The sequence below is a fragment of the Delphinapterus leucas genome, chromosome 12, assembly GCF_059928025.1.
Source record: "Delphinapterus leucas isolate spDelLeu-1000000601 "Yukka" chromosome 12, BTC_Dleu_Yukka2, whole genome shotgun sequence".
In the NCBI taxonomy this organism is placed as follows: domain Eukaryota; kingdom Metazoa; phylum Chordata; class Mammalia; order Artiodactyla; family Monodontidae; genus Delphinapterus; species Delphinapterus leucas.
The window spans coordinates 18,188,604-18,394,240 of NC_143140.1; the positions used below are offsets into that span (position 1 = coordinate 18,188,604).

Here is a 205,637-nt window from a genome sequence, read left to right on the forward strand (position 1 = left end):
CCTCCAAGTCCATCCATGTTGTTGTAAATGGTAAAATTCCATTCTTTTTTATGGCTGAGTAGTATTCCATTTTATATATACCACCTCTTCTTTATCCATTCATGTGTTGATGGATGCTTAGGTTGTGTCTACAGCTTGGTACATAATTGTAAATAACGCTGCTATGCACATCAGCGGTGCATGTATCTTTTCAAATTAGTGTTTTCATTTTGGGGAGATATATACCCAGTAGTCATATCGTATATCTATTTTTAATTTTTTGAGAAACCTCCATGCTGTTTTCCACAGTGGATGCACGAGTTTACGTTTCCACTAACAGTGCAGGAAGCTTCCCTTTTCTCCACATCCTTGCCAACATTTGTTATTTGTGGTCTTTTTGATGATAGCCATTCTGACAGGTGTGAGGTGATAGCTCGTGGTTTTGATTTGCATTTCTCTGATGATTCACAATGTTGAACATCTTTTCATGTGCCAGTTGGCCATCTGTATGTCTTCTTTGGAAAAATGTCTTTTCAGGTCATTAAGAAGTCTTTTGTAATAAGCTGTAGCTCTTTATTTTACTTTTTTTTTTTTAAAGCTAACACCAGGAAAACATTTTAATTAAACTACAGAAACAATGGTTATAGTACAGAATATTCATGAGCAGGAAGATACACCATATTATAAGTACCTAAAAAGTTACAAGCCATCTGTTTGCTTCCTTAACATTTTCCATATTTTAAGTTCATATGTGAAGATGATCAGATTTACCATTTTGGCGGGGGAGAGGAAGAAAAATAAAAGGTGTATTTATCATCGCTAGATGTGCTCGCTGTATGCTCCGTTATTTATGTTCAAGGCCCAGGTGACTGGAAGTGCAGCTGTCAGGCATTTTAATAAACTGGACGGCCATTTGTTTCTGCTCGACAAGGCATCTTTACACACGAGCAATCAGGAGAAAACAGGAAACAGCCGAGCACTCTGCACTGCAACACGCCACCTTAACGGCTAACCAGCATTATTCAACTGCTACACAACCGCCAATTTTCAATAGCCAGTTATTTATTTTACTTTGGATAATTCAAAAAACCTCAACAAAGTATGGCATTATTATAAAATAAGATTCTGTGCAGACACTTTAACACTACCAAGTATTTAATGACCCAAGGAAATACTCATGATACAAAAAGTGACTAAATCATAATACCAAAGTAGCATAGGTATGTAGTATAAAGCCCAACTAAAAAGTAAATAGTGGTAACCTCCAGTGACCAGCTGGAGAATGTTTATTCTCTACTTTGCAATCTTGTATTTTCCAAAATTTCTGCAATAAGTATATATTTGTAAAAAAATTTTTTTAAATTATATATAGCCCACATTCAATTGGCATCTTTGAAATCCAGAGCAGAGAGTAAGTCACATCATTTGAAAAAAGTACCCAACGTTTATTTTCTTTAAGGCTTTGTCTATAGTTACTCCTTTTGGAAGGTGAGCTAAGGGAAGGGGAACTAAAAGAGTGTTTGGGCCTCATAATTTATAATTAAATGTATTTTCAAAATGACTTCAAGTCTCAGGAGGTGAGTCAATCTACTTTTTATCTGGCAGATAACTCACTTGCTTATGTGATGTCATCATCTCTCAAGTTCTTAGCACAGCACTGGTAACATAAGTATGTCTGTATGTTGTTTTGATCTATGTAAATTTCAACCTCAGGCGCAAGTGGAAAACGTTCACCTATCAAAGTTAATGGAGAAGCATTTTGCTAAGTTCCGTTGACTGGTAAATGTATATAAACAACATCAGGCATAATGCAAAAATATAAAGCATAAGGCAAGTTTTCTCTCCCCATGTCTGCCTCCATCATTATACCCACTACATGTGATGGTTCCTTAAGTGGTTTGCCGTTCCAGCATTCTGTGAGAATGGTCAATTATTTTGCTTTCAGGTTTTTATTGTTATTCTAATGATCTGAGTGATCATGATATACGTTTTCTGATATACTGTTTCCTTTTTCTGTTTTTTCTTTTTATTTATTTATTTGCAGTACGCGGGCCTCTAACTGTCATGGCCTCTCCTGTTGCGGAGCACAGGCTCCAGACGCACAGGCTCAGCGGCCATGGCTCACGGGCCCAGCCGCTCAGCAGCATGTGGGATCTTCCCGGACCGGGGCAGGAACCCGTGTCCCCTGCATCGGCAGGCGGACTCTCAACCACTGCGCCACCAGGGAAGCCCTGTTTCCTTTTTCTTTAGTACTGTTTGTTCATAGGAAAGATGATTCAACTCCTTGTCTCTTTTTTTCTTATAAAACGTCCATGTTGACTGAAATATAGACCTGTGTGTCCGGGCCCCTTGTGATTTTAGTACCCTCTAACATTTTAGCAACTGGAATCAAACAATTGAAATTCTGATTAGGCCTTGTTGGCTCACACATGTTGACCGCCTGCTCCCTGCCCAGCACCTCTCGTTCTCACGATATAATTTTTAGATGCTGAAGTACTGTTTCTTGGTCAGGCAGGAGGGGATAACTCCAGGGTCACAAGGAGAATTTATGAGTTTGTGTTGCAGAAGAAATGAATGACCTTAAGGAAGATATGACCAGCTGCTGCCGCCCAGAAGTCTGGCTGCACCAGGTGTTTTCTGAGACTGAAGAAAGATTTCCCCATCAGTTCCCTGAAGCCTCCTCTCTCTTGCCCCCTAACTGCATAAAACTCCCCACTTTAGCTTCTTTGTTAAGATGGAGCTGAGAGGTCTTGCTCTCTAGTCTTCTCACTTCGGCTAAATGGAATAAACCTTCCTCTATCCACACACACCAGTGTCTCAGTGGTTGGTTTTGGCTGCACATCGGACACCCAAGTCTGAATTTGGGAGGTTTGGCAACCCTTGTAGAACTGAAAACTTCCTTAGGTTTTTAATCTGAAACTTACCTTTTCAGATGAGGTCCAAGTAGATGAAATGACTTTCCTAGGTTCCTTGATATCCTTCCAGTTCCTTTCCATCTCCTGTGCTCTGCCATCATAGTAGCTGCTTTACCCACCTAGCTTTTTTTCACCTCCACATCATTATCTGTGTATGTGTGTTGTAGATGTGTAGTATTGCCAGAATTAATTTGTAAAAGAGCTCTAATTAATTGGCTTGAAGAAAATTAAGTGCTTATATACTCATAAATATTTTTAAAAAAACTAACCCAAATGAACTTCAAGATCACAATATCTAAGGTTAATGATTAATGCATGAAAACAAGTTTGTCAGTTTAATTAATACAGACATGTCTTTAGAGTCATCAACATTAAGTATAATACTTTTATTGTACCTAGCTAGGTTTACCAGAAGTCAAATAAGATCTTATTATTCCTGTTACAATATTTGTCAACAAGAAAAATAACTTGAATGATGAACCTTTTAAGTAAATTGAATGTAAATGAGATGACAGATTGATAGCAGATTGTAAAGTTTCTTTACCTTTTAAGTTATGTGTTATAACTTTATTAGCTTTTGAAATCTTTTATTGTTACTTTGGTTAAGCGAATAAGTATTGATCCACAATGACCTATGATCTTATTTGACTGTTTTGAAACCTTTTTGATATTTTTGAAACTTCCCAAAGATCAAATTCTAATTGAAATTTGTTTGACCTCTAGCTACCTTTGATGCTTTCTAAAGGGCCCCTGGAACACCTCAAGAGAATTGTTTTCTCTCCTTACCAAAGAATAATATTAAACTAATTGGACTTATTTGGTATGTTAAATTACATGACAAACATTGTCCAATGAGTGCTAATAAAACTTCTTAGGTTATATTGTATGGGTAAATGTCATTATTGAGAATGTCCTAGAGATTATATGAAATTTCTAAAAGTTGACTATGTCCTAGTAAAATGTTATCAGTAATAATTCTAGTTATTATCTAAATGTTGTTTGCCTCAACAATAACCAGCTTTCTTTGTCAACAGCATTGTAATCAGATCTTTGACCTTGCCTTTTTAAGTCTTTTGTCATTTATAGATAGTTATTGATGTACTCTAACGCTTTTGCAAAAGAAATGCTTTGTCTTCAAGAAGATTCATATAAAGGACTCTTTGACAAATACAGGCTTCTGATAACTTTTAGATCATACTGCTGAACTGGGTAAGAAATTAAACAATTCTAATGGAAAAGCTGATGGCTTCATAAAACTCTTAACAGAATATTAAGATCAGGGCTTAGTTACAGAAGACTGAGGGAGCTGATGAATATGGTTATAATTTTTTTTGTTTTTTTATCTGAAATATTACTGGTGTTTAATCTGTGTTTTCCAGATATAAGGAAACCCTTCCCCTCAAGCTATGATTATAACATAGCAATTTGGTAAATTATACCTTTATAAGTAGAATTGTAACATTTATCTTTTCTCTCTACCTGTTCTCTCCAGAAATTGGAGACTCTTAGGTTCCCAGCAGCCTTATCAGGTGGATAAGAAAGGCCACCTCCTGGCAGGTGCAGGAATCTCGAGATATTTTGGGGACCTTGAGAAGAGAGGAATACACTGGAGTTTATAGATGTTGCAGGCAGAATCTGATGGCAAGCCCTTGACATGGCTTTCCCGGCCTTGATGCCTTTTAAAAGTTTAATTTGAGATTCCTTATAAAAATTTCCAGCACAGCCAACTTAAAAGAGCCTATATGATCGATTACACTTGTGTAAATAATTAAGCCAAATTTATTGAAACCAGACTTATTTTGCAAATAAAGTAGTCTTAATTTGGCTACATTTGATAGAAATAACGATCATTTTAGAGAGAAAAAAAATTATGTTTCAGTGGACATTAAATTCTAGGTCTTTGAGGGCTTTTTATATTTACTACCAATGATGCGCTTTTTCAGATGGCTCCTTGTTTCTACGTTGCATTACTGTGAAGTTTGTTTCTGAAGCTTATCACAGTAATCTATCTTTGGATGAAGATCAGATGCCCCATGACCTACAACCAGAAGATTACGCATACTGGAAAAGACATCAGATAAAGGACTCTTTACAGCCAAGTTGGAGGAGGCCATATTAGGCCTTGTTTCCTGAATAAACTGCAATCCTATTTCTGACACCCAACTTTGACTAACTTAGACCAGCACTACCAGACCAGGACAAGATGAAGATGACATCTGAAGTAGACAGCTGACCCAAGATACTGGACCAGGACTGTATTTTGCTTATGAACCAAATGTATTTATTCCTTGGGCTCACTCATTTGCAAGTTTCAAAAAATTAATCTAGTTGCTGGGTTTGTGGCCAATTACCTACTTCCGGTACTCCTAGATTACCGTGGTAGTTTTCTCCTCTCCAAAGCTCTAATTGGATGGTCCTTAGAAATTTTATTTTAAAAGAAAGAAACCATGCAAGCTACCATTACTGCCAATATTACCAAGTGGGATCTTCTTACCTGGCCAATTTAATGACACCTCCTCTGAACCTGGCCATAAATACTCCTTTTCATTAGATATTAAATATTGGGTGGCTCCTAATGGGACCAATGGATTTGTGGAACAAGTTTATGGCCGTGGCTCTCCCCAGGTTGGTTGGGAAGATGCACAGTTGGTTTCTTTTGGGCTCGAGATCACCTGTGTGTAGCCTTGGACACAGCCCCTGTCAATCTGCTTTTAATGTGAGCATGCTGGGTTGCAATCAGTTTTCCAATGGTGTGACCATTTGGCCAGTGTATTCATTTCTTTACTTGGAATAGAAGATATCATTAATCACATAGTAGTTTTAACAAAATTTACTGAGCAAACTTTAAATGATAGTCATCAAGCCAATAGCGTACTCAGTTCTGAAGTCTCCATAATGAGGAAAGTGGTCTTACAAAATCACATGGTCCTTGATATTCTAACTGCTTCCCAAGGGGGAACTTGTGATATAATGCATACAGAATTTTGGGGTTTTGTTTGTTTGTTTGTTTGTTTAACATCTTTATTGGAGTATAATTGCTTTACAATGGCGTGTTAGTTTCTGCTTTATAACAAAGTGAATCAGTTATACATACACATATGTTCCCATATCTCTTCCCTCTTGCGTTTTTATACCTGATCTGTCTTCTGATGTAACTCATCTTATGATACATATGAAGAATCAAATTTCTGCTCTGAATGATCCTCTTCCCATTTTAGGGGAAGATTAGGAAAATGGTCTGATTTAGAAGGATCTTGGCTTAAACATGTACGTAATGACATCATTACTTCTACTGGCAATTTTGATTACAGTTTGTGTAACTTATAAATTGGCAGCTTCTTGCCCCTTTTGTGCTGTATATTACCTACTTCTAACAAGATAACTTCTAACAAGATATCTAGACAACTTGAAACTACTGATCACATCCACGGTTCTCAATAAATTAATGAACATGCAAAACGCACATATGAGGTAAAATTGGCATAAGTCCTATTGGACAACTTGGAATTTATTATTAGTTCTTGCCAGACACCTTACTAGTACAACCCCCTAAAAGGAAAGAAAGAACCAGGCTATTAAGACCCAACATCAAGGGACATGATAGACCCAGAGCATGTAAGCAACCACCCTGGCATCAAGGGACCAAATGTTTGATCACGTAATGCCTTCCATCAAAAGATTAATGATCAAAAAGGGGAAATTGGGCTTCCCTGGTGGCGCAGTGGTTGAGAGTCCGCCTGCCGATGCAGGGGACACGGGTTCGTGCCCCGGTCCGGGAAGATCCCACATGCCGCGGAGCGGCTGGGCCCGTGAGCCATGGCCGCTGAGCCTGCGCGTCCGGAGCCTCTGCTCCGCAACGGGAGAGGCCACAGCAGTGAGAGGCCCGCGTACCGCAAAAAAAAAAAAAAGGGGGGGGGAGATTGATGAAATAAAATTCATATTTTATGGCAAGACAAGAAAAATTTGAACATAAAATTTTTCTCTGCCTGTCTGGGCCTCCTCCCTCCCCTTCAGTGTGTGTTGTGCATCTGCATTAATCAGACTTCCTTAGGAAACAAGCTTCCCTCTTAATCTTGTGAAAGGCCAGAATGATCCACTACTCCCTTTGTACGAGCAGATCTGGATTGTATAAACTGTACATCATTTGACATATAACCCTTTGTCTCAAAAACTTATATGACTGTACTTTGACCTCTAACAGATGGAACAGTCCTCAGAGTTTTCTAAAAGATTGCCTCCCAGGTTATAATCCTCAGATTGGCTCAAATAAAATTTATCATTTTTTTCTTAGATTGACTATTGATTAATTTTTCATCTACTGTATGATAAACTTGATTTCTTGTATTTATTGCATCAGAGATTGATCCAAATTGATTTTAAAGTTGACCTTCTCCTGATTTTTATGTAGTGTATTTATTAAACTTTTTCAGTTAGGCATTTAAGAAAATCCTTTTGTTCTCACACTGAGATTCTCTGATTAACCTGAGGTCATTGGTGTTGTGATGAAGATTTTGCAAGTTCACAAATAACCACAGTCAGTAATCAGAAATACAAGTCAAGCAAGATATTTTAATGGTTAATCTCATTAGAGGAAAGACAATGACACCAAAATTCCCTAGTAGACAGTCTAAGAACTTTGTTTTGGGAAGGAAATAAGGTTTCATTTCTCATAATTCCACACTTTCTTTAAATGAAAGAACAAAACTCCAATGAGACCTCAGACTTCATAACTTCCACTGTATAGAACCTCAGTCAGTTACATACCATGGCACATAGTTTTCCATCGTTTATCTATTACAGGTGCCATCAATTATAGATAAGGTCTTCCTTTCAAATACAATGTTGCAATTTCTTGTTTGACAGCCAACTGACACATGTGTAACAGTGAAATTATTTTTTAAAGGGGAGGGGCCATGGAGGAAAGAGACTTTCCTTACTCCATGAGAAAGACAATTTGCCAACAAGCAACTGAAACATAATGAGGTCAGTGCCATATAAAATGTGTGCACAGGGACTTACAGAGCGTCTGGGGAGGTACCACACCTTATCCTCTTTATGATGTCAAAAACTAAATTGTGAGGAAATTGGTCCTAAGGTCTAAGTGATATTGTGGTTCCCTACCCAGGAGAGAAGAGAATCAAAATTAAAGGGACGTAGAGAAAGTTGAACCTTATACTACACTTATTATTAATAATTTGCAAAACCATATACCCTGGCTGATCATGTTCTTTTTCTCAAGCAAGATCTTAGCAGATTGCCATTGCCCTAGAAACAGAGATCTCTGGCTCCTTCCACTTCTGGGAGATGCCCAGTTTGTTAGCTTATGTAGTCCATTTGTCCCACTGCCTACGTGCACCAGTGCTCTATGTGGGAACCGGTGCTTAGCCTCTTTGTGAATCAAAAATGACTGACCACAGCTCTCTTGTCATGATAGCACAGACCATCTGGTGTTCTGATAAGATGAGGGCCCTTTGTCCTTGCAGAGAGCATATCTTCCCTTAGAATCAGTGATTATTGAGAGTTTTCTCTTGTTAAATCAGATACTCTGCATCTGAAACCTTCAGTGGGTACAGAGGCTTCTGCAGGGGTAGAATCACCAGGCAGGTCAATTTGCTGAGGAAGATCTGGCACAGAACACCCTGCTAAAGGAGCAACCCTTTGGGATTAGGGGTCAATAATTAAGTGCCTATAAAACACCCTGCCATTTTGACTATGCATATACCTTGTTCTCAAGGAGGAGAAAGAAATGGGAGTAAGAGTCAGAGAGACCAACACTGAGTATGTGTTTATGGTCATGGAAAACTTCTGTGAAGATTAGGAGACAGAGCAGTTGGAAGAAGGGATTATATTGCCTTTTGCAAACGTTTATCCAGTATATTCTATTCACTGTGAGGAATATGCAAGTCCTGCCTCTGAGAAGCTTACAGTCAAACTAGGGAGACAGCGTTTTACACCAATGCCGGTCAATATAAGGCAGAATGGGACAAATGGACTCCTGAAGAGAAAGAAGAAAATTATTTTATCCTTAGAGATATTTATCTCTGAAAGAGATGCTGGAAATAGTGCCAGGGAAGACTAAAGGAGGACTGATTATCTTTAAAAAAAATAATGATCTGGGAACTGCAGGGAACTGGGTTCCTGCCGTCACCTGTGGATCGGGTTGCTGTGCCTGGGACCATGCAGTCACTAGGGTTGCCCCAGCTGAAGACAGACCTCAGTGTTTGACATTCTTCATAGGTTCCTTGGGATTCATTGAATACAAATTCCAAAGGCAGACTTTAATGACATTCAGAGAAAGAAAAGAGTTTGGTGCAGTGTGCCCTATTGCCAGCAAACATGGGGCCCAGAGAAGTCACTCCGGTTTCTCTACCTGGGGGAAAAGGCTGGCCTCACTAAAAGTGACTCTAGCCCAGGACTCAAAGGCAGTAATCCATTTGAACATATATGATGGAAAGCCTGAGACCCCTTCTCCCAGGAAGTCATGAAATAACAGTGCTCTTAAACCATGTGCCCCAAAGGGCTCCCCTCCTCCAAGAAGAGAAGCCAAAGAGCTGCGATTATGGGCAAGACCCCTAACATCTGCAGCTTTCCTGTGGAAGGCATCTTTGGGTAGACATCAGCCTTGCCTGCTTTTTGGATATGTGTATCTTTAAACAATAGGAGAAACCCATTCCTTTGTCCCCAGTAAGGCAAAGATACATTCGGATTGGCTATGGCAATGGACCACCATTTCTGGCACAAGCCTGACAAATAAAAGAGATCAGAGCACAACCCCACAGTCACCCCCCAGAACACTCTGCTGAAACCATTACCCAACTGCCCATGTAGAGGCTGGCTGAGGACTGCTGGAAAACCTCAGGAGCGTTCACTGTACCGAGTAATCTCCCTTTAGATTGACAGCGGAATGCAGTGGGAAATATCTGTATGTTGATGGACAAAGCATTTGGGGAGGCTAAAGGGGCGAGGGAAGCCCTGCAACCAGCTGTGTCTCTTGGTGTCTTGCAGTTTTCATCTCACCAAGGAATCAAACTATGATGTAACTCCAAGGAAAAGCGTCTCTCATTTTGGCAGATCTGCCGTACCGCTTCTGCGTATTCACAGTCAAAAACACCGTATTTTAAAGAAAATACAAAATGCAGAAGGGAAGACTATTTTAAAGCAAACAATTTTAAGTAAAAAGAAAGTTGAATACTCATTTTAAATGATTTTAATTTGATGAATATTATGTTCCAACTCAAAAAAGAATATTGCACAATGCTTTCATATCACAATTGTTATCGTTCTCACTCTGGTGAGATTTTGATAAACACAGTCGGCTTTGGAAATAATACAGAAAATGTCTTAATTGGTTAAATAATTTCAATAGCCTGTGAAGAACTGAAAGTAGGATATTACATTCATAGAAAAAACAAGTACATATCCATAAATTCACTCGGCTGTAGTGAAAAATAATAAACTTCTCATGGATTCAACAAAGCTTAAAGGAAACAAAATTGAGAATGCTGTGAAAATAGAATGTAGCTCCAAAATTTTTCAATGCAATCTTTTGCTTTTGAAAATCCATTAAACCTTGCAAGACTTCTAAGAATACCTGATCACATTGTAAGTCTCTTACATTGGAAGAGCTAACATCTGATATTTTTAAAGCAAAATCTAAAGAAATACAGATCTGAATTGTTAAAATAACAAAATCTGTGAATGGTGAGGTAAAATTACCCAAATAACATAAACAAACAAAAAGAAAACAACACCAGAAAATAAATGAATCATGTCATGGCACCTATAAATATTTCTGTGTAAATTTATGAATCTATGGCATTTTCCCTAAGTAACAAACACAGTTTTCATCATTTAGTTATGGAGTAAATGCTGAAAATTTAAGAAAATAAAATTTTAGTGGTCACTAAGCAAAATTAATTCCATGAAACTCTCCCAATTTTTATGAATTTGTTACAACAATTTTTGTCATTTTTCCTTTTTGCCTTCTCATTAGTATTTTTAGCAGAGGCGTAAATGTGGGAGTCCGGAGGGGCGTATAGGCCTCAGATGCCAGATATGCTTTTTTTTAAACTTCCATCTTGCATTTTTGTTGTTTTTAGAATTGTTGCTCATCAAATTCATGAACACACCCTACTTTTGCTATGTTTTTTATTTATTTCCAGGAAAATTCAACCACAGTATAAATAGAAAAGGCACAAACATATTAAAGGCATTGTCTGATACACCATTTACTCCTCGTCACTGGTTTTTAGAAGCTGTGAATTATTTCAATAGTGTTGGTGTCTCTGTTAATGTTTAAGCTAGATATTCCACACCATGATTTTTTTTCAAATGGTTGTCCTAAGATGCAGTTCATTCTGCACATTTTGTGGCCATTCCAGGCATCTAATATCTGGAATATTTCCTCTACCACTAACTTCATCACACCCTAATATTTTATGACATACTTGAAAAAAAATCTTTGTAGAATATACCCTCAAAAAACATTCTCTTCTCAAAAAGAAAAGGGCAACATAATGGATTAGTTCAATTATATGCCTTAACCTGGAAACACTGATTATGACTATATTTCAGAAAACCTAATTATTCCATTCAAAACTGATTCTCATTCATACTGATGATTGGAGATTTCCTTATAATAAAAGATATAGAAATCATGTGAGTCTGGGATGGTGCCAGGGTTGCACATGGGGGGCAATTTTTTCAATTGGATGTTGATATTGGAATATGACTATTTATGATCTTGTTTGTTTATTCATTAGATAAGGATACGACTATTTGCTGTTTTCTATTTTCTGTTAATTTTTAATATTCTATTATTTTATTTCAAGACAATTTTTTTATTAATTTAGGTTAATTTTACTCATCTGTCACTCAGATTCCATTAGAGTTTAAAGAAAGGACTTAACCATAGCAGAGGCAGAAAAGAGCTCTGTATCCATCTGAATGACTTGGATCACACCGTCACCCTCACTCTGCTTTGCAAGTACCAAATTTCATTATAAATGCAGGAGAAATAAAAACTTTCGATCCAAATGTATATAAATTATTTGTAATATTTTAAATTAAAGTCAAGGAGTATTTAAAGTTTTATCCTCTAGCCTGTTCACTCTTAGTGCAATAAAATTCCCACATGTTCAGAAAGTTATTTGTGTCAGACGCTAGTTTGTGATATATCGGAATATTTTTGCCATCAGAAGTATAAGCATTGGCAAACAGGGAACTTAACTGTGAGTCAAAAAATACAACAATACTAAATAAAACCCTTTTCTCATAGAAATCGTCTTTACAGTTCAGAAACGTTTTCAGAAATCAAAAGCCATAACAATTTTTTAAATCTTCACACATACACACTCTAGTTTTCTTAATCAGTAACGAAAGGCTTGCAGGTCTGTGATGCATTCACAATCATTCATGCTAGGACAAACCTACTGTAGCATTTCTTTTACTTACAAAAATCAAAACTAATTTTATATAAAATATAGTTATTTAATTTATAATAGCTACTGAATATGATTTGCTAATTCCACAAGGTATACCCTAAAACCTAATGTTTCTGTTCCAGAGATGAAGTGTGGATTTCCCTCTTGGCCTTAGGAACCTGGATAAAGCTGTGGACTGGAGAAATGGGCCAATAGTATTACTTGTGTACTTCCTAGTTATCCTTGTGACACTCAGAAGCATTCTTTCTTAAATCTCAGTAAAGTGACATGATACATGATTTCTGCACCTAGAAAATGTGTCAACTCTTCAGTTATCTTTCAGTTATCTTTTTAAAGACCTTACTGAAAACATGTCGATATTAACAAAGTCTTTTTTTAAAAAAACCTGTACTATTAGGGTTTCAAGTAGATTTCTGATGCATATTTTCACATAAACCTAAATTCAACAGCAGGTCTGACACTGAGATTTGAGTAATGTATGTTTGCTTTGAATCTTTAAAGAACGTATTCTCTAACCTATATGTGGTTATAGATTATCCTGTCCAAATCCTAGCTATCAAGAAAAAAAAAAGTTATCTATCTTGGGATTTCTCCTACCATATTTTAAAAAGATGCTGATAGCATCTAGGTCAGTTTTTATTTTCAGGCTTTCATTTGGGTAGATTGTGAGAAATAGCCTGATATCACAGTCCTTATTATAAGTCCTGTACATATAAGTAAACAATGCAAACAGAAATATAATTGAACTGTCAGTAGAAGGTGTTCCTGTAAGTCTTACTGGTTAAACTCATACAGCTCCTTCTATTAACTTCTTCCATATGAAAACCAATTCATCCAAGGTTTTGGGCACAGAGCACTAGAAAGATCAACTTTAAAAACTGGCTTAAGTATTTAAGCTCTTAAGTCAGTGTTATTTGTTAGTGTTGTACCATGGTCAGAAGCACAGCATTGTACAAACAATAATAACACCTCTTCCAGAATCTCCTGCTTTGGATTCACCTCTTGAATTTACCCCAGGAAATATGTAGAGTGTTGTACTTTCTTTCTTTTTTTTCAGAAATAACAAATTGATGAAAGAAAATAAGTATAGGTTACCATTTTGAATGCACCACTACCAATACTTTGAAGAACTGACAGTGTATTCTACAGATACATGTGCCATAGACTATGAAAAAAGGAAACACTTTAGTAAAAAATCACATTACAAAGTGTATGATAAAAATAAATTACACAGCATGTGCCCATGGACCTGAAAGCTTTGCAAAAGGAAGAGAAATTTATTTTGACATAAAGATTGAGTTGCCCTCATGCTACGTATTTTTATATTGTCAGCAACACCATGTTCAGTTTTTACATTTGTATCCTCAAAAAAAATCACTGGAAGTAGAAAATTATTTCCAGTCATGATCAGTAGCATAGAGGACCTTAGTGATGGTGGAGAGCTGGAGAAACACCATCCATTCAACAGGGACTCAGAAGAAGTACACACACCCAGCGTGTGCTCGGTTCACCATTTCATCTGGAGTTCATACGTAACTGGTGGATGATGATGCTTTCTACAAAGAGAAGAAAGACACGGCATTTTCAATCAAACTGAGACTCAAATCAGTAGTTTATGTGAGGGTCAATACCATATCATTTCACTAAAAGACCATAGGTGTTAAACAAGAAAACAAACAAAAATAGGTTCATGAGCCCAATAGCTTCTCCCGCAAATCTTTCCTATTCTTGGGTAAGTTCTTTATATTGACATAGGAGCTTTACCCCTAAATTCTTGAAGATTTTTAGAAACCGTGTCTAATATTCTAACAATATTCGATTGATTTTCCCCAAGCAAAGCACTGAACACAAAGACAGTCATTACTATATACAAGCCCCATAGTGGAAACCAGACTGTTGCCTCGAATTTCTGTTCTGAAAGATAGTCACATACTTTTACTTGTTTATGGGTGTAGATTTGAGTTTTAATAAGGAAATATTCATTATTCCCGAGAAGTCACTAAATACAGATGACTCATTTTTGTCTCTGACTGCTGCTTTTTGCATAATTCTGCATATGCTCTTAAATCTGAATTCATTTTTATAAAAGTAAGTAAAAATAGATTCAGAAATAGCAATTAGAACAGTACCAGCCACAATGAGTAATATTTATATTTATTTGATTGATTTCACTTTTAACCTTTATGCCTTTGTGAACATTTATCATCTTTTTTTTCATTATGTCATTGAGGCCCTACTACATGCCCATCACTGTGCTGGGCATGGAACTACGTTGGTGAACAAAATGAATTAGGGCCCTGCCTTTGCTGAGATAAAGAGCAGAGGAAAGAAATAACTAAGCCTCAAATGGTTTCTCTGTCTGAAAAATGTATTACCTCCCGGTCAACTAATGTCAATGTTTATGAATAGCGTGAGGAAATTTCCACCTATTATGTTCATGTTAGTCTCAAATTCTTACTATTTACATTTTTTAACATGGATAATTAATATCTAAGTAAACATTAATTAAAGCTCATTATGTCATAGACCTAGAGGTTTACTTCACACTGACCACTAGGTGGAGATATTTCCATTCCTTCCCTTGACCTTTCCGAATTGAATTTGGGATAAAACAGGTAAAGTAAATACATAAATGTTTTATATACTTAATAATAACTAGCTATGAAGGTTTTTAAAAGCTTTTAAGACATAGGTATGATTTTTTACTGTACCAGAAACCCATAAAAATCATTGTCTCGTTTTATCTTTGGAAAATTGTTCTAGCCTCAAATTTTTTCAGGGCCTAAAATTGTATCAAAACCTTCAAGTAAAAACTAAAAACACTAAATAAAATATTATGCAGGTAAAAATCAGGGCCTCACATTAAAATGTTATTTCCCACTCAACACTTTTTCTTTTTAAAAATTTCTATAGTAGGTTTCAAAGAGGGAAAAGACGTAGGTCTCAAACCTCCTTAATAGAATTAAAGTATCTTCCCCATTTTCCTCCCTTAAGAGATCATAGGAAACATACATTTAAAAGAGTGAAGTCTAGAATTGTTCTTATTGTAGACGTAATTCAGAATGCCTGTGCCTTTGTTTCCTCATTACAAAATGAGGGTATCAGAAATCATCTCTCAAATCCCTGGCAGGGCTAATATTTTTTTACTACAGTACCTTCTTCTCTCCCCTTGAGTGTGCAAACCTCTAAATTCCTAGAGTTGCCTTCTCCTAATCCTAGCATTTTATAGTTTCCGTAATAATAATGGCTTTTCAAGATACATGCACCCCAATGTTCACTGCAGCACTATTTACAATAGCCAGGACATGGAAGCAACCTAAGTGTCCATCGACAGATGAATGGATAAAGAAGATGTGGTACATATATACAATGGACTATTTATTACTCAGCCATAAAAAGGAAAATGAAGTTGTGCCATTTGCGGCAACATGGATGGACCTAGAGACTGTCATACTGAGTGAAGTAAGTCAGACAGAGAAAGACAAGTATCATATGATATCACCTATATGTGGAATCTAAAACACTGGTTACAAACAAATTTATTTACAAAACAGAAATAAAGTCACAGATGTAGAAAATAATTTTATGGTTACCAGGGGGGAAGGGGGGAGGGAGGGATAAACTGGGAGATTGGGATTGACATATACACACAACCATATATAAAATAGATAACTAATAAGAACCTACTGTATAGCACAGGGAACTCTACTCAATACTCTGTAATGACCTATATGGGAAAAGAATCTAAAAAAGAGTGGGTATATGTATATGTATAACTGATTCTCTTTGCTGTACAGTAGAAAGTAACACAACACTGTAAGTCAACTATACTCCAATTTAGAAAAATAATAATAATAGCTTTACAGAATTAGTATTTGGTGAAAATACATATGGCAAGAGTACATACATAGAAACAATGTCTTGGTTGGACCATTACATCTTATTATTATTTTTAAGGTAGCAAACTGGTAATCCATGCATGATATATATATTAATGCTATTAATCAGATTATGTTACTAAAAAGACTATCTCAAAAATATTTGACAATGCCAAATAAGAGAGTTTATTTATTTTATTCAACTTCAATAATAAAAGATGGGGTTTAATATTTATGTACATAAAATTTACTTAAAGTAAAACAAGCCCAAGTTATTTTATTTTATAACATAGAGACATATTTCATCTTGTTTCTAAAGACAGTGAGGTAAGATCTATATGATAGTGGCTCTAGCATTTGAAACTTATTAAGCATATTTGTTAAATCTATGTTTGCTTATTATCTATGTTTTCCCCAAATCTGTAAACTGACTCAGATAAGAATCACCCAGCCAATACACAAACTTACGAGAAATAAAAAAGGTTGTTTTAAGGTATTAAATCTTGAGGTGACATTACACAGCAAAACGATCTGATGCATAAGGAGTTCATGGTTGCCAACAAAAATAATAATAAAATAAAAATGCTTTGGGGATTAATGCCATTATTTGTGCGTTTTGTTTTTTTAAAGACAGAATTCCCAAGTCCCTTCCTTTTGTTTTTTTTATGATTTAGTACAATAAAATAATGTTATAGATTTTATTGAAGTTACAAAGTCAGTGAGCAAATCTTTTTTCCATCTACTACTCTGTCTTCATTTCATCTCAGAATGAGACCCAAATAAGTCATTAGGGACCTCTAAGGTGACCTAAGTACAATCAGATGTCATTCTGTAATCTAAATTTTACTCTTTCTACAGATACCACTTTTCTGACATTAGTAATCTGTAGAATATATGAGGAAGATTGAGACCAAAGCCACACTTATTACCACCTCTATCAGAAAACTCAAAATAGCAGAGCATTTAAATTTGGGGCCCTCTGTTGTGTAGATATTTAATAACAATCTCCATTTTTCTAACTGGAAGAAGAAAAAAACCCTCTAAGTCTTAATCAGCATATGTACATGGGGACACTGGATTTTTACATATATTTTTTATATTAACATTTGACCAAGGCACTTTTTCCTCTATGTGTTTCTCTCAAGTGTTATCTTGAAGTTTTTTTTCTTGAGAAGCTTCATGTAACACATTAAATACATTGTTTTCATAATATTATTGTGAAATGAATTCATTCTTTTATTACACTAGCTATTAGATAACTTCCATGGAAAGGAAGTTTAACGGATTATCGATTCCTAATTACACTTGATTTCTGACCTTACAAAGATGACTTATTCATCCTACTTGGGTGGTATCCCCAAAACTACTGGCCAGCCAGATGACTTGAGATCCAAAGTTGTATACGTAAGACAGGATTTGGGGAGAAATCTGGGGGAGAATGTCTCTTGAGTGCTACAGTGGGGCAACCTGGTAACAAACTGGAATTCTGATTCCTCCCAGGAGAACCCCTTGGCTGTGGAGTAAGAAAGATGTATTCCCTGAAAAGTCAGTGCCTTCCCCCAGAGCAGTGCCTATGTTTATGCCCTGCCAAGCCTCAAGGGGACTCTTGAGCTCTGAATTTCAAAAATCAACTCTAGTAAATGAGACCACATCACTTTGATAGCCTCCAAATTCATATACCAAAGACAAAGCACAGCAGAAGTTCAATTTATAGCAGGACTTTGCATCTGCTTTATTCACAGGAAACTGTACACCAGCGTTACAGAAAACATTTCCTGTTGGATTCGGCATCAGTTTGGCCGGCATATGGCCTGTTCCCTGTTCCATGGCTCCTACCCCCAGGAGCTCTGCCTGGAGAGCAAGGCACTGGCTTAGGGCTCTGCCTTTCTTCCTCCACCAGCTACCAAACCCCAGCTTTGACCTTGCTGCCTGCTGGGGGGTTTATCCTCCTGCAAAAATGTCCGCATTCTCTACACCTTTCAGAAGTAGGAGTGCCTAGATATTGTTTACTTTTAAGGTTCATTTTAAGAAACTGCTTCAGTATTCAGTCCTGTTCCTATCACATTCAGACGTTAATCAGAGTTCTGATAAAACATCTGTTTTAAATAGGAAATCCAATAAACTTCCCCTGTTGATTTGGACTTGTATTCTTCTTCTGGATTCAGCTCGGCTAATTAAAAATACTCCCGCTAATCAGTTCTGTCATTTGCTTCAGGAAACTTTGGAATCAGATGATACAAACTCTCTTGAGGTTTCTCAACCACCTAAGAGTTTATTTGCTTCCTTGCAGAACATTTTCCACTCCATCATCAGGACAAATCTTCCCCTCGCCCGCCCCCCCCAGGTTGCAGGAGTTACCAATCATCGCAGTTATGATTGGTAGATTTTTTTTCAGGCAAGCTAACTGTTACCTCTCACACAGATTACGGTTCCCCAGATACAAGCAAATTGGAACTAGTTATCCCATAGATAACATTAATTATAAATAAAAACTAAATGGTGGGAAAATAGCTGAGTACCTGAGCCAAACATGCTCAGGCTCTACTTTTTAGACACAGGTGTTAGTTAGATGCTAGATGCTGAGATCAGCTTAGGTTGATCTAAGTCTACGGTGGGTCACAGGATAGCATGGAATATTACACTATGTGTGAAAATTGAGAAGGGCACTGTGTTTTTTAGATAAGGATAATGTTCATCAAATTGCTGTTTTGAGAACTTTGACACACAGGGTTTCTATGTAGAGAGCTCAATATCTCAAATCCTTTGGCAATATTATTTTGGCCCATTGAGCGGGTATTTTTAGTCTATGTATGAATATACGCTTTGCTCACTTGAAGTGGTTTACTCGTATGAAATCCTGAATAAGGTACTGGGAGAAACTGAAGCCCTGGTTTCATCATTAATAAGATAATGAGACACTCTAAGCGTTGGGGGTTTTCTTGTTTTGTTTTTGTTTTCATCTTTAATAAAAGGGATAATTATCTTCTTGACCACTAAAGTCTAGTTCATTTCTAAACAGTCCTTGGCTTTGCAATTCTGTCCATCACACGTACATAATATTAGCACAAGTAGAGAGGCCAAAACTACTTTTACCAGATAAGCAATTAATTATTAGCTCTTAGGAAAAGCATTATGGCAGACTCTTTGAAGTCGCTCACTGAACAAGAGTGAAGCGTCTCACCTTATCACTCTAAGGAGGAATGCCAGAATCATAAAGGATCATAGCTGAATGCTAAGCCATAAGCCAAGGTAAGGTGGTTTGCCAAAGGTTACACAGCCTTCCTCTGATCTCCTGGTCAGTCCTATGTCAGGAATCTAGTCCGTAGTTCAGCAATCCACCTTCTCTCCATGTTCGCCTTAATATCTATCCTCAATCTAAATCCTGCTTATGGATGGTGGTGTTTGATCCCTTAAAACAGAAGCCTCTCTGATCTATTTTAGAGGGTCCTTCATGAAACTGAAGAGCATGATAAATCACCTGGAACTTTTTCTTTCCTGAAGTGCTTTCATGCTCCTCTGGGGGAGTAAGAGAGGATGAGCCATTCGTAAATAATTCAAGTACGCTTGTGCTTCACAGGAAGCTCCCAGACCCCCTTAGCTCTCCACACGTGTGATAGCTTCAGAGGCAAGAACTCCCCAGTCCGGGTCTCCTGGCTGTTTTGCATCCATTACCTGCCACGGAGCCTTTGGAGGGACATAGCAGTAACTTACACCGTCTAGAATGGCAGCACCCGGATTTCCCCTAACTCTGCTCCCTCTTTCCCTCTGTGCTCTCACGCATGATGTGTCAGCACCCTCCTTATCATTCTCACAGGTTTGTATTGCAAACTAAGGAGGAAGCAGGAACACCTCTTTCTTCTCCAACTCCCAGCCGTCCTCTGACTGTTAGTTTTCTTTCTCTACAGTATAAGTACCAAGTTTTTTACAGCATTTGCTGTAAAAATGTAAAAAATGACAGGCTTTAAACCCTGGCTTAGATTCTGAAATAATGGCTTGTCTTGTTCATGGAGGCAAAGTTCTTAAAAGAGATTTTGAACGGAGGACAGAACCACCAGAAGGAAGTGTCAGAGGAAGGGCAACCCAGGGAGAAGAAACAAGTTGAGATAGTCAAGGGAAGGTGATCTGGCCACTGTGCGGGGCATTCTGTGGGCCTGGGGGTGGGAGTCCAGGCGAGGGGAAGGGAGGGTGGGGAGGCAGGGAGCCAGATCACAGAGCCTTGAGTGCCGCACCGGGGAGCTGGCTTTGCACGCTGTGGATAACGATTGGGAGGGCTTCAAATGGAGGAGTGAGATGATCAACTTGCACTTTGAAAAACAAAATGAAAAATGAATCAGGAAATGTTGAGGCTGGAGATTATGGGATCGGTTGGGAGAGTATTAGAGTCATCCAGATGAGAAGTAGTTAGAACCTCCACTCAGGCAGTGATGGGGAAAATGGAGATGTGGGTGCAGCTGCCTCAGGTGTCAGGGGTTTGACAGGGGTACGAGAGACTTGCTGAATGAGTCTCCTTGGTGGGCGAGGGGGAAGGAGGGGCCTGAAGTGGCTTCTGGCTTTCTTGAGTGACTGGGTAGCTCGGGACGTTCCTCCTGAGGTGGAGAATTATAGGAGAAGGAAAAAACTTGGAAGAGGGATGGAGGGGTTGTTGAGAATGGCTTTGAGACGAACTAAGTTGGAGATGTACAGTGCCACGTTGAGTGCATGGTTGGAGATAGAGGTTTGGTCGTCATCAGCATATGGGAGATAACTGAAGCCATGGGAGTGAATAAAGTAACCAGAATGAGCATGTAGTGTAGGCAAATGGCTTTTGAAAAGATAAGGAGAACAGCAACCCTTAAGATGCATGCACAAGCAACATGGATGGACCTAGAGATGCTCATACTAAGTGAAGTAAGTCAGACAGAGAGAGACAAACACCATATGATATCGCTTATATGTGGAATCTAAAATATGATGCAAATGAACTTATCGATGAAACAGAATCATGTACATAGAGAACAGACTGGTGGTTGCCAAGGGGAAGGGGGGTGGGGGAGGGATGGATTGGGAGTGTGGGATGAGCAGATGCAAATGATTATATATGGGATGGATAAACAACAAGGTCCTACTGTACAGCACAGGGAACTCTATTCAATATCCTGTGATAAACCATAATGGAAAAGAGTATTAAAAAAAGACTGTATATATATGTGTAACTGAATCACTTTGCTGTACAGCAGTAATTAACACAACATTGTAAATCAACTGTACTTCAATTAAAAAAAAATGTATGCATACAATAAGGAGCCAGCAAGGGAGACTGAGGCAGGGCAGTCAGAGAAGTTCAAGGAATCCAAAGGAGATTAGATGTCTCAGTCACAGAGGGAGAGGTGCATAGCCTCACTCTACTTTCACCCTTACAGAGATCCGGGGTTTATTCTCTGAAAAAACTGACCTAACAAGTTCTGGACCTAGGCACAAGAACGGGCTGAACGCAAGGGAGTGCCTAAACTGTGAGATTCTCCACTTCATCTCCCTGATCTGTTCCCGGAATGCAGGTAGCCTGCCTCAAGAAGGTTACTGGAGGATTTTTCTCTGTAGAAACTACTGGAAGATGCGCTTCGATAGGTAGATAGATAGATAGGTGATAGATAGATAGATGACAGATAGATAGGTAGACAGACAGACACACAGGTAAGCAAAAGAAGTAGAAGATAAGAAATCCAGGAAACAGAGGATTCAATGTAGGCAATAGGACCACAGCTGAGCAGCAGACGTAAAGGACAAGCGTTCCAGACTAAGTAGGGAAGCAGAGGGTTGAACTAGTAAGGCCTCCAGGGAAAAGTAGGAAACTGATGTGCTTAAGTGTTTGGAAAAATTACTCATAGGTGTTTGGTAGATCTATTGGGGCATCTGGAAAAAATACAGATAGATACATAGAAAAGCACGCAGACGAAAAATTAAAGCAATTATTCTTTTGAAGGGGGAACATGGTAAGAGGAAGGAAACATGATCATAGTACACGAGTCGGCTCAGCAGGGAACAATATTTAAATTCACGTCGTAAACATATGAACATGAAACATGCTGGCGGCTGGCTGCTGATTTATCAAAAAATGTGTGATGCAGTCATATTGTGAGGATGGGGAAAAGGGAAGGGAGGAGACATGTAAGAGGACTAAATTCTCAAACATCAAAACAATAATGGGAAGAAAGAGATATCCAAAATGTATCAATTTAGAGTGAGAAATAATTTTCTCTAAGGAGTAGAGCTGAGTTTGGAAAGGGGGGTGTGAGGTGATGAACAGCTGTTTTCATGTCTTTTAGCACTGGCTTGTATTTTTACTGTATATGAGTTACTTTCACAAAAATAAAGAATAATTAAAGAATCAATGGGAACAGTGGGAGTGGAGGCAGAAAAGGCCGAGCGTTGTGTCAGTGGCTCCACCGGGCAGGCAGGGAAGGGCTCAGGGCGGTAGCTATAGAGGGCTGCGTGGCTGAAGGAAAAACTGTGCTGAAACGGAAGAGGCCAGAGCATACTTACATCCTGTGTGGAGGTAACAGGTGAAAAGGAGAAGCTGAAAGAGCAGAGGGTGAGGAGATAACCAAGGATGAGACTGGAGGAGGAAGTATGGGGGAAACACTGACCATCGGCTGGGTTAGGGAGGTTTGGGAATAATGCATCCCTGTTTACTGGGAAGCCCTCTCTGTGCTCATCCTGTTACCTCTTCCTCTCTCTCTCTGCCCTCCTGCTGCCCACATAAACGTGCCCTTCTCATCTAATATCCCTGGGGTTTTCCCAATCAGGAAAGTTTTGCTCTCTCCCCAGTATTCCAAATCTATGAAAGGCATGAGAAATTCAAATCTTTGTGCATCTCCCATTCTTGGACAGGTTTTTGTTTCCCTGAAATTATACTCTTCCCACACTGCACATCAAAGCTATGTCTTCACTTGTTTCTTAAAGACATTCAACTAAGAGATCCAGTAACACCCTACCCTTAAGGAGTACACTAAAATCTCCAGACAGCCCAACTGTTCCCCGTTAACCTGTCCTCAATGAAAATATAATAAAGATGCCAGTAGAAACTGAATGACTCTGTTTAAGCAGGTGACCTAGACAGGAAAGTCATTTTCAAGAAATGATAAATACCTTCTGGGCCGTGTCCCATCTTGGAATGTTTCTGGTACCATGCATGCTACATGGCCACCCTCGTAGAATGTGGAAACAGCCAACACACAAAAATTATTCTCAGGAGGGTAAGACCAGGGCTGCCTCTGTAGCTGTGTGGATGGGGCCCTGCCTGTCCCCAGAGGGAGCCGTCACACTGAAATCTGTGGAAATGGCACCCCTCCCTCCCCAGGACGGGACCTGACAGCAGCTGTTCATAGCTGCCCTAGTGAGACCCCTGCTATTTCACTACACAGTACTGTTTCAGGACAGGGAAAAGACTCTAACTTTTTCATCCCATTCACTCTTATAAAAGCACATGAAACTGCATCTTAAAAACATGTTATACTCACACATAGAAGCCGGAGTAGGAGTGCATTGAATCCTCCATCTCCAGTCCTTGGTGGCTTTCATTTCTAATATGCAGTTTAAAACCAAGCTAGCCAATAAATGTGGCGTTGGTTCTAAAATTACAAAGGAAAACTGCCACGGCAGTCGCACTTTATCATTTCTGAAAAGCGAATATATGTCGTGCCGCCAAGTTTTCTTAGCGGTTGTCCTCTGCAGGTGGCTGTATTCCAAGATCCAGATGTATAAACATCCTGTCCACTCACGGCTAAGCTCTTACAGCCTCTCCCTGCAGATGGAATGAGCTTCCGGGCAGAACCGACATAAGCATGGTGTGAGCAGGTAAAAAAGAAAACAGCCGCAGTGACACTCGATTAGGACAAGGGTCACTGAAGAATGGCAGGTAGTATAAAACAGAACACAGTGTTTGTTCTCCTGACGCCTTCGTTTGCTCAAATACAGCATGTACAGTAACACTGAATAGCCTAAATGCCAGGGAGGCATTTGAAAAACAGTGGAGCGTCCTTGTTTCTGAAAGGGATAATGTCCACTTTACAAAAGGGGGGAAATTCCCTTTCAAAAAGACACGAGTCAGTATTCGAAATGGCAAGATCTGTTGTTTAAACTTGTTCAAAATCGTATTTCATAAAGCCTTTTTTTCTCAGACTCCCTCTCCTTCCGCCTTGAAATTCCATTATTAGGGCATGTCTCCCGTAGTTGCTCAATATTTTAAAATACATTTGCTGAGAACTGAGCTGTAGGCAACAGTGATCTGATTAAGTAAGTGTGAATATTGTGAGGGGTCTATCTCCTTCATCCACAATTTGAGCCCAAGTTCTACAAGGGACAGGAAGAACAGTGTGGAAAGAACTCAGAGGACAGTCTCTATACCATGAAGCACGGTGACTCCCGGGCTAAAAACCAAACATGTGTCTTTAAAAAAAAATCTACCTTTTACCAAATATCAGGACTATTCAATGATTCTGGAACCTTCACAATTTAGAGGTAGAAAATAGCAACCTGTAACTTAATACTCATTGTGTTATTGTGAAGTTCACCCAATTGCCTCAAAGATTTCGACAAAGGTGCTGCCTACCTGAGACCTCAGATGCTAAGCTGGGGGTTATCAGCCTTGAGCTCATTTGTGGTTATTTGACTACCAAGCACCATGTCCACGTCAACATGGTTAATCTTCTCACAGACACTGGCATTCTGCATTCACACACTCTTCATGCTTATGAAATCATGCTTAAAATTAACAATGATACAAACACAGGTAATAATAATACACTTCACCACACCACACACACACACACACACACACACACACACACACAATCATGAACTGGTTCTATACTTGCAAAGTCAAGTCCACACGTGACTGTGAAAATGTTTCAATTCAATTAAGCTATGCATGATGTCATTTTATTTCTTGGCAACAATGTATCAAAATTTACTGTTGCTATTTTCTATCCATTACAACCTCTCTTGAGCTGTAAAGGCCATTTGGCAGCTCTATTCAAACTGCTTCACAATTTAAATCAGTTGCACACTTGAATAGAGCATGAGTCTGACATTAACGGTTCTAAAATTCCAAAATCTTTACAATACACACTCACACAAATAAGTAAAACTCTGTTTTTAGTATTCCATATTTCGTTTCCATTTTATTTCACATTCAAATTGTTTCCTGAAATCGTCTCAGAGGCTTTTGTTTCTGCAAAACCTTAGAGGTCCAGGCCCTGTGATAACTAGGAGATGGGTTTTGTTTGGGGGGTTTTATTTGTTTGTTTCCAGCACATGAAGCAAATATGGAATCTGATAGAGGCAAATGACAATTGTTAACCTATTTCCTGTTTCATAAAAGAGTTTTTGAAAAATCAATTATGGTGGAACAAAGCCTATTATATTTGATTTACAATTAGGAGCCAGCTTTGGCGAGGCTGTGATCCAGCCCCCATACCTTACTGACTTAACTAATGGGTCCACTTTCTAGAAGCAAAACTGGGTCTAGAAGTCGGGCCCTGCCTCGGGCCCAGCACCCTCTGCAAAGCACACAGCACACGGTAGTTTTGCTGGTTAGTTCTGTTCCCCAGCATCAAAACAAATCCACAAAATAGGAAAGACACATGGCTATTAGTTGATTATTTTATGAACAAGATATTGAAAACTTAAATTAGTACATGTAGAGAGTTGGCACGAACAGAGGGCAGCAGTAGCATCTGCACGACATACCCCCTCCGCCACTGCCCTCAGCCCTTCCCCCCTCCAGGAGAGGTAGCGCTGCCGGCTGCAGATTTCTTCAGCTCTATTTTCATAGACTGAGTCTCAGCTCGAGGCTCGAATTTGGTCAGATTTCCTGCTCCTGGGGCTGCCACTACTGCCTTTCCTGCTTTCATACCTTTTGACATAGGAATGCGGGTGGGTGTAGGCCGCTGGGATGACCCGTCTTGTCCCGACTGTAAGAGAGAAAATACAGAAACGCAAGGGCAGTGTTGGTGAGTTTCCCCTGGAAATGCCATCAGTCTGCGCATAAGCAGGGCTCTTGCCACAGAACTACCCACAGACGACCCCTCTCCAGATCAGATTATCGTTAGCAAGTTGGAGTTGGTGTCTAGTCCACTTCAGTCCCCCCCCTTCCCCTCTCCCGGAACATCTGTGCACCCTTCGTTCTCTTCTCAAGCCCCTGACCTACCTCCTCTACCCTTACTGGAGACAGCCTTCACTCCTACTTCACAGAGAAGCTGCAGGACACCCTGCGTATACTCAGGCATCTTTACTCCTACTGTCCCCCAAATCGCCTCACTTGCTTTACATGAAGCAGCTCTCCTTTCCCCTCCTAAGGAGGCCAGATCTTCTCTTTTTTGTATTGTCACTGCTGACCACACCCTCTTTTTTTTTTTTTTTTTTTTTTTGCCATGCCGTATGGCATGCAGCATCTTAGTTCCTCGGCCAGGGAAGAACCCGTGCCCCCTGCAGTGAAAGCTCAGAGTCCTAACCACTAGACTGCCACAGAATTCCCCCACAGCGCCCTTCTTGAAGTGCTCCTAAAACTCTCCTGCTGTGAGTTCTTACTTGGGTCTCACCCATCCCCGTCCTGTCTCTGACGACTCCTTTTCACTCTGGCGCTGGCTCCCGGTTCCAGCTTGCCTGCCTTCTAAATGTGGGTGTCACCGTGCTCCATCCTTGGCCCTCTTTTCATTTTTCACATTCACCCTGAGAATCGCCTCAGTTGTCACCCATATGTTGCTGAGTCCCAGGACCTCGAGTCTTCAGTGCTCTCCTTAAATGCAGATCCAGATTTCCAACCGCGTGCTAGACATTTTCAGTGTCCCTCAGGCATCTCAATTATAACAGGCCCCAAACATTACTTAACTTCTCCCCCAAACAGTAGTCCCCCTGAGTTTCTCATTTTATCCACCTCTACAGCCAAGCCAGAAACCTCAGAGCTGCCCTCTGTATTCAGTTTGTCACGAAATCTTCAATTCCGTCTTCAATATATGTCTGTCCTCATTTTCGTTACCACAGTTCAAGCATACGCCATCTCCAGCCTACAGAATTGCAACAGTATCCCCGTCCTCGGCCTCTATTTCCTCCAATTTATCCTTTAAATGGTTTTACAGACATACCTAACACATAAATAATGTAGTTTTAAAAATCATTACCTTGTTTCTGGGTCCCTTTGTCTACTCTCTGAGATTAAATGTCAGTTTCATAAAAAGACCCACACATCTTCAGTATCTGACCCCAGTGTGTCTCTCCTTTTCTGCTCCTCCATTTTGTCTCCAGTCCCAGCCGCTGCAGCGCAAAGGGACTGCTCACCTTCCCCAACAAGCCAGTTCCTCACATCGCCATCGCCATCGCTGCGCCTGTGCACACGCTGCCCCCTCTCTGCATCTGTGAAGACCTCTTCCCCCAGTGAAGCCTTCTCTGCTTGTTCCTTTGTACATACCCCTCTCACAGAACCACTAAGGAGGTTTCAATCCTGCCTCTCCCACTCAGCCAAGAACTTCGACAGGTCCTCTTTACAGTCGGCACCTAACCCCACGCCTAAAGTGCTGCTAATGGTCAATAAATGTTGAATAAATGCACAAATGAACTAACCACACTATTCGATTTCTGAGAGGGGTATTCCCAAACTTTTTGTTGCCCTTGATCTTATGGGATCTGATATACCTGAAGTACGTGAATCATCATTTAGGCCTTAGAAATCTTAGACAGTTGTTTTGAAATCCTATTTGTGTAGGGGCTTTAGTCAGTAATCCAAAATGTTGCTGCAGAAGGGAAGCCTAGCTTGACCTGACCCTTAAGATGGGAATAAGATGTTCCAGCAGAAGATCTGCTCTAAATTACAACAATTACACCTCCACTAGCTTTTATAAAAATCCAAGCTACGCTGTGTTGCTTAAATAAAAGCAGCATTGAACCATTTGAGAAGGGTGAGCAGTGCTGAATGCTATTCAGCTCCCATGGAGCCAATAACAAAAAGCTTTACTGGCAAAGCAGTTAGTAAGTAATTCACACTTTGGAGGCTGTCTTGGGTCTATGCTTGTGCACAGAGAATTAAAGTAAATTATAGTGAAGATATGGGAAAATGAGCCACAGTTTCTATACTTAAATAATAAGCTTCCTCTCCTTCTTAAGAGTTTCTAATATATGCTGCAGAATTTATTCAGAGATTGGAAATCATAATTTCTAGTCTATTAGTTTAAACTAATATCTAAGTAGTGCATGCTCTTCTATAATTTCATCTACCAGTTGTCTTCAATAAATGAAGAAAATCACTGGATGTATTTTGAAAAATAGAATTTATTTTTAAGTTCTGGCTTTTATACTTTGGACATGCTTTTTTATAACCCTTCATTTAGCCTCCCAGCTGGTATTAACTAAATATTTATCGAGCACCTGCTCTCTGCACGATACTATTAATACAATGTACTGTTTAGAAATATAAACTCACTTCTTTTTTACTTTAAAAAAAGTTTTGGATATAATAATCTTTTAATCTTACTTTTCGAATAAAGTATGACTATGACCATATGTAAATGTATTTTAAATATTTTAGGTTCTAGAAATATAACCCAGGAATCGTTTATTTATTTATTTATTTTTATTTTTTGGCTGCATTGGGTCTTAGTTGCTGCAGGCGGGCTTTCTCTAGTTGCGGCGAGTGGGGGCTACTATTCCTTGCAGTGCGAGGGCTTCTCACTGTGGTGGCTTCTGTTGTTGCGAAGCACGGGCTCTAGACACGCGGGCTTCAGTAGTTGTGGTGCTCAGGGCTCAGTAGCTGTGGCGCACGGGCTTCGTTGCTCCGCGGCATGAGGGATCTTCCCGGACCAGGGCTCGAACCCGCGTCCCCTGCATTGGCGGGTGGATTCTTAACCACTGCGCCACCAGGGAAGCCCAACCCAGTAACGGTTTTAATTATTTTCTGCATATTGACCATTTCTCCCCAGTCTCCATTTTTCAAAATACTGTAAACATAAAAACCAAATTTTAAACCTCATTATTCCCATATGCTGACACTGTAAGAGGCCATCTTTGCAAGGATTTTTGGAGTCTCCATAATTGATGTGAAAGAAAAATTATCCCTCATAATTGGCTCAAATTCATAAAGTACTAGGCCACTTTTTACTCCTATTTCTTCATGTAGACAGTCCCCTAGGAAACAGCTCGTAGTGGGTTCGGGTGGAGCCGAGGCACGTGCTTTTGCTGTATTTTGGGCACTGCGTTGTTCTCACTCCCCCCGCACACCCCGCGCCCCCCGCCTTGGCGTGAACTTTGGAGCCCCCTCTACTCACCACTGACTGGGTTCCTCTGGCCGATGAGGTCGTGACCGGTGTAATGGTGATGGTGCTGGTCACTTTGCTCGCGCCAGGGCGAGGCGAGACGTGGCTCCTGGGCGAGCGAAGGACTGTGCCGGTGGACACCTCCTTCTCCGCGGCCACGCTGACAGGTCGGACAGTAATCACCGGGCTTGCTCCCTCAGCCGCAGTCCCAGGGGCACGCTTAAACTGAGAACCTAAGTGAATGTGAATTTTATTGTCTTCCGTGGTTATGATATTGGCATTGGAGTTGTACTTCCGGACTGGGGCTGGCACAGTCTGCTTCTCCGGGGTGACCTTGAGGACAGTCCTTCCCACGGGCATTTCCTGGGATTCGGAAGGGACGGTGATGTCCGCCGGGGCCGCCGATGTGGACACGGTCATGATCTGAATGGGGGACGTGGGCCTATCCGCAAACGGCCCTCTTCCGCTTTCTGGTGTCTTCTCTCTGGAGAAGGTAGTAATTGTGACTGGGGACATGGCTCGCTCCGCGCTGAGAGTAGCATCTCCGCTTTTCTGTTTCTGAGACATGACATTTGGTGACGGGATAATGGTTATCCTCGGTTTCTGATTCCCTAGGGTGGGAATGACGGTGGTACTGGAAAAAAACTCTTCCGCCGTGGGGCTCGTAATCTCCAAAGTGGCAGTGCTGTTCTCATGGTCCGGCGTCACTCGAATGTGCAGGGGCTGGCCCTGCTTGGGCGAAAGAACCAGCTCTCCTGGGTGCCCTGGGCTGGAACCGGCTCGAGGCCCCTTCTCTTGAGTCACCGGGGGCCCATTCTCCCTTTTTCTCATCCATGGAATCCAAGACTTCCTCATGGTGAGCTCGTTGGCCGCGGGCGGATACCTGTCTAGGACAGAGGAACGTTCCACAGGTTTCTTCAGCCCCACCTGTCGAAGGTTACTCATGATATGGTTTTCTTCTTGAAAGGATTTGCGTATAAACACTGCTGGCGTGTCCTCCTCCACCGCTTCGCTGCCGACAGCATCTGTCTGGACGCCGGTGGACGTCACGGGGACATCCACCATCCTCCTCCCGTTCACGCTGGGTCGGAGAGCGCGGCTGTACCGCTTGGACAGCTCCAACTCTTTGGTCAGATTGAGGACCTCCTGCCCCATGTTCTTGTTCTTGTTTTCTTCTTCCATAAATCTTTGCTGAAGGACAGAGTAATCCACTTGGAGCTGAGAAAGCTGATCTTCTTTGTTCATCAATTCATGAATCTTCTCTTTAAGGGCTTGGACTTCTGCTTTTAAGTCTCGACTTTTAGCTTCTTCCAGCCGAAACCTGTGTCTCAGCTCAGCTTCCTGGCTCACCGCCTCACCTTTCTCTATTGCTTTATTCTTGGCGATTTGGTGTTTTATCTCCTCCAGCTGCTGGGAGAGGAAGTTGGCCTTATCCTGCTCGCTTCTAAACTTCTGCTCCAGCTGGCCGTACTCATCTTCCGTCTTCATCAGATCCCCTTCCACCACCTCCAGTTGCTGGAGACGTTTCTTCAGTCTCTCGATTTCAAGTGTTAGCTCCTTAATTTTGTTACCTTCTGGGCAGGTGAGCTCAGGTCCTTTTCGAGACCTTCCTCTTGTTATTTCTCTCTCCACCTCTTCTATCCCATCAAGTCTCTTCTTTAATAAGTCAACACTGCAGCTTAATTCAGAGGATTTTTCTTCTTCACTTTTCAGTTTGCCTATTAACTCATCTCTCTCTTTTGTCAAATTGTACACCTTTTCCTCCATTTCGGATTTCAGTTTTAAAAGCTTCTTACTTTCTTCGATGAGCTTTTCCGTCACATCCATAACCTTGCCTTGTTCCACCTTAAAATTTTTATTGAGTCCATCCACTTTTCTCTCTTCTTGCTTTATTTTTTCCATCATGTTTTTCCTTTCATCAACCAGCATCACGGTAAAGGACTTCAACTTTGTCAGATCGTCTTTCAGGCTTAATTCAGCCTTTTCCAATCGACTTTCAGAACATTCCAGTTCTTTAACCCGACTCTTGACTACCTCCAACTCATTGAGCAGGTCCTTGGTTAAGTTCTTTTCTTTCTCCAGATTTAAATGCAGCTGGGTACACTCCGATTTACTCTTGCTGAATGCTTCTTCCAACTTCTCCAGTTCAGACATTCTCACCTGTAACTTCTCGACTTCAAGTCTGAGCTCTCGGCTATGGTGCTCCTCCTCCTGCAGCTTCTTCCTCAGCCCCCTGCACTGGGATTCGGTTTTCGTGATCTCCTCATCTTTACCCTCCATCTCAAGTACGCGCTTCCGAAGCTTTTCCACCTCTGCCATGAGACTGGAGTTGCCACATTCCCCTTTGGCAATTTTATCTCTTAGCTCCTGAAGTTCTACTTCTGCCTTTTGAAGATTTTTGTTGGTCTCTTCCAGCTCCTCGATTCGTTGAGTCAAGCCAACCAGCCTAAGTCTGAGCTGCCTGTTGTGAGACTCCTGATTGGCCAACTTAGCGCTCATCTCTTCATGCTCCTGGGAAAACCTCGAAGCCTTGTGTTCAAAATCCACTTCCAACTTGAGCAATTTCTGCCTGTCTTCTTTGGATTTAGAAGTGATGGCTTTGAGCTTTTCTTCCTCTTCCCTCAGTTTCTGAGTCAGGTCCTGTACTTTCTGGCTTTGCAGGCCAAGTTGCTCGATATGCATCTGCCTTTCATCCACCAGCATGAGTGCGAAGGACTTGAGTTTCACAAGCTCATCTCTCAGTTTGTTGAGCCGCTTAGCATTTTCCTTTTCTTTGCGGGCTTGGTAAGCCTTTTCTTGTTCAAGGAGTTTTTTCAACCTAGAAAACAAAATATATTAAAACATTCTATTTTATTGCATTAAACTTTATATATTATATCATACATAAATATTTCATATACATATTAAAAGATTAGTCTGCAAATAAGTTTCTCTTAGGTATTACATAAAAACAAAATAAAATGCTGTTACAATAAATCCCTTATCAATTACTGCAGGATGAAGGTTTAACAAATAGCCATTAATGAAGCTAATCAGAAGGCAGGACGCTGGCTACCGGTACTGAAGGGTAGCAACTAGAAGGGGGCATGAAGAGGGCTTTTCAGGTACTAGTTTCTGTTTCATAATTTGTGTGTGCAGGGCATTAGCGATGAATTGTGACAACTTTGCAAAAGATAACGTGGACTTTGTGACTGCTTACTAACTGGTAAGAAGGGAGAGAGAGAGAGAAAAAAAATGACTTCAATGCTTTGGGTCTGAATAATTGCAAACAGTAATACTTTTAACAGAAACAGGAAAAACAGGTGAGAAAGGGTATTGACAGAAATTGAGAACTGAAGCAACAGCAAGTTGAAAAGTATACCAGACCATAGTTAACAATACTGTACTGTATACTTAAAATTTTTAAAAGAGGGTAGATCTCATGTTGACTGTTCTTACCATGATTGAGACAAACAAACAAATAAATAAACGTGCCAACAATTAGAAATGTAGTGCTTTGAAAATAAGTCCTATAAATTTTACAGCTCATGTACACCTTAACCCATAGCCTTAATGCCTCCCCACTGTCTCTGCTCCAGTCCAAGTACTCAGCATTTGCTGATAATTCTGCAACAGCCTCCAAACTGGTCCCCTCACAACCTCAGCTGTGCCACTTCCTAGCTGTATGGTCTTGGAGAAGTTATATAACCTCTGTGTATCTCACTTTTCTCACTTATAAATTGAGCATCAAAATAGTAGCTAATTCATAAGGTTTGTCTGAGGTGCATATCAGTTAATATATGGAAAGCACGTATAACAGTGCCTGGCCCATAGTAAGTGTAGCTAAAACTACACTTTATATTATAAATGTATAATTATATTATTATTATGTTTATCATTATTATTATTACTACTTACTCTCACCCAAATTCTAATATAATCATGTCACTCCTGGTAAATGGAATATTTATAAATGGCATATTTCCCGCCACGTCAATAAACAAAGGGTGTCACAGTCATCAACAACTGCAGCCCTCCAACGTGAGCCAGTGGGCCCTGAGGAAACTCAGGGCTGAAAAGAATACCTGCCATCTAGCAGCCATCAGACTGCAGCCACTCCCTGAAGTGAGCCCTGAGGAAACTCAGGATGTGCAAATACAGGATACTGGCCCTAGGTAGCTGAGGTGCCTATCAAAGGAATGATTTCAGTGAGCCCAGACTCTTGCATCTTCCCATACACAGAAAAGCGCTACATTCCTTAACTTGAGATACCTGGTTTTCTTTAATTAACAATAATCTTTTGACGTTCCGACTACCTGCCCTTTTGTTGCAAAACTCCTATATGTCCTGGCTCACCCCTCGCCTCCTTGGAGCAGTTTCTCAGTTACCTGAAACACTGTCTCGGGGCTGTAGCCCTCATTTTGCAGCCAGTAAAGCTTAATTTGCAACTCTCACGTTGTGCATTTTTTTAAGTCAACACTCCCATGGCTTCCTATTGCTTTAAGAATAGAGGCATGAAATCCATAACAAGGCCCAGACTGATGTGATTCCTGACCACCTGGGCAGGTTGATCTCAAGCTGATCTCACCTGATATCTAAGCTCCACACATTCCTCAAATATGCTGGACCCTCTGCTTAGAAGTACCTCCCTGCTCTTCCTTTCTCCCTGACACATACACACACACACACGTGAACATATCTGGTTGACTTTTTATCCTTTGAGTCTCACTCAAATGTCACTCCCTTCAGGAAGCCTTCCCTGACCAAACTGACTAAGTCAGAGCCTCTTAGAAACTCTCATAATACCCTGCACTCTTCTTTTATAACACTTATCAACTTATAAGTTTTTCATGTCTGCCTACCTCTGTTCATGAAAGTTCTGTGAGAGTGGGCGCCAGGTCCTTGTTCACCCCCTAGCACAATGCCTGGCACATAGGAGGTGCTCAAGAAATATTGACTGAATGGATAAATGGAAGAAAGAACAAATAAATAAGCTTGAGCTAGAAATACAGCTCAAGCCACCTACATAGGGCTGTGTGAACTAAAGTCCTTACAATGCTGAGCTGAGGATAAATTTTTGTCGAATGTATGTCATGGTTGTTACTAGGCCAGTAATTGGATATTACTAGTGGCTATTAGACAATGAATGTGTCTGATCTCATTAGCAATGCCCTCTCTTAAAGAATATGGTCATCCTAGTCATCAGCTCTGGGAAAAGAGGAGTTTCTCTTAAGTGGGAAACCTCACATGAGAGAGGGAGCCTTCTCTGTGTGGACTGGAAAGATATCCTAATGGTCTGTCTATCCTTAGTTCTGGTGGGTGAACAACATTTTCATCTACCTTTCCAGTCAATTTGGCATTCCACTTTCAGGTGTGTTTTTTCTTCTTCCCCCATATCTATAAATCCTCTTTTTTTTACATTAAACAAGCATTCAGAAGCATTATCACATCATCGTGCAACTATTCACAAAGCGTAATGACTATCGCACAAACAATTTTCTAATAGTTACAATTTCCCTTTGTGCTTTAAACACTTAATTTACTGTACATTATGGGGCATTTCCATGTAATTATGCTATTGAAGGAGCAAAATAAGAGGATTTCAGTGTCCTGTTATGGTGTACACATTTATCAAAACTCATCAAAATGTATAATTAAAATTGGTGAATTTTGTAATACATAAATTATATCTCAATTCTAAAATAGATTAAGAAAAATTATATTAAAAGCCCTGCAAAGTGTTCTAAGATGTCATATAAAGGGAGAAAACTTGTAAACAAATATAAAAGAGTGGCTTAAAATATGATTGAAAACATAAGGTAGCTTATTAATCTTAAGGCAGAAAGAGGTGAAAGCAGAAGTTGTAAAAATAAAGAGAAGACAGCTAACTTTTTCAGGTGGAATTCTGGCTGACGAGAAAACTTGTTCCAGGAAAATAATGTTTCAGGTATGAGAAAACCTTGAGTCCTAATATTATTTCAAGAGGCTCGTAAAAGCCCACTCCAAACTCGAGTATTTACTAATACTTAATTTTTTAAAAAATAAAGGATAGGAAGAAAGGTCTTTTGTAATAAAACGTTTTATTTACCAACTATCTGTTACATCCTAGGCTGTGTGTTTATTATTTCATTTCATTTTCATAACAACGCTGTGTGTTTATTATTTCATTTCATTTTCATAACAGCGCTGTGTGTTTATTATTTCATTTCATTTTCATAACAACGCTGTGTGTTTTATTATTTCATTTCATTTTCATAACAATGCTGTGTGTTTTATTATTTCATTTCATTTTCATAACAACGCTGTGTGTTTTATTATTTCATTTCATTTTCATAACAACGCTGTGTGTTTATTTCATTTCATTTTCATAACAACGCTGTGTGTTTATTATTTCATTTCATTTTCATAACAACACTTTGAGCACTTATTTTTATAAATAAAAGTGTTTTATAAAAGTGTTTTATAAAACACTTTGAACACTTATTTTTATAAATAAGGAAGTCATTTGCCCTAATCATGGGAACAGGACTAAGAAGGGGCAGGTTGGGATTTTGGACCAGATCTGTTTGACCACAGTGTGCTTTTAACAATGCTATTGCTTGAACAGCTGAAATTCACAAGACTTTGTGTTTGTTTAGGTTAACTTCATCTTAGTTGATTCACCTATCCTTCTGGAATTGTCAAGATCCTCCTTGGACTGTTTTGTCACCCGATATATCAGTTTATATGTAGCATTGTGTCAATGGCAACACAACCCCAGTGATTAATAGAAAGACAGGTCAATGTACAGAGCCCTTCAAATACAGTCAAGCTCTCCCTGCTGCTGACTTCAACCCATTCAGCAGCAGGGACGTTGTCATCAGTCACCCATGAGCCCGTGGGGCTGTTAGTCATTATCTCTCTGAGTTCCCAGCCCTCCCTTGCACCTGTTCCAACCACATCCTCCTCACGTCAGTCAACTACAACCAAATTCTTCCAGATGCTTGGGCTCCAGATCTAGAGTCATCCTTGAGTTCTGTCCTCTCTCACAAGCCCACATTCAGTTCTTCAATAAATCTTGTCAACTCTACCTTCAAAATAAATCTCGAATCCAATTACTTCTCATTCCGCTATTGCTCTTACCCTGGCCCACGCCACCGTCATCCCTTATCTGTATTATTGCAATAGCGACCTAACCTGACTCTCAACTTCCACTTTTGCTCACCCTCATCTGTCCTCTGCCCAAGAGCCAGCGTGATTTAAAAAGGATGAATCAGCTCGGTGCTTTGTGACGGCCTGGAGGGGTGGGATAGGGAGGGTGGGAGGGAGGGAGACGCAAGAGGAAAGAGATATGGGGACATATGTATATGTATAACTGATTCACTTTGTTATAGAGCAGAAACTAACACACCATTGTAAAGCAATTATACTCTAATAAAGATGTAAAAAAAATAAAAAATAAAAAGGGTGAATCAGATCCCGTCATTCCTCAGCTCCAAGCCCAAATCATCACAATGGCCTAAAAGGCCCCACATCATTACTCTTTTCCTCCTATTTCTGTGACTTTATCTCTTAAAACTCTTTCCTTTATCCTTGAGATATTCTACTAGATCACTGCTTCATTTCCTTCAAGTCTTTGTACAATCATCCCCTCTCAGGGAGGCCTGCTTTGCCAACCTTATTTGTCTTGTGCATTTCATGGTAGAACTTCCTATTTTCTTCTTCTGCTGTCTTTTTCTCCAGAGCACTTATTACCATCTAATACACTATACATTTTACTTATTCTTTTTTTTTTTAATTGACTGTCGTTCTTCTCTAAACTGTAAACACCTTGAAAGGAGGGTTTTTGTGTATTTTATTCACTGCTGCAGCCCCAGCACCTAGAATGTGGCCGATGGTGAGCTCTTTCCACGTTTGTTGAAGATGATCGCAAAAGGCCTTCTCAAAAGTTTTGCTGCAATTCGAATGTGCTCGGCCAAATCCTTAACTTCTTTGTGCCTCTGTTGTGAAGACTAAAGCAAACAGCCTCTGTAAAGTGCTTAGACAGTGGTCAGCCCACAGAATGTTCTCAGTAAATGCCATCCGCCAGTGCTGTTGGTCACACCTCTTCTTGTTTACTCATTTGACAATCATTTACTGAACACTTACTTTGTGCAGGGGCACTCTGCTAGGCATATAAAGTTAAAAAAAGACACAGTTCTTGCCCCTAAGGCATTTACTCTCTAAAGATGAGAACAATTAAACCAATACAGAGAACAAAGACACGCAGAGGAAGCATCTACCTCTGTGGGAAACCAGAGGAAGGGCAGCTAAGTCATATCAGGGGAGTGTAGTCAGGGAGGCTTCTAGGAGGAGGTGACTCTTAACCTGCGTATTAAAAGCTAAGTAGGAGCTAAGTAAGTAGAGAAGGCAGGGAAAGGACCCTCTAGACCAGGGGTTAGCAGTATTGTCTGTGGGCCAAATCTAGATCAAGGCCAGTATCTGGACAGTCCTAGAGCTAAAAATTGTTCTTACATTTCTAAAGGCTTGTAAAACATAACGAAGAAGAAGAGGCAGACACTGTAAGTGGCCTGCAAAGCCTAAAATAGGAGTGTAGTGGAAACAGCACGTAAAAGCACAGAACTGGGAAATAGACCCCAAAGGTAACTCAACTAAAGTGAAGGGTACCTGTGGGAACAGTGGAAGGAAAGGAGGTTGGAAAGGAAGGCCAAGCAAACAAAGCCCCCAGCGGGCTAAGAGGATGACTCTGAACTTGGGATTCAGAATATGAGGAAGTTCGACAGGTGTGGAGAAGCTGGAGATCAGTTAGGAGCTCCTGAGAAAGCAGGAGTTGAGAAACGGAGTCTGAACTAAGGTTATGTCATTGAATAAAAAGAGAAGGGGGTTCACGTGGTGATATTCAGGAGACAGAAGTCATAGGGTTTGGTAACAGACTGAGTGAGGATGGAGAGGGAGAAATTTGGACAGACTCCACTGCTTCTGGACAGGGTTATTTGTCGGCTGTCAGTGCTTATAACATATAGGCTAATAGAAGAGAAACAGCCTTGGAGGGGATGATCATGATGCTCCAGAAAAGGTACATCGGGGCTTCCCTGCTGGTGCAACTGTTAAGAATCTGCCTGCCAATGCAGGGGACACGGGTTCAAGCCCTGGTCCAGGAAGATCCCACGTGCCGCAGAGCAACTAAGCCTGTGCACCGCAACTACTGAGCCTGCGCTCTAGAGCCCACGTGCCACAACTACTGAGCCCGTGTGACACAACTACTGAAGCCTGCGTGCCTAGAGCCCATGCTCCGCAACAAGAGAAGCCACCGCAGTAAGAAGCCCGCACACCGCAGGGGAGAGTAGCCCCCGCTCGCCGCAACTAGAGAAAGCCCACGTGCAGCAACGAAGACTCAACGCGGCCAAAAACAGAATAAAATTTTAAAAAGGCACGTTGACTTTGAGGTTGTTGGAACCTACAAGTGAAGTGCTTATTGGTACCCAGGAGTTCAGGAGATGGATCTGGGCCAAAGTTACAGACTGGGAGTGTCCAGTGACGGGTGCAATCTAAAGCCATGAGAGAGGATGAGATGAGTAAGAGGTGTGAGACATCAGAGAGAAAGAGAACCAAGGATAGAAAAAAGACACTGAGATGAGAAAACATCAAGGAACTTAATGAGAGAGGCTGAGCGGGGAGAGCCAGAGAGTCAGGAGGGAATCCACGCAATAGTGGATTTGCAGACCCCAAGAGGGCAGGAATGGGGCATGTCCATAACTGCAATGCTCTGGAGGGACCAAGTGAGAGACAGGAAAATGTTCCTTGTTTTCATTTAAACTCAAATTTAAAGAAAACTTCTTCCATTTTATACGTCAACACGGATATTGACAGTACTTCACTCGAGCAGTTTTAGTGGGGTTAGGGATCAAACTACAAAATAAAGCTTAGCTGAAGAAAATTCAAAGCGAAAAAAAAAAAAAATGGAGACAAGTACCTGAGACTAATGATTTGAGATCTTGATTGTGAAAGGAAGGAGAAACAGGGATGTGGACACAGGACACAGGTAGGGCAGGGTCAACATTTTTAACCTCATATGTATATGAGAGATATTAGCATGTTCCCACTTAACTTTAAAGCTCTTTGTTTTTCTTTATAGAAATAATCCAGTTAATAAATAATGATAGAATAATAAATAAAGAAGTAATTGTACAATACCACCATTTTGCAATCCCCAGTAAAATAATGGGTGTGGGCAATGCTCATTAATGTCTCCCAAAAGAGAGACAGCCAGATACTGTATACATATATATAGACCTCCACCCAAGAAATTTTCTTACCAAAAAAATTGAACCTGAATCAGATCGAGCTTCTATAACCATTAGTTTACAGAAAAGACAGGGGCAAGAAACATACTAAATGACACTGTGATGATGCAATCAGAAAAGTCCAAAATGTAGGGGACTATACAGGATAAAAAACTTAGTTTCTTCAATAAATAAATTCTAAGAAAAAAGAATGGGGGAGGGGAAACTATAGATTAAAAGAAATTTAGAAGACATACCAACCAATTATAATCTGTTTGGAGTCTCATTCAAATTATTAAAAATAAGACAATTGGAAAAATTATGTTAAGGAATTATTATTAAATTTTAGGTGTGATAAAGGATTTTGACAATATCTTTAAAAGAATCCTTACATTTTAGAAATACATATTGAAATATTTATGAATGAAATGATATGTCTGGAATTTACATTACAGTAAGCCAGCAGAGTTAGGATAGATGAAACCAGATTGGTCAAGAGTTGACTAATTGTTGAAGTTAAGTGCTGGGTACATAGGAGATCATTACACTATTCTTTTTATTTTGTAGATGTTTGAAATTTTCCATAATAAGATTTAACCCTCTTTTGTAATGTTTAGCTTTTCTCCACCCAAGTCTCAGCTAGTTTGGAGTCTGGTCATATTTTCATTTTCCTTACTCTATGATGTGACTCTCATATTTCTATGATTGTGGGTGAATCTTTCATTCCTTTCCATGTTTATAATTAAGCTTGTTAGAGACTTCTACTTTTTCTTCCTCACTGGGATCTGTTCATTCTTACTCAAACTTATGCTAGAAAAAGCAGCTCATTCTGATCTGTTCCACAGATATTTGTTAATTTAGCTTTCCTTTTAGAGTCTAAAGATAAATTGTTTTGGAGGGGAAAGGGGAAGTGAAAGATTTTTTTAAAACCCTCTCCTGGATATCCATCTTTGAGATAAACACCTTCCCTGGAACAGTTGTCAATCCGTGCTCCTGAAGACTCAGGGCCTCACTGGACTATATTCATTCTCACTTTTTTTCCTTGAACCATTTCTCCAAATTTCTCAGCATTAGCCCCAGAGCAGCAATCCTCTCTTTGCTTCCCTTGTCACTTGTCACCATTTTAATCCATCAGACCCCATTTGAAACCCTGATGTCATCCTAGGTTTGTTTCTCAGCCAGACCACGCTAATTTCCCTTCTCACTGTTTCCTTCCCCTCCACTGTTTTTGTACTTCTTCAGCTCTCCCTGTGTGTATGCCTCTCTGTTAAGAGAAAAGGCAGGTTAAAACTAGCAAGGGCATGAGAGTGATTAAAGATGAATGAACCTCAAAAGAGTTAAGCTTTCCTGCAGTTTGAAACCTTGAATCACAATGCATTCTTTCCCAACTAGAGCATATAGTAGAGAACTAAGCAGCTTGGTAACATGATAAGACATGGTTTTACCAGATGACCCAGGAAGAAGTGTTACTCTTTCATAAATCACCTCAGTTCCTCAAGATGGTGACTATTATAATAATTATGCAGAATTAATCTAATGTTCCCAATATACTGTGCAGGGCGGGGATTAGGGTGAAGTGGAGGAGACTGGGTTGTGCAGCTGCAGAGTCAGGTCCTGTTCTCATTTGAAATTTTGATATATTTGTTCATCATGGATTTTTTTGCATTAATTTTAATTTTTAAAAATAGTGCATTAAAATATTACGTATCTTGATTACTGAGTTGTTTTGGCATCCCCTTAAGTTTTGCGCCCAAGGCTGAGAGTCTCATTTGCCTCACCCTAGTCCCAGCCCTGGGCACTGAGTGCTAGATAACCATATTTTACATATACAGAAATGGTGGGTCCTTTATCACAGGGCACAGACTTTTTTGAGCTTTGTTTCTGTTTTGTGTTTCTTAGTAGTGGGGATGAGTTTACAAAGCCCTTGTGCACTTTTTTCTTTTCCCCTATTGTGAAGACCAGCAGTATCGTAGGGTACCTATCTGACCTCAAACTTGTATCACTATCCCACTGTGGTGGGATGGGGCCTAGCTCACCTATTCTCATGAAAAAGAACTTGGTGATAAAAATTAAAAGAAAAGAAAAGAAGTAAACTTTTTGCTAGCGCCTTTTATGAACTGCTTTTATGTCGCAAGAGAAGACCCTGAACTTATACACATGATTTCATGTTATAAAACTATACCCTATAAATGTATAAATAATCCAGTAATCTCACTACATTCAAGAGTATAATCCAAGTAATTCAAATAGCATTCACGCACCCTCTCAAGCAGATCATTACAAATGAAGGTTCACTCTCCAGATTTTGAGGGGATTATGTATAATTCTGCTGTAGAATAGGTACCTTGAGGTCTAGTTGTGAAAAATTATAAAACAAGGATATGCATTATGACTCCTCTCTGGGTTAGCCCAACAACAGACAATAAGCTAAGCTGATTATGAAATTTAACTGATAATAATCTATCTTTAAAAGGCACATCTGGTAGCAACTGAAAGCCGTGAAAATCTCGTGGCTGATACTAAATTATTCTTCTTGGAGACTGTGAGATTTCCTACTACCAGGTGAGCACAGGCTCATTGCTTGCCATGATTTGGTAACAACCAGACTCCACGGTGAAATACAAATTTAGTCTTCGTGAAAATCTAGTAACATGCTAATTTAAGTTTACAAATGCTAAATTCAGAAATAAATCACTTACTCTACTACTAGTAAATTGCTCTCAGTCATCGGAGAAATTAAAGTCTGGGGAATTGTTTGTTTTTCACCTAAAACCATTGAAACAACTATTTTTTCCCTGATAGTTTGCTGCCCAACAGGAGACCCTTATCTGAGAATCACTATTTGAGAACAAGCTCTCTAATCAAACGCTCTAGTATGAAGCTTCCCGACTCATACAGAATATAGCCATGATTCATTAATTCACTCACTAATTCAACAAGGATGGGTTGAATACTCTACCATTGTCAAATAATGTACCACGTGCTTGGAATTAAAAAAAAATTGCAATCCTTTGTAAAAAGTGCCATTTATGCTTTAAATATAGGCTACTCCATCCAAGGGTGGAGATGTGATTGGAGGAAGTAATTGCTCAAAGCTTTTGTAACTGTTTTTCCCTATAGTGTTCCCCCGCTGTCAGGGGGTAGCCCATATGGCCCCTCTGGGAGGCCTAGATAAGGGTTGCCCTCCTCCTTAGGGAACGAGGCCCGTGCAGGGGTGCCTGGCTTGATATGCTGAAGGAAGACTGGATTTCAGCCCCAGTTCTTCCTGGTCAGGGGCTACTACCTGCACAACCACACCCCATGGTCCCAGGGGCTCTTTTTTCTCATCCTTTGGGTTTCAGTTCACATGTCTTCTCCCCAGAGAGGCATTCTCTGATTAGCCTATTGAAAACAGCTTCCCCAGCCGCACGCCATCATGGTACCGTATTTATTTCTTTTACTGCACTTTCACTGTCTGAAATGATCTGGTTCATTCATTCGTGTACTTAGGTATTGTCTGTCTTTCCACCTCGGCACAGAAGAAAAATGCCATAAGAGCAGAGTCCAGCCCTGAACACCAGCCCCGCCCCCCGCCAGCACAGTGCCTAACACACAGTAGGCGCTCAATCAGTATTTGTTCGATGAATGAATAAGCAAAGTCATCCAGATGAAGAATGGGGAAAATGCGGTGCCACGTAAAGGGAAAAGGGTGTGCAGACGGAAGAACACAGGACGTCACACAGAGCAGCAGTCAACCTCAGGGCACACGGTAGGAGATGGGACAATGTCAAGAGGTAAGGCTCCAGTTGAAGGTGGAGGTCAGATCGTCAAGCAATCGTTTGGGTGTCATCCCAAGGAGTCAGGCACCTCCGGAGGATTATACCGAGTTCTCGAAGGACTTTAAGAATGGCGATAATATACAATTTCAATATTAGGACAGTCTGATGACAGCATGGTATATGGACTACAGAAAGGGGAGGCTGGAAGACCCGTTATGTTGAAATTTTCCCAAACCAAAAAAAAAAAAAAAAAAAAAAGACAAAACTAAGATCACGTTGCAACATGAGAAAAGGAGATTATAGGAATAGTTAGGGTGTAGAATTGTCTGGTTTGGGCGAAGGTTAAGGTAGAAAGAATTAGATGGGATTATTCCTGCATTTTGATATGGGTGAGTGTGTGAATGGTAGTCTCTCCTTGACCACACTGGCTTCAGTAGCACCGCAATCTAGCCAGCTGATCTAACTGGTACCACGGGGAATCTTAGTATGTTATGATGGACCCATTGCCCTGTTTTTTCTCAAGGCTCTACTGACTTGAGCTGAGGGCAAAACTCTCTTTTTGAGAAACTCAACTGAATCAGCATGGGCAAGACAAGTTTTTTACGACTTTTTGAAGTGTTCTCTTTTAGATCTCACTTTTCTTCAGCTTTGAAAAAAAATATATAGTTTTCTCTTATAAACTTGTAAGGGATGCAAATTAGGGCTCCAGACCTCTTGGTTAGAAAGTGTTTTTGAATAGGGACCTTGATTCACTCTATGAGATCAATGTTATATACAGCTGTAGAAAAAAAAAATTGTTATTGAAGTTACTAAAGTACCAAGCCATTAATGTGTATACTGTATTACTTAATAACATAAAATTCTATACTTCTTATTATTATCCTTTGTACTAGGCATTGTAGTAACAAACTCCTTCTAGCCTCAGGTTTGCTTTAGTCAATAGGAGGCACTGACAGGAGATCAGAGAATGTGGTATTAATTCCCTCTTGAGACTTGGATAGTTGGCTTCATTCTTCTACTAACAGCCACAGTCCCTGTTCGTAGGCCCTCTCCTATAGATACAGTTACGCCTGAGGGTTCTGGTAACTACTCCCTCCATCCAAGTTAATGGGTAGTAAGAGGTACACACTCTCACATTCCAACCCGCCTCCCGTCCCCCCAGGGAACTGCAGGGTCCCTTATTAGCTTCTCTCTACTCTACCTGCACATTTATAAAGCTATCAGATTACCCTGTTTGAAGCCTCTGGGTTTTGTTTTGTTTTGTTTTGTTCCTGTGACCTTGAATGATATAATGCATCTTGACCAGATCTTACAATACGTAAATTTCAGGGCTAGGGGTCACTTCCCTTCTCTACCCCCAACACAAAACTGGATGAGTCATGATTTCTCCTAAGACAGACTTAGAACTTGGGATAACAGGACAAATCCTCAGCAACATGGATGGACCTAGACATTTTCATACTGAGTGAAAGACAAATATATCGCTTATATGTGGAATCTAAAAAACAGGGGGTACAAACGAACTTTTTTACAAAACAGGAGTAGAGTCACAGATGTAGAAAACAATCTTATGGTTACCAGGGGATAAGGGGGGGGAGTATAAATTGGGACATTGGGACTGACATATACACACTACTCGATATAAAATAGATAACTAATAAGAACCTGCTGTAGAGCACAGGGAACTCTACTCAATACTCTGTAATGGCCTATATGGGGAAAGAATCTTAAAAAAAAAGGAGTGAATATATGTTTATATATAACTGATTCACTGTGCTGTACACCTGAAACTAACACAACACTGTAAATCAACTACACTCCAATAAATATTTAAAAATAAAAAAATAAAAAGTAAATAGGACAAATCCAAGAAGAGAGGAGCCACAGAGAGCAGTGGTCAATAGTGGGTCAATGAAGAGTTGAGGAAAAAGAAGAATGACTGGTGATAGCACGCGTACACATTGCTAAGGATGGAGAACAGGAACAAGAATGAAAAGGAAGCTGAAGCAAGAAGCGGGAGGCAGAGTGGTGCCCCTCGTCACTGGGGCCAGATACGGACCAGACCCCAAGGGGTCTCATCTGTTCCTGCCCTTAGGCTGGGCAGCAGGGAAGGGACTTGCCTTGGATCCCAGCGCAACGATCTTGAAGCCTAGCTCTTTACCCTTTACAATTTTGCACTGCAGATTCTTTAGAGCTAGAAAATTTCTGGTTGATAAAGGAGAAAGACCACAAATACTGAAAACTGAATGGGAACATTCAGGAAAATAAAAAAGGATAATTTCTGATAGAGGACCAAATATGAAATCATGGGTAGTAATTTGTGTATGTAATCAATGTAACTCTATGTAACTCTGCGTAACTCTGTGTAACTCAATCATGCCAATAATTTTCATTGACAGAAAATAAATGTATTTTGGGGGGCACTTGTCATTTCAAAGCTGACCCTCTGTTCAGTGTAGTAGTTCTGAGCACATGCTCTAGAGCCAGACCATCTGGTTTGAGTCCAGTTCTGCCCCCTCCTAACTATCAAAGTGGGATAATAGTATCTGTACACAGGGTTGTTGTCAGAATCACAGAATTATTATATGTAAAAGGATAAGTACTCAATAAATGTTAGATACTATTAGCAATAAGGCTAAATTGAAATTTACTGCCAATCTGTATCTTTCCCCTCCAACAGAACGAATTCTTCACAGTGGCGGGGGGAGGGTGTTGGTGCATCTACTGGTGCAGTGGGAAAGATCACTTCATTCTTGAAACTTGAAACTGTTGTTTGCAGGCATGGATGAGTAGTTTCTACCCACAATAATATACCGTTTATTGTGTTTTCATATTTCCTGAGTTGTTCAAAATACTATTCAAACACCCTCAGATTGATCAGATGAATATCTGTAAAACAGTAGAAAGAAGATATCATCCTTTCCCTTTGATGTTGTTTACGAAGAATCAGCCAGGTGCATAAATTTACTGAATGATTTTCAGGAGGAACAGAAAAAGCCATGAAGCAGAGAAGTTTGTCACCTAACTCTGTGGCCTTGGGCTCTTTATTCCAGCTGGCCCCCTCACCTTCCCTCACTCAATCCCAAAGACTTCTCCCATCCGCAAAGAAGGTGTCACCAAGGTGTATCACACCTAATGATGCAATGCTCCATCTAGGTAACACTGTGCATTATCACAGGAAACGCTCGCCCTCAGACAATAAGCTAAACGAAGTAATTTCCCAGGGAAGCCAGAGAGTAGGGAGGGTCTTCTGAGGCAGGTGGGTTTTGAGGGTCCCTGCGACCACAGTGTGACGGGTCCTCCCACAGGCCTGGGTAGAGGCCTCTCCTGTGTTCACTCAGAACACAGGAGGGAGGAATGGCAGCATGAATCAGATTTCCTGAGATGATTCAAACAAGCTGAAGACAATCCATAAAGGTACAAATATACCCCATTTTACTCTGTACATGTATTTATAGAGTGCTGGGCAAAAGTCACATTCTAAGCTTATAAATTATGGGAACTCATAATATAAAAACATATCCTGTTGTAAAGCCTTTTATTAAGATACTATTAATCTATCTCTTGGGCACATCTATTTTCATAAATAAGATTTGTTTAAAATAATACAGACATGAAATAAGTAGTGAATTAACTTAAGTATATAAATCACTGATAGCAGTGCATTCGCTTGCATTTATTTACTCAGAAAAACAACCCCCTCCCTTTTTAAAATGGCAGTAGAATTTATTGCCGTTGTATCTAAAGGTCTTTTTTTTAAAAAGCTTTTAAATATAAGCATATGTGAAATTTTACTAAATACTTTAAAAATTATGTTGATGTTTATCTAATAATTACTTTATCCAGTTTTTAAATAACTTTAAAGCTAATTTTAAAAATAAAAAGTCAAAATAATAAGTAAAACTCCAAAACCCCAGGCTTAATTTTGTGTTGATCCTGACTATTGTTGACCAAGAGAAAAAAGAAATGTGCACACGCCCTTCTGTTGTGGAAAGGATATTTGGTTTTACAAGCAAACAGAAGTTCATCCAGTCACATGGAATTAAGAATACAGGCAGATCAATGTAGTGAACCCAAGATTTTCATCACAGTTGAACTCAAGATTTTTGTCACTTTAAACACAGAGACAAAATATTAACAATCAATGTTACACAAAATTAAATCTACACAAATGAAAACCATACCATCTGCCCTTATGTTCAAATTTCTGTACAACAGGTCATATGAATCTGAAATCACGCTATAAAAATTAGATTTGGGCCAAGTGAAGTTCTTTTGTGAAAGACTTACACTACCCTCCAGCCCTACTGAGCACTAAATACTAGTTATTTATTTTATATACTCCGCTAAATTCAGACACTGTTTTTGGCAGTTTGAAAAACTACTAAAGTTGAACTTTTTACACAATTGTTTAACACAGTCCAAATTTTAATGCCATTTACACTTTAAAATAAAACCTCCTGTCTGCTTTGTTATTCTTGTTATCACTGCCACACTGACTGTTTCAGAACAAAAACGGCTTTCTTTAGATCACTGTACAATCTAATTCATTGCCAACTTTTACAAGCCTTCTCTGCATATGCAAAGAGAGATCTGCAGAAAATCCACATAACAATAACAAAAACTTTGAAAATAATATTTTCACCTCGAATTAGTTTTTTGCTCACCAAGAAATCATAAGTTAGAAGAGACATTTACAGCACATGGAAAGGTTGTTAAAAGCCTTCAGAACATATTAGTAGGACTGATGGCAGCAAGATAAGAGATTTTTCCGTTCTTATACAAACTCCCCAAGTTTCTGTAGGATGAGATTACTGTTCCCCTCCATAGAAAAACAGGAGCACGCTTCATACCGCAAGTTGCATCTTGGCCAGTTCCAATCAAGAAGCCTGAGGTATTAAGGAAAGTCACAGTACGCTGGTCATTTTCAAGGGTTGTCACCGTCCACACTCAGTAAAACCTGTAGCCGAAAGTTGAAAGGTTGTCGAGTCCTTACAGCCCTGGTCAGATTAGTCAAGTCTCTACAAATGTCCAAACTCAGCTTCCAAGATGCTCTTTGCAACCACACTAAGAAATGAGTTTACTGCCAAGTAAGCCTATGAACAAATGAAGTGCGCATGGACCAAAGTAACTAGCTTTGCTTAAATCAAAACAGATCTTGACTTCCTTACCTTAATACTAGGAAGCATGGTAGCTTTTGTTTTTGTTTTTGTTTTTTATAAGGGGGTACTGAAGTTTGTTCAACAGCAGCGGGCCCTGCTCAGCCCCCTACTCCACAGGGAATTAACCGTCACATTCCAGCCCTGTCATCAGAACAATGAAAGGTGAATGTTGTGCAAAACAGCTCGGGACCACTAACTGGTGATGTCATTCCTCCCTTCCACGGTTCATTATTGTGCAGATTTACTTCGGTCGGTGAAAAGGGGTGGAGCTGCCCAGGACGGGAAGAGAAGGCAGCTCTTAAGAATGGGAATTACGCCCTACACTGAGGAAAATGCGCTTGGGGAGGGGGTTGAAGTTGGGGAGAAGGAAAAAGTTAAAGAAAAGATATGCATAAAATGTCAGATGGGCCTCACTCCTGATTTCTGATTTTTCAAACTAGTTAAATTCCATACAGATCTATTCAACGCATGCTGGAATTGAACTAAATAGGGATCCCACTAGAGCCTTCTCTACGATTCAGCCAACAGGAGGAGATTCACGTTTCAAGCAAAGTGCCAGTTAATTTACATGTTATCTAAATGAAAACACTACAGCTTGGGCCAAAGAATGCCAAGTACCCATTAGTTTAAGGATCATTGTGTCTTAAAAAAAATTTTTTTTTACCTGAATTTGTTTCTTTCCTAAAAGGGTTTTTCTCTCTTCTCTTTCTTTTATTCCCTCTTCTTTCTTTCTTTCTTTTTTCCTTGTTTCCTTTCTTTTCTTTCCTGAGTCTGTGGGTGAGTGATAATTCAGCCAAAAAACCGTTAGGTAACTTAAAAGTTCCAGTATAAGTTTTTCTAACCCATATGTATAGAATTTGTATATCATTTGTGTTAAATTCTGTTTTAATTATAGAATAAAAGCATATTACCAGGTAAATTAGTCAAATTAACTTTGAAGTTAACAGAACGAAATGTTTGCAGAGCATTTTTTTAAAAAATAATTTTATTTTTGGCTGTGTTGGGTCTTCGTTGCTGCGTGTGGGCTTTCTCTAGTCGCAGCGAGTGGGGGCTACTCTTCGTTGCAGGCTTCTCATTGTGGTGGCTTCTCTTGTTGCGGAGCACGGACTCTAGGCACGCGGGCTTCAGTAGTTGTGGCACACGGGCTTCAGTAGTTGTGGCTCGCGGGCTCTAGAGAGCAGGCTCAGTAGTTGTGGCGCACGGGCTCAGTTGCTCCGCGGCATGTGGGATCTTCCCTGACCAGGGCTCGAACCCGTGTCCCCTGCATTGGCAGGCAGATTCTTAACCACTGTGCCACCAGGGAAGTCCCTGCAGAGCATTTTTAAGTCCTCAGATAACTTTTATATTATATTTAAGCTATTATGTTATGGCATACAAAAATATGAAAGAAAAATAAGTTAAAGATAATTGCTTTCTTACCTCCCTAATGTTCAATCATGCCTTTTGCTTTAAGAACATGTCTATCTTCTTAACAGCATGAAATAAGTATAATGATTAGTGCATGTTGCAGCGTCGCAGCTCTGAATAAATGTGTTTTGATTATCGAGTTATTTTGGTAAAAGGTACATAAAGCAACATTCATGGTTAAGGTGAAATTACAGATATTGAACCAATTAGTTGTTGGTTATGTTTATTTTATTTTAATTTTTTGGAGGGTTTTTCCCAACTGTTTTAATATAGATGGGAAAAACTGAAATTCAAGAAGGAAAGAAGAAACTGTGGCCGTCACCTGTTGTACACAAGTTCGAGTGAGTGTTGCAGAAAGGGCCTTCTTGGCAATTGATAGACCCAAGATTGAATCTTGGCTTGACATTTACCTACTAAGAATATGTTTTATAACTCCTCTGGCTTCCATTTATCCAGCTGTATAATAGAGATATGGATTCTAACTTACAGGGTTATTACGAGAATTAGATAAGACAATGTGAGTCAAGGCCACAGAACCTGGCAATAGATAATTAATAATATGCTTATGCACAGTTTATTCATTTTGAGAAGAGTAGGCACTTGGCAAAAATACAAATTTGTGGTCTAAATTTGACACAGACAGTACAAATCCACGCTGCAAAAGGAAATGAAGGAGTCAAGATTGATTATATAGTCAAGTGGCATCTTGCATTCAGTCTGCTTCTAGTTATTCAAGCTTGAGTTATAATCCCAGGGAGTCATTGATTATGTTCAAAACCGTATCAGATCAATATTTAGAGACAAATGATAATAGAAAAGTTTTATCACCTTTGAAAAATCATTAAAACAAATGCCATAAATGTCAATCACAGAAGTGTCTTTTTTCTTCCCTGCTTAATACCACTAAATAGTTACATTCAAAATTAATTTAAAGCCCTACTATTAAGACTCTCCTAAAATAGCTGTATTTATCATAATTAATTAAGGTTCCCTGGACAAATGACATTATTTATTGAAGCCTCTTGGAACTGAGAGGAAATGTTTAAATGGGCAATAGAACCCTCTTTAGAGTCACAGTAGCTAGAAACGTCCCAGTATTGGATCCTGAAGCGCAAGGACCACATCTTTTTTTTTTTTTTAGCTTTATTTAGGTATAATTGACAAATAAAATTGTAAGATATTTAAAGTGTACATCGTGGTGATTTGATATGCATTGTGAAAAGATTCCCCCCATCTGGTTCATTAACACATCTATCAATTGTATCTCTCTTTTTTTGGTGAAAACATTTAAGTTTTACTTTCTTAGCAAATTTCAATTATACAATACAGTGTTGTCAAGTCACCATGTCTTACATTATATCCTCAGACATTATTCAACTTATAGCTGAAAGTTTGTACCCTTTTACTAACCTTTCCTTATTTCCCCCACCTGCTCAACCCCTGGCAACCACTTTCCTACTTTCTGTTTCTGTGAGTTGACATTTTTTTTTAGATTCCACGAATAAGAGATTATCATGCAGTATTTATCTTTGTCTGACTTATTTCACTTAGCATAATGCTCTCAAGGTCCATCCATGTTGTCAAAAATCACACAGTTTCCTTTTTTCTCATGGCTGAATAATATTTCATTATATACATATATACATCACATCTTCTTTATCCATTCATCCTTTGATGGACACTTAGGTTCTTTCTGTGTCCTGGCTGTTGTGAATAAGGCTGCAATGAACATGGGAGTGCAGATATCTCTTTGATATCCGGTCTTCGTTTCCTTTGGATCCCAGAAATGGGATTGCTGAGTCTTATGGTAGCTCTATTTTTAAATTTTTTGAGGGAACTTCCTACTATTTTCCATAGAGGCTAAACCAATTTACATTCCCACCAACAGAGATTCCTTTTTCCCATATCCCTGCCAACAATTATTATCTCTTGTCTTTTTGATTATAGCAAATCTAATACGTATGAGGTGATGTCGCATTGTGGTTTTGATCTGAGTTTCCCCAATGATTATTTCATTCACTCATTCTGAATTGGCTGCCCACTAAGGACCAAGCATTGTGTTAGGCACAGGGGATGTGGTGTGAACAGGACAGACAAGGTCCCCATCCTGGTGGAGTTCAAGCTGCAGTGATAAATGCCCTGAGGAAAGGGAGTGGGGTGTTTTCAAAGGAGGTGACAGCAGGGTAGGTGACCTGCTGTCTGAAGTCTTTCCCTAAGGCAGTGACTTTGGAGGCTAAAGGATCAAATAAAACGGCCATGCAAAAAGCAGAGGCAGGGGTTCTAGGTGCAACGGCCCTGAAGTGGGAAGGAGTGTGGGAAGTTCCAGGCACAGAAAAAGGCCAGCGTCACCAGAGCATGAAGAGTGGAGGAAGAGGGGAACCAGGTCCGCTCAAGTGACCGGTAGAGGGACTTAACATTTGAAGTCTCCTTATCAGGAGTATGTCCTCCAGAGGCAGCTCTGATAAGATATAAGAGCTTCAATGTGCGCTAGAAGGTTTTCTAATTAGCATGAGGAAGGTTAGAAATCATTTTTTCATCAGTGAAATGAGTGATTCAAAATGTGTCGCACTTTCATCCTTGTAGAAATGAGACATGAGCACCTGGTGAGCCCAGCAGAATTATGTCCCTGGAGTGTGGCTCTAGACTCAGGCCTCCATCTGGTCCTTTGTCCCCCAAGCTTAGCCTAGGATTCCATCACCTAATTGAACTAAAAAATTAGCTGATCCTGTAGCTAGAATATTGCTGCCTCTGCCTGATTAAACCTTTCAGGTGGGGAACTTGTAGGCATGTCTGCAGGATGGGGACTGAAGCTTCACCAAGTTTAAAAGCACTGCTTCCTAATAACTATATCTGTAGCAAAATTCATTTAGAGAACGGCTTTCATCGTGACATACCATGTGTCATTAGCTACCAAAATCTTCTAGTAAGATTTGACGATTGGAAAAAAGCAAGTTCCCTTGGCCCAATTTGCCACACCATGGTAAGGAGCTGGATTTCATTCTGAAGGATCTGATTTACATGACTAATATATAGAGACTGTACTTGGGGGTTGGGAGGACAAGAGTGGAAACAAGATGTCTGAAGGAAGCTATTACAGCAGCCCAGACAAAGCAATGGGATTGTGGCTTGGATAAGGCTTTATCTTGGACTAGGGCAGTGGCAATGGTTCTGGGAAAAAATGGACAAATTCCAGATAGAATTTGAAAGCAGAATCAATACAACTTATGGGTGTCTATATATGGAAGGCTGAGAAAAACAAGGATTAAGGATAATTGCTAGCATTTTAGTTCGAGTAATTGGATTGCAGTACCATTGACTGAGATGGTCACAACCAGGAGGAATAGATTTGCAGGAAGAAACCAAGAGTTCCATTTTGGACGCATTAAGTTGGAGAAACCTATTAAACATCCAAATGAACTGGTCAAGTATGAACATTCACTCAATTATAATTTACTCAGTGAATTAGATCAACATTTTTGTTTAAAGAAGATTTGTAATTTTCTTTTCTATGAAGGATATACAACCAAATGGAGGGTCTCCCTGTCTCAAACTTTTTAGCATGTATTAACTGAAATGTGTACTCAAATGTAATCTAATGCACATGTTAAGTATTATTGTGAGTACGAGTCCCCAAGTCAAGTTTTTTTTTTTAAATTTTATTTATTTTTGGCTGCGTTGGGTCCCTGTTGCTGCACATGGGCCTCCTCCAGTTGTGGCGAGCAGGGGATACTCTTCGTTGTGGTGCACAGGCTTCTCACCATGGTGACCTCTCACACCACAGAGCATGGGCTCTAGGTGCGCGGGCTCAGTAGTTGCGGCTCACGGGCTCTAGAGCGCAGGCTCAGCAGTTGTGGCGCATGGGTCCAGCCGCTCCACAGCATGTGGGATCTTCCCGGACCAGGGCTCGAACCCGTGTCCCCTGCACTGGCAGGCGGACTCCCAACCTCTGTGCCACCAGAGAAGTCCCTCAAGTCAAGTTTTAAATGTACTGTGGGTGCAGATCTTCTAAGACAATCATAACTTATTAGAGCACTGGACCCTAGAAACAGAGTACCTAGGCTCCCACCTTCTTTTATTTTTTTATTTTTTTAAGATTTTTTTTTTTTATATCGACCATTTTTTAAAAGTCTTTTACTGAATTTGTTACAATATTGCTTCTGTTTTATATTTTGGGTTTTTTTTGTTGTTTTTTGTTGTTTTTTTTTTGTTTTTTTTTGCGGTACACAGGCCTCTCACTGTCGTGGCCTCTCCCGTTGCGGAGCACAGGTTCCAGATGCGCAGGCTCAGCGGCCATGGCTCACGGGCCCAGCCGCTCCACGGCATGTGGGATCTTCCCGGACCGGGGCACGAACCCGTGTCCCCTGCATCAGCAGGTGGACTCTCAACCACTGTGCCACCAGAGAAGCCCTATATTTTGGTTTTTTGACCACGAGGCATGTGGGATTTTAGCTCCCTAACCAGGGATTGAACCCGTACCCGCTGCATTGGAAGATGGAGTCTTAACCACTGGACCACCAGGGAAGTCCCTCCCACTTTCCTTTAAACATCAAGGTGGTCACTGAGCATCATGACCTGAACAAGTGGCTCTTAAAACCAGTTGCTTACAATTGTTCCTGTAATATTGTGATTTGTAATAAGAAATGTATATTTGGTCTTCATCCTGATTCTGGCACAGAGCTCCTAAAACCCTTAGAACTTCCTAAAGGATGACAGTAATAAATGTGTCTTGTTATGTTAATGAGGTGACTTTTGGAAAGCCCCTAGGTTACCTAGGATTGGAGGGTTAGAATTTTCAGTTCCACCCCTTGGACCTTCAGGGAGGGGAAAGAGACTGAAGATTGAGTTCAATCACCAATAGCCAATGATTTAGTCAACCATGCCTATGTAATGGAGCCACCATAAAAACCCAAAAGAATGAAGCTTCTGGGTTGGTGAACACATAGTAATTTGGAGAGAGTGGCGCGCCTGGAGAGGGGCACAGAAAATCTGCACCCACCCCCCATATTTCACCCCATACGTCTCTTCCATCTGGCTGTTCCTGAGTTGTATCCTTTTATAATAAACCAGAGATTTAGAAAATAAAATGTTTCTCTAAGTTCTGTGCAAATTAATGGAACCCAAGGAGAAGGTCACTGGAACCTCCAATCTATAGCCTCTTGGCCAGAAACACAAATGAACAGGAGATAAAGAGGACATGTTTCCTGAACATTTCTGAGAAAGATCTAGTTTAGCATATGGCAAGCGGGACGTTTCTCAGTGTGTGGGCGATCACTGGGACTGCCAGTTCAGTGTGCTTTTATCTCAAGAGACAGGTTTTGCAGCAGAGAAGGTTGTGTTCCAGAACTTTGAGAAGTGGATGCACTGGGGGGCTGGAGTGACAGGCTGGGAGAAGAAAGTCATAGGATGGGGCAGGAGAATTTTCTTCCAAGATCTCTTTCTGGAGGTTTGGTCATGGTGTATTAAGTCTGGGCAGTAGTTCTACACACATTTATCTTCTTCTTTGGGAGAAATATAATCCAAAGCTTCTCAAATATTACAGATTGCAGGAGTCAGACAAATCTGTGAGCATTGGAAAGCTGAGCAAATCTAAAGTACTGGAGGGAAGGATGGCAGGTATATATACATGGGTAAAGTAAGAATACTTGCGTCATTAGAATACTGCAGGATTTGGTGACACTGTGACAAATGACAAAGACTAGGTGGACCAGATCCTTGCCCCTTTCTAAAGCACACTGGGTGCAGAACAGTCAGAGCTCACCACTTCCAGTTTCCTTCACATTTCAGGTCAGACACAAGTGCTTCCTTAAGCATTTCAGAATAAAATAAATGCTTATTTATTTTAACTCTCAGTGAACTCCTATAGGATATTGAAAACTATATGGAAAATATAAAGCAAATCCTTAAGGTTCAGCATTTCTGAACTTAAGAGGAATGAGTTAAGATTAAGTAAAGTTGACCTGTAGTTTGCAGTTGAAGCTCACATTCAGCCCCTGAATATTATTTGAATAGTTTCTTAGCTAAGAGTTCTCATCCAAGAGCTGAATATGTTATGCATTGAGCATGAAAGCCCCAACCTTTGATTAATCTTTTCTGTTTAAACTTTTCACCGCCATGAAGTACTTTCCAAACACAAGCATTCTTGGAAAAAGAGGGTACACTTGGTCAAGAAGCCAGAAAGGAACAACCTCCAACCACTGAAAACACACCTTCCCAAGTTCCAAGTCCCTCTCTGAAATCCAGGATTTGTAATGCTAATCTGAGTACCTTCCTCCATCCCGGAAAAAAAGTAAAAATTATTCATTGTAGGTGCTAAGAAACAACACATTTTCCCAGCACTTTCTTTTCTTAACTCTTTCTTGGTGTATGAATTTGTGCAAAAAAACATTTTGCCTGGTTTTTTTTTGTTTTTTTTTTTAATATATTTGTCTGTGCTGGGTCTTAGCTGTAGCACATGGGATCTTTAGTTGTAGCATGTGGGATCTAGTTCCCTACCAGGGAGTGAACCTGGGCTCCCTGCATTGGGAGCGTGGAGTCTTAACCACTGGACCGCCAGGGAAGTCCCTGCCTGGTATTTATTATGGCTGCCAATTTAGGGCAGCATTCCTAAGACTTTTCATTCCAGAATAATCTTACGTATTACTTTTCAATACCTTATTTTATCCATGATGCTGAAATAAACTATCAGCTCAATTAAAAACTCAATTCAACTAGTTTGAAATTTGGGTACCAAAAACAGCCCATCACTTGCTAGAAATGTTCACTTTTAACCCAGTTGCTTTTGCAACCTGGATTCCGGTGTTTTCTTTGGAACTTACATATTTCACTAATGCTTCAATTAACTAAAAAAAAAAAAAAAAAAAATCTATAGGAGATTTTGTTTTTGTATTTTCTAACATACAGAATGCCTGTCAGAATTGATCAATTGCCTGGCATTACAACCGCCTAGATTACAATTGATAGTGTACTGACAGATCAGAAATCATTTTTTAAAATCTGTCACTACATTAGGAAATTCACTGTATTTTTGTCACTTGGGTAGACTCTGAGGCTGTAGTTATTTTCTTTTTTAATTTTTATTTATTTATTTATTTGTTTATTTATTTGGCTGCGTTGGGTCTTTGTTGCTGCACGCGGGCGGGCTTTCTCTAGTTGCAGCAGTGGGGGCTACTCTTGGTTGCGGTGCACGGGCTTCTCATTGCAGTGGCTTCTCTTGTTACAGAGCACGGGCTCCAGGAGCGCGGGCTTCAGTAGTTGTGGCACACGGGCTCAGCTGTTCCACGGCATGTGGGATCTTCCCGGACCTGGGCTCGAACCCGTGTCCTCTGCATTGGCAGGCAGATTCTTAACCACTGTGCCACCAGGGAAGTCTAAGGCTATAGTTACTGATTGAAAATTTGTCAATTAAAGTTCCATTCTAGCTGGGCTGTTTGTTATTTCCTAATGATTTTCATGGTGTGTTTCTTAAAACTTACCATCTGCTCTAGTTTCTGAGAGCTCTCTGATTAACTGTGAAGATAGGCATGAAATTTTATTTTCATACATACACTGTACCACTTACAATCAACTTTTTTATCCAAAAATTATAAGCCAATCTGCATTAGACTTTCTAAATAAGTGAATTTGTATCTGGACTCCATTTAATAACCCATAATAACTTCTCTGAAAAATACATGCATTTAAATCACTCAATTTGATACACTACTAGGTACAAATCTTTAGATTAGTTGTTTTTCTCATTGTTTTATGCAGCTGTTGGGGAAAGAAAATAATTATTCCCCAGGTTATTCTAGTAAATCAGTCCAAGTTGGGCTTAAGCTTTTAATCTTTTCACTATATAAAATGTGTTGTCACTTCTTTTTAACGTATTCATTTTTTAAATATACAAAGTTATAGAAAAATGGCTGTAAATTTATGACCTCAGCAAAGTTACTATAGCAGTTTTTCTTCCAAAGGATGCCAATAGTTACCACATATTTTACTTCTCATAAAATTTTATGTGGCTAAAAATCATAATACTGCTTTTTTTTTGTAGAAAGTAAGTCATCATTTTCTTGCTATATATTTTATTTCTCAAATATAATTTTTTATTACATGGGATCTATCTATCCTTTGGAAACTTAAAAAGTAAATGCTAAATCTTCCCTTGACATAGGTCAGGAAAGAAAAAAATAGCCTTGGCTATAATATGGGCAACTCTCCCCATGTCTACAAATAAATTACCTATCCTATACATAAAAATGAATATAATAATAGCCATTCCTAAGAGACACAGCTTTTTCCAACTGATTTAGAATGCCATCTTTAACATATATTAAATTTCTATATCTACTATAATCTATTTGTAGAAATATATCAGCTCCATTGATCTGTCCATTCATATACCAGCGCCACACTGTTTTACTTACTGTGGCTTTTAAATGAGTTGTTTTTTTGTTTGTTTGTTTGTTTGTTAGTTTTCCTGATAGGAAACTTTTCTTCTCTACTACTTTTCGTTTTCAATATTTGACTATTCTTGTTTGTGTATTTTTTATATTAACTTCAGAGTAACCTCATTTAGTTCTGATGCTTAAAAAAAAACCTGATGGTGTTTTTATTAGGACCACATTAAGTTTGTGGATTAATATATGGAGATGACATCTTTACAACATTGAGTTCTCCAGTCCTAGAATGGTAAGCCTTTCCTTTGGTCTCAATCTTTTTCAAATCTCTAGGTAGCATTAAAAACCCTTCTTCATGTAGATCTTTCACATTCTTAAGTTTATTCCTAGATAGTTAATATTTAATATAGTTTATATTATTTTGTCTTTTGGAAATATGAAAACTATTGATTTTTGAATATTGATTCTATGTAGTTTTGTACCCTGCCACCTCACTTTATTGAATTCTCTGTTTGTAGTAGGTTTTCAGTTTTCCTGAGTCTACCTACAATCTAAATACAAAACAACTACCCCGGGACAACAGTATAGTTTACTTTTCCAATACTTTGCATTGTTCTCAGAACATCTTAGTCTGAGAATATGTAAACTGTGATTTAGTGAAACTGTCATAGTTTTCCTCTTAGTGTTTGATACACAGGTGAGCAGAAGAAATGATCACCTTTAGGCAGTATACGCTATACTTTGTAGAAGGGGCTTTATATTCATTATCTCATGAACATAAACAACTCTATGAGATAGGTTATCCCCATTCTATAGATAAAGAAACCAAGAATCAGAAAGGTTAGATAACCTGTCCAAGAGTTATCTAACTCGTCTAGTAAGTGGCAGAATCAGCATTTGAATTCAAGGCTCTCTGGCTCCCAGTGAAATGCAGGAGACTGAGAAAACAACTGTCTCTAGGTTACAGATCTTGAGGCGGTCTGGTACCATGTAGCTAGAGTAACCCAGGGAAAGAGTTAACTGGCTGGAAAGGTTAGACTTAGATCAGATGATCCTCTAAATTTCACAAAACATTAGTAAGCACACCTTCAGTACTCTGGAACCAGTACTGAAGAGAAATACTACAGTATTTCTCTTTAGCACACACCTGGATGATTTTACTAACGAAGGGGGTAGTAACTGCAGGCCTCAAACTCATGCGTGCAAGAAATACAATTATCTTCATATTTCTATATCTCTAGGTTTCTTTTATGGGCTCCCATTCCATTTTATTTATTTATTTATTTATTTATTGAATACAACAGTGGGTCTTTCCTCCTGTATCACTGAGGTAGGGTCAGGCTGAGCTCCCGAGAAAATACATCTGTAGATTCACTGAAGGATGGCTACGTCAAGGGTAGGAGTGTGTCTGGCTGGGGCAGTTACAAGCACGCAGGCCGTCGAGGCTCAGCAGCCCGCTTCCTGGCTTGGGTCATCCTTTCAGCAGTGGCGGCTCAGACCAGGCCAGGCCCAGCCACCTCACCTGCTGCCACCAACAGCACCACTGTCATCTTACACTGGCTAGCGGTCACCACCACCACCGCCACCTCTGCCTCATTCTATTTTATTTTAGTTAATTCTGGGTAAACTCAGTCAAGTAAGGTTTTCCTTTGTAAATTTAAAGACTCCTCAGTCAAGTCGGGGTCTTCTGGGTTAACTCTAGGGCTTCAGGATCCCATTTCTGGAGTTGGGGCTGAGTTCTGGGGCCATCAGGGATCGGGGGGAGGTCATGTAGGCATCATCCTTCCACACTGGCATTCTCTGGGAGGCACACTGTGGTCTCTGGCCTCAGTTGCATTCCTGCTCAGATTGCTGATCCAAATGAGTCACAGTTCTGTTCTCATTCCAGCCCTGAATCAGCTATTCCCATGGCCCTTCAGAAGCACAGGGAAAATCTAGATATTCCTTTAGGGTTGCAGGATACTGAAGCTATATCAAGCTCTCTCCAACTGGACACGTCAGACACCAAGTTTTACTCTCTTTCTCTTGAGTTATTGGAGGGAGAACCACAAGTTTTGCCATGCCCTTTTCTATTTGCCCCCTCAAATTCATATATTGAAGGCCTAACCCCCATCGTGATTATGTTTGGAAATAAAGCTTTTAGGAGGTAAAAACGTTAGGTGAAGTCATAAGGGTAGGGTCCTCATCTAATAGAATTGGAGGCCTGATAAGAATCTCTCTCTCCATGAATATGCACAGAGGAAAGGCCCTGTGAGGACATAGCGAGAAGGTGGACATCTGCAAGTCAGGAAGAGAGGCCTCACCACAACCTGACCATTCTGGCAACCCTGATCTTGAACTTCCAGCATACAGAACTGGAAGAAGATAAACTTCTGTTGTTTAAGCCACCCAGTCTATTTTGTTATGACAGCCAAAGCAGACTGAGACACCCTTGGACTCTACCTAGTAATAGCTCCATTCTCAAATTCTTCACACCCATATATCTGAGGTTTATATTACTCTCCATTTTTCCTTCCCCAATGATTGGTTCAGAACTAGAGAGACTCTGACAAGCTGACCACCTCCCACTACTGGGCTCTCACTCTTTAACTCTCACATTCAAATTCCAAATACCGCCCTCTAGTCTCACCTCTCCTAGGACTTTTCTAGAATAAGGGGTATCAAATACCAGGACTGAGGCATTCTTACATGCTAAAATCTTAAGCAGTGAAATACGTTTCTTGCCTGTTGTCTCGCAAGACCTCCCTTTCAACGCTATTCCTTTTTTATGGCCAATTTTCTTTGATTATTATCCCACCCCTTTGTATAATATCAGAGTCCTTCCTGGTTCAAGTTCTGTTGCTGTTGTTGTAAAAGTCCAAATATGTTGAATCTAATTAACTAAAATTCTCAGTTAGCCGGGTTAAGCCCTAAGATCCGGAAAACATCTTCACCATCCTATCAACAATAAAATACAACCATAACTGACATTTAGATTTGAATATAATCTGATAGGCCCTGAGGTTGTATAACATACAGAGTCACCCAGATAGCAGCACTACAAGATTCTGAAATCTTCAAACATGACTTAACTGGATTTTGTGGTATATTAAAAGTTTTCTTAAAAAAGTAAAACGTATTTGAGAAATATCTTCCATAACAGTAAAAGTAAATTAATTCATATCGTAACCTTTGATTAGTTAGAAAATTATGTTGATCAGATAACCTATCTTCCCTGGCATATCTGTTAAAAGTTATATTACTAAAACTCTGAAGAATCTTAGATCAGAGTTTGCTAACTCAGTGACCTTGAGAATGAGAACACTATAAAGCTTGGGAAAAAGATTACACCCACCCAAGACTCAGCAGCTTTTGTACAGATGGGATCTGGTGAAATGCACCTCAGGGCTTTTTTTTTTTTTTTTTTTTAAATTTTCGGTACGCGGGCCTCTCACTGCCGTGGCCTCTCCCGCTGCGGAGCACAGGCTCCGGACGCGCAGGTTCAGCGGCCATGGCTCACGGGCCCAGCCGCTCCGCGGCATATGGTATCTTCCCAGACCGGGGCATGAACCCGTGTCCCCTGCATCGGCAAACGGACTCCCAACCACTGCGCCACCAGGGAAGCCCACCTCAAGGGCATTTTTAATGGGCTTGTTCATACTTCATCCAGGGGGTGTCTAGTTAAGAATGAGTAGCAGGCTCCTAGTTCTACAGTGCTGATAGTAGATATGTTAATATCCTGGGTCTTTTAAGAGGACCAACTGTCTTCCAACTCCCATCTTCCAACTTTGGGAAGCTATCTTTTTGAGTCACCAATTGCCTGGTCCCTTTAGGTAAGATACAACATCACTTCCTTTACACTGTCCCCACCTATCCCATCCCCCAACACAAACACCCTAGCTATGCAAAATCAAAATCACCTCAGGCTCCTTCATTTCAATCACATTTTCCAGTAGGAAGTGGGATTTGCAAATTGCAAGGGTGAGAGCCATTGGAAGGTGGAGTTTGATCCTGGCATTCTTTCAGAAAATCAACCGTAAAACGTATTCTTTCTGTGATTGAGTCTCTGAATTCTAATTCCTCTTCTTTCTTAGAAGCTGTCTATTCCCTGCAATTTTCTTGGTCAGCAATTTCCTTGGTCAGGATATTGATAGTAGGTGGCATATCTCAATGACAGGTAAAGGTCTGTGAATTCGAATCCTGAACCTGCAAACAGAATGGATGTGCCATACACAGAGCCAACATTTCAAGTCATCTTTTCTTCCTCCAAACGTTGGAGAAATGAAGTGTTCATTTCAATCAGAAGGTAAGAACTTGGAAGTGGAAAAGGTTTTTTTGGTTGTTTGTTTGTTTTGACTGTAGGAAGCTCAGTTCAAACACTGATTCTTCCAATTAACTGTTGGCAAGTGACCTTGGTGGAAGGAATTTAACCTGCTTTCCCATCTTCTAAATAGGGATAGTAACTATACTTCATACAGTTTTGTAAGGATTAAACCAGATGTGTACGTGTCCAGCGTATCAGGGGGGTCAATGAAATCTAGTCTAGCTAGTGAGCAGCATGTAGCTGAGGGCTAAGCACAGACAAGAGGGCTCCGTTGTTTCCTGCTGATATGTTCCACCTATTGATTACTTTCTGCATGATCAGGCTTGATCCTTTACACATCAGCAGCCATCTTTTTCTACAAAGTACTTTAGTGTGCTTCTCCACGCTACCAATGAGAAAAGTCCATTTTATTGCGATAGTTTAGAGATAAGGCATCTAAATCTGAGAAACTTAGGGAAAATATGCCAGGGAACCAGATGTGCATCTTTTTCTAGAAAGTGTGCCAAGAATATCTCCCAGGATCCCAGGCTGCTAGAGCAACTTTTCACAAACTTGCTCTGACCGGTCATCCCCGCCACAGGCAAGTGCAATGGTGCAGCCTGTCCCACAGGCCACCAGGCCTAAAGGAACGATACCAAAATGGGGCTTGAAAGTTTCCCGTCCACCAAGCCCCTGTTCCTGCATTCTTTGCTTCACAAGTTAAGAGATTTCTCTCGAGATGCTGGTTTGTAGTTTTTTAAAAAATGACCCTATACTTGGAAGGCTTGCTGCAATATTATCTGATGATGTAATTATTTATGTAGTCCCAGCTGAGCCTATAGAATCCAAAAGCTTTCAAATCTATATCTACAGTTATAGATTTAGACAGCCTTCCCCACATCATTTACACACACACACACAGGCGTACACACATCCCCCTCAAATATTTCTTTACGTTCCAAAGCACTTTTTGATGTAACTGTATTCTCTCTATCCTGACATTCTTGAAGCAGCCCTAGAGAAAGTGTAAGATTAAAATTACAAGTCTTGCAGTTCATACAGAGAATAAAGCATAAACTCTGAAGGTGATCTCATGTGCTCAGAATTATGCCTTTTAAGGTCAAGTTGACTCAAAATATGGACCAAACAGAATACAGCAGTGAGTTAGAAAGGGAGCTTTCTTTATCTAATCTTAATTACTGCAATGAAGGATATTTTCATCTATATTTTAAACAATGCTAGTTAAGCCAATGCATTTTTTCATGCTAGTTCCACTTTTTAATTTGGGAATACAACTATTTGTAAAAATAAATAGCAGTAAATGATGGTAACACATTATGATGGGTCTTTTGGTTTAGCATAAAGGAAGCCCAGAACAATACTTTGTCCATTTTAGGCACTTAATTTGTGGAGTTTTTATATAGGATGAATTTAACAACTCCTGAAAAGTGAAAAATAACTTCTGCTTAGTTTTTACACTTTCAGGGTCTGGGTGAGTGGCCATAACAAGGAGGTAGCTTGGAGGGGTGCTTTATTTAGCTCCCCCATAACTCCCATCAGCCTCCCATCAGAATGCAACAGAAGTAGAACACTGTTCCAACTCCGCTCCAAAACAAGTCCCCAGGCTGCTCCTTCCAGCAGATGCTGTTCCAAAGCCTCTCCAGTCTTGACAGTTGAAAGACACCAGTGGTCCAAATAGATCTGTTTATATCCTCCCAACAACCATCATAATGCCTTTTAAGATTCTGTGTCATAGTTTGGACGTAAGAGCTTGGAGGTTGGGAGCCCACACACACACACACACACACACACACACACACAAAGAAAACATAAAACAAGACATTCTGCCCAAGGGACTCATCCGTACAACAGTGCTGGACCAGTGGCCTGCACTGTCGTCTTAGTTGAGCTACATGATTTTTCTGGGCCTCAGTTACCCAACCTGTAGGATGAGGGACTTGAAAGGGCTGAACTCAGAAGTCTTTTGCAATACTAGTCAAACCAAGCCTTGTTTTTGAAAAGCAAGGACTTCTGGTTTCATCAAATATCTGAATCTGGATAGCTACTGATCCTGTCTGCCTGAGTCCCTTTTTGTTACCTTTAACCATTTTCCAGAGGGCGTGAGAAACCCTTACAGAGCAGGACAAGTGTAGAGAACGGAGCCTAGATGCTCTGCATGTGTGGAGGGTCCCCTGGGTCTGCACTCCCGTCCGCCCATGGCCACCAAATCAGAAAGCTGTCTAGGTAGAGGCAGCCTGCAGAGTCACACCCCCAGTAGAAACTGGGTGATTACAGGGAACAAACAACTTGGGCTTATCTCATCTCACTTTTTTCCTTCCTTCACTCATGCTCACAGGAGAATTAAAGGGAAATGTTTCTGAAGGAAAGCTCTTGGCGCTCTCTCTCTCTCTCTCTTTTTTTTTTTTTCACAAAAGGGACTTTTCCGGAGAAAGAGGGAAGGGAGTGCAAAACAAAGAGGCAAACAAAGGACTTGGAATAGTCTATGCCAGAATTCCCACTCCGGCTCGGAAAAACCAGCTGTCAGCAGTAGCCCAGCTTCCCCTGCAGGGGCTGTGGCGGAGTGGGGCGCTGGGGCCTGGCTGAGCCATGGCCCAGGTCCTGGTGGGGACCAGCCCCTGGCGACATTGCCCACGGGAAAGAAAGCCCCGGGGTCAGCAAACTGGCAGCCCCCATAAGTACATCTAATTATGACCGCTTACTTCAGAAAGAGGATTTAACCCAAAGCAGATTTAGCAGGGCCTCTTCCAAAGGGCAGCGGGAGGCCCAGGCCTGACCTTTGAGAAAATCCTAAAGGCTTCACTGCCCAGGGAACTCAGCAAAGCCAGTCACCGTGGACGCCTCAGATCAGAACGCAGAGAAATTCAGCGATGCCAGCTTCAGTTATCAGGGTCCTAGTGAGGGTGTTTAATTTAGCATAATGAGTGTCGGTCAGCATGTGCCCACAGCATGTGCACTGGTGGTCAGTCAGGGGGGTGGCCTGGGCAGAAACATTGACAGGAAAATATATAAAGCACTAAAGTATAACCTGTTGAGTCAAAACTACTGTTTCAGAATCTTAAAGTGGTTGGATATTTAGTGAGTCAAAGATTCTTATCTAAAACATGTACATCTGGTGACATATGTCAACGGTGCTGATCAAAGTATGAAAAGCATCATGATATATATAATTTTTAATTCTGCTTTGATTTTTAAAACCTCCTACATAGCGCTTTGCTCAGGAGAAATCGTTGTGTAATTGCCCTAGTAAAATTAAACAACTCCAAAGGAGGGGCAGGGGATTGGAATTGTTAGTCTTGAATTGGTCAACATGAAGTTAGTAAATAAGTACACTTGGGACAGGCTTGTTGTATAATGAATATAAAAGTACTTTGTGAACTATAGAGCTCTCCATCAAGTGTTATTATTTCAATTATTCTCACAGTACACAAATATTAGGAAAACAAAAAAGAAAGAAAAACAGCTGGGTAAGTACAGTCTCTCCATCCACATACTTCATTTAAACCTACCACTCTGTAGGTGAATTCACCTCAGTCATTTAGCTTAGGTGGGAAATTGTAGAAAAGGCAGACCTATCTGATTCTAGACCAAATGATCTACAAAGTGATCAGAAAATATTAATTCACACAGCTGGTTGTTTAAAATTATTTGATTTCAGATCTTTTAAAGAAATATCAAACAAGTTGCTACTCTTACCTGACCCCATTCCAACACAGGACACCTAGATTATATGTAATTTACACCATCATTAAAACCTTGTTTGCAATACCTATGCTTGAGGTCGGAAAGTTCATGGAGGTTGCGGGGGTAGAGTGTATTCTCACTGTTTGGTTGCCCCAAAGTATCAAATTGGACCATCTATTTGTCCAAACAAGAAGCTGATAAGCCTGAACTTCCAGCAGCAGAAGACAGACTTAAAGAAACCATAAGTGGAGGGTATTGTACATAACACTGCAGCCATTGCTCCCTTTTCCATTTCTCCTTCCTCAAGAGATGTACCAAGTCCAATAATAAGTAAACATTACCAATAACTTAAAAATTTAACACAAACCTGTTGTTTCACGCTTTTATTTACTTTCCTATTGAGGTAACTTTTTCTGGCAAATAAACTAATCTGGGAAAACCAGATCTCCTTTTTGTAACTAGATATAGCAAAGCTGGGACTGGTGAAGCTCTTTCCCAATGGCTCTTAATTTGCAAGTCCTAAACACAGAAGCAGACACGCTTGGTAACTCAAAGCATCGGGATTCAATGTCATTGGTTTCAAAGACTGTGGAATTCACAGATGTAACCATTCAGCTGAGGGGAGGAAAAGGAGAGAATAAGCTAAAAAGAAGATGCTGAAAAACTGGAGAGTATCAAAGAGCTCATCACAAAGCGTTTCAATTTGAAGTCTCTGCTTCAAAGGTGCTAATCCCTGGTCTGAGAAAACTACCTACAGTGTTCAAGGCTCAACGCTGAATTTTTGTTCTGTTTTGTTTTACACTGAGTTTTAAGAGTTATGCAACCCTGAAAAAGTTAAGCAGGTAATTCTAGGCATTAAGTAATTCATACACAACCAAGTAGTAAGGTTTTCTATACCCGTTTTAAGAATGAATAGGATTCATTTAAAATGGTGATAATTTGTCTCACTGAATAAGTGCATTTTAATCCCAAAGAGAAAAAGTATGTTATTTCTAATAGAAGGCAGTTAGTAGAGAGGCTTTTCAAACGTTGATCAAGTTAAAACAGAAGCTCCCTTAGTTTGTGGCTTTCTGGCTTTTCACCTCCTAGTGGGAATGTGTTGCCGTATTTATACGAACCCCCAACATGCTCACATTAATAGTTCCAAGCAAAGTCTGTCTCACTCTCTGCAAACCGTTAGGAAATTAGGAATTAAACCCCGGGCACGTGTCCGCGGAGTCACGGGTGGAAATCTGATCCAGGGCAGGAGGGGCAGGACGAGAGCGCGGCCCTCCGGGGCGCGCGTGCGCAGTTACCTCTCCCGCTCCTGCTCTAGCAGGGTGGTGAAGTCGTCGCTCTTGTGCATGTAGTCCGTGTGCTTGTGCTTCTCGTTCTCCAGCTCGTACACCGTGCGCCGGTGACACTTCTCGGCCAGCAGTAGCTGCTCTAGCATGCGCCGGTAGGTTTCCTTCTGTTTTTCCTCAAGTCTGTCCAGCTGAGGACGCAAACATGGGAAAGAGCTTAATATTTTATTTCATTTACGGAGGACTCTAAATAATTTGTTTGCATTGGTCTAATGATTTATTACCTGTAGGGGAGGACACGGAATCTGCTCTTTGCCATTTTCCCCATGCCATCATTTTCTCTAGGCCAGTTGGATTTATGAACTAGCCACAATAGGGCTGCAGTAATTTCTGGCCTCTGGCCTTTTTTCTGTGAACATATGTGTGGTTCCTAACCTTTCAGGAGAGCAAACTCACTGTTTCAATGAGACGGTGAAGCCCTATACTCAGAAAGAAAGAGAATAGCATCTGGCCTAATCTCAGAAAAATAAAGAGCTCAGCAGGCACCAAACTCCTCCCCCGGGAGGAGGAAATTATCCTCATTGCAACCTTTTTTTCTTTTTTTTTTTTAAGGCTTGTAGTTAAGTGCATTTCTAGGAAAAGTATATGAAGGACCCACAATCCTCTTCTTTCAAGAGGTACTAAATATAGGGAGAATCTCAGAACTTGCAGAGCGCACATATCTCAAACTAAAAGAGATCTTATCAAATATTATTACAGGGCTTTTTGTGTCTGTTTCTCCAGCCAGGCTATAAGATCTTTAAGGGACCATATGCCTTGATCATCTTTTTAGTCCCTGGTCCCTAGCACAGCACCTGGAGGAAAGTAGGTGTTCAGTACATGTTTGTTAAATTGGACCCAATCTTACAATATTGATAGTTCCCTATCCTACTCTCCTCTTCAAACCCTAGTGCAGGAGTTCTCACCCTCAGCACTACTGACATTTCTGGCCAAGTAATTCTTATTTGAGGGGCTGTCCTGTCCACTATAGGATTCTCAGCAGCATCCCTGGGCTCTGCCCACTAGATGCTGGTACTACCATGTCCAGTTGTGACAAAACTATCCCCAGGCGTTGTCAAATGTCTCCTGGAAGGAAAAGTCCCCATGCCCCCCTCCCTGTTGAGAACCACTGCTCTAGGTGAATCAGATATATTTAGAATCCATTCTTAATCCCACAGCCAACTCTGTAAGACTCAGTGGAGTAGCTCCACGGGTATCAGCTTCAGAGCTATTCCCCTGATGTTGCACGTTTGCCCTTCAGTCATAAGGAGGATCTGAGGTTCCCTGTACAATTTTATTATATTTTCATTGTGAATGAATCATTTATGGGGCCCAAAATAAAAGAGATAATGGGCACTTAGATCCATTTCCCTTTTGGTCTTTCCAGTTTGGTCTTTAAGGCCTCATGTTTCCTCTTAAATAGATTTCTCTCTTCTTAAATTCCTTAATATTTTTCCCATTAGCTCTCTGTTGATAACAGAGCTAAAATCATCCCCTAAACCATGATCCTTCTGTCTGAAACATACTGAAATTTCTCCCCATCTCAAGTCCCTGAACTTCTTCTCCACCAGCTTGATTTAGGTACACTCTTTCCTTAGTCAATTTTGGCCTTTGTTGCTATGATGATCTCATTCAATTTTCCTTCCACCTCTGTCCCCATAATCCTCAGTGCCTTCTGATTAGACCTCCACCCCCTTTGCCTAAGAACAGGTGACCAGTCAGACTGGTGAAGCCCAGGTTGGCCAGCCATACCTGAGATCATCAGGGAGGCAAATCGTACTTTTATGTGTTCTGATAAATTACTGCAGTCTTAATGGGATGGTCTATACAAGAGATTTTTTCACTGGAATAACTCCCTGTTACAAAATATTCTCCCCAAGAACTCTCCATTTTTCCACAAGTGTGATTTTCACCATATGTTATAGAATTTGTCAAGCATTGCTGGGACATCATCAGAAATGTGCAAGGAGCAGCTCTTTCCCCCTTTTTTTTTAAATTTTAATTTTAATTTTTTTTGCGGTACGCGGGCCTCTCACTGCTGTGGCCCCTCCCACCGCGGAGCACAGGCTCCAGACGCGCAGGCTCAGCGGCCACGGCCCACAGGCCCAGCTGCTCCGCGGCACGCGGGACCCTCCCGGACCGGGGCACGAACCCGCGCCCCCCACATAGGCAGGCGGACTCCCAACCACTGCGCCACCAGGAAAGCCCTCTTTCCCCTTTTTGATCCTTCTTAACTTTGTCGTAAAGTAAGGGCTTCCCTCCTTTTGAGAGTATTTGCAAGAGTAGCTTCTGCCTGTTTCCTGATACCCTGACCCTCTCCTCCCTGAGGAAGGAATGGTTTTTAAAGGCTGTATTGGGACAGCGAGCTGGGCATGAACAGCCCTGCCTTTTCATTTCTTATTTTTTACTCTGTCTGCCATAAGATGGTACATTGTACTCTCCCTCAGGTGCTGTCTCCAGAGTCTAGGAGAGAGTAATAGGAACCTGGCGGTGGTCATCTACCTATTTATGCCAATAATAAAGTTAATGTTTCAAGTCATCTGTCAGACTCCTGCAGTTATCCCTCAATCCATTCAAGGAACTCGGGAGGCAAAGATGGAGGTGTTATTAATTGGATGGTTGACTGAGATACCCGGAGAGAGAAACACTGTAGGGGCATCTGGAGGAAAAACAGCATATGTTGATATTAATTGTTCCAGGGCAGCCTAGGTAGGATTGCTAGGCCCTAGCTTTAGTATGTTCTGTCCGTGTGGGCCTTTGAGATTGGCTGTTCTCAGAAGCTACCGTGCTGGGACTAGGCCCCTGGAGTAGCTGCTGTTGTCTCTGTGGGCTGTGTTCACCTCACCTACACCAGTACAGCTTGACCTCAGCACTGGTTGCATAATCAGGAAGACAGTCTTTTTGTCCTTTCATGCATCCGGAAGGATGCTGACACATTGGTGTGTGAGCTGCGTTTTTCACCCAGAACTGCAGACCAGACTTTCTTTTTTTTTTTTTTTAATTTATTTTTGGCTGCGTTGGGTCTTCATTGCTGCGCACGGGCTTTCTAGTTGTGGCAAGCGGGGGCTACTCTTCCTTGTGGTGCGCGGGCTTCTCATTGCAGTGGCTTCCCTTGTTGCAGAGCATGGGCTCTAGGAGTGTGGGCTTTGGTAGTTGTGGCACATGGGTTCAGTAGTTGTGGCTCGTGGGCTCTACAGTGCAGGCTCAGTAGTTGTGGCGCACAGGCTTAGTTGCTCTGCGGCATGTGGGATCTTCCCGGACCAGGGCTCGAACCCATGTCCCCTGCATTGGCAGGCAGATTCTTAACCACTGTGCCACCAGGGAAGCCCTGCGGACCAGATTTTAAACTGCAAAGGTAGTAAATTCCTCTTTAGCAATAAAGCATTACTGTGTGAGGATCTAGTTTTCAGTTTTAAATTCAGGATGTAAGAACTAACATAGGTAGCAACAGATCAGCTGTGCCAGACCCTGTTTCTCGTTATTTTGTTTGGAACTGCACTGAGCTCCTAGGAGAGAACTGAAGTGGGCTGACCTCTTGGATCTGTGTGGCTTGTCCAGAGACTCTGAAGACCACCTCCCAGTGGATTCATTAATCATGTATACTGTGTCCCATGGCTTTGGGTTTTCAGGCTCCAAATTGTGGCTCAACCACAGAGGAATGGTAGTTCTTATTACTGAATAGTGAAAGCGAAATGGGCACCTATTACTTTGGAAATGTAGCTCCCACTTGGACAGAGGTGGAAGGAAAATTGAATGAGATCATTATAGCAACAAAGGCCAAAATTTACTAAGGAAAGAGTGTACCTGAATCAAGTTGGTGGAGAAGAAGTTCAGGGACTTGAGATGGGGAGAAATTTCAGTATGTTTCAGACAAAAGGATCATGGTTTAGGGAATGATTTTAGCTCTGTTATCAACAGAGAGCTAATGGGAAAAATATTAAGGAATTTGAGAAGAGAGAGAAATCTACTTAAGAGGAAACATGAGGCCTTAAGGACCAAACTGGAAAGACCAAAAAGGGAAATGGATCTAAGTGCCCTTAAAGATAGGGCTATTAAAAAAAAAAGAGAGAGAGAGAGATTTTAGTCTTTGTTGAATCAGAATGGGTGACAGAGGAGGTAGAGACAGGAGAGCCTAGAGAGCAGAACAGCATGACTGCCCCACAAAGAGCGTGTCGGGATCAAGGAAACGTTTGAGGAACATGCTGTCAAACTGCAGGTGGTTCTTCATGAGATCAGTTGGGGCCCTTTCTCTTGAAGACTGCAACAGCTATTCAAAATGGTTACATAAAATATAGACATGCTGAAGAATTAAAATCTGAGATCAGGGTAGGATATGTAAAGCAATTTGGGATGAGTTTCATGGTGTCAGCCATGGTAGATGGGCCCTGAGTGAACATGCTCAAGAAACTTGGAGATGTAGATTTCGAAGGAAAGATGAGACAAACAAAAGGGGATTCAGGCAGGACAGCAGCAGATTCAGCCCAAATACCAGTGTGCTGTGATGGGAAAAGACTCCTTAGGAGATCATCCAACTCAAGAACATACAAGTAGATAAGATTTGTGTTGAACAAAGGATCCTTTTGGCAGACTCATAACTCCTTGGTTTTGCTTCTCTCACTGAGGGTGACCACACACTACACAATACGGAAGGTAATATTCAGAAAACAAATGTCTGGGTCTGAAAGCATAGGGGAAGTTAGAGGCAAACAAACAAAAACTCTACGATCCCTAAAATAGTGATAGAGAAAGAAGGGGCCATTTGAAAAACTGGTCAAAAACAACAATAACAATAAAACTCAGCTGAGCCTTCCTACTGGAGGAAAGGTTGTGACAAAAGAAAACATTTTTGTTGCCTTGAGTAGGACAAGTTACCCAAGAATTAGAGAGTTCAAACACGAGGGAAGGCGAAGTTCTGAGGAATGGTCACCTGGGTAAGGTTAGGTCCCCACTAGGTCCCAAGGCAGACAGGCTTCAGAAGGTCACCTGCGGGAAGGGGTAATACCACACCGAAACAAGGGGGCAGTAAGGAAAACCACCAGTACAAGATGGGTTTCCTAGGCCTGGACATCATGGCTGAAAAAAGAAAAAGATTCACAAGGTTTCACATATGCAGGTGGGGGCTTCCCTGGCGGCGCAGTGATTAAGAATCTGCCTGCCAATGCAGGGGACACGGGTTCGAGCCCTGGTCCGGGAAGATCCCACGTGCTGGGGAGCAACTAAGCCCGTGCGCCACAACTACTGAGCCTGCACTCTAGAGTCCGCGAACCACAACTACCGAGCCTGCATGCCACAACTACTGAAGCCTGCGAGCCTAGAGCCCGTGCTCCGCAACAAGAGGAGCCACTGCAATGAGAAGCCCACGCACAGCAACAAAGACCCAACGCAGCCAAAAATAAATAAATAAATAAAAATATGCAGGTGGAAAAGTAGAGCACCTAAAATAAGACCGAGGCATGGAGGATGTCACCACTGCAAATCCCTAAACTTCACAAAAAGACAGATAGGTTTCAAATGCCACTCACTGAGGGCAAGGATAATGCATGAAACAGATTCCTCCACCCAACCCAGGATTCGCCATTTCCCACAATTATTAGCCTCTTGATGGCGGCAGGCTCTGTCTGATGGGGACAAGTTCCCCCACACTGACTGGCATCCTGTTGTACCTGAAGATTTTCTCTATCCACCCTCCTTCCCTCAGACACCCTCTAAGTCTCTGCCTTGATCTTGGTGACATGAGCCTGCTTTGTGCTGGGTCCTGAGGTCAAGGAATATTATTACACTTGAGAAAAATGGACCTTGGACCTGGGGCTTTTCTTGCATTTTTAACAATTTATGAATGTGAGGTTGGTACTATGATAACTGCACATGTCCTAATAATCTTTGGACTCTTTGAGTAAACACAGAATAAAGGACTTCAGGATGTATTAATTCAACTTTGAAAATGCCTAAGATTAAGATCCTTCTGGCTAAGGCTAAGCAGAATAAGAATTTGGGAAGGAAAGAAACTGAACCCTTAATTTCTTTGCAATTTTGCTTAAGAATTATGAACTTTGATATCTCAGACTTTAGTTTACAAGGAAGTTCAGGGGGATTTAATATTTGCTGCTTAATTTCTCCCCAGATACCTGGCAAGAGAGGGGGGTCCACCATATTGGGTTCACTGCTTAACCTTTGGTGAGTTCTGTTGGATGACCTAGCTGGGCCTAATTTGGGATGAAAATTGGAATAAGCAGCAGTGATTTTTGGCTTGAGGTACAGCATGGCTTCTAGGAACAAGAGCTGGACTATCTTCTCATGATACCAGGAGGCTAATGGAACAGTAATATATGGGATTCTTACATCATGAACTTGGAAGCAACTCTCTTGCCCCTGAGCAACAGGAACTTGATTATTAAGCCCAAAGGATTAAGAAACCAAAAATCTGTAAATGGTGGAAGAAATCTTTTCTCCTTTCAGCATTCTGTTTCTCTCACAAAGCAGGACTTCACCATTTTGCCAGTGTTGGGAAAAGTAGCTTCTGTCCTTCCCTCTACCTCCTTATTCCTTCCTCCCCAAGGGAGGAACAACTGTTCAGATTGTTGAGTTGAGGGGAGAAAGGAACCAAGAAGCATGCCCAGCTTAAGCGAACTCCAACAGGACAACCCAAAAGAAAGGTGGGTGTTTTCTGCTCTGCTCCTCTGTCCACTTGGGTTAGGCCTACTTTCTGAAGGTAAGTTGGAAACGCCTTCCTTTATGTACTGTCCATAGAACTCAGTGGGTCAGAGGCAGTGATTCTGGATGTGTGTGATCTGCAGACCTACCTCTTCCTTGAGAGGTCATACCAAGCTCTAACTTGGGAGAAAAGAACTAAGAAGCCCAAATGATACTATTTATCCAAGCCAAGTTCTTCAGTCCAGGTGATTATAATAATAATATAAAACTGATATTTTGGGCTTCCCTGGTGGCGCAGTGGTTGAGAGTCCGCCTGCCGATGCAGGGGACACGGGTTCGTGCCCCGGTCCGGGAAGATCCCACATGCCGCGGGGTGGCTGGGCCCGTGAGCCATGGCCGCTGGGCCTGCGCATCCGGAGCCTGTGCTCCGCAACGGGAGAGGCCACAGCAGTGAGAGACCTGCGTACTGCAAAAAAAACAAAACAAAACAAAACAAAAAAACCGATATTTTGACCTCTCTCTGTCTTTTACTCCTCGAGTCTCTCCAGGTTTGGAGCTAAATAAGAGTGTGAGCAATTATCACCCTCAGCTCCCAGCAAATACTAATGGCTGATATTTGTTGAGTAGCTAGTATGTTCCAGACACTATGTTAAAAGTTTTACAGGCGTTGCTTCATTTAATCCTCACAACTCTATGAGATGTGCACCTGACAGAGAAGAACACTCAGGCTTAAAGAGCTGAAGTGACCTGCCCAAAGCTACAGGCAGCTAATAACTGTGGGTTATCCCAAACATGAAAGTGGATTCAGCCAGTTGACTCTATTCTATCACATATTGACAATTATCTCTTAATGCTTAAGGAAAAGATGAGAACAGAGCTCCAGTTCATCCTGGTTGCAGAAATTAGAAAATTATGGGCTGTCAATCTGTCGTGAATACTTTCTAAAGCAGGTCTTTCTGAGATCTGTCAAGCTGAGCTGCTGCAAAGGCTTGTCTTAAGCTAAATTACAATAAATTGCTTCGCACTTTTCATTTCTGTGTTCTTTATTCATTTATGATACTAATTTCATATCTATGATTTTTTTTTTGACATGAATTCCGAAGAGTCAGTATGGCTAGATCCATCAACTGGTTCCCTGATTCTTCATTGAACTTCTGCTATGATATGAGAGTATTTTTAACATGTAATATCATGGGTAATTAACAACAATAGTTGATAGTTCCTAATACAGTCTTGTATAAAATGATTAAATATTGTCCTATTAGATTCCCTTTCATCTTAAAGAGCTGCCCTAAGCCTTCATTGGGATTTTGCTTCAACTTTTATGTTTTAGCCATTCACATGAGACCATTTTAATGGTCTATGAGATATCAAAACTGAGTGGCTTTATAACCATAAATATCAATAATAAAAATCAGTTTAATTTTAGGCTACCAATTTGATAATAATCTGAAAATTCAATGCTAAAACCCATAAGCACCTCAAATTTTTACACATATCCCTTCTTAGAGAAATAAAAGAATAAGACTGAAGAGCAGGTAACTATGATAATCACATGAGAAACATATTTTGGGCTTTAAGTATATTTAAGGAAATACTTCTACAATTCTTATCAATGAAATGTATCCACAGTAATTCTGAATTATTTAATTATACTTTAATTCTATATTAGGGCATCATAAAATGCTTGCCTTTGAAAGAAAACGTTAAAGCGTGTAAAATGGAAGGATGTGGAGACATCCCTCTGAGGCTTCCTTCTCAGGGACTTGTCGGGGTATGTTTTTACCTCTGAGATGGGTTTCTCATACACATCTTCCCCTATGGACTTCTCCTGGGCCAGGATGGCATCTCGGTGCAGGACCCGCAGCACTTTCTCTGGCTCCGCAGACCCGTAATGAGCCTCCAGAACCTCAGGCTTGGTTTTCTCCGTCTTCAGCATGTGGATCACATCTTCCCTGGCCTGTGGTGGAAAGTGCAGCAAGGTCAGACGGTTGACAACATAAATCCTATGCCGGGCTCACAAAATCAACACGGAGTTTATTGAATATATTCCTGTCTCGTCAGGGCTATGGGCAAATTTACTGGGTGTTTTTTGTTCGTTCTTTTTTTTTTTTTTTTTTTTTTTTACCAAAAGCAGATTGGCAAACAGATACTCTGCTTCAGGTTGCTAGGAAGCCGGCAAGCAGAAAAAGGGTTTGTGCTAATATTAACTACATAAAAAGTGCTTGATCTAAGTAGCAGTGATTCTGAGAAGGGGGAGGACTGCTCCTGGGGACACTTAGCCCTTTTTCAGTGCACATGAGGTCAATGACAATTTAAAGTTTTCTAGTTTTCTGTTTATGCCCTCAATATACAGTATTCAAATCTGGCTTTAAAAAAAACCCCTGCTCTCCCCTATTCCGGTTCTAACTCCGTGTATAATTAACAAAAACAGCCTTTATTAGTGATTTCCTGTTTCCCATCAAGTGATTCATTTTGCACAGAAACACATGGTTGGGAGCTCTCATGGTGCTGGGCTGGGCTTCTCAATCTAATGTATTCCCGCTGAAGGTGAAACTTAACTCCTGTAATATCCACACTGCCAGTCAGAGTCAGGTTGGTGGGGTCAGAGTTGTTCTTTTGGTTTATTAGCAAAACTTTAGTGTCTTGTTGAAGCTCTTGAGAAAACCACATGATTATAGGCTTTCAATCACATTGACTGTGTTTCCCATCACATAATGCAAATACATCTGGATGTATTTTCTACTCATGAGGAATGATGAACTTTGTAGTTATGACGGAACTGACTTTGACCAAACGTACTCCCATCTGGTTGTATACTTGTTTTTCCAGTAATGGTGATGAGTATGAAGTACCCTTACTTCATCCCAACTTGTACCAAAGAACACACTGGTGGCAACAGAATTTCAGTCTGTGACGATGGAATAGAGTTTTCCCCTGTGTTATGCTAACTGGGGGTTTTAAATCATAAACCTGGCTCGTTATCACAGTATTCTAAACAAGGGAGCTAACTAGTTAGCCCTGAGACAGGACCATTATAAAGTTTGTCTTTTTTGAGATTTCTCACTTTTATTGCTTTTTCGTAGTCTCCAAATTCATCTAATTCCAAATGGCTAAAGACGAATTTATTACAGAAACGTCACTGGACTGGAATTTGCAAATTTTCCCTATGTTGTCTCTGCCACATATACATGTGCTCCTTTCAAGATAAAAATGGAAAATATTAATTTTGAAGCAACCAGTGGTTTGGAATTAGCGAGAAAGTTAAAGTCAGAAAATAGTTGAACGGAAAGGCAATGTGTTTCCATGCAGGGCGAAAGGACGAAGCACAGACACAGAGTCAGGCTAGCTGTACAGTGTCTTTGTGCAAATTAGAAAGAGGTGCCCGCTTCTTCCAGAAGACACAACCCTGAGTCAGAGTGCAGCCTGCCTAAGGAGCAAAGAGTGGGCTGTAGTTCACGCCTATTCAGTCCCTCTGCCAGGCACCCCTATGCAAGGCACAACTCCACATCTGTGTATGGTGACCCTGTACTGAAGGGGTCCAAGGTATGTCCATTGTTCTCAGTCTTCAGGCAGACAATGTAAACAAAGAGCTTTGCAACTGTAAATAAGTAGCTATTTTAATTTAAAAGTTTAAGCTATCCACTTTAAAAATATGTAAATATTATTGGTATCTTTCTTTTTTTTTTGCGGTACGCGGGCCTCTCACTGTTGTGGCCTCTCCCGTCGCGGAGCACAGGCTCTGGACGCGCAGGCTCAGCGGCCATGGCTCAGGGGCCTAGCCGCTCCGCGTCCCGGACCGGGGCACAAACCCGTGTCCCCTGCATCGAAGGGCGGACTCTCAACCACTGCACCACCAGGGAAGCCCGTATCTTTCTTTTTAACCAAATCTTTCTAGTTCTCTTGGAAGAAAACGACTGATGTGAAACACCTATTTCTTTTCTCCCTAAAAAATGTGCTTATGCTTGAACTGTGTTGACTGTGTTATGCCGCATATACCAGACATTTCATTCTGAGTTCAATTACCCTAGACGCCAATTACCAAAGAAAAAGAGGCTATGGTTATGTAACACTGTGCATTATGTATTTAGAGCCACATTACTCTTCAGGGACTAACTAAAAGCTTTTTAATTGCTGTAATAATGATCATAGAAGGAAGACGAATGTTGCCCATAAATCACTACTATTGAGAATAGTTTACTATAGTAAATCAAATATTCATATTGTGATATCTGTTTAATCAATGGAATAATAAAGATGTGATCACAATAAATTTTTTTCATTACTTTAAACATGTGATTCAATTTATGTAATTAAGATCCTACGTTTTGGGGATAAAACCACTTTACGCCTCTGAGAGTCTTGTTAATTTTTGTAGAAAAGACTGAAGTTCAAAATGTAAGAAAGTTCCTATCCTTGAACGTTACTATTTTCACTCGGAAGTTTTTGTTGTTGTTGTTGGTTTTTTGTGTTTTTTTTTTTTTCTGCGGTACGTGGGCCTCTCACTGTTGTGGCCTCTCCCGTCGCGGAGCACAGGCTCCGGACGCGCAGGCTCAGCGGCCATGGCTCACGGGCCCAGCCGCTCCGCGGCATGTGGGATCTTCCCGGACTGGGGCACGAACCCGTGTCCCCTGCATCGGCAGGTGGACTCTCAACCACTGCGCCACCAGGGAAGCCCCCACTTGGAAGTTTTATCACAAGCAAGGAAAGTCTTAGGGTGCTGGGGAGCTGCTAAATAGGCCACTGTATTTACGTAGATGTAAAAGGACACAGAGGGAGGAATACTTTGAAGAGGGCTCTAGAAAGGGGAGAAAAGGAGGTCATAGGAAGAAGAGACAATGAAAATGTTCAACTGACTTAGTCCTGGTGATGGAGGAGAATAAATAGGAGCTTAGGGTATAGAAGCAGACACAGAGGGGTCACAGCCTTCTCTTCCATCCTACCTGGTTCCCCTTTGTGCCAAGGGAGACATACGGACGCCCAAAACAAAGATGTGCCTGCAGAATTGAAACTGCAACCCGTGGAGCAAGGGGTTGTCTCAATTGGCTGCATAAGGAGCTGATTCCAAACACAGGGGGGCAGCAGAGGGCCGCTGTGCAAAGCCTGGGGCCGACAGGTGAGTGTGTGATCCGTCTCACAAAGTCAAGGGTGGGTATCTGGTCTTTGCTGTGAAAGTAGGGATGGGGCGACAGACACAGGACAGGTGGAGGCCACACAGGTGGTATAGTTCAAAAGAAGGCTGAATCCAATCATCCATTCAATAAATATTTGTGCACATTCAGTACTGGAGATATAATTGCATCCTGAAGCATTGAAGTCTAGGGAGAAATAGACAATCAGTTGAAAGTCACTTACATTATAACATGACAAACCTTGGGATGGAGGAGATACAGGGGGCTAAGAACTTGGTCCAGAAGAACACTTGACTTGAATCTGAGCTGACGGAGGAGGCTTCCTGGAGAAAGTGACCCGAAATCTCACAATAAGTACTTGAGCCAGAGAAAGAGGGGTGGAGCTAGGCTAAGAGTGTTCTTGGCCAAGGGAAACCTGTAGGCAAAGGCCAAACTGAATAGATTTAGATGCATGGGCTGGGGCCACAGGAGGCTGAAGTGATAAACAACGGGCAACTCATGAAAAGCCTCTAAACCAGGCAGTGAGTTTGCATTTTATCACAGAACAGCAAGAAGCCTTGGAATTTTTAAGCATCGGGATTGTGACACGGTCAGATGGTTGGAAAGATCATCCATCTGCTGTGTTAAACACAAAATCTGAATCAGCAGATCTGATGGTGTAACCCAGGAATTGTGATTTAAAATATCTCTGCAGGTGATTATGAAGCATAGCTGCACTTAGAAACCACTACTTTAGGCCAATTCAGCACCAAAAGCACTTAAAATGTCTGCTCTGTTCAAGGTTCCCAGGAGGCTCACCTGATTCCCGGGGACTTGCTTGCCCCAGAGGTTTCTCCTGTTCTCACTGTGTTATCAATTCCACTGGTTCTTCTTCACCAAGGAATCATGGTCACTTCAGACCAGCAGCATAAACTAGGAGGGTCCCCAGAAACTGGTGAAAGTATTTGCTACCTCTGTGCAAATGAGGGTGACCAACTGTCCTGGTTTGCCTGGGACCAAGAAGAACAGAATCCCACAAAGCTGGACTTCTGCAAATCTGGACAGTTCCAGGCAAGATGGGACGAGTTGGTTATCCCAGGGCAAACACGGAGTAGTCAGGAGACTGGATATTTCAAAATGTCCCTGCATCTGGCAGGGCAGCCATGGTGGACTTAACTGTACTCAGAAACTGAATTTCACTGACAGTGTTTCCAAAACTTAGCTTTCTTTACAGGCAAAACTCCATCATTGATGATTATGCCTAGTGACAATCTTAACTATTTTTCAAACTTGTGGGTTTTTTTAATCTTTGGGAAAAACCCATAATGAGTAGGAAAGAATGCTTAGTTCTTATGCCCATGTGACATAGCTGTTCTACACTCCTAAAATGGGTACATGTCTAACTTTGGGAGGACAGAGGAATCAGAATGAGCTGTGGAACTTCAAATTAAACATGGTGCATCCTCTTGAAGCACTCAGATTACTTAAAGACTAGGGTAGGTGGTAAGTAGTTTAAAACCCTTTCAGAAGATTAATACAATATTAATATTTACTTGAATGTTTAGGACAAAACACAAGACTTAAAAAACATTTGCTTGAGGTGGACAGCTTGGGACAGCTTCTTAGACGATGCCACCATGATCCCCAGACTGGCAGTCCACTCACTTAGGCTGAGAGGGAACACAGCCAGGTGGGAAGTTTGAGAAGCCTGCCCCTAACTATTGACATTGCACACCTCAAACAAGACATTCCCTGCCAAGAGCTGTTGACCTTGAATGGAGGATGCATTTTTTTTTTTCTTTTTGGGCACGCCAAGCAGCATGTGGGATCTTAGTTCCCCAACCAGGGATCAAATCCACAACCCCTGCAGTGGAAGCACGGAGTCTTAACCACTGGACACCAGGGAAGTCCCTGGAGGATGCATTTTGAGGAAAGAATAAATTTGTTTCTATGCTATGGAAGAATCAGAATGTCACGGTTTCTAAACACCATCACTTCTTCAAATTATTCAGTTAACCACATAAATATGGTCTATTGCTGCACTGAGCTAAGGAGCGCTGGAAAAGATGGTCCTGGAATACCAACATATGCCCATTCTGTAAATGCCTTCCCATTCTGGGAACTCAACTCAATGTTCCGTATCTGTTTAAATAATGTAATTTATTAGTTTACTTGCCTATTTCTTTCTTAGGCTGTGAGCTGCTTTGAGAGCAGGGACTGTGTCTGCAGCGTCTACTAAAGGGTGCCTGCCCACATTATAGGCACTCAGTAAATATTTGTGGAAATAAATGTAAAATTAAGTGATGTGAAGTCAGAGAGGCATAAACTGCCGCTGAAAATCTCAGAACAACCTTAATTATTTAGCTTTGTTTAAAAGAGTTAAACAATTACATTTTTCAACTTCTGCTCTTTCATCTGACGTTCTTGTCTGCAATATAGGAGTCACTTTGTTCTTCTCAAGTTTATTCCGAAAAGAAAATATGTAAACTGAATAAGGAAAAGCAGTACATTCCACTAGAATGTTACAACAGGAAACAATCTTTAAACCTCATACAAATTGAATTATACTATTTACCTTAGTTAGGTAAAATGGAATATTATAAACGTATTGGAAGAAAAAAAGCTAAGTAATTTATGATGGCATTAGCTATTATTATAGAAATTAAACCCATTTTTTTGCTCCTCAGTGTTAGAAAGCAAAGTTAACATAATTAGTGACAAAACAACATACAAGGAGAAGATTCAGCTGTGGTTAGTTTAGAGGGCCATTGGGGCTAAAAATGTGTCTTTAGGTTTTTTCTGGAGAAATTTCTCTCCACAACTATATGGTTAATAATAGCCTAAAATTCTCTATACTGCTTGTTCATTAAAGATTACTCCTTTCTAGCACTTCAGACCAAATATTATCTAAAAGAAAACTTTTATTAAAATATCACAAGCAGATGCTGTTTTTCATATTAAACTTGCTTTTATTAATACCATGATAGCTTGAATTTTTAAAAGTAAAATTCCTAAAAATCCCAATTATGTTTTTTGCAGAAATAGAAAAATCCATTCTAAAGTGCATATAGAATTTCAAGGGACCCCAAAGAGCCAAACAGTCTTGAAAGAGAACAAAGTTGGAGGTCTCACACTTCCTGATTTCAAAACTTACAACAAAGCTACAGCAATCAAAACAGTGTGATACTGCCATAAATACAGACATTTAGACTAGTAGAATAGAACAGAGATCCCAGAAATAAAACCTCACATATATGGTCAAATGATTTTCAATCAGAATGCCAAGACCATTCAATAGAAAAGGATAGTCTTTTCAACAAATGATGCTGGGAAAACTGTATATCCACAAAGAATGAAGATGCAAAATAATGAAGATGGACCCTTACCTTACACCACATACAAAAATTAACTCAAAACGAATCAAAGACCTGAATGGAGAACTAAAACTCTTAGAAGAAAACAGGGGAAAAACTTCATAATATTGGATTTGGCAATGATTTCTTGGATATAACACCAAAAAAGCAAGCAATAAAATAAAAAATAGATAAGTTGAACTACATCTAAATTTAAAACTTCTGTGTATCAAAGAACACAATCAACAGAGTGAAAAGCAACCCACAGAATGGGAGAAAATATTTGCAAATCATATATCTGATAAGGGGTTAATATCCAGAATATACAAAGGACTCCTATAACTGAACAACAACAACAAAAACCCTGATTTTAAAATGGGCAAAAGACCTAAATAGATGTTTCTTTTTAAAATTTTACTGAAGCATAGTTGATATACAATATTATGTAAGTTACAGGTGTACAATATAATGATTCACAATTTTTAAAGTTTATACTCCATTTATAGTTATTATAAAATATTGACTATATTCCCCATGTGGTACAATACATCCTTGTGGCTTACTTTATACCTAATAGTTTGTACCTCTTAATCCCCTACCCCTGTATTGCCCTTCCCCACTTCCCTCTCCCCACAGGTAACCACTAGTTTGTTCTGTATATCTGTGAGTCTGCTTCTTTTTTGTATATTCACTAGTTTGTTGTATTTTTTAGATTCTACATATAAGTGATATCATACAGTATTTGTCTTTCTCTGCCTGACTTATTTCACTTAGCTTAATGCCATTCAGGTCCATCCACGGTGTTACAAATGGCAAAATTTTGTTCTTTTTTATGGTTAAGTAGTATTCCATTGTATGTATATATTTATGTGTGTGTGTGTGTGTGTGTGTGTGTATATATATATATATACACACACATATACACACCTTCTTTATCCATTCATCTGTTGCTTCCATATCTTGTTAGGTTGCTTCCATATCTTGGCAGTTGTAAATAATGCTGCTATGAACATTGGGGTGCATGTATCTTTTTGAATTTGTGTTTTTGGGTTTTTTCAGATACATACCTAAATAGACATTTCTCTAAAAATATACAAATGGCCAACAAGCACATGAAAAGACACTCAATATTGCTGATCATTAGGGAAATGCAAATCAAAACCACAACGAGATCCCACTTCACATACATTAGGATGGCTATCATCAAAACAAACAAAAAAACAAAAAACAGGAAATAAGTATTGGCAAGGATGTAGAGAAATTGGAATCCTTGTACACTGTAAAATGGTTTAGGCACTATGGAAAACAGTATGGTGGTTTTTCAAAAAATTACAAATAAATTACCATATCATCCAGTAATTCTATTACTAATAAATTACCATATGATCCAGTAATTGAAAGCGGGAACACTTAGGTTTATAGCAGCATACTATTAGCAATCGCCAAAAGGAGGAATACAACATCTATACTCACTGACAGATGGATAAACAGATGTAGTATATACATACCCTCCAATATTGCTCAGCCTTTTGAGAAAAAGGAAATTCTGACACATGCTACAACCTGGATGAACCTTGAAGACACTTAGCCAAGTGAAATAAGCCAGTCACAAAAGGACAAATACTATTCCATTTATATGAGGTACTTAGAAAAGTCAAATTCATAGAGACAAAGGAGAGTGGTGGTTGGCAGGGACAGGAGGGAAAGGAGGATGGAGAGCTATTGTTTAATGTGTACAGAGTTCCAGGTTTGGAAGATGAAAAACATTCTAGAGATGGATGCATGGTGGTGATAGTGCACAGCAAGGTGAATGCATTTAATGCCAATGGATTGTACACTTAAAAATGGTTAAAATGGTAAATGTTATGTATATTTTGCCACAATTAAAAAAGAAGTACCACCTTGTTCACCCCCGAAAAGTTCAAATAAGAAAAGAAAATACAAACCATCCCCAATCCTTTATCTAGAGAATACCACTTTTTTAAAAAGGTAAAATTCCATGTAGAAAATTATAAAAGTGCAGTCATGTTTTCTTGTGATTAGTTATCTGAACATGACAGTCATCCATGGATTTAAACACATTTTCTTTACTTATGTGGTTTTCTTTTTTTTTCTTTTTTTTTTTTTTTTTTGCGGTATGCGGGCCTCTCACTGTTGTGGCTTCTTCCGTTGCGGAGCACAGGCTCCGGATGCGCAGGCTCAGCAGTCATGGCTCATGGGCCCAGCCACTCCACGGCATGTGGGATCCTCCCGGACCAGGGCACGAACCCGCGTACCCTGCATCGGCAGGCAGACTCTCAACCACTGCGCCACCAGGGAAGCCCTCTTCTATTTTCTTTTCTACCCACATTGGGATATTAATAGCAAGACACCTGCTGTGTCCCGGATTAGAAATTAGATAAGGCCACAGGTTCCCCCATTCAGTGCTGTGGTTCTGCAGTGTATAGTTTCTTAAGTTCCAAAAGACTACAGGCTTTTGGTTCTGTGCTAATAAAGACCTTAGGCAGAGCCCTTGAACTGCCTACCCCTACATGTAATCAGGTCCGACAGACAGAGTCCAGTTTTCTGTGCACTGGTTGAGAAGCTGAATTCCGTAAAACGTGGGAGAAGTCATTGCTGAGGCACAACTCTGTGATTGTTTTCTCACTGTAGTTGTTTACCCAGCTGCATGAATTTAACCCCATCAACGTAAACCAGCTAGAGGAGAGAGACCCAAGACAGATACAGCATCTGTACCAGACCTTGCACCGATAGCTGTATACAGACACCTCTGGTCCAATTCTGCTTATTTATGTAAATTTTCTTCACCTCCTTACTTTATCCTGTGATTGTCTCCTTCCCGTATAGTCTCTAGAAGTATTTTTCAAGCTTGAGTGAAATCCTTCCATGTAATCTTGTCTGGAGGACTGACTGGCTGGGTGGCCCTGACACAGGGCTATTTGCATGAGGAACCCCGGCTCTTCCTGGGAAAGAGCTCATTCCAGAGGAGGAAGGGCATCATTTTGGTTGAAGGACAATGGGGCAGGGTCAGAGGGGAAGGGTGAGTCTGAGTGCAGCACAGCGTCTGTCACTCCGACACCCTTCCAGCCCAGACGCCTCGACCCCCGCCTGAGTCCCAGGGTGAGGGACTGTCGTAAGAGAGCCCAATAAGAACTAGAAGAATTGGTAAATTAGAATTCAGCAGTCGGCAGGGAAGGCGGGAAGGGGCAGCCCTCTCTATCTGGCATCTCGCTCTCGGCGTACACATCAGTCTGAGCCGCCTCTAAGTAGACACCAACTGATGTACACGGAGGAGAAAGCCCTGGGTCTCACACAGCAGTGCTGGCTGTGGGCTGGAGGGGGGAAAAGGGCCAAGTGGCAAATGCCAAACGGTAGCCTGGAGCAGGCTGTGCAACACGTGTGGGTCACCCTCTGGGGACTCCCTGCGCATAAGGGGCCTGGCATCCCACAGAGCAGGTGAGGGCACAGGGAACGAGAGGGAGAAGGTAGTTTCTTTGATCTTATTTTCATCCTCTGACTGGTGAGGGCTGGGAAATATAAGTAATACTCTTTCAAAAGAGAAGATATTTCAATCAAACAAGACTACACTGTCTAGAAAATATTTATATGTAAGGTTTATTTGAATCACATAACATTAAATTCCTTAGGATTTGTTGTGTTTTTTGAGGTATTCATTTCAGCCTCTGACCTAAGTGATTTGTATATTTGTAGCATACATTTGACCAACTTAGAACAAGTAGAGTTTAATTTTTTGAACAAAAATACAAGAAAATCTCAGCCGCTATGAACCTACAGGGCATGTCACACTGAATATTTACTTTTATAAGTAATTGAAAAATATTTACTTTAAACAACAGAGTTGTTTATCTGTAGGGGTTTGGGAATAGGATGAATTCCCAAACTGAATTCATTTAGAATTCTAATGAATTATGAAGTCCCTTTCCTTTCAAAAAAGAATGTAATATACATAAGTTAATGTCTTTCTGAGAACTCAGGGTCGTCATTCTGAGTATCAGCTGTTCTGGTGTACTGAAGATGTTTATTGTAATGTGCTTCCTTAACCCACTTGTTTTTTGTCTTTCTTTATTTTTTTATTATTTTTGGCTGCATCGGGTCTTAGTTGCAGCACGCAGCCTCTTCGTTGTGGCACTTGGGCTCTCTCTAGTTGAGGCGTGCAGGCTCTGTAGTTGTGACATGCAGGCTTAGTTGCCCTGCAGCATGTGGGATCTTTGTTCCCCAACCAGGGATTGAACCCACGTCCCCTGCATTGGTAGGTGGATTCTCAACCACTGGACCACCAGGGAAGTCCCTGTCTTTCTCTTTAAACAAGTTGCTGATGGAAACTGAGAGCTAGTTTTTTGCTTATTTTTACTCCTGCTCAAGAGAAGCAATGTGGTACAAACAGCAAGCACTTGGGACTCTTGAGTTAGAAACATACATCAGCACTACTGCTAGTGTGACTTGAATGAGTTAGCTTCTCTGAACTCAGTTTCTTCATCTGTAAAATGGGCACAGCAGTAGTTCCCTCACAGGTTTTACATGAGCTGATGTATAAAGGTACCTGGCAAATGTTAGCTACCCTGCCCTTTGGCAGCCAAACAGACATATTGTGGCTCTACTAACGTGACCTTCAGCCACTTAGCTCTGAACTTCATCTTCCCCACCCTGTAAGAGATTGAAATATATGTGAAGTGGTTAATATAGTGCCTGAAATACTGTGGATGCCCAATAAAAGGCAATTTCCTCTTTTTTCTTTTCTCATAGGAGTGAGTTGACTGATGTGGAACAGCTGGATCTATTGGGCAACACAGCGAAAAGCCTTTCCACAAACTGCATCAGTAAGTCAAAGGCTAAGGCAGTTCTCCTCAGCCCTGTGGCTCTCGATATCCTGTGAATCCCCGGACCACTCATAACAGTACCTGCAGTACCTGTGCCACAGGCTTCACAGACACTGGCAGCCCCTGCTGGCTTGCCCCGCGCCTCCGAGCCCCCTGCACTATTTGTTGGTGTGCTTTGAAGGAGCAGCTCCTTGCTGAATTCAAGCATTTGGACTCCACAGTTTACGCGAGAGTCTGCAGTTTCTTCATCACCCCTGCCAAAAGTTTATGTTGCAGCAGGAATGACTTAACAATTTTTCCTAAACTTTTCTGAGTATTCTATTTAAAACCTGGCATCAGTAAGAAACAATGTCAAACAGCACATCTTGTGCTAGCACTGAGGCTGGAAGCATTGCCTCTAAATGAAGGTGCAACCAAAGCCAAGCCCTCTGATTTAGGAAAAGAAAGTAAAAGTAAGTACAAAAATAGAAATGTTGAGCTTCCCTGATGGCGCAGTGGTTAAGAATCCACCTGCCAATGCAGAGGACACGGGTTTGAGCCCTGGTTCAGGAAGATCCCACGTGCTGCGGAGCAACTAAGCCCGTGCGTCACAACTACTGAAGCCCATGCATCACAACTACTGAAGACCAAGTGCCTAGAGCCACAACAAAGAAGCCACTGCAACGAAGAGTAGCCCCCACTCGCTGCAACTAGAGAAAGCCCTTACGCAGCAATGAAGACCCAACGCAGCCAAAACTAAATAAAATAAAATAATTAAAGAAAAAAAATAGAAATGTTAATTTTTTAAAAATTACATCTTTGATATTTAATAAAATTCTTATGAGTTCCTAGTTGGAATGCCCTTTTTTAAAGAAAGGAGACTCCTGAAAAAGGCACAAGATTTCTGTACTGTTTGTGATCTTTTTTTTAAAAAATAAATTTATTTATTATTTATATATTTATTATTTTTGTCTGCGTTGGGTCTTCGTTGCTGCACATGGGCTTTCTCTAGTTGCGACGAGTGGGGGCTACTCTTCGTTGCGGTGCGTGGGCTTCTCATTGCGGTGGCTTCTCTTGTTGCGGAGCACCGGCTCTAGGCATGCGGGCTTCAGTATGTGGCTCGTGGGCTCTAGAGCATAGGCTCAGTAGTTGTGGCGCACGGGCTTAGCTGCTCCGTGGCATGTGGGATCTTCCTGGAGCAGGGCTCAAACCCGTGTCCCCTGCCTTGGCAGGCAGATTCTTAACCACTGCGCCACCAGGGAAGCCCCGGCTAACTGCTTTTATGGACAATATTTGGCATTCTGGTGCCAAATCCCAGATTGAAATGCCAAATCTACCCTTTTAAAGTGAAAATGTAGTTGATTACATCTGCTTATACAATTACCAAGCTTTTTTACTCTATTGGACCACATTCAAAAGGTTTTTATCAAGAAAACCTCATGTGTGCTGTTACCTAAGTGTCAGTGTTTAGGAACCATGTGATGCTCCGTGATTTGAGAATAGATGTAAAATGTGTAGCCCTGCCCTTTCTGTCGCCTGATACTTCCCTAATCACTGTACTTATCACTTCGTAACCACTATTGCTCGTTTTCTCCCTTCCCACAAGACTGGCAGCCCAGGGAGGCCACAGCCTCTTGTTCTCTTGTGTCCCTTGGCCCCTAGCACAGGACCCAACTCAATAAACTTTTGTTACATGTATGAGTAAAGTGTGTGTGTATGTGTGTGTGTTGTGTGCGTGTATTCTCCTTATCCAACAGCAGTGTCCTGTGTTTCCCCTTTTCTAAGCATGTCTACTTTCTCTTTTGAGGACAGAATAGCTTCTTAAAAATCTACCTTTTACCTTTCACTACACAAAGCTTAGACCCCAAAAGATACTGGCTTATTACTTCCTTTTATGTTCATGAAATTCCTGTCAAATCTCGCCATGATTCAAGGAACAAATAGAAATGAATTACAGTAGATTCTCATTATCTGCAATAGTTGTTTTCTGTAAAGTTACCACAAACAGTGAGTTAGAGAACACGGAATCCTTGCTCTGGGGGAAATGCAGTTAGGTTCCCACAAGTCTCTCATCACAATATTTTCATCATCCATCAGTATATAACCTTGTTTTATGTGTTTCTTTCTTTAAAGACAGATGAGTGAATGAATGAATGAATGAATAAATGAATGATGAATGAATATACATGAGTAGTTATCTGACTTTGAAGGGGGAAAACATTTTCTCTGAAATGACAAAGAAAGAGATTAGAGATTCTACATGTGAAAAAAAATCGTAGCCAATTAAATGGCCAAAAAACATATTTGTAACAACTATGACAGACATAAGGTAACTATGCTCAATTATAAAGAGTTCACAGATTCAGTGAAAAAAAACTCTAAGGCTCAATAGAAAGTCATAAATATACAATTTACTTATATATAAAATGTTCATTAGGAAATAGTTCAACTTAACTAACAACTAAATAAATGTAAATTAAAGCAATGGTGAGATACCGTTGCTCAGCCTTAAATCGGAACACATTTTAGAACTATAATAGTCATTGTAGTGAGAGTTTGATTAATGGGCATTTTCATAGTTTTGTTGGGAAGGTTCTGGAAAACAATTTGGTAATAGATGCGTACAAGAGACCTTTTCATTGAGGAGTTTAACAAGAAGGACAGAGATTTGTGCATGAGTATGCTCATTATGATGCTACTTATAACAGTGAAAAGATTGGAATCAATGTAAATATTCAATGATAAGGAAATATTTGAATAAAATATAATACTTCCATAAGATAAAATATTTTACAGACTTCAAATAATGTATTTCGAGGGATGTTGAATGAGGTGGGAGATGCTTATAACGTTTTTCAAATTTGTGTGTACACCGTGCTTGCAATTATGTAAAACAAATATATGTGAAGAAAAATACACATATATTCACAATTGTTCTTTCAGGATGTTAGAATTATGGGTGATTAATGTTTTTCTTTGTAACTTTTAAACATTTCTAAATCATTGTTTCTCAAACTTTTTTCAGTTTTGTGCTTCTAAGGAGACTTTTTAGATATTGTTTTCCTAATCTCTCCCTTAATGAAACTTTAATGTACATCTGTTAATGTACTGTGATCTTTCTGAGGTGCACAAACCATTATGACATTTAAAATTTCTTTATCCCTCTCTAAGAACTAATTTTACCCTGTTGGGAAGCTCTCATTGAGAATACATATTCTAAATGATCTACATTGAACTACTTTTACTTTGATAGTCAGATAAAATGTTTTTTAAAAGAAAGTTCCAGAATGGGTAGTATCAACTCAGAGGAATAAATCTCTAATAGTAGAATTTTTCCTACTCTGGTACCTGAAATTTTGAAACAATTATCTTTTTATCATGTCTAAAATTGCTTATGTAAGTAAACATGTATTCCAACTAATATGTCTGGCTCTATATGTGCAATATGAAACTCACATATTTTTCAGGGAAGGATAGAGTTGAATTTAATAACAACCAATATTTTAATTGCACCCTGGTGTGAACAAAATTATTGTCATGGGTATTACTTATTTCTCTTAACTCCATTCTACAGATGAAGAAAATAAGGCTCAAAGAAATTAAATAGCTTGCCCAAGGTTACATGATTTGTAAGAAACAGAGTTATCTGATTTCAAAATATTTATTCTTTCCATTACAAGTTGCTCTGGGGGTCAGTAACAGTTTTCTGTGAGAATATGATATAAACACAAAGCAAGAGAAGGCCCTGGAATGAAACTCACTGGGTAATATTTCCCATAGTAACATTCATCCACAAATGGTACCACCACCATCTGGTCCAGTTTCCCCACACGATGTAACTTGATTCGCTTGCCACGATCTTGCCAACATTTTTTGAGCACTGTCATCTTTTTAGTAACTTCCCTAAAAATGTCACATTTCTCTCTTCACGCCAGGGCATGTGAGGTCGGTGAACCCAGTCCTGCAAACTTCCTTCTCTGACTCTCCAAGACCCCTCCACTGCTGCTGGGAGACGGCCCTAGAGCATGACTTCTTGCAATGTACTTTGAAGTAGATAAAATATGCACTCATGGACATCTGTCTGTTATTTCCTGCACTCACAGCTTTGTTCTTCTTTATTGCCAGAGAATTCTATGGATGATGTCACTTTTCTCTGAAAAGAACAGGCCATCAGAGCTTTTCACTGACATAATTAATTATCTGTAGCTTGACTCTAAGCCAGAAAATTCGCAAGGCACAGCCCCCAAAGAATTAACTCTACTGTGCTTGCTATTCTTAAACTTTTAAAGAGACAGGGTACCCTATCTTTTTTTTTCCCAGACCCTGATAATGGTATTTTTGTTCAGTGATATCAAGTAACAGAAAGTGAACCGGGGCAGTATTCTATGATTTCACAAGGAAGACCTCCGGTTCAATAGGCAGCAAACTCAAAAGGTCGCTACAGATCAAGTATACAAAGCAAAGCTTTTAGGGCTTAGTCTTAAATGCTACAGGACTGCATCACAATTACTGAATAGACTGGGGGATCCTGTGAATCTGCAGCCAAAAAATGAGATCTCAACCAAAGCTAACCATGTTAAATTACCCACAAGGTGAAAAGCTTCAGTTTACCAGCCACAAAAGCCTAAAACATCACTGTATTTAAACTTTACAAGATATAAGAAGTTACCAGAATGACTCACATATTTTGAGTTTTCACCTGTGTCTTTATATAGATCTAAGGCAAATTAGCCAGTTCATCAGAAAATGTCGCCATCCATTCTGCTGGGTTTATGAGATTATGTAAATGAGCTATTACTTGTCTCTTTAAACCTGGGGCTCTGTGGGGAATGATCAACACGGCGCATGTCATAACATGGTGGAGGGTCTGAAAGAATCAAGGCCCTGAGTTCTGGGCCTGCTGTTCACTGGCTGAGTGATAACATAAGATGCAGGAAGCCTCTCAACTTTCTCAACTCTAGTAGAAAGAGCAGTATCCTATCTAGCTCAAAGAATTATCTAAGACTGCAGATTTGAATGTGTATATAATTATGGCCTCCCCCTGAAAGGAATTGTTACTTATGGCCTCTTTTGCTGCCTTGATTCTGCATAAACCAGTTTAAATTGGGCTCTCTCTGGATTAATTTAATTTAGTAAATTATCTCTTTAGATCTACTGTCAAAATTCCTAAAGATTTAAACTTATAATGTAATAAATGTTGATTATTTTTTAAAGATCAACATTACAGAATCAACAGTAAAGAAAAAGTGAAGGTGTATGCCACTTTCTCCCAAATTCCACTCCCCAGGGCTGATTCTATTAATAATTTGAAGTTGATCTTTTCAGGATTGTTTTTCTCTATAGATACATAAATGCAGATGTCAGCACAGACACACTTTCTCTGTCTCTGTCTCTCTTTCTATTGCTCTCTGCCTAATATTATCGAGCATTTACTATATGCCAGAAAATGTGTAGAGTGCTTTGCAAACATTATCTTGTTTAAACTTCACAGTAACCTTAACAAATAGGTACTATTATTATCACCATTTTGTGGACGAGGGATCTGAATTGGTACAAAGAAGTTCTGTAATTCGCCCAGCCTGTGTGGTGGCAGGATGCAAATCTAGGCAGCCTAACTCCAGAGCTGGCAATCTTAATATTATACTTTATGGATTCCCCCTACGTACCTATCAATATAGAGTCTCTCAAATATGTACCACTTTATTTTTTTATTCTAATAGAATGGAAAGCTCAAGAAGAATGAAATTCTATTGATGCTAATTCTCGTTTCACCAGAGCTAACAGTTATGTCTTGCTTATTTGTTTTTCAATAACTTGACTGTCTTCTTTATTTATACATGTCCAGCTGTCAACTGAGTCTTTTCCAGTTTTCTTAATTCTTTTTGCCTGAATCTGTAACCCAAAGTTTAGATCAAACACTAATACCCACCCCCAAAAAAATTCCAAGGGAAAGACCAGATAATTGCGTTGGACTAGAATCCACTGTGTTGAATTTGTTTGAAATAAACATCTCTACTGTGATTATGCCTGTAGTAATTAAATAAAATCTTTACCAAACATCTCTTTGATTTGTCCCGTTACCTTCTCTGGATGAAAGCTGAAGGACGTGGCTACTGCTTCTGTTTCCACTAACATCAACACACACCATAGATGGAGCAGTTAATTAACTCCTTCCTTCTTCCTTCCCTCCTTCCTTTCTTCTTTCTATTTACTGATTTATTAACTTAACAGCTCCGTGTAAATTTATTTTGCTAGTTGTTACGATGAATCCCACATGAGGAGGACATAATCCCATTCTTGCATGACTTTATAATCCACTAGGAATGAAATTTGGGAAGTTAACTCCTATAGCTAATTATTCATCAAGCCACCTTTTGAAAGGAAGGATGGGAGGAAAGTTCTAGAGCATGGGATAGCATAGGGAAGCCATGAGAAAGGATTAACTTTAATTTCAGTTTTTTGACTAACTTAAGTGGCTCCAAGTTTTAGCAGAACAGTTGATTCATAGAATTGCAGGAATTTAGAGTAGGAAAGACCTTGAACCCTTTGATTTACAACTAAGGAAACAGAGGTTCAGAGAAGCCAATGATTTGCCCAAGAGATACAACTGATTGGCTGTTGATTATATATTAGTACCCAGGTCTCTTGATTCTCAGACCAGAGAGCTCTCCACTTTACTAAATCACTAGTGAGTACATGGCAACAATCTCAAGTAGGAATTAATCCATATGCTAATTAATTAGTTTTTTAAATGTGAACTGAGCAATTTTTTGGCCAGATCAATTTTTTTTTTTTTTTTTGAGGTACGCGGGCCTCTCACTGTTGTGGCCTCTCCCGTTGCGGAGCACAGGCTCCGGACGCGCAGGCTCAGCGGCCATGGCTCACGGGCCCAGCCGCTCCGCAGCATGTGGGATCCTCCCGGACCGAGGCACGAACCCGTGTCCCCTGCATCGGCAGGCAGACTCTCAACCACTGCGCCACCAGGGAAGCCCCTGGCCAGATCAATTTTTAAAATAAACATTTGAATTCTATTGGGCACACTTGAAGGAATCTTGGCATGCTATAAAATCAATGCCATAAAAAAGTAGTTGATATTTCTCTGAAATTTGATTATATATTCAAACATTATTTGTCCATTAGCAATAGGAATATTGATGCTGAGCTCAAAAATATTGGATTCAACATTTTTACCTTAATTTTCAGATCAGTGAGTACATGTATTTATTTACGCATTATTTACAGCATGCGTCTTCCCATGTGCAATTCCTACATCAACCAATTTTTTTATAGTCCTCTTGAGAGAAGATGTTGGAAAAACTTGACTTTGTTATGTTTATCAGCAACTACTGCCAATAACCAATCATCATTCAAAGTGGGGAGCACTCTGGTTCAGCATGTTATATATCATGTTTTCATTACTTGCAGCCCCTTAGGATTTTTTTTTTCATGATAGCCTAAGCCTGAGCTTTATCTGACAGCATGACTTTGATTCTGATGTTTAAAAATCTCTGCCTTACTAGCTTGTATTATGTTCCCGGTGTATCAGCTTTTTCATAATAAATGACCAAGAACAACTGGCTAAGATTCATATTAATTGCTGGGAAGCTTCAGGGAAAAAAACTTTGATTATGATACAGTGGATAAAATGGTTCATGGTCCCCTAGTCTACTTCAAACTCCTGCTGCTTATTTGTAGTTACCAAGTTGCCAAACATTGTTGTTTCAGATGATTGATATGCATTGACCTCTACTGAGTTTTCATGGTTAGGGATCTTATCTGAGCTGTCATTATCATGCTTCATCATCCAAAAGCCAGTGGTCAGATGAAAGTGTGGTGAAGATGACTAAATAAAAGAGGCAGGTGGATGAGATCAGACAACCAGGGTTGCCAGATTGCTCAATGCTGAACTCATCATGTCATGTTCAACAGTGATTAGTCTTAAATAATATGATGGGAATATCCCAAAATTTCCTTCCAATTTCCCCATGACCTTCAAGGCCAACAAGCATGAAGTCTGAATGGCCTCTTTCTGCAGCCACTCTTCACACATGCTTAATCCCAAGAACTAATTTAGCAAGACACCACGGAGCTGCAGCAATATGGCCTCACTCTTTCCAGCTGAAGTGCTAGTAGCCATCTCACAGATGGTGTCATTTTCATGGGGATCAGTTGAAAGGCTTCCATCCCAAGATGACTTAACCAGAGCAAAACTATTTGAAGCATCTCTTCCTGACATATCTGGCGCATCTCCTAAGGACTCACCAAAGCCATAAATAAAGAAAACAATTGTGTCCTTCTGATATTGCAGCTGCTAAAATGGAGACATTTTGTACTTTAGGTACCACAAGTAAAACCCAGAGAAAACTCAACCCCCTCACCTCTCAGACTGAAGTCTGCTTTTGGCATCTTTTATAATGCTGTATCTCACCTAATCTCCATCTCCTGAAACTCTTTCACTATGCTCTTTGAAACACACATTCAACCACAAGCCACTTCTAAGTTCACAAAAGCTTCTGAAAATGTTCCCATCACCTCCTCGCTCTAAAAGCAGTGATTCTCAAATTTGACAGCACCCTGGAATCCTGTGAAGCTTTGAAAATATACTGATTCCTGCCTCTCACTTCCAGCGGTTGTTATTTAATTGGTCTGGGTGTGGCCTGAGCATTTGTAGCCAAGTTTGAGAATCACTTCCCTAAGAGAACCCTGGCTCTTTTCCTGAGGACACCACTTCCCCAAGAGCCCTCAGAAGTGTATAGTTTCTCTCCCACTCTCCTTATATTTCTTCTTCCTCCACATTAACCGCTTCCAGATCATTCTCTCTCCCTCTTCCCTAAAATGTCCTGGCTTTGAATCTCATGACAATATCATTTGTATCCTTTCTGTTTGTAATCACGTTCCATTCACACCCCCAGGGCATCCACTCCCCTTCCTTCCTTGAAGATACGAGCTCCTGGATTGCTGTTATGCCCTCCAACACTACTTCTGTCAAGTTTCTTGGTGATTTTCAATATTCCCTTAGATGATTATTCTGGTACCCTGACCGCCCAATTCCCTGAACTTCTCTCTTCTAATAATTCTGTCCTTCACACTACTTGTGCTCATTTTCCTTCTCTTCCAGCTTCAATTTCCATTGTACACATGCTCAATTTCATACCCCTTCTCTCACTTGATTATACTCTCTTGGTCAAATCACAGCCAAATCAAATCTAACTCTTGGTCAAGTCCCATCTCTAATGCTTGTACCCACAGGCAGAAAAAAACATGCCAAGTGATCTCACTTTAAATTCATCATCACTAATTTTACCTAGGCTGTTAATGCTACCAAGAAATCACACTATATTCCTCTAGTCCACTTTCATTCACTACGATTTTATAACTTCACTCTTATCAAATCTTTCACACATCTTTCCTCTTGCTACCCAGCCCACCAAGAAAATTGAAGCAATTATAGAAGAACAACCACAATCTCCCACCATCTCTGTACACCTATAGCATCTTTGTCCCTATGTACATAATCTTCTCTTCTGTTACTAGACGTGAACTCTTGGTGCTTCTAGTTAACGCCAACTTCTTGACTTATCCATTAGCTCCCATCCTCTCTTTATGACCTAGGACACGCTCCAGCCTTTGCCCACCACCAATGTTGCCCTCCGTACTAGCTGTTCTCATAAGCGTGCAAACATACTGTTATTTCTACCGTCATAATAAAACCCTCTCTTGACTCCTACAAGTCCCACTTCATTTTTGTCCTTCTCTCTACAACAAAACTCATTGGAAGAGTTGCCCATACTTCCTGACTCCAATATTCTCTCCTACCAAACGAGCAGTAGCTCACTCATGTGAGCCCACTGCAATCAGGCTTGTGCTCCTGTCACCCCACTGAAACGTCTCTTATCAAGGCATACCGTGACTTCCCTGTTGCTGAAATCAACGGTCAACTCTCATTTTCCTTGATCTGTTGGCAGCATCTGACACTTCTGATCTTTCTCTCCACCTTGAAAAATTCCTCACTTTGACTCCAGAACATTCTATTTTGCTAATTTCCCTCCAACCTGTCTAGGTGCTCATTCTCATTCTCCTTTGCTGATTCCTCCTCCTCTTCTTCCCAACCTCTCAGTGCTAGAATTCCCCAGGGCTCAGTCCTTGAACCTCTTATCTCTTCTATCTAAATTTACTTTCTTCATGGTTTTCACCCAGTTTCATGGCATTAACTACCATCTACATACTGGTGACTTCCAAATCGATAACTCCAGTCCAGATGTCTCCCCTGAACTCTAGACTCTTATCCAGATGCCTACTGGCTATCTCTCTGTAGTTGAATGTCTAACCGCATCTCATGCATAATGCAAAGCTACATTTCCGGTCTCCACTTGTCTACTGTGCTTCCCTACTCTGTAAACGGTAACCCCTCTTTTCCATTTGCTGGATCCAACAACCTTGCAGACAGCCTTAACTAATTGCTTTCTCACATATTCCATATTCAACCTGCCATCTAATACTATCAGCTCTCCTACAAAATTTGTGCAGAACCGGAGCACTTGTCACCACCACTGATACCACCTTAGTCTGAGCCACCATCAGCTCTTGTCTGGATTACACAAACAGCCGTAAGATGTTCTGGAAAAACTTGAACAAGCTTTTTGGCCAACTCAATAGATAAAGAACTGCTGACAAAGGCAAAGATCTCTGCATTTCCTCTATATGCTCAACCACTGCCAATACAATAAAACTAAAACTGCTTTGGAGTTCACAGGAATGGAATAAAAAAAGACACAATGACATTTTAAATTTTCAGCTAGTTATTCTGCAAGTATTTGTTAAGTACCTCATATATAGAGGTTCTGATTACCATGAACAATGAAACCTCTCCAAAGGAAAATGACTTTTTAAATAAAAAGTGTTCTGATTTTTAAATTCCTTTAAAGATCCTTTGAGTATAAAGTCACCTCTTTTAAAAGTAAATAAGAAGAGCTAGGAAAATTCAGAAAAAGTTGTAATGAGAAAGGACTGACCTATTCACATATGAAAACATAGTCCTACAATAATTAAAACAGTGTGGTACTAGAGCATGAAATAGAGAAATCTATGGACTAAACTATAACTTGGAAATAGATTTAAATATTATATTACAGGATAAAAGTGACATTTCAAATCATAGGGGAAAATTCATTGTTCAGTTAACGGGTATTTACTTATTGTCTCTCATTTGTCTTTATTCTACTCTGTGCCACTGAGTCTGGAACACTGCAAATTGCATTTCCTGACTCCTGTGCTTGCTGCTTCCTGTTGGGTTCTGCCATGGGGTCATTAGTGGGATTAGAAGGTGGGGAGCGGAGAGAGGGGAGCTCCTTTCTGCATTGTTTTGACAGCACTGCTCCAGCAGCAGCATTAGCTCCAGCTCCAGCTTCTTCAGTCCTTCCAGACCCAGCCTCCCTCAGAGGAACCCACAGAACCTGGGCAGTGAGCCCTCCTCAGAGAGGTCCCTCCTCTGAGCTCCTGTGTTGTACTAGGTCTACCTCTTCCCTTTCTTTCCCCAGCTCTTGAGGTGGTAACTGCTTCCTGAAGTTATTATCTTTGGTTACCTCAGCATTCTCTTTCTACCTTTCAGCTTCCGATGTCTGTGTCACCAAATCTTTTTATTAACTCCTCTCTGTTGAAATATCTAGAGTGGTTTCTGTCTTCCTGACAGTAGTCATCTACAAAAAAGTGAAGCGTCTCACCTTAAACAAAGATGAATTCCAGATGGATAAAATATTTAAATGGGAAAACTGGGCGGGGGGGGGAGTACTAGAAGAAAATTTGAAAGAAATCTTTCATAATCTAAGAGTGAGACAGCCTTTCTAAGTTTGATCCAAATCAGAAGTCATAAAAGAAAAGACTGGTGTTTGACTAATAACAGTAATAATAAATTCTGCATGGCAAGAAATGCCAAAAGCAAAGTCAAAATAAAAATAATGAGGTAGGAAAATATTTTATTTACCTATATCACAGGTAAAGAACTAATTTCTTTACTATATAAAGAGCTCTTATTAATCAATAAAAGCCAAAAAATTCACTAGAAAAACAGGCAAAGAATAGAAACAGACCAGTCACAGAAAAGAAAATACAAATACTTCTAAAAACATTGGAAAAGATGTTCAACCTCACTCATAAGAGACATGTAAATTTAAACTACAAGGACATATCCATTTCACCTATCAGATTGGCAAAGGAATTAAAACATCAGATTGGCAAAACAACTGATAATAAAGTGTGTTGTCAGAGTGTGGGAAAGCAGATCTATAAAGGGCAACTTAGCAAAATCTACCACAAATTTATATATCATTTGACTCAACAATTTCCCATGCTGGCAATGCGACCAAGAAAAATTCTTACCTGTGTGATAATATGTATGCATAATGTATTCAAGCAGCATCGATTGTGGGTACCCCTTAAATGTCCATCCACAGGGGTCTGCACTAAGGTACACCCAACTGTCAGACACTCTGCAGCCTTTAAACAGAATGTAAAATCTCTGTATGTTCTAATAGGGAAAGATTTTCAAGGCATATTTGACATCTGAAAAAGACCAATTGCAGAATGGTATATATAATATGCTCCATTTGTGTAAAAAACAAAAAGAATGTATACATACTTGCATACATTATACCTTTTTCTAGCTTTTCAACCATATGTGTGAATTAACCACTCCAACTTTTAAATTATTTTTAAGTTACCTAGATTTACTGTGGTGATCATTTTGCAATAGACACAAATATCAAATCACTACCTCGTACACCTGAAACTAATATCATGTTTTATGTCAATTTACCTCCATAACAACAAAAAAGAAAAATAATAAAATTGTTGTTTTAAATCACACAAAAAATATTTTTAACATAAAATTTAAAAAATATAAACACTTTACCCTAGAATTGTATTTTCGTATTTGGTCTGATTTGGCGGCTCAGGTTTACTACTGAATCAGGGCGTGGCTCTATCCATACACTTGTTTTATAATTACAAGGTGATTCCTGAGGATGTAACTACAATAAAACTCCACCTTTGAAGAGATACAGGAATGACACTCTATCAAAATATAAAAACCCCTGAACACCTGGACAGAACAGAAGTTCTGTCCAAGGAAGTCTTTGAGGAAACGTGATCAAGTTATAACAAGTAATGGAATAAGCTTTTAAGCACAGACAAACAGTAGGTGTTTGTCTGGAGAATTGCTTCCCCTGCCTAAGGACCTTCACTGGATGTGGAAAGACGTTAAAAATAAAGTAGGACAAAATCAATGAATAGAACAAATGCAGTGCCCCCATCAGCCAACCTGAAACATGTGGAATATTAGTGCCTTTCCAATCATTTGCATAATACATAATGAAAGAGAATCGTCCTCAATAAGAAGAGGCTCTCAACAATCCTGAGGACAGGAAATGTTCAGGGGACTGCAGACAAGTCAGTGTGACAGGACCACAGACGGGGGGACACAGTGAAAGATGAACCTCAAGAGGTGAGCAGATGCCCGTGCATGAAAGCCTCTCAGCGCAGTATCTGAATTTTCAGCAGAGGAAGGAGTTGATCAATGTGGATTTTAAAAAGCTAACGCTTGCTGTGATATGGAGAACTGTGGAGGACGAGACCGCAGGAAGTAGTACCAGTTAGGCTGTTGCAGTAAACCATGAAAACAGCGGGAAGGACACCGAAGTGAGGCACTGACAGTGAAGATTATGTCTCTGCAGTTAGTTGAGGTCAGGGACCCTATGGCTTATTCCTCCCCTTCGCATTCTCCCTACTACCTAGCCGGTATTCCACGATTGCCTGTCAATTATTCCCTGGTCAGTTGAATCAACTGTCATATGGCAGTAGATAGTCCATAGCAAGGACCAAGTTGTTTTTTGTTTTTAATTTTTTATTTGTTTATTTTTGGCTACATTGGGTCTTCGTTGCTGTGCGTGGGCTTTTCTCTAGTTGCGGTGAGCAGGGGCTACTCTTCACTGCAGTGCGCAGGCTTCTCATTGTGGTGGCTTCTCTCGTGGTGGAGCACAGGCTCTAGGTGTGCAGGCTCAGTAGTTGTGGCATGCGGGCTCAGTAGTTGTGGCACACGGGCTCAGTAGTTGTGGCACACGGGCTTAGTTGCTCCGCAGCATGTGGGATTTTCCCGGACCAGGGATAGAACCCGTGTCCCCTGCATTGGCAGGTGGACTCTTAAGCACTGTGCCACCAAGGAAGTCCCCAGGACCAGGTTGTTGGTCCACTCTCTGCTGTAATGGACAACGGTGGGAAACTATGAAGATCGTGGCACAAGGCAGTGAGACTCAGGGGGAGACGGAATCTTACAACCACTACATCTTATCGCACAGGTGAAGAAGGGGACCCTATATCCCTCCCCACTTAAGCAATTAGAGCTCTGGAGAGGGGGAGAGGGAGGGCAATGTTTGCAGCTTCCTGCGTTCCACTCTTCAGTGACCCAGAAGTGCCTCTCGGTCAGGATGTGTAAGTTTCTTTTCAGGAGACGTCTTTGCCCAGGTCTTTTGTAGCCAGCATACCTGGCACTTGAGGCTGACATGTTAGACCTTGCAACCACCTGTAAAGTCATGTCAGATATTGCAAAGATAAATACTCTGGGCTCACACTCTGCGTGCAACAGTAATCTTATCTGCACTCAAATGATTGTCCCTTGTAAACTCAAAGCCAAGAATTTCCATTCCAGTTTTTTAAAAAGGCTTGCACATTTTGATTGTTTCAGAACACAGTTCATCTTATACATTGCTTGCCTTTCAGGTTTAAAAAAATGTTTGGTAATTTTCAAAAATTACATGTATATAATTTATATCATATATATATATATCACATATTAAATTTTTTTCACTATTCCAAGGTGGCAGGGGTTATAATATGCCTTAAATGGGCTGATCCACTTAAGGCTCAAAAACAGTAGCACCGCTCTTCAAGGGACACTGTTTCATTGGTCCCAGTGCTGGTTTTGAGCCCATTAGACCGTTTCCTACATCTGCTTAGGGACATACAAATGTTTGGTTTATCACTGATTTTCCTCATAAATTAGCTATCCCTCACAGAGCCTTGGACTTGCAAATGTGCTTTCATTATTACTATTTTTAAAAGGCAGGGGGAGAGCAGAGTCTACTAAAATTTGTGCACATTGTTTCTTATTTCCTTTCAGGCCCTTGATCAGGAAATGTTTAACATGGGAGTAAGCACTGCCAGGGATTAGGGGCTGCTGTTTGGAAAGGTGGTAGAAGTTCTTTCCTGCCAATAAAAAAATATGTATCATCAAAGCACAAAACTGTGTCCACAGACAGGATTACATGTGAGCCGAAAAGACCCAGGTGATAACACTTTTCTTGAATCAGTCCATATCCTTTCTTTTGATCATGCACTAATATCACTGTGAAATGATTTCAACAATTCTCATCAGTGCCCTGCTTTCTCTTTTAAATACAGATGGTTTGGATAAAAATAATTCTCTGTTGACAGCTGTGTGACCTGAGTCTCTTTGAGCCCTTCATGTATTTTGAGGCTGGTCTATGACTGGTTGATGTGATGCTTATGAAGTCAGATTTCAAATCCCACCTGGGCCAGTTAGCTTTGCAAGCAGAAATAGTCCACACATTGTCTGCATTTGGAACTCCATCTGGCAAACCCTAGGATGCCACAGATCACTCAAGGTTCAGAACAAAGCCCTGAACCGTCACCACTGCACCAGGAAGGGTCCCCGAGGATCACTGGGGCTGAAACAAGGGAAGACGATGAGGAAGGAAGTGCCTAAAAAAACCACTGTTCTTTACCTACTAAGTCTTCGCCCAGTGAGTTTCAGGATATCATCAGAACGGCTCAGAAGAGAGGAGGGAATAAGAAAGAGTAACCTTAAAAGCTGGCCAGGGAATTTGTGAACAATGTCAAGCTGCTAGCAGTTATAAGCAGTGCTGCTACAGTGACATCTCACTAACGTGGACACCATCAATTTAAATTCACCATGGTCTAGGTATGCAGTTCTACATTTTACTCTTAAAAACATTTAATAACTATAAAAATGTTAAATGAATTAGTAAACTAGAAAAATGCACCTAAAGTGAACATTTTACTTTACTTTTCATGAAAAATGTTTCCAGTCACCAATTTGACAGTGGCATTGGCATCAGTCACGAGTGGATTCATTAGAAGTGATTTCTACTTTTCAGTATGTTATAATTCTACTGAGAAGCGTGAAAAAAAGAGGAAGATGCAGGTGAAGAGATAAAGCAGCCTCCTGATGATAGGGATAGAGTAGGATTATTAGTTAGTTTAGAAATCACACTAGGGGATTTAAAGACAGAAAGGGAATTTTTTTGTCCATGCCATTCTCTCGCTTTGTCCCAGTTTATCCTTCCCCCTCCCCATATCCTCAAGTCCATGCTCTAGTAGGTCTGTGTCTTTATTCCCATCTTACCCCTAAGTACTTCATGACCTCTTTTTTTTTCCCTTAGATTCCATATATATGTGTTAGCATACAGTATTTGTTTTTCTCTTTCTGACGTACTTCACTCTGTATGACAGACGCTAGGTCCATCCACCTCACTACAAATAACTCAATTTCATTTCTTTTTATGGCTGAGTAGTATTCCACTGTATATATGTGCCACGTCTTCTTTATCCATTCATCTGTTGATGGACACTTAGGTTGCTTCCATGTCCTGGCTATTGTAAATAGAGCTGCACTGAACACTGTGGTACATGACTCTTTTTGAATTATGGTTTTCTCAGGGTATATGCCCAGTAGTGGGATTGCTGGGTCGTATGGTAGTTCTATTTCTAGTTTTTTAAGGAACCTCCATACCGTTCTCCATAGTGGCTGTACCAATTTACATTCCCACCAACAGTGCAAGAGGGTTCCCTTTTCTCCACACCCTCTCCAGCATTTATTGTTTGTAGATTTTTTGATGATGGCCATTCTGACCAGTGTGAGATGATATCTCATTGTAGTTTTGATTTGCATTTCTCTAATGATTAATGATGTTGAGGATTCTTTCATGTGTTTGTTGGCAATCTGCATATCTTCTTTGGAGAAATGTCTATTTAGGTCTTCTGCCCATTTTTGGATTGGGTTGTTTGTTTTTTGGTTATTGAGCTGCACGAGCTGCTTGTAAATTTTGGAGATTAATCCTTTGTCAGTTGCTTCATTTGCAAATATTTTCTCCCATTCTGAGGGTTGTCTTTTGGTCTTGTTTATGGTTTCCTTTGCTGTGCCAAAGCTTTTAAGTTTCATTAGGTCCCGTTTGTTTATTTTTGTTTTTATTTCCATTTCTCTAGGAGATGGGTCAAAAAGGATCTTGCTGTGATTTATGTCATAGAGTGTTCTGCCTATGTTTTCCTCTAAGAGTTTGATAGTTTCTGGCCTTACATTTAGGTCTTTAATCCATTTTGAGCTTATTTTTGTGTATGGTGTTAGGGAGTGTTCCAATTTCATACTTTTATGTGTACCTGTCCAGTCAGAAAGGGAATTTTAAGAGAGTTTGGGAAACTGTTGTAGGCTAACAACCACTCAAGAAAAGAATCCAGTAACCTAGCAACAGTCTACACTACCCTGAAGGAAGACCAGGTGCGTTCAGGCTCCTGACACACTCAAAGCCACAAACCCTGATAGTTAAAACACAAGACAATAGATATGGGGTCTGAATCTTGTTACATCAATCAGGGAGTTAATGGTCCTTGAAGAGTAGCATCTCTGCATGTAGCCAACACAGGAATATAGGTGAAAAGGGAAAGGGGACATTACACAGAAACTTGAAATGAATTACCACATTTTAGTATATGTCACCACCCTTTTGCTAATATACGTATAATTTAAATAGCACCATGACAGTCCTGGTTAGACCATATAGGGTCAAAGGAGGAACTAATGATGTAAGCCTTGACATCTCCCCTACTTTTCCTTGGATTATAAAAATGTAGCCCTTTGTTCTTGGGGCTGTGCTCCCTTGCCAGCCTGCTTGTACCTCTCACAGCGTCCATTGTTAATAAACTCACTCTTTGCCTGTCACTTTGCCTCACGCTGAATTCTTTCTGTGACAATAGAACCTGAGCTTAAGTAAGTCCTGACACCAGGTGAGCGGTTTCAATTAAAAGACAGTGGGTTTGAGTCCCTTCCTAAGTCAGGGATCATGGGTTCAAGTCCCAATGTGAGGTGCAAGTGGATTCAAGTCCCGGTCTGAGTTTTGGCAGGGTTTAATCCCACCCAAGAAGCAGTGCGGTTTCATTGAAAGGAGCCTAAACATTCATTCAAGTTGTGATTTAGAGACCCAAAAAATTATTCCAAGTTGTAAATTTTAAATTTTGTTGTTTTGTATGGAAAAAGTTCTGTTGGCAAATAATAAATGCTCTGACCCTTATCTGTGGAACAGAGCTCTCTTTTCCAGTGAGCTTGCTCTTCCGTTTGGACTACAAAAACAGCAGTGGCATATTGTTTTTCTGGCACACAATAGGCACTGGCTTTAAGGTCAGAAAGGCATGGTACACCTTACTAGGTCATCCTTGGGTGAGTTTACTTAACCCGTCTAAGCCTCTATTTATTCCTCATCTAACTTTTCAGGGCTAGTGTGATTATTAAATCAAATGTGAAGTTCCTGGCGTATAGTAGGCAGCACAGGAAGGACGAATGGGCGACATAGACATTATTATCTTCTGCCATTTTATTGTCATTTATTTGTTTTTCTAATTTTGTATTATGAAAAAGTTCTAAACATACACCAAAGGTGAACAAACTAGTATAATGAACCACTCTTCACCTCCTCATAAACTTTTTTGGGGACGAAAGGCTGGAGCATGTTAAAGAAAATTCCAGACTTCCTTTCACCCAGCAAGAAAGAGCTTATGATGACAGTGTTTTCAGGGCAGGTTGCCATCTGGTCCCTGGGTGACAGACGGTTCTGCAACTAATATTGGCCTAACATATCCAACAAGAAAATGCATAAAGTGATGCAGGGGTAAGGTATAGGGTTGGCCAAAAAGTTCGTTCGCATTTTTCCATACGAGCTTATGAAAAACCCTAACAAACTTTTTGGCCAACCCCACACCATGAAAGGTAGAAACCAGAATGTTCACCACCACCTGATGTTTCCTTGGCACAGCCTCACTCTTGGTCACTGTGCTGAAGGTTCTGCCAAAGCCAGTCTCTGGATTTAACATGCATTACTTTAGAAAAAAATTAAAATGGTAATCCACTTTTTGTTAAAAAAAAAAAAAAAAGCCTTTATATTTACCAATTGGAACTACAAAGTAATTTTCAAAAAGCATTTATCAAGTGCTTCACAGAGTCTGTCCTCTAGGAATCTGTAATTTAAAATTGTTCTTAAAAAGAAAAACATGGACAAGTAGAAGTTTTGTTAAAAATAGTCAAACAAGATAGAAAATGATGGAGATGAATTTATCTAGGGTGGAGTAGGGTGGAAGGAGAGAAGGGAAGTAGGCATATAGTCAGGAGAAGATTAGAAAATAAGTGACCTAAATATTCCATGTCCAGACTCCCTGGCCGATGAAGACCTTGCTGACAGACCATAATTCCATGTCTAAAGAACCCCAGGAGCTTTGATCAATCTAGCTCCCCTTATATGGAAAGTTTCCATGCCCCCAACAAGTTGGGGATAAAGACCGGGGAGAGGAGAGAGGGAGATTTGGGATGGGAAGGGAGAGGGTAAAGAGGTGTGTAAATTAGTCTGGGAAGAAAGTACGATCAAGTCAACAGAAATAACCTTGATAAAAAGGGAAACTTCTCTCTGAGTGAAGGGGAAGGGGAGAAAGGGGAGGCAAAGAATGGAGATTCGGGGGATGGGGAGAAGTTGGGAAGACCTCAATCGCCTAAGTAAGAGAGATCGAAGTATCTGTGAGGGATAAAGGGAGCAAGGGGAGGGAGGGAGTTTTTCAGGAAGACGTCTGTATCTAACACCTGAAAACCTGTTCAGGTGTTCCCTTCCAAAAAAGGTCAAAAACAAATAAAAAGCCTTCCCCCACCCCTACTATTCCCTCATATCCAGCCCTGCCAACTCTCTCTATCCACAAACAAGAGGAAAGCTGGCCCGAGCACTTCTGGGCACCAGCAATCTGATACCAACACTCACCATTCCTTTGAAACTGCACCTTTCAAATGCTAGCTCAATAAACGGCTGTTTTCGGTTTCCCTCCTCTGACTTTGCAGCAGCACTGACAACTCTAAATGTCTTCTTCCTGAAATTCTCTCCTCCCTGGAACCCACAACACATCGTGGTTCTGGTCTGTCTTCCTTTCTCTTTAATCATGTCCTCTCTTCCTTTTTTTTTTTTTTTTTTGCGGTACGCGGGCCTTTCACTGTTGTGGCCTCTCCCGTTGCGGAGCACAGGATCCGGACGCGCAGGCCCAGCGGCCGTGGCTCACGGGCCCAGCCGCTCCGCGGCATGTGGGATCCTCCCAGACCGGGGCACGAACCCGTGTCCCCTGCATCGGCAGGCGGACTCTCAACCACTGCGCCACCAGGGAAGCCCCCTCTCTTCCTTTTTGACCAGTTCTTTTCTCTCTCCTCCTCTTAACCATAGTTGTTCTCTAAGGGTCTCTTTTTGGGCTTGACTTTTTCCTTTTATTTTCTATCCCTTGGCTTTAACTACTGTCTCTTCGGATGAGTGCCCTCTTTGTTTCTCTATATCTGTGTTGTAGCCACTAGCCACATGTGGCTATTTAAATTAATTATTATTAAATAAAGTTTAAAATTCAGTTCCTCAGCCATAGTAGCCATATTTTAAATGCTCACAAGCCACATGTGGCTAGTGGCTGCCATATAGGACGGCACAGATATAAAACATTTTCTTCTTCATAGAAAGTTCTTTTGGACACCACAGGTCTGGATCTTACCTCTCCCCTGAGCGTCTGACCTGTCAGTATTCTAACTGACATCTCTCCCGGAATCACAAATCTATTATGCCCCCAATCTTACTCCATTTAACACACATTTCTCATAACAGTTATCTGTACAAAGTCTAATTTCATTTAAAAACAGCTCCATGTAATAAGCGGACATGCCCAAATAATTGAGAAATATTTACATAGATAAGTTGGATATTTAAATGTGGTTTGTTTTGCTAAAAGTAAACGAGACCATTTTCACTGAAAAAAATACAGACTCTAGTCATTTATGGGAGGACTCTGCATCTTTCACATGCTACCCCTGTATAGTATTTCCCCATGTCCAAAGTTTCATAAAATAATAAAAAGATTTATTTTGTGGGACATTTTCTTTATGAATTTTTTTTACATTTCTCAGTAAAATCAAGCTTCTCGCCTACAGTGCCAATGAGTACCTTATTCTCAGTGCAGAGAAGCCAACTTTCTGATTCTATTAGGAGCACTAAAAATATTCTGCCTAACAATGAAAATCAGACACCAAAACTCTCTGCCAAAATACTGACAATCCTACTGGATACATGAGATTCTGAGGCATCATATTCAACAAAGAATCAGATCTGGTCTTGATTTTAATCAGAAAGTAACCTGTCTCTTTGCTGCTTCCTAAACTTAGCAAAGACCTACCGTTCTCAGCATGCTGACCATTTTGGTGGTATGAGGTTTCACTGCGCAGCCTCGCTCAGAGTGACCTCAGCCCAAGATTCTAAAGATGGAGCATAGTAAGTGCAGGTGAGTCATCAATTTAAAAAGTCATGCAGAGTAACTAAAAGCCTCATTCTTCCGAAGCACAGAGATTCCATGAGAAGCCTTACCGTGTGACAAATGGAACTCATTAAGGAAAAGAAAACCCATCCCTAAGGAAAAAAGTGATAAATGGAACTCTTGTAGGATAAACCTATCATGCTTGGCTGCTCTAGGTAATTCCATCTGAACAGATTATTACCATTCCCAGTGGAGTTATGACTTTTCTCGTTAAAGATGACAGAAAAGTAAAATCTTAGTATGGTAGTAGGAACATCACTGTAAACATTTGGGACCATTACTGTTAAATCAATAACATTGTGTATACTATGAACTTACACTTTCTCTATATAGTTCAAAGTCTTTTGTAGACATTAAAAAATGGATTTTATGACTGTCTCATAGGGTGTACAAATATTAGGACCTTCTGAGATTAATTATCAGTTACCAGCAGACAAACAATGATGTGTCCAGCCCTTTTCCAGGTACAATGAGGTACACGAAAGAAGCAGAAGACACAACCCCTTCTCTCAAGTTGTTTCAGGCAGCAAATATAAGTAAGTACATTAAACACTCGGGGAATGTGTATGTATGGGAACTATGGTTTATATTTATACCAAAATAATGTAGGATTTCAGGACAGGAGAAAGACAAGTGTCAGGGAGCAAGTAATTAATTAGAAAATACTTCACAGAGGAGGTAAGCCTTTGGTGGTCCCTAAAAGAAATCTGTGAGAGGTTGGGAGAGGGATCAACAGGCGGAGCACAGAGGATTTTAAGAGCAGTGAAAATACCCTGTAAGGTGCTAATAACGGAATATACATGTCATAATACATTTTCCAAACCCATAGAGTATACAACACTGAAAATGAACCCTAAGGTAAACTACAGGCCTTGGGTGATTATGAGGTGTCCGTGTAGGTGCATCAGTTGTACCAAATGTCTCACTCTGGTGGGGGACGCTGATAGTAACAGGAGGCTATGCATGTGTTCAGAGGGCATAGGGGAAAATCACTGTACCTTCCTCTCAGTTTTACTGTGATCCCAAAACTGCTATAAAAAATACCCTTTAATAAAAAAGGAAAAAAAGAAACGTTGACTAGTACATGAAGGGAGTATAGGATAGAATAAGGACAAATACATGCCCTGAATTTTCCTAAAGATCCCCAATTTCTGTCCTGTAAGTAGTCTTAAGGTGGAAGAAACATATAAAGAAGCTTAAGGGAAAAAACACTGGGATGGTGTTAGTATTTGAGATTGTACGTGTGGGTGTCTAGGTCAGGGCTGGGAAAGAATTTGAGACTGCCTGATTGGATAGTCAGGATCAAGTTAAGGAAAACAAAAAAAGAGAGTTAATGGCTATGGGGGGGTGGGGGTGGGGGGGTAGGGGGGTGGGGGTGAGTGGGTGGGGAGCCTGTTAATAAATAGTTTTTACGGACCAGTCTGATCAATTTAGATTTCAATCTGACAGGGTCTAGAGACCTCTTGTAAATTCCTAAGCACCAGCATGACATGATCAGAGAAGCATTTTTCGTTGAAATCGTCTGGTAGCAATTATCTATTGAGCTTCTGCTCCCCAGCCCTCATACTTACTAAATGATACAGACTTGCTCTCCACTCCAAATCCTGCCATCATCCTAGGAGGTGTCAACATTCACGACTTAGCCAATATCTTCACTTTACCATTCCTTGACCTCATTAATTCTAATTGCCTTCACTTCCACTCCCAGGACCGCACCCGAGACCTTGCATTAGTTAAAACCACACCACACAGAAAACGTAAGTACAAAAAGTCCAGCTTCAGGTCCCTCCAGCCCTCTCCGGCCCACGCTCCCATGGATGTCGCTTCCTTGCTGGGCACTGTCTCACCAATACACTCCACTTTCTTTCATTTCTGTCCTTTCACTGCACCCACTGGGACAACTTCAACCCCAGATCCAGAGCTATAAAATATATCTCCCCTGTACACTCAGGCTTCTAGACAGACTGCTGCCACTGCACACACACGGTGTCTCTGCTGGCTGAGTCCTCAACTCTACTCATTAATGTTCCTATTTGTCCACGGTCTCCTTCCTTCGACATTCCCCTCGGTAGCAATACAGCATGTACATCTTTATCCTTAAGACCACTGCTTGGTCCCATCTCCTTATTTTCAGCAGAATATCACTTTGTCTTTTCCTTGCTGAGAAAGCCGAGGCTTTGGGGAGATCTCCCTCAATTGCCCACCTTCCTCTACAAACGGTATATTTATCCCCACCCATTCTTTCTCCTTCTCTCTGTCACAGAAGATGAAGGCTCTCCCTCCTTTTCAAGGGCAAAACCAAGGTCAGCCCCCAGACTGTGAGGAGAACCACTGAACGAAACCACCCGCCCTGGTCAGGCAAGATAGGAACCACTTGCATCAGTTCTCTTACAACAGGAGGTCTTGGTAAGGAACACAGAACTAACAAGCTACGGCCAACTGGAAGAATCAGGGAAAGGTCAAAAGGAGAGAGGAGACACCAGTCCACATGTCCTACCAACCTTCCAGAATCCTTCTCGCTGGAATCCATCTTGGCTGAGTGATGTGTGCGCCACCAGGAAGGACCCTGAGTCAGGATGATTGGCCACAGAAAACCCAGAAACTAACCCAATTACCGTAAAACCCGAGACTGCGAGCCACATGGCAGAGCAGTTCTTCTGGGTTCCCTTACCCTGCTGCTCTCCGCTCAGGCTCCCCTTTCCAATAACGTCTCTTGCTTTGTCGGCACACGTGTCTCCTCGGACAATTCATTTCCGGGTGTTAGACAAGAGCCCACGCTCGGGCTCTGGAAGAGGTCCCCCTTCCTGCAACAAAACCATACCTTTGATTCCCTCCCCCTGCCTCCTTCAAGACATTGCTTCATCAAAAATCCTTGCTCTTTCCCATATCTTTGACCCTGCTCATTTTTGGTTCTATAACCCTTTAACACAAAAACACGTAAAGTCTCTTTCATCATTAAAAACACTCCCTTCACCTGAGTTTCCTTCTAGCTACCATCCTATTTTTCTCCCCCTTCATTATCTAAAGTTTTCCAAATAACATCTACATCGGTTGAGTGTAGTAATCACAACAGCCCCAGAAAGCAGGAAATACACAGACAGGGAGTAAACAAAGGCTCAGAGTCAACACTAATAAGGTCAACTTCCAAACCATCTGGGTTCTACAACACTTCCCTGCAGTACCTGGCATTCAAGTTATGCTGTTTTAGCCTTTTACTTTTTAATACTCCCATGTTTCACTTAAAGCCCCCAAATAGAGAAAAGCAGCATGGTGATTTCAAAGCAGGAAGTCATCAAATGTACTAAGGACATACTCTGTGCCAGACAAATGATTTACTGCTATGCTAAACAAAAGGGAAATTTAGCTTCTTCGGCTGTGTTCAAAAAAAAAAAAAAAATCTGATTAACCCTTCCAGACAAAAAAAGATTTTCTAAATTCCTGGATTTTCACTAGAACATGTTACTCTAGTTCTTTTTTTTTTTTGCGGTACGCGGGCGTCTCACCGCTGTGGCCTCTTCCGTTGCGGAGCACAGGATCCGGACGCGCAGGCTCAGTGGGCATGGCTCACGGGCCCAGCCGCTCCGCGGCATGTGGGATCCTCCCGGACCGGGGCACGAACCCGCGTGCCCTGCATCGGCAGGCGGACTCTCAACCACTGTGCCACCAGGGAAGCCCATTCCTCTAGTTCTTTAACTTCCCTTCACTTCTGCAACCACTGACAGTAGGCTTACACTCACTGAAACTGCCCTGGCAAATGTTCCCAATGACCTCTGGACCCACAAACCCAACAAACACTCTTCAGTCATATTCAACTGAAACTCTCTGCTGGTTGGACTGAAGCAACCTCTCTGTCCTTCTTGACAGTCTTGACTCCCTTGGATTCTGCATCCTCCACCTCTTCACACCTGCTGACGGTTGTTTTTCGGATGTCTTATTTGTGGCCTCCAAATGGAGGTGCAGTTTTCCCTCCACCGAATACTTCTCCACAGAAGGCAGACTGTTCACTGATGAACACGACCCATACTTTTCCACCCGCTCAGTGTTTGATTCTGCTCAGGGTGGTCCCAAAGCTCCTCTCTGCGTGTCCAAGACCTACCAATCCTTCAAGGTCCAATTCTTCAGTGAAACTTTCCTCCACTCCTCTCCTGAGATTTTCACAGTCTTTCCCACCTTTGTACTCCCATAGTTTGCATTGCAGTTACCCTACAAAATATTCATTCCTGTACATTCTCATCTGTCCTACAGGTTGGGAGCTCTTTCTTCATGACTGCTGTAATAGCTGGTGCCGAAAACCACGCATGCACATAGTTGGAGCTCATCAGATTTTAGCTATGAGTATTAGTATTACTCACCTTTGCATTTTTCAGACCTCCAGTTTCTTAAATATCGGAAAATCAATCAATTTTGAATTAATTAATGCCTTAAGAATGAATAGACTCTCTTGGTGAGAAAAAAGAGTGGACAGAGGACTCACCTATAGTAGGTAGTAGTGAGGTTAAAAAAGAAAAAAAAACAAACTAGTGAACAATATTAAAGAAAATGGCTAGGAGCCCCAAAAGGAGAGAACAGAGGAAACTTCTAACAATCCACAGGCATATTGAAACAGAGCGGGGCCTTGTGGGGCTCCTAGGCATGGAGGCCTTTTTTGTTCCCCGTTTCTTGTAGGCAAGACTCCAGCCTCCGTGACCTTCCCTGAGCTCCAAAGGGCAAATTCAAGCAGTTGCTAATCAAGGGAGGCGCAGCCACGAAGCCACCTGAGGCAAGATTAAAGGGACAAGAGAAGCTCATCAAGATTAGGAGACTGGGGACTTCCCTGGTGGTGCAGTGGTTAAGAATCCACCTACCGGGCTTCTCTGGTGGCGCAGTGGTTGAGAGTCCGCCTGCCGATGCAGGGGACACGGGTTCGTGCCCTGGTCCGGGAACATCCCACATGCCGCGGAGCGGCTGGGCCCATGAGCCATGGCCGCTGAGCCTGCGCGTCTGGAGCCTGTGCTCCGCAACGGGAGAGGCCACAACAGTGAGAGGCCTGCGTATGGCAAAAAATAGAATCCGCCTACCAATGCAGGGGACACGGGTTCGAGCCCTGGTCTGGGAAGATTCCACATGCTGTAGAGCAACTAAGCCCATGTGCCACAACTACTGAGCCTGTGCTCTGGAGCCCGTGCTCCGCAACAAGAGAAGCCACCGCAGTGAGAAGCCCGTGCACTGCAACAAAGAGTAGCCCCGCTCGCCGCAACTAAAGAAAGCCAGCATGCAGCAAGACCCAATGCAGCCATAAATAAATAAATAAAAGATTAGGAGGCCGACCACCTGAGACCCTGCACACACCCTAATCTTGCCAACAACTCCATCCTTGGGAAGTACTGTTGTAAAACTCCTTATCAAATCCTCTTGGGTTGGGACACAACCCCTCATGGGTTTTGGAGAAAGGAGACTGCTGTGTCCCCCTTTGCCTGACAAAGTAATAAAGCTCTCCTTTTCTACTTCACCCACAACGCTGTCTCCGAGATTCGATTCGGCACTAGTGTACAGAGAAGCTGAGCTTTCAGTAACAATATTATCTGTTTCATAAATTATCTTTGGAATACAACAACTCCTTCTGCCGGTCACCCAGATGAAGGAAGATTTCTCACTGTGTAGTGACTCTGCCTCTGACTCAGCCTGGCGAACACCAAAGCCCAGTGGAATGGTAGCGCACTGTAGAGTTACTATCTTGTTTTCTCTGAGCCTCCTTACACACAGGTAGAAGAGAACTAACTATAAGGACAAAGGAAAACATGATGAAAGTCAATTTGAGGTTGGTTTTTCTAATATGTATTTGAGTGGCTATATCAAGGGAATTTACTATATAAAAGAGCTAGATATTTTTTTCGTCAAGAAAATGAATCTATTAGTATCCTGCTTTTGAATTATTCTACAAGAATATCCTTCTGCCAAGTATTCTGTGTTACGGCTTTTTGATGTAAGTACCATTTCCTTTGAACTTTTGTCGTTTTTACTTCAGCCAAATTGACTGGCTTCTTGAAAGCACTATTTTTGGACAAATACAAGGGGAAATTAATCATGATGCCCAAGTGATGGTCTGGGTGTACTATTTCATTATTTTCAGTTTAGTCTAAGAAATATGTAAGCAGTTTTTCACCCAGAGAGTAAAAATGTTCCAATTTATTAGAAAGTACTTGTTACTGGAAGCAGTCAAGGACAGAAGTGTAATCATGGAAACCATCCCAGCTGCTTCTATGCAGGCAATGCCGGCCAGTAATTGTGCTGAAATGAGGAGCTTGCATCTGCTAAGGTGTGGCTTGAAAAGTCTGGAAGATGTCACTCTCCAAGACCAAGGGCATGACGTAACCAGTTCCAGACAAGACTCCCTACAATGCAAAAATCCCTGGGAGGAGCAACTCCATTTCTAATGCATGTCGTGAAGGTGAACTTCAAGAGTTCACTGGACACCTCACTGGCAAAAACAAAACAAGACAAAACAAACAAAAAACCAGCCAATTTGCAAATTTTGCAAAAAGCCAATGCTAACAATAAAGGTCAAAGGTCATTCTGTCTACAATGTTGGTTCAACAAATTCCCACAGATCACACAACAGATTCCAAAGATGGCAGAGTACTGGTACCAGAAAACACAGAGAATTGTCTATAATGTCCAAAACCCTGGCTATGGAGAATGAGTGAGATCAAAAAGAAGCCTAGGAAAAAGAAAACTGGCATGAAGAGCCTGAGTGAACCTCCATCTTCTAGTTTCCCCCCAAGTCACTCCCAGGGTATCTCCTACAGGCAGACTTGATCTCGGTCTCACCTCTCCAATATTATAAGCCTTTTTCTCTGTGTGTCACCCTCCTGATTTTGACCCGTGGTTCCAGTCCCCCACAAGGCTGACCCTCATAGAACAGTGAATATGAAGCCCCAGGGTTGCGTGGTGCCCAGCCCGTGGCCATGTGACACTCCTCCCCGCCTCCCCAGTTTTCTCAAGATCCAGATCACACCAAAATGCAAGGCTCAGGTCATGGTCCACTTCCTTGATGTGAAAGAAACCTTCCTCACTTTCTCTTACCTAAAAAATTCTCAGGCTTCCCTGGTGGCGCAGTGGTTGAGAGTCCGCCTGCCGACGCAGGGGACGCGGGTTCGTGCCCCGGTCCGGGAGGATCCCACATGCTGCGGAGCGACTGGGCCCATGAGCCGTGGCCGCTAGGCCTGTGCGTCCGGAGCCTGTGCTCCGCAACGGGAGAGGCCACAACAGTGAGAGGCCCGCGTACCGCAAAAAAAAAAAAAAAAAATCTCATCATTTCACAAAATGGCTTTGGCCCTGGAGTTCACAGAGTGAGGCTACTTCAAAGAAATCCTGAAGACGAAGAATAAATATAAAGGTCCTAGAGCCCACCCCTGCACATCCCCCGAGTGGAGGTGTTATAAAGGAAGGGACACAGAATCTGGATCTGGAGCAAATGTTAACTATATTGCTGTGTGACCTTGGGCAAGTCACATAACTTGTCTGAGTGTCAGTTTCACACTTGAAATATAAAGGAGGTGGATAGACACCTCAAAGCTGCTTGTCAGCCCTGATACTTTATAGAACCTCGGAACAGCACATGCAGAGGAAGGGTATTTGAGTCATAACACAGCTGCTCCATAAAGGGAGGTGATAGGTGGCCTTTGAGGTCCAGGAGACAACTCACTAAATGCTCGTAAATGTCAGGCTGAAGAGCATATAGGCCTGAGCCGAGGGTACCTAAACTCTCTGTCTCTCTTCTCAGTGCCAGATCTTTAGATAGACTTTTTTTTGCTTGTCTCTATTGTGGCAAACCTGGCCCATAGCTGTCACATTTTCACCAGCCCACTCACATTTGCTAATGCCGACTCCCTCCCACTCTTAGCTACAACACACACACACCCTCCTGTGACGATGAAATGTAAATATGGGAAATATAAATATTCCTCTAAATATAGGAACAGTCTCGTTTTTAACAAATCTAGTATTGCAAAATCTGCATTTACAAGTACAGATACTTACATATGTATGTGTGTGCATATAAATATATGGGGGGATGGATTATTTGCTTTGCAAATGAACTCACCAAGAAATTCCTTATAATATCAGGTCCTTCATTTCTCCACTGCCTCCCCTACAAATATCTTACACTCTTTCCTTATGTATTGCTGCTCAGGAATACATCTATTTTGGAAGGTAAGGTATCCTGTATTCACAAAGATTAAGGAAGAGCAAAATGCATTTCTTTGGTGCCTTCTACTTAATTTCTTTAATGTCCCGGGTGTATGGGCTTGTAGTTTGCATGCCTAGGCTCTGGAACCATATCTGGAAACACCATGAACATAAAAGCCATGTGAATCTTAAATACGGTCCACAATCTACCATGATATGACATCCTTCTACAGAAATTAGAGTCTAGAAGAGCCACAGGCTTCACACAAGCCACCATGCCTGGAGGAAATAAGCTGATGACAAGTGCTTTGTGAAGATTTCTTAGGTCAATGTTGTACCTTCCACTCAGGTCAATAGCTGTAGGCTGGGAGCAGCTTAAAAAATTGGACTAATATACTCTGCCTCCTTAAACAATAAATGTTAATAGAACAATAACCACATTTCTGGCAGTGGTGAAGCTATTTTTAGTAATGGTGGTGCTCTGGAAATTTTCATCTTCTGCTGTGAAATGCAAAGGTGATTTTTCTCAGCCTATAAACGACGGTAAGCTCAATCACACTTGTTTGTTTTTAATTTGAGTTTTGCATGTTTTCTATTTCTCTTTACCCCAGGGGTTTCCTTATCTGTAGGCACTCACAGATTAGAACAGGAACAGATCAGATCCCCCTAATTGAGGGTAGGTTGCAAGTAATATGTCTGATGCTAACAGCACCAAACAAAGGCTTCATCTCATTCAATTTTTGGTATTCCCCTAGAGGCTTATGCAAGTTGAGAACCTAACAAAAACAAAAAGGAAAACAGCAACCTCACTCTTAAATCATCCTCTCCTCAAAAAAAAAAAAAAGTTATCCTTTCCCCACTTGGAGAAATATAACTGTCCAAAGCTCAGAAACTCAGAAGAATCCCAGCTCCCTCTTGGATCCTTAAAAACATTCTCTTAGGGCTTCCCTGGTGGCGCAGTGGTTGCGAGTCCACCTGCCGATGCAGGGGACACGGGTTCGTGCCCCAGTCCAGGAGGATCCCACATGACGCGGAGCGGCTGGGCCCGTGGGCCATGGCCGCTGGGCCTGCACGTCCGGAGCCTGTGCTCCACGATGGGAGAGGCCACAGCAGTGAGAGGCCCGTGTACCGCCAAAAAAAAAAAAAAACAAAAAACAAAAAACATTCTCTTAGTGAGGGACCTGGTAGCCACAGAAGGTTGGTGGGGATTGACAGTGGAAAGTGCCCTGGACCAAGAATCAGGGGGCCTAAGATGAGATCTGGACAACCCATTAACCCTTCTGGGCCTGTCTCCTCATTATAAATTATAGATAATGATACCCACATTATTACTGAGATCGAATGAGATAATAGACTTGAAAATGCTTTGTGAAAGTATCAAGTTTTCACAATACAATGCTCTGCTGATTTGAGTGCATCTCAACTCCTATGACCTTGTAGAAAATTAAAGCTGAAAGTCACAAAAAAGAGAGAAAAGAGTAAGACTGGTTTAAACAAAGTTTCCTTTTTCTCTCTGTCTCTCCCTCTACCTCTTTATCTCTCTTTTACTCTACCTTCTGGAAAAAAGCAAAAGTAGCAATTGATCTTAACTCTGCCTTCTAATAATCATGACCTTTTCACAGTTTGCAACCACAGTCAAGGGCTAAATTAGATGTTCTCATTGATTACCCACTACTAGGTGTTAAATTATTATCAAAATTATGTCATGAAGAAATTTTCTGCTTCTAGAGAAGCTTGATGTTAGAATCAGCATCTATTCATTTATTCGTTCATTCAACAAAAAACGTATTCAGTGCAAACTTGTGCCAGGCACTAGGGATGCAGGAATGAGTAAGGAAGACAGTCCTTTTCCCCGTGAAGTTCATAATCCAGTGAGGTAGACTGGTTCATAATCTCTTATCTTATACCTTCAGACTAGAGACAAAACAACTGAAAAAACTGGACTCTACCTGCAGCTCCCCTTCCATTATACTCAGTAGCTGGATGAGGTCTTCTTTGGATAACTCCAAGGATTTCTTATTCTTTCGTTCACTTTCTCCAGATGGTTTTAGGTGTCGTTTGACAGTTCCTGAGGCCATGACATCTTCCTCCTTTCTATTTGATTTGTTCTTCTTTTTTGTATCTTCCGAGAGACTTTTATCACCAGCATTGCTGATGATGGAGGACTTGGGGCAGGAGACATGCCCGTTGGATGAACTTTCACCACCCTGGTTTCGGGATCTCATTCCCACCTACAACACGTGAAAAAAGATAAGATGTTTTTACCACCACTGAAATTATTTTTGTCTAACTACTTAGAAACTAATAGCAGCTTTACAACATCACCAAGAAAGAAAAGCCAAAAGATCAGTCCCAAGTTAGCTTCCTTACAGCTTTAATGAACGTGTCATTAAAAACTACAGGAAAATACTTTGACCATCTTCAGGAAAAGATGGAAATGTGATTCTAACCTCACAAACATCTCAAGCCAAGTAATCAAGGTGAACATCAGCAAGGCCAGGTCACGTTGATAGCACTGCTGATTCTATCAAGTATCTTTGATAGAATGTGATAAGAATGGCACTTTACCTTTGTGATCTTCCTTCTCCAAAACATGACCCAAGTCTAACAATGAGAAAAACATCAAGCTGATCCCAACTGAGAGACACTCTACAGAATGCCTGACCAGTAATTTTTAAAACTATCAAGGTCATCAGAACAAGGAAAATTTGAATAACTGTCACAGCCAAGAGAAGACTAAGAACACATGAGAACTAAACATAATGTGGCATCCTGGATGGGATCCTGAAACAGAAAAAAGACATTAGGGAAAAATTGAGGAACTATGAATAAAACATGGACTTTAGTCAATAATAATGTGGCAGTATTGGTTTATTAATTATAGCAAATGTACCACACTAAGGTGTTAATTACAGAGGAAACTGGGGGTGGGGTGTATGGGAACCCCCAGTATTATCTTTGCAATAGTTCTGTGAATCTAAAGCTTTTGTAAAATAAAAAGGTTATTTTTTTTAAATGATTCTAAATTGTCTATCAGAAAATGCAAACCTCAAACCCTGCCAGGAACAAGTTGGAAGTCACAATGTGCAGAAAAATCCACATAGAGTGAGGGTTGGCGGGGCTTGAAGTGGAGAGAGAAAAAGGGAAAAGCCAAGGGAAGGGGGGGTAGTTTTCAGTGATATGGAATTCTATTTTTCCATAGCCTCTTTTTCAAAAGCAGGTGTTTTGTTTTTGTTTCGTTTTTTAATGTCAGTCATTTACAGTAATAAGAACAAGAGTACAAAGAATTGGGAGAAAACAGATCAATTTCAAAATCAAAATTTTAAAAAATATTTTGAGGTAAAGTAAAGGAAAAAAGACAAAACAGCAGTTAATCTGTCCCATGGGGAGCACGTTTGAGTCATTCCATTTTGAATGCTTTGCAGAGGCTGTGTCAATCTCTGAGCAAAAGAACTTGACTAACAGGTATGATACAAACAAACACACTGAGCTCAAAGGCTAAGCCTCCAAGTTCAGGGAAGATAGCTCTAATATCCTGGGGGCGGTACCACAAAATTCGCCTAAACCCTTAAATAGAGTAGCTTAGTGCATGGGCTTATTTAAAACTCACAGTATAAATAGTCTTTCCCTTGAACAGCTAAGCAGCAAGATTTTCATTACTCATTCCAGAGAAAATACAGAGACTTGTTTTCTGAAAGTAAATTTCCTTTATGAACCCAACCATAGTTAAGAAACCAAGGAAAGCTTTTCAAAACACTAGGTTTATAATAGAAAAATAAATACAGTGTGATGTTTCCTTTTAGATAGTGAACATTCAATTCTTCTAACAAATCTTGAAATCTACATTCACGCTCCTTTTTTGAACTGAACCCTTACAACCAGATGGACCCTTTTGTGTGTGTGTGAACTTTCTATAGCACCCTAATTTTGAACACTATAAACTGAAAATGTGGTCCTTAATACTAGCGCCGTGTTTTCTGGTTTACTCAGTGATTAGTTCCTGAAATTTTAGAGCATTTTTGTGCTTTGCTGGTGAACAAAGAATAAATGTTTCTTTGTAATGGAAGCCAGAGCACTTTAGAGCAGACCTACTGTATTTTCTCACAGCTTGTTTGTGGCAGAGTGGGCTGACTTAAATCCCAAGCCAAAAAAAAGGACGAGACGAATAGAAGGTTTTGAATGTCAGCACAAAACACCACCCTGAATATGCCTCTTTGGCATATTGATTACTTTAAGCTCATTATTTTTAAGAAACAGCAGACACATGTGAAGCTCTGAAACCTGGGTAGAAATTACGCTTTTTTAAGACACATTTACATTTATAAGGGAAATCTCTGTAAGGGTGTCTCCCTTGCTGTACCAGGAACAGAAGGATGACTCTAAAATCTGTAGAAACTCTTATCAATGCAGAAGGCAATGACTTAAATCTGCACTTACGATGCTCTCCTTGTTTACTGTGGTTTCCTCATAACCTCTCATAAGTGGCTCCCCAACTCCTGACATCTTTCTTTTGTCTTTAGCTGAAGCTGGTATTTAAGGTGATGGCTTGGGCCATTTCAGAGAGTTACGTGGTTTTCCTGGGTCTCTCCCGTGTATACCGGAGGTATACATGTTATTAAACTTCTGTTTGTTTTCTCCTACTAATCTGTATTTTTATTACAGGGTTATATCAGCCAAGAATCTTAGAAGGGTAAAGGGAAAATTTCTTTTCCTCCTCCCACAGTTTCAAATTTAACTCTTGACATGTTACACATCATGACTAAGACACATGGGCTTCCCAAATTGAACTGTGACTCCCTATGACTCCATGCCACACGTGAATTTCTTTGATCTGAAATAATTTTCTCTGTTAGATCTTAAGGCTCTTTGGGATGGTACATCAAATATTGATTTAACAACTTCAGTTTAGATCATGCGTTAATGGAAGTTCCAGGCAATATTTCCCAAGGCACGGGAAGTAAGATGGTAATGTCTAAAAGTTAATCATACACAACATTTGTGTTTGACTCTAGCATGTGCTTGTGTCTTTTTTCCCTGGATTTCCTGTATCTTTTATAGGATCTATAGCATTAGGATATTTGTAAAATAGGACAAATGCATATCTATCTATATATTACATGCACTTAAGTATATTTGCGAACACACAGAAAGTGGCATTTACCTATCTTCACCTCCACAACAAAGTCAGCCGTCAGCACCTGTTCTATCTCAGGATTGCAAAAGTACTCAGAGATAGCAAACTAGTCAAGAAATGTTTTAGAAAGGAATTGGACAACATGTAAGAAGGAGAAAAACATAATTTCTCAATAGTGTAACCAAGCCTGCCCTCAATAATATCCACTTTAAACCACTTTATTCTACTTAGTAGGAGATAGAGTCCAGACAGGAACAGACTCTCATGTACCACATTTAGTGACATTCATACTCTTCTGTATTCTAACAGCTCTCACTGTTTCTTAAGTGCTACACAGTGTGCTAAGCATTTTATATACAACATCTCAATTAAATTAATATTCACATCAACCCTAGTGGGTGCTATTATTCTCAGTTTTACAAATGAGGCCACTGAGGTTTAAAGAGATTAAATATCTTTTTCTGGATCACACAGCTACTCCTAGGGAATAGAAGAGCTAGAATTTGAACCCAGGTGTGACCCTAAATACTTACTCTCTATATGGCTTTTTTCTAAGTTCTTAAACACATGCAAATTGGAAGTGAAGGGGCCACCTTGGAAAGCAGATGACCCAGACAGTTTTACAAATGTTTTCTAAATTCATGTTTTTTCACTTCATACTACAGAGTTGGAGAAATTCATTCATCTGTCTTCTTCCATAGGCACTCTTGCAAAACTCACACAGCAACTGAAATTAGGTTGCTAAGCAAAACTACTCTTCCCAAAATAATTAACCTGCTGCAGACCTTGTAAAATGATGACTCATTTAAAAATCTTTCTGAGAAGCAACAGGGCTAATTATTAAGGATACAGGTTATGAAAACAGGATGTAGTCTGAACAGGGACCATTACAGACTTAATGTGTTAAAAGTCCCAGAGTTGAACAATAGTAAATAAACATTTAGTCAGAGTTGGCCAAATTCTGTCCATTGTGCTCACAGGAGTAGCAGGCAGATAACAGAAAGGCATCTGGCACTTTGCAGGCTTTTTTTTTTTTTTTTTTTGCGGTACGCAGGCCTCTCACTGCTGTGGCCTCTCCCGTTGCGGAGCACAGGCTCCGGACGTGCAGGCTCAGCGGCCATGGCTCACGGGCCCAGCCGCTCCAAGGCATGTGGGATCTTCCCGGACCGGGGCACGAACCCGTGTCCCCTGCATCGGCAGGCGGACTCTCAACCACTGCGCCACCAGGGAAGCCCCTGTAGGCTTCTTAATAGTTAGTTGGGGGTGGAGGCAGAATACATGACCACAAATATGCCACTTTGGCATGTGGATTGTTTTGAACTAAAGGCAATCAAAACCCAGCAGACTCAGGTAAAGTTCTTTTCCTCCCCATCAACTGCCTAAATTTACATTGGAAAGAGGGCCTATACCAGGAAGAGAGATACATTTTACCTAAGAAACATAATCTGTAATAAGGCAACATTAGTTTTTCAAACATTTCCTCTGCCTTCCTGTGAACGGCCTTCCTCCCCCTTGTATCCCCAGACCCATACCCCTTTCCTTAGCTCAAGGTTTTATATAAGCTTCAATTACCTGGCTGCCATTCAGGTCTCAGATTTTCATGGGACTCCTGTATGTATAAAATTAAATTTGTTTTTCTCCTATTAATCTCTTATATCAATTTCATTATTAAACCAGCCAAAGAAGGCTGGGACATGTAAATAACAAACTTTCTGAATGAAGCCAAGAATGCTTTTGCTTCGTCCCAATGCATATCCTTTGAAGAAAGTGCTCCTCAAGAAAATGGTGTAAAGAAACTGAAGATTCACATCAGATTTAGAACTGTTTTGGTTTTTTTTCTTTTTTTTTTTGAATCAATGTTATTTGGGGCACAGATTCTTCTATTTAATAAATAAATCATCCTAACATAGTTCATGAAATACATTTACTTTTCCTTGCATAGTAATTTGTCAGCAACACTTTGCATGGAATTTTCTGACTACGGTGTGAAGAAAAGAAAGACCAAATTTTATTCCAAACCTCCCACTTTTAGGTCTATGGTCATCTCTCTTCTTCCTTTTCCTCCCCATATGTTGGGCAATAAACAGTGTACTGTCAGATGAGCAATATCCTAGGAATCAGAAAATATTTATAATAATTTTGAGTAATTTATACTGAACTAACAAGTATTTCTAGAGCCTTTGAACAAGTAAAAAAGGACAAAGAAAAAAGTCCTCAGCAATTAAACACCTGTTCCAGCTGCCATCTTCATTAGCTCCTGCAAATCTTGACCTTGAATTTAACGTAGCAGTCTCACCCTTGCTCGTGCCTCCTTTCAGATTTGTCTTTCCATGTTATGATTCAATGTTGGTCACAATACTCTCCATCCCTACCACCAACAAAAACTTCTTTTCTGCATAAATTAGGTTTTGGCATCTTTCCTATGCTTCTCAAGTATCCATCCACCTCCTGTTTGTTCCTGGTTTTATTTTATTTATATTCTTTTTCAAGAACCTACCCAATGCACAGGTTGAGATACCACAATAATTTTCTTTATATAATTTCCATTTTTTAATTACTTTATAGAACTATAACTATATGGCATAGCAAAAAGGAAAGCACAAAATTACAGAAAGCCTACTTTTTCCAGTGTGGCCTGGCAAAAAGCCCACTGCAAGTGGGGCTTCCAGAACATGAGCATGGAACTGTCCTGATTCTTTCTTTCATACATAAATGACAATACCCACAGCACCCAAAACCAGAGGCAAAAGAAAACATGTTATGTGAATTTTAAGATGCAAAAGACCCATCAAATCAACTAGTATATTCCCTATCAGAGCCAGATTATTCCCTCTGCTTATCTTACTTACTTGGTTAAGTCTAGTTATAAATATCCCAACTCATGAAACGTTCAAACATTTCTCAGGAGATTATCGTTCATTCTAACAGCACACACTGTTAATAAATGTTCCTAGGTTTGCCCTTAAATTTTCTTTACAATTTTCTTTCATTTTCATAATCCTATTTATGCAGCAAGCCATGTTAAATGATTTTTCACTTCTCATTATCTACACTCATAAAATCCTCAAAATAACTAAGGTTTTTGTTTATGTGAAACCTCTTCATTCTACTAGGACAAATCTACCCAGACCAACTGAAAATTCTTCTAAATGATTTCACAAAATGTTAGAATTCAAGAAAGCGGATTCTGTTGGAGTCACTGCAGTGATGTTGTAACCAAAAGTTTAAGGAAAATATTACAACTGTGGCAAAATAGAAAAATATTATTCTACTCTAGCCTAAAACCATGGTGAAATATTTTATGGAGTTCTGCTTAATATTTTTCAAGGAAGATAACAGCAGACCTGGAAAAGGTTTCCAGAAAAAAAACAAAAAAACAAAAATAACGAGACTAGATCAGGGAACTGCCATGAAATAAGAAAAAAATTTTTTAATTGTATACTGAGTCTGAATGAACGTACAATTGGAGGGTTTTAAAACTTTGAATATAAAATAGGGTGGCCTCTCTTTTTGTTTTATCTGACAAAGAAAACATCTCTGGAAAATTACCAGACTCCTGGTTAGCCAGAACTAGAATTCCTTCCTGTATTTCATCACTTCTGAAAAGGCCCAGCCCCACAATTGACAAGAATCAGTCATTTCCTTTCACTCACAAAAGAGCCTTATCTATAGCTGCAGAGAAAAGTATCTTAGGCTTTCTCTCAGCAGTCTATATGTGATGAATTATTCTTAAATATTATCATACTTCTATTCACAATAATAGTAGCTGACCTTTACTGAGGAGCTTATGCTCTGAGTATTGGGTTAAGTATCTGACATAGATAGTATCATCTCATGAAATCCTAATAGCAATGCATAAAGCAGGTGCTATAATTACTTGTTTTAAAAAGATAAGGAAAGTGAGGCTTAGAGAGATTTAGACATTTGCCCAAAATAGCATGGCCAGTACCTGCGAAAGGCTGAACCAGAACACAGGCTTGTTTGGATTCTCCAGGTTCAAGGAGGAAGCTGAATGGCAGTTTTTACCTCTATATCAGGACCACAGCAACACAAATGAACTTGCAGCCATCCTTTCCTGGGGCTGAAATAAGTTTACTCACAGGGTATAGCATTCAGTAAATAGTCTCAAGCCACAAGAGTTAACATAGAATCCCACTATTGCAGCAGATTTTTTCCCTCTAATTTCTACTTGTGTAACACCTTGTTCTTCTAAGACCACCTTCTCTTCCCCCGACAGTGTCCCCCGACACTGTCTTTTTACTTCTCAGTGCTTGAGGTTCTCAAGGAGCTGAAGAGTAACTTTGCCCTTTGCAGTGTTTTGACTTCTGAGTCTTTGAATTAAAAAAGTCACTAAGACTCAAGAAATACAATAATTGCTATACGACTGGATATGGATGAACTGATTCTTTTAATTAGGCAAATTAAGAAAAATTCTAGTTTGCACAGTAGCTGATTATTCTAGTAAGCCAACTGTGCAAAATTTCCTGTTAGAAAAAAATGTTTGTCTTTCTGCAGAAAAGATTCTCAAATAATTGAATTGCAGTTTTCAAGAAATGCAAGGCAAATCACCATGGCTGGATGTTAACAAGATGGGTTAGCCTCCCTGCGGAGAAAGACATGCAGTGGTTTGAGTGATATCACAGCTTCATGCTGACAAGGGAGAAGATGGAATACTGCACAGATCACCCCATCCATGTGCTGACGATGACTTCATGAGTTCTAATTGCCTACACTTATGTCAACTGTATGCAGGTGTCCTTTAAATGCCTTTTATTTTTAATTTCTCAACCACTTCTTTTTTTTTAACATCTTTATTGGTGTATAATTGCTTTACAGTGGTGTGTTAGTTTCTGCTGTATAATAAAATGAATCAGCTATATGTATACATACATCCCCATATCCCCTCCCTCTTGCATCTCCCTCCCACCCTCCCTATCCCACCCCTCTAGGTGGTCACAAAGCACCAAGCTGATCTCCCTGTGCTATGCACCTGCTTTCCACTAGCTATCTATTTTACATTTGGTAGTGTATATATGTCCATGCTACTCTCACACTTCGTCCCAGCTTACCCTTCCCCCTCCCTGCGTCCTCAAGTCCATTCTCTATGTTTGCATCTTTATTCCTGTCCTGCCCCTAGGTTCGTCAGAACCTTTTTTTTTTTTTAAGATTCCATATATATGTGTTAGCATACGGTATTTATTTTTCTCTTTCTGACTTACTTCAATCTGTATGACAGACTCTAGATCCATCCACCTACAAATAGTTCAGTTTTGTTTCTTTTTATGGCTGAGTAATATTCCATTGTATATATGTGCCACATCTTCTTTATCCATTCATCTGTCAATGGACACTTAGGTTGCTTCCATGTCCTGGCTATTGTAAATACAGCCGCAATGAACAGCAACCTAAAATCAGCTGTAATGTAGGAAGTCATGGGTTGTGTCTGTTTTGAACTCCTCCTGACTTTGGTCTTTTCTGAGCATCCCTTGTCTCGGGATAGATCAGAGTATAGGGAGCCTAAACTGAAAACAAACACAGCTACTTTATAAACCAAGCCAGGAGAAAAGTAAAAATTATTCCTATTGGAACACATTCTATGAATGCTACTGAAGCCATATGATTGTGAAAGGTGTTTGATGTTTAAAGACTCTCTTCGCTTTGATGCTGTGTGAAGAGGCTGTGAATTCTATGGCCATTAACCAAACTTCATAAACCTAGCTGCTATTTGAGTGTGAAGGCTGGAAAGAACAGTCAAGAGGAGAACTTTGTGATTAGCTAATTAAGGTGCATTAGGAATTGACTCTATCTAAAATGCCATGCTCTCCCAGTGCAGAAGTTTCAGGCTCATTTTGTGGGCAGGAAGTATGTAAGAAAATGAGTTACCACCTTTTGGAATAATTTTTTCAAACACGTAATGGCCCCTAACCCCCTCTCTTCTCCACCCTCCAGCCACCCCACCTCAGCGTACCACCCAACTCCACGGTAGACCTAAAGGTGTCCCAAGACCTCACGTATCAACAGCCTCAGCATTTGTTTTTCTAACACGCTGAATCCTCCCGGAGATGTTTGCCACTAACCCCAAGGCATCAAGAGATCCACATCCCCACCGTTAACCCCACACTTACTTATTCTGTAATCCTGGACAAGTTCCTTAAGCTCTCCTACCTGTACTTTTTTCATCTTTAAACCGAGGATAATAATGTCTGTTCCACCCACCATGCGTATGTGAAATCATAACGCCTGTTCTACTCTCCGTATGTGTGTGAAAGTATCTACTAGCAGTGGTAAGGCAGGAAGCATTAATCTGAGGCAGATTAACCGCCAGGGTCATCAAACATCTTTCAGCACCTCCACGTAGGTACCACCAGTGACAAAGACACTTTGCTTTCAGCTGTGATCATCTAGCACAGAGGTTAGCAAACTTCTTCTGTAAAGGGGTAAACGTTAAATATTTTGGGCTTTGCAGGCTGTGTGGTCACTGTTCCATTTACTCAACTCTGCTATTGCAACATGAAAGCAGCCACAGACAATTCGTAAATGGGTGGGTGTGGCCAGGTTTGACCCCTAGTCCTTAGTTTGCCAGCCCTGAATTAGACTGCGTGACAAATATGATTGATGGATGCATTTAAACTGGGAGAAAGGGAACTGGTTTCTGCCACTCCCCACCCCCTCCCCTAGTGTACAGTAATCAGGAAAATGCCTGAAAATAAGAGAGAAGAAAAAAATTAGGGAAAAAAAGAATGCAGTAACTGTGCCATCTGCCTACCCATCCTCTTCCCTTGCAGGTAAGTTGAGGAAGGACAGCTTTACCTGGCTCTTTCCTTTCCTTCACAAAGTCTGAGGAATCTAAAGTGGAAGAGCTTGACAGGCTAAAATTTGAGAGTAGGATAACCCCTGGCACTAGTCATGCCCGGGATATGCAGACAGAGAGTAGAGACTTAGCAGCACGTGTCTGTACAACGTGGGTGATGGAGACACACCCACTAAGTATGTGGAGGAGATAGAGAAGTGGCCGCGGGCCAGCAAGGGTGGAAGGGAGCTGAGAAGGACGGTTGGCGTGCTCATGGCAGAGTCACAGGGCAGAGGCCTTCACAGCAGACCACCCAAACGGGATGAGACGGAAGGCGCAGCTACTCTCAGGGAATCTGCAGCATCTGAGAGTCGTGGAGAGACACTGAACAGCCCAGAAAGAGCCTCAGCCACTACTTTCACCAGGAGCCAGGCTGGGAGAATACAGGTAACTCGCTTCGTAGGAGTGTGACCTGTGCAGTTGCACCAGCCCTGCACTCAGTTTAATGTTCTGCTATTGCTGTCTCAGAATTCTTAATTTTTTTAAACTAGGGTCCCCCAAGTTCCCATTATGCACTGGGCCCCTAAATTATGTGGCCAGTCCCGACAGCCTCAGGGCACTCCCTCTGAACCAGGTGTGCATGGTAGCAGACTACACCACGCCCTCACAACCCCCCAGAGGACGCACAGTGTCTGCGTGGTACCAAATACAGGCGAGGAGAGCTCAGCAGGAGGGAAAGGAAAGACCAAAATGGAATTCTGATTTGTTCTAGGATTGAGCTACGCATATTGAATTTAACCAAAAAAAACCAAAAAACAAAAAAACAAAAACCACCAGATAAAATTGAATTTACCAGGAAATAGCCAGGTTAAGGTCTCTGCTTCAGGTGGGGATTGGAGGCACGGAGAATGGGAGAGGTAACCAAAGAGTAACAAAAGCTGAGTTCAGTCATAAAGAAAGTATTAGAATTACGTCCTTGAGTTTTATGGGGCGTCTTAACTGTGAAATATAACACTGGTTACAGCTTTGTAAACCTTAAGGTACTACAGGACTTTCAGGCAATATAGGTAAAGGAGTCTTCCTTTAAATCACATCGCTATTGCTCTCGCCCTGGCTTTGAAAAAGAAAAGCAAGGAATGAGACTCACACACGGGGCCGGAGGAAGCCAGAGCTGGGGCCCTTCCAAAAGTGAAGTGACTGCACGGCACCTGGGAGAGGAGGCTGATGCAGAGAGGGGGTGACACAGGGAGCGCTGCCCCGAGGCCACCACTGGGTGGACTTTCTCTGCCCCCCCCACCTCCCTCTCTAGGCACCTCTCTTGTTTTCCCATCTGGGTTCCTCACTATGCCTTTCATTGAAATTGTAAAAATGAGATCCCGGTGATCTCATTCTGCTCCACGGTGGACCTTCCCAGCCCAGACTTGCACGAGGTGTTCCCCAAACCCGAACCTGACCCATCTACTAAACTCTAAGTCTTCTGGGTTCTAAGGATGGGGTTAAGAAATCACCTGGTTAGATTTAAGTCACATCATAGCATCACTACCCTTACACTGTATTCCTCAGTCTTAAACCTAGATTGAAATGAAAAGGGAAGTAGTCATTTTAAAGAGGTTCGATTGAAGGTAGGGTGAGGGCAGATTTTCTTTAAATCATACCACTGGGCGATTCTCCTATGTAAAAGAAGTCATGGCGGGGGGAGGGTAAGAAACACTCCAGGAACAGATTTTATTCTTCTCTTCTCTCTCGACACATGCAATTCCCAGATCCCCTTTTCTCTAGGACATGTGCCAGCGTCCTCTTTGGTGTCACATACCTTCTTTGGAGAGCCAAGCTGGACCCAGAGTTCACACAGCACACAGATCTTGGCTCCTAAAACCTGGTGCTGACGGTGTGGGACCAGGAAGCCCAGGGTTACAGCAACCGTCAGGGCCCCGGGAACACACTGCAGGCACAGCAGCTCCCTCTGCAAGCCTAGGGCAGCGGATCTCACACTTCAGAATCACCTGGAGAGTATGTTAACACGCACACTGCTGGTCCCCATGTCCAGAGTTTCTAATTCTGTGGGTCTAGGATGGGGTCTGAGAGTTTGCATTTCTAACAAGTTCCCAGGTGATGCTACTGCTGCTGGTCCCAGGACCACACACAGAGAAACAACACTCTAGGGTTGGGATAGGTCCGGACAACTGCAAAGAGGCCTCAGGATATCTATCTATTTCAGCTAGAAACTCTCTGCTTTTCCCCTAACTAAACTAGAAATGGTTGACTTGGCTGGAGAAAATGTTAATTGTAACTATTTACATGACTGATTATCATTCATCCTCCAGCAGAGGCCCTGTTTGAGTGTTTAAACTTGTAGGCTACAAAGAGGCCAAAACCTCTTTGCAGATATGGGTGTGTGTGTTTAACAAGACAGTTTTTATCAGAAGGCTCACAAATAATCTAGATTTTCAGACTTTACTGAAAAAAATCAGAAGGTCTGGCACTACGGGGCCCATCTTCCCACGTACCTACATTTAGCTGGGGTTGAGTGGTGGCCGACCCACTTAGATGGAGAATTTGCTCACTAGTTCACACCTGTCCTTACTACTCTCCATTACCTCTTGAACACTGAGACCCAAAAGTCAGTTGCCATATATTTATCTGTACTCTGTTTTTCTTCTAGTAGAGAAAGTCTTCTCTTTACCTGAGAAAAGCAAAAGCTACATCGAGAAAGCTTCAGGTTTCAAGAAAAAAAAAAATCTAGTAATGACTACTTCTGTGGGTTTATATGCAAATACTCTGCCAGCTTCATCTGTTTCCAGCCACCTGTCTTCTGAATCCATTTGCGTTTGGGTCCAGTCTGGACAAGCCTGGATGGCAGGCAGAAATGCGCAGGGAGGAACTAGAGGCAAGAAGCAGACTGATGGGCAGGGTAGTCAAAGAAACCATCTGGAAAGGAATTGTCCAAAAGGAAGAAGCTGCAGTCTGTCACAAGCTTGACCGAGGACAGTGTCACTTTGCCAAGGGAGAGAGAATGTTGTGCATGGCGGGAATATGCTCCCATGATGCCTCCACAGACACACGGCCAAAGCCGAGGCTGATGGGGGCTGCAATAAGGGCACACATGGAAACAGAGATGTGTACCAGGAGAGGCTCTGTAAGGAGCTGGGGCCTTGCTTGGAGAACTGGCCATGCAGAAGGCAGGGGGAGGATCTGGGGAACTTCTGCAGGGTCACTGTTGGAACCAGCAGAGGTGGTAGAGGCATCAATAGATCATCAAGCCAGCTGAGGGACAGGACAGTGGAGGGCCTGACAGACCGCCCCTGGGGACCACCTCTTAAATTAACCTGAGTGGAGAGGATGTTCTGCAATTGTTTAAGAAGAAACTAAGACAAGGAAATACCATGCTGATCTCGTACTATTAACTCCCTGGCTTTCTCAGCTTCAGAACTCTGGGTTATAGTTCATCCCACAGAGTTTTTTGTGCACCACTATACAAAATAACAAGCACACAAGAACCATGTTGGGTGCCAGGATACACACACACACACACACACACACACACACACACACACAAACATATTCCTTCCCTCAAGAATGTCATAGTCCAAAATAGTGGTCTATAAGTTTTTTAACAGTTCAATCCATTATTTAAAAATGTAATCACTTATCCCAACATTTGTATATTTACCTGTAAATTATAAGTGTTATGCTAATCTCCTAATGTATTAGGCTTATTATAAATTATATCCCCAAATAGAAAAAAAACTAACTAAATAATAACAAACATTATCAATAAATATAGGAAGCTCATACCCCAATGACTTCTCCTGTGATAACTGGTGTACAAAACAGACATTTAAACAGATTTAAAAAATAAAAGGAAGCTTGGGAAATGCTTTAATAGCAGTCTTGGATCTGAGGATTAACTGGACCTGATCCCGAATAACTCCTGAGTTCTTAAAGAAATTGGAAACATGCAAAGACAAATGGCTGTAGATTAGGACAGAGGGAGAAGCTCTGAGGACCAACCATTTCTCAGGTTGTGGTACTTCAGCTGGGCCCAGGGAATGAGTAAACTCTTTCCAGGGAGAGGAAAGGGTATAAACAAAATTACATAGCCGGGCTTCCCTGGTGGCGCAGTGGTTGAGAGTCCGCCTGCCGATGCAGGGGACGCCAGTTCGTGCCCTGGTCCGGGAGGATCCCACATGCCGCGGAGCGGCTGGGCCCGTGAGCCATGGCCGTTGAGCCTGCGCGTCCGGAGCCTGTGCTCCGCAATGGGAGAGGCCACAGCAGTGAGAGGCCCGTGTACGGCAAAAAAAAAAAATTACATAGCTGTTCATTGGCCTGATGTGGACTTAGGAGAACTTCAAAATGGAGAACAAATGCAGCAAAATACTAATTATGTGTGTAACAAAACATAATGGATTAACTCAGGCAAGTTGTGTCTGATGAGACTACAGTCTGTGTTGGCATGTTCAGCCTTCAGTCTGTCCTTCATATGGCACTGTTATTTTTTCCCATCAGAAAAAAAAAAAAAGTGAATCTTGGTGGTCACCATGGTAACTAAATAGTGGGAGCGAGGGCAGAGGAAGGTCAAGGAATGTTCTATCAAGAAAGTACAAAACACAGGTTATTTTAAATTTTGGCTCTGTTCCTATAATTTTAATGTCTGAAAATTAAGATGTACATAAATAGTAATGTCTGTTTCTCAAGCAGTCATGAGAAAAAATACTTTCCCAGTAATTCAATACAACCTTCTTATTTTGTTGACGTTTCATTTTCATCAGTTGCCATTCAAGCCAACAAAAATGCCCAAAGTGAGTATTTTCCAAATTTGTAACCAGGGAGGGTGGAGGGTGTCCTGTACCCTCCTTCCCCTTGTTTTCTGTCCTCCTCTGTTCTTTGTACACTAACATGACTCACCGTCCACAGAACACAGATTGATAATTGCTTGTCTAGGAGTGGTGATGTGTTTACTTGCAGTCACCCATATTCTCTCATCTAATGACACTTGTGGCCAAGGACAAAGATTTGCCAGGCAGCTGACAAACCAGAGTGGGGAGGTGACGTAGCTTGTGAACCAAGGGTTTTCCCCCGCACAGGCCCAGCCAGCTGTCCCCGGGAGAGAAAAGCCTACATGACTGCACTCCAGGGCCAACTGAGTAGGTCTAAATGTTACTCTGTCCTCCCCACAGCTCTGCTCGAAGGAAATGTGCCCAAGAACTAATAGCAGGAGCAGCAGAAGAATAGAAAACAGAAAAAGGTCAAAACCTCCGAACATAAGAAAAATACCTTTCAAAAAACTCTCACAATACTTCATGCAAAAGATAGTGACATCTTTTGAAATTGTGAATTGTGTGAATTGTGAATTGTGTGAAAATAGTTTCCTAAGGATTACAAATAGCTGGATTTTGCTTAAACCAGAGTCGTCACCAAGAACACAGACTTAGAGGTTTTCTATTTCTCTATAGATTTCATTTAGATTATAAACCAATCATAACCTATATTGGGCAGGCCGTTTAGATTTTACCAAAACAGTCCCACTGTTTTCATGAACTAGTTTTGTCACTTGTGTATTTATAAGTATGCCACACCCTACATATGAATGCATCACTGAAAAGGAAATTTTAGAATTAACCTTTCTTTGTCACTTTAAAATGTATCACTCAAAACTAAATTTAAAGATAGAATTCATGTTACTGTCATCAGTGAAATTATTTTCAGGATCCACTTTCTTACTTTCATTCAATACATACTCATAACGTGATTTCATGGCGTCAGTCCTAGGTAAAGAAAAGAACTGTAGGGGGTCTGTGCCATCATGGACCTCACAGTCTAGTAAAAGTTGTTCCAGTTGACTAGGTAAGTCACAGAGAGAGCTGGAGAAACTAGGAAGACCTTTTGCCTATGCTAGCTTATTGGCTGAATCAGTTATTTCCAGGTCAGTTTTAAAAAATTTATTATGATAAGAATGAGTCAATATTTCTATCTCAAAGCCAATTCCACAAAAATGTTCTTGAGCACCTTCCCTATGCAAGGCATACTGGTTTCATCCACAATGGCTCAAAGAGAGGGATCTTTAATGTGATCTTTTAAAAAATGAAAAAGGTACTTTGTATTCTAGCAGCTGATTTTTTTCAAAGCACAAAATTATATCATAGGTGCACCGGCAATTCACAGGCCCCAGCAACTTTCTTTGTTCACTTTTCTTCAGAGGAGAATATTGATTTATTGGAGATTTCTCTGCTTTTTTCATCTTGGAATATGAATGAGTGGATAGGTGATTGTTAGGGGCTTAACCAATAGTTAAATCATGTCTCACTGAATTCAGATTCCACCTTTCTGAGCCGCTGTCATTTCACAAACTGAGAACCTAAAATCAGGTCCCGTGGAATACAGTAACCTGGAGGTAAAACTATGGCCTCTCAAACGCTGCTCCCACGCATGACTGGGGACGTCCAGACTCTCCTCAAAGACCCTCACTCAGCTATTTCTAGAAGTCCCCAAGCGGAGGGGGTAAAGAACCGAGCTCGTCAGCGCTGTCCTGACGGCTACCAGGAGACCTTCTGACACTTCCTTCTCTCTTGCTCTTGCTGCCAGTGGCCTCTGCTGTCATCACTGAAGCTGCTGTGCAGTTATCAAGGGCAACAAAGAAGCGATTCCAGGAAGAGCGGAAGCCTCCAGGATTGAACCCCAGTGCTCAGACAGCAACCAAACTTCGCACACACTGAACGCATTGGTGGGGCCAGAATCCCTGATGGTCTTGAAGTCCTTACGGTCACTGAAGCCCCCAGAGTCACAGAAGTCACTGCACAAAAGGCCTCCAACTGTAACTGTGGATGCACCAAAGTTGGGAGCAAGGGTGGCTCCTGAGGGGACAGGAGACCTAGTGAGACAAACCTGGTTGGAAGTGGGAACAAGGGATTATAGGTTATCTTAAAGCAGCATTTGCTTAGAAAGCACACTTTTGTGGCTTATAATATCGATACTTATTTGGTGGCGCTTTAAAGGGCTGCTCATGGAGATTACAGGTCAGATAAAGCCCTGTCCCCAAAATATCTTTTGATGATGGCACAGGTGGAGAAATCATCTCTTCCTAACTCGTTTTGACTTGCCATCTTGTGTCCACAGTATGTCGGAGGTTTGGTGAAGTTGTACTGGACACTGGCAGAAATCCTTCAGGTATAGCTAGGTTAAGGACAGAGGGCAGTGATGTGCTGGTAAGCCAGCTCTTTAGAGAAAGAAAATAAGTCCTTGATTAGTAGGTAGCATTTGCAGATTTCTGTGGTGTAAATTCCCCCATCGTGGCCAAGTTCATGATGATCATCAACACTGATGTCACTGAACACAGCCAGTGCCACTTGGCTCCAGCACAGGACTGAGGAAGGGCCAAGTGACGGCCACAGCCTCACTCCCCGGCTCTCGCTTTCCCATGAAGACAGAATCAGATTGGAGAAATTTCCCTGCATTCCTAAGCAAGATATTACAAAGGCAGAAGTAAGAAGTGAGTAAGAGGACAGCCGGTTATCCGACAAACCTAGCATCACTTGCTACTGCCTTCATTGGACCCTCTGTCTGCCTGACGAAGATAAACACATTCTGACAAGCCAAGCCTTAGTCCAAGGACAGCAGTGTTGCAAAGCAGACCGAGAAGCAGGTAGAAGGAGGGAAAAATCAGACGAAGAATTTGTCTTCTTAAAGTATGTGACAATAAGCCAGGGAGAAAATACGTGAGTTTGTATGGACAAACTTAAAACAAATGGCCTTTGTAAAGAAAACAGGCTGGGTTTTGAACGGAAGTCAATGTTTTGTTCTTGTTTTCTTTTATTGGGAATACAGCTTAGTTCATAAGGATACTGGCTTTCCCATCTTCCTCACACTCCTCATTTCAACAATCCTCTTGGCCAGAGATGCCTCATGGGAGAGCTTGGGTCTGTAATGTTCCGGTAACAGCTCCTGATGTGTTGACACAGTGAGGGATCTCTATGGAGATACTCACCATGAGGTAACACTGCCTCAAGCACAATCCAAAAGATGATGTCAAAGATATGTACAAACAAACAGTGACCTCGAAGGCTTCTACTGCATGTGGTGGGTTGAGCAGAGCAGTGCTCATTGATCATGAGCTTCATGATTTGCTGAGAATATATTTGAGCCAGGGAAGAGCTGTGGTCAAGAACCAAACATTAGTCATCAGCAACGTTGGTTAAGAGGTTAACTGGACTTTCCAAAGAAATCAACTGCTCACAGGATATTTCAGAGAAATTAACTGCTTGCTTTGTGCCTCAGTTTTTCCATCTAAGGCAGGAGATCACACGCTGTTCTCCTTTTCATAGGGGTAAGCTATGAGGTTTCATGAATTAATTTATTGAAAGGATAGATTTTAGAAACGAGGCCCTATGTATGATGGCTGTCTTAGCCAGGTTGCGTTGTAACAATTCCTGCATTACCTCTATTACATTCTATGACTGTGGCACAGTGACAGTCCAAAGACAACCAGTTTTACTGTCATGAACTCAAGAATATGCTTCTTCCAGCTGTGCCAAGTTGTATGCCTTCCAGTAGATCATTTTGGGTTGAAGATCTTAATCAAAGAGGGCTACTGCTTCATCATAGGTTATTTGTAGAGAGTAAAGCTACAAAAGATATAGTCTTAGGACTTTTTTGTCATTCACTGAGCTATGGGATAAACCCAACGTCTGGACTTCACACTCTGGAGCAACACCATTCTCAGCACATGATGAATATGTTCAACCCAAGGGCTTTGCTCTTCTCTCCTTCCTCTCCTTCATTCCACAGGGCTTTGATTAGAAAGCTTTAACTAAATTTAACCCAAGTACGCAATAAAAACAGAAACAGAAATAAATAAAAATAGAAACAAAAATTATACTCATTTTTGTCTGTATATCACAGCTTTGGTGTACTTAACCTTTTCTTATGATCCCACAAGATCATAACCTGCTTGAGGGCAAAAGCTATCTAATTCACTTACGAACCCCCTGAAGCAATGAGCACAGGGCTTACACAGAATTTATGAGCAGTACATCTTTACGTAATTGAATTAAGCTAAGGGGGGAAAAGGCAGGGTATGAGAAAGTGCAATGGACACCGGCGTATTCTACTTGATCTCCTGGAAAAGGTGGCCCCATTCTGGCTGAAATAAATTGAAGGAAGCAAAAAATGTAGACTGATCTCTCAAAAAGTCCTCAGAAATCATACAGACCCTCTAGAATGATGATGCTTCTACTCATGAGCTCTTCATTCAGAAGGTGAAGAAGTTGCAGGATTTCCCAAATATTACAGAGAAAACAGGAAAGCCAAAAAGTGACTGAAAGGTTCAGAAGCTAGATGAATTTTGAATGACTCCCCAATAGGAAAGCTCTGCCGGAGATGAGGGTTACAAACAGGCTGCCGATCAACTTGATAGGCTAATATTACATTCTCTCCAAATACCCTCTAATGAAATTCTCCAGATCTCTGAATTCTCACCCTCAGAATGTTAACCCAGAGGTCCTATATCACAGCAATTCCCCAGCTTGTTGAGAGAAGGACAATTAAAAGCTCTTGAGAAAAGGTTAAAGGAATAGTAAGCTAATATAGTCATGACCAGAGTGTGCAAACCTGTTGTTCTCTTTCTCTTAAAATACAGAACAATAGCTGCATGTGCAAACATAGTAGAACTCCTTAAAGTATGCAGGAGGGCAGACATAGGGACAATGAAAAGTAAGCTATTCTTAACACTGTAGAACAAGTGGGATATATTCACCCTTTGGGATTTCTCAAGCATCTCAGATTTGAAAAAGATTTAGATAAATAAATGATGGAAAAGTGGAAAATAGGATGCTAAAAAGAAGTTAGGAAATATTTATGCACCGCACTAGCCTTTGAGTATAATGTCCTAGAGAGCAACTGCCATACTCTTCCTGAAAGGTCATTGGGGACCTGCCATGGTTTGAATGTTTGTGTTCCCCCCAAACTCATGTTGAAATCTTAATGCTAATGTGACAGTGTTAGAAGGTGGGGTCTTTGGGAGGTGCATAGGTCATGAAGATGGAGCTCTCCTGAATGGGATAAGTGCTCTTACAAGAGACCCCCACAGAGCCCCTTAGCCTCTCCCACCATGGAGAGAAGTCAGCAGGGAGAAGTCAGCCGTCTACAACCCGGAAGAGGGCACTCACCAGAAAACGACCCTGCTGTCACCCAGTCTTCCAGCCTCCAGAACTGTGAGAAATAAATTCCTGTTGTTTGTAAGCCACCCAGACTGTGTTATACTAAGACAGGGCCCCTGTGCAAAATAAAGCTCTGAGTTAGAGGGGCCACATATCTGAACTAGTGCACAGTTAAGTCCCTCCTAACGCTGAAATACAAACTAGGCCATTGCTAAGTAATTCTCAATTAAAGAGGGAAGATGTGGGCTTCCCTGGTGGCACAGTGGCTGAGAGTCCGCCTGCCGATGCAGGGGACACGGGTTCGTGCCCCGGTCCGGGAGGATCCTACATGCCGTGGAGCGGCTGGGCCCGTGAGCCATGGCCGCTGAGCCTGCGCGTCCGGAGCCTGTGCTCCGCAATGGGAGAGGCCACAGCAGTGAGAGGCCCGCGTACCGCAAAAAGAGGGAAGATGTGTCATCAAACCCTCCCTTTTACATACAGCAGTCAACAAATATTTCTTGAAAACCTACTGAATGCAGAGTGCTATGGATATCCCCCCTTACCTGAGTCAGTTAAAAAATACATGAATTTGCATGACCATATGTTATTGCTATGATGGTTTACTTTTCCTGTCAAAGGTAAAACATATATATAACAATTGCATCGAGTAAATGATATAAATAAGATAGGGAAATAATTTCTAGGTTTTTTTTAAACAGAATTTATTTTGAAAATATACTGTGGGCTCTTTTGGCAACTTTTGAGTAAATCTAAAGTTATTTCAAAATAAAAGTTAAAAAAAAATACATTGCGGACAAATGTGAAAACAAGATATGAGCTGAACTAAAATGCTTAATTCCAAGTCAGTAAAATCCTAAGAACCTGGAAATTCAGGATTCCATCTGCCTTCCCCAACCTTCAGGGCAAGTCAGCCTGTTTACTACCAGGCCCCTGATAGTGCAGGAAGTAAAGGGGAAGTTGCAGAGGAAGAGAGGTCTCACTGTGGTTGAGCTTATTGGAGATATGTAACATGCGTACTATTAAGAGCCACACAGTCAGCAACAGGGAAATGCTGAGACCCGTCTACAAAGTATAATGGCAGGCAGGACTGGCTTCCTGCGATGAAGAATCTCATGTCTCCATGAGGCCACGTGGTTGAGGGCCCACTGAGAACCCCTCCAACCCCACCAATTTGTCACTCTTGCCTCCCCTGACTTCTTTTAAGAAATGGGTGTGATATGGGTCAGAATGGCCATCATTAAAAAGTCTACAAATAGGGGCTTCCCTGGTGGCGCAGTGGTTGAGAGTCTGCCTGCCGATGCAGGGGACATGGGTTCGTGCCCCGGTCCGGGAAGATCCCACATGCCGTGGAGCAGCTGGGCCCGTGAGCCATGGCCGCTGAGCCTGCGTGTCCGGAGCCTGTGCTCCGCAACAGGAGAGGCCACAACAGTGAGAGGCCTGCGCACCGCAAGAATAAAAAAAAAAAAGTCTACAAATAACAAATGCTGGAGGGGTGTGGAGAAAAAGGAAACCTTCTACACTGTTGGTGGGAATGTAAATTGGTGCAGCCACTATGGAGAACAGTATGGAGGTTCCTCAAAAAAACTAAAAATAGAACTACCATACGACCCAGGAATCCCACTCCTGGGCATATATCCGGACAAACCTATAATTCAAAAAGATACATGCACTCCTATGTTCACAGCTGCACTATTCACAATAGCCAAGACAACCTAAATGTTGCAACCTAAATGTTGCAACCTAAATGTCCATCGACAGATGAATGGATAAAGAAGATGTGGTACATATATACATTGGAATACTACTCAGCCATAAAAAAGAATGAAATAATGCCATTTGCAGCAACATGGATGGATCTAGAGATTATCATACTAAGTGAAGTAAGTCAGAAAGAGAAAGACAAATAACATACGATATCACTTATATGTGGAATCTAAAATATGACACAAATGAACCTATCTATTAAATAGAAACAGGATTACAGACATAGAGAACAGACTAGTAGTTGCCAAGGAGGTGGGGGGAAGGATTGGAGTGGGAGGCTGGGGTTAGCAGATGTAAACTTTTATATTTAGAATGGATAAACAACAAGGTCCTACTGTACAGAACAGAGAACTATATTCAATATTCCATAATAAACCATAATAGAAAATAGTATTAAAAATGCATATATATGTATAACTGAATCAGTTTACTGTATAGCAGAAATTAACACAACTTTGTAAATCAACTATACTTCAATTTAAAAAAAGAAATGGATGTGATAGAAGAGTGAAACCTCCTCCCTTCTCCAACTTCATTTCTCTTATATTCTTTCCCCAAACCCTCATCCACATACGTCCATATCTGCACACATGCGGGATCTTTAGCTGGTGCTATCAGTGCAGTAGCCCCTCCTGGATTCCTTGACAACCCAGCTGATGAATGGAGGAACAAGGAGTTCCTGTAAGAGCCATCTTTTTACCACTAGAGAAACAAGGAAGGGAGAAAATGTTAACAGTTAATCTATAAAATGACACTATCATTGTTGTGGTCCACAATGAAAACTCTTGAAATAAAAGTGGAAAGTTTCTTTATTATTTGGGAAAATGATTCCCTAACTCATTTCTCCAGTTTTCGGATTAAATGAAAATTGAAGACTATTAGAAAATTTGTAGTTAGAAGTCATTATGCTCCTGAAACATCCATTAAACAAAAATTTAAAATCAGCTCATGTTTTTCTTAGAAGTCCTATTCTCCAAATTACACTGTTTAAAGCTCTTTATAAAGTCATTAAGCAAAGCAATCAGAAGAAGGGAAAGCAAATATTTATGTCAAAAGCATTATCATTATCTGTCAATTTTTAATAGAATATATTGAGGAAGTAAACAATTTCTAAATACCTTTCAAAAATCTGTAGTCAATCTATTCCCTGTCACTCACTAGCTCATTTCCCCAGCTACATACTTCAAATTTTTCTGAAAAATGTAAAGAAATGTTTTGTTAACTTGTAATCTAACATGATTTCAGGGGAAAAAAATGGAAGAAATATGTATTGCACATTGATTCCCAGCTATACCACTGACTTGTTGTGTGACACTGGGCAGCTCTCTTCACCTCTCTGTGTCTCATTTGTAAAATAATGGGATCGTACTTAATTAGAAGTTGCTAACTGGTGGTCCTTTGCCCAGATATAGCCATTGGATGTACCTTGTTTGCCCAGCATGCTTTAAAAATTGGGAACTTACGCATTCAAATCCAAATTCCTGATTTCTCTTTAAAAATTATAAGGTCGGCAACAATAAGCCTACATTCCCATGTGGCAACAAAGGCTGCTACTGAATAGCAGCTGTCCTTGTTGGATAAGGCATGGAGTCTCGGTGTTACCTTATCTGCCGGACTGCTTAGCATCTAAGTTTCTGATGAAATAGATGACCTCAAGTTTCTTTCTGCTCTAACATTCTCACATTTAAGGTGAGCCATAGAGAAAAAAGTCCGTTCAACCTCTCCAAGCCTCAGCTTTACTGCAATATGGGGATTATAATAACCTCTGACTACCCCTTGAGCTTTGGAGAGACAAAATGAAATCGTGAGTGGTGACTGCTTCGCACAGTGCCGTGCAAGTAGAAAGTGCTCAATAAACAGTAGAGGTAACAATGCAAATAATGGCGAACATAATGACTCAAATACAATTCTCTGATAGTCGATCCAATCTAAATTAAAATTGGTTTACTGCTTCTTCTCTTCCAAATGCACCACTGGCCCCATCAAAAACCAACTACTTGCCTCTAATTTTCAGATACACTTTGTTCAGTTAATAATAAACAGGTTGAGATTCCCAAATGAGATGCAGAAATTTCAAGAAAACAGTGTTCTTTGAGGGTCTCTAGTTCTCATATTCCCCTTTTCTGGTTGAACCGGCTGTCAACATTTGAGGCACTGTAAGCTTTGATCCTACTTACTGCACGTGCCAGGTACACAGTGTATCACTGTTTATTATTGTTAAATGCAAATAACAAACTGAACAGAGACATTTGTACACGAGCTGCAAATGAGCCCATATAGAGTGCACTCCCACGGGAGTTTTTGTCATAGTGTCCCCGCCCCTTCAAGTCACTCTGTAGTCACTCATACGCAGTGATGTCCCCCTGTCACTCACTAGCTCGTTTCCTCAGCCACACACTTTATCTATCAGACTGCCTTATTAATCACAGAGCTTAAATGGGCCTGTTCCGGTGTGTGACTGCCACAGATTTGCCCATACTTTAAAAGATCCAGGTTTAAATGAATTTCGACTTACACGTACCATTACTGTATGCGTACATTTGTGGAGAAAAAAATTTCATAAGTTCTATCCGACAATACTTTAGGTAACAAAATATAAGAAAAATAAGATAATTTGTACACCTCCCCCCAGAGTTTTTTTTATTGGGATTTTTACCCATAATTGTGTAAGTGTTATTTATATGATCTCAGAGCTTATGGCATTCCACTGACTTTCAGCCCAGCAGAAGGCTGAGCTGAGACGCATGGGAATGGGGCTGCCAGAGGGAAGCCCGTAGCCAGTGTGGTCTGACTTCTACCCCCTACCTGGATCCCTTCTCCCCACAGCTCCGCAACCCCGCCCCCAAGTGTCAGTCTCTCCGACTCATACTCTGCAGATCTCTCAGAAAAAGAGATTTAACACAGAAGTGTCTTTGTGTCACTCCTCTGCTCAAGAGTCTTGAGTAATTTGCTATTACCCAGAAGCAAATCCTACAGTCCTACATGACCTAGACCCTGTCAAGCTCTCTGCATTCCCTTCCTGCCCTTGCCCTCAAAGAACCAAGTCCAGCTCTGTTCCTGAACACACCACCCTTTCTCCAGGCCTCTGGACTGCTCTTCTCATCCCCACCATTCGTCCCACTCTTCCTTCAAGTGTCAACTCAAGCATTGCTTTCTCTTCCTTGGGTCCCTTAGGAAAACTTAGCTGCTTCTTTCTTTACTCTCCATGAACGTTGTTCACATATAACTATGGCAACTACCATGTTTATTTGCCTATGTGTGAACTTCCTGAAAGCAGAAACCAAGTTTTTAAATATTTTTACTCCTAGCACCTAATAGAGTGTCTGCATATTGTAGGCAACAGGATATTTGCTAAATAGTGAATAAATGAAACTGCTTTGTTCCCATGGCCTATACATTTGCAGATTCCATTCTGCAAAGTCATGACTGTTCTTATGATCACTACAAATACTTAAGAGTATATTTCTGCACATCCTTCTTTTCAAATACATTTTACTTTCTTCATTTATTCCTTTGGGACAGTTCATCTGTTTGTGCTTAATACCTATTAACAACAACAAAGTGTGTGATCCCATCAATTTAGTTAAGATCATTATTTTGCTGAATCTTACAAATCTACCTATCTTGGTGAAATCGTCCTCTTGCATGTTTAGCCCCAAACTTAAATGAGCTAACCTACGTTTCATAGTCATTCACGGAGAAAACTGTGGCTGTAGAGAATGGCATGCTGTCTATGAATGGGACCATGCACCTCGGTGGTTTCAAATCCACGGTGGCTTCCATAGCTGTAAACATTTAGTTTACCTGGGTTCACACCCTTGACTTTCTCTTGGACAAACCTGAAAGCTCCAGCCAGCCAGAACTGCCAACTTTCGCATAGTTTTCTACCCACAACCATCAATCTCTCCCTGGCAATAAAAGGAGACTAAACCTTGGTTTGCCCCAGCGTCACCTGGGAAGATGATGAATCTTTCATTGCATCTGAGCCAAGGATGACGTTACCCAGCAAAGTAAACCCGGTGTACAACGTTCTACCAGTTCTATAATTTGGGGAGTTGGATTCTCTACACACAATGTGGCACATTTCCTGGACCAGCTAATGGAGCCAGTTGCTTGTACTGGTGCCAAGTGTCTGCCCAATGATTTAACACACCTTCCCTTTTGGTTTTTTTTACTGTTTGATGTTCATTTCCTTGGTTAACATTGGTGTCATATCAAATGAAGTCACCAAACCTCAGGCAGGAGACAACTTGCCTCCAAAAGAGTAGCATATTATTCTGAGGAGATGTTTAAGTCAGAACTGAAAACGAATGACTGGGGCACAAAGCTGGTGTGAACACAGCTAGTCTATAAATGTGTGTAGTGTTAATTAAGAACCTATAGGTAGTTTTAGCTAAAATCAGTTTCAGTGTAGTTAGGGAAATAAGAGAGAAAATTGCTACACGCATATGAAAATAGATTTTTAGATTTCTTTAAAGAATTGTCTTTTTCTGGCAAGAACCACTTAATAAAACTTAAACTTAATTCCCTGAAAATCATTTGCAATTATCTTCTTCCTTTGTTTTTAATTGGCAGGAAGCATTTTCAATGAAAACTGCAGCTCACCATGCGTGTTAGCTAGAGCTAAGAACTGTTTTTTCAAATCTAAGAACTTTGGATAAGGTCACTGTCAATTGAGGGAAACTAGGGGGGCGGGGTGTAGGGCGGGCCTGGGGTTCCACCCACCATGTGAAGAGGAAGGGCAGTGCTTTCCACCACTGGGTTTGTAGACTTGAGATTTGCTTTATCAAGCTGACATTATTTTAAATATTCATAGGACAGAATAAAAGATGAAGGCTAGGGCTTCCCTGGTGGCGCAGTGGTTGAGAGTCCGCCTGCCGATGCAGGGGACACGGGTTCGTGCCCCGGTCCGGGAAGATCCCACATGCCGCGGAGCGGCTGGGCCCGTGAGCCATGGCCGCTGAGCCTGCACGTCCGGAGCCTGTGCTCCGCAACGAGAGAGGCCACAGCAGTGAACGGCCCGTGTACCGCAAAAAAAAAAATTTAAAATAAATAAATTAATTAAAATAAATAATTAATAATAATAAGATGATATTGTCAAAACACAAAATTACCTTGTTTAAAAAGAGAATATCAAGAATACAGAAGAGGGGCTTCCCTGGTGGCACAGTGGTTGAGAGTTCGCCTGCCGATGCAGGGGACGCGGGTTCATGCCCCGGTCCGGGAAGATCCCACATGCCGCCGAGCGGCTGGGCCCGTGAGCCATAGCCGCTGAGCCTGCGCGTCCGGAGCCTGTGCTCCGCAACGGGAGAGGCCACAACGGTGAGAGGCCCGCGTACCTCAAAAAAAAAAGAAAAAAAAAAAAGATGAAGGCTAGTTGTCTAGGGAATAGAGAATGGTAAATTTTGTAAGCTAATGATGAGGCCTAAAAGGAGCTGGAGTTATTTCTGCTTTACAGGTACATGGGGCTTTGATCAAGGAAGCTCTGAAAAGATCTTTATTTTACAACTACGACTCAGGATCTTTTGGATGTGCCCTCAGCTAAACATCCAGGTGAGGTTACATGGACTAAATCTTCATCTTGAAAAAAAACTGCATTTTAAAACCTACACAGACCCAGATATTGTCACAGATGCAAATCAGGCCTCTTTTCCAATTCTTTGAAGACTGAGCTCTTGAGGAAATCAAACCAGGTGTCAATATGGAAGAAAGGGAATTTTCTCAGGATTCTTCAACACTTTTCAAATAGAAAAAAATTAAAATAGTTGTAATATCAAACTCTTTCCACAGAGAGCTGTTCTCTACAAATAGAGTAACACCTTCTAAAACAAATGAGGAAAAAATGTCTTTGTAATTTTACTTCAAAGACAGCATGCCAGAAACTAAATAAATTAGAAAATCAGTTTGTATTTCAACTTTCAAATTAGTAATTACATTTCCTTTAACCTGGGCTGGTAAATACACAGCATGAGTTTTGTCACACTTTCCTCCCAGATCATTAATTGGTTGTGGCATTTTTTGGCTGTTGAGCCTGAATACATTCCCAGAATTCTCAACACTTCACCCGAACTACCTCTACTAATAGATCAGGGTTCCTGGTCACAGAATATGGGTTTGGCATTTCTGCTCTCAATTCTTTTAAAGTGAAACATGATTCATTCTTTGAATGAATTAGATAGCAAGTGATTCCTTTTAAAAATGATGCCTAAGTAGCCTGGCTAAAGACAAGGCTGATCAAAGCTCACCAAGAATACAAAAGTGTAAGAAATAATGATGCTTATTTGACTGCTGTGGCAAAAATTCCAAGACAGTCCCAAAGTCACTCCTTAGAGTGAGTGGCTATATCAACTCCTGCCTTATATCTAACTCAAACATTCAGGTTATGAGTGTTTACGACTCATTCAAAATAATCAATGGAGTCTGTGATTTCACTCAGAGCAATATGATAACCAGTTAAGACCTATTACTCCAGGTCAAAATGCACATAATTCTGAGTGCTAAGTTGTTATATCTAATTATTCTAAAAAAGAATTCATTGGTAGGATTATTAAACAATCATAAAGCATTTATAGAACACCTCTTGAATTCAAGAATTAGTTGATATAAGTAATGTAATCAATTTACACCACTTTGGAAGTAATATAAGTCCCAACGTTAGTAGACTTTCTGTTCCATGTTGGGGCAGCAGGGATAGAGTTGGATGGCAGGGAGTGAGAGGAAAACATGTTTGAGGACAATTTTTTTTTTAAGCCATTGACTTGCCTTGTTTACTTTGGGGTATTACTTTGAAATCTTGATGCTGCATAAACATAAACAAAATTCAAAAGCAAACTATAAAATGGGAACATTATTTGCAAGTACTATGTATAAATATATGCCATTAACATACTGATTAATTATTAGTATAATAATCACAATATCAATAATTAATGATAATGTATAAAGAGCTCTTATATATCAAAAACACTAGTATATAAAAAAGGAGGCAGGGACTTCCCTGGTGGTGCAGTGGTTACGAATCTGCCTGCTGAAATACAAAGGATCATGAGAGATTACTACAAGCAACTATATACCAATAAAATGGACAACCTGGAAGAAATGCATAAATTCTTAGAAATGCACAACCTTCTGAGACTGAACCAGGAAGAAATAGAAAATATGAACAGACCAATCACAAGCTCTGAAATTGAAACTGATGAAAAATCTTCCAACAAACAAAAGCCCAGGACCAGATGGCTTCACAGGTGAATTCTATCAAACATTTAGAGAAGAGCTAACATCTATCCTTCTCAAACTCTTCCAAAATATAGCAGAGGGAGGAATACTCCCAAACTCATTCTATGAGGCCACCATCATCCTGATCCCAAAACCAGACAAAGATGTCACAAAGAAAGAAAATTACAGGCCAATATCACTGATGAACATAGATGCAAAAATCCTCACCAAGATACTAGCAAACAGAATCCAACACCACATTAAAAGGATCATACACCGTGATCAAGTGGGGTTTATTCCAGAAATGCAAGGATTCTTCAATATACACAAATCAATCAATGTGATAAACCATATTAACAAATTGAAGGAGAAAAACCATATGATCATCTCAATAGATGCAGAGAAAGCTTTCGACAAAATTCAACACCCATTTATGATAAAAACCCTCCAGAAGGTAGGCATAGAGGGGACTTTCCTCAACATAATAAAGGCCATATATGACAAACTGACAGCAAACATTGTCTCAATGGTGAAAAACTGAAAGCATTTCCACTAAGATCAGGAACGAAACAAGGTTGCCCACTCTCACCACTCTTATTCAACATAGTTTTGGAAGTTTTAGCCACAGCAATCAGAGAAGAAAAAGATATAAAATGAATCCAAATTGGAAAAGAAGAAGTAAAGCTGTCACTGCAGATGACATGATACTATACAAAGAGAATCCTAAAGATGCTACCAGAAAACTACTAGAGCTAATCAATGAATTTGGTAAAGTAGTAGGATACAAAATTAATGCACAGAAATCTCTTGCATTCCTGTATACGAATGATGAAAAATCTGAAAGTGAAATTAAGAAAACAATCCCATTTACCATTTCAACAAAAAGAATAAAATATCTAGGAATAAACATACCTAAGGAGACAAAAGACCTGTATGAAGAAAATTATAAGACACTGATGAAAGAAATTAAAGATGATGCAAATAGATGGAGAGATATACCATGTTCTTGGATTGGAAGAATCAAAATTGTGAAAAAGACTCTCCTACCCAAAGCAATCTACAGATTCGATGCAATCCCTATCAAACTACCACTGGCACTTTTCACAGAACTAGAACAAAAAATTTCACAAATTGTATGGATACAAAAGATCCCAAATAGCCAAAGCAATCTTGAGAAAGGAAAACAGAGCTGGAGGAATCAGGCTCCCTGACTTCAGACTATACTACAAAGCTACAGTAATCAAGACACAAAACAGAAATATAGATCAATGGAACAGGATAGAAAGCCCAGAGATAAACCCACGCACATATGGTCACCTTATCTTTGATAAAGGAGGCAAGAATATACAATGGAGAAAAGACAGCCTCTTCAATAAGTGGTGCTGGGAAGACTGGACAGCTACATGTAAAAGAATGAAATTAGAACACTCACTAACACCATACACAAAAATAAACTCAAAATGGATTAGAGACCTAAATGTAAGGCCAGACACTATCAAACTCTTAGAGGAAAACATAGGCAGAACACTCTATGACATAAATAACAGCAAGATCCTTTTTGACCCACCTCCTAGAGAAATGGAAATATAAACAAAAATAAACAAATGGGACCTAATGAAACTTCAAAGCTTTTGCACAGCAAAGGAAACCTTAAACAAGACGAAAAGACAATTCTCAGCATGGGAGAAAATATTTGCAAATGAAGCAACTGACAAAGGATTAACCTCCAAAATTTACAAGCAGCTCATGCAGCTCAAAATCAAAAAAACAAACAACCCAATCCAAAAGTGGGCAGAAGACCTAAATAGACATTTCTCCAAAGAAGATATGCAGATTGCCAACAAACACATGAAAGAATGCTCAACATCATTAATCATTAGAGAAATGCAAATCAAAACTACAATGCAATATCATCTCACACTGGCCAGAATGGCCATCATAAAAAAAAATCTGCAAGCAATAAATGCTGGAAAGGGTGTGGAGAAAAGGGAACACTCTTGCACTGTTGGTGGGAATGTAAATTGATACAGCCACTATGGAGAATAGTATGGAGGTTCCTTAAAAAACTAAAAATAGAACTACCATATGACCCAGCAATCCCACTACTGGGCATATGCCCTGAGAAAACCACAATTCAAAAAGAGTCATGTACCAAAATGTTCATTGCAGCTCTATTTACAATAGCCAGGACATGAAAGCAACCTAAGTGTCCATCAACAGATGAATGGATAAAGAAAATGTGGCACATATATACAATGGAATATTATTCAGCCATAAAAAGAAACAAAATTCAGTTATTTGTAGTGAGGTGGATGGACCTAGAGTCTGTCATACAGATTGAAGTAAGTCAGAAAGAGAAAAACAAATACCGTATGCTAACACATATATATGGAATCTAAAAAAAAAAAAAGAAAAATGGTAATGAAGAACCTAGGGGACAAGACGGGAATAAAGACAGAGACCTACTATAGAATGGACTTGAGGATATGGGGAGGGGGAAGGGTAAGCTGGGACAAAGTGAGAGAGTGGCATGGACATATATACACTACGAAATGTAAAATAGGTAGCTAGTGGGAAGCAGCCACATAGCACAGGGAGATCAGCTCAGGGCTTTGTGACCACCTAGAGGGGTGGAATAGGGAGGGTGGGAGGGAGGGAGACACAAGAGGGAAGAGATATGGAGACATATGTACATGTATAACTGATTCACTTTGTTATAAAGCAGCAACTAACACACCATTGTAAAGCAATTATACTCCAATAAAGATGTTTAAGAAAAAAAAAAAGAATCTGCCTGCCAACACAGGGGACACGGGTTCGAGCCCTGGTCTGGAAAGATCCCACATGCTGTGGAGCAAGTAAGCCCGTGTGCCACAACTACTGAGCCTGTGCTCTAGAGCTTGTGAGCCACAACTACTGAGACCGCAGGCCACAACTACTGAAACTCACTTGCCTAGAGCCCGTGCTCCGCAACAAGAGAAGCCACCGCAATGAGAAGCCCGCACGCCCCAATGAAGAGTAGCCCTCTCTCGCTGCAACTAGAGAAAGCCTTCGTGCAGCAAAAAAGACCCAATGCAGCCAAATATAAATAAATTAATTAATTTTTTAAAATGTAGGCAAAGGTATCAATAGGTGATTCACAAAGAGGATAAATGAACTTCTCCTCTAACATGAAAATATATTTAACTTCATACATATACAAAAGTACATTTAGAAAACTAGTGAAATTTACAACAGAACAACAAGGAAATACCATTAACAGAGATAGAGTTAGAAAACTAAATGTTGGTGAGGATATGGTGAGATGAGCACTCATACACATAACTCATGAAAATGTAAATTGATATGAGGCAGTATATACCACAAACTCCTCCTTTTCTTTCTGCAAAGTAATTTGACAAATTGTATAAATAGCCTTCAAAATAGTCATTCATTTGGATCCAATAATCCCAACTTCTGGGATGCTTTCCTTAAGATATAATTACAGATGCAATCAGAAATTGATTGACAAGGATTTTTGTCAATGTTTTAATAATAGTATTAGATTCCAAATCCCAAAACATTAGAGACAATTTAGATGACCAATAGTGTGGAAATTATTAAATAAATTATGACTGGTTTATTGATAAGATATGGCTTATTTATTAATTCATAAAACAAGAATTAGCTCTAAACCGTATCTTCAGTATAATGCTAATTTTGTGAATATAGTAGGTAAATTATTCAAAAGGACAGAATTTATAAAGTACATCAAACTGTTCAGCAGTTACTTATCAGTGGTGAAAATGTATATGATTTTTTTCTCTATGCTCATTTTTTCCCAAGAAGTCTAGACTGAACATATATTACTTTTGCATTAAAATTTATTTTTCAAAAGTAAGATGACACCATTAAATATGAAAATGTTATACTATGAGATAAAGGCACAAATAGAAGAATGACAGGGCTGACAAAGAATGTCGATGACTGAAATTCTGGTCCTGAATGGTAGGTGTAGTGTACTATAAAACATGCACAGTAATTTCCAGCAAGGCATGTGCAGCATGTCTTCCCACCATGCTTAAACCAAGACTAGTTCACACACCACCTGGTCATCTGGAATTACTCTGTGTAGAGTTTTGGGGCTGTCTCTTTTTCTCCTGTCCTTCTCCTTCTGCTTTGCTTCCTTAAGTTCTCTTCTTACTTGAAGGCCTAACTCCTCCATGAAATCTTTCTCCACCTCAAGGCACTGCCACCTCTATTCCACTAGAAGTCTAGAGTATCTATTGTCTATATCTCTCATTTTGTACTTAAATTTTATTGTCCTGTTTTTTGGGTTCTTTTTTTACTTTGAGATTTTGATGCCTTAACTGGATTTTTAAACTCCACCAGGGAAGGGATAATATTGAATATTCTTTTGTTGCCCTATTCAGTCACTCAAGAAATATCTTTTGAGCACATAGCATGTGTATTAGACACTGTTTGAGGTGCTAGGGACAGACAGGTGAAATTTTAAAAAGAGAGAAAAATATCCATGCCATCAAAAGCTTACAATCTAGTGTTGGAGCCTGATAATTGGTGCCGTGTCATACGTGATGCAAATCCATAGTAAATTGTGACAATGTAATGAAGTAAGGAAGACAGAAACAATGACCAAGAAAAATGTATTCATTTTCTATTGCTGCCATGACAGATTTAACATAAAATTTAATGGCTCAAGACAACATTCATTTATTAGCTCACAGCTTTTGGGTCAGAAATCTGGGTACAGTGTAGTTCAGATGGGTCTTCTGTTTAGAGTCTCACAAGAATAAAATCAAGGTGTCGGCATGGCTGTACTCCTTACTGGAAGTTCTGGGCAGAATCCACTTCCAAACTTATTCAGGTTGTTGGCAGCATCCAGTTTCTTGAATTGGTAGGACTGGGGTCCCTGTTTCTTTGCTGGGTGTCCACTGGGAGGCCTCACCACCTAGAGGCCCCTCTTTGATTCTTGCACCTGGCTCCCTACATCTCATTACCAGTAGCAGTGCACTGAATCCTTCTCACACTTGGACTTTCTCTGACTTCTTTTGCTGCATCTCTTGCCTCCAGTTGGAAAAAACTTCTCTGCTTTTAAAGATGCATGGGATTAGGGTATGTCCACCTGAATGATCCAAGATAATCTCCCCAACTTAAGGTCCATAACCTTAATTACATCTGCAAAGTCTCTTTTGCCTTATAACATAACATATTCACGGGAGCCAGGGCTTAAGGTGTAGACATCTCTGGGAGGGCCGTTCTGCCTACCACGAATAGTAATAGCAACGAACAACTGTATGGAAGGCTGCCGACTGAAATGACAGACTCAACTCAAGACATTTAATTGAATTCCACGAAGCCTACTGTTTTTTCTTCTCATGAGAAACATTTCTACCATAAGCCTGATTTCGTGATGACCATATCTAGAACACATTGATAATCTTTTGCTTGCCAATGTTTTGAATTAATAGAAACCGTTTTTAGCCATAGCTGTGTTTTCTCCTAATTACCCAAATCCCATTTTTGTTGATTCAACTAATTTATTCTCATCTTTGTCCTAACATCAGTCAGACGTTGAGAAACCCAAGGAACAAGAGAAGTTTGTTTGGGGGGTTGGGGACAGAGAAAGACGAGCTGTGTATTACCTCATAACAGTAAATTATGCAGTTTCTCCACAGGACAAGATCAGATCCTGCAGTAAATAAAAAGAGCACCTGGGGTGTGGGAACATTAGAGAGAAAACTGTCTGGCCTCTTTGGGAATGGAAAGAACAGAGTGGTCAACGACTCATCCTGTGGCACCACAAACAGACTTTCAAGAGATTGTGGAGGGTAAATGCCAAATTCATATGACAGACAGCTCTTTTAAGGCTTGTACACTGCCACTTATTCATCTGAGGGGACACAAGGAAATGCCTTCAACCCTGATCCCAGACACAGAAAGGAGCCCAGGTTCACGCTCCTTCCTGCCAAGGACAGAGCACTGCTCAACTTAATCTTGCCCATGAGGTGAACCAGCCGCCCGGGCCCGCTAATGACATCACATCTTGAGGGGTGAAGAAAATAAAACTGTGGGAGTTTTTTTCTTAGCATGAAATGTATTCAAAGCCCATTTCCCCTGCAATGTCTGAGCACCAGTGTTAGTTGGGAAGAAAAATAACTAGAGAAGAAAAATTTTCTGTAGTTAATATTGGATTTTGGGAGGCAACCAATTTAGAAAACGTAGGCAAAGGTGTTTGATAAATTTGAAGCAGAAAGGTTTTTTTAAAGCTGGTTGCTATTACTACACTCAATTCCAACTCCTTTATCTTGCCAATGAGACAACTGACTCCAGAACAGCTTGACTTTCTCAAGATTATGTCATTCCTGCTCAAAGAACATTCAAGGGCTGTCCATTGCCCACCAGAAAAAAAAAAAAAAGTTTAAATCTTTTAGACTTTCACTCAAGGCTTTTTTTATCTTGAAACAGATTACTTTTCACATCAAATCACCAATTAATTACTGAACAGCTACTAAGGTCAAGACAGTTTCAGGTGCAGTGGGCATAGGCAGAATCACTAAATATGTTTTATTCTTAAAATATGTTCTATTCCCCACAGGGACAGTAACTCTAATTAAATTCATCTGCCTACTGTACTCCAAACTGACTTGATTTTCCACCTTGGCATCTTTATTCATGCCATCTCCCTCACCTAAAATGCTCTCCTCTGTCACTACCTTTTTCTTTCAAAACCTTACCCATCCTCCCAGCCCAGCTCAAACGCTCTCTCTTTTAGGAAGCTTTCCCACACACTACTAGACCAGTGGTTCCCAGCCAGGGTAATTTTTCTTCCCCAGGGGACATTTGGCAATGTCTGGGGACATTTTTGAGGATCACAATGGGCTTCTATGAGTAAGGGTCAGGGATGCTCCTAAACATCCTATAATGCATTGGTCAGCCCCCATGACAAAGACTTCTACAGCCCAAAATGTCAATGCTGCTGAGGGTGAGCCACCCTCTACGAGAATAAAGTGGAATCTCCTCTTCTCAACTCGTATAACACCAAACGTATGAACAATCTTTTGGCATTTAGCATATATTTTGTTTTCTTTTTCTACCTTTTCTCTGTCTGCATGTATTCTTTTCCTAAATGACTTGGAAGTTTGTAAAAGAGAGGAGCAATTTTATGCTGTTCAGCATGTCCTTCCATGTTTGATCCCATGCCTATTGTAAGCACTGAAAAAATCTCTATCGATAACAGTGACAAAATACACTTTACTCTTCAGTACCAACAGGCACTGGGGCTTACAGTTATCACTGCCATGGCTCACCAGTTCCAACTTCCCTCATTTTTATGCTGCATCTTCAACGTCCCCTGCTTTCATGAAGATGGGAAATCCTGATGAAAAAAATTGCCAGAATCCTAAATTGGTGAAATGAGTTGGGCTCAAGTTGAAAAAGCAGTGTCTCAAGTTTGGCACAATACAAAGACATGTACTTAAACCTCTGTTTCATTTGATCATCCCCTTCCCCACACGCACACTTCATTACAGTACCCTGCTCTCTCCATACAACTCGTCAAGAGCTTGGAGTAGAAAAGAGAAGGAGGCAGGTTCTGGGGGCAATGCCTCCACTTCCGGTTATGGCTGATGTAGGGGGAAATGTCCCCAAAGCAAGACAGGGTTAAAAACTCCACATGCCCTCAGCACTGACAAGATTATCCTTCACCTTACTCCCGTATGGAATTCAAAATAAGTTTAACAAAGTTATAACTTCTCACATGGCGTCTACTTCTACACTGGTACTTTTAAAAAAATATCTAATTCAAACAAAATCTTTCTCTCTTTCTCATATTCATATTCTCTCCTCCTTCCCTCCCTCTCTCTCTCTCTCTCTCTCTCTCTCTCTCCCCCCCCACCCCCATTTTGACAATGCCCTCAGCATACACTTAGTCTTCCTGGAGGAAAATCAACAGTGATCAAAAGGAATGGTCACTGTCTGACATCCCTATCTTAACAATGTTGGAAAATATTCTTTTTTATAAAAGGTATTTCTATGAACGCAAAATTAACTAAATAGGGACATTTCCAAAAATCTAATCTAACGGATGTCTGGCCTATCCCTATAATTAATCCAGAAAACTTCAGGGAGAATAGAACCACATCTTCATTAAATTTTTTACTAGAAGAGAGATTTTCAATAAGAGGAGGGGGGAAGTGATTTTGCTCCCCAGATATTGCTGTCAGACTCAGCACATGAAAATACTGAATGCTTGGTTAAATTTGAATTTTAGATAAAGAACAACAAAAAAGGTTTTTTCAGATAAGTACTTCATGTAAAATAATTTATTTAATCCCCACAACAACTTTAAAAGGTAGGTATGAACTGGGGCTTAGAGAAGTTAAACAGATTGCCCTAGACACAAAGCTGAGAAGAGATGTGTATGAATCCAGGTCTGATTCCAGGGACCAATGGCTTGAACATTCTGATATTTATCAGGTCAGAACATATTCTTCAACATGATCAAAATAAGTTTTTAATATAAATATGTCCCATTCAACATTTCAGACAAACATATATTTTTTTAAATGCATGCTCTCATGTTTTTTGTTTGTTTTTAAATTTATTTATTTTATCTTTGACTGTGTTGGGTCTTCGTTACTGCACATGGGCTTTCTGTAGTTGCGGCTAGCAGGGGCTACACTTCCTTGTGGTGCATGGGTTTCTCACTGTGGTGGCTTCCCTTGTTGCAGAGCACGGGCTCTAGGCACATGGGCTTCAGTAGTTGTGGCACGCAGGTTCAGTAGTTGTGGCTCACAGTCTCCAGAGTGCAGGCTCAGTAGTTGTGGCACACAGGCTTAGTTGCTCCACGGCGTGTGGGATCTTCCCAGACCAGGGCTCGAATCCATGTCCCCTGCATTGGTAGGCTGAATTCTTCTGCACCACCAGGGAAGCCCCAAACATATTTAAAAATTATTCATTCTTTATCTTATATTCAAATTTAACTAGCATCCTGTATTTTTATCTGACAGTCTATCCACAGGGGACATTTGGCAAAGTCTGGAGACAATTTTGGTTGTTAAGACTAGGGAAGATGCTACTGGCATGGGTAAAGGCCAGGGATGCTGCTAAACATCCTACAATGCATAGGACAGCCCACCGCAACAAAGAATTATCCAGTCCAAAATGGAAGTAGGGTCAAACTTGAAAGATCCTCATTTAGAATCACCTTTGAGAACATCTAATCTGCCCTCTTATTTTAGTTAGAGAGGAACAGAAGACCCAGAGGAGTTAAAGTAGCATTCTCTAAGCCTCACCGCTAATTACTTTCCAAGTTGGTCAACTTGGAGGCACACCCAGAAAACTAGTTCCATTTCTGTGTGGCCCGGAAATGTTACCTACTAAAGCAGATACACTTAAGCTATCCAAGTGTATTCCTTCAGACTTCTCCAATAGAGAACATCAATCAAGTCCCTGGGTGGCCTCTGGCTGGGAGGAAGAGGAGGTATAGGGCTTGGGACAAAATTTTTATTCAAATATTTTTCTAAATCCTTTTCCCAAAACTTAATTTTATTTATAGTAAAGGAAAAGATGAGTGAAAACGCTGGCTTGGAATGAGTTACGATGATGCCTACCCGCCCCCCCCCCACATTTTCTTTGACCTACAAAGATACATTGTCTGAGTCTTTAAGAGGGCTAAACTTTCCTTTTTCAAGGATTTCCTTGCTCTTGGATGTGGGGAAATTGCTTAAATAGAAAGCAACCCAAAGAAGTTATTAAGTATTACAAAAGGAAAATGAAGGCATTGATGAAACGTACTAGAGATTATTTGGGGGATGGCCAAATGTCAGAAGAAATAACACGAAGCGGTGTACTGAAAATGTATTCAGACCTCAACTCTTGCCACATAAGGTTTGCCTGGAGGCCCCAAAGCAAGCAACATGGTTCATCTAAGTATAGAGCCAGCCAAGATAATCTAATGAGCTAAGAATCTAATGACACTATACACTGTCTCTGATCCTGCTTGGTTTTATTTTAACAGACCGATTTTTTTTTTAACATCTTTATTGGAGTATAATTGCTTTACAATGGTGTGTTAGTTTCTGCTGTATGACAAAGTGAATCAGCTATACATATACATGTCTCCCCATATCTCCTCCCTCTTGCATCTCCCTCCCACCCTCCCTATCCCACCCCTCTAGGTGACAGACCAATTTTTATTGCTTCTCTTCTGTGAGTGTCTGCAGTGATTCCCTGCCACTGCTTACTGAAAACTTTTCTTAAGTTATGAGTTGAGGTTTCTCAAATGCAGTTTTTAAAATATTCATTCAGCTTGTTATTAACTATTAGTATGAATTTTTGGCAGGTCTGAAGAGGAATAATTGCTTTAACCACATCATCTAACTAAAGAAATATTCATCTTACTAAAAGAATTTTTACATGAAACATAAAAATGAATTTAGGAAGGGCATATCCTATTGGAGATTTGGGGAAAGAGTTTCTCACTTCCTTCCCATCCTCTCAGCTCACTGTCAAACTTTCAAAAGAAAGTTTTAAAACTTTGCCATTATCATTGTCCTTTCCAGTCCTGGTACAACTAACTTCTGAACCGACTGCTTTTTAAAACCCTCTTGGAACATCCACTCTGCCATTGTTATTTACACTAACGTCCACATTTCCTTACGGACACATAATTTCCAGTTGCTTTTTTGACCCACTGATTTTAACAGGGATGCATTTCAACTGCAGCCTTCCAATTGTCAGACGGTTCCTGTCTCTTAATATTTAGGTTACCCACACACTTTATATTCCCAAGAGAATTAGAAGATAATTGTCAGAATCCTCAGACACTTATGCGTTTTCTGGAAGGCAACTTTCCTAAATTTTTACATTAATCACTTCAAGTAAGTTAATTAAAAGTAACTCCAATCAGTATGAGATTAGATAACTCCCTAACACCATACACAAAAATAAGCTCAAAATGGATTAAAGACCTAAATGTAAGGCCAGAAACTATCAAACTCTTAGAGGAAAACATAGGCAGAACACTCTATGACATAAATCACAGCAAGATCCTTTCTGACCCACCTCCTAGAGAAATGGAAATAAAAACAAAAATAAACAAATGGGACCTAATGAAACTTCAAAGCTTTTGCACAGCAAAGGAAACCATAAACAAGACCAAAAGACAACTCTCAGAATGGGAGAAAATATTTGCAAATGAAGCAACTGACAAAGGATTAATTTCCAAAATTTATAAGCAGCTCATGCAACTCAATAACAAAAAAACAAACAACCCAATCCAAAAATGGGCAGAAGACCTAAATAGACATTTCTCCAAAGAAGATATACAGACTGCCAACAAACACATGAAAGAATGCTCAACATCATTAATCATTAGAGAAATGCAAATCAAAACTACAATGAGATATCATCTCACACCGGTCAGAATGGCCATCATCAAAAAATCTAGAAACAATAAATGCTGGAGAGGGTGTGGAGAAAAGGGGACCCTCTTGCACTGCTGGTGGGAATGTGAATTGGTACAGCCACTATGGAGAGCAGTATGGAGGTTCCTTAAAAACCTACAAATAGAACTACGATATGACCCAGCAATCCCACTACTGGGCATATACCCTGAGAAAACCATAATTCCAAAAGAGTCATGTACCAAAATGTTCATTGCAGCTCTATTTACAATAGCCCGGAGATGGAAACAACCTAAGTGTCCACCATCGGATGAATGGATAAAGAAGATGTGGCACATATATACAATGGAATATTACTCAGCCATAAAAAGAAACGAAATTGAGCTATTTGTAATGAGGTGGATGGACCTAGAGTCTGTCACACAGAGTGAAGTAAGTCAGAAAGAGAAAGACAAATACCGTATGCTAACACATATATATGGAATTTAAGAAAAAAAAATGTCATGAAGAACCTAGGGGTAAGACAGGAATAAAAACACAGACCTACTAGAGAATGGACTTGAGGATATGGGGAGGGGGAAGGGTAAGCTGTGACAAAGCGAGAGAGTGGCATGGACATATATACACTACCAAACATAAAATAGATAGCTAGTGGGAAGCAGCCGCATAGCACAGGGAGATCAGCTCGGTGCTTTGTGACCACCTAGAGGGGTGGGATCGGGAGGGTGGGAGGGAGGGAGATGCAAGAGGGAAGAGATATGGGAACATATGTATATGTATAACTGATTCACTTTGTTATAAAGCAGCAACTAACACACCATTGTAAAGCAATTATACTCCAATAAAGAATTAAAAAAAAAAAAGTAACTCCAATCAAATGTTATTTTGAGGAAGGAAATGCTACTGACTCCTGGCTCTAATTTCCATCTTATTTGGGAAACACTTGGGCCCCAACACAGCCAGTAGAGATGGCAGTGGTCCTATGACTAGAAGTCCCCAGAATTGCTTCTGCCAGTGGCTCTGGACCTAAAAGATGGTAGAAAATCTCCGCAGCCCCATAGATTAGAGCATGTCTAAGGATTCTTTGCTAAGAACCACAAGTGTTTGTTGCAATCTCCACAACTATAACCTTCCTCAAGGAATATAAGCCACCATTAAGCTGACTAGAACCATCAATACCTCTTTGCTGTCTCAGCAAATATATGAAGATTTTAAAGAGATGGAGACACTTTCCCCAGAATTTAATACCTTTTGGAGAAAGTCACCTTTCTGTCATTCTAAAGGCACTCAGCTCCTAAACACCTTTTTGAATGACTTAAGATCATTTTATGTACATTTATATATTTTAAGAAAGAAACAATGTTGCTTTGAGGAAAATCTATCATGTCCTAAGCAAACAGCTGAATTTTGTCTAGGAGTAATGTTAGATATTAAATCATTTCTATAGTTGCGAATTTAGCGTCAACAAATTATTTTACAAAGCAAATACCTTAGAATTTCAGTTATCTTAGAGGGAAATAATTATCAGAATTATTGATAATGATTTTCATCTTCCAGTAAGGCTTGACTTAATACCCAGGTGAAAAGTTCTTTTAGAATTGAGAATTCATCCCCTATTTCTGAGATTCCATTGTGAGCCCCAGAAAATAACTATGTTTTTATACACTTCATCTCAGAAGATAATGAAAGCAATATGGCCATAAGTCAGTATAAAAGACCGAGCTTTTCTGCATGTTTAAAAAAAAATTCTGTTGAATTAGAATACTTGTTAGCTTTTTAATTTTCCAGCTTTGGTGGACATGATTTGTTTATAAGAGAGATAAGACATGTTGATAAAAATAGAACTGGTCCAAACAAGCTGATCTATGAAGAAATATTTAGTATGTTCAAGTTTTTCTGCGGCCAAGATGTTGGGTATATAACTCATGCAGTGTTTACTGTAAACAGCCCCCCTGCCACCCCGCCACAGACCTTCCTTTCTATCTGACCTTTCACTTTGTTACAGTCATCTCAACAAATCTAATTCCAATAAATCAGGTCTCTCCTGCTCTTTGAATCTGGTTTGTAGAGAACTTCAACCCACCAAAAATTATAATAATAACAATAGCTAACACATACAGCCCTACTATGTGCCAGGCATTGCTCTTGCATGATCATCAGAACTACCTTATGAAGTGGTACCATTATCATTCCGATTACACAGGTGAGGAAGCTGAGGCAGAGAAGGTAAATACTTTGTGTAATATTGCAGCTGGGTTCCAGAGTCCATTCTTTTACTGCCTCACCTGACATCATAGAAGAATATTTATTGACTTGGACCTAGAATTTTTCCTTTGCTTAAAATTATGTTTACATACATATTTTAATGGGATCATATGGGGTTTTTTACTCAACACAATGTTACGACTATTTTTCCAAGCGTTCATGGGGTGAAGAGAAAAACTACGTCAATTGTTCTTAAAGCACAGAACCAACTAACTGAGAAGTCTGTCCTGACTGGGATATAATTTCCCTCAGGAAACTTGCAACTTGAGACACATGGTATAGTAAGAGAGTCATGCTGGACTAGACTTTGATCCCAGATCCAAGGGACATGGGCAATTATTTAATTTCTCTGGACCACTTCTATTCTCTGATTTTCAAAGTAAGGGTGTTAAATGAGGTGATCTCCAGATTCTATGCACTAAGGTGCCTGGACATACACACTGGAAAACAAACACTCCAGAATTCGTACCGAGCACCATGTCAGCAAGTGTGAAGTATGTGCATGTGACACACATGCTCAATGGAAGAGAGGACAGGATGTGAGTGATCAGGTGGGATGACAGAAGGCAAGAACTTTCAGGGGAGTGGGCAGGGGACAGTGGCTTGTGCAAAGGTGTGGCAGCCCCAGAGGCAACCAGGGCATGAGTGAGTGGTTGGCAGTATCCTTTCCCAGCGGTGCATCTTTACATCTCTGCCTACATCCTCAGTTTCCTTGTTCACACCCCATATTTGGTACAATCCTTCCTATCACTTCTCTTTCTCCCCCTACCAAGCTGAAGCCCACAGGGACCTGCCCTGTCTGAATATCTCATTTCTTTAGGGCCCGGCTCCAGATACATTACAATCAGAAGTGATGTTTGAAATATTTAACAACCAATCCGAATGATGCCAGCTGCCATGCTGAAGTGAGGTTTTGAGGCCCCCTGCGGCATAAGTTTGAATGCTTTAGTTTCTGGATTGTAGGGAGGCCCAGAGGATCTCAGTGGAGGGGCCGCACAGAGGCAATGGCAGGGTCACCAGCCAAATGGGAGCACACTGGCTCAGTTAGAACAGACAGCAGCTATAAACAAGCAGTTTGCCCATCCTGCCATGTACCAACTTAGCATAAATTCTGCCAATAACAAAAATAATTGAAAATAAGATAAAATCTTTATCAATTAAATCATATATGTACAAACACATGTACACATGTGTGTGCATGTGTATATGTCCATACACACATCAATAGCCATGGATATATATAGCTATGCACAGCAGCTGCTTTAAAAAATCCCCTTCTGTGCTCACTCTAAACTCTAGAAAATTCTCTCTCAAACGCAAGCCAAGCTTACTACCCAGGCTCTCTTTTCACTCTCCTGTCATCCCACGGCTGTCTGGGGTGCAGAGGTGAGACTTCCATGCAAGTAACCACCACCCCTTTACTCGTTCTTCCTTTCTAGGCACCTCTGTAGCATCTCCTCTTTGCCACCACCTCCATCAGGACCACAGTGGCCCAAGAGCCATCTAGGTGGAGGTAGGAGGCTTCAGGAGAGGGGGCTACAGGGTGTGGGAGGGTTAAAGACAGTGGCTACTCAGATATTTGGTTATTTTCCATTGTCATATGACCTCATCTGTACATGAGAGCTTCACAGTGGCAACAAAATAAAAAATGAGCACATTGTGGGACTTCCTTGGTGGTCCAGTGGGTAAGACTCCATGCCTCCATTGCTGGGGATGCGGGTTCAATCCCTGGTCGGGGAACTAAGATCCCACATGCCCCGCGGCGTGGCCAAAAAACAAAAAGAAGAGCACATTATATGTGAGAAATGTCCAGTCGAAATATTTAATTCATAGTAGGGAGTAAACAAGTGAGATTGATGAGATGAGGACATACCTGTGAGCAAAGGGCCTTAAGGCTGAGTGTCTGCATTTAGCACATGTCCAGGGGCATGTGCACATCTTAGAACTGCTGCTTTCAGCACACAGCTCAAGCTCACTGCTGTGCCCCCTACATGCGCCTAAGATACGATCTCATAGAAAGGAGGAATTTCATTTATTCCACATAATCACTTCTTGGCTCTTAGCATCCAGTATGCAGGATAAGCAACTAATCACTGGTTTATTGTATTCTATTATAACCTAACTGGTTCCAGAGTGTGTGGGTATTGGGAGTGGGGTTAGGGTGAGGCTAAAGAGAAAGAAAAAGAACTAGCTAATTATGCTCGAAGATAAACTTAGTAAATATATATACATATATATATATATATATTTTTTTTACATAAATATCTAGTTTGGGATTATGCAATTAAGAAAGCAAATCAGCTGAAAATAAACTATCTGAATGAGAGTTCCCTATGTTAACTCATGATTCTTCTGAAACTACCAAAACTTAAACAGTTTTCTGGGTATCATAAAACAAGAATCCTCGTGCATAACATGGGCCACTATGATATATTTGATCTAGAAAACAGCCAAAAATATGAGGCTTAACCAAATAGAAATATCAGGAAAAGCATTATGGAAGCAACATAGCTAAACCCAGAATAAACTATCTAATGTTTCTTATCTTAGTTTATTCATATTAATTCCTTTAGATTTCATGACTCTAACTCAGAGTTGATGAACTTTTCCTTATCACTTTATTTCCTTATCCAGAGATGTTTATAAATGGTCACATTTCTGAAAGAAGGTGCTAACTGAGTTGTTCACATTAGGACTGGTGAGCTTTATTTAACAGGAGATAAAAGCAAGGTAGAGAAAGAGGAGGACAGCTGAAAAAATTGCTGTACTTCTGTGGTTTTTTTTCCCTCATCCATGTTTTGTCAATTAAAACCACAGAAAACTATCTTGATGTCTAAATATTTAAAAGGAAATATTATGCTTCATAGAGGTCATTCTGGCATAGATGTTGGACTGTTCCATGTCTGCCCTTAAGAATCCAAGACATCAGACCCTTGATGTCATCCTTTTAAGATTATAAAGCTCCATGATTTTGATTAACTTGTTTTTATAGGACTCAGGCCTGATGCTCAAATACTTACATTTAATTAGTTCATTCTTTTAAATTAATAGCAAGGCTTTCTTCCCTATTACTTAAAAAGAAATTATTTATGCTGCAGTGATAAATAAAATATATTTAAAGTACAGTACTTTGGGTTTAATTGCTAAAAATATTATGGGGCTGGGAGGAAAAAAATACCAGCATATGTCCTAACATGGCATCAATATTAACAAAAAACGCTAAAGTGATTTCTGCAAAAATCACAGAAAACCCCTGTGCCCGAGAGGGCACATCTCTGTGTGGGCACATCCCTGCCTGCACGGAAACATTCCCTTTTTTAAAGCCAAAATTAATGCCTGGATATTTTGTGAATATTTGCAAAGCAAAATTTATGGACAGGTCTTCTCCTAGCTCTTGCTAAGAACCAAATGATGACATTTTTATCCCACCTCACAGCCAGCCAACTCTCACCTTCTGACGTACAAAAACTTCCATTAGTTCATTAACAGAGAATATATTTCCTTACTTATCAATAACACTATGTCCCTCCCTGATTGTTCTCCCAAATCTGGACCTGCTTACCCAGCAGCCTGTTCAACTACTTTAGCAGACATCCTAAATCCAGGAGGTCTAAAACTCAATTCCTAATCTTTCCCTTAAGTTGTTCCTCCTCTGCCTTCCCTAGCTCTGTGAATGGCAATGCCATCATTCTAGTTGCTCAGGTGAAAACTCTGGTATCCTAACTGACACTCCCTTTCTCTAACACCCACTTCTAATTCATCCAGATATTTATCATTGTACTTAAACAATACATCAGGGTCTGACCACTTCTCACCACTACCACCCTAGAGCCAACCACCATCAGTTTCTGCATGGATATTGCAACGGCTTCCAAATGGTCTTCCTGCTTCTGTCCTTGTACCACTGCAGTGTCTTCTTGACACAGAAGCTACACTGAACCTTTTAAAACTTCAGTCAGATCATGTCCCTTCTCCGCTCCAAACCCTCTTGGAGTCATAATCAAAGCTCTTACAATGGCCTACAAGACCCTATTGATCTGTCCATATGTTACCTCTCAGTCCTCTTCTCCAGCTACCCTCCTGTTCACTCTGCTCCACCACTCATCTTGCTGTTTCTTGAACATGACACTCATGCCCCCAACATAGGTCTGTGCCCTGCTGTTCTCTCTGCCTAGAATGCTCTTTGCCCAGATATTCACATGGCTTACTCCCCACTTCTTTCAAGTCTTTATTCGAATGTCACCTGCTCAGTGAGGCATAACCTGACGACCCTACTTAAAATTATAATCCTTATTTCTCTATCCTCACCCAGCATTCCTGATTCCTCTTACTCTGTTTTACGTTTTATTTACATTTTATTTTGCATAACATTTATCACCTTAAAACTTGTGATATGATTTACTTACATATTATGCTTATTATTTGTAATACATCCCCACCCTGGCATGTAAACTCCACACGGAAAGTGATCTTTGTCTATTTAGTTTACTCATATATCCCAAGAAGCTGAAGCAGTACCCAGTACATGGCAAACATTTGATAAATATTTGTTGAATTCATGAGTAGATGAATGAATGCAATGCTTTATCAAATAGTGAATTCACTGCTACTTCTTCATACATGTATTCATTCATACATACATCCACCAACAATGTCATCAATCACCCAGTACCTATTCTACGCTCCGTGTGTATCCATACTCCATTCCCCCTTAGACAATCTGACTAATCTACAGAGATAAATATACTAATATACTAATCTACAGAGATAAAGCTATTAGAATGGAAAGAACCTAAATTAAGAGATTATCTAGGTCAGCACTGTCCAATGGAGCTTTCTGCAATGACAGAAATGGTCTATATCTGTGCTGTTACAGTAGTTACTAGTCACAAGGACTTGAGCACTTGAAATGAAACTAGAATAATTGAAGAACTGAATTTTTATTTTATTTTGTGTTAATAAATTTAAATAGTCACATGTGGCTAGTGGGTCTTATAGTGAACAGCACAGCCCTAGTTCATCCTTCTGCCTCCACCTAGGAGTCTCCCTAAGATACCCAAGGCAGGTTGTTAACTCTACTATTTTCTTCCCTCATAAAAGATGACTAACGATTAATCACCATTGCTTGCTAACTATCATTTCTGTGGTTCATGAATGTCTCTTCTTTCACAATTATTGGTACTTTGTCAACTAAGGTAAAGCTTTGACATTATATTAACCAATTTATAAAATATGAAACCTTCAGAATTTATCCTCTAAATCCAATAGCACATTCTACCTACTTCACTACTTGCATAACATAATTTACTTTTCTAACTTTATTTTACAACTTTACTGAGGTATTGTAATTGATGTACAATAACCGTGCATATTTCAAGTGAATAATTTGATGAGTTTTGACATAAGTTTATACCCGTGGAACTATCACCATACATAATGTATTTTAAAGCTCAAATGGCCAGCACCACTGCTGACCATTAGGGCATCATTGTGTACATTGGAGGAAAGGGCCCCTTTTCTCTGAAAGTAAACACAGTACAGTGAAAAGAAGTGAGCTCAGTGTCAGCTCTCATCTACCTCCTCAGCCAGAGCCTTCATACGGTGAATAGCACACACGACCATAAATGGCAGTCCTGAAAACTGGTCTGTTAAACTTATTTTTAAAACATCCTCCTAAGGTTTTAAAAAGTACTCTGGTTTCCATTTCAAGGTGGCAGAATGGAAATAGATTATAGCTTCCTCTTCTCACTGCAAACCCTTAAGGTTTTAGAAAGGATTTTTTAAATCCATATAACTGGAAAACAGTATCAACCTTTGGAGGACCATAAACTTTGAGAAAACACTGGAAGACAGAAAGCAGATGGGATTAGAATGAAGATTTAAAACCGCAGCTTACAACAAGAATAGGAGAGTGTTGCCAAAAATGTTAGGAATGAAAACCAAGGACAAGGGGGGTGGCGAGTTTGGGACAACAGACTGTGACTGTTAGAGAACAGCAGCACAAACAGTCAAGAAGGTTGAACTGTGCTCACCCCCTCTACCAATGCAGGCCACTTGTTGAGTCAAAGAGCAGAAACAAGAGTTGTTGCTTCAGCTGAAAGCAATGGGTATGGGAACTTGGGTCAAAGAAGCAAAACAGCATCCCAGATGCCCTGGGTGGCTGCAGCTACCCAAGAGGATGGAGACATCCCCTCACCTACCAGAAGCTAGCCTCTGAGGCACTCTGCCCAGTGGCAGCCCTATCCCTCCTACAGGCTCTTGAAAACAGACTGAAATACAGATTTCCAGCAGCAAATCCTGCCCCTGTGTCTAAGCAACTGCAGGAACACATAGAACGGACAGCCTAACAATGAGTCTCAGCTGCAGGAACAAACACTCAGGAATCATTAAGCATTAGAAATAAGAGTTCTTTGTTTTAAAAAAGTGAAGAACTTATATCAAGGAACCAAAATTAATAAAGAAGTCATAATATGACTTTAAGTATAATTCATATCCATAGGGATATTTGTGAAGATATTAAATCCATAGAAAATGATCAATTAGAAATAAACAACTATTAAAATTTTGGTCATTGAAATAGAGTACTCAATAAGTGGGTCAAAGAATGGACAGAGTCAAAGAACAGCTTTCTTCTTCTTTTTTTTTTTTTTGCGGTATGCGGGCCTCTCACTGTTGTGGCCTCTCCTGTTGCGGAGCACAGGCTCTGGACGCGCAGGCTCAGCAGCCATGGCTTACGGGCCTAGCCGCTCCACGGCATGTGGGATCTTCCCGGACTGGGGCATGAACCCACGTCCCCTGCATTGGCAGGCAGACTCTCAGCCACTGCGCCACCAGGGAAGCCCCAAAGAACAACTTTCTTAACCAGAATATTAAGCTAAGAAGTTCTTCCAATATGCAAGAAAAAGTGATGAAGGGACATAAAGTATAGAATAAAAGTTAGAAATCATGTAAAATAGACCCAAACATTCAATCACCCATCTAATGGAGTTACTAAAAGAGATATTAGAAGTAATGAAGGAAGGTAATATATACATTAGTAACAATTTAAGGACTAACCAAGTGCTGAGTAAGATAAATTTTTAAAACTCACACCTAGGCATTATATTAACATTTCAGAAAACCAGGAGTAAAGGAAACAAATCCTAAAATCTTTAGGAAAGAAAAAACAATCATCTACAGAGAATCTCCTCAACAATGAAAAAAGGAGCAAGGAAAAAAAAAAGTTAAACCTATAATTTTATACCTAACTAAACTACCATTAAGGTATGAAGATGAAACATGAAGGAATCAGTAAGTTTACCATTTATAATAACTCTTTGAAATAATTATCCCATTTAAAATAAAAATAAATATAGTAATAAGTAAGAAATGGTGAACAAATAAATCCATTAAATTACATTATTAATCCTAATTGTGTTGATTTTTTAAAACAACAATGATAATTTTAAAAATAACAATGTAGAACCAAAAGTCCAAATAATCCCAACATGGGGGAAATGGTAATGAAAGGAAATGCTTCGAGTAAAACTGAAGCATACAGAGATTTCATTTTGTTCAATGAATGTAGAGAGACACTGGTAAACTCTGAATATTAATAGAAAATATATTTAGTTGCATGTGTTAAAAATTGAATAGCAATAGCAATTACTAGAAAAACAAAAACAATTTATAATTTTTACACCATCAGGAAAAAAAGTAGAAGAAAATTGAATCAATCCAACAAAGGCAGAAAAAACTAGAAACAGTATTCAAATATATAACCCAAGGTTACCAGCCCACAAAATTTTGTAGGCAACTATTACCAGCCCTTTAAAAAATAGAAATTCATATTTTAAACAAACAAGAATGGAAAAATATGAGAAGCTACCAACCTATTTACATATGGGTCATAAGTTTTCCAAAAATTCAAAATAAGACTGCATAACGAAAGAAAAGTATAAACCAATATCACAAACATGGATGCAAAAATGCTAAATAAAATATTAGAAATGTAAATTCAGCAATCCATCAAAAGAATAATGCATTATTATCAGGCAAGTTTTATTCCAGGAATGCAAAGATAGATTTTTCTAATAATGAACAACCAATGTAATTCACTAACTTAGTCACATGATTTAGGAGAAAAATAATTTCAATGATGCTCCAAAGACTCAACTGTGGAGCTATATATATGGTTGTGTGTGTGTCTGCACGTGCACAATGTGTGTGTGTGTGTGTGTGTATGAAAACCAAGAACAAAACAAAGCTTCTTTAATTTGATCAAAGGTATCTACTGAACCTGCAAAATACAGCAAACATGAGACTTACTGGAAATATTGCCTTTAAGCTCAGTAACAAAACACGGATACTACTACTACTGTTCAGTATCAAACTGGACATCCTAGTCAATGGAATCAAATAAGTAAAACCATAACAGGTGTTATAAATATTGGAAAGTAAGAGCCAAACTACCACTAATTACAAAGGACATGGCAATCTACCTAGAAAATTAAAGGTATTTAAATAAAGGACTACTATAACTAAGAAGGAAGTTCAATTATATAGATGGCAAGATGCAAAATCAACATTAAAAAAATCAACAACTTTTCTATGCTATTGGCATCATTGCTTTTTAAAATGTAATTGGGGGGAAAATCACATTCCCAATAGCAACAGAAATTAAATTATAAAGTCCTTAAGAATAAATTTAATAGAAATAATTAAAGCCTCTATGGAAAAAAAATTACAAAACTTAATTTAAAAAACCATAAAGTAGCCTGAATAAGGGAAGAAATATACCACATTCATAGATGAAAACCTCAATATTTTTAAAATGTAAATTCTATTTCAAGTAAATATATAATTTCAACGTAATCCTATTCAAAATACAACTATAATTTTTATGAAACTCTAAAATTTATACAAAAGATTGGATGAACAGTGGTAACTAAAGTCCTTTTTTAAAAAAGAAATACAAAGAAAAGCAACCTGTCTAATAGATGTCAAGCATATTAGAAATCTATAGTAATTAGAACTATGAGGTATTATTGTTTAATATAAGCAGAAGAGACTTCAGAAACAGACCCATGTACAAATAGGAATTTATTATCATGTGTACTCATTAAGAGCAAAGACTCTATACTGGCACAAAAACACACATGTAAATCAATGGAACAGAATAGAGATCCCAGAAATCAATGCACACATCTACGCTCAATTAATCTATGACAAAGGAGGAAAGAATATACAGTGAAGAAAAGACAGTCTCTTCAACAAGAGGTGGTGGGAAAGCTGGACAGTAACATGTAGATGAATGAAATTAGAACACTCCCTCACATATACAAAAATAAACACAAAATGGTTTCAAGACCTAAATATAAGACATGACACCAAAAAACTCCTAGAAGATAATATAGGCAAAGCATTCTCAGACGTAAATCATAGCAATATTTTTTAGTTCAGTCTCGCAAGGCAAAAGAAATAAAAGCAAAAATAAACAAATGGGGCCTAATTAAATGTTAAGCTTTTGCACAGCAAAGGAAACCATCAACAAAATGAAAAACAACCTATTTAATGGGAGAGAATATTTGCAAATGATGCAACTGACAAGGGATTAATATCCAAAATATACAAACAGCACATACAATATTGAAAAAACAACCCAATCAATAAATGGGCAAAAGATCTAAATAAGCATTTCTACAAAGAAGACATACAGATAGCCAACAGGCACATGAAATGATGCTTATCATCACTAATTATTAGAGAAATGCAAATCAAAACTACAATGAGGTATCACTTCACACCAGTCAGGATGGCCATCATTAAAAAGTTCACAAACAATTAATGCTGGAGAGGATGTGGAGAAAAGGGAAACCTCGTACACTGTTGGTGGGAATGTAAATTGATGCAGCCACTATGGAGAACAGTATGGAGGTTCCTTAAAAAACTAATAATAGAGCTACCTTATGATCCAGCAATCCCACTCCTGGGCATATATTCAGAAAAGATGAAAAAAAAAAGATACATGCACCCTAATATTCATAGCAACACTATTTCCAATAGTCAAGACATGGAAGAAACCTAAGTGTCCATCAACAGACAATTGGCTTAAGAAGATGTGGGAGATATACATATACACAAATATTACTCAGCCATATATATATATAAGAAACTATTAGAAGTAAATATAGGCAAATATGTACAACCTTGGAGTCAGGAAACCATCTGAAATAATATGCAAAAAAGGAAAAGTTATAAAAGAAAATATAATAAATTTGACTAACATCAAAATTTAAAACACCTGAATGACCAAAGCACTTTAAAAGGTAGAAGACAAGCAACATAAACAACAAAAAAGGGTTAGAATTAATAAATCATTTAAAGAAAGAAAAAACCTGAACTAATTGAAAAATGGGCCAAGGATATAAATTGGTAATTCACATAAGAAATAATAAAAATGATCTAGCTTAATACAAACTGTTGCTCAGTCTTACTTTAACAGAGGAAATTAAAATTCAATGAGTATACTCATACATAGCTGGAGGGAATATAAGTACAAGGACAACCATTAAGAGGTGATTTTGCATAATCCATCATTCCGAAATTCTACTGTTAATATCTCCCCCAGAGAGCCACGTGCCCAAGGAAGCAAGTACAAGGATCTTCACTGGAATGTTGTTTGTAACAGTGAAAAATTCAAAAACAACCTAAATATTCATAACAACAGGAATGGCTAAATAACTAATTGTGCACCTTTTCTGTGGAAGATCATGCTGCAAGTTTCTATTGATAAAATGAGGTGGACCTGTAAACACTGACATGAAAAATTGTCTAAGCCATACTGTTAAGTGAAATAATGGATACATCATTTATGTTAAAATACATACACACATAGATACCTTTTCTATGGGCAACCCCATGGAGAAAAGTCTGGAAGCATATATATTACATTGTTAATAGTGAGTATTTCTAGAGGAAGGACTAAGATAGGAGGCACTGGAGAGGGGAATAATCAAGGGGTACTCCAGTTTGATCTATTAAGTTCTAATTCTTTAATAAGGAGAATCTACTGCTAAGGATGATTTTTTAACGTATAAACTTTTTAATATATGTCACAAATTTGGAAGACAAGTGATGAAGCTATAATAAACTGTAAACAAAGTTGCTTTAAACGGATGAAATGAATAAAACAACACTCATTAAAATCTAGGCTATTTCTTTCCTTCTTTATTTCTTCCTTTCATTCACAGTACCAGAGAATCCAAAGAAACCACATCACACCATACCCTTTACCCTCTGGTCTTAAAAAAAAAAGAAAGGTAATCTTGGGTGGGGCTTTATTTTTTGTGGCTGTTTTTTGGATGAGGTTTAAATTACCCACCCAGGATGCTGTGATGTAAGTGCTCTTTCATTTGTAATGTGATTACTCTGGAAACAAGAGTCATCTTCTTAAGGCAATTATAACATGTGAATGTTAATTTAACAAAATAGCCCCTCTCAAGTCTTAGTTTAATAACCATTGGGAGAAGATTTTTATAATTTAAGAATTATTCATTTTCTTAGAATTTTGGCTCCCACATGGACTGTTTTGTGATAGGGTGTTAAAGGACGGGTTGAATTTGGCTTTTAGTATGAAATGTAAAACCATGAAGGCCAAATATACAAACATTTATTTCTTGATAACCACAAGTGGCCTATGATTAAGATAGAACCTGATAATTTAAGGAAAATTAACTTGTCTAAAGTGAGAACAGGGAATAAATCATGAATGTACTAATTTTTCTTTCTCCTTCCCCATTAGCCTACATTGGGCTTTAGCTCTGACATGAAAACCAGTGGGAAAACATTAACTATGGTTAATGGACTGAGTGGATTTATTTAAGAAGAAATATTTAAAGAACTAAAAGCATCAAATTATCTCCACGACACACATATTGGTCACAGAGACAAAATACAAAATGCCTCATAAATCTTACTTCTTCCAAAAACCCCATCTCAAGCCCCATAGAGATTGAAAGAAATGGCACATTTCCAAATCTCAAAGTCTCTTAGCCAAATTTTTACCTTTCTTTTCTCATCACCTATTTCAATATTTTCCTACCTTTCTAATTAAGGTCTATACAGGGAAGACTGTGGGCACACTAGAGCTTAGGGCCTTTTCAGTTGGTAGAATCTGGATTTGAAATCAGGTCTGCCTACTTTCAAACTGACTAAACTTGGGAAGATTATGTGCTGTTGTTTTTAAATTTATAGAAGATCCCTGAGGAAGGACTATATCTGAATTTGCTTTGCCAAAGTGCCTATTGATGATATAACATTGTAGGTCCTTAAAAATATGTGTCAAGTAAATGAATAATGAAAGCAAAATTCAAATGAAAATGACAAAATGTTCAATAGAATTTTAAGACAAAGAAACTTCTTTACAGTAATAGAAAAGTAATAAGTAGAAAGTTAATTTTTAAAATTAAAATGGAAGCACTGAGTTTATTATATTACATTTAAAGGAAAATAATGGAGCCTCTCTTGAAAGCCATTTCCATTTATAATAAATAAAAGCCAAATATGATTTAGGAAGAAACTGAATCTTAGGAATTTTCCCTGTCTTAATACAGCAGTTTCTCTGAGAAATTTTAATCACCACAACAGCCTCCAAATGTGAAGATGATTTATTCAAAAAGATCTCAACAAGGACAAGCAAAGGATTTATGGTCCTTTAACTTCCTTTATGTAAGTTAAAATACAAGAATTGAGGAGCTTGAAGACTATGGTGCAGAGCGGGGCATCCAGAGCTCTCCCTGTGACAGCACCAACCTTCCTGGTCTTCAGCACCTACAGAAGTACCCAGCTCTACTGAGGTCATTTAAGATGCTTCCATTTGCTATTTCTAAAGGTGTTTTATGACCTCTTGCCTTCACTCCCTTCCCTCGGGGTATAAACTTTAATTAGAAAGGTAGGAAAATATTGGAATAATTGTAGAGAAAAGAAAAGTAAAAATATCGCCTAAAGACTGAACTTGGCAATGTGCTGTTTCTTCCAATCTGTATGTTTTAGAGACTTAGATTAGTACCTACCTCTGTACAGGTATAATTGATGACAGGCATGTTTCTCTGAGTTTACTGTAGGATGAGGTGAGTGGAAGGTCAGTTTTCCATGTGTAGAACTGGTCAACAGGCCCAAGCCCAAGCCTGCCTGAGATGTATTTCTTTTTTTTTTTTAATAAATTTATTTACTTTATTTATTTTTGGCTGTGTTGGGTTCTCATTGCTGCACACTGGCTTTCTCTAGTTGCGGCGAGCGGGGTCTACTCTTCGTTGCGGTGCGTGGGCTTCTCATTGTGGTGGCTTCTCTTGTTGCGGAGCACAGGCTCTAGGCACGCGGGCTTCAGTAGTTTCAGCACGCGGGCTCAGTAGTTGTGGCTCACAGGCTCTAGAGCATAGGCTCAGTAGTTGTGGTGCATATTTGCTCCGCTGCATGTGGGATCTTCCCCAACCAGGGATCGAACCCGTGTCCCCTGCACTGGCAGGCAGATTCTCAATCACCGTGCCACCAGGGAAGCCCGATATATTTCTGCAGTTACTATATTTATAACAGTACTGGTTTGCATTTAAGATTGCATAATGCCACATGACGAGTTAAACAAAAAATACCATCTTGGAGAATATATCTGTTCTTTCTTCTAAATTCATTAAAATACTAAGAGTTATTCCAATCTTTTTAAAGTGCTTGGTTTGTAGTTAACTTTAGTAAAATGTCTTTTTCTCACTAAGCCCAAGATAAATTTTTTTTGGCAAAATATATTTTGTGTTCCTCTAAGTATTTGGCCATGATAACAACTTAATTTTACATGATCTCTATATTTGTCAAAATGTGTAGAAATGTCTTATCATTTCTATAGTCAACAAAAAATGAAACATAGGTGGGCTTCTCTGGTGGCGCAGTGGTTGAGAGTCCGCCTGCCGATGCAGGGGACACGGGTTCGTGCCCCGGTCCGGGAAGATCCCACATGCCGCAGAGTGGCTGGGCCCGTGAGCCATGGTCACTGAGCCTGCGCGTCCGGAGCCTGTGCTCCGCAACGGGAGAGGCCACAACAGTGAGAGGCCCCGTACCGCAAAAAAAAAAAAAAAAAAAAAAAAAAAAAGAAACATAAATATCCTGGATTGGTGAAAGGTAAAAACTGCTTTTGAAAAAAAACCCATAATATGTTATTTATAACTAACCAAACTTACCAACTAAGAGAAAAATTCAGCTGATTGCTATGGTAACTTTCAAGTGTTGACATATATCCAGAGCCCATCATTCTGAAATTGTTAAGAGACACTTAGCCACATTTTTGTTCACAAAATGAAAAAACTGAAGGAAGAAAGAATTCCTCAAGGTAGGACAGTTCGAGTGAGGGCAGTAGCCATATGATACAGTTCACATGCAGTAAGCCCACTTTTCATTGCAGATGGGTATACCTTCATTTGCTTCATGGGAATACTAAGGCAAATGACTAACAGATACAAAACACTAGAAAAGTTGACATATTTTAGTAAATTTCTTTTCTGCATTTTCTAGGGGTAAGCTTGCTGAGAATCCATCATATTCTAAAATACTCAGTTTTTAACCACTTCCAGCATAACCAGTTGAATTGAATCCGGTATTTATTGAGTATCCACTCCACGTAGTCTAGCCATATGTCAAGGTTGTAGGGTAAACAAAGGAGGTATATCTCTGCCTTCAAGAGTTTCCAATTAGACAGGAATATAAAATGACAAGGTGAAAATGAGCAAACAAACAAGAAAGTATAAAATCAAGTGTGAAATGGAAAGTAATTACTTGCCAAAATGTATAGACCAAACAGTAAGTGCCCTTAAGGAACAAAGAGAAGGAATCATAAAGTCCCATTTATTACAAAGGAAAGTGTGAGGTATCAGTTTTTGTTCTTTTAATAGACTTTGAAAAATAAACAACATTTAAAGAGATACGAACACCAAAGAATTTTTTAAGTAAGGAGCTCACTAAGGCTGGTGCTTGCTAGTAAAATGGCAACTTATGTCAAGCAAGTCTCTTGTCCTGCCAAGGTCCCACTGGAAACTAAGTTAGAACTAGTCATATTTAGCATTTAGAAAAATGCCATTGCTAGAATATGATAGAATGTTCTGGTTATATTTAAAAGACAATGGAACACAACTGGAAGAAAAGAAATTGCCTAAACCATTCTATTTCTGTTTCAAGAAGATTTGGACACCAACTGAGTTCAGATCAGCTAAAGAAACAAGCTACACCATGAGTTCTCTACCAGAGGCAATTTCATCCCTCAAGGGATATTTTTTCAATGTCTAAAGACATTTTTGGTTGTCACAGCTTGGAGTAGGAGGTGCTACTGGTATCTTGTGGGTAGAAGCCAAGGATACATAAACATAAACATACTACAACACACAGGACAAGCCTCCACAACAAAGACTTATCCAGCACAAAATGTCAACTGCTTTGAAGTTGAGAAGCCCTAAGACAGACCACAAGGGCAATTGATGGTGAGATGTCCTAACCAATTCATGCAGCAAAACAGGCTGGATGAAGGTAAAAAATGATGTTACAGTTATAAATGATGGAGTCATATGGAAATCCAAGCTTAGGTTACAGTCTTCTTGTGTCCCTAAAGTTACAATTCTGGTATCAAAGAAGATTTGGGAGGTCATTAAAAACAAATATTTAGTGAAGAAAACTATATAGTGGGGGAAAGACAGTCTCTTCAATAAACAGTGTTTGGAAAACTGGACAGCCACATGAAAAAGAATGAAACTGGACCACTATCTTATACCATACCCAAAAATTAACTGAAAATGGATTAAAGACTTAATGTAAGACCTGAAACCATAAAACTTCTAGAAGAAGACAGAGGCAGTAAGCTCCTTGACATTGGTCTCAGAGATACTTTCTTGAATCTGGCTCCAAAGGCAAGGGCAGCAAAAACAAAAATAAGCAAATGGACTACATCAAATTAAAAAGCTTCTACACAGCATAGGAAACCATCAACAAAACGAAAAGGCAACCTACTGAGTAGGAGAAGATATTTGCAAATCATACGTCCAATAAAAGTTTAACACAAAATAGATAAAGAGCTCATACAACTCAATAACAAAAAAAAAATCCAATTATAAAATAGGCAGAGGATCTGAAAAGACGTTTTTCCAAAGAAGACATACACATGGCCAACAGGCACATGAAAAGATGGTCAAAATCACTAATCATCAGGGAAATGCAAATAAAAACAATGAGATATCATTTTACAACGGTCAGAATGGCTATTATCAAAAAATCAACAAAAGACACTGCTTTGGGAAATATCCCCAGTGTTCTCCTTACTTGCTGCAAGCAAAATAAATCCTTCCTCCTCCTGTGGAAAACAACAACAACAACAACAAATAAGTGTTAGTGAGAATGTGGAGAAAAGGGAACCCTCGTGCACTGTTGCTGGGGACGTAAATTGGTGCAGCCACTATGGAGAAAAGTATGGAGGTTCATTAAAAAACTAAAAATAGAACTACCATATGATCCAGCAATTCCACTTCTAGGTACTTACCCAAAGAAAATAAAAACACTAACTTGAAAAGACATATGCACCCCTATGTTCATTGAAGTATTATTTACAATAACCAAGATATGGCAACAACTTAAGTATCCACTGATAGATGAATGGATAAAGAAGATGTGGTACACACCTAAAATGGAATACTACTCAGCCTTAAAAAAGAAAATCTTGCCATTTGCCACAACCTGGATGGACTTTGAGGGTATTATGCTAAGTGAAATAAGTCAGACAGAGAAAGAGAAATATCGTATGATTTCACTTATATGTGGAATCTAAAAATCAAAACATACCAACCAACAAACAAAAACCCAGACTAACAAATACAGCAAATAGAGTGGTGGTTGACAGAGAGAGGTTGAAAGGCTGTAAAATGGGGGAAGTGAATCAAGAGGTACAAACTTCCAGTTATAAAATAAATGTCATGAGGGTATAATGTACAGCATAGGGAATACAGTCAATAATATTGTATTAGGTTTGTATGGTGACAGATGGTAACTAGGCTTATTTTGCAATGTATACAAATGTTGAATCATTATATTGTACTCATGAAATTAAAATATTATATGTCAAATATAGTTCAATTAAAAATAATATTAGGAATGAAAAGGAGGACATACTAAAGTTTATATTTTATATAGAGATATATGTGTCTACATATATACATATACAAACATACATATATAACTCAAGCATAAAAAACAAACAAACAAAAAATGCTTTGCCAAAGGTGCATAACCTGGATCTAATCATGAGGAAACGTCAGACAGACCCAAAATGAGGGACATTCCACAAAATAAATGACCTGTAATCTTCAAAAGTGTCAAGGAAGGACTAGGGAAATGTTCCAGACTGAAATAAATGAAAGAGATAGATATAACTAAAAGAAATTGTGATTCTGAAACAAATCCTTTTGCTACAGAAGACACTGCTGGGAAAACTGGGAAACTGGAATGGGTTCTGGGAATTCGATGGTAGTAAAGTATCAGTGTTAATTTTCTAATCTTGATGCTTGTATCACAGTTACATAGGAGAATATCCTTATTTGTAGGTAATTCACACTAAAGAATTAAGGATGATGGGAATCAGGTTTGAAACTCACTCTCCAATGGTTCCAGGGGAAGACAGTCTTTGTACTGTACTTTCCACTTTTCTGTAAGTTCATGATTGTTTAAACTTTTTTAAAAATAAACAAAACAAATGCATTTTTGGAAAAGCAAAATGTCCATGCATATGCTAGCCAAGAAATGTTTTGTTTAAAAATACAGAGACATTATAGTTTTATTTGGACAACGTAAAACAATTCCTACCAAATCTATATGATAATCTTTTAAATCTTTTATAGCAAACATAGCCTATAAATACACAAGTACAATGTTGGCATTATGATCTTCAGAGAATATCTTATTAAATCTTGGGTCTAAATGGAATATTCCTTATCTATTTGGTCATGTGAACTAATCCATCAAGTCATTGTTAAATTACTTCAACTTTTTTTCTTATTAAATAAGATGCATACTTACTGTAGAAATTTTAAGTCACACTCATCCAAACAGAGATGACCATTGTTAACTCTTGTAATACAGTCTTCTAATGTTTCCAAAAGAATCTTAAATTAGATATTTTTGTATTTATTTTTATTTAATATATTGTTTTATTAAATAGTCATTTACTTTTTCAAATTTGATGTCAGAGCAACTCAGATTCCTCCTTTTCCTGATTAGTAATATATATTGCCTCCAAGTTTTCACTACAACAAAAAAGCTGCACTCATAGAGCTGTGATTCACTAAATGTCTGCAGTTATACACTCATGCTGTATTTAAAGCCACCTCCCACTCCCCCAAGTGGTTATCATATGGTAACTACCCATATGTCAGACCCAACAATCTTCGCCTTCAAGAACAGTCCATGCGTGAAAACCAAGGAAAAATAAGGAGGATCCCTCCACTGTGACTTGGTCCAACTGAGATGCTAGCTCTGTCTTCCTTCCAGGCAGTGTTTCCTCAGGAGGTCTGCAGTTGCCATAGAGGCAGTGGAGGAGCTGTCCATTTGGTTCCCCAGAGGAGGCACAGAGCTTCCATGAGACTATTATACTCATTAGCTATTTTAAGAAGATAATATCAGACAAAAGTTTAATTGGTCTCCATTTTAAAGTGCATTTAATTAAAAGTTTCCATTCAAATGTACCACGAATATAAATCTACATTATTTGAACTGTAAATCACACACAGTCTGGGCTGGTCAGTGTAAGTCGTTAGAGAAGCAAGTAAAGATCTGATAACACTAATGGTGGTTAGCTTTCCGCAAAGAAAAATTTATTTTACCAGTCCCTCCCATCAGGAAACTTGCACAAGCCTCTTAGATAGCCTCATCCACCAGAAGGCAGACAGCAGAAGCAAGAAGAACTACAATCCTGCAGCCTGTGGAAAAAAAACCACATTCACAGAAAGATAGGCAAGATGAAAAGGCAGAGGGCTATATACTAGATGAAGGAACAAGATAAAACCCCAGAAAAACAACTAAATGAGGTGGAGATAGGCAACCTTCCAAAAAAAGAATTCAGAATAATGATAGTGAAGATGATTCAAGACCTCGGAAAAAGAATGGAGGCAAAGATTGAGAAGATGCAAGAAATGTCTGACAAAGACCTAGAAGACCTAAAGAACAAACACCTAGAAGAATTAAAGAACAAACAAACAGAGATGAACAATACAATAACAAAAATGAAAAATACACTAGAAGGAATCAATAGCAGAATAACTGAGGCAGAAGAACGGATAAGTGACCTGGAAGACAGAATGGTGGAATTCACTGCTGCCAAACAGAATAAAGAAAAAAGAATGAAAAGAAATGAAGACAGCCTAAGAGACCTCTGGGACAACATTAAACACAACAACATTCGCATTATAGGGGACCCAGAAGGAGAAGAGAGAGAAAAAGGACCCGAGAAAATATTTGAAGGATTATAGTCAAAAACTTCCCTAACATGGGAAAGGAAATAGCCACCCAAGTCCAGCAAGCGCAGAGAGTCCCAGGCAGGATAAACCCAAGGAGAAACACACCAAGACACATAGTAATAAAATTGGTAAAACTTAAAGACGAAGAAAAATTATTGAAAGCAACAGGGAAAAACGACAAATAACATACAAGGGAACTCCCATAAGGTTAACAGCTGATTTCTCAGCAGAAAGTCTACAAGCCAGAAGGCAGCGGCATGACATATTTAAAGTGATGAAAGGGGAAGAAACTACAACCAAGATTACTCTACCTAGCAAGGATCTCATTCAGATTCAACGGAGAAATCAAAAGCTTTACAGACTAGCAAAAGCTAAGAGAATTCAGCAACACCAAACAGCTCTACAACAAATGCTAAAGGAACTTCTCTAAGTGGGAAACACAAGAGAAGAAAAGGACCTACAAAAACAAACCCAAAACAATTAAGAAAATGGTCATAGGAACATATATACCGATAATTACCTTCAACGTGAATGGATTAAATGCTCCAACCAAAAGACACAGGCTTGCTGAATGGATACAAAAACAAGACCCATATATATGCTCTCTACAAGAGACCCAATTCAGACCTAGGGACACACATACAGACTGAAAGTGAAGGGATAGAAAAAGATATTCCATGCAAATGGAAATCAAAAGAAAGCTGGAGTAGAAATACTCATATCAGATAAAATAGACTTTAAAATAAAGAATGTTACAAGAGACAAGGAAGGACGCTACATAATGATCAAGGTATCAATCCAAGAAGAAGATATAACAATTATAAATATATATGCACACAACATAGGAGCACCTCAATACATAAGGCAAATGCTAACAGCTCTAAAAGAGGAAATCGACAGTAACACAATAATAGTGGGGGACTTTAACACCTCACTTACACCAATGGACAGATCATCCAAATAGAAAATTAATAAGGAAACACAAGCTTAGAATGACACAATACACCAGATAGATTTAATTGACATTTATATGACATTCCACCCCAAAACAGCAGATTACACTTTCTTCTCAGGTGCACATGGAATGTTCTCAAGGAGAGATCACATCTTGGGTCACAAATCAAGCCTCAGTAAATTTAAGAAAACTGAAATCATATCAAGGATCTTTTCTGACCACAACACTATGAGATGAGACATCAATTACAGGGAAAAATACATAAAAAACACATACACATGGAGGCTAAACAATACGTTACTCTACAACCAAGAGATCACTGAAGAAATCAAAGAGGGAATCAAAAACTACCTAGAGACAAATGACAATGAAAACACGACAATCCAAAACCTATGGGATGCAGTAAAAGCAGTTCTAAGAGGGAAGTTTATAGCAATACAAGCCTACCTCAAGAAACAAGAAAAATCTCAAATAAACAATCAACCATACACCTAAAGGAACTAGAGAAAGAAGAACAAACAAAACCCAAAGTTAGTAGAAGGAAAGAAATCATAAAGATCAGAGCAGAAGTAAATGAAATAGAAACAAAGAAAACAATAGCAAAGTTCAATAGAAGTGAAAGCTGGTTCTTTGAGAAGATAAACGAAATTGATAAACCATTAGACAGACTCATCAAGAAAAAGAGGGAGAGGACTCAAATCAATAAAATTAGAAATGAAAAAGGAGAAGTTACAATGGACATTTCAGAAATATGAAGCAACCTAAGAGGCTACTACAAGCAACTCTATGTCAATAAAATGGACAACCTGGAAGAAATGGACAAATTCTTAGAAAGGTATAACCTTCCAAGACTGAACCAGGAAGAAATAGAAAATATGAACAGACCAATCACAAGTAATGAAATTGAAACTGTGATTTAAAATCTTCCAACAAACAGAAGTCCAGGACCAGATGGCTTCACAGATGAATTCTGTCAAACATTTAGAGAAGAGCTAACACCCTTCCTTCTCAAACTCTTCCAAAAATTTGCAGATGAAGGAACACTCCCAAACTCATTCTATGAGGCCACCATCACCCCGATACCAAAACCAGACAAAGATACTACAAAAAAAGAAAATTACAGACCAATATCACTGATGAATATAGATGCAAAAATTCTCAACAAAATACTAACAAACAGAATTCAACAACACATTAAAAGGATCATACACCATGATCAAGTGGGATTTATCGCAGGGACGCAAGGATTCTTCAATATACGCAAATCAATCAATGTGACACACCACATTAACAAACTGAAACACCATATGATCATCTCAATAGATGGAGAATTCATGCATCTATTGATGCAATAGATGCAAAATTCAACACCCATTTATGATAAAAACTCTCCAGAAAGTGGGCATAGAGGGAACCTGCCTGAACATAATAAAGGCTATATACAACAAACCCACAGCAGACATCATTCTCAACAGTGAAAAACTGAAAGCATTTCCTCTAAGATCAGGAACAAGACAAGGATGTCCACTCTTGCCACTATTATTCAATGCAGTTTTGGAAGTCCTAGGCATAGCAATCAGAGAAGAAGAATAAATAAAAGGAATACAAATTGGAAAAGAAGAAGTAAAACTGTCACTCTTTGCAGATGACATGACACTATACATAGAGAATCCTAAAGTTGCCACCAGAAAGCTACTAGAGCTAATCAATGAATTTGGTAAAGTCACAGGATACAAAATTAATGCACAGAAATCTCTTGCATTCCTATACACTAATGATGAAAAATCTGAAAGAGAAATTAAGAAACACTCCCATTTACCACTGCAATAAAAAGAATAAAATACTTAGGAATAAACCTACCTAGGGAGACAAAAGACCTGTATGCAGAAAACTATGACACTAATGAAAGAAATTAAAATTGATACAAACAGGTGGAGAGATATATCATGTTTTTGGATTGGAAGAATCAATCTTGTGAAAATGACTCTACTACCCAAAGCAATCTACAGATTCAATGCAATCCCTATCAAATTACCAATGGCACTTTTTACAGAGCTAGAAAAAAAAATCTTAAAATTTGCATGGAGACACAAAAGACCCCGGTTAGCCAAAGTAGTCTTGAGGGAAAAAAACGGAGCTGGAGGAATCAGGCTCCCTGACTTCAGACTATACTACAAAGCTACAGTAATCAAGACAGTATGGCACTGGCACAAAAACAGAAATATAGATCAGTGCAACAGGATAGAAAACCCAGAGATAAACCCACGCACCTATAGTCAACTAACCTATGACAAAGGAGGCAAGGATGTATAGTGGAGAAAAGACAGTCTCTTCACTAAGTGGTGCTGGGAAAACTGGACAGCTACATATTAAAGAATGAAATTAGAACACTCCCTAATACCATACACAAAAATAAACTCAAAATGGATTCGAGACCTAAATGTAAGACTGGACACTATAAAACTCTTAGAGGAAAACATAGGAAGAACACACTTTGACATAAGTCACAGCAAGATCTTTTTTGACCCACCTCCTAGAGTAATGGAAATAAAAACAAAAATAAACAAATGGGACCTAATGAAATTTAAAAACTTTTGCAAAGCAAAGGAAACTATAAACAAGATAAAAAGACAACCCTCAGAATGGGAGAAAATATTTGCAAACGAATCAATAGACACAGGATTAATCTCCAAAATATATAAACAGCTCATGCAGCTCAATATTAAAAAGAAACAAACAACCCAATCCAAAAATGGGCAGAAGAACTAAATAGACATTTCTCCAAAGAAGACATACAGATGGCCAAGAAGCACATGAAAAGCTGCTCAACATCATTAATTATTAGAGATATGCAAATCAAAACTACAATGAGGTAACACCTCACACCAGTTAGAATGGGCATCATCAGAAAATCTACAAACAACAAATGCTGGAGAGGGTGTGGAGAAAAGGGAACCCTCTTGCACTGTTGGTGGGAATGTACATTGATACAGCCACTATGGAGAACAGTATGGATGTTCCTTAAAAAACTTAAAATAGAATTACCATATGACCCAGCAATCCCACTACTGGGCATGTACCCAGAGAAATCCATAATTCAAAAAGACACATGCACCCCAATGTTCATTGCAGCACTATTTACAGTAGCCAGGTCATGGAAGCAACCTAAATGCCCATCGACAGGTGAATGGATAAAGAAGATGTGGTACATATATACAATGGAATATTACTCAGCCATAAAAAGGAACGAAATTGGGTCATTTGTGTGGACGTGGATGGACCTAGAGACTGTCATACAGAGTGAAGTAAGTCAGAAAGAGAAAAACAAATATCGTATATTAACGCATATATGTGGAACCTAGAAAAATGGTACAGATGAACTGGTTTGAGGGCCGAATTAGAGACACAGAGGTAGAGAACAAAAGTATGGACACCAAGGGGGGAAAGTGGCTGGGGGGTGGGGGGTGGTGATGTGATAAATTGGGAGATTGGGATTGATATGTATACACTATTATGGATAAAATGGATAACTAATAAGAACCTGCTGCGTAAAAAAATAAATAAAATTAAATGAAAAAAAAAAAGAAAATTTTATTTTATAACCTGAACTAATAATGAGGAGACTCTGACATAAAACAATGGGTGGCTCAGAGTTAACTCAATTCCTCTCCTGGAATCACCTTACAGTCCTTGTTGTATTTATGGTGGCTGGGCCTTGTCCACCACGCCACCATTCCCTACATAGGATTACCGTGCACATATTAATAATATAATATATTATTTTATTATTATATCACACAAAATATGTTAATAACGTATTAAAATTAACTATTAATATATTAATATAGTATTAAAATAATAAAAAATCTTTTCTGAGGTTTAACAAGTTAAAATGGCTTTGAATATTGCTTACTTTTTTGACTCTGATAATATATTTATGGGTAAATTTTTTTTTATTTCATAGTGAATTCTGTATACAAATCAACACTACCAAATATTAGGAAATCCATGAGGGAAAAAGTATTTCATGAGCCTGCACCCTGTTTCCTAAAACGTGAGTTTCAGATAAGCCCAAATTTTAGATGACAAGAAGTCAGACCATGTCTTAAGCAAGAATTTAAAAAACAGCATATCTATAAAACAGGAATAATAATAGTTATTTTTATACCATGCACATTAAGCATGTAGCATAGATTCTGGTATGTTGGGAGCACTCAGTAAAAACTTTATTATTATTCTGTCTTTATTTTCTTCCTATAGCCAATAGCTATAATAGTTATATTAAAATGAACATTAATGCATTAATGATTGTCACATTCACATGACAGTTTATAGATCAGGTCTTACTGATGTCATCATTCTTAATTTGTCTTTCAGTTTAATTGGGCTGTAAGTAGAAAATTACATAGACAATTGCTTCTATAGTTGGGTCCAGACCATACACAGCAAAGGAGGTTATTTGTAACCTTCAGTTTGATATGAACCAAATTAAACAAATAAATCAAACACTGTTAGTGAGGAACCTAAGTTGGGTAAAAGAAATTAATTACACACCATCGTTATATAGAACCTTTCCAAGAATATTTGAGAAAATGGTATCCAATCCATCCCACATACATATTTTAAATCCACATTTTATAGCTCTCCTTTTAAATAAAGCACTCATGAAAAATTTCTGGAATTTAGCTGAGGATTTTATATAACCAAATTCTGACCTTTTCCTGGTATATTAAACACCCTTTACAATCACTGTACTTACACAATGTTCTTCCAGTCTCTTAATGGAGTAGACACTATTCCCGCTTAAATCACCAAATTCCAGAATAGAAAAACAAATATTAAAAACTGAGAAGAGAGTCAAGTCAGACCATCTCCTTGTTCCCAAGCATCTAGCCTGACCTCCCATGTAGAGTGGTAATTTATGCTTCAATCTCTGCTCTGTTGTACAACAATCTAGGAGAAATGGCAGTTCCCTCCTCCAAGATGGGTATTTCTCAGAGAACGACAGGGAATTGAAAATAAATCTTGAGGTTGAAAGTTAATTACTGACAGCAAATTATCCTTTATGAATAACAACTTTCTCCATAACATTAATAAAAGTGTCTTGATTTATGTACCTTTCATGTATATTCATGTTGAAAGATGTTCAAAGACTGGCTGAAGCAGGAGAAATAACAGAAAGAGGGTTCTGAAAAGAAGGGAAAGAGGAAAGAATGAGGAATAAGCCCAGGAAAGCATGGAAAGTTGATTAGGAAGCCTGACAGAGAAGGTCCTCCTGTGAGGGAGGGGACAAAACTCACACATATCAGGGCCTGAACTCAGGTTGGGAGGGAGAAAGGGGAAACAGAATCCCCACCATCACAGTGTGAGTATGGAAGGGAGGATACAAGGGATGATAAAGAAGCAAAGACATGAGAATGTACTCATTTTGGCTGTTTAAAGAAAGGAGGGCTACAGAAGGAGAAGGTGATGAACTCGCTGAATAATGCATTGTTAGTCAAATCGCCAAATAGAAGTTGGAAATTAAGCATACTTGTGCTATTATTCACACTTACATTCTAATTAACAGAATTACATATAACGCATAGGCTCACTTTATCTGTGGGTTTGAGAGAAGTAAAGGGAACTCATTCACTTGTGCCCAGTGTACGAAAAAGAACACTTGGAAGGACCACCGAAGTGACAAAGCACCACTCTCATCTCAGCACATTCCTTGCAGGACCCAACAACAAAAGATGGTGTGAAATGCTTACTGCCTACCTACACTCTGGGTAATCTTTCAGGAGTGGCTTCTTCCAAGAAAGGCCTTGTCCAGAACAAAGCACAAGAATGTTAGCACACAAGGTCTGGGTGAGGTTTCACTCACATCACTGCTCCCTACCCGTTCACAAAATGTTTCTGCTCTCAGACAAGTGAGAAGCAGCTGAGCATCACAGGCACCAGGCACCACCCTCACAAGACCCCTTGCAGGACGCATGCACACCACACACCACACACCACTCTCCAACTGGCCTCCCTCCATCCCCTGGAATAACAGACAGAATTGATGAGGAGAGAGGTGCTGGTGTCCCGAAAAGCCCAACATCTGGAGTGCCAGAGGCAGGAGGAGACAGAGAAACCATGAGCTTTTAAACAACAAGTATCTTGGGAAATAACCCAAGACAGATAATGCTCTGGATTCCAGGAAGATATGCAGCACGATGCTGTGGCTTGTCTATGAATTCACAGATTTGAATTCATAAGCTATACGACTTCGAGAAAGACAGACTTTCTGGGTCTCAGCTTCCTCATCCCTCCTAAAAAGTGGTTGGAGTCAATCATCTCTTAGCATCTATCAGTATCTAAAGATATTATGGTAAAACAATTTTTTCAGAATAATTCATGAACTGAGCAGATCGCCCAAAATTTGAGCCTTGGTACCGTTTGCCTGGATCAGTTTAGCCCTATAACCCTAATGAGCCTCAGCAGTTTTAGGAAGTAGTGATCAGAAGCAAGGATTCCTGACTCCAGTGCCCCATTTTATCCACCTGCCCCTGCTCCCCTACCCTCGTGATCCAGTCGTATATGTGTCCATTTTGGATATCAATTTCTGTTCTGATAATAACATTACTCAGGAAATACGCGGCCATCAAGATGTTCCTGGCACTTCAGTGATTAGGCAGAACGGACTATGCAGCCTTGTTTCCACAATTCTAATCAAGCAAGGTCCCTCCTAGGAAATCCTATCAAGCTACTGAGGAAGAAGTATGTGGACTTTTCTTTTTAATAAGAGCCTCTAGGTGTGCCAAACGTTTAGAAGTCAATAGGCAATACTTGAGAACAATAGGAGGAAAGGAAAACAATGCTTTTTTTCAAAATGGAAGTGGCCTGATTTTCTTCTGATTATTAAGATTTCTACCACATATTGTCAAATTGCCTTTCAGGAAGCTCATCCTAGCTGATTTTCCCACCAGCATTCCATAGCGACCACTTCATCACACCCTCACCATACAGGTATTGGATTCTGTTGTGTCTTTGTCAATGCGTTGGTTGAATTAATACTATCTTCTTTTTTATTTATTTATTTTTAAATTTTATTTATTTATTAATTTATTTAATTTTTGGCTGCATCGGGTCTTCACTGCTGCACGCAGATTTTCTCTAGTTGCTGAGAGTGGGGGCTACTCTTTGTTGCGGTGTGCGGGCTTCTCATTGCAGTAGCTTCTCTTGTTGTAGAGCACAGGCTCTGGGCGCATGGGCTCAGTAGTTGTGGCTCACGGGCTTAGCTGCCCCGCAGCATGTGGGATCTTCCTGGACCAGGGCTCGAACCCGTGTCCCCTGCATTGACAGATGGATTCTTAACCACTGTGCCACCGGGGAAGCCCCTACTATCTTCTTTAAATTTGAACTTTTAATTATCAGTGAGGTTAAATAGTTTTTCACACATTTACTACAAATTGTTTATTTATGCCATTTGTCCATTTTTCTATTGTTGTGTCTCTTGCTTTATTCATTTAAAAGAGCTCTTTGTGTTAAGGATATTTGTTTTTAATTTATTTTGTCACAAATATTTTTGCCCAGATTGCTGTTTGCATTTTAACTTTGTTCATGAGGTGGGTTTTTTTTCGTGTATAAAAGTTTTCATTCTGTTTTCATGGAGTCAAATATTTTAGTCTTTTGTTTTACTGCTTTTTTCCCTTGCGTAGGAAGGTCTTTCCCACTCCACCAATATGTACATATTTTTCAAGTATTTCACTTTCAATTTTTACACTTAAATTTCTGATGCATCTAGTATGTATTGGTATAAGTGGTGACACAGAGATTTCATTTCATTTTTTTCCAGTTTTTTCAACCCCATTGACTGAAAACTCCATATTTTCTTTTCTGATTTGAAGTGTCTCTCCTTTCTAACACAAAACTCTCATATGTAGGTTTCTGGAGTTCTGACTATTTTCCTTTGATCCCCTCATCTGATGTGAACTGATTCTGACACCACTATCAAAAGTGTTTTTAATGAGTGTGGTTTCAAAATTCATTTTATTATGTGGTGAGGCAATGCTCCCAACTGGTACTTCAAAAATTTCCTGGCTATTCACATAAGTTTCTTGCTCCAGAAGCACTTAGTCACTTGAAGTGAAGTGTTGAATATATGTAAGTATTTTTCAAAATGCACAAACTTGTAAAAGTCTTAAAGCAAAGAATTTTATAGGCAATATCCATCACTCCCTTTTAGAAATATATCTAAAAGACTGATCACTGCTGGTTTTTTTGTTTTTTTTTTTTTTGGCCACACAGCTTGCGGGATCTTAGTTCTCCAACCAGGAATTGAACCCACGCCCTCAGCAGTGAGAGCAGAGTCCTAACCACTGGACCACCACAGAATTCCTATTAAGACTGGTCACTGCTTTAAAAGAATGCTCAGAGTGTGGGTGGTGGTGAGGGTCAGGAATTTTCCAGCCCACAAGATGCATATTTGGTTGGCTCATAATGGCCAAGACAGATTTAAGTGTGATGAAAATGTATGTATATAGTGCATCCTCTTCATCACATTATTCTTAAAAACATTAAAATTATCATATAAAATTATCATATATGATTAAAACATTATCATATGTTTTAAAAACTTTAAAATTATCATATAAGAAAAGAATGCAGCTTACGAGTTCCCCACCATTCATAAAGCTATATGGACTTGTTGCAACAAATCAGTCATTGAGCCTTTCAGTCACATTAATTTCCTCTGCCTTCCCTTAGACCTTGTTTGTCAGGCCCTACCTTGTTTTCAGCCTCTAGGGTCCCCTTTCCCCACAGCAAGAGTTGCTTTATCGCCCCATCTCTGATCTCCTGAATCAGTCACTCACCACCCAAAACCAGGTGAGTGCTCCCACAATCCCATTCACTCACTAGTCACATGGCATTGAAATTGCCATTGTTTTTACCTGTAACCCAGTTAGATACTAGAGATAATATGATATTCACTATTGTACCCAATCCCTAGCTCAGTGCCTGACACAGATGAATCTCAATAAATATTTAGCGAGTCGGTGAACACGACGAACTAAATGTGAAGCAGGAGGGACACAAAGAGCTCCAGCCCAGGACTCTGGGATTTAGTATCATCTCAGTCGTTTTGACATTGCATTACAGAGTCTCTAGGACTGTTCCTCCTCCAGAACTATTCTGCCCCTGAATCCCACCTCCCGGCTCTCCCCGCTGGTCCTGCTGACAGGCTTGCCCAAACGCTGACACCCTGCCTGGGTCAGAACACAACCCTGCCCCACCTGCCTTCCAGGACACCCCATAACCTCATGTTAGATCCTCAGAGGCCAGATACTAGCTTGAACCACTCTTTGTCATCTAAGGCCACACCATTTGGATCCTGTGTTCTACCTGTTGCCAGTTAGCTACGTGCATGGGCCTTGCCTGACGGAGCCTAAAATACGTTCTTCAGGATGAGTGGATTGAACGGATCTCACTCTGGAAACGGTTGTGTTCACACAGCTCAAATCTTTTTCATTGTCACACAATAGTAATGATAGTACTGTTGAAGTTCAACTCCTATGAAAGTTCTGGGAACAGAACTTGAAATAATAATCCAGATATAGATCAGATTGCAGGGTTTTAACCATACATTTATGCTACGTGGAAAAACAAGAGTTCTTTTTCTTTTCTCTAATCTCTCTCTCAAAAGGACAAAATTCTTTACTTTCTGAGAAACCACAAGTCACTTTCATCTGGTTTTCCCCCAGTCCTCTCCTCTATTTGAGCTCAGTGTTTCACGTGTTCATTTTGGTGAGATTCCATTGCAATACATCACCAGGAACACATGTGTTCCACCGGGACCTTATTCCCTGGAAGATGTGAATGGTGATGTAAATAACAGCCTCATTGGAATTTGAAGGAAGTAGTGCAGGAAAGAAAGCTACGGTGAAATAAGGCAAAATCAAGCAACTATAATCAATATTTCCTCCTGGGGTAATGTGGGTAGGATTGATGCTGATAGGGAACTTCAACGGTATTCATCAGCTGGAGCTGTCAGCAGAACATTAATTAAATGGCAGCTGTTGCTTTACCACTTGTAGGGGAGGAGAGCAACTAACTCCAAAATAGATTTCCAAGGATAAGAGCATTTCCAGCTAGTAAACCAAATAAGAGCTTGGTTGTGTTTTGTTTTGTGTTTGTTTGTCGTCGTTTTTTTTTTTTATGAGTTTTGCAGCACATGAGTGAAGAGATGAGGAGCAATTAGACTTGTGTCAATAGTTATGCATTTGGGGCTTCCCTGGCGGCGCAGTGGTTGAGAATCTGCCTGCCAATGCAGGGGACACAGGTTCGAGCCCTGGTCTGGGAAGATCCCACGTGCCGCAGAGCAACTAGGCCCGTGAGCCACAACTACCGAGCCTGCGCGTCTGGAGCCTGTGATCCGCAACAAGAGAGGCCGCGATAGTGAGAGGCCCGCGCACCGCGATGAAGAATGGCCGCCGCTTGCCACAACTAGAGAAAGCCCTCGCACAGAAACGAAGACGCAACACAGCAAAAATAAATAAATTAATTAATTTTTAAAAAATAGTTATGCATTTAAAGTAAGAGTTCTAGTCTGTTGTTGGGAATATACATATATCATGCTAATCACAGCTACAGAGTCTAGCTTCCACTCAGTTAAGCATTCATTACTCTCTGATACTCTAATGAACATTTAAGATGTCTGTTGATTTTTAACTTGTAATAAAAACAATATGTGGTCATTAAAGGTTTAGAGAATACTGAGAAGCAGAGAAATAATCACCCATGGTCAGTGATTGTTATTCCCATGTTTATATAAAAAAAATTATGTTCAGTCCAATTACTGATCAAAGCTGCTCAGTAATGTTTCCTTCCTCAATTCCATGACACTTAACAGATTCAACTTATTGAGCACTTGTTTTATGAAACATGGCTCTAAAAAAAGTCCCAAGTCATACCTGAATCTATATATCACGTTCATTATTTAAATTTACATGTAAATATTTATCATAGAATATTTATTATAATCTTTCACTTTTTGTTGAGTTGCTATTGCTTACAGAAATCTGTGCTATAGTATTTGCCATTAGTGATTTTCATCTTGGTAAAGTTCATTTAACCAGACAATGTATATAGATTTTTCCCAAGGTGTAAAAAAGCCTTCTCTATAGAAATGTAAACTTACAGAATCAATCAGAAAATTAATTCCATAATGCAACCTAAAAATGTATACTTTAAGAGATCTTTGGAGTACGCTGACCCTCCAGCCAGTCACTTCCATGGGACAGACCAGCTTGTTTCTAATGCACCTGCTGCTATAGAAGAAGTGAAGTGATTAATCCCTTCCTGTTGTTGCTGAGGTCATGAGAAGTTAGGGGGTAGTAAGAAAGTCCAGAGATGGGGAAATCCCAGGGAAAATGGTGAACACAGCCAAACTCACAGGGTTAGGGGAAAAGTCAAGGTCTGAACGAGAGAGTAGAGTTTGTGGTTAGAATTTCCACATAAAGGTAAAAAGATATGTGCCCAAAAGTAAGACAGGAAATTTTATAACGGTCCACAAAAGAAAGACTGGATAAAAGAAACAAAGTCACTGGGGAAAATGGAACGCTTTGGAACAGTCTCTAAGAGAATGGATTGTCTCCAGTTGGCACACTTATTGGGAAAATAGAGAATGCAAGGACCCCATCTCCAGTCAAGCAGCAAACCAGCTAGTGGGATCTCAGAGCACCAAGGCCAGTTGCCACAAGACCCCTGATGCTGAAATAGGGAAGCAGCTGCCACTCAACACCTTACATTCTCAGAGTTGGCTCCAGAACAGCAAAGTGATTAAGAGATTAAGAGCACAAGCTGAGGAGTCCAATTGCCTGCACCCAAATCGCAGATCTGCCACCTGCTTGTTGGAGGGCCTTGGGCAGCTCCCTCAGCCTCCTTATCTGTACATGTAGAGTGTACGAGTATCTGCCTCACTTCTGCCTTGCTAGTGCCTAACACATAGAAAGCAGTCATTAAATATTGGCTACTTTGTTGTTTATTATGATCATGTGATAGAAAAGGTAATAGACTCAGCCTCAGAGGACACTGTAACTTCTACCAAGCGACCTCTCTTCCTTCATCCTGGTACCTTCTTTAAAATGAAGAGATTGGATTAGATAACTGGTTCTCAACCCTGGATGCACATTAAAATCACATAAAAGCTTCCAAAATAGATCAACACTTGGGCACGCACTCAGGCCAGCTTGAATCAGAACCTCTGGGGCATCGCCTGGACATCTGCATTTTCAAAGCATCCCAGGTGACTCTGACACACAGGGAGTGTTGAGAACCGCAGACTAGATGACCTGATGGTCCCGAGTGAGCTCAGAGTCTAGAGGTTTCCACTCTCTTTGGTATGGGTGGCTCCAGGACCAAAGCTGTATGATCATGGACAGTGTGAGACTCAGAGCCCCCATTCCTGCTGGAAGTCAGACCAGCTGTGGCAATGCCAAGAGAACTAGGAGGTCTCACAGAATGTCTGAATTATCATGCGGTTTGGGTGCCAAGAGGAATTTAGAATAATTGAATGAGAAAAAAAATACTTCCAGAAGCCAACCAGTGAAGCCCTTTGTCTCCAAAGGATATAACACTAATTCTTTCCCTCCTTTGACACTGTTACACCTTTTTACATAAAGACAGGGAGGACAAAAGGGAAATTCTTTGTTTGTCGTAAGGAAGTCAGGAGAGATCATGTGAATGAAAAAGAGTGCCTTAATGAAACATAATACATCACGACCTTTATTTTGGATTAAATAGGTCTATGCCACAGAGCAAAGAGTGTATTTGCTTCAGGAAGGTGTTTAGCCTGTCAGGAAAGTAGCCTACAAGTCCTGTGTGCTGACCAGTAGTCAGCATGTAGGAGCGGGGCTGGGGTGTGCTACATAGTTGTGACAAGATGCCGTTTGTAATTCATAGAATAGAATTTCTCAGAAGGTAGAGATTCTTTCTGTTATGTGTTTATTTCACGTGAAACATTCACCTTCTTGGGATATTAAATCCTACCACCTGGGATATTTGATACACAGGAAAAGTAGAGTATTTATGGCCACTGGCGTAAGAAAAAGCAAAGCGTTATCTGCTCCATCAAAATTGTATTAGAACTGCTCTCCTTTTACTTCAGATAGTACAAAAGTTAAGTGTCATGCAAGTAAATAGAAACTCAAAAATTCCAATTATATCCAGAGAGTCAGATTTTTGGCCTCATTGGAGATGACTCGGATTTGAATAAAGATAAAAGAACTAAATAGAATAATAAAATATCTCACACCATTGCTCCACTGAAGCAAACCACTGGCTGAAAAGTATCAGGTAATTTTCCTTAAACTACAGCCAGCTCTGTTTTTCAGAAGGAACAACATGCTGTTAGGCTGACAACTCACTCCCTAAACAAAGTCATTGGGAGTCAATAAGGCTCTTATACAGAATGAGACTTTCTGTCCCCTTCCTCGGTACCTCCCCCAACAACCTTACACACACCACCGAAGGCTTCTTCCAGCTTTATTGCTACCAACAGCTGGAATAAGTATGTTGCAGGACTCTCTCTTGAACCACTTAACAAACGGAATGCCCATGACCAAGGCAGAGATCTGCAGAGCATTTCTTTACAATAGGAGGGGGAGTTCTAACTTGTCAACAGGAGCAACAACAGACCAAAACCCCCAGTGGCATCAAGGGATCTGGCTACAAGAGCGCCCATAACAGATCATAAATCCAAACGCTCCACGTGTTCCTTCTCCAGAGAATCATCTCAGCAGCGTAGAAGCCGAGAACCACGCTGTGCCATCCACCACTGTGGAAGAAGAGCTTCTGTGTTCCAGGGCCCCAGGCCTAGCTCTTCCTGGGTCGCCCAGCTCCGCAGGCCATTACAGCTTCTGGCTCTACTTCAGGACCCTGGAGAAGAGCCCCATTGGCCTTTTGACCCCAGATCTCTTTGTTCTTTGCTCTTAGTGAATCTTTTCAGACTGCAGGGTCACATTCGACACCTTTCACCAAAACGTCTCACAGTCATCTAGGTAGAGGTCCTCCTTGAACAACTGCCTGCATTACAAGAAAGTGGTGAAAATATGGGCTAAATAAGATCAAATTTCCTGGGTTAGAATCTCAAATCTACCACTGAGCAAGTTACTTATCATCTATAAACCTCATTTTTCTAATCCATAAAACAAGAGATAAAAATAGTGCCTCATCGGGTTGTTATGAGAAGTAAATAAAATCATTCAAAGTGCCTGGCACAGAAAAATCTCCAGTATATGATATTACTGGCATCATGTATATATTCTAAATAATTATGCATAGCTCTATAATACATACATTAAGTAGATAATCTATATTATATGTAGCTGTTATTATCATTATATTATCTATTATATCACTATATAAGAATTGGGATTCAGATGTCCCAGTCATTAGTAGGAACACCTGGCATGCTGGGCAACGATCTATGGAATGAACAGAAGATGGAAGGTGGGGATTTGTCACCAAAGTTGAGGGGTCCCCGAGGAGTGAATTCTACCAAAGCAGCTGCCTTCCTTAAGGACCAAACAACAGGCTGTGACCAAAGCAGTTGGTCTGGCGGTGTCCAAACCAGAGGATGAGATCTATCAAGACAGCATGTGAAAGTTAAGCTTATGTGTAACGGCCCCTCCCTCGTCCAAATTCCAGGCTGCCCGTGAAGCATGCGTCACTCACTAAACAGTTAATGAAACACAAAGAGCCTTGAATATCTCAAGTGTCACATTTCAAGACTTATAGAATAATTAGGAAAAATCTGAGCTGGCAAAACTCTTCCTGGCTCGTGCTGGCAAGCAGACCATCTTTGTTTTCCATTAGTGTGTGTTGTCGTCACAGTAACTGCAAGGCTCCAAATACAGGCCCGGGGTGTCATTTCCTCATGTACTTAGGCTGCCACACTGAAATAGCATTATGAACTCAGCAATGCCTCTTCCTTTCCTGTGGTATCTCAGTCAAAGAAGCAGGCCCTAAAAGGAGTTACTTAAGACATAAGTATATTAAAGACATATAAAGAAAAATAAAGTCCATTTATCCCTATTACTGTATCGCCTATGACTCATGTGTGTGTCGGGGGGGACCTTATTTTTGCAAAGATCTTTTATATAAACAAGGCAAGTTGGCAGTAATTTGATTGTCTTGGTGATGTCAGCAGTCTACTGTTTTCAATCAAATTGCCTTTTGGCTTTAAATCTGTAGCAAATCATTTTTTAAAGAATGCATTTGGCCAACTCTGATATGCCCATTTCATGGCTTTCTTTCACCTTTTCCTTACAAAGATAAGCAGCAGATAATTCACTTCTTCAAAGTAACTTGGAAAGATTGAAAGATTGCAATTACAATTATTGAAAAAGCAAAAAAAAAAAAAAAAAAAAAGACTATTTTCAAGTGTAGACATATAAAGTCCTTGGCCAGTAAAGCAACAATTGTTTTCATCTATGTTTTGGTGAAGGAGGTAGGTGACAGCATTTAAGCAAAAAAGCAAAAACAGAAAAATCCCTGAACCTTAAGGGTTCAATGAAAGTCAGACCACTTGAGATAAGTTCTGCATTAGCTTTAAAAATTCTTTTTAAAGTCTGTCTTTCACTAGACCTCAGAAAACATAAATCACACAATATTATGCACATTGACACCATTTCCCAAAAAGGAAACGCAACACCAACGTTCTTTTGACTTTTCAGTGCTGCTGTGGCTTAAACAAAGCTCTCAGGGACTGGAGCGCTGGTTAATATCGTGTTTCTCCATCTCTTTCCTGGGAGTTTCTCAAGTTCTGCAATCAGCTGGTCAACAGCCAACTGGAGCTGCCCAATTCATGCTGGACTTTCCTTATTCTAAGTTCTTACACAACTTGCTGCCTATCCTTTGAAATTACACCGCCTCAGCTACTGCCATGGGGAAAGTCGTATTCTGCCTGCAGCCTTTTCTCTTCTCTGATTAGCTAAAGAGTAGGACTGACCATTTAAGGAAAAAAGAAGAACATAAGCCAATATGTTTTCCTGAGGTTCCCATATTTTTGCCCTAGAACCTTTATAATGTATTCTATAAAGCCAGGAAAATTCTTTTCTTTCCTTCCTTTCTTCTTTCTTTCTTTCTAAAACAAGGTCTTCATTAGAGAATGATCATTCCGAAATTCAGTTTGCCTTATCTTTTAGAAACTTATCCTTTCAATTGTGAAAAATAAAGCAAAATGGACAGGTCTAAACTGTGAGTACCCTGCATAAGCTAGTAGAAGTTACTAAGAAACTTCTCCACTTTTGAGTGCGTCATATATTTTTGTTAAGTTAAATATACAGAATAGTGAGCACCCCATAATATACTCATACATCTTTATGAGGTAACACTCTTTTTTTGCCTTGGAATATACTTTCTTGCCATGTTTAAGAGGAATGACTAGGATTAAGGGCAATGAGTAGCAAGAATTCACTTGTATTTGGTGAGGCTGAAGCTCGTGTGAGATGACCTTTTTTGGTCTTTTCATTTTTATCTGTTACTAGGCTAGTAAAACAAAACAAAACATCTAAGGGAAGAAATAAAGAATGATAAATTTAATAATATATCCCTCCTTGGAAGAGGAAGTCTCCCAGCGTAGTCGGCTATAAAAGAGATACCCAAGCACTACGTATAAACACACTTTATCTCCAAGTGCAAATATAGAAACCATGGAACGGTCTATGCTGTGGGTGATTTCTTGGCCTTTTTAGTAATAATTCTATAAGACAGCACACTGCTGAGTGATAACGGAGGGATTGAAACATAAATTCCATACTAAATTATTGGCTGGAGCTCAAACTATGTCTGCTTGGAGTACACAGCAGCAAAGTATGTCCCTGACAGGATTCCACATTTAAACAATACATTCTTCTGTCTTTCCTATGATCTAAGAACCTGATTTTACAAACCGTCTGTATCTAAGATTTTTGTGTGCAACAAAGATTAAACTAAACAGATAACTATATTTAAGGTGTACTAATAAAGCAAGAATAGCATAAAATTATTGAAAAGTCTATTGGGCAACTGTAAGTTTTATCAACTCGTTTAATCTTCAGAACAACTCTCTGAGGAAGCTAGTATTATTACCCTCATTTTAGAGATGAGGAAGCTGAGGCACAGAGAGTAACTTCCCCAGGGTCATAGTGAGCTGAAACCTGAATTCAGGCCGTCTGACTTGCCTATGCAATTAGCCTTTCCTGCCTCCTCCATCTGAATGACACATCCAGCTCAGATATAAGGACGCAAAACACATTTTATTAGCTTATCTTTCATTCTACTGCTACATATCTTTAAAATAATTAATGTATAAACAAATGTATGTTGCGGGCTTTCAGATATTATTTTTCTAATAAGCTGTTACCAGCCTTTTTTCTCTTAAACCTGTCTGCTGAAATAGATCTCAGCCTAAGCTCAGCCCTTCACTTCCCATGATGCTGCTGTTTTAAAACCCACATGTTAGAGAGGGGACAAATTAGTGAAGATGTCAATTAAACAAGCTCTGTAAAATCTTATTTCTTAGGGCAACTGTTTTGTGAAGAAATGCTCATCTTCCAAAACAGACAATTAGCATTAGTTGAGAATGAGTATTTTACCACAAAGTGTCACTTCTAAAGAATAAGTAAAAATTATAACCACTGGGAAATCATTGCTAAATGAATATATTAAATATTTCATAAGTTTCTTTGAGAAAATCCCATAGTGATTCTTGGTGAACACCCATTTAAAAGAGTAATTTTAACCTCCTTGGCCGTCTTAAAATGTAAAGAGAATTCTTTTCTTTTGATGAACACGGAAAAAAATTAGTTCAGAATCATGATTCATGCTTTATCTCACACAGTAAGGCTACAGGTTTGAGGAGTGATTTAAAATAAAACTGAGAAATGGCTCTTTTAAAAATATTTACGGAAAAATAAAAAGGGATAATCATGATATTTAAATATTTTAATGTTCAAGGCCAGATTTTAATCCATGATGACCCACAAATGGAAGGAACCATGATTTAAAGGTATAGTACCAAAGGTAACTATAAATAGAATCTGGTACCAGAAGATGATAAAAGTATACGAGTTATAGTATTTAGAGCTCTAGGTGTATACACAGGAGATGCATGTATAAATATATATATAGTCTTTATATATCCACCTTCCTATTTCATTCCCACGAGGTACATCATCTCCACAATCAAGTACACGAGCGTAGTCACAATTACTTGTAATTTTTCTGTACTCGGTAAAACTATGAAGACCTTCCTTGAGAAATTTTTGAGATAAAAAGCTATTAACCACACTTACAGTTGCTTGTCTTGATTTTATACTTACCTATACTTTCTCACATGCTCACCATTAGAAATCCAGAGCCAAAAATGTTCATAGAACATCCACAGGGTAGATGGGGCCGAACTGCTCCAGAGCCAAGGGATGCTTAGGACAATGCTTTGTACCTGGTCACCTTCATAAAACTGTTCTGAATTTAAAGAAGTAAACCCTGCTCCAAAGGACCCTAATTCTAACAGAGCACCAAACAGCCCAAACTAAGAAGGAATCACTTCTAAATGGTATGGTCTGGGAAATCATTGTGAAAGTGGAAGCCACTGATCTGGGTTTTAAACAGCGGACAAAGTCTCTACAGGAGAGAGGAGGAAAAGTGTTCCAGGCAGGAGGGAATGAAAGGGGCAGAGGTGGAGCATTGAAATATGCAGTATGTAGGTGTTTGGAGAAGGGCCCAAAATCTGAACTATCTGAAGCAGAGGGACACTTGTTGTTGAGTAGTGGGAGCTGAGACTGGAAAAGTTAAGTACATGCCAGATGATGGAAGGTTCTCAAAATACCCAGCCTAGGTGTTTGGCAGTGACTAGTTGCAAAAGATAAGCGAGGAGTAGGAGAGACAAGCATAAGAAAATTAACCCCAGGGTCATGGGCAAGGTGGTCTGGATGGCAACGAGGGGTGGAAGAGGAGCAGCGCTGTTATCATACAGACCAAGGATGAAGGGAACAGACCTTAGGGTGGTGGGAGAAACGGCAATGGGCTCTCTTATGGTCAAGGGTCAAAACAACACAGACGTGAGCTTGAGTGAACGAGAGAACACAACCTGCACCGCTGATTGTTCATAAACTGGAGGAAAGCACGTGCTCTAACCTGAGCTATTTTTGATTCTCAAGGGTAAACTTACAGTCATGAAGACAATGATACTCAGAAATCAATCCATCAGGAAACATGCTTTCACCCAGGGCCAAATGCTGTACTCAGTTATCCTCACACTGTTCCACTAACTCCAAAAGAAATTACATGCCTCCGAAATCTACGAATGGCAGATTTTGGCTTTACACAGACGTTTGTAAGCCAACAATGTGACCCTTCCTAAGATAAAAACAAGAAAAATGTAAAGCATTTAGTTCAGACTTTTTGAAACTCTTTAAAGACAAAGATACTTCATCTCCACTAAAGCACCAGAAGTTTCATTCTCTGATACCAAGTTTACCAGAGTGCATTTTGCACTGCCACAGTCATTATACGTGATTAGCTGCATTTACTTTGTAAACTAATCACGCAATCAGAATCATGAAATATAATATGTACTGAAATGTATGTACTATTTCATTTTTCTGAGCATATGATATATAAGCTTTAATTAGTTTTTCTTAAAATAGGAACATTTACTGAAAGAGTTGATACATTCTTGTCAACAATTTGTTCAAAACTGGTTTGGGGTAAATTACTTAAGTTGCCAAAATAGACTCGAATAATTTCTTTTAAAATGTGCATTTGTATCTTCTTTGAAATTATCCTTAGTTTAGAATATTTTTTCAAATTATCATGTTCACTTAGAGGAACAAGCTTCTTACACAAATCCAACCCAACTACAGACACGAGTTACCAATACTAACCACGTCACCAATGTGCAGCCGTAAGTTGTGCCAGATTCAGTGTGATATTGATCACGCTAAGCAATTCTGATAAAACAGCATGGAAACTCATGGAAGGGGAGACAGTACAACAGACAAAAGGAGGATTTCCTTCACACTATGGTGAACACATTCATACACACATACGTGCAACTTAAGAAAGAATTTTTTCTAATACGTTCAATTTGAGTTTTAAAAATCAGAATCTGTCTCATCTATATACAAGCAATTACTCAATGTCTTTTTTAAAAAAACACACAAAATAGTATTCTCCTGAATACTATTCAACAACTGCAAAAGCAGTGATCTGAAACCAGGCATATCTTGTGCCTAGTGAGAAGCACTCGGGGTGACTGTCATGTAACGAGGTCAGAACCAGCACAAGGTGTACCAGTGTAATCAGAGAATCCGGCAAAGGAGAAGCCAGCCAGTCAAAAGCACAGCAACGCAAACACCACGCGGGACTTGCCTCTCATTTACCACACAAGCTGCTCAGCTAGTTTCATTACATGAAAGTTAGTTTGCTTCTAGAGAAAATACCCCTCCCATTGGTTAGCCATCCTCATTGTGAAAGGACTGTGAAGTTGTCCTTTGTCGTATTTCTGTTACCTGCCAGAAAATGATAACTTGGCAGACATATTTTGATCGCTATTAAAGCATCATTACAATCTTTGTGTTTAGAAAACAATCGGATAATTCTGAGAAAGAGATGACTTTCTGATTCTTTAAAAAGAATTCACAGTGATCGTCATAATTCCTAAATGTGTTATCACATAGTGGAACAGTGAGAATCAAAGGAAACAGACAACACAGAATCAGAGAGAGCTCTCTTCTTGTGGAAACAGAGATTTCTTAAGACAGTAGGTAGCTGTGTATTTTGGTCTTACCTGACTGGCAGCTCGTCTAACCAAAGGTACGTCCTTTATGGAGGTAGCTTATCCTTGGAAGAACCCAGTGGCTTGCCCCACAGCCCAAGAGAGACTGGAGTTCTGGAAAACTATCCAGCCCAAAAGAATACAGAGGAAAAAGCTTTTCCCACTTTCTTTCCTGGGACTAGCCAATAGCTGAAGTCATGCAGGAAACTGGGTAGAGAGAAGGGGAAAGCAGCTTCTTCTCCCTGAAATCCCGATCAGCAGAAATTGGAGGCTGTTGTATATCTCCCACCCAGACTTTTGTTTAAAAGTTTTTTCAACTGTTGCTAGGTGTTGGGTTCTGAGATTAGGTTTCTCGTCTTCTGCTCCCTTCACAGCACTGTCAGAGCAGTGACTTTGTTGAGAAGCTGAGCTCGCGTGTGCTATATTTAACCAGTGTTCTCAGCAAGTCAAGCCTGTCAACAGCTGAGAAGTTTGGAGCCGGCTCTGCTCAGCTCCTCGGCAGCTGGGTTATCAGTGGATACAGCTCTGCTCACGCTGTAAAAGACTGCGGGGAAACGGCAGACCCTTTTAAGGACTGCTGCTCATTACACAGAGGTAACTATTGTTGGAAGCCCTTAAATGCAGATTGTGATTTGGAACCTCAAGGCAGTTGCCTTGAGCAGAGCAATTTATCAATGCAATATTCTGCTCAGTTAGGCTTTCTCAGATAAACGGTCTTAAATAGAAAAGGCTTTTAAAACTGTATGACAACTCTTGGGAAAATTCACAGTAAAAGATCATTCCCAGGCAGCTTTTTACATTGATGTGTTGCATTCGTAGCTAGATTACATTCATACCTGGCATATCAGACTTAACCAGCTTATATACCTGACTGTTATTAAAGTAAGTTTATCATAAAGGAACGTCTATAACATTATGTTTTTGAAAGGAAAATCTTAGCGTTCTCACTCAGGTCATTCATTCAAAGCAAGAAACAGAGAACACTCCAGGAAAACCAGGACTTCAGACACCTCTGGTTGTCAACAGCCTTGTCTCATCATTAACCCTCCAGTCTCCAAAACCAGAGAGCGATCACTTCTACCCTGAACTCCAACATAAAGAATGTCTCAAGATATTTTTATTTGCTTTATTCTATGTCGGAAAATAGTATGAATCTCCCAAGATTAAGAATCATGAAAAACGTGTGCTTAAATCTATTCTTGGGACTCCCTTACTAATTACATATGTGAAATTAACAGTAAGAGGACCTGAGAGAGTGTCTTTTAGCCACAAAGTAGGAAGGGATGCACACACGTGCTCACACACACAAAAACACACACCATTACTGGCTAACACACTAGAATATTGCCCTGACAAAAATCCTGCCACTACCACTAAAAATGTTGACTCCTTTCCTGAGATCCATTTGTCAGTTTAATGTTACCGTTTTTAATGATACCCTTTTTTTGACATGCAAACTGAAGTTGGACCAAGGAGACATGTAAAGGCATAGATTGCATATTTTAAGTGTTGCATACTTGCGAAAAGAGGCTTAATCTGCTAAAGAACCCTGATGTCTGTCTGGGAAAGGCTGCCACTTTTCACAAGGGGTGTGTGTGTCCTTCTTTTTAAAGAAATGACACTTACATCCAAGGTTAGATGAGCCCACACCTCAACCAATGAGAAAACGTCTCAGCTCCCCTCAACCCACCCACCACACTAACAGCATTCATCCTCCCCCTCTAATTTCTTTACTACTGTTCATATATAAAATTGCATTTGTTCAGATTCTTCTCAGTCCTTCTGGGTCTGGGCCAACGCTCATTTTTTTAAAAAGACTTCTATTAAGATGAAAGCATTCTTATCAACTATACTCCAAAAAAAGAAAACAGAGATGAAAGCATTCTTAAAAGAAACTGCCTCTTCTGGAACGCTACTGGATCTTTTAGAGACCATCTATTCACAGTCCCTAGAAAGTGGGTTCTAATAGGCAGTGGACGTGTGTGACTGGGCTGTGACATGGTTCAGAGAGGGACTAGGAGAATTTTTTAAAAAACATTACAAAGGGGGTGGTGTGGGGAGATAATTGTTTGAAAAATGCCCACACCCCACTCATACCCCACATGCGATAGCGCCCCCTTCCCTAAAGAGGACCTG

At 40.1% G+C, this 205,637-nt stretch overlaps 1 protein-coding gene across 3 annotated transcripts; it reads right to left on the reverse strand.

Moving 5' to 3' along the window:
* Positions 1–10,072: 10,072 nt before the first annotated feature.
* On the reverse strand, positions 10,073–205,215 carry FILIP1 (filamin A interacting protein 1). Of its 3 annotated transcripts, XM_089921748.1 has the most exons (7): positions 203,514–205,215; positions 119,473–119,754; positions 76,185–76,358; positions 67,721–67,899; positions 29,508–32,313; positions 26,108–26,165; positions 10,073–13,893 (listed from the first exon to the last, which is right to left on the reverse strand). In XM_089921748.1, exons 2-7 carry the CDS (start codon positions 119,746–119,748, stop codon positions 13,853–13,855), a joined length of 3,534 nt encoding a protein of 1,177 aa, XP_089777874.1. In that variant the 5' UTR covers positions 119,749–119,754; positions 203,514–205,215; the 3' UTR covers positions 10,073–13,852. The 3 variants fall into 3 exon arrangements, with proteins under 3 accessions (XP_089777874.1, XP_022446060.2, XP_022446061.2); XM_022590352.2 differs by lacking the exon at positions 10,073–13,893 and having other exon boundaries at positions 25,959–26,165; XM_022590353.3 differs by lacking the exons at positions 10,073–13,893; positions 203,514–205,215 and having other exon boundaries at positions 25,959–26,165; positions 119,473–120,181.
* Between the last annotated feature and the right edge of the window lie 422 nt (positions 205,216–205,637).

Coding starts and splice junctions, on each gene's coding strand:
- FILIP1 (XM_022590352.2), bottom strand. CDS start 119,748: ATGAGATCCCGAAACCAGGGTGGTGAAAGTTCATCCAACGGGCATGTC. Junction 32,314..67,720: donor CTAGAGCAGGAGCGGGAGAG/GTAACTGCGCAC, acceptor TTTGTTTTCTAG/GTTGAAAAAACTCCTTGAAC. Junction 26,166..29,507: donor CCAGAGGAACCCAGTCAGTG/GTGAGTAGAGGG, acceptor TCTCTCTTACAG/TCGGGACAAGACGGGTCATC.